Consider the following 221,335-nt stretch of genomic DNA (forward strand, 5'->3'; position numbering starts at 1 on the left):
AACCAGTATGACCATTTTACAGTTGAGGAGACGGATGCTCTACTGATGCTCAAAGAATTTAAACCCTCAAGAGGACTTAGAGGACTTAGAGACCCTGTTGAAAGTATATGAGAGATTGGATTTCTTGATGGCATTTCTTCCTAAATACTCATGAAGTAATGGTGCCAATCTTTTAAAAAAAAAATAAAACAGCTTTTTTGAGAATTGACAATTTACCATGTAAGGTATCCAGTTAAATGATTTTTAGCATATTCACAGAACTGTGCATCTATCACAACTTTAGAATATTTTCATTTTCTCAAAAAGAAATCATGCATCCCTAAGCCACTAACCTCATTTCCTCCCAACCGCCCCAGATCTAGGCAACCACTAATCTACTTTTTATCTATACAGGTTGGTCTCTTCTGGACATTTCATATTGATGAAATCATACAATATGTGCTACTTTGTGACCGGTTTCTTTAAACATAGCATAATGTTTTCAGGATTCATCCATGTTGTAGTATGTATCATACTTTATTCTTTTTTATTGCCAAAATATTCTATTGTATTGATATAATACATTTCATTTATTCATTTATCAGTTCATGGACATTTGGGTTATTTCTATTTTTTGGCTATTATAAACAACAGTGCCATTCTGCTGTCGTATTTGTGTTATTTTTATTATACTAGCTTATGGATGTGATTAGCTCTGTAAATATGTGTCACCCAATATATTTCTGGGGTGAGTCTATCACTTACTAGAGTAGATCAAAATGAAGGTAAACATGGGTGCTTTTTGTATACAGATAGTATTAGGTATGTGTAACCTGCAGGGGAAGCCTCAATTATAATACACAAGAGAGAATCTTTCTCTAGTGACTTCTAAATGGGATCATGGTCCATTCCAAACATTTAACTTCTGATCAGAAGAGAGCAGAACAAATAACTTGGGACCTAGTTAGATAGGTATGATTTTTTCCAAAGTCCTTTCCTGCTGGATTTAACATTTGAAGAAAAGATGAATTCAGGATAAATAAATGACTACCAAGTACCAAAAAAAAAATACCTGGAAGAAATCTTGAGTAATCTCTTCCTAAGTGAAAGGAAGATAGGAGGAAACTTTTGGATTTAATCTTACAGGATGTTGCAATTTGAAGACCATTAAATTGTGTATAATGTACAATCCCTTTTTTGCCAAAGAAGTTTCCTGATTGTACTCTTGAGATATTATAAAGCATTTCTAAGGCTGCTGTTAAACTAGGGAATTGTGAATTGGTAGGTTTTCAAATAAGTTACTCCAGACCTCAGTCTGGTCTAAAGCTTCCTGTTTTTACAATTAACTCCTCATGTTTCTTTGTTGAGTGTGTGTGTGTGTGTGTGTGTGTAAAAGCTAAAGATAGACCAGGAAGCATCTGGGGCCATTTGGCTGTAGAGGGGAATCCAGATTTGTGAGGGCTAGCTTTACATGTAAGCTGAATACACAATTCTATCTTCGGTCATCACTGTCCAAAATGCCCCTAGCTTATTGTACTTGGTATTAATACTTTATGAGTTTTTCATCTATGGATGAAGCAGGTGGGTCTATCTGAAGATAAACCCCAGTATATGCATGAGCACTTCCATGTTGTTTGGTCGAGCTTTCTAGGGATTACAAAGAAAAGTGGGCATGTCAGGCATTGGGCAGCTCTGAAAGCCATGCTTTCCTCTTGGTGCCAGCTCTCTCTTCGTCTGCATTTCCAAATAAAGGATTGTGATTAAGAAAGAGTCATCAAGGGCGCCTGGGTGGCTCAGTTGGTTAAGCGACTGCCTTCGGCTCAGGTCATGATCCTGGAGTCCCGGGATCGAGTCCCGCATCGGGCTCCCTGCTCGGCAGGGAGTCTGCTTCTCCCTCTGACCCTCCTCCCTCTCATGCTCTCTGTCTCTCATTCTCTCTCTCTCTCTCAAATAAATAAATAAAATCTTAAAAAAAAAAAAAGAGTCATCAAGAGCAGAAGGAAAAGACTGCTAGCAACCAGGATGCCCCAAAGCTGTGTACTGGCCCAGGCAATGCAAGGTTCTACTCTGACCACACCTTGCAAAGTGCCACATGAATGCATCCTAATTTTAATTAAGATGATTTTGGAAGGGCCTTTCTCTGGTCTCTACAGCAAGATCCTTTCTCCTCTAACTAAAATAGGAAAAGTTAAATTTCAAGTCTTTTCCTAAAGATTCTTCATTTGGGGGCTATAATGATGAAAACAACATCAAGAACATTTATGGAGCACTTATTATAGGTTGCCATTTAATTTAACCCTATTATTAGCCGTGCCTTATACATGAAGAAAGTGAAGCACGGAGAGGTTCACTAGCTTGCCTAGGCTCACACAGCTGGTAGGTATTTGAAGCAGGCAGGAAGACTCTAGAGCCCAGGCTCTCAATGACCTAATTAAGAAATTTTGCTGTTTCTTAATTTAGTGTTATAAAACATTTTTACTGCTACTTTAAAATATCATATAAGTACTCAAAGTAGAGATTTATGTAAATGTAAACAGCACACACTGCAAAGCTTTAATACTATATTTATTTTATTAAAAAAAAATTGTTTTACATGCCCATTTTGTCCCAGGGAAAAAGGTTTTTATGTTTCTTCAAAATGAGGAATTAACATTGATTTTGCTGTGGGAACTGTTAAAATTACTTTGATGATTCCAGTCGTGCATAGCATAGATTTATGACAAATATGTAATCTGTCACCCATCTTGGATGACTTTCAAATGTTTCCTTTTAGTAGCTCTTGATTTTGTTTGGATTTTTTTTTTTTAATTGCCAAATAATCAAACAACAATGTCTGAATCACGTTTGCTCTAGTCAGGGAATACCATGTTGAAAGACAGCTTTGGTTATTTAAAATCCTACTACATTCACTTGCAACTTTGAAGAGCATTCATGCTTTAGTGACCTGGATTTTTTAAAGGAGAAGAGGAAAAAAGAAAAAACAAACAAAACCAAGTTTGCAGCTCGAGTCCCTCTTTTGCTGTTTGCTGCGCTGAGTTTGCCTACTCCGTTTTGCGGGCGAAAGCACGCTTAAGAAACCAAATCAAACTGTCCGAAAAAGGCAGTCTGCATCCCTCATGTTTTAAAAGAGAAGGATTTCGTTCCCTCTCCTTCACACATCAAAGAAGGCACTCGGGGAGGAAATAAACCATAATTAGGCATGAGCGACCGAGCAGACAGACCCCTTCCTCTGCCTTCCCCATCCCCGCCCCCCACGCCCTGGCAACAGTCCTGGGCTCGAGAGAGGCGCGGGTCACCGCAGCAGCTGCAGCGAGCGCGCGTCCACGCCCGCGCCCGCCGCCAAAATCTGGGCGGCGGCGGGGCCGGCCCGGGGGGCGCGCGCGCTCGGGAGCGCGCTCATGCAGCGGTTTTCTTCTCCCACAATCCAGAGGCTGCGGCGCGGGAGGGGCGGCGAGTCGGCGGAAGGATATGGGCGCGGAGGGAGAAGCGCGCTCCCTTTGACGGAGGGCTCGTGGCTCTGGTTGGGCGGCGGGGAGCGGGGTGTGATGCGGCACTGCGGTTGGGAGGCCGTTACTCCGGCTCCTCCAGAGAGGGCGGAGGAGGAGGCTGGAGCGCGGCGGTGATTTTGTGCCAGGGCTTCCCAGAGGCGCGCTGAAAAGGCTGCGGGGCTCAGGAAACTGGGGGGTTAGGGACACCCATTCAAGCCCCCACCCCCCGGGAGGGGAAGGGGGCTGGAGGCGAGGCTTGAGGGCGGCGGAGGGATGGTGTCTGCTCGGGGGGAAGGGGCGAGCCCTGCCCGTCGTTGGTGAGGGGCTGCGGGCAGGGGAGGCTCCGCGGATCGAAGCGGCTCCATGCCCACTGGTGGGTGGAACGTGTTGAGCGGAACGCGGAGGTCGAGCCTGGCTGCCGCTCGGAACCCCTAACGTGGTATCTACGTGGTATTTAATTTAGCCCACGTTAGGATTAATTCATTGCGGGCGGCTTCGCTGGTCTGGCTCCTTTAGGAGCTGGGCAACCTTGACGGGCTTTTTGTCTTGCTGCTCCAGCCCCCTTTCCCTTCCTCCTCCTCCAGATGCCTTTTCTCTGCCCCTCCTCGCCCGGTACAGACATTTCCAGCGCAAGCTGCCGCTCGTGGCTGCTGTCGAAGCCGCTTCTCGGGTTTTCGGCTCGTTCCCCTCTGGGGTGTTTTTTGAGGAAGGAGAGTTTTTCTCCCCTCCACGATGGGATTTTCTTCCTGTGCCCAAATGGACTTTCATTGATTTCTACTTACTTCAACGTTTAGTGATCCATTCCCTAGGCGTATTTTTGTGGTAGTTCCCTTTTTCAAATACATTATCTGTAAAATGGAGAACGAGATTTTTACTCCCCTTCTGGAGCAGTTTATGACCAGCCCCTTGGTCACTTGGGTAAGTAGGGTGTTACTTATTTTACATTTTTGCTGCATTATTTGTGGCTCCTGAGATGGAGATGGGCGTTCGTGTCCTTATGATCATTCTGTTCTAGGTTAAAACGTTTGGACCTCTGGCTGCAGGAAATGGGACCAACCTGGATGAATATGTGGCTTTGGTGGATGGGGTATTCTTGAACCAGGTCATGCTCCAAATGTAAGTGTGCTTTTCCTCTTTTCTAGGTAACTTGTTTTCTTTGAAAAAGGTTATACTGAGAACTTGGAGACTTTATGTTTGAGGCTCCTAATTTGGTTCTTTGGTCAAAAGAATTCAGGTGGTTTAAGAATTGGACCTTGAAAGGGGTGATAGTCTTACGTGCCCACCAGCCCATTTATCACAACCTAATAATTATACCTGTTAAAATTGTGAAACTTTAATTTTTATTCTGCAAACCGTATATTGTCACTTATTGTCTTCAGTGCTGAAATCCAAACCACATTGTCCTCCAATAATTTGGTAAAAAAGAGAGAGAATATGAGAATAGTTTCCTAAGGGGGAATAAAGCCTCTACTGTGAAGTTATGTGTATTTGATGCAGAAATGTTTCTTATTAACCTCTGTGTCTAAAATTAGTGGCTCAAATTTTGAAACTGGTGAAATAATAACAGATTTCAGAAGAGAAAATTTCAAACAACAGTTCTGATTGGTGAGAACTGTTGCTGTAGCAAGTAATTTAACTGGGTACAGTAACTCAAGTCCGATGAGATTATTATGTGAACTAACAGATTAATATTTAGGAGATCATTTTAAGTTTGTTTTTTTTTTAAGATTTTATTTATTTATTTGACAGAGAGAGACACAGCGAGAGAGGGAACACAAGCAGGGGGAGTGGGAGGGGGAGAAGCAGGCTTCCCGCCGAGCAGGGAGCCCGATGTGGGGCTCGATCCCAGGACCCTGGGATCATGACCTGAGCCGAAGGCAGACACTTAACGACTGAGCCACCCAGGCGCCCCTTTTAAAGGTATTTTTAAGGGAGTTGTGAAATGCCAGTAACTGACATCTTGATGACAACTAAATAATGATTTAGTAGGAAAATCTTTGTCTTTTATGTTTGGATTATTGGGTTTGTATTAAGTAGGAAAGTTTTTTTAGGATGGGAATTGATATCAAAATCATAAGGGTAGCTAGATCAGTGAAATAACCGTTTTTGTCATTATAGGTGTTGTAACATACATTCATTCTAAGTACATCAGTGTAGGTTTTCTAAGTACAAACTCTGAATGTTATAGTTGTGCTCAAAATAATGGGTATTTAGCCTTCTGTCTCTTGAAAAGAATCTGATTGGAACTTTCAATTTCAAGGCATTCTTACCTTTTATATATGTGGGAATTTAGTGCGTTATTAATAAATAATTGTTACTAAGGAATAAGTCTACTGTGAATAGGCTAATAAAGTATCATTTCTGTATTTTGTATGAAATTATGTTTCTTTTTAGATTTTTTATTTAGAAGATGTAGAAGTCAAATTCATAAATGTTCCAGTGGTAACTTCTCAGTCTGTGTGCTCGGAGATATTTGTAGTCTGTTTGCTGTTTTGATGTATGTGTTGGTCCTACAGGGAAGTATTATACTGCTATATACTTTCTGAAGGTGTTTTATTTGTATAGGCACCCAAAGAAATATATATATTATCTAAATGTGTGTATACATTTTTTTCTTTAAGAAAGGAGAAAGGAATGTAGACATTAATTATTTCCAGGGATAATAAATATATTTTTGGCAGCTCTCCCCTGGAACTATTTTTTGTCTTTCAGATATCCCACTATTCCCTAAGCAAAATGGTAGAATAATTAAATTGACTTCTATTTTAGGGAACACACATGACAGGAAGGGTAGCTACTACAGTAGATACTCAGAATTTGTTCCCCTCTCTTGTTTTTAGACAGAAAATTTTGAAATTGTATTCTGAACCCTAAAAAAAAGGTGTTTTTACAAAATAAGAAAATACTTTAGTTTTCCACTTCATTTATTTATTTTTAAAGCGGGTTTCATGCCCAAGGTGTGAGTCTTGAACTCATGACCCTGAGATTGAGAGTCTCATGCTCTACTGACTGAGCCAGCCAGGCATCCCTTGTTTTCCACTTTAATGTTTTTTATTTGAATGATTCTTTTTCCAAAAAATACTTAGATTTTTTTGAGTCCTGAATAGTTAGCGGAGGTGCTAAAAACAGACACTTTAACTTGTTTCCACTTTGAGTGCAGTTTTATATTTAAAAATACATATGTGTATTTTGAAAGTAATGGTGTTTCAAAATAGTGGTTGCCAGGTTTTTTTTGTTTTTTTTTTTTTGTTTTTTGGTGGACTAGCTCCATTCCAAACCTGAAATCTGCTTCTGTTTTCAGTTCCACCTCTCAGTTTCTTTAAAAGTTTTTTCAATGTCCTAATTCTGTTCTGAATGACCTATATAAATTAAAGGGAAAGAAAATTAAGAAAAGAAGGAAGAAGTAGGCATTAGTTTTTTAAAAAATAATTTGCTAAAGTAAGATAAATTTATTTTAATGAATTATTTACCTAATAGAGCAACAAAATATACATTGTTTTTAAAGCTATATTTTGCTAACTTTAAAATCATTAAGATTTCTGGGGCACCTGGGTGGCTCAGTTGTTAAGCGTCTGCCTTCAGCTCAGGTCATGGTCCCAGGGTCCTGGGATCGAGCCCCACATCGGGCTCCCTGCTCAGGGGGAAGCCTGCTTCTCCTTCTCCCACTCCCCCTGCTTGTGTTTCTGCTCACGCTATCTCTCTCTCTGTCAAATAAATAAATAAAATCTTCAAAAAAACCCAAACATTAAGATTTCTGTTAAGTACTTTACTCAAGTTAATGTTTGATTTAATGTACTCTATTAAATTGTCAGTTGAAACTGTACCCGGTAAGTTAAATTAAAAGTTGGACTTAATCTAAGTCATTTCTGACTTTGTTCTGATTTGTTTACAGAATTTGTGAGTGAGAACCCTTTCTAAATGAAACTGTATACTTTTCTTCACTGTATACTTGTTTTGCTTGGAGTTCGTTGAGCTTCTTGGATCTGTGGGTTTGTAGTTTTTAACAAATTCAGAAAAATTTTGGCCATTATTTATTTAAAAAATACATATTTATAAAGAATATTTAACTGTGTGTGTGTGTGTATTTTTCCTGCCCCCACTACCCTTTTTGGAAGTCCAATTACATGTAAATCAGGCTGCTTGATGTTCACTGATGTTCTTTTCAGTCTTCTCTGTTTCATTTTAGATTATCTTGCTATGTCTCCAACTTCATTAATTTTTTTTCTATAATGTTTAATTTGCTGTTAATTGTGTCCAGCATATTTTTCATTTCAGACATTACAGTTTTATTCTAGAAATTCAGTCCTTTTTTATATCTCCCATTTCTATAGCTTTGATGCTTTGTCTTTTCTGTAGCTTCTTGAGCATATGGAATATAGTTATAACTAAATTAATGTTTATTTCTACTAATTCTGTCTGTATCATTTCTAGATTGGTTTTGATTGATTTTTCTCCTCATAAAGGATTGCATTTTCTTGCTTTTGCATACCTGGTAATTTTTGATTGGATGTTAGACATTTGGTATTTTACCTTGTTGGGTACTGGGTATTTTTGTATTTCATTAGGTATTCTTGAGCTTTGTTCTGGGATATAGTTAAATTACTTGGAAACAGTTTGATCTTTTCAGATCCTGCGTTTAAGTTGTATCAGGTAGTACCGCTTTGTCACTCTATTGGCAAAACCCTCTGAGTACTTTGGGTGGTGAAAACAGGAGCTATTCCTGGACCTTTTTGAAGCCTGGGTGGTGTTCCCTCTAATCCTTTTTGGTGGTTTTTTCACCGTTCTTGGGTAGTTTCCGCACGTGTATGTACTAAAAGTACTCAGCGGAAGACTTGAGGGATACCCTCTGCAGATCTCTGGATTTTTTTGTGAACCTCTCTATTCTTAGGTACTCTACTTTGTATATGACAGTCACCTTGCTGTTTCTAGATTAAGTTCCATCTCACCTCAGGGAGGTCATTGCTCTACCTGGGTTCTCCATCTGTTGTATGGCCTAGGAACTCTTTCAAGGTAATAAGTTGGGGCAACTGAGGATTCATTTTGTATGTTTCCCACTTATCAAGGATCTGCTGTCCTTTGTTGCCTGATGTCCATTGCCTTGAAAAACACTTAATATATTTTGTCCTTTTTTTCCAGTTGTTTCAGGCAAGAGGGTAAATTTCGTTCCTGATATTCCATCTTGGCCAAAGTAGAAATCTATTTATATACTTACAATTACACCTTTGGCCTGCCACTCTTGTACTCCTGCTTTCAGTTGTGACATAGAATTTTGTTATAGAAGGCTTATGGTAGAATTTTTTTTTCATCTACAGTGTTTACTAAAAGTAGGAATATTGATTAGTGTCTTTGGATTTGCCATTTTGGACCTTGTGTGCATTGACTTCTTCATGCCAGTTTACCAGCTCTGCCTTATAATTTTGAAATCCGTTCACTTGGGATTCACTGCATTTTGAGGTGAATCCTGGATTTCATTGAGTAGCTCTTTGAATCAAAGAATTTCTGTAAGAGCTTGTGACATGGCATCAGTCCTCTTTAATGGGAAGGGGAAGCTCTTTAGAGATTGGGAATGATGGGCCAGCTCTTCTGCATGCCACAGGGCATTTTTGTACTTCAACCAAATGAAATCTTTCTTTCTCAGTGCAAGTTATCAGACTTGGGCTTGGTGACAGTAGAAATAATCATTTCTCTGAGATGTCATGCAGTTCTGTATCCCATTTTGAATATTACTTGCTATGAAATTTTAAGTTTATAACATTGTGAATTTCATAATCCTAAAATTTAAAAAGTATGTATTCGTATTACTTAAGCAGTTGAAAATATGGATATATTAGGGTTTTAAATATTGAGAAAAATGTTAATTGTTAATAGTATCTATTTTCTGTTTTGTTGACCACTATATCCCCAGTGTTGGTTGCTATCATTAGAATTATCAGAACAGTGGTATGATTCAACCCCATTAGATAACTATAGAGATCTATACCGACCGTTACGATGTACTTGTTATGGCTTTCTTTCTTTTAGAATCTTGATTTGGAAGGAACTTTAGAAGTCCTCTATTATGAAAATCATTTTTTAACTTAAAAAATTAACAATGACAAAAATTAAATGATGCATGGGCATGTAGATTCTCCTTAAGTATTTCCTGAGAGGCAGCTCCGTAAAGTATACCTAAAAGAAGCCATTTGTCTAATAGAGGAAGTCGACTGAGAAGTGTTCCTTAGTTCTATGAATGTTTAAGATTTCAAAAGTAAGGGGAGGTGGATGGGAGAGGGATAAAATAGATAAAGGGGATCAAGAGTACACTTACCTTGATGAGCACTGAGTAATGTATAGGATTGTTGAATCATTATATTGTATACCTGAAACTAATATAACACTGTATGTTAATTATACTTCAATTAAAAAAAGATTCAAAAGTAGATTGTGTTAACTTTATGACTGTAATGACCTTAAAGTGACTTATAAAATATACGGGTTTCTTACCCAAGTATGGCATTGACTCTGAATTTTGTTATGGGCATCTCAGATTTTCTCATTGGACCTCGTATTTTTTGTTTAGTTTATTGTTTTTGTTTTTTGCTTCTTTAAAAACACACTTAGGATATAGTCATAGTTGCTGTCTTATTACCAAGTTTTGTGATTTATCTTCCAAATATTTCTTAGATGCATCCCTGACTTTTGAATTAATGTGGTAGCCCTGACTGGTCTTACTTTTGGGCTTGCCCCTCTTCAAGTTTCTTCTCATCTGTGATCATATGTGCTTCTGTAAGACTCTAAATGTGTTTTGATGATAGCATTTATCTCACTGGATTGCAGCTCTTGGTATGTCTGATTCCACTAACTAACCTGAAGTCATGAACTGTATCTTTCATCTTTAGTCCTAGCATAGTGCTTGACATACAGTAGGTACTTGATATACTTCTGTTGAATATATGAATAATGGAGAGAGAATGTGGTAAAGTAGAATAAATTTGGGCTTTGAGTCAGACAGACTTTAAGTCAGGCAGGGTTTAATTCTCACTATGCTACTTATTAGTGTATGACCTTAAACAATTTACTTAGTATTTCCAAATCTCAGTTCTTACATCTGTTGGATGGAAGATAATGTTTCCTTCCTGGAGTAGATTTAATCTCTAATAAGGCACAGATAGTATCTATTTTCTGTTTTGTTGACCACTATATCCCCAGTGTTGGTTGCTATCATTAGAATTATCATTTGCTAAGCCATACCTACCTATTTCTGTTTCTTCAAACAAATCATGATCATTCACAGCTTAGTTTTGCATAATCTCTGTTGGTGTCACCTCTATATAGCTGTATGATCGTTAGCAAGTTACTTCTCAGTTTTTTCATTTATAAGTAGGATAAAAAGAATCAGAGGGTTATGAGAATCAACTAGGATAATTTGTGCACAGTGCTTAGCAAAAAGCAAGATTAAATTATTGTTGGCTATTGACCTTTGTTTTATTTCTATTATAATCATTTTTCCGTACACTGCCCTTTCCCCTTTTTTTGCCTAGCAAGTTTTTACTGATTCTTTAACACCCTCTGAAGTCTCTTGGCATAGTTAGTTGCTCTCTCCCCTAGCATCCCATATCTGTCTTTACCAAATTGCATTCAAGTGCTACAGCTACTAGATAGTTAGCATTTAGAGGCTAGAGATTTTTGTTATGTATCACCAGCACCTAGTATAGATTTGGTATGTCACAAGTTTTTATTAAATGTCAAAGGAGTGAACGAAACATTTTATAATTTTATTAACTTTTAAAATTTTGAGAACTCTAGTTTTAGTATTGTAGAATTTAGTTTGTTTTACCTTTTTTTTTTTTTAAGAGAGAATGAGAGAGAGCGTGAGCAAGTGTAAGTTAGCATGACTGTGGTGGTGAAGGACAGAGGGAAAGGGAGAGAATCTCCAGCAGACCCTCCCTGAGCAAGGAGCTGGCTCGATCCCCAATCCCATGACCCTGAGATCATGATTGGAGCTGAAACCAAGAGTTGGACGCTTCACCAACTGAGCCACCCAGGCTCCCCTACTTTGTCTTCTATTTCTCTTCTTTTGTTCTTTCTCTTTCTTGTTATTTAATTACCTTTATTGAATATTTTCCCCACCTATGTTATGTCTAGCCTGAGTTGAGGTTGTAAGGCCAAGTCATAGTACATGCTTTTATATGGTATTAGAATATACAGTGACTGGGGTGCCTGGGTGGCTCAGTTGGTTAAGTGTCTGCCTTCGGCTCAGGTCATGATCCCGAGGCCTGGGATTGAGCCCCACATCGGGCTCCCTGCTCAGTGGGGAGTCTGCTTCTCCCTCTGCCTCCCCCGACTTGTGCTTATTCTCTCTCTCAAATAAATAAATAAAATCTTTAAAAAAAGAGAATATACAGTGACTTCAGTTTGGTTTCCAGTAATGTTACTGATGATGTCCAACATACTGAGATTTTTTTTTCCACAGCCTTATATTGGACTGATGTCTTTAAGAGCAGTCCATTGTGATTGTCCAATTCTCAGATTCATATCTAGTTAACCTATAAAAAGTGATAAGAGAACAAAAAGTAGTTGCTCCATATGGGAGTATTTTTTAATTTTTTAACTGAAAATTTTCTCTATAACATGTATTAATATGGGAAACTCATAAGGGAACAGCAATTCTTTTTTATTTTTATTTTTATTTTTTAATTTTTAATTTTATTTACTTATTTTTTTTTAAGTAATTTCTCCACCCAATGTGGGACTTGAACTCAATTCCAAGATCAAGTGGCACACTCTACCAACTGAGCCAGCCAGGTGGCCCAAGGAACATCAGTTCTCAACTATACTCTTTCAGAACACCAATTGACCTTCTTTTAGGATTTGTGAAACAGATTGGTCCCACCCTAAGCATAATGTTTCAATATTTAAAAATGATATTTGAGATTTTAGCTGATACTAAGAGATGTCTGTCTAACACTTAATTTAGTCATTACCAAGCTAGCTACTTTTAGAGAGTTGCTGTGGTAGAGAGGAAGAAACTACCTTGAAAGTTATAAATTTAATTCCTGGATCAGGATGGTTGGTGGAGCAGTCAACACACACACAACATTTGTTGATTAGTTTACCATATTACGTGGATGTGGTTTGTGGCACCCCCAAAACATTTACAATAGCAAGATCAAAGATCACTGATCACAGATCATCGTAAATACTATAATAATGAAAAGTTTGAAATATTGCAAGAATTACCAAAATGTGACACACAGACAGAAAGTGAGCAAATGCTGGGGCGCCTGGGTGGCTCAGTCGTTAAGCGTCTGCCTTCAGCTCAGGTCATGATCCCAGGGTCCTGGGATCGAGCCCCACATTGGGCTCCCCCTGCGCAGCGGGAAGCCTGCTTCTCCCTCTCCCACTCCCCCTGCTTGTATTCCCTCTCGCTGTGTCTCTTTCTGTCAAATAAATAAATAAAATCTTAAAAAAAGAAAAAAGTGAGCAAATGGTGTTGGAGAAATAGTGCCAATAGACTTGATTAACAGAAGATTTTCATAAACCTTCCATTTGTAAAAAACGTAATTATCTACAACGTTCAGTAAAGTGAAGTGCAATAAAAAGAGGTAATGTCTGATTTTATTCCTGTGCTACCTTAGCTCTATTTTGCTAGTTCAATATTTAATAAAACTAAGTTGATGAAACTCATCAACTTTATTCTGACATTTGTGAGACTCAGGGCAAGCATTCATTTACCACAATAGGCCTAAATATTTAAAGATTATAAACCAGGCTAATAAATTGTTGGCTATGTTCTGATCTTTTATCTTGAAAAATATACCTTCATAGTGACTTAAAAGGAAAGATTCAAATTTAGAATTTATAGAATTGAGAATTCAAGTATTCAGTTTCACATCAGAATGTTGTGGAGCCCAACCTCCTCCCCACATCCCTAGCTCTAACACCACAGACAGGTCTCATTGCATGCCTGTGGACATCATGCATGCATGCCCAAGATCCAAGCTCTTCCAAACAGCAGTCCTTGGCACAGGGGTATATACATCTGTAGCATAGTCCATCCTCAGGACAGACCTAGGGAAGATTCCTGTGCAAGCCTTGTAATTGGGTTAGAGATACTTGGGCAAGAAATTCCAGAGTTCCAGGTGAATACAGTGCCATCTAGAAGGGGAAGTATATGGGTATATCCTGTTGTTTCCATGGATTCTTTGCCCAGCGGTGAAGGGCATGGCCTGAGGAGGGCCAGAGTGGGTCTAGGGCCTGAGATCTGTTTTGCCAGGATCTAAATACAGTACTCGGTGAGAAGGCTGAAGGGATGGTTCCATCAAAGATCAGTTTAGTCATTGAGTAGTTTCTGAGTGCTCACTATATCACAAGCTATCTGCTAGAAGCTGGGGATATGATGCTGAATAAGGTATGATCTTTGTTCACTAATAAGGGGGACAACATGCACATAAATTGCAGTGTGATACATGTGCTATATAGTGGAATTATGTTCTTGAAATAATGTTGGCACAAAGAGGAAGAGGGAAAATTTGAACTAGGGCATGAAAGTTGAATGGGACCAATTTGGTAAGTTGGAATCAGAAACATGGGAGTAGGAGGAAAATGCATAAAAAGAGGCATAAATATGTGACTAAAAATAGTAGAATCAAATAACTATAGGTTATTTTGTATAGCCGAAGCAGAGATCATATGCTTCTTTTTTTTTTTTAAGATTTCATTTATTTATTTGACAGAGGGATAGAGAGAGAACGCGCAAGTAGGCAGAGCTGCAGGCAGAGGGAGAGAGAGAAGCAGACTCCCTGCCGAGCTGGGGGAGCCTGATGTGGGGCTCGACCCCGGGATCACAACCCGAGCCAAAGGCAGCCACCCAACCGACTGAGCCACCCAGGCACCCCGAGATTATATGCTTCTTGCACATAGGAGATGAGTTTGAAGAGGTGGGGATTGGGAGACTGTCCTTAGATACCATGTTAAGAAGATTGGATTTTTTTCCTGTAGAGACATGTGTTACTTCAGATTCTCTCTGGAGAAACAGAACTACCAAGGGGTGTGTGTGTGTGTGTGTGTGTGTGCATGTGTGTATACAGAGAGAGAGAGAGAGAGATTTATTTTAAGGAATTGGCTCATGAGATTGTGGAGGATTGGCTAGTTTAAAAACTGCTGGGGGCTAGGCCGCCTGGACGCGGAGAAGACAGGAGTAGCGAGCCACTGAATAAGCTTCCAAAATGATGCCCACACCAGTTATCCTGTGGAAAGAGGGGACCAGTGGCTCCCAAGGCATCCCCCAGCTTGTAAGTAACATCAGTGCCTGCCAGGTGATCGTGGAGGCTGTAGGAACCACCCTGAGCCCTCATGGCATGGACAAGCTGATTGTAGATGGCCAAGGCAAAGCAATAATTTCTAATGATGGGGCCACAATTCTGAAACTCCTTGATGTTGTCCATCCTGCAGCAAAGACTTTAGTGGACATTGCCAAATCCCAAGATGCTGAGGTCAGTGATGGTACCACCTCAGTGACCTTCTTGGCTGCAGAGTTTCTGAAGCAAGTGAAACCCTATGTAGAGGAAGGTTTGCACCCACAGATCATCTGAGCTTTCCGTACTGCCACCCAGTTGGCAGTTAACAAGATCAAAGAGGTTGCTATGACTGTGAAGAAGGAAGATAAAGTGGAGCAGAGGAAGCTGCTGGAGAAGTGTGCCATGACCGCTCTGAGCGCCAAGCTGATTTCCCAGCAGAAAGCCTTCTTCACTAAGATGGTGGTGGATGCGGTGATAATGCTGGACGATTTGTTGCAGCTTAAAATGATTGGAATCAAGAAGGTGCAAGGTGGTGTCCTAGAGGAGTCCCAGCTGGTAGCTGGCATCGCATTCAAGAAGACTTTCTCTTATGCTGGGTTTGAAATGCAACCCAAAAAGTACAATAATCCGATGATTGCCCTTTTAAATGTTGAGCTTGAGCTGAAAGCTGAGAAAGATAATGCTGAAATCAGAGTCCACATGGTTGAGGATTATCAGGCAATCGTTGATGCTGAATGGAACATTATGACAAGTTAGAGAGGATGCATCATTCTGGAGCCAAAGTCTCTTGTCCATACTCCCCATCGGGGATGTGGCCACCCAGTACTTTGCCGACAGGGACATGTTCTGTGCTGGCCAAGTGCTGGAGGAGGATCTGAAGAGGACGATGATGGCCTGCAGAGGCTCCATCCAAACGAGTGTGAATGTTCTGTCGTCAGATGTGCTGGGCCGCTGCCAGGTCTTTGAAGAGACCCAGATTGGAGGCGAGAGGTACAATTTCTTCACTAGCTGCCCCAAGGCCAAGACTTGCGCTATCATCCTTCGTGGTGGTGCTGAGCAGTTTATGGAGGAGACAGAGCGGTCCCTGCATGACGCCATCATGATTGCCAGGAGGGCCATCAAGAACGATTCAGTGGTGGCTGGTGGCGGGGCCGTTGAGATGGAGCTCTCCAAGTACCTGCGGGATTACTCAAGGACCATTCCAGGAAAACAGCAGCTGTTGATTGGGGCATATGCCAAGGCCTTGGAAATTATCCCACGCCAGCTGTGTGACAATGCTGGCTTTGATGCCACAAACATCCTCAACAAGCTGCAGGCGTGGCATGCCCAGGGGGGCATGTGGTATGGAGTGGACATCAACAACGAGGACATTGCTGACAACTTCGAGGCCTTCGTGTGGGAGCCAGCCATGGTGCGCATCCGTGCCCTGACCACAGCCTCTGAGGCCGCCTGCCTTATCGTGTCAATAGATGAAACCATCAAAAACCCTCTCTCAACAGTGGACACTCCCCCAGCTGCGGGCCGTGGCCGGGGCCGGGGCTGGGGCCACCCTCATTGAGAGTGGCTGGCAGGCTGGCTGCAGGATGTGCTTACTCTCCCTGTATTGGTCCATTGGTATTATGAGGAAGGGGTAGTAATTAGCCCACTCTGTTCTCACTGGATGTTATTTAAATAAATGTAAGACTTAGGAAAAAAAAAAAACTGATGGGGCAGGGTAGCAGGCTGGCAGGCTGGAGACTCAGGGAATTGCATTGAGTTCAAAGGCAGCGTGCTAGAAGGAGGTCAGCCTTTGTTCCAATAACACCTTCAAATGATTGGATGAAGCCCCCTGACATTATGGAGGGTAATCTGCTTTACTCAAAGTCTATTGATTAATGTGTTCATCTTATCCAAAGAAACACCTTCATAGAACATCCAGAATAATATTTGACCAAATATCTATGCACTATGGTCCATCAAAGTTGACACATAAAATTAAACATCATAACTAGTGTTTCTTAAGCTAGGTCCACAGATATTTTGGGGGGGGGGGTCTGTGGTAATTTAGGAATTTTAATTTTGTGTTTTCATTTCAGTAATTTAAATTCTTTTTTGAGAGGTGCTAATAAAATTCTTTTGCAATGATAATTCACAATTGAGAGATTTTTTTTTTTTTTTCATAGAATAAGACTAGTTTCTTAAGTCACTTTCTCATACTGGGTCTTTGGACTCTTAGGATATCTGTAGAATAATCCGCAGAGATTCTTTTTTTCTTTTTTTTTTTTTTTTAGATTTTATTTATTTGTCAGGGAGAGCACAAGCAGGGGGAGCGGCAGGCAGAGGGAGAAGCAGGCTCCCCGCTGAGCAAGAAGCCTGATGTGGGACTCGATCCCAGGACCCAGGGACCATGACCTGAGCCAAAGGCAGACACTTAACTGACTGAGCCACCCAGGCGTCCCAAATCTTCAGATTCTTGATAATTTTGTTTTTTAAAAAGGTGTCACTACCTTATTCCAGCTTGAAAAACAGTATAATATAGGCTACCCAAATCATAAAAGGAATTGAAACAGATAGCATTTGCATTTTAGAAGGATTTAATTTGGTGCTTAGAGGGGCCAGAATAGAGATAGAAACAGCGTTGATGTTGAAATGATATGGAAGAGAGATAGCACGGAAATAATGGGATTTGGTTACCAATTTGTTATGAAGAATGAGAAAGGGATTACTGGGATGACTACTTTTTACTTGGGTAAGGAGCAGATGGTAGTGCCCTTAGTAAGACATTACAGGATGATGAAACTTGGAGGGGAGGGGAAGTGTAGAAAATAAGTTCTGAGTTAGTTTTGGAGTGTCTGGTGAACAGTGAGAAATATCTTGCGGGCAGGTGGATATACATAGGCTTGGTGCTCAGGGAAAAGTCTAGAATAGAGAGAGATACGGGAATTTGTTTTTAAGTTTGTGATAGAAAAAGACATGGGTGTCAGAAAAAAAGTACAGAAGGGGCCAATGATAGATCCTAGGAAACAGCAACACAGCAACATTAAAAGGCTGGAAATTTGAGGAAAGTAGGAAAATTCACAAGGCTGCTGGGAGGAATCATAAAGGGAGTCAGTTAAAGATGAATGCAAGTATTGTCATGTAAGGTTGATGGCTAATTTGAGATTTGGAAAGCACGTGTTTGTAGTGGAGCCAATCAGCGTAGTTGAATAACTTACCCAGTGATGCTTAGCTGCTCAGAAACTGACAAAAAGATCTGTAGAGTTTACTCAGAACTGGGGATAGACATAGGGCTATCCAGGTGAACAGTTGAAATGAATAGAGTGTGAGCATTAAAATGAGGAGGAAAGCAGGTGTCATCAGGAGAAGGCTGATAGACTGGAGGTCACAGTAGGATGAAGGAAGAGTAGGATTAGAAGAAGTTGAGAAAGGGTGGAATAGGTGGTTGAAGTCAGAGGGGACTTTCAGAATTTGAGATTTTGAAGGTTGCAATTCTGAATGATGATTTAGGGCCAAGGTTAGACCTTGCTAATGGGTGGATAAAATGGAATAGAGTGAAAATAACTAAAGTTGAGAAGGAATTTATTTCCTTATTCTTTGTAAAGTTAGTGATCTCTTGATTAAGACGAGGTAGAAATGAGTATTTTGAAAGCTGGGAAATAACTAACTAATTTTAACAGTTTTATAATTAAAGAAAAAATTAATAGAGGAAGAAGACTAGCAATTTTAAAATTTTATATTAGTATATTGCTTGTTTTAAACATCAAACTTTGTGGAATATCTCCATAGTCTTTCAGGAAATTTGAAACAATGGTGTATTCTTAATGTAATTTACTTTCCTAGTGAAGGCTAGAAAAAGGTGAACTTCACGTTATTATTGACAACATGACTCTTTCCTTTCCTTGGGTGCTAAAGGACCAAGGAAGATAGTTTAGTTTTAGGTGTTGGGTCCTACTCATTGTTTAAGACCTGGATTACTATGGAGTTGTGGAGGATGAGAAATTGTGAGAAAAACCAATGGAGGCAATACTCTATTTTTGCCAAGACTGGTTAAAAAAGGGTAAACCACAGTAAATGCTCCATTAACTTGAATGTTGAGGGAAAATGGAGAGTTGAGTTTTCTCATAATTGAAAGTTATTTTTTTCCAACTCTATATTTTACATCTTTGCAAATGAATTAAACTATTTCCACATGTCATTTATTTTAAACGTAGGTCTTTGTGTTAAGTATTGAATATATATAATTAAGATGAATCTATAATGAATGGTGAATGATCCCAAGTATGTATTTGAAAGCAAATCTCTTGTTATTAGCTAGGGTTTGTTTTTTTTTTAATTTGTGTGAATTTTGTATTTTGTTATTTTGTTTGTTTGGTTTTTTTTTTTTTGAGTGAGTGAGAGAGAGAATGTGTATGTTAGTGTGAGTAGATTAGGGAGCCGTACCGTTTAGAAGTTAGTTAGTAGTTAGGTTTGGGGGCACCTGGGTGGCTCAGTTGATTAAACATCTGCCTTCAGCTCAGGTCATGATCCCAGCGTCCTGGGATGGAGTACCTCACTGGGCTCCCTGCTGAGCAGGTAGCCGGCTTCTCCTTCTGCCCCTCCCCCTGCCCATGCACTCTCGCTTTCAGTCTCTCAAATAAATAAATAATCTTTATTAAAAAAAAAAGTTAGGCTTGGCCTCTAGAGGTATAGATAGGGAAATCAAGGGGGAGGAAGTTAGATTTTTTCTTTTAAGATTTTATTTATTTGGTTGAGAGAGAGAGAATAGGTGCATGCGCAGGAGAGCAAGGCAGGAGAGGGAGAGGGACAGGCCAGCTCTACACTGAGTGTGGTGCCCAGTGCGGGTCTTGATGCAGGGTTCAATCCCAGGACTCTGAGATCATGACCTGAACTGAAATCAAGAGTCGGACACTTAACCCACTGAGCCACCAGGCGCCCCAGGAAATTAGATTTAATTCAAACCTTGAAGAATGATTGGGCTTGGGCAGCCATAGATGAGGAGAGGAGGGTATTTAAAGCTGGGGAATCAACATGAGGAAAAAAGCATATTATATTTATGATTTAGGAGGTGGTGAGGAGACTAGCCTTGGTAGAGGATCCATCCAGGTTGGGAAATAGAATATAAATTTACAAAGACAGAGTAGATTAGATTATGGGAAACTTGAAAAATAACCAGTATAATTTAGGCTGCACATGGCAGGCATTGTAGAGCCATTTAAAGGTACTTGTTAGGGAATTAAAAATATTAGGAAAATCACCTTGCCATTAGTTTGTAGAATAGGTTGAATATGGACTTTATTTGTTCATCCAATATTTATTAAGCATACACTATATATACTATTGCCCATACTGAGAATACATCAGCAAATCAGTGAAACTTATATTGTGTTAGTGCTTGGAACAAAGATGAGGAATAAGCAGGAACAAGTAGGTGTTAGTAGAAGATAGATGGGTAGTGATGGATAGCATTCTGTCCTATGGTGGTGAGGTTCTAGTCAGGTAGGATATATGAGTGGAGAAGAAGGAAGCAAATTCAAGAACTTGCCAAGGAATTGATGGAATTCTAGGTAATAGTGCGTGAAAGGGAAGAATGAAAGGTGATATGCCAAGGTTAAAGCTAGGCAGACGGAATTAAAATTATGTATTTCTAGGAAAGAGGATGTTAAGTTTGGATACTTAATTTTGCGTGAGAAAATAAGGACATTTATTTTATTACTTGCAACTGAAAACATTTAAATGTGCAGTATAGCAATGTGTTTTGACACTGATGCCTAATTTTATATGAGAAACATTTCAATAGCTATGTATTTGTACTCTTGTTTACATTTTCATTACTGTTAGTACGTATTTCATTTTTTTATTTAGTGAAATAGTTTTGAGGATGTGTTATTATAGTTCTTTTGGACTACCAGAATGCTTTAAAGTCTGCATTTATAGGATCTAACTTATCTAGGAGATTTAACAATTCCCAAAAAATTAAGTTGCATTTTAACTACTCAGTTGTTAGAATTTAGCCATCTTTGTGTTATACTTCTATTAACTATAACGATTCAAAGTTTTTGTCTTTGCTTATAGAAAGAGCTCAGGCCAGTGTTTTTGGGCAGTGCTGTTCTCAATAAATTTTTCTGTTATCTGAGAGTATTCATATAATTGCTCTGTTTTAGACTTAATTCTGAAAAATAGTGTTACTGAGTTATTTATTCTGGAAGAGAATTTTGGTCTTTGTATAATTCTCCAGAAGTTTTGTTTTTATTTTTGTTTTAATTCTGCAATGCATAAATTAAGTCCAGTATTTATTGAGTGCTGCCCATTTTTCTTTTAAATATCCCATTATCGGACGCCTGGGTGGCTCAGTTGGTTAAGTGACTGCCTTCGGCTCAGGTCATGATCCTGGAGTCCCTGGATCGAGTCCCGCATCGGGCTCCCTGCTCGGCAGGGAGTCTGCTTCTCCCTCTGACCCTCCCCCGTCTCATGTGCTCTCTCTCTCCTCTCATCCTCTCTCTCAAATAAATAAATAAAATCTTAAAAATAAATAAATAAATAAATAAATAAATAAATGTCCCATTATCCATGAACTTTGCATTCGTGGCTGCTTTCAAAATATTCTAAAGTCTTACTTCGTTTATTCCTCTGTCTTCTAAGAACCAGGGACCTATTTTATTAAATTGGAGGTCCCTAAAACAGTTTAGTTCTCTTGAGCCATTTGTAGACCATGCTGCAAAGTCTTTAACTTGTCTATTAATAATTCCTCACTTCCCTACTTGTGTACCTCTCCTCTACCTTGGTTTTCAGTTCATCACAGCTTTTCCAATACAGTACTTGGTTTGTATATGTGGGGTTTTTTTCTTTTCTATTTTACTACTACTTTTTTATTGTATTCTTTCATTGCTGTCTGTTTTTAGCAATGCTTTTTTATTGGGTTATCTTTTTCCCCCCTTTAATTGGTCGGCTTATAATGGAGTTTGTGATCTCTTTGGAGCACTTTTATGGTACACTGAAATGGGCAAATTAAACCAATATAGTGGTAATTTTATTCTGTTCCTAATGGAATTCTTATTCTTAGAGTAATTCTGTATAGGGACTTTATTTTTAATATTAGAGAAACTGATGATGCAAAAAGATTTTCTTGGGATGCCTGGGTGGCTCAGTCTGTTAGTAGTGCTCAGGAGAAATTTATAGCATTAAAAGCATATATTTAAAGGACGCCTGGGTGGCTCAGTCCGTGAAACATCTGCCTTTGGCTCAGGTCATGATCCCAGGGTCTTGGGATCGAGTCCTGCATTGGGCTCCTTGCTCAGCGGGGAGTCTGCTTCTCCCTCTGCCTGCTGTTCCCCCTGCTTGTGCTCTCTCTCTCTCTGACAAATAAGTCTTTTTAAGAAAAAGATTTTCTTACTGAATTTTAAAACTTCTTATTTAAGGTAAATTTCTATGACTGTATATTTTGTTAATTAGAAGAGATTGTACTTTGGAAAATACTTTTTAAAGGTTTTTTTGTGTTTTTTTTTTTTTAATTTTAGAGGGCTTTCTTGCATCTCAGGAATGACCATTATACCTGTCACTGGTGATTAATCAAGTGAACTATTGAAATTATCCTGGGAGGCTTAATGGACTTCAGAAATCCTTTCTCTCTTGAATTGATAGTATGTGAGTGAAAGCTGTACTAGTCAAATCTATCACTGATTAAGTAAAATAGCTAATTATGTATCAGCTCAGTTTGAGATTTCTTGAGTCTCTAGAACTGATTGGATTTGGAGCAAATACTACCCCAAAATACCGACTAAAACAAATTTAAACATACCCCTCTGACCCTGTGATAAGGTTTGAGGACAATGGGTGAAGGTTCTATCACAGATCAGTGATCCTTGTCGGTGCTATAAACTTTTAGTTACTGGCCATGTGGTTGACCACCATATAAAAGAAGGTTCTCTTACTTTATGAAGACACTGATTATCCATAATACCAAATCCTCAGGTCTCTATACCAAGAACAGGAATTGGTTTGCCTAATACAGTGGATCTCAAAGTGAGACCTAACAGACCCCTGCCAGTCTGCGAGGTCAAAATTATTTTTATATAATATTAAGATGTCATCTGCCTTTTTTGCCTGTGTTGGAAAAAAAATGATAGTGCAAAAGCAGTGGGTGAAACTGCTGACACCTTAGCACAAATCGAGGAGTGGTACCAAGTTGTACTGATAGTCATTGCATTCTTCACACTGTGTACTTAGAGGAAAAAGAAATCGAGTTTCACTTTAAAATGTTCTTGGTGAAGCAGTAAAAGTTATTGTATTGAGTCTTGACCCTCGCATGTATTTGTTTTTAATATTAATTTAATATTAATATTAGGACAAAATGGGAAGTATGCATAAAACACTTCTGTTGCATAATAAAGTCATGTTAATATATATGAAAATATCCTATAGATATATACAAGATTATATAATACTAGGTTTTATTGTTTGCCATCATGTGCAGTGACTGATGTGAGAAAGGAGAGAAATTAAGGTGAAGGGATACTTTTTTAAAAACCACTTATTTGCCTGATATTCTCAAGGTAGAGATATCTTACTATTTGGATAACCCTATATGGTGATGATGCTTACCCAGTTAATTATTTTTCATAAGGCAATCATTCTGGTATATGCACATTTGAAGTTAAATAGGCAAATACTTATTTCACATGTTTCATAGTGACATGCAAATGTTATGCAGTTACATGTTACCATATAAAATATCTCAAAAATTAAAAAAAAAAACCTGTTACAGCTAGTTTTATATTAGAATGGCATGATCAAAAACATGAGCACATGTAGTTGTTAAGCACCAACACTAAACAGATGGTCCAGGAGGATGCATAACAGGCTTGCAGTCTGGGTAGAAGAGCATAAAGCCATTAAAACTATCAGGTTTCTGTTTCTCATAGATATTAGTCAATGAATAAGTAAAGACATGGTCCTTGGTTATACAAGGACCAAAAGTCTTAGAACATTAGTGTTGCAGAATTACTAACTTTCTCTTCATCTTTTACCCTAATTTTAAAATTACTGTATACAGTGGTAGATACTGTTGCCTGCTTATTGAAATTAATGCATCTTGTCATAAGTAGGTCATTTATAAATGTGCAATTGCTTAAGGCCCTCTTTTACTGCCATGTTGCGTTTAACTTCTGGCTGGACAGATTTGAACTATATTGCTAGGCTATTTGCCTCTAAAGCATTTCTCAGTTTTCATCTTATAAAAGCAAATGGTTGATCTGTCATTATGTTGGCTTGGAAATAGTTATGTATGATTAGAAAGTTACTTGCTCACATTTCATATGTGTATCATTCAGTAGCTCTTATTTTAGAAAAAGGTCTTTCTGAAGATAAATTCTAAAAAAAAAAATGCTGTCAAAAAGAGTTTAATCAAAACTGCATTAATCATGACTCTATATTCTGAATTAATCTTTGGCATTTTAAGTAGTAAACATGAAGGAAAGACAGAGTATTTAAAATATTTAATAGACTATAATTTCTTTTTAGAGAATTCTGGGTTCATACTCTACCCAGTTTGTTTAAATTACTGTACTGTGACTTTTATTGTAAAAAAAAAAAAGAACCTTAAAATACAAGCAGGAATGTAGTGCTTTCTGACTTTACATGGAATGCATACCTTTTACAGATGAAATTTTTTTTATTGTTTTATTTTCTTATGTTTATTCATAGTCTGACAAATGTCTTAGGACTCTGAATCTCTTGCACTGAATTCGGCATGTATAGCCTCATTAAGTGCTTCAGCTAAGTAATAGATACCATTACTTTTTTCCTAGAAGTAAATAAAATGGACAGGCTTCATGAAACTATTTTTTTATGAGTATCTTTACTCTCTTTAAAAAATACTTTACGTAGTTAAAAGAATTAGTTAATACTAAAAGATTCATAGTGGGGGCTCCTGGTTGACTCTGTCTATTAAGCATCTGCCTTTGGCTCAGGTCCTGATCTCAGGGTCCTGGGATGGAGCCCCCCCTAGTCCTTTGGCTCCCTGCTCAGCAATGAGTCTGCTTCTCCCTATCCCTCTGCCCTCCCCCTGACCCAACTAGTGCATGCAGTGCTCACTCGCGCTCTCTCAAATAAATAAAATCTTTAAAAAGAATAATAAATAAAAGGTTAATAGTGAAAAATGCTAATCCGTGCCCTAACTTACCTCTCAGTTCTGTTTCTTAGAGTAAAAACTTAACTTTTAAAAAGCAATTTCTGGGGCGCCTGGGTGGCTCAGTTGGTTAAGCGACTGCCTTCGGCTCAGGTCATGATCCTGGAGTCCTGGGATCGAGTCCCGCATCGGGCTCCCTGCTCGGCGGGGAGTCTGCTTCTCCCTCTGACCCTCCCCCGCTCATGTGCTCTCTCTCTCATTCTCTCTGTCAAATAAATAAATAAAATCTTTAAAAAAAAAAATAAAAAGCAATTTCTGATGTCATTTAGTCCCATTTATAGTGATAATGTCCCCACCCTCATATTTCTTGATTTATCCCTTTTAAAGACATTGTATGTTGACTTCTGGATAATGGTAGATGAGATTTGAACTTTTTTATTTTTTTTTTGGCCATTTCTATGTCTTCTTATCCTGTCCTTTTAATATATTTATTACAAGTTTAGTCAAATCAGTAATCAGTATTCACATTAGTATAACTGTATAATGTTTTCTGCAGAACCTACGTTTTTCTTTAAAAAAAAACTTTTCTGAAGTTACTAATTTCCTTGATGTACGTAATTTTCAGTAAGTCTATCCTTAAATAATCAGCTATCTTCCATTGGAGCGGAGATTAGGACTTTTCAGGCAGTTTCACCTTAGGGTAGTCCATCCCTCTCACATAAAGAGATTGCATTCCTGGGGTGAAAGAGCCTGTTTTCCGTGATCCTAACATATGTCATTATGACCCTAACTCAAATTAGGCATGAATCAAATGGGAAACCCAAGCCTTGTAGTTGAAAGTTTATTGCTCTCTATGTCCGTGCTTAAAGTGCTTAGCAGTTATTCTGGTCTCCCAAGTCCAGAAAGTTTATGGATAGGCTGTGATATATATTCAGATTCTAAACTAGTAAGAACTTCCAGTTTTGTTTGCATACTAAATTAACTCTCAGTAGGTACAGTGTGGATTAGAAACTGAAACTGAGACTTTGAGTACCTAGTATCAGCCTGTTCTACCAAAGAACTGCGCTATCATTTGGATTTCCAAATGAGTCTACTAGATCATAGAAATCCCCTCAAATCCCATGTACTCACAGCAAAGATTTGTAAACACAAAGCAGGAAACTTTTTTTAAAAAGATGGCAGGAAACTTTCATTCCCCTATCTTTAATAATCTGTTGAATATGAGGTTAATTTTAGGTGTTGAAGTACTTTTCTGCAAATTTTTCAAAATACTTTCTCTTGCTTTTCTAAGTTGCATTTTTTAGTTTTTCCCAGATTGCTGAAATAATTTCATCTGATATCCTTAGTGTATAAAAACTAAACTATTCTCTCTTTTTATATTCAGGATTGTCTTAATAGTTTCAAGGAATCTTTCTCAAAGGCTGAAAAACTTAATATTAAACTTATAAATAAAATTTTCTTTACAAAAAGATCTTAAAGATTCTGAGCAAACCAGAATTCTAAATTCTTAAAGCTTGCTAATTCTTAGAACAGCTTTATTATACAAAGGAGGCCAAAGGCTTTTCTGGCAACTGGATACATTTTGAAATACCATGTGCAGAATGTTGGGCATAAAAATTTTTTGAAGAACCTTTAAAACTTTAAGAAATATATCAACTTAAAGAATGCAGAGAAATGTGGTAACAACTGTCAGGGAGAAAGGTAATATTTATATTATAAAATTTGTTAAAGTGGGAATGAAATCACTCGTGTTTATTAGAATATCATGCATCCATTTTAAAGTATAATCCAAATTATATATTATCATGTAATAATGGGCTTGCACTATAAATTTGTACAGTTATTTAATCTAAAAATACTTTTTTTTTTTTAATTTTACTTATTTGAGAGAGAGAGCATGAGTAGGGGAGAGGCAGAGGGGGAGGGAGAGGCAGACTCCCCTCACGCAGGGTTCAATCCCAGGACCTGGAGATCATGACCTGAGCTGAAGGCAGAGGCTGAACCATCTGAGCCACCCAGCACCCCAGTTTATATATACTTTTAGTAGTAATATTGTAATTTTTTCTTTTTCTTTTTTAAAAGATTTTATTTATTTGTCAGAGAGCACAAGAAAGGGGGGGCGGCAGGCAGAGCAAGCAGAAGGAAAAGCAGGCTCCCTGCCAAGCAAGGAGCCTGATGTGGGACTCAATCCTAAGACCCTGGGAACATCACCTGAGCCGAAGGCAGACACTTAACCGACTGAGCCACCCGGCCATCCCAATATTGAAATCTTTCTTAAACATTTGTTGTCAGAATTAAATGTCTGGGTTTATTAAAATATCAAAGTGTTTTTTAGGTCTGTTATCAGTGTATGACTAGGAGGCAGTCGCAGGTGAGAGGTAGGTAAGGGGATTCAAATATAGAGTAAGGAAAATAAAAACAAAAAGATAGAAGGCTAGAGAGATATTTACTGAATCTCTTATGATTGCAAGTGAAAATTACATAATTGTAGGTTTACCTAACATTTTTGTTACTAGGGTTGTTCTTACTCTCCTCTCCCAATTACAATTATCTGTATACTTTTCTCTACAATGATAGATTGACTAAACTATGCTTTTACACATTAAGTAATATGGCCACAGTAGGTATTCAATGATTATTTGTTTAACTTACTAAGTGTATCAGAGTTGATTAAAAAAACAAGATTTTCCCTTCAGCATTCTGAGTTTTTAAACATGACTACCTGACTATGCTGCTGTTGGTCTTTGTTTGCCATCACACATAATCTGACTTCTGCAATACAGTGTCCTTGTTTTTCTAAGTAGCTAGTTCTGGTTGGTGCTTTTACCTCGGAGGCCTACTTTTCTAGTTATACTCATTTGCCTTGGGCTACTCATTAATTCCCTTACACTAAGCATAAATCAGTCACAGGTCAGATTTGGCCTGCCTTACTACTATTCTTCCTTGTTCTGTAGATCTCAAATTGTAGGTTAGAACTCTTATTCAGCTGATCTCTGGGGCACAAACCTTCCTAGGGAGAATCTATTCCGGGCTGCCAAATGAGTTGTTAGCTTGGAGAATGTCACCTCATAACTCTTATTAGGAAGCAACTGTTTTTGAAACACTATGCTTAGTCTCAGATTATTTATTATTTTTATTTATTCAAACAACTTTGTTAGAATATATGCTAATTTTTAGAGATAAAAATGTGAATATGATATGATTTCTGCTGTCAAGGTACTTAAGTCAAGTGAGAAAGTGAAAAGTATAAAGATAATTAAATATTAGAAGGCCTATGATAGAGTATGTACCAAAAAGGGGGAATGGTTGTTATACTATTTAATCAGTCTATACTGTTTATTGTGAGGATGACTCAGTATTAGAAGATGTAGCAATGTAACTAACTACATTAACATATTAAAGAAGAAGAATAGATGTAGGAAAAATTGGGTAAGTCAGCACCCATTCAGATACTGAGTAAAGAATAGGAGGGAACTTAACTTTTTTTGATTAGTGATGTTAAGTACCTTTTACTGTACCTATTAGCCCTTTGTAGTTCTTTTTTAGAAAAATGCCTGCTCAGTTCCTCTGCCCATTTTAAAATCAAAGTGTTTGGTTTTTGCTTTTGAGTTGTATGAGTTTTTTATATATTTTGGATATTAACCCCTTATCAGATATATGATTTGAAAATATTTTCTCCCATTCCCTAGGTTACCTTTTTATTTTGTTGATGGTTTCCTTTGCTGTGCAGAAGCTTTTTAGTTTTATGTAGTCACACTCGTTTATTTTTGCTTATATTGCCTTTGCTTTTGGTGTCATTGAATTTTACATTCTTAACCATGGTCTATTTTTCCTCAGTTTCTGCTACCTCAGAATCATTCAACCATTTGCTTTCATTGAATCTGTAAAGTTTACCCAAGATTAGAGTATTAACCCATGTCATGACTGCATTCTTTATTTCCTGTGGGACAGTGCCCGCTCAAAGATAGTCCCCGTTACTCAGTGAGGAGATACAGCATTTCTTGGTTATTAGCTCATATTTTACATTTTTGGTTTAAATAGATTTATTTTGGGTGATGAAATATATATGTTCAAAGGAACTAAGAGGTTATTCATCCCAGGAAGGTAGAGAAACAAAATGAGAATGAAGGGCAATATGTGACTTATGTTTCTGATTTACTTTGCCATTGTCTTAGAAATGTCAAAGGCATTTATATTAATTAGAAGCATAGAACACATGTCAAAAAAATCATCTTCCTTTGGATTATCTCTGTTAATGCATATGGTTACACAATTTTCTTAAAGAAAAAATGTTTTTTATGGTTATTTTCAGTCATCTGTTGGTTGACAGGTATACTGTAATATAATTTTAGTTTAAAGCATCTTTTTTTAATTTCTTACAGTAATCCTAAATCGGAGAGTCAGAGAGTAAATAAAAAAGTCAACAATGATGCCTCACTTAGAATTCATAATCTTTCCATTTTGGTGAGACAGATAAAATTTTATTACCAGGTAAGTGATCCTTTTTTTTTTCATTTAGTATTTTAATAAATGCTTGTGTATTCACATTTTTGTGTAATAACAAAAGGTGAGTATCACTCACCTAACATATACTAAATGCTTATTATGTGCCAGATACTGGTTTATTTGCTGGAGATAAAGCAGTATTGATATAATTTATTTCTAATGCAATATTAAAGATACAAGCAAGCACTTCATAATTATCTAATTTTAAAAATAATTATTGTATTTTATGAATTTTTAAAACCAGTTCTCAGTTTCTGAGAGTTTGAATAATGCAACACTTTGTTAAGCTACTTGAATTATACCTTTGAAAAGTATACTTTTTGTTGTCCTTTTTAAAACTTAAATTGGATGCATATTTCAGAGTTTAAATATGAGCATTCTTCAGGCTATCACTATACCTCTAAGAATCACTATAGCTGCATCACACAAATTTTGGTATGTTGTATTTTTTAAAATGTTTATTTTTGTACATTTTCTCATTTTTGTTGTGGTTTCTTATTCCACTTGAGTTATTTAGAAGTATGCCTTTAGATTTTGGAACATAAAGTATTTTTCAAGCAGTCTTTTTTTGGTTTTTATTTTTGATTAAAGAATATGGTTTGTGTGATACGTGATTCTTTGACATTTGTTAATAATTACTTGTCTTGGCCTATTATGTTGTCAGTTTTTATTAAGGTTTGATGTGTGCTTCAGAAAGATAGGTATTGTCCAGTTGTTTGGGTGCAGAGTCAGAGCAAGCTTGTTTGTTAATTGCATTTTTCAGCCTTTTGTGACCTGATTAATTTTGTCTCTTGAGGGGCGCCTGGGTGGCTCAGTCGGATCGAGCCCCACATCGGGCTCCCTGCTCGGCGGGAGGCCTGCTTCTCCCTCTCACACTCCCCCTGCTTGTGTTCCTGCACTCGCTGTGTTTCTCTCTGTCAAATAAATAAATAAAATCTTAATTTTGTCTCTTGATCTATCAGTTGAGAAAGGTAAGTTGGAGTTTCCCATTATGATGATAGATTTGTCCAGTTTGCCTTTATCCACTTGAAAGCTATGTGACTAAATGCAAATGAGTTTTAAATTTTTTAATTATTATGGAGAATGATACCATTTATAAGTAATTGTTTCCACATATTTTTTTTCTACTGGTTTAAATCTTTTTCACCCTCCTTCTGTTTTTTTGAAGGCCATTTGAAATTACACCTTCCATTCTTACCCTAGCAAAGGCCAAAGTTAATATCTTTACTCTTTTATGGAATAGTACTATGATCTTAGAATACTTTAACTCATTATTCCCCTTTATGATTTTTTTAAGCTCTTGTATTTTAGTTCTTTTTTTTTAAACCCCATAAATAAGATATTAAAAGTACTGTTAAATAAATAGAATCAGTGTTCCTTTAGATCAAGCTATGTGTTTTTCCCCCCCCGCTCATGATTCTTTTTTTTTCTTTTCATGATTTTCTTTTGTATCTCAGAAGTATCTTTGGTATCATTTTCTTACTGAAGTATATCCTTTAAATGTTTATTTAGAGATGGTAAATTTAGAGATGTTTATTTAGAGAGGGCTTTTTGATGGTAAAGTTTCTCAGTGTTTACTTGTCTGAGAATGCCTTTATTTTACCCTTGTTCTTGAAAGATAGTTTTATTGGGTATGCAGTTATTTGTTAACAATTAGTTTTATCTCTATCTTTTGCAGATTTTATTCTTCTATCTTGGGATTCCTTTTTGTTCTGGAGAAGTCAGCTATCAGTCTAATTTTTATTCTTAGGTTAAACTGTCTTTTTTCTCTTTTGGCTGCTAATATTCTCTTCTGAAGTCTCTTTCCTATTCTATTCTTCAGATATTATTATTATATGTTTATTAGACTTTCTTATTCTATCCCCCATGTTTGTTAAACTTTCTTTTTACCTTATCAAACTTGTGCTGTATTCTGAGTATTTTTTTCAGGACTGTCTCTCCAGTTTGCTAATTTGCCTCTAATATGTGTCAGATCTTCTGTTTAACCCACTGATTAACTTTTGACTCAGTAATTGTATCTTTCCTTTGGAGAAGGTCTGTTTGAATCCTTTTATCTTTGCTTTTTTGTTTTGTTTATCAATCTTTTAATTCCTTATTTCTTTAGAAATTAAAACACTTTTCTATTTTAGATTTTATGCCTGACAGTTCCAAAATCTGAAGTCAGATCTGTGGGAATCTGAATATACCTTTTGTTTTCAGCTTGCTATTTCTCCTGGTAGTGGTGGCAGCAGTGACAGCAGTGTGTGTGTGTGTGTGTGTGTGTGTGTGTGTGTGTTAGTTGTGACCTTATTTAGGGTGGAAGGGGATTTATCTGTGGGAATACTTTTGTGTCTGGGCCAAGGATGTATTGCTCCAGAGAGGATTTGTTTCATTTGTGCAACCAACCAGAACCACTTTAATTTATTTTAAGTAGCTCTATGTTATTTTAGAAGCAATACTTACATACTGTAGAAAACTGGAAAAAATGAGAAAATACAAACATAGTTCCAGTGTCTGGAGATTACCACTATTAGCATCTGAATATATGTATTTCTGGATCTCTTTCTCTGCATTTAATGGTTATGTAAATTATGTATTTATGTGTTTGTATTTTTTTTTTTTTAAGCTGGTACTACATTATTGCAAATCCTTAGGGAAATAAACCCTCCTCAGTCTCTACTAAAGGCCAAGAAAAACATCTTATTTCTTGTCTTCCTTTGTAGGGTTCAGTTTTTTTTCTGTTTTATCTTTTAACTGAGGATTACCTTTTTATTTATTTTTTTAGTTCAGTCGTTTGAAAAGAATTTTTTAAAAATTATCCAGCATTTTTGGATTCCTTCCTTCCTTTCTAATATCTAGTACTCCCCCTTGTTGCCAGAAATAAGTCTGTGCTAGATTTTTTAATAAACTTTTTGTATTATTTGCCAATATTCCAGCTATCATCTTCCTGAAGTTGATTTGAGTAAATAAAACTTCTATTTTGTCTTTTAATGTTGTTTCATATCAGTATTTTTAGATTTGAAACAAATGAGTAAGTAAATTAAGTGATACAGTGATTTATTTTGGCAGTCATCAGTGCCGTTCTTATTAAAACAATGCTAGATTTTTGGTTTTATATTGTCTTTAGGGAGATGGAGATTTGCCTTGAAAATTTCAGTGAGATTCCTTGGAAGGCAAAGGGATTTCTGCACTAGAATCTTAAATCAGTTGTCAATGCAACCTAATTCTGTATGGTATACTATTGCTTTTGGGGTTTTTTTTTTAACAGCTTTATTGAGATACAGTTCATATACTGTACAATTAGCCCATTTAAAATGTCCAATTCAGTGGTTTTTAGTATATTTAGAGAGTTGTGCTGGCATCAGTACAACCAATTTTAGAACAATTTTGTCACCCCAAAAAGAAACCCTGTATCTGTAAGCAGTTACTCCTATTTTCCCTATCCTGCATATACATATACCACCACCCACTACCACTACCCCAGTGTTAGGCAACGCTAAAATCTATTTTTGTCTCCATAGATTTGCCTCTTCTGGACATTTCTTAAAAATGGAATTATACACTATGTGGTCTTTTGTTACTGACTTCTTTTACCTAGCATAATGATGTCAAGGTTCATTCATGTTGTGTGTAATATTTTTCATTAAACTACTGTTACCTTATTTTTTGTCTTCCTCCTGCCTAAAGCCAGGTGTTGAAATTACCTTTTATTAATCATGTTATAGTCATCAAGAAATTTGGGGAAGAGCCAATTATGAAATCCATCAGTTCCAGCAGTTTAGATAAGTGGTTCTCAGCGGAGGGTACTTTTATCCCCTTGGGGACATTTGGCAGTGACTAGAGACATTTTTGGTTGTCACACATAGGAATACTACTGGTATGTAGTGGGTAGAAGCCAGGAATGCAGCTAAGTATACTGTGATGCACGGCACAGTTTCCTAAAACTAAGAATTATCCAGCCCAAAATGTTAATAGTGCCCAAATTGAGAAGTCCAAATGTTTATAATGCCAGGTGATTTTAGTACTAACATTTTGACTTGTGTTAGTTGTCACCATTTTTCTAGACACATCTGTAAATATTTGCTGGGTGACCAGTTATATCCTTTTCATTAATCTAAGTTTGAATGCCAATGGACGACCTTAGGGCTAGAAGTGATTGAATATCTTAACATTTTGTCAGTATTGTTTCAGATATTTTTTTTTTTTTAAGATTTTATTTATTTATTTGACAGAGAGAGACACAGCGAGAGAGGGAATACAAGCAGGGGGAGTGGAAGAGGGAGAAGCAGGCTTCCCGCTGAGCAGGGAGCCCGATGCTGGGCTCGATCCCAGGACCCTGGGATCATGACCTGAGCCGAAGGCAGAGCTTAACGACTGAGCCACCCAGGCGCCCCTGTTTCAGATATTTAAAACACAAAATATTCTGAAGGTTGAAATTCTCCTTGTATCATTCCCTTGTGTTTTTCCTTCAGAACCAGTTTACAAAACCATTTCTTCCATCAACCCAGTTTTTCATATTCTTAGATAAAATGTTTCCAAGACACTTCTAAAGTATCTTCAGCAATAGATCGACTGTCTTCTTTACACGATTGATTTACTCAGTTTTTTTCCTCATGTATGTAACCAAGACACTCATGGCCAGATTTCAAGTTAAAGTCTAAATCAGTGCAGTTCTTGTCACCTGTTAAATTACCTATCTGTTGAAAAAATCAGATTTCCCCCCCAAATTTATTGAAACTATTAAAAATGTTTTATATCTCATACACTCCTCAGAAAAAGTATTGAGGTGGAATATTTTAGCACATTATGGAGGTTCTGATTCACAAAAGGAAAGTGAATTTGGGTAGGTTAAAATTCACAAGTGTGTGTCTCCAATTTTTTTTTTAATGGGTTGGTAAGAATCAGGGTCATCTTGCAGAAATGATTCCCAGGGAGAAAAGAAAAGTGACAGATACCTTGAGATGATTGTTAGTGGAAGGAGTTATTTCATTATATCTTTTCAGTAATGATAGGTAAATTTAAGTGTCAGTATTCTTCCATTTTTCATTTTATTGATTTAGAATATGTAAAAGCTCAGTAAAAATTGTAATGTCATTCAGATTTCCCCTCTGTTCTGCTACTTGTAATTGCATGCCAGGGCATTGGGGCTACAGTGGTGAGCACAACAAGCAAAGTCCCTATTCTCATGGAACTTACAGTTTTATTAGAGGGAAAATAGATGAGTAAATAAATAAATATATAATTTTGATTGTGATAAATAAAAACAATGTACGAGGTAATGTACGAGGTCTTGAGAGAAATAACTGGTAAGATTGGATTATGAGAAGTTGATTGAATATACACTTCTTCATGTTTAAGTGGCAACTCAGACCTTTTCAAATAATCACTTGATCCATATATAGCAAACATTTCTTTTTGTCTTGCCAATGAATACTGGAAAATTTTCAAGTCAGAAATAAGGAAGTTAGAGCTATTATGTAAAACTACCTAGTCTCTGGGTTTTTTTTTTTTTAAGTTATTTTTATTCCTGTGAATGAGGGAGAGATAGTGAATTTGATTATCAGAGACACAATTTACAAGTAAAAATCTTAGTCCATTTTTAGAATTCTGTCAGCAGCTAGTGATTGCCTTGACTACTCTGGCTGCAGTTTAAATAAGTACTAAAAGAAGCAAGGTGGTTCTTCAACCACCATTAAAATAATAAGCTGAATCATTTGAGGCTCAGAAAGAAAAGAACAATTTACTATTAGGAAATTTAAATTTATTAGGAAGTTTTTGCGTGGTTGATATCATTAATATTAAAAACAAAATGGTCTGGTACCATTAATCTAGTTGCCAGAGAAAGCTGGTACTTTTTAAGGTTTTTGTTTAACATCCGTTATAACAAGCAACATTTGGATTATTAATAAAACTTAGTAGCCAATTGAAAGGATGAATACCCAACTTTTGCATCAACATGAATGGGACTGGAGGAGATTATGCTAAGTGAAATAAGTCAAGCAGAGAAAGTCAATTATCATATGGTTTCACTTATTTGTGGAACATAAGGAATAGCATGGAGGACATTAGGAGAAGGAAGGGAAAAATGAAGGGGGGGAAATCAGAGGGGGAGACGAACCATGAGAGACTATGGACTCCGAGAAACAAACTGAGGGTTTTAGAGGGGAGGGGGTGGGGGGGATTGGTTAAAGGGTTAGCCCGGTGATGGGTATTAAGGAGGCACGTACTGCATGGAGCACTGGGTGTTATATGCAAACAGTGAATCATGGATCACTATATCAAAAACTAATGATGTACTGTATGGTGACTAACATAACATAAAAAAAAAAAAATCTCTCCCTATTCTGTGAAACTTTGCTTAAATGGTCCTGAAAATTCCCAGATTCTCTGTATTTGAATACTTGCATACCTTTAAAAAAGTGCAACCTTCTTATCTCTACCTCCAGTAATCCTTTTCATTCCCTGCTTTATTTTTATCCTTAGCACTTACCATCAAAACCATTTACTTTTTTTCTGTCTACTACTAAAATGTAAATTCCATGAGAACACGGATTTTTGTTTGTTCATTGCTGTATTTCCAGTGTCTAGTACAATGTCTGGCAGATAATAAACACAGTAAATACTTGAATGAATAACTGCCCTGATTTTTTAAAAATTTTATTTATTTGGGAGAGAGAGAAAGCATACAAGCAGGGGAAGTGGCAGGCAGAGGGAGAAGCAGGCTTCCCGCTGAGCAAGGAGCCCAATGTGGGACTCGATTCCAGGACCCTGGGATCATGACTTGAGCCGAAGGCAGACGCTTAACCGACTGAGCCACTCAGGCGTCCCAGCCCTGATTTTCTTATAACTTTCTCAGCTCTTTCAGTTGTATTGCTAAAATTCTTTCTCCATACATTTTTTGTATGTTTCTAATCACTTTTCTAACAAAGTGAAGTATGTTTACTAGTTCATATGCATATATATTATCATCTTTAACCCTTCAATTAATTTGTTTCTCCTGCTGAAAGTCATATTTATCTTGGGTTCATTTGTGTAGTATTTTTCCATTTTTTTTTTTTTTTTAAGATTTTATTTATTTGACATAGAGAGACACAGCGAGAGAGGGAACACAAGCAGGGGCAGAGGGAGAGCAGGCTTCCCGCGGAGCAGGGAGCCCGATGCGGGGCTCGATCCCAGGACCCTGGGATCATGACCTGAGCCGAAGGCAGATGCTTAACAACTGAGCCACCCAGGCGCCCCTATTTTTCCATTTCTTTAGCACCTTAATGATGAGCATCTTTAGAACTAGGTGAAGTCTGGGAAGTCTGAGGATATATAATAGAGCTTTAACAGTAGCAATCAGGTTTTTTAAGCCTCTAATATCTTTTATGTCTTCTATATTTTCAATATTACTTGTAAGATTAGAATAGGGAAATAGGAATTTTTACAAAAACGTAACCAGAATCCTGTGAAGAACCCATAGAACCAAACAGAGATTTTTAGAATAATTTGGTTTTTTTTTAAATTTGTGTAGTTTTTAGCTGCCTTGCCTAATATTAGTACTTTCAGACATAACAAACTTAATACTTAGAAGTAAAGTAAAAGTAGAGTAGAAAAGTAGATTTTTTCCTATTAACTAATATTTTGTAACCTTTATCATTTAAAAAATACCTTTATACGTTCATTTGATTTCCTACCCTTCCCAAGAAAAGTCACATACATAGTAAGTCATGGAACTTTGATTTAAGCCTAGGCATTCGGACTGTACTCCACCAGCATGTTATGCTAGGTATCAGATTCTACTATACTAAAGTACATTTTTAGATACATGGAGATAATTTTAAATTTAGCAGTTTCCTGTAGCAATTGTATCTCATCCAAATATAATAGAATTTCACAGTGTAAAAGTGAAACACATGAGGTCATTGATGATACCATATGGTGAAAAAAATCCATGAGATTGGCTTTCGTCTTTGTGAAGAGACTGAGTTAGCATGAGGCATGGGGTAACAGAGTAGGCAGAGAGTAGGGAGCCAACTGAGGAAGAGGGTGGAGGAACAGGTAGTGACCATACTGAAGATTACTATTCACCTGGACCGTTTTGTTATAACCGTGTACCAACATAGGATATTACATGGTAAATCAATATAATAAATTGCCTTGAAAAGTTGATGTTTTCTAGTATGATTTATCAGTTTTCACTCATGTTATCCCAAAATAAAAGGTGTAAATGAGAATTAATCCTTTATCTTGAAATAAAGCTTTTTTCTAATAATTCAGGATCTCTTAAAATTTAATGCCTCCTTTTATGATACTGAATTTGAATGTTCTTTGTTCAGACTTAGACTATCCACTAAATGGGATAGAGACAAAATAGTGATTGCTTTTTTTATATAGCTCTTATTTATGATTTCTTTTACATATGTACAATGATAGTCCTGATAATTTTGCTTCAAGGCAAGGAAACTAAAAATTAGAAGAATTAGAAATTTATTCCCTTAAGTCCATTTAGCTGTTACCTACTTAGCTAATAGCATATTCCATCTTGAGGTAACTTGCTTTGAATTGGAAAATTCATTTATTAAATAACCAGACTCGGTCTCAGTCTTTGGAGTAAATGATTTTAGCAGTTTTTGACACTTACTCTTAATTACTTATCTAATCAGATACACATACAGAGTATATACTTTTTCTTTAAATGTATGCATGTTTTTGGTAATAGTTTTTAAAGGGCTAGTAAATATAATGCTGAAGAAAATGTTTTGAAACTTTCTCATACATATCTATAAAGAATTAAAGATAAAAGGTTAATTCTAATGAGCCTCTGGTACATGTCACATACTGGCTATGGGAAAATGCTTTATGGGATCTAGAATTACACATCTTAAAAAGCAGTACAAGTTAACTTTTCATGATATTTGCTCCCTCATCATAGTATTAAGTAAAGAGTGACTCAGAAAGAAATAATTTTAAAAACTTCTTAGGAACTAGTTATGTCTGAATATGTAGTGAAAACCAAATTGTAAGGACATTCACAGTTATTTCTATAATCTTGCAAAGCTTCGGTAGTATCACAGGACACCGATCAGTCCTGTAGTCTACTTCATCTCAGACCCTTTGTAGCATGCCATTATTAGTAATGATAGACACATTGTGTTCCTTCATTTCCTCAAAAAAGGGGTAGGATAAATGGAAGATGCATAGTTGAGTTATTACCTAAAATGAGTAATATGAAAGCATTCAATTCTTTCTGAATCACCCTGTACTATCAGAATGTATATATATTCTTGTCACTGAAAGTTTGACAGAAATCTAAGTAAAACATCTATTGTAGATAGAAGGGAGAAATAATGATTGACTGAGGAAGAGTTCACAGGCATAAAATGATCAGACGATACAATTTTTAATGAAGTAACTAGCTTCTTTAATTTTAATAGAGGTTTTTAATTCCCTTAAAGAGAGGTAACAAAAGGTCAAAAACGTACACATGCTTGATCTTTTATTGAGGAATGTTGTTTAAGTATCTAACACCTAAAACTCAGATTTCCAAATAATAAATATTAGACCTGTTCTACTTGGACACTTATTTTGTAGGTATTATTTTTTTTAAGATTTTATTTGAGAGAGAGTGAGTGAGAGAGGGAGAGCACGAGCATAAGCAGGGGCAGAGGGAGAGGGAGAAGCCGACTCCCCACTGAGCAGGGAGCCCAGTGTGGGGCTTGATCCCAGGACACTGGGATCATGACCTGAGCTGAGGGCAGACACTTAACCAACTGAGCTACCCAGGCACCGCTATTTTGTAGGTAATAGATGTGTTATTAAGTCTAGCTGACATTTTAATTTTTGTTACTTAATTCATTAACTTAAAGTTACAAAAAGTTTAAGATCTTGGTGTCTTTTTTTTTTCATTTTTTTGTTTATTTTTTATTTATTTATTTTTATTATGTTCAGTTAGCCAACATATACTACATCATTAGTTTTTGATATAGTGTTCAATGACTGTTTAGTTGTGTATAACACCCAGTGCTTTTCACATTACGTACCGTCCTTAATACCCATCATCTGGTTGCCCCATCCCCCCACCCCCCCTCCACTCTGTAACTCTCAGTTTGTTTCCTGGAGTCCAGAGTCTCTCATGGTTTGTCTTCCTCTCTGATTTCTTCCCATTCAGTTTTCCCTCCCTTCTCCTACGGTCCTCTGCACTATTCCTTATATTCCACATATGAGTGAAACCATAAGTCTTTTTAAGACCTTGGATAACTTTTTTCACCTTTTTAAAAGCTTTTTAATTGCAGTATAGCATATCTACAGAGAAGTGCACAAATGGTAAGTTATAGCTTGTTGATAATTATCTAGTCAGCATTACCCATATAACAACCTTTGGGATATCTTTTTACAGGAGACTTTGCAGCAATTGATCATGATGTCCTTGCCAAATGTCTTAATCATTGGCAAAAATCCTTTTTCTGGTAAGTATTAAAATTGGCATAATGTGATAATAGTCTTTGTGTAATACTGTAATGCTTATCAAGATCTTGCTCATTTATATGAACACAGTAGGTTTTTCATGACTCTAGGGAAAGTCAGAGGTGATACTCCATTTTGTAGAGAGAAAATAAACAGAATATTTGTAATATGTAGATGAGGTCTATATATTACAGACATACATTTTATGTCAAGTCCAGTGTTTTTTTCAGCTCTACCAAGTTGATACATTTCTGTAATGATTTTTAGTGTCTCATTATAAACAAGTATAGAAGATAATATGGGTATAAGATTAAAGGAAAGAAGTGATTTTGAAGTAATTTCTAAGTTTATATTCATACATCTGCTATCTTTCATTGCCAGAGCTGTTTGAATCTAAGATTTTACTGATTGATGTTTAGCTTATATTAAACTACTTCTAAATGGAAAGGTGAGAAGCAGTTTTCTTAGATCATTTAAATTATTTTCTTCAGAAGTTTCTGCCTTTTGCCAGATTTTAATTGTGACCTCTTCAGAGTTTTGATTTTTAAACAATTAGGGAAATTAGTAGCTACTAACCAATTCAACAACAGGCTTATTCTTTTAGGCTACCCGTAACCCAAATCTAAGTATATCTTCTCCAAACCCCACCCCCCATTCTCATTCCAAACAAACAAAAATAAAGCCAAAATAAAAACTAAAATCAAGCATGAATTTTTCCTGAGGAAACTACCACTTAGATGAGGTGAATTAAGAGTTTAGATAGTCTTTAGAGACATTCTGGGATATTTGATTATATAAATTAAAAAATGAAAAAAAATTTTTATATGTAGAATGGAATTATTTTCAGTTTTACATGAATTTAGTAATTACCTACCAAATTATAGAGACCAGGAATATAAAGAAAATGGTCTGTACTCTGGAGGATCTTATGTTTTGGTGAGAGATACACAGATGACTGGGAAATCATGTAATAATTAATATACAATAGAGCTATATAAAAGTATCAGGCATATAAAATATGGAGCCATTATTCTAAAAGTTGGCAGATTAGTGAGAGTTGGGGACCATGGGTGGGCGGTTGCCAGGGAAGACTACACTGAGATGTTAGAGCTGTGCCTAGGATTGTGATTAGTAGTAGTTCCCTAGAGGGATGAGTGTAGGGAAGAAAGACAAGCAAAGAGAGTAACAGAAGTGAAGGCAGACGAGTGTGGATGTATATATATTTGGGGAAGGGTGATTAGTGTGGCTAAGAAAGTAGGTTGTTTGCTGGAGAGTAAGAGGAAATGTTTGAAGAAAGATTTGGACTTTGTCATAGATGATTGCCCTGATGTTGAAATTTAGCCCAAAGAAGTGACTTTTTTTTGGATAGCTGCTGTATGTTTTGAGAAAATCTGAATTGAGTATTGTTCACCAGCAAATATACTATCCACTTCTGTTACAAATCATTAACTTTATCCAGCTTATTATATACATTCATTTTATCAGCTTTGCTGTAACATTTAAGGTTTTGATCCAGGTTCGCCTACACAGTGGAAAGCCATTTAAATTTTGTAGGTAGATGGATCATATAAGATAGGAGTGTTAGAAAGAAAATGCTAATAGGCCTAAGAGAAGCCAGACCTATTAGGAACCATTTGGTTGAATGTGTGGCATGTCCCTATATCAGCAGTTCATTTGGTACACGGGTGTGGTATAATCATTTATGGAAAACTAGTGGATTTATATAATTAGCATACTTTATTGCATAAAGCCTTGAAGGTCATCTTATCTATGCTGCAGCCCTTCAAAGTTGACATCCTTGCCCATTTCTTCTGCTCTCACCACATTGTGCACACAGCTGCTTTCTTGACTTCTTCACTATACTTGCATACTTAATCCTTGGGTCAAGTTGTTGTGGATATTACCTTTAGAAGGGATTCTACCAATGTAAGTAAGAGAGTTGAACTAACGTAAAATGTAGTACTTAGCAATCATTTTTATTGCAGAACAAGGCACAGAAGAAGTTAAAAAGTTGCTTTTACTTTTACTGGGTTGTGCAGTTCAGGTAAGTTAAAATATTTCTTTGTATTTTCATTTTAATAACTCTATGTTTTTTCAGGCTCTAGTTTCTGAAAGACTTAAAGATGGGCTATTGGTTTTTCAAAGTCTATGTTAGGAACTTTTAAATAACTATAACCTTCTAAGGAGATTTTGCAGGAAAACACTTATTCTCTTATTTTATTTCAAACTGTACTTATATTATCAGATAATTGTATTATTTAAAAACTGTATTTTTTTTTTTGAGCCTTTTATTGGCCCCAAGTTTTTCAAATTTCCATAGAGGTACTCTTAAAAACTTCTCCCAAAACATCCTTATGATTTATGTGTGCATGTTTGTATGTTACAGAAGGGATGATTAACAACAAAAAGAGGCAGAAATTATGAAAAATGTTATTTTGGAGTCTGGATTATTATTATATTGCTTTTGATGAGTGATAAATAGCAGCTATGATATATTGAATACATACTTTGTGTCAGGTATGATTCTTATATAGGTTTTCTTATATCTTTTCTCACATAAGAAGATTGGTGTTTATATAGGATGATATTTAAGTTACCCAAATTAAGACACTTTTGAGAGTTGGAAAGGGTACTGTTAACAATTACAGTGGAACTGCCTGTGTAAACTGGGACTGTCCCTGACAAACCAAGATGGTTGCTTGAGATTCATATTGCCAACAGGCCAAAGAGTTAAGTTTAAACTCTGGTCTGACTTCAAAACCTATTTTTCTATGTTGATTTTTCCTTTAATCGGCCATTTTTTGGGTAAGTGATTACAGTGTTAAACTGTCTCAATTATTTTTGGAATGAATTTATTTATAAACAAATATTGTGACCACAAGTGATTTTTTACATACATTTGCCAGAAATTATAATTCCAAGAGAGTGTGGCTTTTAGAGCTAACTGCTTGGGAGGTATAGACTTACACAATGCATGTTATTAAAGTTTCATGCTCTGTAATATACAGGTGTTTACTTCATAATTGATTAAATATTCAGTAAAAATAGTGTTTGTGGTCATTGCTGTTCTAATTTGGTCATCAGATCCTAAATTAGAAACACAGTCCTTAATTATTTACAGCCTTGAATACTGTATTTGCTTTTAAAAATACCCTCTATTGGTGGATGTTATGTAAATTTAAATAACATAGTGACAGCATAAATTTGGTTGTAACTTCTGGTTACTATTGGTTGTTATTTCTGGTTACTAAAATTGACAGTGGGAATGGAGCAGAATGAAGGACTTTCTATGAACAGTTTAGGGAAAGCCTAAAATATAAAAGAAACCATCATGAGCTGTGAATTGTGTAAGACTGATGAATCACAGACCTATACCCCTGAAACAAATAATACATTATATGTTAATAAAAAAAAAAAAGAATTTAGATTTCATCCTGTCGGTATTTGGGAGCCACTGACGCAAATGACATAAAATGTGTAACGGTCAGAATCTCCTGTCAGCCTTTAACTGTCTATATGAACAATTAGAAATCTTTGTTGATACTGAAGAGCTAAAATGTACTTCAGGACAAAACCAATCAGCTAACAAGTATTGTTTGTACACTTTCTAGAATGTAATCTCTATTACAGAAAATCTATCCTTGTGTAATTCAACAGGTTAAAAGTCTAATGTTTAATACAATATGTAAGTAGCATAAATATGTTTTTCCACATCAGGATTAGTTTTATCTGTTATACTTGTGATTTGTAGGTAGAAATAGTAAGTTAAAGTTTGCTGGTATGATACTAAAGTCCAAGAATTCAGTGGGCCACAAGTTTTAAAAGATACTATATTCATGAAAAGAAATAGAAATGGAAGGAAGCATAAGGAAATTGGAAAAAAATTGTTTCTTTTGAAGAAGAAAGTATGAAATTCTTAAGGGGAAGTAGCATTCAAAAACAGTAAATTAGTCTCTGTCAAAAGATCTTACAGAATAAATTTATAATTGACTTTTTTATCCTTGATTATATATAAATTCACAGGAATAACTTTGAATACAAAGAAGACTGTTCAAGGCAAGGGCTTAGATATTTCCATTATTGACTAATTAAACCAGTCCAGTTCCACCAGAATCTTTTCTAGTGGATAACACATCTTCTGAACCAGTTCTGAGCATCAGCTAAAATTTTTATGGACACATGGCTCTGCATCCCAGCCATGAGATAGTTGAGAGATTCTCAAGCAAAATCATCCTACACAGAAGGAAAAATGTTTGTAGTGTATGTTGTTTACAAATATTTTTCTTCAAAGACAATGTAAAATTCAGCAGACCTTAGTTTTATATTAGTACTGGCTATTCAGTATCCCAAAAATATTATTTATTTTGGGCTTTTGCAAGGTTGCATAGTGTTGAAAGCAACTGAGTGTCAAGTGTGATTGGAATTAAAATTTTGACCTTTATGTGTGCCCTCACAAGCAATTCTAACACTAGTATTCGATTCAGAAAACTATTTTTGAACTTGGTCAGCTTGAGGGCTATATAGCCTGTTGTTTTCCTAGCAGTTATCTGTAAAGCATCCTAAAAATTAGCATTTTAGAACATTAATTATCCCATTACATTTTGGGGAAATAAAATAATACATAGCTTCTAGCTGAGGCATTTTCTTTTCTGAGAATACATGAAAATAGCAAATGTAGCTTAATATAAAGAGGGAATTTTTTGCTGATATTGTTTTTTTATTTTTTTAGTCGGGAAAATTTATAAATAAAATTCACCATTTTACTAAATTTTTTTTTAAGATTTTATTTATTTTTATTTGAGAGAGAGAGAATGAGAGAGAGGGAGTACATGAGAGGGGAGAGGGTCAGAGGGAGAAGCAGACTCCCTGCCGAGCAGGGAGCCCGATGCAGGACTCGATCCAGGGACTCCAGGATCATGACCTGAGCCGACCGAAGGCAGTCGCTTAACCAAATGAGCCACCCAGGTGCCCCCATTTTACTAAATTTTTTTTTAAATTTTATTTATTTATTTGAGAGAGAGAATGAGAGAGAGCACATGAGAGGGGTTAGGGTCAGAGGGAGAAGCAGGCTCCTCGCTGAGCAGGGAGCCCGATGTGGGACTCGATCCCGGGACTCCAGGATCATGACCTGAGCTGAAGGCAGTCGCTTAACTGACTGAGCCACCCAGGCGCCCCACTAAATTTTTAAGTGTACGGTTCATTAGCATTAAATACATTCACATTGTTGTGCAACCATCACCACTACCCATCTCAGAACTTTTCTCATCTTCCAAAACTGAAATTTTACACCTGTTAAACAGTAACTCCCTGTATCATTTTTCTTGGAATATCATGGTAATCTGCTGACTTAGATATCAGTTGCTATAATAGAGTTAGAAATAACTTTAGTGCCCATAACACATGAAGAACTTTATATAAAGATAAAAGAGAGCTTAATTTTAAGTGGAAAAAACAATTTGCTGATGATTATCTAGTCTTCTTCACAACAGTCTTCATAGATGGAAGTAAAGCTATTTATATGTCTATTTTTAACACCAGACTTTATGCTCTAGAATGGGGCTGTCAATACAGTAGCCAGTGTGAGCCACATGTGGCTGTTTAAATTAAAATTAATTACTATTGGGGTGCCTGGGTGGCTCAGTGGTTAAGCGTCTGCCTTCAGCTCAGGTCATGGTCCCGGGGTCCTGGGATCGAGCCCCGCATCAGGCTCCCTGTTCCGCGGGAGGTCTGCTTCTCCCTCTACCATTCCCCCTACTTGTGTTCCCTCTCTCGCTGTCTTTCTCTCTGTCAAATAAATAAATAAAATCTTTTAAAAAAATTAATTACTATTAAATAAAATGAAAATTTTAATTTCTCAGTTGCACTAGCTACATTTTGGTGTTCAGTAGCCACATATAGCTAGTGATTACTATATTAGACAACACTGATATAAAAAGTTTGGTCCAATTATTCAACTTCGGAATTGTTATCTTCTCTCATTCTCTTTTCCATCTTGATAGTTTTTCTCTTTTCTATCCCTCAAGATCCTATAACCTTCATTGTGTATTCTTTAAGAAAGCCTAACCTATTTATAAAGCATATTTGGAATTCTTAAAAACTTTCAGAGTTTGAATAAAGATGAGATTTAGTAGAAAATGTGGGTATTTTAAGAGTAAAAGAAGAATTCTCATTGATTTGTGTTGAGACTATGTTAAAGGATGAGCTCCTAAAGATAGTGTAAGTGAAGAAACAGTGGCTATAGGGCTTAGAAAAGGGAAGTATATTTGTTAAGTTTGAACTGAAGGCAGACAAAGATATGGCAGTTGAATTGGGAGACCCTTCCACTGAGTCATAGTCATCATAACCCTGCTATTTTATGTGTTCATTGGCTTGAAAACTATACATAGGTCAACATCTTTGGAAGCATTAAATTTAAAAATTGGGCATAACATACCTAAAAAGTTAATTATGTTGCAAATGTACTATCAGAAAGTCATTCTTAATTGTTCTCACTAGACCTGTCAAATATTATTTACTAGATGAAAAAAATTCTTGTTTTTAAATTGATTAATTTTCATCCCATCCCCCCAAAACTCGATTTCCTAGTCACAGCTAGAAATTGTACATTCTTAGTAATTTAATTTTAAGTATTATTATATCATTCTAATAATTTTGTTTTTACAGGACACAGAACTATTTTTACCAATGGGAATGTGTTAAGTTAAATTGTAGGCAATAGAAGTAGAGTGTTATAATTTGATATAATAAATACATAGAGTATAAAGCAGAACCTTGCTAAGTTTCTTAATGATCAAAGGACCAATTTTTTCTTTTTGTGAGTATATTCTCTTCACTAGTAGTTGGGTAATTGGCCCCGGAGATGCAACTAAGCTAGACAAGGCAGTGCTGTCTGTTTTGTATGCACTTCTCATTTGGTAGCTGCAAGAATACAGTTATACCAGCAGTTGGATTGCAGTTTAAGAGATGTAGATGGGAGGCAGAGATATTAAGATGCATGTTAAACTCTTACTCAGTACTGACTGAAAAGAAAAAGATTAGGTTTACATCATAATATTTTTAATTTATATAAAGATTTTACAAAGTTATACAATAAAAATTGCTGATTTTATTCCACTCAGTACATGTGTACTTGTATATATACTCTTAAATTTTGCCCCTGGTAACTTTATGTTATGGTAGAAACAAATATTTATTGTACTACCTTATAAATGTTGAACTGGGCCTCAAAAGTAGGTTTCTTTTATTAAGATTGATAGGATGAAGATGTGAGAATGGATTGTAAGCTTGAAGTAAAAATTGCTTACAATTTTTTTTTCCCAAGAAGAAAGCCTGTTTTGTTTGATGATAGCCAAAGACTGGCTGAGCTTTTTGGCTGTATTCCGAATTCTGCCACTGACTCACTGTGTTTTTTGGCAAGTAACTTATCCTCTCTGAAACAAGTTCTTGATTCTTTACTTTTCTGTTTGTAAAGTTAGCATAATAATATTGTACTGACCTCAGATGGGTTGTGTAATGGTTTCCCACTTTAGAACTTTACAGCATAAAAATAGCATGGGTTTTCGGTGCTATGCTTTTTAAATAAATATTTCTAAATTGTTATCTTTTCAGTAGGTAAGTATATTAGGCCATTTAAATGCAAAACAAACAAAACCCTCATTGTACTGTTCAAAACATAACCAAGTTTTTTGGCCTGATGAGTTTTTGGTTATTTACAACATATTAAGGACTATAGCCCATAAAACGTGAATGATCATTTTATTATTTCTTTTAGTGTCAGAAAAAAGAAGAATTTATTGAAAGAATTCAAGGTTTAGATTTTGATACAAAAGCAGCAGTTGCAGCACATATTCAAGAGGTAATAACTTATACTCAGTTTTTATATACTAATTTTTATGAAGATTGTGGTGTGTTTATATCTCCCCACATACTTGAAGTCCTAGGACAAGCAAGAACAAATCAAGGTCAGGTACAGATGAACCCTGCTGTTAGACAAATTATCGTCTTCTCTTTAGAGATAACTTTTTTTTAATTATTATGTTATGTTAATCACCATACATTACATCATTAGTTTTTGATGTAGTGTTCCATGATTCATTGTTTGCCTGTAACACCCAGTGCTCCATGCAGTTCGTGCCCTCTTTAATACCCATCACCAGGCTAACGCATCCCGCTACCCCCCCTAGAGATAACTTCTTAAATGAATCCTCATGGCACAGTGCTAACTAACTAACGTGTACTGTTGCCTTTATCCATAGGGACGTTAGGTAGGAAGTGTTTAAGGAATGAAGTGTATGTCTTTGTTAGCACAGAATGAACAGTATTGTAAATGGAAGCAGCAGAAAGTGGATCACTGCCTGTAATTCAAAACTAAAATGAGAGGTAAGATGATAATCTAAGTACTAAGTCATTCCAGTGATTTCCTTTTGAATGAATGGACACAGTATAATTTTTATTGAAGATATTACTTGAATTATAACACATTTGTAACATCCATATAAAAACTTAAGTCTAGGACATATTGTGCAATATTAAGTAATTAAAATAATTAACAGATGGATTTTAAAAGCTGCTATTTCTGCATCTATCTAGTCTTGAGCTTTTTAATCTTATACACTTAACGAGACTTTTTAGAACTAGATCATGTTAAACTTTACATGTTGATTAGAAAGAAAACTAAGGGAGGGAATTTTTAAATAGTAAAAATTGGTAGTGTTTAAAATATTCTCTATTTGAATAACCTGTGTTGTGTATATCATCTTTCCTCTTCGTTAGTATTCTTAGAGTCCAGCTCTCTTGTCTATAATACTTTTGTCAACAGTAAGCATATTAGTACTCCACAAGATACAGGGGAGGGGTTTTGGTAGTTTCCCCTTATATACGTTTGTTTGTGTATGCTAGCTTTGTGGTTTGTATTTTATTTTGAATAAATGCTAAGTATTGCAAGTTACTAAATTTGCCATCATTCTTCAAAGTGTTATTTTGCGGTTTCTTGTGAAAGTTAATGCAGAATATCAGACTCACAAAGAGAAAAGGAAAGCAAGAAATAAGTATTTCATTTATGTAACTTTTCCATTCTTTTAAAAATCTTTATGTTAGTAGTCCATTTCTCCTAAGGTTCTGTGACAGTGTCATCTTCAGACTCTTTAAAGATGTAGCTTTTCAAATATAAAAGTGCAATAACATATATCCTACAAGATTAAAAAACTTTTGCTTTTGAATCAAGCACAATAAATTTAGTCTTACCTAAAGAAAAGTTCAAAAGTTCAACTGATTTTGTTAAAACAGTTGTCAAACGTATCAATATTACCTTCCCCTAGTAATGCCTGAATTAAATGTTTTACTTTTTAGTTAACAGGAAAACAAATAGAAATTTATTTATAGTTTATATTTAGTAAAAATAATTTTTATTATTAGCCTTTTCATCATTAGTTTCAAGTGTTCTTTTTTAATTTAATTTAATTTTATTATGTTAGTCACCATACAGTACATCCTTAGTTTTGTTTTTTTTTTCTTTTTAAGATTTTATTTCTTTATTTGACAGAGAGAGACACAGTAAGAGCGGGAACACAGGCAGGGGGAGTGGGAGAGGGAGAAGCAGGCTTCCCGCAGGGCAGGGAGCCCGATGTGGGGCTCGATCCCAGGACCCCAGGATCATGACCTCAGCCAAAGGCAGACGCTTAATGACTGAGCCACCCAGTTGCCCCGCATCATTAGTTTTTGATGTAGTGATCTGAAGTTTCAAGTGTTCTTGAGGCATCATATTTACTTCTCATATTTTTATGATAAGGGATATATGATATTTGAGCTAATATTGTACTAAAATGAAATCAGTTTTTAAGTAATAGCCATTCTAAAATATTGTTTATTTTGGTTGCTTTGCTAAAGGTAACCCATAATCAGGAAAATGTGTTTGATCTGCAATGGATGGAAGTGACTGATATGTCTCAAGAGGAAATAGAACCACTCTTGAAAAATATGGCATTACATCTAAAAAGACTTATAGATGAGAGAGATGAACAATCAGAGGTTTGTAAATTTCTTTCAGTATATTGTGAAAGTTTGCTTTCCAAAAACAGTGATTTCAGAGGATCTTCAAAATTGATACTGTGTTTCTTAGGGACAGGTAATAAAGTACCTTATGTCTGTTTTTTGTGCAACACAGGAACGAAAAAGGGTAGATAAGAGCCCCAAATTGCTAGTAAAGAGATTGCAGTTAGATATCCTTTTCCCCTTTCTTTTAAATTATTATTCTGATTTTGTTCCTGTGTGTTTTTAAGTCATCCCCACAGCTCTGGCAACAGTACAGAAGTGTGAAACTGAAAATACTATTGATGTAAATGGAAAAATCATTGCCTTGAAGCATGAGAATTTGCTTAAGGTTAATTTCTTAGTTTTATTGCCACATTTTGAGGTTGGAAAAATAAGTTTAATAAAAGGAGAATAACAGGTGTTCTGAATAAAATGTCTCACAAAAGGTCTCAAATTTTTGTAGTCCGTAAATGAGGTGTGATTTTAAAAAAGAATTATTATAGGCTCCTGTAAGAAAGTACTTCGCTTTTTTAAAAGAGTAAAATTGCACCAGGTTTTTTGCCTGCACTCTCTGAAAACAGCTAATAATTTTATAGGAGTCTAGACTTCTGTGCATGTGATGGTGAGTAATATTTTGTTAATAGCAGACCAAAGTACTCTGCCATTCGGAAGAATGTGTAGCTTTGATCAGTTGTTCCATTTACATGGGAGAGACAGGTGTGTGTGTGTGTGTGTGTGTGTGTGTGTGTGTGTTTAAAGATTTATTTGAGAGAGAGAGAGAGCATGAGCAGGAGGGGCAGAGGGAATGGGAGAGAGCATCTCAAGCATTTTGCACACTGAGCACAGAGCCCAACGTAGGCCTCAATCTCAGGACCCTGAGATCATGACCTGAGCCGAAACCGAATTGGACACTTAACCGACTACACCACTGAAGCACCCCTGGAAGAGACAGTTTTGAGGTTATTTACAGAGAATTTGATTACTCTTTGGGCTAATGAAAGACTTGTGTAGAAGAAATTCCTAAATTTTTTTTTTCTTTTTTCTGAACAAAACTTTCATGTTGCTATAGATGAGGATTTTCAGTTTTTCTTTAGGCATTAAAAGAGAAGAAATGATAGGAAATAAAGAAGTATTTAGAGCAACAACTAATTTTTAGAAAGCCCAAAACCGTTAAGACCAAAGGAAGAGTGAATTGAAAAAATGTCCCTAATATATATCAAACTTATCCTGAGATACTTAGATTATTTCATTTTCAATCTGAGTTTTGACCCATGTGCTTTATCTTCTTTTTATATTAGCATCTTTTTACTGCTTTATTAATTTTCTACAACATTCTTCTATTTTTATTTCTTCTATTTGTATTTTGATAAGGTGTCCTCCAGCTTCTGAGGGCATGTATGAATTGTTTGATCTCACATGGGTGAAGAAGGATATTATTTTGGAGAAATGAGAACAAAATGTTTGTCATTATATGATCTGTGTCAAAACTAAGGAATATGAAACACTATACTGATTGTTTGAAAAACCTTTTAAAATGTATCATCCTGCCTGATTAAGCATTTTAGTTGAACTTAACAAGAAAAAAGTGGTGGCATTCTCTTGTCTCAAGGTATTTGGAAACAAGTTGCTGTCTGGTTTAAACCCAGTTTTCTAGGGGAAAATTTTTTAATTTGGGTCACCAGTGGACTAATTAGAAAAGATCCTTAAAAATAATTGTGAAAAATATTAGACAAATGTAAATACAATTTATAAATGCAATAATTTTGTATTAATCAATTGGATTGAAACAAGTTCTTATTTAGATTTTCCCTTTAGCTCATCTGTTTTTTCTCCAAAATATTTTATTATTTTATTATATTTTTCCCTCCAAAATATTTTATTTTATATAAAATTTTTATATAAAAAATAAAATAGAAGAAAGTTATATGTCACACTGAATAACACATATTCCTAACATTTTTTGGAACACTTCAGAGTACAAAAGCAGCATGCTCATTTTTAAGTGCAAAGAAAACTTACAATAAAAGACTTCAAAAATTACCAATAAAAATCTGTACATTAGGATATTTTTAAGGCATTTCCATGTGTGTAGCATTATGTAGAAAGAAAAATGGAACTTCAAGAGAGGAACCATCACATCAGGTGTTACACATACATCTGGGCCTTTCCAGCTTACAGCCCTCTCTCTCTTTAGGGGAAGGTGTCACTCAGTTTGAAGAGGGCCATAGGTGTCATCATGGAGATGTAGTACTCCTTGTTCATGCCATGCTTATCCACAAGCACCATGCTGGAGGGATAGAGTAGGGTTTGCAGTAAACAGCCTGACCTGCAGAGCTAGTGCTGGAGGCATAATCTTTGCTCCTATCCTGTTGATGGGGCTCAGGAACATGCCTATTAGGTCCACCGTGGTGATATGTCAAAGATTCAGGCCATACTGTGCTTGTGGAAGCATTCCCATGTGCAGCCAGTAGAGGAGGACTTTGGATATGGACACAGTGAGGAGTCTCCTTTTCTCATAAAACTGCTCTTCTGCACCCACACTGATATTCATGGGCTCTGTGCCAGTCCAAGCCAGGTCGGATTGACAGACTCGGGGCAGGGCTACCCGGTAGCTTGTAGCCACTGATGCAAGAGAACTAACAGGTGGCTCTACTTACTGCTGCAGCTGGAACACATCTTGTAAGCGTTCCCTAGGGTGCTGAGTTTACTTTTTTGTCCGACTCTTATTTTAACTTGAAATTTGCAAATGTCCTTATTCTCAGCTCTGTCATAGATTGTACTGACTTTGTGACCTCCTAGAAAATTTGACCTTTGGGGGATGCCTTTTAGAATAACATCACTTAGAATTCTTTCTGCTTTGTTTCTTTCCTCGGGGGTCTCCAAGGAACCCAGACGTCAGCTTATTAAGTTAAGCAATGCATTTCTTCATATTTGGCCACTTAATCCTAGAAGATTCATATCAACAAAGGAGGCTAGTTGGCTGCTCCAGGCCTTTTTGTTCCATACATGTTGTATATCCTGGTGAGCAGTAAAACTCTCGGAGTTAAAGTAGGCACCATCTATGCACTTAAATATCCTCCATTTGCTGGCATGGCAAGGATAGGACATCACTTTTTAGTCAGTATTAGGAAGCTTCAGGTTGCTCACAGGGGATACCCTTCCTTGTCAAACAGAGAGTCCTTTTTTTCTGTTTTGATTAATCTTTTGTTGTAATTCTTTTATTTCAATCTAGAAAGTGTAATTTGGTCACTCTTTTTAATTACTCTTCACTTTGTATTAATTTTATGTAACATGTATTTCTTAAATCCTCTTCCTTTACTAAAAACCAAATAGATTTTAATGAATTTAAGATCTCTTTATTATCACTATTTTATGCCAAGCATTGTGTTTGTATAATATACTATCTTCATAAGTCTGTACAATAACCCTATCTTAAAAATGAAGATACTTGAGCTCAGAGAAGTTAAACAATTTGCCAAATCTAATTCCAATCCCTGTGTTCCTGTTTATAAAACCTTTGCCCAAATCCATGATTGTGCTCAGCACATCTCTGATTCTTTTCCTTAATTGGGAGTTTTGTAAACAGAATTATTATGTCACTTGAATTTTTTTCTTAGCTTTGGTATATCTTTTTATGTTATATATGTTCTTCAGTGTATATTAATAAATACCTGCAAGATCTTGTGCTAAGAGTGCTTGGGAGCAACAAACTGACAAACTTTCAAAAAAGGATCAAAGATCATTATAATCTAGGGGGGAGAAGTTATTTTAATAAAATAATTGGGTTTTTTAAATTAAGTTTTTATTTAGATTCCAGTTGACATAAAGTGTAATATTAGTTTCAGGTGTAGAATTTAATAATTCAGCACTTCATACAACACCCTGTGCTCATCACAAGAAGCGCTCTCCTTAATCCCCCTTGCCTATTTCACCCATTGCCCCACCCACCTCCCCTCTGGTAACAGTTTGTTCTCTATAGTTAAGAATCTGTTTCTTGGTTTGCCTCTCTCTCTCTTTTTTCCACCCTTTGCTCATTTGTTTTGTTTCTTAAATTCCACATATGAGTGACTTATTTCACTTAGTACAATACTCTCTAGCTCTATCCATGCTGTTGCAAATGACAAGATTTCATTCTTTTTATGGCTGAATAATACTCCCATATATACATATAAATGTATATGTATGTATACACACACACACACACACACACAGACACCACATCATCTTTATCCATTTGTCAGTCAGTGGACATTTGGACTGTTTCCATAGTTTGGCTATTGTAGATAAGGCCCTATAAACATCGGGGTGCATGTATCTCTTTGAATTAGTATTTTTGTATTCTTTGGGTAAATACCTAGTACTCTAATTGCTGGATCAGAGGGTGGTTCTATTTTTAACTTTTTTGAGGAACCTCCATGCTGTTTTCCTGAGTGGCCACACCAGTTCCCATTTTCGCCAGCAGTGCAAGAGGGTTCCCCTTTCTCCACATCCTTGCCAACACCTGTTGTTTCTTGTGCTTTTGATTTTAGCCATTGTGACCAGTGTGAGGTGATAATCTCCTTGCAGTTTTGATTTGTTCTCCCTGCTGATGAGTGATGTTGAGCACCTTTTCCTGTGTCTGTTGGCCATCTGTATGTCTTTGGAAAAATGTCTATTCATGTCTTCTGCACATTTTTAAATTGGATTATTCATTTTTTGGGTGTTGAGTTTTATAAGTTCTTTATAGATTTTGGATACTAACCCTTTATCAGATACGTCAGTTGCAAATATCTTCTCCCATTCTGTAGGTTGCCTTTTAGTTTTGTTGATTGTTTCCTTCACTGTGCAGAAGCTTTTTATTTTGAACAAGTCCCAATAGTTGATTTTTGCTTTTGTCTCCCTTGCCTCAGGAGACATACCTAGAAAGAAGTTGCTACAGCCAGTGACAAAGAGGTTACTGCCTGTGTTCTCCTCTAGGATTTTTATGGTTTCAGGTCTCACACTTAGGTCTTTAATCCATTTTGAATTGATTTTTGTGTTTGTATAAGAAAGAGGTCCAGTTTCATTCTTTTGCAGGTCACTGTCCAGTTTCTTAACACCATTTGTTGAAGAGACTGTCTTTTTTCCATTGGATATTCTTTCCTGCTTTGTTGAAGATTAATTGACTGTATAGTTGTGGGTTCATTTCTGGGTTTTCTATTCTGTTCCACTGACCTACGTGTCAGTTTTTGTGCCAGTACCATACTGTTTTGATCACTAGACCTTTGTACTGTAACTTGAAGTCCGGAATTGTGATGCCTCCAGCTTTGCTTTACTGTAATAAAATTTTGAAAGCAGTAAGTACCCCCCAAAAAATCATATATCTAAATACTACAGGAATTTAGAGAAGGAAGACATTGCTTACAACTGCTAGTGGAATGTCTAGGATCAGAAGTATCAGAAGGTTCATGAAATTAAATTATGCTTTAATAACATTTTTTGTCAGGTTTAAAAAAAAAAAATGTTTGGAGGCCTTGAGCTAAAGAAGCTACTACCGTTAGAGGAAAGTCAAATTGTCTACATAATCTTTAACGGAAAATGCCTCTGGGTACTCTTAACTTCTAGTACAAGGTTTCTTTCTTTTTTCTTTTTAGAAAATATTTCTCAGCCCATAGTTCTTTTGTACACTGGCATCTGGAACCTCTCGATATCTCCATAATGCCACCTACTAAGCTCAAATGTAGTGTGTCTTCCTACTTTTGAGTTTTCCATTTTGTAAAACATTCAGTTAACTAATTTTGAGCAGCTGTTTTTGGGCTCAGTACTATGCTAAATGAGATCAGAGATACAGAGGAGGTATAAAAAAGATTGTATCAGGTTTATGGGGGAAAAAACCACATTGTAAATGAAAAACATAAGATAGCATTTAATTAAATTCTAATTTATTTGTGCATGAAACAAATATTTATTAAGTGCTGTGCACAGGCACTATTATTATTAGAGTCGGGAGATGTTAGAAGGCAAGATTAAAGATAATGGAGATAGTAAGAAAATAAATAAATAAAACTTCATGAAGACTGAGCCTGGACTACTATGGAGATTACTAGTAACATTATTCACAGAGACAGGCACTTGGGCTGGTCATACTGGGTAGGTGGATAAGATGAATAGTGTCAATGAATGTATAAACTACCCTTCAAAAGTAGCAATGAAAGAGAAGTAGAAGGGTAACAAGAAGGAAATGTGGTCTTTTTTTTTTTTTTCTTAGCTAGAAGACACTTGTATATATTTGAATATCAAGGAGAAAAAAGCCAGTAGGAAGAGAGAAGTTGAAAATGTTCCAGAAATAATGAATATGTATTGGGAGCAAAAGATGCATAAAAATGGAGGATTTAATCTCAGGTGGTTTTGTTTCTTTGACAAGTTGGAGGAGAGGTCATTCATCAGAAGTGATAATAGCAGTTTCCAGGTGGAGGCTTAAGTAGAGAAAAGAAATATGTTTAAAACACTCATTGTAGAGAAATTTGTCAAGAAATCAAGATTTTCAACTAAAGGATTGATGGGTATTGAAAAGAGCTTAACTGAAAATAGATGGCAAGATGTGTCATAGGATCGTGTATTTTTTGTTTTAGAGTTCTTTATAACCTTGGAGAAGGAATAAAAAAATGATATTAGGTAGGGAAAATGACATAGTGTTTGAATCAAACTTGTATTTGAATTCCTGTTATACCTGTCATGAAATGTGTGACTTTGTTAAGTTAATCTTCATGAGCCTCAGTTTCCTTATTGTTTTACAATAGACATAATGCCTCTATTGTAGATCATGGTATTGGATGAGATCTTGTTGGAAAATCCCCTATCTGGAATTCTATAAATACTCATTCCCTTTTATTTTTTCCCAAAGAGTGGGCTGTAGTCAGAGTGGCATGGTAGTGTTACATTAGAAAGTAAGGATGACAGGCACTTAACTGTAGTTTCAAGCTGCGTAAGAACTCTAGAGTAGCCAGGAGTAATCTGGGCAGAAAGGAAGAGTTGAGTGATAAAAGGTTCAGGTGTAGGTATGGTGCCATGGGAGTAATGCTGGTAAAGGAGGCACAAGAGAGGAATGGTTCCTTCATTGGAAAAGTCTGTATGTATTGAATAAGGAGTGAAGGTAGAGTTGTAAACAGAAAAGGGACTGAGAAGTCATGTTCTTTGGTTTATCAGTAGGGATACTGGAATTTGTGAAATCAGTAGTTGGGCAGACCTTGATTAGGTGCTGAAATATATCCCAAGGATGAAGAAATGAGTTCTTATGGGTGGTTTAAAAAAAAAAAAAAAGAAGGATAAAAGTAATGATTTAGTGAGGGCATTATAAGACTTGGTGATAAGAAAGCAAAAATGGTGATTTCATGGTCCTGAGGTGGTTACCCACCTATTCTACCTGGAGTAAGACAGTTGGAATTACTACTCAAGACAATTTCAGTTTGAAAGAAAAGCTGAGGTATTGTTTAGAATAACAGAATTTTCCAATAAGAGGAAAATTGGAGGAATGGAGGAATATGATTGAGTGAGGTAAATATAGGTTGAGTAGCCCTTAAAGTTCAGAACTGGGGAAAGTAGAATGAGATTTGTGTCCCATGGAGAGACAGGAATAAAGGAAATGTTGAGATGGCAGATTACAACTACTATTGCAAGAAAGAGAACATAGGATATGGAGTCAAGAGACTGGCCTTGGAGTGTTGGCATCGCTACTATGAGTTTTGTGATCATGGACAAATCAGTCTCTGTGCCTCAGTTACATTACCTGCAGAACAAAGAGATTAAACTAAACCTCTGAGGTTCTCTTAGGTTCCTCTGAGATCCTTGTCTACAATTCTAGAGCAGTATTGTGGAATTCTGCAATGATGGCAAGATTGTATTTCTGCGCTGTCCAATACAGTAACCACTAGCTACATGTGGCTGTTTTATACTTAAAATATGGCTAGTGTGACTAAGGAGCTGTATTTTTAACCTTTTTAATTTGTAATTAGGGACACCTGGGTGGCTGTCAGTTAAGCATCTGCCTTCATCTCAGGTCCTGATCCCAGGGTCCTGGGATCGAGCCCAGCATCGGGCTCTTTGCTTAGCAGGGAGTCTGCTTCTCCCTCTGCCTCTGCCCCTTTGCCTTGCTCGTGTTTTCTCTCTCTCTCTCTCTCTCCTAAATAAATAGATAGACAGATAGATAGATAAATAAATAAAATCTTTTTAAAAATTTGTAATTAAATAGCCACTTGTGCTACTGGCTACCATATTGGACAGCATAGTTGTAGACATATTGCTCTTGGGTTGATTTCTTTCCTGTGTCAACAGGTCTTTTACGCCTTTCTAATAGTTGCTTTCTAGTGTAGTTATTTTACCACAATTGATTTCCTTTATTAAAAAATTAGGAAGGGAAAAAAGTATTAAGTCTTGTTCTAATGTTATCTAGTAAATAGCTAATCCATGAACTGTTGCATGAAACTTTTTAAAAAAGAGAGCTATCACAAAATTAAAATCTATTTGACCAGTGAATTGTTTTTGATATTATAGGATAGTACTTAGACTTAGTGAATAGTGTTGATGTGTTTAGTTCTCTGATACGGAGAATACTAACAGTGATTCTGTGTTTATTTCTATATTTCCTTAGACTATCATAGAACTCTCTGAAGAACGGGATGGTCTTCATTTTTTACCCCATGCCTCTTCATCTGCGCAGTCACCCTGTGGTTCTCCAGGCATGAAGCGAACAGAAAGTCGACAGCATCTGTCCGTGGAACTGGCAGATGCTAAGGCAAAAATAAGAAGGCTTAGGCAGGAATTGTAAGTTGGTGATTTTGAAGGCTTACTGAGTTTACACGGTCGCAAAGGTGACCTAAAAATGTTTTTTCAGCTTATGGAATATAGATCAGTTGTTCCAACTGCTAGCTTGTGTCAGAGTTTTCACTAGTATTTGTCAAAACGAGAAAAATAAGGAGACTGGCATAAAGATTTCCTAATCCTAGATCTTACCAATTAAAGATTGTCCTTTATTCTGAATTTATGTCCTTCCTACCTTTCTTATATTACAATGATCTTTCTTTTATAAAATATTTTTCTTCCTTGGCAAATTGGGGTCTCCCTAATTTTTTTAAATTTTATATTCTTTGAAATCCAAAATACTGGCAACCACTGATTCGGTCAATAAGTTTAACTCTTTAAAAATTAATATTATGAAAGACTGAATTGTTGACATACAGTATTACAGAAAATAATTTTGTGTGTGTATTTTGTGTGTTGAGTATTTGAAATGCCTGAGTCATGTACTTAGACATGGTAAATATTCAGATTGGTTAGTGCTGATGAAATTATATTTATTTAACTTTCAAAGATCATTTGAGAAATGTCAGTGTAAATGTCACATAGGCATTCTTTGGTGAATCACATGTAAAGACATAACCAGTCTCTGCTGGAGATTTTTTATTTTGTACTTTAAAAAGAACAAAGGATTTTTATGTTTGGGGCTTTTTTCTTTTTTTTTTTTCTTTTTGGTTTGTTTTCCTGGAATTTGGGCTTCAGAGTATAGATTTAAAATTTAAAGCCACAGTATAACAATTACGTTTATTTACTGATTATTTAAAGCAGTTAGTTTAAGCAAGTGATTGAATATGCAAGGTAGAAAAAATATACAGTCTATAGGAAAATTTGAAAACAAAAAAAATACAGCTTTCATTGTGGATGTCTGCACTATTATGTATCTATTGAAGTGAACACGCCCAGGATATTCTATAAACAGCTGCACCAGGAAAATTAGGGAAGAGATTGCTGTTATTAGTTTGACTGGCAGTTAATGGATAGCCTAAACAGTGAACACTAGTTCGTGCCATATAATTTAGCACAATCTTCTCCAGTCTTTAGATGAAGCATGCAATTAGAACTCTAATGATGGTTGTGAATTCATTTAACATTTTGCACTCTATTAGAATTTGATTTTTAAATGAAATTTACTTGGCCATGGAGTGTATTAAAATCCCAAACAAAATAGAGATATTGATAAAATTTGGTTTCTCATATGCTTACTGGAAAATATAAGTGAATATTATTAATGAATAAGTAAATATGCCAGATATAGCAAGTATTCCCAATAGCTAACATTTCATCAAATACCATCTTTTTGTCCTTTGAAAATGTGTTTCTTCACAGATTTATTAACATTTGCTCTAAGTCTTTTTGTTGGGACGGATCTTTCCAAAATAATGAAGTATGGAAATCATGGTGGTTAAAAATAGTTTAGGTTGCCTTATATGTAATGGAAATAAATAATTATAATGAGAACATGCAGATTAACTAGTAGCATACTTACTTACAGATGGTGCATTATAATTGCTTTTAGTTTATTGACATGCAGAGTAAAAATATAATTTGCAATTTGTTTTTTTTTCTTTTCAAATTTTTATTTAAATTCTTGTTAGTTAACATATAGTGTAGTATTGGTTTCAGGAGTAGAATTTAGTGATTCATCACTTACATACAACACCCACTGCTCATCATAACAAGTGCCTTCCTTAATATACCCATCACCGTTTAGCCCATCCCTCACCCACCTCCCCTCCATCAACCCTCAGTTTGTTCTCTATTGTTTAAGAGTCTCTTATGGTTTGCTTCCCTCTCTTTTTTCTTTTTTTTTTCTTTCCCATATGTTCATCTGTTTTGTTTCTTCCACATATGAGTGAAATCATACGGTATTTTTCTTTCTGTGACTGACTTACTTCACTTAGCATAATACACTGTAGCACGTCACTGCAAATGGCAAGATTTCATTCTTTTTGATGGCTAAGTAATACTCCATTGTGTATACACACCACATCTTCTTTATCCATTCATCATGGATGGACATTTGGGCTCTTTCCATAGTTTGGCTATTGTTTTCGTTGTTGTTTTTTAAAGATTTTATTTATTTGACGGAGAGAGAACGCGTGCATGTACAAGCAGGGGGAGGGGCAGAGGGAGAGGGAGAAGTAGGCTCCCCCCTGAGCAGGGAGCCCAATTCAGGGCTTGATTCCAGGACCCTGTGGTCATGATCTGAGCCAAAGGCAGATGCTTAACCAACTGAGCCACCAAGTGCTCCCATAGTTTGGCTGTTGTTGATAATGCTGCTGTAAACATCAGGGTACATGTATCCCTTCAAATTGTATTTTTGTATACTTTGGGTAAATACCTAGTAGTGTAATTGCTGGGTTTTTAACTTTCTGAGGAACCTCCAAACTGTTTTCCAGAGTGGCTGTACCAGTTTCCATTCTCACCTAATTTGCAATTTGGATGGAAGAATTAGTTTCTTATAAATTTCACTTTTATGCAGTAGTTAGTACACTATCAAAGACTTCCTTTAATAATTCTCTCTGCCTCCATGGATCCTATATTTTCAAACTTTTTCTTTCATACAAATTATTAATTCTTTTTTTTTTAATAACAGCTTTGTTGAGATCATTTATGTATCAGAAAATTCATCCTTTAAACAAGATGAAACCCGAGAGGGAGACAAGCCATAAGAGACTCTTAATCTCAGGAAACAAACTGAGGGTTGCTGGAGTGGAGGGGGGTTGGGAGGGATGGGGTGGCTGGGTGATGGATATTGGGGAGGGTATGTACTATGGTGAGTGCTGTGAATTGTGTAAGACTGATGAATCACAGAGCTGTACCCCTGAAACAAATAATACATTATGTTAATAAAAAAAAATTCATCCTTTAAAAATGTAATTCAATGACTTTTAGTATATTCATAGAGTTGTGAAACCGTCACATACTATCTAATTTCAAGACATTTTCATCACCCCAAAAAGAAACCCCATACCCATTAGCAGTCATCCCCCACCCTCTTTGCCTTTGGCTCCTGGAAACCATTAATATACTTTGTGTTTCCTTGGATTTTTTATTCTGAACATTTCATATAAATGGAATCATACATTGTATGACCTTTTGTGACTGGCTTCTTTGACTTAGCATAATGTTGTCAAAATTCAACCATGTTGTAGCATGTATCAGTATGTTATTCCTTTTTACATTGAATAATACTCCATTATATGGATATGCCACCTTTAGGTTACCCATTTATGAGGTGATAGATATTTGGATTGTTTCCACTTTTTGGCTATTACGAATAATACTCTTATGAACATTGATGTGCATGTTTTTTGTATGGACATGTGTTTTCACTTTTCTTGGGTATATACTGAGGAGTGGAAATGCTGGATCCTATGGTAGTGCTATGTTTAACCTTCTGAGTAACTGTCAAACTATTTGGCTGCACCTTTTTACATCCCCACCAGCAATGTTTGAGGGCTCCAGTTTCTCTGTATCATCACCAGTACTTGTTATTATACACCTTTTTGATTATAGGCATTCCATTGGGTGTGAAATCTCATTGTGGTTTTGACTTGCATTTTCCTGATGACTAGTAATATTGAGAGCATCTTTTCATGTGCTGTTGGTCATTTTTGTATATCTTCTTTGGAGAAATGTCTATTCAGATCCTTTGCCCATTTTAAAATTGAGTTGTGAGATAAACTTTTAAACAGATAGGTGAAACTCTGCAGTTGAAACCCACAGGAGTTTTGGACATTTCTGACTTGGAAGAGAAAAAGGAGGTGGTGTCAGGAAGATTTCATAGAGATGGTTACCTTTCAGCTAATGTCAAGCATTTACTAGGTTGAAAAGGCTCATTTGGGTATTCTAAGCAGAAAGAACTACAACAAGTTCAGTAGGCTATAAGGACAGGCATCACAAGAAATGAAGTTGAAAATGATGGTGTGGATACATAAAGGTCTTGTATGCAGTACTCAGAAGTTAGGACTTTAAACAGTGGGAACCAATTGAAGATATTTTGAATAGGAGAGTAACAAGATCTGTTTTATGTTTTAATGAAAAGATGCTAGCCTAGTGGTTGACAATGTGAATGTTCACATTGAAAAAATAAATTCTGATGGCATTGTGATGGTAGATTGAAGGGCAGTCCAGACAAGAAATGGTATGCGCCTGATGTAAGGTTATAAAAATGAGGTTGGAGAAGTAAAGGAGAAGGCAGGGTCTTGGGTATAAGTCCTAGTTTTTTTTATAATCAGTGTCTATTTAGATGATGATGCCATTCACTCCAACAGGGAATATAAAAGAAATGAGTAATATTAAAGTAAAAGACAAGTTTAGTTTTTGACATATTTAATTTGAGGTACCTTTGAGATATCTCTGTGGAGATGATCATTGAGTAATTAACTGTTTGCTCCATGGCATGGAATGGAGATGTGGAATATTCTGCATACTAATGGAGAATAATAACAGCATATAAATAGTATTTGAAATCTTGGAAATAGATAAGACAACCCAGGGAGAACATGAAGAATGAAAAGGATGTAACCTGAAGAATACAAACATTAAAAAAGCTGTGTAAGTGGTTGGGGCAGACTTCACCATTTATTAGCCATGTTAGTTTCTTCATACATAAAATGAGAGTTATACTAATATGTACTCTAGAGAGATACAGCAGATGACCCAGAGCAGGAGCTTTGGAGGCATTCTGCCTGAGTATGAATCCTGGCTCAACACTCCTTAACTGAGTGACCATTGCCAAATTACTTAATCTCTCTAAGGCTCTCAGCTTGCTTAGCCCATTAAGTAGAAATAATAAGTGCCTACTATAGTGTTGTTGTGTGAGGCAAATATCTAAAGTGAACAGTGTCTAGTACATAAGTGCTCAATAAATGTAAGCTGCTATCATTGCTACTATTTTTTAGAGGCTCTTGTGGGGATTAAGTGCTTGGTTAAGTGTAAAGTGCTTAGCACATGTGCCTACCACACAGGTAATAAGAGCTTAATAATTGTTAGCCAGAAGATGGGCACAAAACATGAAATCAGCATACAGGTCAGAGAATTAATCTGTAGAGGAGGAGTAGAAGAACCTTTGAATATGAAGTCATGGAAGCCAACGGAGAGAGTATCAAGAAGAAATTATTTAATTATTTTAAATTCTTCAAAAGGTCCAAAAAGAATCCATTGGGTTCATTAGTAAGGAGGTAATTGACTCTGTGAAAAACAGTATTAGTAGGGAGGTATGGATGGAAGCCTCACTGTTGTGGGTAGAATGGTCAAATGGATGCATAAAGGAATTATTTACTAATGAGACTGGAACTCATGGATAACTCTTCTGGAAAAATTACTTAAACTCATACTTTACGTATACCACAGTGAACTTCAGGTGGATTAAAGAGTTAAATGTAAAAAATAAAATAATGATGAAAGAACCAGAAAGAAATACAGATGAGTATATATTTGTTCTCTAGGTAGGGAAAAGCTGTGCCCAAAAGCAAAAGAAGTATTTATAAAGGAAGTGGTTCCTCTATTTGTATAAAAGATGTTAAATATGTAAACATGTAAATATGTAAATAAAAGTATTTGAATATTCTTCAAAAGCTTAAACATATAATTTTCCTATGACCTAGCATTTCCTCATCTAGGTATATCCCCCCAAAATTGAAAATGGACTCAAAACAGATACTTGTGTGCCATTGTTCATTGCAGCATTACTCCCGATAGCCAAAAGGTGGAAACAACCCAAGTGTCCGTGAACAGGTTGTTAAATAAAATGTTATGTAAATATACAATGGAATATTCTTCAGCCATAAAAATGATGAAATTCTAATACCTGCTATAACATGAATGAGCCCTAAAGACAATTTGCTAACTGAGATAAGCCAGATACAAAGGACAAATATTTTATGATCCCATTTAAACATCTTTAATAGGCAAATTCAGAGATTAGTAGATTAGATGTAGGAGCTGGGGGTATAGTGGAATTCCAGAGTTATTGCTTAATAAAAACAGAATTGCTGTTTGGGGTGATGAAAAAAGAAAAAGATTTGGGAATAGGTAGTAATAGTTTAACGACAGTGTAAATGTAATTTGCCACTAAAATGTCATTTAAAATGATTAAAATTGCAATTTTATGTTAAACATATGTAACCATAATAAAAAATAAAATTTGTTTTTAATTTTTTAAAAAAGCATTCAATAATCTATAAAGAAATATTTATAAGAAATATCTTATAAATCATAAAAGGTAGTAGCTTTTTAAAAATGTTTTTATTTAAATTCCATTTAGTTGATATACAGTGTTATATTAGTTTCAGGTGTATAATATAGTAATTCAACACTTCCATATATCACCTGGTGCTCATCACAAGAAGTACACTCCTTTTTTTTTTTTAAGATTTTACTTATTTATTTGACAGAGAGCGAGACAGCGAGAGAGGGAACACAGTAGGGGGAGTGGGAGAGGGAGAAGCAGGCCTCCCGCTGAGCAGGGAGTGCAATGCGGGGCTCGATCCCAGGACCCTATCCCAGGACCCTGGGATCATGACCTGAGCCGAAGGCAGATGTTTAACCGACTGAGCCACCCAGGCACCCCAAGAAGTGCACTCCTTAATCCCCATCACCTATTTCACCCATTGCCCCACCCACCTCCCCTCTGGTAACCATCAGTTTGCTCTCTATAGTTAAGAATCTGTTTCTTGGGCGTCTGGGTGGCTCAGTTGGTTAAGCGACTGCCTTTGGCTCAGGTCATGATCCCGGAGTCCTGGGATTGAGTCCCACATCAGGCTCCCGGCTCCCTGCTTCTCCCTCTGACCCTCTCCCCTCTCATGCTGTTTCTCTCTCTCTCTCTCTCTCTCAAATAAATAAATAAATAAATAAAATCTTTAAAAAAAAAAAAAGAAATTTTCAAAAAAAAAGAATCTGTTTCTTGGTTTGCCTCTTTTTTCCGCCCTTTGCTCATTTGTTTTGTTTTGTTTCTTAAATTCCACATACGAGTGACTTATTTCTTTTTTTTCAAGATTTTATTTATTTATTCATGAGAGACAGAGAGAGAGAAGGCAGGCAGAGGGAGAAGCAGGCTTCCCGTGGAGCAGGGATCCTGATGCGGGACTCAATCCCAGGACCCCAGGATTATGACCTGAGCCGAAGGCAGACCCTTAACCGACTGAGCCACCCAGGCACACATGAGTGACTTATTTCACTTAGTATAATACTCTCTAGTTCTATCCATCTTGTTGCAAATGACAAGATTTCATCCTTTTTATGGCTGAGTAATACTGCATTGTGTATGTACACTTCATATCTTCTTTATCCATTTGTCAGTCAGTGGACATTTGGACTGTTTCCATAGTTTGGCTATTGTAGATAAGGCCCTATAAACATCAAGGTGCATGTATCTCTTTGAATTAGTATTTTTATATTCTTTGGGTAAATACCTAGTACTCTAATTGCTGGATCAGAGGGTGGTTCTATTTTTAACTTTTTTGAGGAACCTCCATGCTGTTTTCCTGAGTGGCCACCCAGTTCCCATTTTCACCAGCAGTGCAAGAGGGTTCCCCTTTCTCCACATCCTTGCCAACACCTGTTGTTTCTTGTGCTTTTGATTTTAGCCATTGTGACCGGTGTGAGGTGATAATCTCCTTGCAGTTTTGATTTGTTCTCCCTGCTGATGAGTGATGTTGAGCACCTTTTCCTGTGTCTGTTGGCCATCTGTATGTCTTTGGAAAAATGTCTATTCATGTCTTCTGCACATTTTTAAATTGGATTATTCATTTTTTGGGTGTTGAGTTTTATAAGTTCTTTATAGATTTTGGATACTAACCCTTTATCAGATACGTCAGTTGCAAATATCTTCTCCCATTCTGTAGGTTGCCTTTTAGTTTTGTTGATTGTTTCCTTCACTGTGCAGAAGCTTTTTATTTTGAACAAGTCCCAATAGTTGATTTTTGCTTTTGTCTCCCTTGCCTCAGGAGACATACCTAGAAAGAAGTTGCTACAGCCAGTGACAAAGAGGTTACTGCCTGTGTTCTCCTCTAGGATTTTTATGGTTTCAGGTCTCACACTTAGGTCTTTAATCCATTTTGAATTGATTTTTGTGTTTGTATAAGAAAGAGGTCCAGTTTCATTCTTTTGCAGGTCACTGTCCAGTTTCTTAACACCATTTGTTGAAGAGACTGTCTTTTTTCCATTGGATATTCTTTCCTGCTTTGTTGAAGATTAATTGACTGTATAGTTGTGGGTTCATTTCTGGGTTTTCTATTCTGTTCCACTGACCTACGTGTCAGTTTTTGTGCCAGTACCATACTGTTTTGATCACTAGACCTTTGTACTGTAACTTGAAGTCCAGAATTGTGATGCCTCCAGATTTTCTTTTCTTTTTAAAGATTTTATTTATTTATTTGTTAGAGAGAGAGCACAAGCAGAGGGAGAAGCAGGCTCCCCGCTGAGCAAGGAGCCCGATGTGGGACTCGATCCCAGGCCCCCGGGATCATGACCTGAGCCGAAGGCAGACGCTTAACTGACTGAGCCACCCAGGTGTCCCCAGCTTTGCTTTTCTTTTTCAGTGTTGCTTTGGTTATTCAGGGTTTTGTGGTTCCATACAAATTTTAGGATTTTTTGTTCTAATTGTGTGAAAACTGCTGTTGGTATTTTGATAGGGATTGCGTTAAATGCTTAGAGGGATTTGATAGAACAGACGTTTTAATAATATTTGTCTTTCCAATCCATGAACATGGAATGTCTTTCCATTTCTTTGTGTCAATTTCAATTTCTTTCATCAGTGTTTTATAATCTTCAGAATATGGGTCTTTCACCTCTTTGATTAGGTTTTATTCCCAGAAATCTTATTATTTTTGGTGCAGTTGTAAATTATTGGTGTATAGAAATTAACATAATCTTTATGTTGGTTTTGTATCCTGTGACTTTATTGAATTCATGTATCAGTTCTAGCAGTTTTTTGGTGGAGTCTTTTGGGTTTCTCTGTAGAGTATCATGTTATCTACAAATAGTGAAAGTTTGACTTCTTCCTTGCTATTTGGATGCCTTTTATTTATTTTTGTTTTCTGATTGCTGTGGCTAGGACTTCCTGTACTATGTTAAATAACAGTGGTGCGTGTGGACATCCCTGAGATGAGAGGAAAAGCTCTCAGTTTTTCCCCATTGAGCATGTTGTTCACTGGATTTTTCATAAAAGGTTTTTATTAGGTTGAGGGTTGCAAGGAATAAATCCGACTTGATTGTGGTGAATGGTTCTTTTAATGTATCACTGGATTCAGTTTGCTAGTATCTTTTTTTGAGAATTTTTGCATCCATGTTCATCAAGGATATATTGGCATGTAGTTCTTTTTTTTTAGTGGATTCTTTTTTTTTTTTAAAGATTTTATTTATTTGATAGAGACAGCAAGAGAGGGAACACAAGCAGGAGGAGTGGGAGAGGGAGAAGCAGGCTTCCTGCTGAGCAGGGAGCCCAATGCGGGACTCAATCCCAGGACCCCGGGATCATGACCTGAGCCAAAGGCAGATGCTTAACGACTGAGCCACCCAGGCGCCCCTTCTTAGTGGATTCTTTATCTGGTTTTGGTATCAGGGTAATGCTGGCCTCGTGGAGTGAATTTGGGAGTTTTCCTTCCTTTTCCGTTTTTTGGAATAGTTTGAGAAGAATGGGTATTAACTCTTCTGTAAATGTTTGGTAGATTTGCCTATGAAGCCATCTGGCCCTGGACTTTTGTTTGTTGGGAGTTTTTTGATTACTAATTCAATTTCTTTGCTGGTTATCAGTCTGTTCAAGTTTTCTATTTCTTCCTGTTTCAGTTTTGGTAGTTTATGTATTTCTAGGAATCTACCCATTTCTTCCAGGTTGTCTTAGTATTCAAACAAATGCAAATTAGAATAGTAACACAGCATTTTTCAGTTATTAAATTGTTTTTCATATAGGCAGTTATATCTAATGCTGTTTGCGTTATAAATTGGTAATGGTCTTTCTGGAGGGTTGTTTGACAGTTTATATCTAGAGCCTTTAAACATGTAATGTACTTTTATAAATCTGGCTAAAACAGGTTTTTTGGGGGGAGGGTGGGATGGGTTTTGTTTTTGTTTGTTTTTTTTTAAGTAAATTACACCCAGAATGGGACTTGAACTCATGATGACCCTGAGTTCAAGCATCACATGCTCTTTCAACTCAGCCAGCCAAGTGCCCCTAAACATACCGTGTTTTATGTATACTGAGGTTTATTTACCAAAACATTCATTACAGTGAAAAATGGAGCTCAGAAAGGGACTATTTCTTCATTAAAAATTATGGTCCTCAAAAAGAAAGTACAGGTATGATGAAATGTCAGCAATGGATTGTTTTATACAATGAACATTTACCGTTTTTTATTAAAGAACAGAAGGTGGAAAAGTAGAATTAGTGAATGGAAACTTGAGTTTGAGCAGCTTGGCTCTGAAAGGGAGTTAGTAAATGGGAGAAGTAAAGTAGTGAGTTGTAAGAAGAAGAAAAACAGTAGGAGAAATTTGAAGATGTTTATAGACTACAGGGAAGAAACCAATAGGGGTATAAAGATTTTGTGTGTCTATATAGCAGTGTATACTTTCCTTTAGGCCACTGTAAATGTTGAAAATAGTTGGAGATCCTTTAAGACTTAGACCCAGATAGTAGTGCCTTGCTTAAAAACGCTTCCAGTGTATTTGTCTTTGAGAGGGAGAAAGACAAAAAGGAGAATGAGAAGGGGTGATGGCAAGAAAAGTGAAGAGAGAGAAACTACTTTATGAACTTAGAGGATGTCAGTCATTGAGGTTATTAGCCTTTGGGGAATTTTAAGGAGGAATCTGATTGATGACATGTAATCATATACATTCCTAATATCCATTTCTTTGTCTTTTTCCCCTGGGTTAGCGTATGGCTAATAGGATTTTCAACTAGATATTCAGTAATGATAATACATTTGTATTAATGCAGATGATGATCATGGTTTTGAAAAACAGTAAACTGATTATTTAATAAATTTTCATCTAAGGGAGGAAAAGACTGAACAGTTGTTGGACTGTAAACAAGAACTTGAGCAAATGGAAATAGAACTAAAAAGGCTGCAACAAGAGGTTTGTACCTGAAACTTTTATTATATGGGACCAGTAAGTAATTGGAAATTGATTTTTCTGCTTAAAATTTATAACCTTTACCTTAATGTTTTATGAGGTTACTGAGGCTTAAAGATGACTTTTTCAGTGTTTTTCTGTTAAAAAATGCGAGAGCCCTGGAAATCGTCTTTGGACTTTACTTTTTCTATATCAGTGATATTCAAACTTTCCTAGAATTCAAAGGAGCCTTTTAGGACTGGGGTAGTTCCAAGTTTCTCTTTTTATGTATTTGGCTTCTGTGAGCTGGGAAGCTGGAATACCTCTACTGTAAACTGTGCTGCTTTATGTGTATCTCCCTAAGTCTTTAGTCTCTGATAATGTTTTATGTTAACTTACAGATGACAGAATGCTTTTTAATTTTTTACTCTTTTCCTTTTAAGTATTAAGATCAAAACTTTTTACCTTTTAAAAGTTACTTTTATTTTACTAAAGCTTTGTGGGCTTTTTTTCATCTTGAGCCAAGATTGTTTAAGAATTCACTTCTTTTAATGTTTATAATGTTTCATTTTTATTTGGAGGTAGGCATGAAGTCTTCTTTTACCCATAAATGGTAAGGATTGTGGTAAGGCTAGACAATTATTTCTTCTCCTTACTTTCCCTAACTTGCTATTTTAAATTCAGGGAATACGCCACTTGCAGAATCCTAAACTGGGACCTTTTCAGATGAATGATACTGGGAATCATAATCTTCATTTCTAGATATGCTCTGACTGCTATTCTGCTTCTTCTTGGGAGCATGGTTTTTTGTATGTGTGCTCCCTGTAAAACAGTGGTTCTCAATCTCTTTGGTGTCAAGGCTCTTTTCTGCTATTTAAAAATTAATGAGGATTAGATCTACTGGTATTTTCTGTATTTGAAATTAAAACTTAGAATTTAAAAAATATTTATTTAAAAATAATACTCAACCTATTCCATGTTAACATAAAAATTGTATGCTTATTACCATTATTTTCCAAAAAAAATTAGAAGAATGCTACTCTTCTACATTTTTGCCAGTCTCTTTTTTTTAAAATCATTTTTGCAAATGTCTTTAATGCCTGGCTTAATTAAAGACTACTGAATTCTCATATCTGTTTCTGCATTCAGTCTGTTAAGATATCACATGCCATGTAGCCTCTGGAAAACTCCACTGCACCCTCATGAGATATGAGAATGAAAAAAACAAATAATGTTTTAGTGTTATTATGAAAATGGTTTTGACCTCATGAACTCCCTGAAAGGGTTTCAGGGACCCACAGATGTCCCTGGGTCATACTTTGATAACTTGTTCTAAAGGATTACAAGAGAGCTTTTAAAGATTGGATTTTTGATATTTGTCTAAAATGTTATTAAGATAAGCACTAATCACTTGCAACTAATACTCACTTGGAAGTTTAGAAAAACTCAGCAGGATTTTGGTATGTTACAACATATCTGGATAAAAACATAATTTCTCTAAAGTAACTAATGATCAACTTTAGTAATACAGTTTGCTTCTTCTTTGTTTTCACTATACTGTATTTTAAAGTTTTGCACCTTTAATTAATTTCAGATGGTTATGTTAACTAGAGGCTAACTTATTTAAAAATATCCTGAGTAGTTTTTACATTCCTAAATAGTGATCATTATTTAAAAATTTGTATGTAAGCATGTTTGTATTTGCATATAAACATTTTAAAATAATTTGTATTCTTGATTTTTTAAAAAAAGACTTCATATATCTCCCCATTTTTTATTTTTTATTTTTTTAACAGGCTTTAATCCACTTAATGTTTTTCAGATGTGGTAGCCACACAGCTGGAGCCTGGGTCCTCTGCCCGGAGACTCTGGTGTGGGTCTTTACAGAATGGTCAGTGAATTCCTGATAGGGAGACTTGGTGAACACAGCCTCTTTCCAGAGGTCAGGGGTGAGATAGCTGTAGGTCTTGGAAATGGCCTCAGAAGTTGCCCAGGGTGGCAGTGCAGCCCCTGGTCAAGGTGTAGCAGTCGTCAGTACCGGCCATCATCAGTAGCTTCCTTATATCTCTCCATCTTTAAAAAAAACAGCTTAATTGAGGTATAGTTTACATACTGTGAAATTCACACTTTTAAAGGATACAATTCATTGGGGTTTTTTTAGAAAATTCATTGAGTTGTGCAACCAGAGATTATCAGTTTGAAAATAGAAAATAATATTGGAAATATTAATATGTGTTTATATTTAGAACATGAATTTGCTTTCGGATGCTCGTTCTGCTAGAATGTACCGAGATGAATTAGATGCACTTCGAGAAAAAGCTATCAGAGTGGATAAGCTTGAAAGTGAAGTCAGCAGATATAAAGAAAGACTACATGATATTGAATTTTATAAGGCAAGAGTTGAGGTATGTTGCATAATTTAAGCTATTCATAATTATTTTGTTTAAAAAGTTAGGTTTTTCAAAATGCACGTAAAATGCACATAATAAATTTAAGGAACTTTTGAAATGTTGAACAAATTATAAATACTTTAAGTGCTTATTTTATGGTAGACCAGCATATTGCTTATACTTGTAAAAAGGGATCTCTGGACATTATTAATTTTATTGAACTGTTTGGAGTTCTTTCATTCTTTTATTTAGGTGAGGAAGACTTGAAGTCCTTCCCACGTTGTCAAAATATATACTAATTTCAAACTTGTTTCTAGAAGTGAAAGCAAAGCATGTTTCTGATCATTGGTCTCAACTCAGAATACTAAACTAGGATTAAGAAGGCACTCTCTCTCCCTCTCCCCTTGTGTGTGTGTGTAGGAAAGACAGCTTTTCTTACTTAATGGTTGCAGTCAGTGTTACATGAATTTGTTTGACAGCAAGAATTTGACGATCCTTGCTTCTACATTCTGTTTTTCTTTCTCAGTTAATTTCTTCATTTCTGCAAACAGAGGAGAGTATTATCAGTTTCAGTATGGTGATAAGAAGGAAGGAGTATGCAAAATCAAGAAGTGAAAACACTATAAGAGATAATTAGAACATTTTAGCCTGAAAGTTACCCGAAAATAGACCCAGTAGATAGCAAAGACAAGGTGCTTATTAATTCTTGGCCATTTGTTTAAACGGTATATGCATGGCACTGTTAAGAGATCCTTATAAATGCCACTGTTTTAATATACTTTCTTTTGACTTTATAAACCACAGACATGTAGTTTAGCAAGACAGATTTGTGAGCACATGTCTTCAAAACATATGTATGGATTTTAAGCATTTTCTCAAGATGCTGATATAAAATATTTATTGATAGGAGCCTTAGTTTATGATCTATGTGAGTCTTAGCTCAAGTATTGGTATTTTACTCAAAAACCCAACGCTTCACTTTCAAGTTATAGTTTAAGTAGAGAGATCTATTGCAGCAAAAAAAAAAAAAAAAAAAAAGAATTAGCCCTGATTCTGTGTCTTAAATATCAAAAAGACTAGTTATACTTAGTTCCTTCTCCTTGTGACTAAGAAATTTAAATATACCCTGACAATTTTATGTGAAACTGTAGTAGTGTTACTCATCCTAGCATAAGTACTGAGTATTATGTTTGCATAATAGCTTAAATTCTGAGGGGGAAAAAAAAGAAACCAGGAAAACATCAACTGTATCTCTGTTACTCAGTTGCTTTTACTCTTGCATAAAGAACGTTTGATAAAGACAGCTTAATGTCTTATTTACAATAAAGATTTTTTGTTTCAGAGCTTCGAAAAATTAACAGATATTAACATATTTGTGATAAAGCCTATTTGAAATTTTCATAGGAATTAAAAGAAGACAATCAAGTTTTATTAGAAACAAAAACCATGTTGGAAGATCAATTAGAAGGAACTAGAGCTCGTTCTGATAAATTACATGAATTAGAAAAAGAGAATTTACAACTAAAGGCTAAACTGCATGATATGGAAATGGTAAGTAATGTAAGGTTGAACAGTTGCATGGCTTCATAGGAAATCTCTCAGATTCATCTAATTTCCCCATAATGACAATAACGACTAGCTCCTGTGGCTTTAATGGAGAAGAGGTGGCTAAATAAATTAGATGCTTCCAATTCTTTATAAAAACAGTATATAAATTTCTGCTTTTGTTACAGAGTGGTATTAATGATTAATTTTGTCTTCTGCTTTGAAAAAACCCTGATAAGTTATTGTGCAAATATGCCTTTAAAATACAGAAATAGAGATGCCTGGGTGGCTCAGTCGGTTAAGCATCTGCCTTCTGCTCAGGTCATGATCCCAGGGTCCTGGGATGGGGCTCCTTGCTTGGCAGGGAGCCTGCTTCTCCCTCTGCCTGCCGCTCCCCCTGCTTGTGCTCATTCTCTCTCTCTCTGACAAATAAATAAATAAAATCTTAAAAATTTTTTAAGTAAAATAAAATATAGAAATAAAACTATTTGCTAGGAATGCCTGGGTGGCTCAGTTGGTTAAGGTCATGCTCCCCAGGTCCTGGGATTAAGCCACACATCAGGCTCCCTCTTCCCTCTCCTTTACCCCTCCTCCCGCTCCTGCTCTCTCTCTCTCCTATAAATAAATAAAATCTCTTTTAAAATAAAAAAACTGTTTGCTAAAATTTAGCATTGGGTCAGAAATCATTTACTATATATATTGAAATATATGAAGGAGTTTTCAGTGTCCCCAAGGATCACTTTATTTTTTTTTTAATTTTTTTTTAAGATTTTATTTATTTATTTGAGAGAGAGAATGAGAGAGAGAGAGAGCACATGAGAGGGGGGAGGGTCAGAGGGAGAAGCAGACTCCCTGCTGAGCAGGGAGCCCAATGTGGGACTTGATCCCGGGACTCCAGGATCATGACCTGAGCTGAAGGCAGTCGCTCAACCAACTGAGCCACCCAGGCGCCCCCCCAAGGATCACTTTAAAAGGATATCAGACAGGGGTGCCTGGCAGGCTCAGTCAGTGACTCTTGATCTTGGGGTTGTGAGTTGAGTCCCATGTTGGGTGTAGAGATTACTTAAAATTAAAAAAAAAAAAGGATATCAGACACCTGATCTATAATATAGTGACCAGTATGAATAATTATAACTGATTATCACCTTCAAACTGTGAAAATTTTAAGGAACTCAAAATTTATCCTCATATTATTCAGTTTCTGATAAATAAAAATTATAAGTAATAGAGTATTTAGCTTGAAATTGCATGGTTTGTTAGCTTTCATTTCTCTTCCTACTCCCTCACAATAAAAAAGGAACGTGATATGGATAGAAAAAAAATCGAAGAATTAATGGAAGAAAATATGACCTTGGAAATGGCACAGAAACAAAGTATGGATGAATCATTACATCTTGGCTGGGAGTTGGAACAAATATCCAGAACTAGCGAACTTTCTGAAGGTATTCCCAGTATTTTTTTATTGAAAAGGATAAATGAATACATGAAGTTGTATTTATGCTTACATTTTTTTATGTTTTTTTACAATTCTTTATTTTCCCTTGCTGGAGATATCTAGGAGGACAGATGTCTCTCTAGGTATGATTTCACAGAGTAATATGTTCATTTCCATGTTCCTGGGTCTGGTCCTTATCTTTGCACATCTTACAACTCAACTTTATGAGCGCAGTAACAGATTTGATAGTCATTTAGGCACTGTTTCATATTAGTATCACAGGAAGCTGGGATACCAGTTTATTAATTTATTTTAAGAAAGAAAGCCATCTACTCAATAGAACAGAAAAGTCATATTACCTGGTTAACCTGTTCTTTAACTATAGACAGACTTAAATAGGAAGTCGTAACATAGTGGGAAGATTCTTAGGTGACTATGTAGCCAGTGTAAAGCAAGTTAAGGATCTTCATAGCTACTTTCATCAATACATGTACTCCATTTTAGCACTATACCTACCAACCAGTCCAGCCTAATTTTACCCTAGAGATAATTAAAGACCCCCAGATAATTACTTGGGTTATAGGTTTGATTATGCTAATACTGATTTACTTTATTGAAATTATGCCCATGTCACATTTATTTGAATTAGATTAGTTCCATAATTCTTCAGTTACCCAGTGTTAGATTATTTCACCTGCTTTCCTTCCTTCCAGATATTTATTAAGCATCTACCATGTGTAAAATAATATACCAGGCCCTGAGGATATAGTGGTGAGGTAGACATAGGTCTGAGAGAGCTTATAGTCTGATGCTTACAGGATAATTACTTCTACAGATGGTTCATCATATTTATTACCATTAGGCTTTTCCTGATTTTACACATGATAACCTAATTCCAAATTCTGAGACCCCATGTAAATTCACTGCACAGTAATGATGATATTCAGCCAGTGAACTTGCTGAGATGTGTTACTTTAAGTACTTGTGGAACTTTTTTACTGTATTTTTTGTGAATTGAGTATAAAGAAAACAATTCAGACTTAAATGTTTTCTACTACTAGTTAAAATTACACCGTTAAGAGTTTCTTCATCCGTTAATGTGGAAACAATAATAGTATGTGCCTTGTTAGGGATATTGCAAGGACTGAATTCATTACTACTTATGAAGCTGTTAGTAGAATACCTGGTAAATGGTAGGTATTTGAGTGCTTATTATTATTATTTTTGTCATCATCATCATCATCACAGTTGTTTTGCAATTCATATTAGGATCATAGACCTGAATACTTGTTTTAATGTGGTGTGTTATTGTTTTTTTTTTTTAACTATACAAGGGAATTGCTTTCTAGAAAATTTGCAAGATGTGGAAAAATATAAAGGAAGAAATGAAGGTCACTAATAATTTCTGCAGTCACTTTTGACATTTCAAAAAATTTGCTTCCAAAATGTTTCTACACACAAATAGATATTTTAGACATCATCAGATCAATGTCTATATACAGTGCAGGTTCTTTTTTTCACCTAAGATTATCATGTAGGCAGCCTCCCTATTTAACAAAACAATATTGTGTTAAAAATGTTTTGTAAGGGGGCACTTGGCTGGATCAGTCAGCAGAACATGCAGCTCTTGATCTTGGAGTCTTCAGTTCAAACCCCATGTTGTACATAGAGATTACTTTTTAAAAATGTGTTGTAAGCATCCTGTTTAATTCTTTATAGTCTGACCTGAAGCAACTTTGAAACACAGTCATAGTATTGAAAGTATTACTAAGGTATATTGAGTATTGTAGTCTAATCTTATTTAATTGAAATGCATGACTACAGATCATGAAGTAGTTTTACTTCAAGACTTGGACAACTAATGGAATTTAAAAAGTCAGTGACTATCAGTTGTACCAGCTTTCAATTAAAGAATAATATGCTAACTAGAACAAAAACTAGAAATAAGATTTGAGGCTTTCTTTACTTCAGTCTGGGAGATATTTTACCATACCTAATTTTAAAAAGAATGTATGTTTATATACTTGTTGGGGATATGTTTTTGTGTGTGTGTGTGTGTGTGTGTGTTTCTCTCTACTTAATGATGGAGAATTTCAAACATACACAAAGATAGATAGACCTAGAATGCCTTCCCATACGTCTCCATTTCCCTTCCTGAAGTCTAAGATTTCAAAATGAATCTAGGTATCATATTTCACTTTAAATCCTAATTTTTATATCATCAAAATATTTAATGAATCTGCTGTAGGGTTATTAAAAATAATATTTTTGGTTTGCATCATATACAGAACTAGAAACCGAGTTTTCTTATTTTAAAAAATGTAATTATGCTAAAATCTACTTAGAAATATAATTTTTTGGCAAAATGGTATACATGTTGCTTGTTATACTCAAGTTTAGCAGCAATTCTTCATTTAGAGAAAGACTTTTTCGAGGTGACCAGTGTATATTGTCTTGCATTTCTCAGAATCAGGATTAGGAAATTGGAATTTTTTTTTTCCCTTAGACTGTCTTCCTTTAATTTTTGAAGATATGGCATAGGACATGCTTTATAATTCTTATGTGAATCACACGATAGCTCTGTGAGACACACAGAGCAGTAACTATATTTTGTACAAGTAACATAAGATTCACTGAGGTTAAAGTGGCTTGGGCATTGTCAAGTAGTTTCTCATGAAACTAGAACTGAAACTCTGTAGTCCATTCAATCTAAATTTTGTATTTTTTTTTCTCTAGAACGCTCATGGGTGCATTAAAAATTCAAGATTTACCCATCTTTTATCTGTTTTTTTTTTCATTTGTCTATCTTATATAACTATAAATTTTTTATCAAGTTAAGGACCAAGTGATGTAGTACATTTACACTCATTATTTTAAATAATAGTGAGTAAATATAGTTTTACCAGTGACAGTATTTTTCATTATTATAGCACCACAAAAATCCTTGGGCCATGAGGTGAATGAGTTAACATCAAGCAGGTTATTGAAATTGGAGATGGAAAACCAGAGTCTGACAAAAACTGTAGAAGAACTTCGGAGTAGTATGGATTCTGCAGAAGGCAACACTTCCAAAATCCTGAAAATTGAAAAAGAAAATCAAAGACTAAGTAAAAAGGTAAATAAAAGTAATGTTTAATGTAAGTTAAAGAATATATGTAAAAGTATGAATAGCCCTGTGGTTGAACGTTTATTTTCCAGTTTTTAATGTACTCTCATTATTTCAACTTATGGAAATTTTCAAAATATGAAGTGAATGGGGGCGCCTGGGTGGCTCAGTCATTACGCGTCTGCCTTCGGCTCAGGTCATGATCCCAGGGTCCTGGGATTGAGCCCCGCGTCGGGCTCCCTGCTCCATGGGAAGCCTGCTCCTCCCTCTCCCACTCCGCCTGCTTGTGTTCCCTCTCTCACTGTATCTCTCTGTCAAATAAATAAATAAAATCTTTAAAAAAAAAAAAAAGTGAAGTGAATGAACTAATATACTCATTCAGCTTCAAAAATTATTAACTTCTAGCAATCTTATTTCTACCCTTGTTTGCTCTCCGCATAACCACTAGATGATTTTGAAGTAAATCCTCGACGTGGTATTGTTTCACCAATAAATATCTTATTATATATCTCTTAAAAGTAAGGAATTAAAAAAAAAAACCAAGAACAGTGACATTATCACACTTAAAAATTTAATAGAATTTGGTTAGCATTTCAGTTTCTCCAAATCAATTGGGATTTTTTTTTTGCATTTTGTTCAAATCTGAATTAAAATAAGACCAATACATTCAATCAACTGATGTCTGTTGTCTTTTTTAATGTAAGGTTTACTCTTCATACCTAGTAGTTTTTCTGTTAAAGAAACCAGGTGGTTTAATCTAGTTTTCCTACAGTCTAGATTTTGCTCACTGCATCCTTTTTGAGTCACTTCGCAAGTTCTTTTGTTCCCAATAGGTCTTATTTTATCTGTAGACTTAATCAGGTTCAAATCGAGGTTTTAGTAAAAATATTCGTAAGGAGTCTTTTTCAGTCAGGAGGTACATGTCTAGTTGTCTGTCTTTTTGTCATGTTAGTTGTCATGGAAAAGGTTTGCTTTGATCCCTTAATTCAACAGAGGTTGCAAAATCCTGATAAGGAACTCTCATGGGGAAAGCAGGATGAATGTTTGATTCTTTCCCTTTATCTACCAGTTTCCTGGTAAAGAATTGGTTCTCATATCCTCCTGAGATAATTAATGAGTTTTTTGTTTTAGTGTCTTTATGAATTCATGGATTTAAAAATATTTGAAGTGTTTCAATCTACTGCATTTGTTTTTCTTATATCTACCTCTTTCTGAATTCCTGTGACACACCTTAGCACCCGTTGTGAACCTCTGTGCTTTTGCCATAATAGGCTTCTCTTAAACATTTCCTGCCCCAAATCTGGAGATAGCCATTTCTCCAGAAAGCCCTTGTTCCTTTTAGTGGGAAATGGTATTTAAGGACCACAATTTAGGCACTCTGAAACCTGAATTTTGACTAAGTTTTGGTTCAACAGAAATATTCCAGTTGTGCAACAGACCAAGTAATTTATTTTTGAGTATCTTTCTGCATACACACATACACATATTGTAGATAAATAGAATTGTATCATGACAACATACATGATATTTTTATCATCTAGAGAATTTATCACATCTGCTCCCCAATATGTGCTTTCACTTTTGTTTCTAGGTCTTGGTCACAGTGAACAATACTGTAATAAATATTCTTATACATATGTCCTTATGTATTCCTTTTCATTTCTATATCTAGTCAGCCATGTCTAGTTTTTTCTTTAGATTCTGGGTATCTAGACTCATTTATGAAAATCTCCCTAACTTTTAGACCATTGGTTTTGGAACTATAGTATGCATCATGGTCACCTTCAGGACTTGTTAAAACACAGATTGCTGAGTCCCATGCCCAGCGTTTCTGATTTGGTAGTCTTGCCTAGGGTAGGGGGTGAAGAATTCTCATTTCTAAGAAATTCCTAAGGGATGGTCTTCCTGGTTTCTTGGAACCACGCCTTGAGAACCACTGCCTTAGATAATGCAAATAGACTCCTTGATTATCTTGCCAGATTTTTACTCTTTTAAAACATTTTTGCATCATCTTTAGTCCATTAACCAAATAATCTTAATAAGCATTTGATAACCAATATAGTATAAAAGTAGGAGTGGTTATTTAGAACTTGGAACAGTTTTATTTTCGTTATCATTATAATTGGGTCTGGAAATTATAATTTGATTTTAAAGTTAGCTTTGAATTCTAATAAATTTTTAGTGATTCTAGCAATTATTTATAAATTCATTGTATGAAAGATGTCTTTTGTAAACTGAATGTTTCACTTGAATTCCATTGCTATAAAACAACAGAGTTTAATTAAATAACTGTTACCCATATATTTCAATCTTTAATGGGAGAACTGGATTCATAATTAATAACTAAAACCTTCCTGAATATATATATGTTGAATTGAGTGACTGCATAAGATTTTGTGACTTGATGCTTTTGAGATATTACTGGAAGATGGTCTTCCCTATATGGTTATCTTCCATTGATAATAAAATAGGAAAATTCAACTTGCTTTATGTAAGACTATTCAGATTCTTAGACTTCTTCACTATTGACATAAGGATTTAATTAATATTTAAACTCGAAGTGGAATATTTTATATAGCTAAATCTTTATTTTCTTTTATTGCCTGGTTTGAATATGTTGTATGCTAATGGGAATATCAATTTGGCATAATTTAAACTGGAATTTGCTATTTTATCCTTATTAATCACATACTTGATCATGTCTTTAAAATGTGTAATTGACAACAAATTTAAACCTAGAGTATAAACATTTGCTGGAGTTTTGTTCAGCCCTTTTTTCTCTAGTATTATTCTCCTTTTTTCTCCCTCTCTCCTTTTTATTTTAAACTTAATCCCTGTTTCCTCATTAAACTTAAATCACTCTTTCTCATCTTTCATTCATGCTTTTATATTCTCTTCTTCCTTCTTCACTGAAATTACTTGACTGTAATTAAAGTTTTACTTTATAAATCTCCTCAAGCCAGGAGAGTCTTTCAATAAGATTGGTACAGTCTTCATAAAGCACATAATTATCATATATTCATTTGGATTTATCTTTGTGTTTAGAAGTACAAATGTACCTTTCAAAGATGCACAGGTTAAGAAAGACAGTCATGTCTGCATTTTTTATACAGCTGCTAAAAGTAGCATGGACTATTACTTGAATTTTTCTACTCAGTTCTTAAATTTCACCATTTGAGTGTTAAAATTGTATTTAATTTTTTATTTGAAAATTATCTTTTGTTTTGACATGTTTCCACTGTTGTAAAATATTGAATGATACATTGTTTTTTTATTTAATTTCTCTAGGTTGAAATTCTTGAAAATGAAATTATTCAAGAAAAGCAAAGTCTTCAGAACTGTCAGAATTTAAGCAAGGATCTAATGAAGGAGAAAGCTCAGCTTGAAAAAACAATTGAAACACTTAGAGAAAATTCAGAGAGACAGGTTCATAAATTTCCTATTAAGCAATATACTTTGAAATGCATTAACAAAAGTTATTTTAAAGTTTAGGCAAACAAAAATGTTCATATAACATGAAAGGGAAATATTTTAGAATTGCTTAAATTTTAGAGTAACTATGGTTTTACTTCATTTTCTGTCCTGTGTATTTTAGGAAAGTTGAAGGGAAAGCTTAGAATTTTTTAAATGGCAAGTATGCTTGATAATTATCTGGTATAAAATTTTGCAGTTACCTGTGCTTTCAAGTGTCTGTGGAATAGGACTGAAGATTATAAAGTTCCTGAGTGGAGTTGGGGGAAAGCAGCTCTACTCCAACCCTGCTTAAGAGGAAGATGCGGTTGCTGCCTCTAGGATGCATTCTCATGTGCTTTCCAGTGTTTATTGGTCTTTGTCATTTTATGTTCTAGGAAACTGAGAACTGGAGATATTGATTGACTTGCTATTTTAAAGTTCTGTTACTTTTTTAGAAGTAAAATGATTTTTTTTAATATATTCAGATATAGTCCTCAGGCTACCTGTAAAAATAGAGGTTTCTGTAGAGCTACAGAATAAAAATTCTAGAGCTAAGCATGAATCTGTATTTTTACAAGGTTCTCAGGGGATTATTTAACACTGACTTTTGAGAACCACAGAATTAGGTCATGATATAAATTGGTTGGATTAGTTTTCAAGTGTACCAGAGGATTTTGTTATTTTGATGTTTCCAAATTAGAATTCTTAGGGGAATGAGTACACACCCACATATACACATATAACTATAGCAGTATTTATTAAGAGCCCACTGTGTATATGCATTACAAAATTTATTTAAAGAAAATAAAAGCTATATTCATAAAGAGATATGTGTGTACATTTCACCTGTGTTCTTATTTGAATTTGAAACCTGTAACTGTGAATAATCTGAAGATCACTTTGATTAATATTAGATACATCTCTCCTAACCATTTCTTTACATTATGAACTCCCTAAAGAAAGAACTTTAATGACCTGGCAGTACATGTACATAGGGGTCTCTCAGTAAATATTTGTCAGAATTAAGAGTAAGATAGAAATTAGCACCCTCTTATGTTCTGATTTCCTTGTTATTTTTTAGAAAGGAAAAACTGTAACTTAAAATATTTAGTTTATGCTCAATTAAGTTTTTAATTCTCTCTTTTTTCTTTGTTAATTAGATTAAAATATTGGAACAGGAAAATGAACATCTGAATCAAACTGTGTCTTCCTTAAGGCAGCGCTCCCAGATAAGTGCTGAAGCAAGGGTGAAAGATATTGAAAAAGAAAATAAAATTCTCCATGAGTCGATCAAAGAAACAAGTAGCAAGCTAAGCAAGATTGAGTTTGAAAAAAGACAAATTAGAAAAGAATTGGAACATTATAAAGAAAAAGGAGAACGAGCAGAAGAACTTGAAAATGAGTTGCATCATCTTGAGAAAGAAAATGAATTGTTACAGAAAAAGATAACCAATTTAAAAATTACTTGTGAAAAAATTGAGGCCTTAGAACAAGAAAATTCAGAGCTGGAAAGAGAAAATAGGAAATTAAAAAAAACATTGGATAGCTTTAAAAACCTTACTTTTCAGTTAGAATCCCTAGAAAAAGAGAATTCCCAACTAGATGAGGAAAACTTAGAACTGCGAAGGAATGTGGAATCTTTGAAGTGTGCAAGCATGAAAATGGCTCAGCTACAACTAGAAAATAAAGAACTGGAAAGTGAAAAAGAGCAACTTAAGAAGGGTTTGGAACTCATGAAAGCATCTTTCAAGAAGACAGAACGCTTAGAAGTTAGCTACCAAGGTTTAGATACAGAAAATCAAAGGCTACAGAAAGCTCTAGAGAACAGCAATAAAAAGATTCAACAATTAGAGAGTGAACTACAAGACTTAGAGGTAGAAAATCAAACATTGCAGAAAAACCTAGAAGAGTTAAAAATATCTAGCAAAAGACTAGAACAGCTAGAAAAAGAAAATAAATCATTAGAGCAAGAAACTTCTCAACTGGAAAAGGATAAGAAACAACTGGAGAAGGAAAATAAAAGACTCCGACAACAAGCAGAAATAAAAGATACCACATTAGAAGAAAATAATGTGAAAATTGGAAATTTAGAAAAAGAAAACAAAACTCTTTTCAAAGAGATCAGTATTTATAAAGAATCCTGCATTCGTCTGAAAGAATTAGAGAAAGAAAATAAGGAGCTTGTGAAAAGAGCAACTATTGATATAAAAACTTTGGTTACATTACGAGAGGTAAATATAGTTACCTAAATTTAAGGCAAATTCTTTTTATATTTTTAATTCAGGGCTTTGTTAAGTTTTATTGGAACCCATTGGAAATTTGTATCATCTGTTTATGGTTCAAAGTAGAAATTTGGCATTAGAACTAGAAACAGTTTCTAAGTTTCCTACTTTTGTTACACCAAGGAAGTACATGTAAATTTTATTTTTTAAGATATTGTAGTATAGTAATAAGATTTCCATGCGGTATCTCACTTATTACATTGAGTAATTTTATATTTTGTTTCAAAATAATATTAAAATATTTGATCAAGATTATTACTAAATGCTAATGTATAATAGGAAGCATGACAGCTACTATTTACTGAATGCTAACTATGTGCCAAGTACTAGGCTAAGGGCTTCATAAGTTGTATTTATGTATATTTTCTATAATTTTTACAACTAATCCTCCATAGATACTATTTCCATTTAGATAAAAAGCATTAGAGACATTAAGTAACTTACTCAGGATCACAAGCTAATAAATGGCAAAATTGGATTACTGGAATCAAGTCCAGATCTTTCAGACTCCAAAACCCAATGAATTTTGACCTCTAAGCCTGAGAATGCAAATCAGGTTGAACTTAAGAGTCAACACTGAACAATGTTTAGTTGCTTGGATTTGTGTGTTGAGAAGAGTTGTGAAACTTTCAGGAGTTGATTGGCAGTAGGTCCTGTGAAACATGGTATAGATTAGAAGACAGCATGCTTGGCTGTTTTTTGCTATCCCTATGCTATACTATACATGGTAACCCTTTAAGTTGAGTTAAAAAGTTTGTTAGCATTCTGGCAGAAAGTCATATCGGGAAGTCTGCATTTCTGCTAAAGAGACATTGAGAGGGACCCATTATTAACTTTTTGGTTTTTTTCTCTGTTATACAGTCCTACAGTCATGAATGACAGACAGGTTCCTTGTGTCTGAACTTCTAAGAATGTGCCCTGTTTCTTCATATCAGTATCTTAGGGCTCTTCCACTGGCAGAGGGGTGCTTGTGGTGTAGGAAGGGTGTTGCATCCAGCATATTTTCATAGGAAGAAATATGCACTAAAGTCCTAGCTCATTATTAAAAAGTTAATGGATATGTATCTTTTTTCTCACAGTTTTCAAACCTAAAGTGTTCACAAGTAAAGAGTTTTTCCTCTTAGTTTTTAACACAAAAAGTTAAATATTAGCAAAAAACAAAAAAGGAAAACCATATTGTTTGAACTAGGTTATTTTGTTGCTTAACTACTTTTTATTGATGAAGGAGAAATTCAACAACAACGTTTCTTTTTTCCTGGTTTGAATTAATATGTATTCCTGGATAGTGGTAGTTATAGTCTTGGCTGAATTTGTTAGATGTTCATGGTCATGACACTTACGTGAGTTTTGCATTCCTTTTAAAATAAGGATTTGGTAAGTGAAAAATTGAAGACTCAACAAATGAATAATGATCTTGAAAAATTAACTCATGAGCTTGAGAAGATAGGGTTAAATAAAGAGCGACTCTTACATGATGAGCAAAGTACTGATGACAGGTAAGTATTAAGTCTATTTGGCAAACAGTTGAAATTATTGTTATTTTTTTGCTCATTCTTTCCTGTAGTAACTACAGAATATTTATGTATTTCATCCTGTTTCTGGTTCCTTTCTTCCCATAGAGAAAGTTCTATAAGAAAAAAAAAAGTAAAAACCCAGATAAGTACAACCTAATATTGATACAAGAGAAAATGCTAAAATATTACTATAAATAGTTACATAATAGGAAAACAGGATGCCACCCAGGTAGCAGAAGACCAGAGGCTATAATTACCTATGAAAGTAGAATGAGACATTAACAACAAACAAACCCTTCTCTCTTGAAATATAAAGTTAGTTTTTATTTGAATCGAGTGCTTAAATGCCTCAGTTCTTTCATTTATTTTGTGTGTTAAAAGTAGACTTAGAGATGGAGGAGAAATATGAAACAGGAAAATACGCTGAGGTAATTAAGGTATAAAAATAATGTGGAGAAATAAGGCTTGACAAACAATAAGAAATTACTTTATACACCCTTTAATTTTGAGAATGATCAATACAAGCTTAAAAATGTTTATTCTCCCATGGTAATTACAGTCTGTCAGACAGATTTTCAAGTAGTCTACTGTTAGCATCCAGTCAGCCATGTGATTCCAGCTAGACTAGAAGTATGTATTGTTAAAAATATTGTTTTATGTAGACTAGATCTTAATTCATTGAAATTTTTGTCATATAATTTGTATCTTATTGTCTACTCACTATTAATGTTCTAGTATTTATATTCTATATTAAATAAATGTATATAGGAAAAATTAATGCTGATTATATGGGTTTGTTTATGTAATTTTGAAAATATTCAGTTAATATATTGAATAGATTAATAATTCTGTAATAACAAATAGAAATAATTTGAGGCATTCATTCTAGCAATGAATTCAAGCAACCATAATTGGATTAATCAAAGAGCTATTTCATGAGAAATTTCATTTTTATTTGAGTTAAATAGATAGTTAAGGGCCAATTGAGTTGACTACCTCTTAATATAGATACTAAATATGCATCACTTCTTTATTCACACAGATTTATTACCTGTCATGTGTAAGACATTTAGTAGAGGGGAGAAAAAACAGTACACCATGTAGCTACCCTAACTAACCCTCTTAGAACCCAGCTGTAGATGAGTACTTCATATTATTTGTCACCTCTTCCCAAACCTTAATTCAAACAGCTTGTCAGTGTTAATTGAGCTCTTATCATCTGCTGATCATCAAGCATCAAAGAAATGATAATGCTTCAGCTGAATGTTAAAGAATGACTAAAATTTGCAAGGTAGAAATGATGGAGAAGGGCATTTCATGGAAATAAAGCACAGAGATATGCTGAGTAATTCTTAGAGTGACATGAAAGATGGACTAGAAAAAGGACAGGGACGCCTGGGTGGCTCAGTCGGTTAAGCCTCCAAATCTTGATTTTGGCTGTTGTCATGATCTCAGAGCCCTACATCCGGCTCCAAGCTCAGTGGGGAGTCTGCTTGAGATTCTCTCTCTCCCTCTGTCCTTCTCTGCCCCCTCTCTCAAATAAATAAATCTTAAACAAACAAACAAAAAAGGGGCAAATTGGAGGCACAGAGACCGGTTAGGAAGCTGTTGAAATAATCTAGGCAAGATGTGATGCATTCATTAATCTACACATTTATGTATATAATGAAAGCATTAGAAATGGAGCTGAGGGTATATATTGAACTAAGTTGTTTAAGAACTGGAATTGAGACCATCCATGATCAAATTCGGTAGATCAGTAAAAGAAGTGTCTTAAGCCACTACACCGGCTTCGTTCTCAACCATTAAGTTAGCCTTATTGTCACAAGGAAAATAAAAGCTCACAGACATAAATTCCTTTAACATTCCATCCCCTCCATCTTGGAATTTATATGTATATCTGCATCTGTCTTTACCTCTAATCTCAGATTATGTCCCTAATTATTAGTATAACCTTTTCATCTTTCTCATTGATGTCATTCCCTCTGACCCTTTTAAGATAAAATTAAGATATTTGTGCCATCAAGGAACAGATAGTCTAAGTTGTGGGTTTGCATGTATAAATAGATAAAATGCAACAAAGTAAATTCAGTGGTAGAGTTAACAAAAAGGAGTGCTAAGCAGTCACTCTTGTCTTTTTCTTTTAACAGCTCTTTTCCTATGACTTCTCTAAATATAGTTTCCCAGGGTTATGTTCTTAGGCCTCTTAATCATTTATTCTGAATGCTATGCATTGCCATCCATCATCTTACCTGATAGCCACATTATTCTCCGCTTAGTGGACATCTCTGTCTAGACAGTCTAGAAGCAACTCGGGCATCACACATTCAACATATTCAAAGTTAGATTCATTAAATGCTTTAAAAATGTCTCTTTACTCAAGCCAATACCAAAATGAATGAGATTTGTTTTCTGTTCTTAACTTAAAAATTGGTTGAGCAGAAAACATATATACAAATTAATTAGAGTAAAAGGCAGAATGTGATAAAATTTCTCATATATGTACTTTACTTTTTTATTTGGTTTAGTTACCAAGGTTCTCAGGTGTAAGAATTCATCATAATCCATAGTCTGTGATTGACTCTCAAACTGTATTCATGCACTGTCCTTTCTGTAAAAAATATTTAATTACAAATAATATATTTATGAACCCACCTTTCAAAAAGATAACTAAAATATTGACATTCACATCTGCCTCCAATGATGAACTATGTTATTTTTGTACTTGGATAGTAGGTACAAACTTTTGGAATCAAAATTAGAATCCACTCTAAAGAAGTCCCTTGAAATAAAAGAAGAAAAAATTGCTGCTTTAGAAGCTCGATTAGAAGAATCCACAAATTATAACCAGCAGTTGCGCCAAGAACTTAAAACAGTAAGTGATTTCCCTGGAAAGAATTTTAATTGTCAGATATTTGGGCAGAAAAGTCTAAAGTAAGAAAACAAAAAAGCAACATCACTGATATTCTGTCTATTTCTTCCTTTTTCTTAAATTTGAGAGTAACAGATCTTGGTCATTTTATGACAAACTATATTTTGTTTATACACTGTAATTTATTCAGTTCTATTTCATGTGCATATGTCCCCCATGCAGTTAGAGACCTATCAGTTTTGTGGGAATAGGATGGGGAAGAGGCAGTCTTACTCTATTTAGAAAAGCTCTCAATGTGATATTGACACTTCACTTTGACACACTTCGATTGAAAATCTAGGTAAAAGTTTGATAGGCAAAGATACGGGTATGAGGATACCAAGTAGAGGGAAATAGTATGTGTGGTATAAGAAAGCACCTGATCTCATTAATTTGAAGTTTTCTCCTAGATCCACTGTCTTGTGATATTTGGAATTATTCTGTGAAATAAGCAAGGCAGAGCAACTGTCTGTTTTCCCTTACATAAATAAATTTAAATCAAAGGGGCTTGTCCATTGCCTAGGATTAGTATATGGTAGATAGGTAGAATCATGTTCTGGTTTTTTTCCCCCCTTTTATCATCTCTGTAGTACCACCAGGAGTGGTTTTACAATCAACTAAACATTTAGATTGAGAAGATTACTTTGGGCCTCATTTAGAACCATTTGATTCAGAACACTGTTGGAAATACAATATATAGCAGGGCACTGTCATGGGTCCCTCTTATAGTTGCCTGAAAGTCATATTCCCACCAGATTACAATTCAGGTGCAAGACGATGAGATTCACATTGAGCGTGCGGGAGCTGCCCTGTCTTTGAGACTCCAAGCTCCATAGTAGTAATCATCTCTTAACAAAAACTCTGAAGGCATAGATAGAAGATCTCCACGATGGATATACTAGTTTTAAGAGTTGCTGCACTCAGAGAAGTTTAAAGATATGGCTTCCTATTAGGTATTTATAATTCTTGCAGTCTAAATATAATTTACCAGTTGGGTCATTTTTCTCATATGCAATCTTGCCTGGTAACACAGAACATTCCAATTTTTTCAGGTTTCTAAGGACACAGTTACCAAAGATGAATTTCTCATACAGAAAAGGAAAAAGGTTTTGTTCCCCATTTGCCCACACCATCATTTTTGGTATTTGTACCATGAAACATATATTGTTACAGAAGAAATTCTAGAATTTTGCTTAGTTAACGTGAAGGATTATCCAAAAAATAAAGTAAAATTTGCTGCCAGATTTAATTAATCTGCAGTATCTAGGTTGCAAAGAAAGTAAACTTCATGAAGCTGCTCAGCCAGTTTGGGTATGGGTTGGTATATATGCATTTCAAGTCTGCAGAGATTTAAAATTTCATCATTGTTTTCCACTTCCAGTCATTTTGGCACAGCTATTAGACTAGCTACCTGCCATAAACAGGAAATTAGGCTGCCATAAAACCGAATTAGACTGTGCTAACTTTTAATACTATATGTGAAGACATATATCACTTGAAGACTATGAAAGTTAAATATGAGTTGAAGGCCTGAAGTAATTGCTAAAATAGCATGACAAAAAGGTATAGCTAATATGCCAGGAAAGGAGATAAAATAGAATTACAAAAAATCTAAAAAACAAAAAAAAAGAAAAAATGAACAAAAGTACAGATTGGACAGATAGCAAAATGGCAGTTTTAAAACAAACCAGATCAATAATCACATTAAATATAAAAGTTCTAAACATCTCATTTGAAAGGCAGAGATTAATAAATTAGATTAAAAGGCAAGACCCACCTATATGCTGCCTCTAAGAAACCTCGATGGAAAATATGTCATTTTTTATGTGAACATAAATTAGAGATTCTGCGGATACATAAGGCAAAGGGACCATTTTTGAAATTTAGTTGTAAGAACAATGGGCTAAAAATAAGAAGCTTTGAGTTTTATTCTCAACTCCCCTTCTTAATAATGGCATATGTCTATAGTCTTTATAAGCCTAGAGAAAAGAACCTGTGGGAAATTAATGTAAAATAGGAGACTGGAAATGATGTCACTCATCTGTTATTAGGGTATTAAAATTTAAAAAACCTGGAAAATTAGGATCCCAGAACACCTATTAGATCACTCAGCCAAGCTTTAAATTATATTCTCTTTTGGGCATCTTTTTTCTTTAGTCTCACATTTTCTAACTCAGTAGTAGCAAAGCTTATTGTTGAGTCATAAGCTTTCTTAAGGTTTGCTTTAGATATTGAATTATTTTAGACATTTATATTTTTGCCTTAATGTAAAGTTTGGGTTTTAATTTAGAAATTTGTGATAAATGTCTCCTAATATAAACTAATGATTCAAGAGAAGTATAATAATAATCAGCTTAAATTGAAGAGAGCTATTAAGTTAATCAGTAATTTTGGTGATGTAGGATGACCAAGTTCTTAGTTTTGAGTTGACTCTCTTAAAGTAGGATGTGGTTGTAATCACACCAGAAAACCCTGGGTAAGATAAATCCTTGGATTGCCCACTTTTTATAAAATAAATTACAGTAATAATATATGGGTTAGGATCTGAATAAAAAAGTCACCAATTTATCTATTAATGTAGCTCATTCTAGGCAACATATCCTTCTTAAAAGGGTAGACATATATAGATATTCCTCAACTTTAGGTATCTTTTTAGAAGGAATTATTACATATGTCAAGTCTTCATTTGTCCTTTACATGGGGATCTCTGAAATTTCTTTTTTTAAAGATTTTTATTTATTTTTTTGACAGAGAGAGACAGCGAGAGAGGGAACACAACCAGGGGGAGTGGGAGAGGGAGAAGCAGGCTTCCCTGCCGAGCAAGGAACCCAATGTGGGGCTCGATCCCAGGACCCTGGGATCATGACCTGAGCCGAAGGCAGACGCTAAACGGCTGAGCCACCCAGGCGCCCCGGGATCTCTGAAATTTCTAAATCCAGCTATAGATGGGTCAAAAAATAATTATTAATATTTAGCAACATGTCTATGTCCAGTTAATCTATTCCTTAGATTATAAACAATGGGATCTGAAATTATAGAATATATTACTAGATAATGGCACATAAGCAGAGTATATATTTTCTAGGAGAAAAGATTTTGTAGTTTACAAAGCATAAATTGTGATCATGATAGTAATGATAATTATACATATTATTTATCACATTTTTAAATAGTGTCTTTCACATTCACCAGACCATTGCAGAGTCTGATTGTGAGAAGTGATAACTTTGGTGATTCTTTTTCTTTCCATTAACATATTTTAAATAAAATTTTAGGTGAAAAAGAATTATGAAGCTCTCAAACAGAGACAAGATGAAGAAAGGATGGTACAGAGCTCTCCTCCAACTTCTGGTGAAGATAATAAATGGGAGCGAGAAAGTCAAGAAACAACTAGAGAGCTTTTGAAAGTTAAAGACAGATTAATTGAAGTAGAAAGAAATGTAAGTATTTTTAAATTTTTAGTAGGAAAAGGTTTTTTTTTTAAAGTAAAGTATCATTGTATATATAACTTAGAAAGTTTATCTAATCTGGTTTTATACTTTCTTGAGTGATTTATTTTATAATAAAAGAGTGAAGAACTAATAATTTAATTTACTTTTCTCCATCACCCTCATATAAGTCCATCAGCCAACTTTGTCAACTCTGTTGTGAAAATGTAACCCACGCCCTTCTACTTCTGTCCCATCGTTGCTGCTACCATTTAAGGTACCATTATCTCTCATCTGGATTATTAGAATAGCCTCTGACTGGCTGGCTTTCCCCTTTCTACTCCTGGCCCAGTCTAACACATTCTTACTACAGTAGCCAGAGTTATTTTTTAAAACATAATCCTAGTCATGTAATTTTTCTACTTAAAATATTCAATGGCTTCCTCTTCCAGTTAGAATAAAATCCAAATTTTTCAGTGTCCTATAAGATCATTCCTGACTTTGCCCTGCCTATATTGTTGGCCTTATACCATACCACTCTTCCATCCCTTCTGTTTATAATCTCGAGATATTATTACTATCTGTCGATACCTGGGAAACACAAAACAGTGCCTGGCATATATAAGTAAATCAATTGTAGTCATATTGGCCTTTTCTGTTTGTTCCTGTTTCCAGAGATTTATGTTGGGATCCTCTACCTGGAACACATGGCTGGCATTCAGGCTTCGTATCACATATCTCCTGCAAGAGGTCTTTCCTGACCCCTTCCCCCAGTAAAGTAGTTATTCTCAACCTAAACCATTCGCTATCACACCACTGCCTTAGTTTCTTCCTAGCACTTCTCACTAGTGAAATTATATTACTTATTTGTTGGTTGTCTACTGGAAAAAAGGCTCTTTGACAGCAGGAGCTTATCTTTTTTTTTTTTTTTTTTTTTAACCACTGTGCCTTCAGTATGTAGAAATAAGCCTGGTAGATAGCAGATACAGTAAATATTCACTGAATAAGTTAGAGAAATATTTGTCAAAAAAAGGTAATCAAACTAATTCACCAAACATCCTTTAAAAATGAATTAGCTTAAGGAATTTATATACTAACAAGTAAAATAGTTGTGGTCGTTGTTATTATGTTTTAATGTAACATGAATTGAGAACTTTAAGCCATAATGCCAAAAATTAATCTCCTACACTGTTGGTTTCTACTTTCTCATCCAGAAGTAATCACTGTAAACAGTCTTCCCAGAAAAATGTGACTTATCCGTGTATGGTAGTATATTTCTTTTGCGGTGCCCGGGTGGCTCAGTTGGTTAAGTGTCTGACTCTTGATCTCAGCTCAGGTGTTGATCTCAGGGTTATGAGTTCAAACTCCGTGTTAGGCTCTACTCTGTGCTTGGAGCCTACTTATTAAAAAAAAAAAAAAAAAAAAAAGTAGTATATTTCTTTTTTTTCCTTCCAAGATTTAAATTTCAGATAGTTAACATATAGTGAAATATTAGTTTCAGGTGTAGGATTTAGTGATTCATCACTTACATACAACACCCAGTGCTCATCACAAGTGCCCTCCTTAATACCCATCACACATATCACCCATCCCTCCATCCACCTCCCCTCCAGTAACCCTCAGTTTGTTCTGTATAATTAAGAGTACCTTTCTGGTTTGCCTCCTTTTTTTACCCCCTGTGTCCGTCTGTTAATGTTTCTTAAATTCCACATATGAGTAAAATCATATGGTATTTGTCTTTCTCTGACTGACTTATTTCACTTAGCATAATACTGTCTTGGTCCATCCTCGTTGTTGCAAAAGGCAAGATTTCATTCTTTTTATGGCTGAATAGTATTTCATGTATACATACATAGCACAACTTCCTTATTCATCATTTGATGGACATTTGGGCTCTTTCCATAATTTGGCTATTGTGGATAATGCTGCTATAAACATTAGGGTGCATGTATCCCTTCGAATCAGTATTTTTGTATCCTTTGGGTAAATACCTAGTAATACAATTGCTGGATTATAGGGTAGTTCTATAACTTTTTGAGGAACCTCCATACTATTTTCCAGAGTGGCTGCACCAGTTTGCATTCCCATCAACAGTGTAAGAGGGTTCCCCTTTCTCCGCATCCTTGCCAACATCTGTTGTTTCCGGAGTTGTTAATTTTAGCCATTCTGACAGGTGTGAGATAGTATCTCATTGTAGTTTTGATTTGTATTTCCCTGATGATGAGTGATGTTGAGCATCTTTTTATGTGTCTGTTAGACATTTGTATGTCTAGGAGTATATTTCTTTTACAAATTTACATCTGTGGAATCATGCTATACAATATTCTTATTTGCATGTTTCAATTATGTTATCTTAGAGATCTCTCTATTTCAGGCAGTTATAGATCATATCATTTTTTTTAATAACCACATATTATTCTGTAGTGTGGATATTACCATAATTTATTTAAATAAATCCCAATCGATGAACATTTAGGTTATTATCAGATTTTGCTGCAGTGAAAATCCATGTATAATATGTTCATGAGGTAATAAATTTCTGATGGCAGAATTGATAGGCCAAAGTGTGTATATATATATGTGTGTGTGTGTGTACGTGTGTAATTTTAACTGGTATCATTATGTTAGCCTTTGAAGATCACATCAGTTTTCAGTTCCACTAATAGATTACCTATTTTTTTAGGTAAACACTTGGTGTTATCAGCCTTTTAATTTTTGTTAAAGCAATAAAGTATTTTAATTTTTATGTTTTAAATTATTAATAAGCGAGCTATTTTACATCTTCTTCTCTATTTATCAGCCGTGTATGAATACCTATTTTTAATTATTCAGTGATTTACATATGTATATTTATATATATGCGCACATAGATACAAATCTCCATCACTTGGATTAGTAATTGTATTTCAGAAAATTTGGCTGACATGTAAAAGTTCTATAAAGTAAATCTCTTTTTGCATTGACTTCCTTTATGAATTTCTATTGGAAAAAAGTTACTTGGTTCTCATTTTTTAGCCATTTTATTTTAGATAATGGTTTGTAAAGATGGCTAGTCTTATATTAGACTGATAATTTTGGTGCATTTGCCAGTATAGTTACTGACCTCCTAACTTTTCCATTGTAGATCTTTTCCTGCTGTGAGATACCCTTTCTACTCTCTTATTCTTTATAGACTATAGGAATTTTTCTTACTACTGTAGGGATACCCAGACTTGTCATTAGAGCTTTGTACATTTTGGTTTCTTAAGAGCTGAACTACAGTAGCACTTAATGTCTGAAGTGAAAAATGGTTCACTTTTTGGTGTATCAAGATGGTATATAAAAATATCAGTGTTCCATATTATTTTTCCAGTGTAAATTTTTTCATCCTTTTTATTTGAATAAATGAACACAAGAGAACTAAAATATCAAAACCCATCTTAAAGCATTTTGCTTCCTAACCTTTGATTTTCTGATAAAATATATGGGTTTAATCATTACTTGCCTTTATGGGCGCCTGGGTGGCTCAGATGGTTAAGCATCTGCCTTCGGCTCAGGTCATGATCCCAGGGTCCTGGGATCGAGTCCCGCATCGGGCTCCCTGCTAGGCGGGGAGCCTGCTTCTCCCTCTGCCTCTGCCTCTCTCTCTCTGTCTCTCTGACTCTCATGAATAAATAAATAAAACATTAAAAAAAAAATCATTACTTGCCTTTTATACAGTGACCATGTAGTATATGTAACTTTGAAAGACTATAAAATGAATGATTCCTTTGTCCCCTATGTAGATATGATAAAGGTGATATGTTGTGATTCAGTTGTAACTTTTTCTGCATATTGCAATTACATGCAACAAATTCTGGACTTTTTGTATATAACATTTTATTTCAGTTTTCTAGAGGTTCTTTGTTTATACTTTTTTATGCTAATTTTTTATGAAATGTTATTTAGAAGTAATCCTGAGAATATAATATCCATGACAAACATTTTAATATCTGTCAAATTAATAATGATCTGTGATTTGTGTAGTAATTCACTGTTTATAAAATTGAAATATGGTCAAATGTACTAGAAGAATTGAAAATTGTATGTTTTGTTTGGATTTGTTCCAGAAGTCCTATAGATAAAATAGAGTTCTAGTGAGTATTTTACACCATGGGGGGAAAAAAAAATCACTAAAGAAAATATGTAACATCTGTTAGGTCAATTATGGACTAAATTTTTTAAACACATGGTTAAAATTGTTCCTGCTTCTCTTCCAAATTTGTGTTTATTAAAATATTTAGTTTTGCTGCTACCCCTGGGACCAGCACTCACCTATATATATATATATATTTGCCTTTGGGCAGTTAGAAAATGTGCACTTCATTAGCTAGACACAGTCCCACATACTTTTGAACAGCACGAAAACCATATAACTAACAACCCCATTCTAGTTTCTTGTGTTAATATATTGAGAATGGAATATTTTGTTTTTTGGAAATTATAAAGCAGACAGTATAGAGACACACTAGTAAGGTTTTAGTATTAGCACTTGCTTTCTCTTAGATTACATCTCTTTTTACAATTTGGGATAGAGGGGAACTGTTTAAGTCTTTTAAGATTGTTGGGTTTTTTTTTTTTTTTTATGGTAATAGTTGTTACAAAATTCTAATATCTGTTAAGCGGAAATATGTTTGTTACTTTTTAAAATATGTGTTTTCTTTATTAAGAATGCTACCCTGCAAGCAGAGAAACAAGCACTGAAAACTCAACTGAAACAATTGGAGACACAGAACAGTAATTTGCAGGCTCAGATTCTTGCACTTCAGAGGCAGACAGTTTCATTACAGGAGCAGAATACTACTCTTCAAACCCAGAATGCAAAGCTTCAGGTTGTAATGTAATATTTTGGGATATGCAACCAAATTTTTGAATTATGCTTTTAAAATAAGGGTAACTAGACATGGTAACATTGTTTCTTAGTGAGTGAATTTAATGGAAGATAAAATATATCTACTTAGTGCTATGCCAGGCTTTCAGATATCAGCATTTTTTTTATCAGAGCCTCTAAATATCAACTAATAAATTCACTCAATGATGTAAATAACATAAAGCTAACTTTATCTTTGTTTAAACTATTTATGGGAGTGCCCAGGGCTGTGGTCGAGCCAGGGCAGCTGCAGCAGCACTGGCAGTAACGCCCAGCGTAAGAAAAAAAACAAACAAAATGAAATACTTACTTACTTAAAATATAATTTTATCTTTATTTATATTTACTTTGTGGCCTTTCACCTCTTTCAGCAAGTTGATTGTGATTAATCGAGCAGAAACCCTTGCTTTAGAGTCTGATTGCAACATACTATTGCTTATTTCATTTTTACAGCTTTCATATCAGTTCTTAAAAAACAATACAGCATGAAACTTTTGTCTTCAGACTTTTCCTTAGATCCATCTTGCACTTAATGCTGCAGTGTCTTTTCACATAGAATGATCAGATTGGGGAAAGTACAACGCTTTGAGACCTCTTAAAGAGCCAAAGGAAAAAACTCCATCTCTGAATATAAAAGTTCTTTCTATAACTCTTTTCCAAATGGTAAAACATATGTAATGTAGACCTTGAGAAAATTTCCAGTTGAATTTTCACAAGTAATTTTTCAGTTCTGTCACCTCTTAAGTTTTAGAAAGTGATAAATAAGCATTTTAAATTCTGTACTTTTTCATGAGTGGAATACAAATTGTTTCTAATCACCTTCATTTAAAATAATTCAACCCAAAACATATATATGATATGTATCTCATAATAATATTAAATTAAATAACAATATTAAATTAATATAAATTTAATATTGATATTAAACTAAGTAATATAAATGAATAATATTAAATTGTAGCCTTCTTTCGGGACACTAAAAACCAAATTATCTCAGTATAATATGACTATATCTTCTGTGATTTATGTAGAGCTTCCTAAAGTTAATGTTATCTTTTATATTTTTTATGTTGCCATTAGAATTTTATTTTTGAATAATTTTTAACATGGGAGAATTATTCTATCTGTAATAAACACATACCACATATTTGCATCTCCTAGAAGAACAAGATAACTATTTTTCTTCTGTCTCATAACAATATACTTTCTTACAGGTTGAAAATTCTACCCTTAATTCCCAAAGTACTTCACTTATGAACCAGAATGCACAACTCCTAATCCAGCAGTCTTCCTTAGAAAATGAAAATGAAGCTGTAATCAAAGAGCGAGAAGACCTGAAATCTCTCTATGATTCTTTGATCAAAGATCATGAAAAGCTGGAACTTCTTCATGAACGTCAGGCTTCAGAGTATGAGTCTCTCATCGCTAAACATGGAACTCTAAAGTCTGCCCACAAAAATCTTGAGGTGGAACATAAAGACCTTGAAGATCGGTAATTTACTATCTTCTCTTGTGTTGTTAATTTAAAACCAGTTTTCTTTAGATAATATAATAAATTTTATGTTAAACAGATCTAAGATAATTTATATAGGAAATTTATCATGTTTATGTGATACTTACTAATAAGTCTTGTTTTCTTCATTTCTAAAGTATTTCTTTTTTCTAAGGGCATATTATAAAACAAATAACCTAATATTTTTTCCAGTTACAATCAGTTACTAAAACGGAAAGGACAATTGGAAGATTTGGAAAAAACACTGAAATTAGAACAGGAAAAAATGCTGCTTGAAAACAAAAACCATGAGACTATAGCTGCAGAATACAAGAAACTTTGTGGTGAAAATGATAGGTAATAAATATTTATATATTTTAGTTTTGTATTATTCATTACATCCAAAGTGTATACTGCCCCTTTGCCATACCATCTGTAACTTAGACTTTTTTAAAAAGACCCCAGAGCAATAAGTAAATTACCCAACAAAATCATGCAGCTAGTTATAAAATGGCTTGAAAACCTAGATCCCTTGTTTCCACTTATTGTTTCTCTCTTGATTTATTCAACTAAGTTTTTAAGCCATTTGATAATGAAATTTCTGTACCTTGATAGCATTTATATGCTTTATTGTGACGGAATGTAATGAAGTCTGATTCTTTATGTCTGTCTGTCTTTGCTAGTCTGGTATCTCAGTTCTTATCTTTCAAAGTTTTTACAAGTGAGCAGCTTCCAATTTCCTAGCTGACTAATTTGTACTCTTATTTTTAACTGTCTTAGTTATTAATGGTCTCATATTGCCACGAGGCAGTTATTTTTAAATTTGTAACCCTAGGAAGATCAAAACTTACCAACCCATAATCAGTCTCTTCATAAGGGTCCATATCAGAAGGTTTTTAGAAACCTTTGAAAAGTGTAAGCATCCTGAACATTTGTATTACACTTACACTTAACCATAGCTGAAGAGCTGAAAGGCAGCACACAGAATTCAAATGGGGGTCATTCATTGACTATTTGTCCTATTATGAATTTAATATAATCCATTTTTAGAATTGTATTTCTTTCCCTTAACAACAACAAAAAAATCCTATGCTTCTAGAACTATTTTCATTTCCATGCTCAGTAGTTTTTAATTTAGTAATTGTTATAACTAGAAATAGTGTATTGGGGATTTGAACTTTCAATAAGCTCTACACCAAGCTAGAATCAAGAAGGACGTATCTTTACGGTATGTGCAGTAGAAGACCAAGTTGTGACAAGTTATAGAATACAAGGATAGGGGCATTTTTATTACACACATAACATTGGGGAAGGCATTTACTATCGAAGTCCCATTTTGAACCTAACCTTTTTTCATTGTTGGGATTCACAACAAACTGGGACAGTTTGTGAGCTTGGGTAGGCCTTCTAGGAATCTAATTGTATTCATTACTGAGGAGCCTTCTGAGAAAGAACTCAGCCTACATGATAAGAAATTGAGCATGATGATCTTGAACCAGGAGATTCTGCAGGCTTGGAAGGGAAGGGGTGGTTCTGAGTATTTTCTGTCTCTCAAAGGTATTCTATCCCAGCTTTTATGCACTCATGTCTATATTGTTAAGGCAAGAAACGGCTTTAAGTAAAATCTGAAAGAGCTCTTTCACCAAAAAAAAAAAGTATTTATAAAGACTTGTCTCAAGAACAATAGTTTGTTTACCCATTCCTCTAAATAACCTAAGTTTTAATCTTTGATAATGCCAAACCAAGAAATTGTTTCTTAGATGGACTAGTTTGTCTTGGCCTCTTTAGAATTGTGTTCACTGAATTACATTTTGGTGTTCATGTTCTCAACTTTGAGGGACAGTATAAAAAACTCTCTTAAAGAGCTCATTTTAGTATTGGCCTTAGAGATGATGTTGAGGACGTTGTATATGGTATGTCTTCATATCTTGCCCCCATGAAGCATCAATAGGTGAATCTTTGATCTCCATAGGTATTGATATATACTGTGTAGCTGTCTGTGTGTCTCAGTGAGGTCTAACCAGCTGTTATAACTTATGGCATACATTCATTCATGGATTCAACCTCTTTATGGAACATTTTCTGTATGTTTCTGGTCTTGCCATTTTATTTTTTACTAAGCCTTGATTTTTTAAACATATTATTTTGTTATTTATTTTATAAATTCTTGTAAGCTGACTCCACTTCTTGGATATTGAGTTGAAGTAAATTATTAGATGTTCTGAACAAGTACCATCCTGTTCTTAATCCCTTTAGATAAGGTCGTTAAACTAGAGCCAAGCACAGCAGGCCAAATCCAAGCTGCATCCTGTTTTTGTTTTTTGTTTTTGTTTTTTCAAATTTAAAAACAGATTTTATTATATAGCTCTTCTACCTGTTTTTTATTTTTACTTTTTTAAGTCTTTATTTTAATTCCAGTTAGTTAACATATAGTGTTACATTAGGTCAGTAGGACAGTATAGTAATTTAACAGTTCATCCTGTTTTGGTTCAGCTCCCAAACTAAAAACAATTTTTGCATTGTAAAAGGTTGGGGGGTACATTGAAGGAAAAATAGCTTTATGAGCCACATGTAATGTACAACATGCTAGAAGATTCAAGGGGAGAGTAGTCTGAATTTTTTTAATCTAGTTTTATAGAATAGAAACTAATTTTTGATGAGTTTGTCACTGGCTAAAGAGTCTTTTATATTCTCTAAGTATGTCTGAGATCCACAGCATTTTCACATTGTATAAATTACAATGAAAGCTATTAAGGGAATCTAATTCTGTTTCTATCATGATTTCTAATTATAGGTTGAATCATACATATAATCAGCTTGTAAAAGAAACTGAAGTTTTACAAACTGACCACAAAAACTTGAAAAGTCTTCTAAATAATTCCAAATTGGAACAAACAAGATTAGAAGCTGAATTTTCAAAGCTAAAGGAACAATACCAACAGTTGGACATCACATCCACCAAGCTAAATAACCAGTGTGAGGTGAGCTTTGACAAGTTTCTTCTTTTAGGAATCAAGACATGCCTAAAAAATAAACAATCATATTAAAACGAGAATAGCGGTATGTATTTGTTTGGGTATTTCTAAAAGAATTGCTCAGGGGTAATTGAAATTCCAAGTAATTCATAAGAACTTATTTTATTATGATTTTCAACATTGTTTACTATTAGTTTAAACTTAAGTGTCCACATACTTTGAAAATGTAAAACTGTGCCCTTGTTTAATGAAAAAATGTTTACTTAGCACCTGGCATGTACTAGTAAACCAAAAAGGTAAAATCTCTCCCTTTGTGGAGCTTATATTCTGGTGGAAGGAAATAGACAATAAACACAACAAGTAAGTGAAATATATAGTATTTCAGTGTTTTGTAACATGGCTGTATTGCACTTTACCCCAACCCTTGGTGTAAAACAACCATTTATTAGACTCCCAGATCTGTGGATCAGAATTGGACAGGGACAGTGGGGCAGGTTTGTTTCTGTTCCACTAGCAACTGGGCCCCCAGCCTGAAGACTGAAAGGCTACATGCATGTTTGGTGGTTGATGCTGGCTACCAGCTGGAGGCATCAGTTTTCTCTCCACCTGATGTCTCCCCCAGGGCTGGTTTGGCCTTTCTCACAACATGGTGATAACCAGACAGAAGCCATGTCTACTTTAAGGATCAAACCTCAGAAGTCATGCAACATCATTTCCCCTGCATTCTATTCGAGGCAGTCAAAGTCACATTCAGGCTCAAGGGAAAGAGAAAATAGATTCAGTCTTTTGGTGGAGAATGGCAAGATTTTTAAAAGAGCGTGTGGACTGGAAATAGTACTCTATTTTGAAAATTGGTCCGCAACATATGGTATATTACAAGGTAGATAAGTTATGTGCAAGTAAAAGTGAAGTAGGGCAGAGGGGGATAAGGAGGACTTCCATGATGGATAAAGGAATATAGATCGAAATTTTAATAGGCATCCTTGAACAAAGATAACTTTATTCTGAGTAAAACAGGGGAGCCATTTCAGTGTTTTGAACAGAAATGATGTTGGCCTTATGTGTACAGTTGGGTTAACATAATTCCATGCCGCTCTTTGTGATGGTTTGATAAAACAATGAGTTTTAAAGTATAAAAGGATGCCAAAAGCCTTAGAAAATCCTTAAATTTCATTGGTTGGCCCCAAAATCATTGAAGTTTGAATACAGCTTAACACCTGAATTTCATGGCACTTTTAAGAAACAAGCACTTAAGCTAACCTTTAAAGGGAAATAGGAATAGATTATCAGAAAAGTAATACTTAAAAGCATTTTGTCTGTTTAATGATAAACCAATAGAAAGAAAAAGTAGTTTAAAATCATATACATTTTAATTACCCATCAAGGCTTAGAAAGTGTAGAACATTCATTATGCCTATGATTTATAAAAGTCTAAATAAAATATAATTGGGGCGCCTGGGTGGCTCAGTTGGTTAAGCGACTGTCTTCGGCTCAGGTCATGATCCTGGAGTCCCGGGATCGAGTCCCATGTCGGGCTCCTTGCTCAGCAGGGGGTCTGCTTCTCCCTCTGACCCTCCCCCCTCTCGTGTGCTCTCTCTCTCTCATTCTCTCTCTCTCAAATAAATAAATAAAATCTTTTAAAAAAATAAAATAAAATATAATTGGAGTCATGGACTTACAAAAGGAAGAAGAGGACAAATCATCTCCCCAAGAAACAATAAAATTGGGCAAAATTATTAAAAACAACTATTGTAGTACTCTGGAACTGAAGGAAAGGTGTACAACAAATTGAGAAGCATTTATTGAAGAAAAGCTACTCGACATTGTGTAGGAACTGTGGTTGTCTGAGGCATTTTATCTTGTGATTTCTCCCATTCTCCAGTTCCAATACCTGGTAGTTCAGGTGAGGGGCATACTGTGAAAATCAGCAACTTTGCTACCAGAGCAGACTGACTTGATTTGAGCAGAGTACAAAAAAGTCCCCATACCCAGGAGAGTTGTCACAGGTGAACTCTCAGATGCTCTGAAGTTGGAATATTGGTTGGGGCAAATTAGTCAAAAATTTAACTGGGAGATCCAGGAATGAGACATCTAGCTATAGTGAGTCTTGACAAGGTCCTGCCTGACACTGGTGGCCTGGAAAGCTGTTCTGGAGAGACCAGAAAGGCGCTAGCTACCTACTTATCTCTGACTGGTAGTCCCAACTCAAGTCAAATGTTAACCCTTGGCTAGGGGCTAAGTCATATAATAACATGATTTAGAGGGAGTGGGAAAATGAGTCCAGAGTGTAAGAGGCCAGGATAGCAGTTAATCTTTGTGGGAAGGGATGGTGCTTAGAAGAGAGCACAAGGTGTTTCTGGAATGTAGTTAATGAGCTGTTTCTTGATCAGAGTGCTGGTTTCATACGTGTTCACTTTGCACTAATTCATTGAGCTGTAGCTACCTAAAATTTGTTCTCTTTTCTATATGTATGTTTTATTAATTGTCTTTTGACATAGTAATTAATGCTGTATAACAACACGGAACCTTTGGTAATAGACAGTAAACATTTATTTTTGCTTATGAATCTATGGATTGCCTAAGCAGATGTGCTGATGGCATGTATTAATGTGACCAAGCTCATTTGATCCTCGTAGGGCTTGTCCTACATCTGCAGTCAACTGGCACATATTCCGAGGGCTGGCTGGCCTAGGGTGGCCCCAGATAGCATAACTCCTCTGTGCCATGTGGTCTCTCATCCTCCAGCAGGATTACAAGTGGAAGCACATAAGGCTTCTTGAGGCCTAGGCTTGGAACTTCCATCACTTCCATTTCTTCTCGTGGCCAAGGGCATTCCAAAATCAAAAAGAGGGAAAATAAATTCTACTTCTTGATGGTAAGAGCAAGAAGTCACAGCACAAGAGGGTATAGATACAGGGAAGAGGAAAACCTGCGTTCAGTTTTGCAATGAATCTACCATATGTTGTGTTTCAATTTAACAATATATAGATAAAACAAATACAGCACAGTAGTGATGGTGGTTAGATCTAAATGGCTATTTATGGATATTCATAGTATTATACTGTCTGCTTTTCTGTATCTTAAGAGTTTACAAAATGTCTGTTTCTTTTTTCTTTTGCAGAAGGGCTTGTTGGCGCTTTTTTTTTTTTTTTTTTTTTTTTTTTAAGTACAGCTCTCTGGGCTGTTCTCCACACTGGTTGAATTTGAATGCTAGGACCCAGAAATCCACATTTTTTTAAGAGATAGATTTATTTTTTTATTTGAGAGAGCGTGTGTGCACACAGGTGCAAGCAGGGGGGAGGAGCGGGGGGAAGGGAGGGGGAGGAGGAAAGAATCTCAAGGAGACTCCAAGCTGATCATGGAGCCCTAGGTGGGGCTGGATCTCATAACCCTGACATCTTGACCTGAGCCGAAACCAAAAGTTGGAAGCTCAACCGACTGAGCCACCCAGGTGCCCCTGGAAATCTACATTTTTTAATAGTCTCTACGAGTGATGCTGAATTTTGAAAATCACTACTTTGGGATTTCTGACTTCTACTGGAATCTCCGGCCTAACTAAGGCATATTTCTAGTTTCTTCTAACTACAAAGAAGCAGCCCAATGCTGCTGGCAACCCAAATACCAGTAGTATCAGCTAGTAATACCAACCATTGACAAGATTACCTGAGTCCCTTTGACCAAGCCATAAAAACTATGTACAAACGTGTAAGGTTCCTAAAAAACAGTGGTTGAGGAAAGAATGAGGTACCTACTATGTGTTAAAGGCATGACACAAGATACTTTACATATATTATTTAATCCTTACAATAGTCAAGGGTGTGAGTTATTCTCATTTTATAGATGAGCTCATTGAAGCCAGTTAATTTACTTGTCCAGTTTTTCATAGTTCCTTAAATAGAAGGCCAGGTAGCATTCGGACTATAAGTTAAATAAGAAAGCAAGTGTTTTTGAAACTAGATGATTTATTATATGTTTAACCCAGTGTTTGTAAGAATTTTTAAAAATGTGTACAGCACATAACTCAGCATTTTAGTTCTCATTATAACTAAAATAATCATTCATGTTCTGATCAAAGTGCAACCACCTAATTGCCCAAGTAGCAGAAGACCTAAGTCTTTTTCTTTTTTAAGATTGATTGATTGACTGATTGATTTTAGAGAGTGTGTGGGAGTGGGAGGAGGATCAGAGGGAGAGGGAGAGAGAGAATCTCAAGCAGACTCCCTGCAAAGCGTGGAGCCTGACACAGGCTCGATTTCCTGACCCTGAAATCATGACCTGAGCCGAAACTAAGAGTCGGACACTCAATCAACTGAGCTACCCAGGAACCCCAAGACTTTATATTTTTCAGATGTTTTGGTTGATTTATGTTAAATGTAAATGTTGATTTTTTAAAAAATGTTTGTGTTTAAACAGTTGCTAAGCCAACTTAAAGGAAATTTAGAAGAAGAAAATCGACATCTACTAGATCAAATTCAGACATTAATGCTACAGAACAGAACACTATTGGAGCAGAATATGGAAAGCAAGGATCTCTTTCATGTTGAACAAAGACAGTACATGTAGGTACCAAATAATGTTGAAATAATACTCATGATTTTATCATTGCCAACTGGTGACAGAGAAAACTCACTGCTTATTTTTTTTTAATTTTCAACATTATTATTTCTCCATACATTTTTTTGAATGCTTATGTTCTAGGCACTATGCTAGTAACCAGAAGTACTAACATGAAAACACACAGATTCTGCTCTTAAGGAACTAGTAACATAAAGCAAGAAATACAAATAATTGCTACAATGGAAGTATGTGTAGGAGGCCATAGAAATACAGCAAATACAGTGGAAGGAGTATCTTAGTCTGGCAGGGGCAAGGTGGGCTTTCCAAAGATGGTTGCTCAAGCTGAGACTTAAAGACTCATGGGAGTTTGCCTGAGGAGACATATCAGGCCAAGGGAGCACAAATGCAATAACATGAAGGTGTGATGAAGGTGTGTTATGGTAGGGTATAGGACCTAAAAATTAATAGTTCTTGCTGGAGCAAAATTGAGGAAGAAGGAGCAATAGAGAAGTGGCTAAAAACTTAGGATCCACAAAGGTTTTTCTATGCCATACAAAGGAGTTGCTGAAAACTTTGAGCAGGGGAATAAAATGATCAGATTTGTGTTTTTTTAAGAAGGCACTGATGGCATTTTAGAGTATGGATTGGGAGGTCCTGAGAATAGAGACAAGGAATAAGTTTTAGAAAGACTGTTGTAATAATCTAGTGAATCATAATTCATAAGCGGCGGTAGTTGAGATGAAATACCAGATGTAAGAGATAGAATTGACAAGGTTTAATATTGGTAAGTTATATTTCCATTAGTAGTAGAGGAATCTGGTAAAATCAGGGATTTGGGCCTGAGAAACTCAGTGAATAGTCCTTGTATTGCACCAAGATTCACCTTTACTAAATTCTTCACTTCCCCTATTCCCTAAATGAGAAACACCATAGTATAATAGAAATAGCACAGATGTTGAAATTAGGCAGTTCCTAATTCAAATGCCAGTTCTCCCAGTCACTAGCTATGTGACCATAGGTGAATTACTCTGGTTCTTTGATCATTGTGTCTTTTTCTCTAAAATAGAGATATAACATCTACTTCCAAGATTATCTTAAGAAATAAATGAAATAATATATCTATGCCTTTTAGGCATGTTATATATGATGGTGAGCTAGGGCACATATGAAACCAGGATATATCATACATTTTTCGAAGCATCAGTTTTCTTATAAAATTTGGGGCAGGGAACATGATTTTTATATTAACAGGTATAGTATGGAGCAAAAAGCAGAGTTTGCATGAGCTTTTAAGATAAATGCAAAACTTCAGAGAAATTTCACATTTGTGGCTGGCCACTTTGGACTACACTTTCAACCCTTTCAGGAGCATGTATTCCTTTATTCTCTGCCTTAAAAGGTGTTTCTGCTTAAGCAGTAAGTATATGTAAAGCTCTTGACATTTAAGTTTTCTGTCCTTCAAGCAAAGGCATTATCCAAAGCTTTATCTTTGGATATCTTTAGAATATCTTAATATTCTGGCCCTTGGTAAATAATCCATTTCCAAAGTTTCAGTAATTGTATCTGTATAGTTGACTTAGAAATATTAATATCTATTTTGACTTTTTGAATTTAAATTAAAAAATCCAACTTACAAGTCAGACAGTTCTAGTTGAGTGCCTCTGTCACATGGTCCTAGCAGGAGTGACAGTGAACAGGTAATACTGAGAATTTGGAGATTGCTGATGATATTTCAAAAGGTCAAAAGAGAAAACATTTGGGAGGTATAGACCATCTGCCATTGTGCTGTGGTGTAACTCTTGGCAACCTGTGTTCACAAAGCATCTTCTTCAAAAAAATCTCTCAAAATCCATTTGTTCTGGTTCCCACTTCCCTAATTCAGCCTAACCACTCAACTAGACTACCTCATTAGCCTCCTGGATGCTTTCTTTACTACCATCCTTTCTGATAGATACTATTTCATTATGGAGTTAAGGTACCTACAGCAAAGATTTCATAATGTCACTTTCTAATGAAACCTTCAAGCTTCTGATTTCCTATTGAGCAAAATCTAAACCTGAAAATCCCTCCCTGCTTCCCACCAACTATAAACTGCTTAATTTAGCATTCTTATCTTTTCAGTCTATCTAATATGGCCATTTTCACCATGAGGCTTTCTTTGGTCATCCAAGATAGAAATATTTTCCTCTTTATAAGTTTCTCTTGTACTTAATACAGTGCTTTTATTTTGGCACCACTCCTGCCTTGGATTGTAATCGTCATTTATGTATATTTGTTCTCTCTCCTATTGTGTTATAAGCAGAGTTGGGCTACTGTTGTCTTTATATACTCTTTGTGTCTTCCTCATTTAAAATGATCACTAAATATTTGTTGAGTAAACAACATCACAGTTTGGCATCACATTTTTTTTGGATCATTTACTTTAGTCTATGATCTTTGATGTTTCCCTATGTAATATATACCATCAAGGAGATAAATGAGACTAAGATGTGGTGAAACTAGTGTATTCATGTATTGCTGGTGGCAGGAAATAGTTCTCTAAAGGTAAATTAAGCCTAAATAATAATGCCATAAAGGAAAAAAGTCTGTTTGCATGAAGATGTGGTTGCAAGATTATTTATTATATCCACCACTATAAGCAGACTATTGAAAATTTTAGTTTTTTACTCACATAAATTATATTAAATCACCTTTCATTCCAAAAACAATGTGAGATACTAAAAGATCCAAGAATAGAATAGTCACTGTTAATGTCCCTTAACAGCTATTAAAAGATGTTGACAGAATTCCTTTGTCATGATGAGAATATAATATGGAAAATTTTCTTCAAACAAATAAATTGTATTAAAGAATTGAATTTTAAATTCTATATCCTTTTATTAAGTAAGTTTGTAAATATGAAGAAAAGGAGAAACTTGGAAAAATATCCCATTGTTAATACCTAATACTGAGTTGTCAACTCTAATATCTATATTTGTTTATGTTTTGGACAGAAGTTAGATTGTAGTCACAAAATAATTTAATATTCATAACTGTACAAAATATACATGTCCTAAATTTTTATTTTTGTAGTGATAAGTTAAATGAATTAAGACGACAAAAGGAGAAATTAGAAGAGAAGATAATGGATCAGTACAAATTTTATGACCCATCTCCTCCTAGAAGGTACTGTTAACCAAATTTTATTCATTTTTATTTTGGAAAAAAAAAGAAAGTTAAGACTTTTAATTTTGTGAAGGATTTACATGTTGAATTTTAGACTGATAAGAGTTTTTTTAAATTATTCTATTAGGAGAGGCAACTGGATTACTCTAAAAATGAGAAAATTGATTAAGTCTAAGAAAGATATTAATCGGGAACGTCAGAAATCTCTAACATTAACACCTACCCGCTCAGACTCCAGTGAAGGATTTCTTCAGCTCCCCCATCAAGATAGTCAAGATAGTTCTTCAGTAGGTTCAAACTCTTTAGAAGATGGCCAAACTTTGGGGACCAAGAAAAGCAGCAGTGAGTGCTTAAACTCTTTAAACATTTGTGATCTCTAGTATTGATTTAGAATCCTTTCAAAAGATTTCTTTTAACTTATAACTTCAGCAGTCCTTTGGGGTAATAGTCTGATGAATGCATTTCTTTTTAACTCTATCTGATTATAAAATTCATTGTGTACTGCAGTACTGCATAACCACATGATTTTCTGTATTATGTGTTTAGAAGAATACCAAACACAGAGATACCATCATTTAGCCAGGGAGGAAAAACACTGTCCAAAGAGCATTGAGATAAGAGCCAGAGTATCCCTGCCACTTGCTAGTTGTATTAATACGGGTACACCTTTCTTTCACCTTTGTGTCATACTGCACAGGGTGATTATGAAGAGTAGGTGAGAAATGTTTATGTGCTCATCTTGATAATTTTTTGTAACTAAATAGAATAATAAGGCATTTTTATAATGGGGTTTTATTCATATACTTTGGTGTCAAATTGGAGCAAAGTTACATTGGTGAGAAGCAAAGAAAAATAGATGTGAATTCGAAGAGAATGTTATTCAATGATTTAGAAGTAACTGAAGGTTGTAAAAATTGTTGAGGGATTGCTTGGTAAAGGATCGATTAAAATTGATATAAGCTTGTTTATAAAATTGTGATTTAATTTTTTAAATTACAAATATAGCAGTATCACATCATAACATGCCCTATACAACTCATAATATTTTTATTTCATTACTAGTGTGCTTAACTAAACAAGAGCAAAGTAAAAGCCTAAAGAAGTATATTTTAAGAGAAAGAGAAAAGAATGCAGTGCTAGGCCCTTTGAAGATGTCCCACAAGTTGACTGCTAACAATATTCTTAGAGAATATGTAAACAAGATACTTTGAATCCACTCATACTATCACCAGAGTCACTAAATTAAAAAATATGTATTTGTGTGTGTGTGTGTGTGTATATATATATATGTATATCTATATGAAATAGTTCTATATAATTTCACTGCTATTCTTTTGAAATAAATAGGCAAAAACAGCTACTACTTCCCCCAGGGATAGACTCTCCTTCTGGCAACTCTCAAAACACTCAAAAAACTATAGTGTTTTGGCCTCAGGGGAATTATCTCTGAAAAGACAGTATTTTAGGGTGTAGATGAGGCATTCATTATAGCTTATATTTCAGAATACAACTATAGCACCCTAAAAACTAGAATCCATAAGTATTCATGCATACATACATACTTGTGTATGTGTATTAGTCTCAAGAAAGTGTTTAAATTCTGTATCCCCACACAAGATTACCATTACCTGGGTTTTTTGCTATCTAGTCTTATCAGTCAAATCTACATGAAATTTCTGAGTATTCTTGTAGAGAAATCATCAGGTTTATCTTAAAAAGATGCCAGATAATTCAATTTTATGTTACCTTTAGAGGTAAAATATCTGACATCATATTAAATGAGAAATGGTAATAGGTCTACTTAGTTTTTTTCCAATTAAAGGAAGATATTTCATAAGGGATTGATTTCTTTCTTCTTTTTTCTTTTTTCTTTTTTTTTAAGTAAGCTCTACACCCAGCATGGGGCTTGAACTCACAACTCTGAGATCAAGAGTCGCATGCTCTACCGACTGGGCCAGTCAGGCCCCCTAAAGAAAGATTTCAATTCAGATATGATAAAGTAACACAAGAAAGGCACAACAGTCTTTGTTGAGGTCAACTTGTCTGTTTTTAATATAAAGCTAACATTCTTTCACACTCCCGGCTGGAACATCCAGAATAAGGATCAGAAGGCAGTAATATTCTCCTTTCCTGTAGTTCTTCAGTTTTAGAATTTTTTAAATAAACAAAAACCCAGCAATGCTAATGTTCCCTGAATTTCAGTATGTTGGAAAAAGAATATTGTGTATCTACAAACTAGTTGACATAGAAGGATCACATTCCACCACTGGCAAATTTAATCCTTTTATCCTGTCTGTCAGTAAAGCAGTCTTTGGAAAACAGTTGAAACAGAAGTATCTAAACAAGACAACATGTGCATGCTGCAACCACTCAGCTTTGTTTTAGCCAAATGTCCATTTTTACATTGCTTTCAGTTCATTTCTTTTTAATCATTAAAAACAGCTGTGTTTACCAAGCCAGAAAAGAAATAGGTCAAATTAAAAGCCTAAATGAATCATGACTGTACCTAATAGCAGTCAAATAAGTTAAAAAGCTGTATGTCCATTGCATTCTTCTTAATGGAGAAAAACTTTGATTATTTACAAGATGATGGCAAACTTTAAGAAGGAGTATCGTCATTAAGGCTATATACAATATGCTGTTAAGTCTTTATTCACATCATCTCCCTAACTCCTAAATTGCAGTTCCAAAAAGGTATAACAGTTTTCTGTATTTGAATCTTATTAAAATATAACTCAAGAATGTTAGTGACTCTAGTGAGCATTTTAATTTTTATGCTAATGACACTTACTATAATTCTAAGTCTAATTTTCATTTACAGAATTTTTCTGCACAGTGCTACCTTTGTTTTTCTTAATAAACTCACCCAAAAAGCCCTTCAAAATACCTAAAAATGTTATAAATATGTATTTCTCTGTTGTTTTTGCTTACATTAGGGTGCCTCTTATCTTTTAGCCTGAACAGAGCTTAGTGCTAGCTTTTCTCTTTTCCCTATCCAACCTTTTGCAAAATGAAATTAATGTAATTGCTCATGTCATTTTTTGAAAGACTTTGCTCAGAAGAATAAATATTTTCATGGTGCTGTTAAATAATGCACCAGAATTCAAATTAACCCCCCAAAATAATTCCCTATTTCCTTTGTTAAAGTTTAAGAAAATAAAGTTTTTAAAAAGTTTCTTTAGATTGTTTTAAACATTCCCTGGGCACCCACGTTTTTGTTGATATATATTACTAGAATACTCCTGTAAAATGTTCATTTTCCTAAGTAACTTTTTTCCAAGATGAAGTCTTTTTATTTAAAAGGTTAAAATAGAGGATTGAAAAGCCTTGTACATTTTCATCATGGATGCTGTGGCCCACTAATAGCCCTAATTTTAAAGGTATACCTTTATAACTTAACTAGGAAAATCGTTCCTTCAGTAAGTACTTTAATCAGTTCCTGTATTTGTAGGACTTTAGCCAATCCAAGCTTTCAAAGTATATGTTCCTCATCATTGTCTTCAGTGCTTTCCAAGTATTTTAAAGTGTCAAAGTACATATTTCATATTTCATTATCACTCAGCAGCATGAGAATAATAGCTTTAGTATAGCATACATAGCTGAAACTCAGACATTCATTTCTGTCCTTAATTTCAACATTTAACTCCCATCTGTTCTTCTCCCTTTTTTCTTTCATTTTTCTGTTTCTGTTTTTCCTCATGCTCTGACATTAAAGTGGTTGCACTGAAAAGACTGCCCTTTTTGAGGAACAGACCGAAGGATAAAGACAAAATGAAGGCCTGCTACCGTCGTTCCATGTGTAAGACTTTATGACAGTTCAGCTTCTTTCAAATGACTACACTGGCTTCCATTACTAATTTTTCACTAACCTTTCTCTGGACTGTGCCAATCTTCTTATTTTGCAAAGTGCAGTCTTCCTCTAATTCAAGGAGCTGGAAGAATTTTTTTTTCAAAACTGGCACTGAAGTCGCATTATATGTTCACTGATACATATACATGCATATATGTTTAGTCATATGTGTAATATACTTATAAATTTCCAGTGCCTTCTAAAAGTTGGCAGAAAAAAAAACCTAATTTTCTATGCCATAGAGAATTTTTTCCCAAATAAATTTACTTAAAATATAACAAAACCTTTAGCATTAGGAATTTATTTTCTTAATGAACTAAATTAAACAAACAAATAAATAAAATGGCCTGTAACCCTTGAAAACGTTTGTCATTCTTTATATATTAATACTCTTTTTTTTAAGTGGTATGGGTAATTACATAATCAAATTAAATGTCACTTTGGATATCATCTCTTTCAGGTTTTTATTGAATGGTATACTTATTTGATACATAAAATGAATGATTTCTTCAGTAACCTGCTCTGACCAAGGACTCTTTGTCATTTTCAATAATGATGCTGTATAAGAACTGCTCTCCATCTTACCTTTATTCATTCCATTTCTGTCATCACAAAACCACATTATGAAGGCTTCTAATTATATTGCACATCACTGCGCAAAAGCATGGCAGTTGTACAGAGTAAAATTCCTTTTCCTATCTTTAAAGGGGGTGGAGGTGGGATAAAAATATTTACTGAAATTTATCAGCCTTTGGCCTACTCATTTCATTCAGCTGAATGCATGTCATAATTCTAATGACCTTGTGGTTATAGTCTTTGATGTTCATTTGCATTAATCCATAAACAAAAACCAGATCATTTATAATACAAGATAGAAATAAGAGCAGATACATTAACCATGCTGATTCATTTGCTTTCATTTGCATCCCAGCCATGAATGACCTGGTGCAGTCCATGGTCCTAGCAGGAGGACAGTGGACAGGTAGTACTGAGAATTTGGAGGTTCCTGATGATATTTCAACGGGTAAAAGGAGAAAAGAATTGGGAGCTATGGCCTTCTCTACTACAGCCATCAACTTTTCAACTGTCAACTCTTCTACAGGCTTCAGATCCAAGCAGTTGGTTAATAATAAAGGTATAGGCTGTCTGCTCTTTGCACTGTGGTGTAACTGTTGACAACAGGAATTTTAATTTGACTTTTCCATGTGTATTTTTTGACAGCAACAACCTGAAATAAATTACTAAAACAGTCTGGATTCGATTTAAGAGAATTTTCAAATCATTTCAGAAATTTAAAACATCATACAAATAATTAAAATCTTTCCTAGGCCTTTCATAATAAACAGCTGATGAACTAACAAGAAAAGGAAAAGTAAGCCAAGTAAAGAGTGAGAAAGGGAAAAAGTGATGATAGAAGCTTAAAAAAAAAAACAACTAAAAACAATATAACTTCAACCAGAGAGAACCATGTAGAACAACCCTGGCTCTTGCTTTGCTTTGCAGGGTCCTTGGGGAGATTGTTCCACTGCTTCTGGTGTTAAGCGAGTCAACTCTCATCACAGCTATTCTGTTTCTTATTCCTAGTTCGAGTTTCTGGTTAAGTCTATTCTGTTTCTTATTCCTAGTTCCAGTTTCTGGTTAAGTCTATTCTGTTTCTTATTCCTAGTTCCAGTTTCTGGTTAAGTCTATGAAATATGTTAAATCAAGATGTGTTACATGTGATTGAAAAAGAATATCCATATCTGCATAAATGAAATTTTAAAATGGGTTTTTTTTTTGTTTAAAAATATTTTTATATCCATTTTGCTATTTTATGTAGATACTACATCCTTTGAAGACATAAGTCCACAAGGTATTAGTGATGATTCTAGTACGGGATCAAGAGTTCATGGTAAGATATGAACTTTATTTAGAGAGTACATATTCCATACAGAATGGGAATGCTGAGGCTCTGGCATTGATTTGGTGAATGTGGCATTGCCAGCAAGCATGTTTTCTCTAACCTGCATCTCATAACTACTTCTGCCATTTCTTCAAACCTAATACTCCCTTTTGCCCCTTTTAAGGTTATTGCTTCATCCTAAGTAGTCTCTCTCTTGGTCAAGGTCATTTATAAAGTATGCCTGCACAATGCTCAAAGGTAATTTTGTTGCCATTTTGGTATAAGGTTAAAGTTATGAGAAACATATTTTACCATTGGTTTAAAAAATATTTAGTTCGATAAAGGATGAACTCTGAGAAACACATTTTCTGCAGTGGTGAGCATTTTAGATTTTTAAGTTTCTGGAGAGATCTGCAAAACCGTATCTTGCCAAACTAAAATATTAATAATAAATGGATAGTATGTTGAGGGAATTTCATACATAAGCAGGATTTTAAGAAACAGGGTAGGGTCATGTTAACTGCAATTGTTTCCCTTGTACGGTTAGGAATGCAGGACATTAACTGTGCAGATGCTCATGTTCCTCCTGTTTGTGGCATCTGCAGTGTGCAGGGTTCCTTGTCTGATCTGTTGTAAGTGACCTAATCACTAGCACTTTTTTTTCTTTTTCTTTTTGGCATGTCACTCGACTCAGCCAAAACAGTTCTGGTATCCATCTAGAAATCATTTCCAAATCTAAATATGCACTTTATTTCCTTTTCTTTGGATCTCAATTAGTGTTTCAGAAGTGTCTTATTCTAAAGTGTCTAACTGAACTATCAGGAAATGCTTTTGCTCTCTAATCTGTAAGATTCAACTCTGGGCATGCTCAGTCTGTGAAAGTATGCATGATCATTTCCTCAAAGCATTCTGTGCTCAGAATGTAAAAGTTCAATGTCATTAGCTAGAAGTTTTATCACACTGTCTCCTGATTTTTTCATTTAGCTTCAAGACCAGCCAGCCTTGATAGTGGCAGAACATCCACTAGCAATAGTAATAATAATGCTTCACTCCATGAAGTCAAAGGTATGCTGTAGGTAAATTTATTAATATTGTCCATCCATTTCCAGATTTTATAATCAGAAGATTGATGAAGTTTCTGGGGTAAAGTATAAAATCCAAATCATCTATGTTTGGAACATAGTTCCTTGGAACATTTTATACTTCTTACATTGTAATACAGTGTATACAATGTGTATAAATGTAAAAACAGGAGCAGTTACTTTGGTTGCCATTTTTCATCTTCACAGATAAAATATTTTTATGTAATTTTTAACTTCAAAAATATCTGTAGGTCCTTATTTTTCTTACGTTTTGTCTTTGTCATGAAAATGGGTTGTCCTTAATTTTCTCATGAGGCATGTGCATTGAACTCCCATTACAGAAGTGTTTTAGAAATACTTTTAGCTTAAGTTATTGACGAAATAAGGGGAAATAATTTTTTAAATTTAAGAAGACAGTTATGTTTGTGTATAACAGACAAATGGATGCACACAGCTTATATAAAGAATTACTTCAGCATTTTTTCTTAATTTTTTAATATGCATTCTAAGGTAAGGTTTTTATGTAAATGTCTAGAGGCCTTGACTAGTACTTTTTCCCTTAAAGGTTTACTGCCTACTTGGATTCTGGAATTGTTTAATAGATTATAAAAGTTGGTGAAAATAGTTATTCTCTCAAGTCCAGAATTGTCAAATTATAAAATTTGTTCTGTTGCTTTTTGTATTATAAAATCATTTTGTCTCAATTGTAATTTTGTCATTAATGCTATGACTCTGTTGCAGTGGTATGAAAAATCTGATCTCAAGAAGGGATTATTTTTTTATTTTTATAATCATGTTCTTATATCCAGTAGAAAAGTTTAGTCTGAAAATATGAAGTATTTCTTTCCTGATTTGAAAATTTAAGAAAATCTTTTTATAAAATGTTATATAACTTGAGCCAGATTCTTCATGACCCACTTTACTCTCTCTGATTAGGAAACCATGGAAAGTTGTATTTTCCATCTTGATACTATCTCTATACAGTTTGGTATCAATTGGAATCCACATAAGGAATAGCATTAAACATTAGGGAGCTTTTATCCAGAACTAGTAATGTGCATTCTGTACAGTTGCTCAAACTCAGTTGAGTCTTTTAAGGCTATATATGGGGCGCCTGGGTGGCTCAGTCGTTGGGCGTCTGCCTTCGGCTCAGGTCATGATCCCAGGGTCCTGGGATCGAGCCCCGCATCGGGCTCCCTGCTCCGCGGGGAGCCTGCCTCTACCTCTCCCACTCTCCCTGCTTGTGTTCCCTCTCTCCCTGTCTCTCTCTGTCAAATAAATAAATAAAATCTTTAAAAAAAAATTAATGCTATATAGCCACATGCCAACAGTGGAAAGCAGGAACAATCAGATGACGCAGACATTAAAGAAGAAAATATACAACATACTTGATTTTGTATTTTTACTAGAACTTGCTAAGTATGTCATATCTCCATTGATTTTCCTTTATATGCCTGCTATTTAAATTTTAAGAAAATTTCTTTAAGTTTATTCACTCAGGATGAACAGAGAAACCTTCAAGTAAGGAATGAAGATTTCATAGAGAGGCAAAGAATTAGAATTTTTAACTTCTGAATTTGTATTCTGGTTTTAACATTCTGAAATAATTTAAAATTCATATAATCATATTTTGTTCTAAATTGTGAGGTGTTTTACAGTTACTTGAACCTGAATTTTAAAAGATGTATCATTTACTTATTTGTAGTTTGGCTCTGAGTGTAGTGGAGAAAGCAAGTATTTGCCCTTGTAGAACTCAAAATATTTTTGTCAAAATGAGACTAGGATAGACAATGTTAGACTGATGAAAGATGAACACAGTTTACTAAGCATTTCTAAATAAAGCTTGAAAGTTAGTTTAGCTATTCATAAGAATCCAGTCAACAAATGTTATTACTTAGTTTTAGTCTCATTTCTGTTACCGAACTCTTAACACACCATTTACTCCAAAAGCAGGTGCAGTTAATATCCAAAGCAGGCCACAGAGCCACAGCAGTGGAGAATTTAGCCTGCTTCATGATCATGAGACTTGGTCCAGCAGTGGTAGCAGTCCAATTCAGTATTTGAAAAGACAGACCAGATCAAGTCCAATGCTCCAGCACAAAATGCCTGATTCGTTAGAGAGTCGAGCACATCACAAGATCAAAACTGGTTCCCCTGGAAGTGAAGTTGTTACTCTACAACAGTTTTTGGAAGAAAGCAACAAGCTTACCTCAATACAGGTTAGTTTTACCTGGTAGGACCTTAATTTAGATCGACACTGCAAGTTAAATTTCTGTGACTGAACTATAGAGCTTCTTTTTAAGTTAAGGGGTGCTTAGCAGTTTTATATCATACAATCTAATATATCAGGAAAGTAAAAGCTTGGCTGCATTCACTAATCTGTTGTGGTATCTTTTTTAACAGATAAAGTCCTCAAGTCAAGAGAATCTTTTAGATGAAGTAATGAAAAGTTTGTCTGTTTCTTCTGACTTTCTGGGAAAAAACAAACCAGTTAGCTGTGGTCTGGCCAGGTCAGTAAGTGGAAAAACCCCAGGAGACTTCTACGATAGACGGACAAGTAAGCCTGAACAATTTGTGAGACCCAGTCCTCGAAAGACTGAAGATGCCTACTTCATTAGCTCTCCAGGAAAACCTACACTAGGCGCTCAAAGAAAGATAAAATTAGTAAAAGAAACTTCTCTGTCACGACAATCAAAAGATAGTAATCCTTATGCCACTTTACCTCGTGCAAGCAGTGTGATCTCTACTGCCGAAGGAACTACTCGAAGGACAAGCATCCATGATTTTTTGACCAAGGACAGTAGACTACCTATGTCAGTTGATTCACCACCAGCTACTGCTGATAGCAGCATCACTGCAACATCTAGTGAGTACCTTTTACACCAGTGGTCCTCTTATACACTTCACAGTCCAACCCATGCTGTAGGATCTCATGCGCAAAATGATTTAGCTACACATAAATCCAAGTCTCTGTATGCCCAGGCTAGAAAGTCAAGAACAGAAAAGTCACATTTTCTAAACCAAACTTTTGCCATTATTAATATGTCTAATGATGCATTTGGAATATCAGCTGAAGATAGTGGAGAGTCATTTACTGTGGCTCATCCATCTCAGCCATTTTTATCCCTGAATACAAAACTAGTTAGTAACATAAGTGGGTTACCTCCCAGGCCAATCACAAGAGTAACTGACCAGGCTTCTGCCTCTTTAGATAAAGCTGCAAAGAAAGATAACGAACAGTTTTCTGATAATCAGAACCCTAGTAACAGTAACCCACAGTCTTCTGCAGATAGCAATAATCTTATCACTCCTGCATGCTTCCATCCTGATGACACAGAAGCTGCATTGTTGGTTTCTGAGGATAATCAGACTGTTTGGTATGAATATGGTTGTGTTTGATCAAAACTGCACAATATAATACTGATGTTACTTGATATGCACTGTGCTTCTCTAATCTGATTTGAAAAGCTGCTGTTGAAAAGTATAGTTTGGCTAGGCTTATATTTTTATTTTTAAATTGTGGCATAGTATTCACTTGTACATGATGGCATGTGTATAAATATGAATGTGTAACCATACCAAAGCCTGCATGAAATATTAATTGCATTGTACATTTTCTGCATGACTTTAAAAACCTTAACAATACATGCTCCTCTTTCACATTTCTTGTCACCTGATATAAGATTGTTACTTTGATACCTGGAAGCATATTAAAATAGTTGCATGCTGTAATTACCAAGAAGGCATTACCAAGTCATATTTACTTTGTTGCTCCCAAAAAAGAATGCTCATTTTCTCCCTCCCTCCTTTTTTGCTCCCCTTCCCTCCCTCTCCTTGTCCTTCACTCTTCACTCCTTTCCTCCCCCAGAATGTGCACTTCCTGTTGTACATGTACAGTGTTAAGGAAACTATGTAAAAAGATGTCATTTTCTTTTGCCATTTAACTATGTCTTCTGTCCTGTTTTATTTTCAAGGAAATAGTAACTCCATTAACACTTCCTGTAGCAAATATTAACTATTGCCCATATTTATAAAACTGTTCAGATTTAAAACATTGTTAATACTCATAAATTTATAATAACTCATAATTCTTTAAAAACCCCACCAGATTTACGTTACTAGGAGCATTTGTATTAATTCTGTTTCTTCGCTTTTCTTCATCTGATAAATGTAAGAACTCAAGGACCATCTTTCCTTTAAGATGACTTTTTTACTTGGAATCAGTTAATACATTAGTTTTGCCAGTTCTTTTTTTATATAGAGTCAAAGAGTAACAAATCAAATCATACTCAATGTGTTGGAAATTTGCATTTTTCTGTTCAAAAGTAGTAAGTTTACAAAGTAGTGAAGACTGTTGCTTCTATAATCTATTTATTAAATTTTATGTGTTTGTCCTTAAAACAGCTTTTTAAATGAGTATACTGTGCTAAAATAAAATTAACATTAGAATTTAAATGAACAAGTGTGTTTTTAGTGGAACAAATTTTAGGACTACAAATTAATACAAACTTTTAGCTAAAAAAATAACCATATAAGATAAAGAGAATATTTTCTAACTCTAACTGCAGTGTCATAAACTTTAAAATTATCTTACTGTGGTTATAGCACTTTTAAAGCAGAATCAGCTAAACTTGAATTTCTAATTCCCAGAATTAAAAAAAAAAAAAGAAATGAAATGAAACAAAGCCATAACCCTGATTCACTTACTTCTGGAGGAATAGATCTTAGCTCTTTTTCTGGAATGTTTTTGCCATTTTGACTCAGCCTAAATATTACTGCTAATAACTCAGCCTGGCATCTGGAAAGGAATGCTTTGAAATGTAACTTGCTAAATGGGGAGGAAATCACTATTTTATACATGTTGTTACATTAAATTATTATTCTTATTAATTGGACCAAAGGAAATAGAATCCATAGAGAATCTTTGCTTAACAAAATTTCTATCCTTTAAATTAAGCCATTCTCTGGTACTTAAACAAGATCGTTGTGGGGGCTAGGCCCTCTCCATTTTTATCTTTGTGCTTCTTTTCTCACAGCCAGCTATTACTAAAAACGGTTCTATTGCAGATAATCACATAAGCATAAATTTTCTGAAAATTTTCATATTTTTTAGTACCACCTAATATATTTTGTCCATGAATACATCTACCTATTTTATTGTCTCTTGTTTCACTGTCAGCCCTAACTTTAAAAATGTTTTTTGGCTTCTCTTCTTTTTTTATAACCTAATAATAAAACTTAATGGTAAATATAAGTGAGATTAGATGGGGGCCACATATGATTAAAATGTAATAATTAGTGTTACTTCTTTTCCACTTTGAGTCAAGAATTATTTTATAACCATTTCAACTCTTTAGATATTACAAATCTGGCCATACACTTTAAATTTAAAATATTAAATTTATTTATGCAAAATATATTGAGAAATCATGTCCTATTATGTTAAAACTGTGTGGTTATTTTACAAAATTAGACTTACAGGAAAACAGTATTTCCAATACAAATGGCTATAGTTTATAGTATAACATGTTTTCACAAGGAATATATACACTGTGCATGTAAGACAGATCCATACCATGTCCATGTGTCTTGAGGATTGTCTGTGAGAATACAGGCTAGACTTCCTCCATAGACTATCACCAGCTCTGGAGTCATAAAATTTTCTCAAAATACCAGTTTCTTCTTACATTTCTTCATAACACTTGGGATCAAATTTTTAGCATGGGAAAAACCTTAGAAATCATCTACAGCCAGTGCTTCCCAAACTTAAAAAATCAAAACATCTACTTGCTAAACAAGTCTTACAAAGATGCACCGGTATTTTATTTTTGTTACTGTTTTTAAAGATAAAATTAACCAACTCTGACTCAATTGAGCAGCTGCACTTTTTTCCTCTAAGACATCTCTATAAATATCCTACGATTTCATAAAGGAATATTTGGAAAACTATTTGGAGATTCAGTACTCTGATTTTAGATGAAACTGAGTAGCATTCACATTCCTGCCCTGGGTTTCTAGAAATCATACCCTCATTATTTGTGTGACATTGTAAACTGACATTGTTAGGCATTGGGTCCCCTTTGACCAAAGCAGTTTTAGCTTTAACAGTGAAAGCAGGCATAATTTTTCTCCGTAAATAAAACAAATATTTCATTGTGGATGTTTCTGTGGCTGCATGCAAGATTATTTTGTACTTTAAAACTGTGACCGTTTAGTAAATAAACATAGTAAACCTATCTGATGCTACTAAAAGGACATAAGTATATTATTTCTGGCTTTTAAAATACAACAGTCTTTAAGTAATAAGATATCTATCAGATTAATAACTTTCCCAGTTAGATTCTTTCTCCTTGCCCTACTCAACAAGAGCTCGTTAGTTTCTTAACTTCATGAATTATATTATGCTTAACCTTTGATTAAATAACATGAAATGCTTTTCTCCTGCAGATGTGGACAAAGTACAAGAAAGCAGAAATTCAAAAAGCAGGTCTAGGGAGCAACAAAGCTCCTAATTCTATTACCCACTACATGACATGTGGGCCAAGTGGTGAGTTTCTTGCTTAAAATGTAAATGAGATTAGTCTCATTTATACAAACTAACCGAGTTACTTATAAGAACAAGTGCACATTGCATTAACAGATGTAAATATTGCTTGCTTATTCATGACTTTCTGTCTTACTTATTAGTCAAGCAAGATTTATTGATTGCTATAAGTTTTTGCCTGTCAGTGCAGGAAACAAACCTTTAAATATTATTTTTCTTTTTTTCTTAATTTAAACTTAATTTTTTTTTTGAGAGGGAGAACTTAATTTTACTTGTGAATTATGTTCTAGGAATTCCTTTTTTAATCTGAAGTCTTTTTCTTTTTTTTGGTAGGAATACAACTTTCCCACAATGTTTTTGATAATTGAGAACAAACAAATTAAATACCTTTTGTATGAAGAGCCACTCAAAGAAAAATTGTCTCTGACTTTCTGTCACTTTCTCGTTCCTATAGAAGAAATATCTGGTGCATGTTGTTCTTATAGTGGCTACTCTGTATTTTATCTCTCTCTCTTATCTTCAAGCTTTTCTTATATTTTCTTTCTTCTTTCTACCTTCCAACTAAATACAGAGAGAAAAGTGTCCTTCAGTTTCTCAGTGTGAAGCCTTTATTTCTGAAGTAACAAGACACCCAACTATAGGAATCATTTTAAAAATTTTTAAGGAGACTTTAAACAATCCTTCGTGACTAGAGCAGGCAAGAAATACAAAACCTTCATTCCTTCCTTGAATCAAGGAGCACTACTGGAGTCAACTGCCAAAATTTTTAGAAGGTTTTAGGACTTACTATACATTGTATTGATAAGATCTACTGAATAAAGGATGTTCTCTCACTAAGGACCAAGTGTTATAAGATTCCAAGAAGTACTCCAAGAACAATCTACTTCTTTCGTCATTTGTTTATGAATTTATCCATGTTTGCTTAATGCTTCTGCTAAGTATTAGCCAAAATCTAGCCATTTATATTTAGTTGTGTAAATCTAAATTAAATGCTGTAGTATGTTGTGGAATGTACTATATATCATGATACAGAGAACATTGTTTTGGCATGTCAGACCTTACTTGGTTAGCAGACTGCATGTGTTGGTATCCTTTCTTTTTTTTTAACCAATTATTTTGATGCACTGCAAAAGAAATTCAGTTTATGAAGATAAATCTGAAAAATAGCTATAAAAAATTTACAGTAACATTAATCTTTCCGTATTCCCCTTTAAGCAACACTAAGCATTCACACCTGGATCCAAGGTAATTAAAAAGAGTGTTTTTCTGAAACTTTTTTAGTAAGGTGGTTTTCCAGCAAATTGCATTCCCAAGATAATGCTGTTGTGTTTTAAATTCATTTCCCTTCTTTAGTATTGGGTTATGTATGTGTTTGTTTTTTTAACACGAGAGCTGACTGTTGCTTAAGAAGTTTTCTTATGGCAAAAAAAAAAATGTAAATAATTTACTATGATCTGCATTTTGCCAGGAACTCATTTATTTTTAAGGTTATGACATATTAATAAGAACTTTTCTGTTTTTGTCCTTTATAATATTACATTAAAGTTGGTAACTGTTATTGGTACTTTTGAAATATTTGTATGCATTTGTTACCTTAAACATCTGAAAGAAGCACAAAAAAAGTAGATTTAGTTAACCCAGGGAAACATCAGTTTTTTTGTAGCTCCAATTTTATATCACAGTTTTATTTTCTTATGAAATCAAAAAATGCATTGATACTTATTAATGCAAATTCATTATTTAACATAAATATCGGAATAATCTTAAAGGTCTGAAATGAGAAAGATAATGACTTTTTTATTTTAACAGTATACTTCTTAGGCTCTCATTACCAGCTCTAAAAATCTTTTTGGAATAATTCCATATTCATAGTGTGTGGTTTAGGAACTATGTGTTTCATCACTAACCTAGTAGCCATGAGACTGTGTGTGTCTCTCCCTGCCTCCCTTCCCTCTCTCTCTCCCATCCCCCTTCCCTCTCTCTCTCTCTGTCTCCCTCTCCCTTTCTCTTTCCGGTAGGCCAGTTAGCAGTATTGTGTTCATAGTCTACTTTCAGAAAGACTTAATGAAAAGAAAGACAGCATGTATAGTTGACCAGAAATTAAAAAGGAATTTAGAGAACTTGGACTTAACGTAACTTAATGCCACCATTAACTTAGGTTTTGCCGCCAAATAATGCTGTAAAATTAAATCACTTTTAAACTCTTGGATGAAAGGTGCTATGTAAATGTAAATACAAAGGATTCTTACTCAAATACAACTATTGCACAACAGACATATTTAAAACTTATTCTCTAGATTTTGAAACATCTCTCTCCATCGTGACTCCCTAGATTCAAGTATCAAATTGATAATGGGCATCATGGCAGTCTAGAGATACTTGCATGTAAAAAATGTAAATTCATTTTTAGGTGGATAAATTGAAAGTAAATATAGAAGTTATGTTTTAGCCAAATACAGTAAGTGGGTAACTTAGATTTATATTAACTAGCATCTAATTTGCACAACTAGGACACATCCCAGGACAATTACTGAAAGTTGGAATTTAATGAGTAGGAAGTGGCCCAGTGAGGGTGAATCATACCACAGCTTGACCTCTCCAGAACACTAATGTCCTAAAATAGAGAACCTATTGACTTAAGCAGCACATTATTGCTTCACATAGAACATGCTTAGGGGCAGCCTATATAGTACTGAGTCTAAGGAGGCTGACCCTGAGAAAGTGCAGTTAGAGACAAAGGGGAAACACTTAAGACCATGAAAGTAGGAATATTCTCAATTATATTCATCACGTTTTTCATACCATTTCAAGAAAGGACTAGATAATAACCTCATGAATATTTTACTTTCTCCAAAAGATTCAGAAGCAAACTTAGTAGGAAGTCACTCCTTTCCCTTAGATAAACTGCTTCTGCCAAACAAAATAGTATGGCTACCTAGAAACTTACTGGGGCCACTTTCCTGACTGGGGTCTGCCATGCTTTTATCTGGCTGTGTTCTAAATCAACACCTAGCCCTCCCCACCCCCACCCCAGGAAACTGAAGAATTAATATACAGGGTAATAGCTTCCGCAAAGAGCTCCAATAAAGTGCTTCAGATCTGGCCATGTGGAAAGGTTTGGTCCACGTTTTTGAACTGGTGGTTACCAAAGAGTTCATGTAACAGGTTTGTATGTAGCACCTTTCATGCAAGGCATGGTAAGAGCCTATTAAAAAAATCACTGTGCATATTACAGAACTACAGCCACCTCACAAATGAAGTATTACAGCCTGCACTGTCTTAACAGTTTATGTCAGGAAGTGAAAAAGATACTGTACCAAATCTGGAATTACAATGAGGAGTAATAATGTATGCTACATGACTTTGTATTTTAAGTTACTTTTACAAGAAAATTGAATTTTTGTGTTTTTCTTTTCTGCTATACTTTGTCCTGAGATGTATTTTTTCTTTAAGCCTTGAATGAGTAATACAAAAGGAGCCCATTTTGTGATATAAACCTTGATGTACATGTTGAGATATTTGGACAATGAAAATGCCTTAAAAGGAATGCTTATGGATAAAGTTGCACTTATAACACCCTTTAACAAAACCTGATTTTAAATTGTCTTTTTCTTTTCTACTAAGGGTTCTCTTTCAATGTTTGCCATTGTACTTATAATTGTTATTAAATACCAAATCAAATAATATAAAAGCTGTAACATTTCCTTTAAAAATAATGGTACTGAGGGATCTGGAGTTGAATGGCAGTGATTATTACTTGGTAATACCTATTACCAGTCACAGGAAGCCAGTTCGTAACAAACCGTCATTGGTTTGATTTGTTTTTAAAAACATTTCATTATTTTTCATTTTAGTTTTTAACTTTATTACTCCTAAAAAATTAAGTTGGTTTAACATTCACTTCAACTGATTGATATAAAAATAAAACAAAGAGGTGATTTTTATAACAAGTGGTTAATAATCATTTAAAAATTGTAACAGGGCGCCTGGGTGGCTCAGTTGGTTAAGCGACTGCCTTCGGCTCAGGTCATGATCCTGGAGTCCCGGGATCGAGTCCCGCATCGGGCTCCCTGCTCAGCGGGGAGTCTGCTTCTCCCTCTGACCCTCCCCCCTCTCATGCTCTCTCTATCTCATTCTCTCTCTCAAATAAATAAATAAAATCTTTAAAAATAAATAAGTAAATAAATAAAAATTGTAACATATAATTTAGCTAAATATTATCTTTCCTTTCCCTTTGCTCTGGAAAACCTTTTTTCAGACCTAACCCATAACCTTGTTTAGATGATTCTTTCTAAATCTTTCAGGGATGAGTATTGGTTTGGGAAAAGAATGGAATCTTACCAGTTCTGTCAATCCCCACATAGTTTAAATACAATAATATATTGCACAAAGCAGTGTCTTTCATTTTCATTTATAGACTTTGGAGAGGCAGAATGTTAGAGGAGGCAACCAGTTGTGTATTCTGGGGCAGGTTAGTCTTTCTGAGCCTGTTTTCATTATAAGATGGGAAGGGCACTGTCCCCTGTCCTCAGTCTTTGATTCTATTCATTAAACCTTCATTTTATGTGCAAAGCAACCTAAAATTTCCTCTTAGAGATGTAGTAAACAGGCAAAAAGTAACATGGCACCTTAGAATAAGTTATCATTTATGGACAATATTTAACTCCACAACTCTTAAATTCATTCTTTATAGAAATTCTGCCGTGAGTAGACTTGTAGCTTCTAATCCTATATATCAAAAAATAACGTTTTTACTCTTATTTTGCCTTTTAGTGACAAATTGGTTACACTATCACTACCAGATGGAAGTTACTTTTGAGTGACCAAACTCAGTAAAATATGGTTACCTCACAACTATCCCATTTGCTTGTAAGAGAATTTTCATGATGAGATCTCTAGACTATTTCTGTAGTATAGTCTACCTGAGACCTTCAACTAATGAAGGTTTTGTTTTAAGCGAAAAAGTATGTTACTCCACAATTTTGAACTAGCTTCTATAGAACTGACAATATATATTCCTGAGTTCTTACACTGTTTCAGATGCCATAATTGAAGGGCGGGGGTAAGTAAAATTTAATACAGCCTCAGGGCAGAAAAAATTTTTTCCAAGTATGGTCACATTTCTAACCTCTCAAAAAGATTAAGCAAATCTTTCCTTAATCCTCATTCCCCAAAGATAACCACCATCAACAATTTAATATATTCCTATATTGCTTTTTATTTTTTCCCTTTATGTACAATATATGTATAATTTTATATATGCTGTTTTTGCAACTTGCTTTTTTCAAGTAAACACCCTAAAGAAGATGTAAGATAGTTAATCTTAACTAGCCTTAGTTTTGTTGTTAATCTACTCTTAATTGTTGAAGGCATTCCTGTAATGAGTAGTGCTCATGGGGGATGGGAGGTGGACTCTCTGAACTGACTAAAACTACCTCAATGTATCTTTTTAAAAGCAGCTGCTTTTTATAGGGCACCTGGCCGGCTCAGTCAGTAGAGCATGTGACTCTGGATCTCAAGGTTATAAATTTGAGCCCTACCTTGGGTGTAGAGATTAAAGTAAAAAATAATTAAAAAAAAAGCAACTCCTTTTAGATGAAACGTTCCTCCTAAAATGATTTAATCACCAGACCAAGGTGCTAAATATTCTTATCACTTTTAATGCTTTTTATAAATTACAAATAAGAAAAACAGCTTTCAGAAATAAATGTATTCTAAATATCAGCCCAATTAGTTCTTTTTATCAAAATTTAGTATTATGGGATCATGTCCTGTCTTCTTCACAAATGTGAGAAAGTCTTCAGGGCTCAAGCCCATGGTTGCAGCATTGGTCATTGGATGAAAGTACACCTTTTCATGTCCACCTTCCAAAAAAGCTGAATCCAGAACAAATTTCACATCTCCATCATCACAGAAGAGTGCCAAAGGTGTGGCACAGCCTTGGCCAACTTTTAGTTTTTCTAGCATGGCTGTTTCATCAGCAAACCGAAGATTTCCACTCCCAACACCTAACTGCTTGGCAAGATCATTTAAATTAATTTGTCTATCATGAAGAACGGTCACCAGCCAATAGCCTTTTTTCTTCTTGTCTTTAAGAAATAAGTTCTTACTATGTGCTCCTTTCAAATGTTGGATATGAGGCATCATTTCTTCAACTGTAAACACCTGTAAAATATCACATGAAAACTTCAAAAAATATGCATGTACACATACTCTGCTTGCTGGGTGAAGGTTAGGGAGTGCTCAATGCCCTGGATGTCACTGGTAGGGACCCATTCCCAGCCCATTAGAAAACACACCTTGCCGTTTCAATCCCTCATCTCGAGACCTCTTAGGCCAGTTCTCTTTTCCAATGTGCTGGCCAAGCACTCCTCCTAAAGTGTTTTTTGGTTTTTTTCTTTAAACTTTTGGTACTGAAAATCTACAGCAGCCAGATTCCTATTCCTTAGCATTCCATTACATCCAGACCACGTGACAGCCTCCACTTTACAAATATATAACCACAATGAGAGAGATCACGGGCAAGGAACGAGACCCCGACTAGTAACGTCAGAAGAGCTGGCAATGTGCACAGGTAAAGAAGGGGGAGAGTAAGTGTACTACATAGGGAAGAAGGTCAGAGAAAATGATACAGTTTTGATGTTAAATTTGTAAAGCTGAAGATTTTTAGCGTTTGCAAATCCTCACATCAATACATGAAATCATGTTCATACCAAACTCTCTAAGCTTGGTGTCCTGCTGTATGCATGATGCCTGATACATCGTTGACACTAGAGACGGTTTACTGCCTCGTAGCTTATCTACACCATAAACACACACTGACCCAACTTTACATGCAGAAGTTCTCAAAATGAAATGTGACCAAAGCGCTCCAAGAGGAAAACCCTGTTTTCTCACAATAACATCATAGTCCCGAAAGGCCTTCGATGTTTCTGTGGGTCCCTTTCGTGCTCTGGAACCTGGGAAATGTCCGAGAACGGACGTTTCTGCGGCACCTTACCGCTGGGGTATCTGGTCTTCACGGCCCCGCCCGAGAGACGCCGCAGCGGAGCCCACCTCTCCCGCAGGGGGGTCCCAGCGGAGGCGCCTCACCTCCGCGTGCTCCACGACCTCTGTAGGGATGGCTAGGGCGCCGAGCCGCTGCTCCAGCGCTGCCCGCAATTCCGCGCCCGCCATGCTGCCGTCGTGGCCAGAGGAGAGCCACGGGGCGGAGAAGCGCTGAAACGGGCGTGGCTTCCCGCGAGGCTGGCCGACTGGAGGCTAGGGCGGAAGTACGCGGAGGACCAGGGGGCCCCGGAAGTCCAGTGTGGCACCTTCCGGAGGCGGGCCCTTGCTGCGGTCGCGCGCTCTTCCCTCTCTCCTCCCCGACCCCCCCCGTCTCTCTGGAAGTCGCCTGCAGAGGAGGCCTGGCCCGAAGACCCGAAGGCGTTCCTTATCCCGCGTTCTACAGGAGGAAGACACGTGCTTTTTTGTTTGTTTTAAAGATTTTATTTATTTGAGAGAGAGAATGAGAAAGAGAGAGCACATGAGAGGGGGGAGGGTCAGAGGGAGGAGCAGACTCCCTGCCGAGCAGGGAGCCCGATGCGGGACTCGATCCCGGGACTCCAGGATCATGACCTGAGCCGAAGGCAGTCGCTCAACCAACTGAGCCACCCAGGCGCCCGACACGTGCTTTTTCATAGCCGCCTCTAATCCCGCTTCAGGTTCCCTAGGCTCAGCATAACTTCCATTTAAACCAGAATCAGGGTCACCTAACGAAATTAGGCGTAGGGAGTGTGGGAGAACGTCATGGAGAGGATGTGACCACGGGTAAGCCCCAGGCAGAGACGCTCCTTACCCTTTCCCCTGACCTTGAAAAGTACCTTTTGCGCACTGTTCCTGTACCGGGAGCCGTTTGAAGAACATTGCCTTGACCGAGTAATGTGTTATTGAAACCAACGGGACAGTTTTGTGCCTTAAATCCCCTTAAGGCCTCTGCATAAACTCAAAAGATTCTAGCGAGTGGGTGCAGAGATCGCTGTTTTGTAGCTGCCCAAGACAAGCTTCCTGTTAAGTTCTGTTGCTTATTAAACTTGCCCCTAGTCATTATAGAGTGGTCTGCCTCTTCCAGTCTCTCCTTGTTTAGGAAGCGGGGCAGTTAAAGATTTTAAAGAACTTAAGAGGTTTTTGAATCAGCTCCCTAGGGAGAGAGGAGGGTGCCAAAATGCCTATTCTTTTACGACTTTTCAACTTTTAATTTATAAATTACAATTTCACTTGACCTTTCCTGGAAGTTACCTTTTGTTATTATTCATGTACAAGTAATTCGCGGTGGCAAGCACAGCTCACCTTTTTTGGAGGCAGTTTGCCTACCTCTTGATGGGGGTTTTCCATTATCATGTGAAACCCTCAGTCAGCACTTTTTTCCACTAGGTTTCTTTCTAAAAATGAAATTAGAAAGCGTTAGAGAAAGATCACCCATTTGAAGATATGGCACATCCCAAATAATTATCCTTAAATATTTGAAGATGTTCAAGAAAACCCAAATCCGATCATGGTGAACTGAGAGTAATCAGGGGAAAGAAGAATTGGAATCTGATTGTAACCAAGAAAGGTGAGTATGTTCAAAAGTAGGAAACTAACCCAGGGTAGGATCTCCATGACAGCTACAAAAGAGGAACGCAAAGAGCCAAAATTGGCCGTGGCATCCCCCATATTGTCTAGGCAGTTGAGTTTTCTGACCTAGAAGTCTCTTTGGAAATGAACTGCCATCTATCAGTTATTCAAACTATGAATTCTCTCGCCCAGCACACCACACACATGCACACCCCAATAGCTAGTCCATCACAGTTCAGTTTCCCAAATCATTCCACTTCTCACCACCTCCATCACCCCAGCCCAAACTACTATCATTTCCCCACTTGGCTGACACTAATGTTCTCTTAATTTTAGTCCACCTGTGGTGGAATGACCCAAGTATCCTGCTCCAAGCAAGTCTTACAACCAAAGATATTTATTATAAAATGGAACTAGATCTATGATAAAAGAACTTCATATCGCTGTTTAAAAACTATCCTAACCCAGATTTAATGCAATATTCGTCAACATTGTATTAAATACAAAATAAATGCTATCTATCCTTGGCATAGTCCTTTGTCTTCAAGGCGAATACAATCTCAAATTTACACTGGAAACAACATGAAACATGAAATTCAAAGTGATCAGCATGAGCTTGAGGAACTAGATATTTAGTCGCAGAACTTGAATTTTAAAAAAATTATAGAAATCTCACAATTCTAGGAGAGGAATAGCATCTGATAAATAGTTTACTGCATTATTTTACAAACAGGAAAAGATAAGAAGTTTTGTGGCATTTATACAAGAACGTATTGAGGGAAAGACTCTTGTTATTAGGAAGAGTACGGATATTGGACAGAAAAGGACAGAATCTGGGAAAAAAGAGCTGGAAAATGGAGTTATGCCAGGATCCATGAAACCAGGGACGCTCATCTAAGTCAGCTCAAAGTAAAAGAAACAGTTGCAACTGTAGCCTACCTAGCAAAGGAAATATAAAGGCCAAAATATTTATCAACACCATGGGGATTGGGCATCATGGCATTTGTTAGATGAATGTTGGAAATCCCTATTATTGAGTGAAACAAAGGGCAATTCCAGAACAGGTAAATTGAAAGCCATCCTAGGAAGCTGTACATGCCCCAAACATGTGAAACAATAGGGAAAAGTGCTTGCTGCAATCTATGTCTCTTCAACATATCTTTTGGAACATCTCTATGTGCCATGCTTTCTGCCCTCAAAGACATTGAAATCTAGCAGAGAGGACTGAAACATTCAGAGAATAAATCCAAGAAAATGTGACTAGTGGCACGATGTGGATGCTTTAGGAGCCCAGAGGAAGGGCGCTTAAGACTGCGTTGGTGCATCAAGGAAAGCATTAGGGGAAGATGGCATCAGTTTGAAGAATAAGTAGGACTCTGCCAGGAAAAAAAAAAAAAAAAGTGCTCCAGCTGAGGAAACCCCAGAAGTTGAGAGTTGGGGGTGAAAAAGCACGGTATGTCCCTGGGCAGTATGATTTGCTGTGACGGTAGAGCAGAATGAGAGGCCTGTCAGCAGAAGACAAGGCTAGAAGTAGGCACAAGGAATTGTACCTGCTACACTAAGGAATGAGGAATGTCCCACCATCAAGGGCCATGTTCAATAAATTAGGTGACATCTTCCTAGGGAATTCTATGTTCTCAATCATGCTCTCAATATGAATATCTAGGGAAACAATTCAGTAAATGGAGAAAATGAATTATAGGAGAGGGTAGACAACATGGCCCCAATTTTGCTTCAAAATATACATAGCTGTATAACAGTAACTCAAAAAACTAATTAGTATTTGCATCTTTCCCTAATCCTACTCCACAAAAATTGGCTTCTAAAGGCCTATGGAAGAGGATTCTTACCAGGTCAGAAGAAGATGGAGGTTGGTTCCTAGAATAAGAGAGGAGAAAGCAGCTGGATCTAGGAGGAAATTTAAGTTTCGTCAGAGTCAGAAAAGAAGGTGAGGACTGGAGTGGGAAGGATGGGAGAGTAGAGAAGAGTCCCTTTCTTGGCACTTTGTCCCTCCAGTGGGTAGCAAGATGGGAACCTGCTGTCAGTGGAAGGCAGTCTACCTGGGGCAGCGCTGCCTAGGCAGATGAGACACAAGTACATCTAAGATTCATTGCTCAATGAGGAGCCATGACAAAAAAAGACAATAACCCCACAGTCCAGTTCCCTGGCTCCTGCCAAGTCTCAGGTTCCTGGATGATTCCGTGGAGAAGGGAAGAAATCTTAGTGATAGCCTCAGGTTTAAGGTTCCTTGCAGCTCCAACATGTGGGGACATGAGCCATATTATATTCAACTCAAAATATGATTGAAGATCAGCTATGGGCTAAAGGGAAAGTGGGGAGCAAAACCACACAGAGACCCTGCCCTTGTGAAGCACACAGTATATTAATTAGTCAAATAATCACAGAAACAAATGTTAAATTGCATGGGTAGCAAGTGCTAAGAAGGACACATACACAATGCTAGGAAAGTCCATAATAGAATCTCACCTCATCTGGGGGAAGGAGTGGGTCAAGGAAGGCCTCTCTGAGGAAGTGAAGCAAACTGAAATCTGAAAGATAAGTAGGAATGAAGAGGGCAGAGAGAGGAGAGAAGAGTGAACCAGGCAGAGGAAACAGCGTGACACTGTGTGCAAGGGTGGGAGGAAGCAAATCAAGGAAGAGGCATTGAAAGATGGTCAGTATGATTGGCATCCAACAAGCAAGGGGAGGGCAGTAGGTTATGGCTCCAGTTCCCACACACTAGAGCTGGGAACTAAAATTCTCACCTGTTAAAAATACATTTCTTAAAGTGGTTATCTCTGGGGATGCCTGGGTGGCTCAGTCGTTAAGCGTCTGCCTTCAGCTCATGTCATGGTCCCAGGGTCCTGGGATCAAGTCCCACATCAGGCTCCTTGCTCAGCGGGGAGCTTGCTTCTCCCTCTGCCTGCCACTCTTCCTGCTTGTGTGCTCTCTCCCTCTGACAAATAAGTAAATAAAATCTTAAAAAAAAAAAAAAGTGAAGTGGTTATCTCTGGCTAATGGAACTGTGGGTATTGTAAAAAAATTTTCTTTGTATTTTCTATCTTCTGAAAATTTCTATGTTTCTATGTATTTTTATAATGGAGGGGGGAATCAATAAGTTACTAAAAATAAAGAAATATAAACCATGTCTCCACAAGTAAGATCACATGAGAGTATTTTTAACACAGGCTTCAAAAGAAAATAAAGTTAAAATGTAAAAAAATTAATAAGTGGGCAGACTGAATTTAATTACCTCCCAATTAAAATATGAAATAGATGAAAACATTCAGTTTTCTTGCCTGGAGAAATATTGGTTTCATACAACATAAAATGTGTGGAGTAGATGACAGTTGATTAAGCAGAGAAGTAGCATGTTTCCCTTTTGTTCCCTTTAAACACTCATTTAAAATTGGATGGTCCTAAGGAAGCTTTGTTTTAAAACTCAGAGGACTCTCAGTTCTGTTAAAAATTATCCAAAACCTGGAAATAGTGAAGGGATTACTGCTTGCCCTTCCAGTGTTCTGCTGGGATTTGTTTAGCACACACTCCTGGGGATTCTCTGAGTCTCTAGGAATGGCCAGCTTTTTTGACTTGGTATCTTTTTATTATTTATTTAAATTATTTAAGTATTTAATTATTTAAAATAATGTACTAATTATTTAAAATACAGTTATATTATTTTTTAGTATACAGGTATTGTACAACTCTGTAAGGGTAGATCTTTTTTTTTTTTTTTAAAGATTTTATTTATTTATTTGACAGAGAGACACAGCGAGAGGGGGAACACAAGCAGGGGGAGAGGGAGAGGGAGAAGCAGGCTTCCCGCGGAGTAGGGAGCCCGATGCAGGGCTCGATCCCAGGACCCTGGGATCATGACCTGAGCCGAAGGCAGACGCGTAACGACTGAGCCACCCAGGCGCCCCTGTAAGGGTAGATCTTAATGTGTGGAAAACTGATAGTAATATAAATGAGTTTTGTCCCATTGAAAAGATAAACCCAAAAGTTACAGCTTTATCGTGCTGTAAGATATTAGCCAATTTCGTATCTATATTAGTAATCTTGTTCAAGCATTCATTCTTTCAGCCACTGTAAATACTTGGCATTCCTCAATTCTCTTTGAAGGAGGCTTACCATCTTGTTGGTTCTCTTGTTAATGAGTGAAATACATCTTTAGACACATGATCGCTTTATATTTAACATTTTTAAACTCTTCAAAAATAATACTCTAAGAATTTAACCTTCTAAATTTTGTAATGAAGATACTGATCACCAGAAAAGTTAAGTGTCTTATTCAAAGTCTTCATACTCACCGGGAAAGAGATAGGACAAGAATGTTGGAATAAGAAATGTAGGTTGGTAAGGGGGTACAAAAGTTCTAAGATGAGCAAGGTCTGAGGACCTAATGTGTAACAATGTGGTTCTAGTTTATAATGCTGTATTGTATAACTGAAATTTGCTAAGAGAGTGGAACTTAGAAGTCCCCAACAAAAAATAAATAAATAAATATAAGTAAATTTATGAGGTGATGGATCTGTTAATTAACTCAATGGAAGGGGAATACTTTCACAATGTGTATGTATACCAAATCATCACATTGTACAGTTTAAATATCTTAAAATTTTGTCAGTTATACCTCAGTGAAGCTGGAAAGAATGAAATTAAAGACTTTACAGCAAAAAGACATTTTTAAAGAGATGTGATTGTGTATGAAGAAATCAGTGAAGTTGAGGAAACCCACAGAAAGCTTTGTGTAATTTGGTTGCTAGTGATAAAGAGAGAACTATCTCATTGTTGATGAAAATCCATTGTGGATATCTTTTTTTTTAAGATTGTATTTATTTATTTGTCAGAGAGAGAGCGTGAGAGGGCGAGAGAGAGCACAAGCAGGTGGAGAGGCAGGCAGAGGGAGAGGGAGAAGCAGGCTCCCCACTGAGGAAGGAACCCGACGCAGGGCTCGATCCCAGGACCCTGGGATCATGACCCGAGCCAAATGTAGCCGCCCAACCAACTGAGCCACCCAGGCGTCCCCCACTGGAGATATCTTTAATGAGTGTTCATTTGGCTCATATTAGAGGTTACTGGAGATTAATATCATGTTCTTGACTAGAAATATACAAAGTTATTACTCTTACTGTTTTCCATAAAGAGCTTTAAGAGCAATGGTCATATTAATGGAAACACAAAGATTTACTACATAGCATGGACTACAGGTTGATACCAAATTAAACGAAAAAAATGCTTACATTCATATGTTCAAAAGGTAACATTTCAAAGCTGAATAGGACCCTAAAGATCTTCAATTCAGCTTCTTCAAATATGGAAATGGTTAAGAAACGGCACTGGAATCAAACAGACTTGAATTTAGGTCCCTCTCACCAATCACAAAGGATGTGACCTGGACAAGTTACTTAACATTCACAGTGATAATGCAGCCCCTCTGGTTTGTTAAAATTGATGTGCAAAAATAAGACATTCAATCTTGCAGGACTGAAATAGATGATGACTATAAAGCATTAAAACAATGCCTTGGGGCACCTGGATGGCTCAGTTGGTTAAGCCTCCAACTCCTGATTTTGGCTCAGGTCATGATCTCAGGGTTGTGGGATCGAGCCCGGAGTCGGGCTCCATGCTCAGTGGGGAGTCTATCTCTCTCTCTCTCCCCCTCCTTCTGCTCCTCCCCTTGCTCACGTGCTCTTTCTCTCAAATAAATAAATAAATCTTAAAAAAAAAAAAAAGAATAGGGGTGCCCGGGTGGCACAGTCGTTGAGTGACTCACTCTTGGTTTTGGCTCAGGTCTGATCTCAGGGTTGGGGGATCGAGCCTTGAGTCGGGCTCCGTGCTCAGCACAGATTCTGCTTGTGTTTCTTTCTCCCTCTCCCTCTACCCCTCCCTGCTGTGCTCTCTCTCTAAAATAAATAAAATAAATCTTTAAAAAGAGAGAGAGAGAGGGAAAGAACAGGGGCACCTGGGTGGCTCAGTCAGTTAAGCGTCTGCCTTTGGGCTCAGGTCATAATCCCAGGGTTCTGAGGGATCTAGTCCCGCATCGGGCTCCCTGCTCAGCAGGGAGCCTGCTTCTCCCCTCTGCCTGCCTCTCTCTCTCTAACACGTAAGTAAATATTTTTTAAAAAAAGAGAACAATGCCTTATCCTTAGTACATCAGATGAGAGATACATATCGTTTTTATTTAGGTTTAGTGATTTTCCCAAAAGCCACACATCTACAATAAATTCTCTTTACCGAAATTTGACCTCTAGATTGCCAATTTTTCACTGGGAGAGGTTGTCAAATCAGAGTCAAGAAAAACAGAGGTTCCAGAGCAGAGAGAATAAGGAGGTCGCGTCCGGCTCCCGCTCTCACAGCCACTGGTCTACAGTGAGCTCCACAGAGACAGTGCCAGGGTAAGTGAGAGCCAGAAGGGCACTGGACAACTCTGTGCCTCACTGAGGAAAATAGTAAAACGTGGGCAAAGGCGATCCTAAGAAGCCGAGAGGCAAAATGTCATCATACGCATTCTTTGCACAAACTTGCTGACAGAAGCTCAAGAAGAAGCACCCAGATGCTTCAGTCAACTTCTCAAAGTTTTCTAAGAGACACTCAGAGGGGTGGAAGAGAAAGGAAAATTCGAAGATGTGGCAAAGGCGGACAAGGCCGGTTGTGAAAGAGAAATGAAAACTTATGCCCCCCCAAAAGAGAAACAAAAAAGAAGTTCAAGGATCCCAATGCACCCAAGAGGACTTCTGTGGCCTTTTTCTCATTTTGTTCTGAGTATTACCCTAAAATCAAAGGAGAACATCCTGGTCTATCCGCTGGTGACGTTGCAAAGAAACTGGAAGGGATGTGGAGTAACGCTGCTGCGGATGACGAGCAGCCTCGTGAAAAGAAGGTTGCCAGGCTGCAGGGAAAATGTGAAAAGGACATCACTGCACACTGAGCCAAAGAGACGCCTGAGGCGGCAAAAAAGGGAGTCAGCAAGGCCGAAAAAAGCAAGAAAAAGGAGGAAGAGGAGCAAGACGAGGAGGATGAAGAGGATGATGAGTAAGTTGGTGCTAGCATAGTTTTTTTTTCTTGTCTATAAAGCATTTAATCCCCCTGTACACAACTCGCTCCTTTTAAAGAAAAAAACTGAAATATAAAAAGAAAAGAGGAAAAAAAAAAGAAAAAGAAAAACTGAATCATCAGTGGGCCTCAAATCTGCTAATGCTCCAAGAACAACTGCTGTATAAAATATTAAATATAATATTTACATGACTGGTAAATAATTGGCAATGAAGAGATAAGTGAGGATTATAACTATTATGGATAATTTTAGGCTGCCATGATTCAGGTTCTAAAGTCTTTTCTAGTTTAAAAATGCCTGGCACCATTTCTCTAGCAATTTTTTACTGCAGGGTTTCTTTGCTTTATGAAGCCAACAAATGACACTTGAGACAGAAAACAAAACAGATTTAAATCTTGTCATTTTGGTCTGCTTTCCTGCAGCCCTGACCAGTTGCTCCTTGGAAGACGCTTGTTCTTATGTTGTTCCTTGTGATGTCCTCCTGCTAGAAGAGGCCCAGTGAAATGAATGTAGCTCCTTGTAGCACTGTCTTCCCAGCTTGGCAGCAATCGCCTTGCCTCTTTCATGGAAGGCAGTCTAGCCCTAATTATCACCAAGAACTATAGTCGGTCTGGATATTGAAGTGACCTAGCCCCCTGGGGAGCTTTCAGTCAAGATCTTGAAAGGCAAGAAAAAGGTTGGTAGAGGGAGCAAGTTGAAAGGCAGAACTAGTAAAAGTTCAAGCCATTTGCTAGAAAGGGAAGGGCTGCAATACAGTTGCTTCTGTTTTTTGGGTTTTTTTTAAAGATTTTATTTATTTATTTACTTACTTATTTATTTACTTGATAGAGTGTGAGAGCACAAGCAGGGGGGAGGGGCAGAGGGAGAAGCAGGACTAGATCCCAGGACCCTGGGATCATGACCTAAGCCGAAGGCAGATGCTTAACTGATTGAGCAACCCAGGCCTGGCCCCTGTTTTGGTTTTTTTGTTTGTTGTTTTTACTGTTCTTTCGATTCAAGTTTGCTCATCAAGTGTATTTTATGGCCTATTATTTAATAGTTCTGAGAAATGGCTCTCACCAAGAAGATGGTAATATGAAATATTATTCGTGGTTAAGTGTCCTATGTCCAAACATGTTTTGTTTCATGGTTAATATGATCAGACTTTTGTTTTTATTTTTTTAAAAGATTTTATTTATTTATTTGACAGAGACACAGCGAAAGAGGGAACACAAGCAGGGGGAGTGGGACAGGGAGAAGCAGGCTTCCCGCTGAGCAGGGAGACCGGTGCAGGGCTCGATCCCAGGACCCTGGGACCATGACCTGAGCTGAAGGTAGACGTCCAACGACTGAGCCACCCAGGTGCCCCATGATCAGACTTTTAGAAGGCCAACAAAGGACATGAGATGAAGTGGGAATAAGACCCCTTCTGCATCCCTCCCCTTTCTCAATTTAGTCCTAAAGCCATTAGAGGTGAGAGTGAGATAGGCATCCACAGATGTAGGGCAGGAATGGGGTGTGTAGGGGGTTCTGGTGGCTCTGCTTAGCTGTAAATTCACAGACAAGTTGCAAAGACAGAGGAGAAAGTTCCCAAATGTCCTTCATCCTATTTCCCCTAATTTTAACATTTTACTCCAACCAGGGTGTGGAGGATATCCACTTCAAGGGGTGGATTGGCCTGGGGAGTCCAGGCTGAAAAGAGGTAAGGAGAACATAAGCTCAAGGAAGGGGATGGTGGCCAAGTTGAAGTTTAAGTTTCATACAGGGGAATTGCTCAAATAATTAAATTTGTCAAGTTTGATGAAAGTCAAGTTTCTCACTGCCAAAAAAGGAAGTTATAAACCTGGAAAAGGAAAAGACTAGAGTGAACCTGTGGTCTTAGATCGGAATTGGTGATATTAGTAAGAACTCATGATTTTCAATGTATATGGATGAAATGTGTGCATGTGTGTGTGTGTGTGTGTGTGTATATATATATACATACATACATATATATATATATATATACATACATATATATATATATATACATACATATATATATATATATATATACATATATATATATATATTCCCTAGGTTTGTCCACAGAGAGCTTGAGAGCAGTGAAACTCCAGTAACAATAAAGACACCTAACACCCAGAGCTTAGATAGTAAATACCATTCTCCACTGAAAGGACATAGAGCTTCCAGTTTTAGGTATTATTCTAGAGGAAGAACTGAACTGGCATGCAGAGGTGTATACTCAAGAATAGTCACTGTGAGGTGCCTGGCTGTCTCAGCTGGTAGAGCATGCAATCTTGACCTCGGGTTGTAAGTTTGAGTTCCGTGTTGGGTGTAGAGATTACTTAAAAATAAAATCTTAAAAAAAAAAAAAGAATATTCAATGCAATATTGTTTATAAGTTAAATACTTGAAACGACCCATATATGTGCCTATGTAAGTATGGCACTTATAGACAATGGGATCCTTCAGAGTCATTTAAAAAGAAGGATATGGATCTATGTCCATCAGCATGGAAGGTTTCCATTATATATTTTTGCAAAGATTAAAAACAGCATTTATAGTATGAATATTATTTATATACAATTGCATGTGTAGGTATTTATACATAGAGATAAATGAATGATGTGCACCAAAATAATAAAAGTGGTTACCTCTGGATAGGTGGGATTTAGGATTTGACTCACTTTCTATTTTATTTTATTTATTTATTTTTTTAAGATTTATTTATTTATTTATTTATTTATTTGACAGAGAGAGACACAGCAAGAGAGGGAACACAAGCGGGGGTAGGATGGGAGAGGGAGAAGCAGGTTTCCTGCAGAGCAGGGAGCCCGATGCGGGGCTCGATCCCAGGACCCTGGGATCATGACCTGAGCCGAAGGCAAACGCTTAACGACTGAGCCACCCAAGCGCCCCTCACTTTCTATTTTAAAGAAGAAACTTTAAATTTTGGAATAAATTTAGATTATAGAAAAGTTACAAAGACAGTGAAGAATTCTCAAATGTCCTCCACCCCGTTTTCTCTAATGTTTACATGTTATATTAACTGTGATACAATTATGAAAATTAAGAAGTTAACACTGGGGTATTACAATTAACTAAACTACAGACTTCATTCAGATTTCACTAGTTTTTCCACTAAGGTGCTTTTTCTCTTCCAAGATTGTATCCAAGATTCCACATTACATATGGTCATCATGTCTCCTCTTCTGACCTGTGATAGTCTTTTCTTGTTTTTCATGACCTTGACAGATATTTTGTAAAATGCTCTTCAATTTGGGTTTGTCTGATGTTTTCCCCGTGATTACAGTAGAGTTGTGGGGTTTTGGAAGGATGCTACAGAGATAAAAGGTCCTCATCATATCATTTTAGGGGGCACATGATATCAACATGACATCACTGATGATGTTTACCTGGGTCAGTTGGTTAAGGTGGTGTCTGCCAGTTACTGTTTTTCCCTTTCCATACTCTATTCTCTGGAAGCAGATCACTAAGCCAGCCCTCACTCAAGTGGAGATGAATTAAGCTTTACCTCCTAGTGGCAGTTATATACATGTATTATATAGAATTCTTCTGTAGGGAGAATTTGTCCCTTCTCCCCTATTTATTCGTTCAATCATTTCTTTATATCAGCATGAATGCATGTATGCTTATTTGATACTTGAGGTTGTAACCCAACACAGTGTTATTTTGTTGCTCAACTGTTGCCAGCTTTGGCCACTAGGTGGTCTTATAGCTTGTCTCCTCTGTTCTTTAACTGCCCTCATCCTTTTGTTTGCTTTTTAGCCACTTTCTTTATATACTTGGAGGAGGGGAAGTATTACTTGAATTTTCTACTAGTATTATCTTCATGATTAGAAAAGTATCAGTTATTTTCACTTAAAATTCGGGGGTGGGGGAGATATGACCACTACTTTGATATTCTACCAACCAATTCCTGCTTGTTTCTCAAGGGCTTGGTAAAGCAAATAAGAAAGCAAAGAACAATTTCTTGCAGAAATTGTACTTCAGTGGGTGTTTGTAAATGGTAAGTAAAATGATAGCAAATGTAATGAACTTTAATAGTTTTCAACTGTTTGGGTGTTAGGTTTGTTAAAAAAAAAACTTCCAAGACAGAGGTTTCCATTAATCCAACGCCAATTGCATACCTGTGGCAGGCAGTGGGAAGACAAAAATCAAGCGGGAGGAGGGACGCCTGGGTGGCTCAGTCGGCTAAGTGTCTGCCTTCAGCTCAGGTCATGATCCCAGGGTCCTGGGATGGAGTCCAGCATCAAGCTCCTTGCTCAGCAGAGAGCCTGCTTCTCCCTCTGCCTGCGGCTCCCCCTGCTTGTGCTCTCTCTCTCTCTCTGACAAATAAATAAAATCCTAAAATAATAATAATAATAAAAAATCAAGGGGAGGAGGCATGAATTAGGAGGCCAGATTAAGGGAGGGAGGTAAGGGTAAGTATGCTTTTGAGTAAGAAACTCTCCTGTACTGTATCATTAGCCGAGGGTAGTGTTAGACCTGAAGGACAGAGTTAAAACAATACTTACACTCTCGAGAACTGGTGCAGGTTGTGGTCAAAGGGACAGGCCAAAAGACATCATGTCCGATCAAGTTGTGGGAGTGCTCTGGGAGAGGCTGTAATAGTCGCAACACCAAACCCTTATTATGAACCAGATGTTCTTATAAACCTTACTGCTCTTCTACGAAGCGGCTGCTATCATTACCATCGTGCAGAACCGAGGCACAGAGAGTTTACATAACGTGCCCAAGCCTACACAACGGGGAATGAACTGAGACTGGAACGCTGGCTACCCATGAATGAGGCGACTTTTGAAAGGGAAGGCGCCTCTCGCCGAGTACTAGCTGGTTCTATCACCACGTTCCCTTGCATTTTCCCCTCCTTCTTAGGTATGGGTCATTTCTCCCACATTTCAGCATTTCAGCACCAAGGCCGCTCAAGCCCCAGGGTAGCAGTAAGGAACTTCCCAGAAAAGTGAAGGGACTTGCAGAAGCGACTGCCGACGCGCGGCTGACGCCGGGAGGCGGCCACAGGCTGAAGGAGCGTCTATCCCCGCCTATCCTCTGGGGGCCCACTGGGGCACCTCCGACAACCCTACCCCTGGCCGCCGCAGCTATTTCAGATTCGGGCTTCCGAAATCCGGGAAGGACCGCTTCCGGCGGGACCGGAAGTCCGACGGGGACCCTTTCGGGGACGGACTGCCGGACTGACGGAGGGTAGTCCCGGGTCCGCAAGGTGATTCAGAATCCGGACGCCCAGGCCTAATGTAGCAGCCAAGTGAGTGGGGTTCCTTTGCCGGGTCGTCCCGGGGAGTGTGTATTGTTTGGCCTGCAGTGGCAGTGGCACGGGCTGTAAACACTGAGCGACCGGAAGCCTTTCCGCGGGGCATTTAATCCCTGCGTGACCCCGCCTCAGGCGTAGCGAAAGCGTTATTCGCCCCGAAGCGGCGGGCTGACTCCCGCTCCCAGCGCGCAGCGGCTGCCCCGGGCCGGAGCCCGGGTTCGAGGCGAAACCACACCAGGGCTGTCATTTTTCTTTTCTTTTCTTTTTTTTTAAAGATTTTATTTATTTATTTGAGACAGAGAGAATGAGAGACAGAGAGCATGAGAGGGGGGAGGGTCAGAGGGAGAAGCAGACTCCCTGCCGAGCAGGGAGCCCGACGCGGGACTCGATCCCGGGACTCCAGGATCATGACCTGAGCCGAAGGCAGTCGCTTAACCAACTGAGCCACCCAGGCGCCCAGGGCTGTCATTTTTCTACAATGACTTCTTTTTACCTTTCGGATAAATTCCAAGGCTGACACCTCCTACATTCAGCCCTTTCTACCAACGCAGCCACGTTTTTCCAGCATCTCTTTTCAGATTCGATGATAAGAATATCCTAGCTGCGAAAGAACACCGAATTGGGAGTCAGACAGCCTGTCTTCTAGGCCTGACTGTCACTAATTGGTGGTATGACATTGGAGAAATCTTTTTGACGTCCCTGGACTCTTCATTTTCCTTTTCTGTGAAATGAGGAGCTTGGAATAAAAGTAGCAAGTAAGGTTCCTTTCAGTTTTCACAGCTGGATTATTGCCCCCAGTGTGTTTTTCTGATTCCTGCCTCAGTTATCTGTGCTTTGGTTAGTCTCCATGTAGTGCTTTTCTTTCCATTCCGTTAATATATGCCCTTGTCAGGTCTGGTTTTAGACTCATTAAAAATTTTTTTCCTAAAGGAATCCCTTCACTTCTTAAACCAGGGACATGTACCTAAATAAGCTTTTTTAAAATGTGCCATTCTTGAGGTGTTTCATGTGCCTGGAAATCTTATTTTGGAGCTCTTTAAAGACAGTAAATTCTGAAGGAAGGGACTCTAGCTCATTAAACTTTGAATCAACGTCCTCAAATGTAATGTCTGGAAGATGGTACTCAGGAAATGTTTGTTGAGGAGAAAACATGTACATCTCACATTATTTATTTGCTCTTTAAAAACTGAAAAGCAAAGCTGTAGAAATGCAGTACTGAGAGCAGAAAGAAGACTCAAGGAGAAAAATAACTATACTCTTGAGTTCTGAACTACACCATTGAGTTCTGTTGCAGTTTTCTCTTAGGTAACTGTTCTTTCATTCCAAGAATAATATTCAGAAGGCATTCAATAGATGTTTATTAGGTGCCTTCTTCCCCCTCTAAAGCATCTTTTTGGGGGGAGGGGGAGGGGGGAAGAGGGAAAAATATTGAGGCTTGAAAGACAATTCCAAGAAGAGATAGCATATGCAAAGGTTCAAAAATGAGATGAGAAGCCATTGGAGATTACAGGGGGTCAGAATAACAAAAGCTTGGAGATAGGAGGGAGGGAACTATAAGAGTGTAAGACATGAAGTGAGAGGTTAGCAGAGGGCAGATAATGAGTCCTTATATAGCATGTTTTCTTGAAATGGGAAAATGGCCAGCCACTGGAGGGTGGTTAGCAAAGAGCTGATGAGTTCAAATTTGCATTTTATTTTTTATTTTTATTTTTTTTAAAGATTTTATTTATTTATTTAATTGACAGGGAGAGAGAGAGAGACAGCGTGAGAGGAAACACAAGCAGGGGGAGTGGGAGAGGAATAAGTATAATAAGTATAAGTTGTATTTCAGTTCTGTTGTGGTAGGAACATTAACAATAATGATAGTTAACATCTAGAGAGTAGTATGGAATTCCATCTCCCTGATTAGCCTGTGAGTTCTTTCAGGGCAGGAATCTAGCTCTACTTATAACTCCAGCGCAGTGTTTTTCATGGAGTAGATATCCACTTAATATTTGCTAACTTGATTTTCATATTAACCAAGATACTATTTTAAAACTTTCTCCAGGGGAAACATGAACCAGAAGATACTGAAATTGGAGAACTTGCTACGATTTCACACTGTCTTTAGGCAGCTGCACAGCCTACGTCAAAGAAGAATGTTAGCACAGTGGAATCATGTGTTTTCATCTGCTTACCCGGTGTGGACAGCTCAGCTCTGCATCCGGCCCTGGCAAACAGACCCGCTCATTGGGGTGGTTTTATCTCAATATAGGCTTCTAGTAACAAAGAAGGTAGGTTTAGATTTCTATCAGTTACTATATTATTTGGTCTGAGGTGAAAGTGCCTACAGCCATGAGTAGAAATCCATTTTGGGTATTTGTAATTTCCAGAATCTTTATTCCTTAATGCTGCACTCCAGGCAGTAAATCTTTGTGAAGAAGGGAAGTTCTAGTTTGTTGTTCAGTAATGCTGATGAATTTGATTACTTGGAAATTAGTATATAATAGTGAATTAGGGGTGCAGGACTGTAAATTTTAGTCTGAGGTTTAGCTATTTGTGGGAGTGTTGGTAGAAATAGGAGCCATTATTGTGGTAGATATTCCAGAATAAATCTACACTGTCACTTAAAGTTTTTTTTTTTTCCTTCTGTATGTGTCCTGAATTTTTACTAGGAAGAAAGATCACAGAAATCTCAGTTATTTTCAACAAAATCCAAAAAGGAGGTGGAGGTATGGATTGGAATGACTATTGAGGAACTGGCCAGAGCAATGAAAAAAGACGTAGGTGGGTGAGATAATTTTATGAGGAAAAATATGGGAAATGGAATACCTGGCATTTTTATTTGCAATGAGACCAAGACGTTCAAAGATGAAAATTAGACTGATGGTTTAAAAAGATGTTAAATCATTCCAGTATTTTTCACTCTAGGTCACAAACTCTTATTAGTTTCTTATCTCTTTGCCAAATAGAGTTCTCTTAAGATTTTGCTTTTAATAAAAGTGGAAAATATTTTCTTATCTACACTAACCCTTGTTTCTCAGAAATTCTTTTTTTTTTTTTAAGATTTTATTTATTTATTTGACAGAGACACAGCAAGAGAGGGAACACAAGCAGAGGGAGTGGGAGAGGGAGAAGCAGGCTTCCCGCCGAGCAGGGAGCCCGACGCAGGGCTCAATCCCAGGACCCTGGGATCATGACCTGAGCCAAAGGCAGACGCTTAACGACTGATCCACCTAGGCACCTGTTTCTCAGAAATTCTGTAGGCTTTTAGAGTAAGTCCAAAGAATGTTTTTGGACTGAAGGATTGTATTTATACTTAACTTACTTTCCCTTTGTTGTCTGTGATTTCTGATTTTCTTTTTCACTTGTAACAATATCTGTAGTGCCAGCAGAAAAATATTTTTAGTAGTAACTTTTAATAATACTATTTTTATTTATTATTATTTTTTAAATATTTTATTTATTTATTTGAGAGAGAGAGAGCACAAGAGGGGGTAGGGTCAGAGGGAGAAGCAGACTCCCCACCAAGCAAGGAGCCTGATGCGGGACTTGATCCCAGAACTCCGGGATCATGACCTGAGCTGAAGGAAGTCGCTTAACCAACTGAGCCACTCAGGTGCCCACTATTTTTATTTATAAATGTATAGCATCATTGTCCCTTTTTTTCTTTTATTCCTTCATTGCATTCTTGGTGTATTTATTACCAATTTAGGATTATTGGAACAGAATTTGAGTTCCCATTATAAACTGACATTACAGTTCAGTAAATGGGGTGCCTGGGTGACTCAGTCAGTTAAGCATCTGCCTTCATCTCAGATCAAGATCCCAGGGTTCTGGGATCGAGCCCTACATCAGGCTCCCTGCTCAGCGGGGAGTCTGCTGCTCCCTCTGCCTTTGCCCTCTCTCCCCCAGCTTGTGCAAGCACTCTCTCTCTCTCAGATAAATAAATAAAAATCTTAAAAAAAAAATAAAATTCAGTAAATAAGAAATAGCCTATTATTGTAGCAAAATAAAGTGACAAGGCAGACTCTTGGAAAAAAAAAATAACTCATATTATTGAGCTGTTACTGTGCACCAGTACTTTATATATATTAACTCATGTAATTCTCACAATGCACCACAGGTAGTTGTAATTATTACCCCCATTTATAGGTTGAGAAACTGAGGCATGGAGAGGATAAATAATTGCCACAGTATGTGGTAGAGCGAGGATTTGAACTCAGGGAGTATGGCTACAGAGGCCATGCCCTTATTCACAGACCAAATTATCTTCCAAGAATTGTTATTTTTTAATTACAGCAGAGCTAGAATTTTAATGTATGTCCTGCCTGAAAGTGTTACCACTCTTTGTACATATACATCCTTACAAAGAATAGAAAATTCACCCAGTCTAGTATTTTTATAACTTTGCAGTGGATTGTGTAATCATTTTATTAAAAAAACTTTAAGAGAACAAATACATATGGCTGTATCATTGATAATTTTTCCAAAGAAAAGTGTACTGATATAATTTTATAAATAATATTGATAATAGATGTAACTTTTAAGACTTTTATTATGGGCAATTTTCATCCATATATGAAAGCAGAAAGAATGGAATAATAAGAATAATATATGCATAAGGCAGTGACAATTATTAATCTATCAACCCATAATTATTTCTGTATTTATCACTTAAAAATGAGGATTCTTTCTTTTTTTTTAATCTGTTTATTTATTTTAGAGAGAGAGAGAGCTAGAGAGCTGCACAAGTCAGGGGGAGGGGGCAGAGGGAGAGGGAAAGAGAGAATCCCAAGCAGACTCCCTGCTGAGCGGGGAGCCTGAGGCAACTCTATCCCAGGACCCATGAGATCATGACCTGAGCTGAAATCCCAAGGCAGACGCTCAACCAACTGAGCCACCCAAGCTCCCTGAGGATTTTTTTTAAACATTGCCTCCCCCCCATAACTGTAATAATTCTTTTGTATTGCCAAATAAATAGTATAATTAAAATATAAGTTTAGGGGCTCCTGGGTGGCTCAGTTGGTTAGGCGACTGCCTTCGGCTCAGGTCATGATCCTGGAGTCCCGGGATCGAGTCCCGCATCGGGCTCCCTGCTTGGCAGGGGGTCTGCTTCTCCCTCTGACCCTCCTCCTCCTCATGCTCTCTGTCTCTCACTCTCTCTCTCTCAAATAAATAAATAAAATCTTTAAAATAAATAAATAAATAAATAAATAAATAAAATAAAATAAAATATAAGTTTAGGGGGCGCCTGGGTGGCTCAGTCGTTAAGCGTCTGCCTTCGGCCCAGGTCATGATCCCAGGGTCCTGGAATCGAGCCCCACATCGGGCTCCCTGCTCCGCGGGAAGCCTGCTTCTCCCTCTCCTATTCCCCCTGCTTGTGTTCCCTCTCTCGCTGTGTCTCTCTCTGTCAAATAAACAAATAAAATCTTTAAAATAAATAAATAAATAAATAAATAAATAAATAAATAAATAAATAAATAAATAAATAAATAAATAAATAAAATAAAATATAAGTTTAATCCTATGGATTGGTGCTCTAGCCCCAAAACTGATATATAATTTAAATAAAAGTTATCTATTTAAAGCTTATTTAATATTATATTTGCCTCTTATTCGAATTAAAGATGGTGAATATTTTGGAGCACTTAGGTGGCTCAGTCGGTTATGCATCCGACCCTTGATCTCAACTCAGGTCTCAATTTCAGGGTTGTGAATTCAAGCCCTGTGTTGGACTCCATGCTGGGCTTGGAGCCTACTTAAAAAAAAAAAAAAAGATGGGGCACCTGGATGGCTCAGTTGTTAAGTGTCTGCCTTCAGCTCAGGTCATGATCCCAGGGTCCTGGGATCAAGCCCCGCATCGGGCTCCCTGCTCTGTGGGAAGCCTGCTTCTCCCTCTCCCACTCCCTCTGTTTGTGTTCCCTCTCTCACTGTGTCTCTCTCTGTCAAATAAATAAAATCTTAAAAAAAAAAAAAAAAAAGATGGTAAATATTTTTAACTACTATATTAGCAACGTGAGTAGATTTTTTTTTCCTCCCCTGGGTCAATTAAAATAACTTAAGATGTAATATTTCTGGTTGAATTGCTTTGGGCACTTTTCTATTTGTAAATGTTTAAGTCTTGGATAAAGATAAAATAATATGTTAATACTAAATGCATTTAATATAGAGGGAAAGAGATTCTCTGTATAAGCTACTTTCAAAAGTTTAGGATAACGAGGGAAAACTGTAGTTACTGGATTATTAGGGATTTTAGCATTAGTAGAAACAGAATTGTACTCATTATAATTTATATGTTTAGAGTTTTATTGTTCTCTGAGTGCATATCCATATAGAGAATTTGCACTGTATCATTCTTTTAAAATGTGCTTTCTTGGGAAAGGATGTGGTGGGGCTATACATAGGAAAGGGTTTAGGCTTTACAGGGTAGGATCAGTGATGTCTGGGCCTGGCTTGCACCAACTTTTGGGCCAATTGCTAACTTCTGAGGAAGTATGTGAGCTGGTAAACACAACCATTACAAAAATTAAATCATAAACAAAGGTAATAAATACTCATCAAACCCCTCACTCCTAATTATTTTTACTGTGTTTTGCTATCTTCTGTGTCTTGAGGTTATTTACACCATGTACCTATATGGTGGGAGTACTATATAATGGTGTACTACTGCCCATCTCTTTCCATCTCTGTGTTCAGTGACTTCATGTTGGTAGCTGTAATCAAGCATGGTGGGAGTATTTGCACTATGGAAATTGAGAAATGCTATAACAATCAGGGATTTTTTTCTTTTTTTTGGAGAGTCTTGTGAGTAAACATTTACCTGCACACCAGTGAATAGGATATTCTTTTCATACTGTGTTCTGCTTATTTGAGGATCCCTTTGTTTCACATCTGTTTCTTGAAATACATATTTAAAGGGTGATTGAAGGTCTAGAAACATAAATCTACTTTATTTCATTATCATCACAGATACATTCATTTATCATCTACAGGGAAATATGACTGAAATGAAAACAAAGTACCTTAAATAAAATGCAAAAAAGAATACCAAGTAAATATTTTTCCTATATTTTAAGACTTTTTGGACACCCTAAATAGGTACATAAATAAATAAATTATATGTATGTATGTTTATTCTGAAACACTGTGTATGTGTATGTGTGCATGTATACATCCAATTGATCCTTGTTGTTTGGGGATTTTGTATTGCCGAATTCTCTAAAATGTATTTATAGCCCCCAAATCAATATTCAGAATACTTTTGCAGTCATTCCTGGACATGCCTGGAGCAGTGAAAAATTTGAGTTGTCCAATCACACATTCCTAGCTGAGGTTCAACAAGGCAACACTTAGCCTTCTTGCTTTAGCTCTTATACTGTAAACAATCGTCATTTTGTGGCTCATTTAAGTGTCATGTTTTCACATTTTTGTTCTTTTTGTTGATTTTGCTGATTAGCCTAAGCATAATGCTGAATGAAGTAATGTTTAGTGTTACTAACTTGCAAGAAGGCTGTAATGTGCTTTACAGAGAAAATACATGTGTTAGATAAACTTTGTTCATGTACTGGGTTTAGTGCTTTTGGCTGTGAGTTCAGCGTTACCGAATCGACAATATATATTAAATAAGATGTCTGGAAACGGAAACACATAATATGTTGATTGGCTAATGAAGATGTGATCAGGAACTGCAGGAACCTAACCTTGTATTTCACCTTAGAGTGATGGTTTAGTATTATTAATTCAGTATTTGTGGTGGGTTTATAGAACATACCCACCACAAATAATGAGAATCGACTATCTATGTGTACACATTTGTATATGCATGACATATGTAACTACAAGTTTTCAAAGAACTAGGCTGTGGTAAACTGCTCAATATAAATGTATACAACATGTAATGTTTTATTGGTAGCTCAGATGATTCTTATGGTACATAAATATTCAAATATTTATAAATTAAGTAATGTTAATATAAGTAAATCATATTTTAAAGATTATTTTCTTTAAGCTTGTTTGCGATTTGTTAACATTAGAGAAACAGCTTATAAAGTTATTCTTTTCATTGAGTGTACTGTTCATATATAGACATTTATTAATAGAGGTTACTTTGTGAACATTTAATTCATCATCCTAAAAGGTCTTATCTGTTCCACCCAGATAATGTATATGAAGCTTTAATGAACACTGCTATTGACATAGATTCACTAGAAGCACACTCATGTTTAGATGAAGTCTGGATCAAAGAAGTGGTAAAGAAGGCGGGGATGAAGTTAAAATGGAGCAAATTAAAACAGGACAAAGTCAGAGAAAATAAAGATGCTGTAAGAAGGTAAAACTTAACCATGTATGTTGGGGGGAGGAAACCACATAGTTTCATTCACACTTTATAGTGGAAAAATGTACCTTAAAATTTTTTTGCCGTTAAAATGACGTGGGAGTGTAGATTAAACTTTTCTTCAAAGTGTTTAAAACATCAGTAAGTATATTCAGTTTATAGAACTCTGAGGGTTATTTTTTTAGTTTGCCGAGTGTGTATATTGATCCTGAATTTAAAAATCTTATTCCGTCTGCTTATTGTTATGAAGATGCCAACTGTACGTGGGCAGTCATTATATATTTTGCCATAGGTCATTGTACTTACGGAAGAGGAAGATAGTTACATCTAATCAAAGCTGAATGTTGGGTTTTATTGTTAATGGTAGTTCACAGAGATGACTGCAAACCAATTCACTGGCTATAAAGATATTTAAGAAATGAAACTCCTTTGCTGTTAATTGTAGGCCTCAGGCAGATCCAGCTTTATTAACCCCAAGGTCCCCAGTTGTTACTATAATGGGCCATGTTGATCATGGGAAAACGACGTTACTTGACAAACTGCGAAAAACTCAAGTGGCAGCAATGGAAGCTGGAGGCATCACTCAGCACATTGGTGCCTTTCTTGGTATGGACACACATTACCTTACAATGTGCCTGGGAACCCTACATACTATTTTCTTAAACCAAGTGTCATAGTATGAGATAGACAAATTCAAAGTAAAAGGGAAGCCTAAAGCTTAAAGCCATTGGTCTGATGAAATGTAGAGCAGGTGGTTAACAAAGCTTATTTTGTACATTCTATAAGAAGAAAATTCTATTACCTTTTTATTCTGGCTCATTCTTAGTTTGGTTTAATGAAACTACAATTCTTCAATGCTAGGTTGTGATAATGTTGCTAATAATTAAGTAACAGCTACCATTTAATGAGCACCTAGCATGTGCCCAGCACTGTGGTGAGCACCTTATTTATATGCTTTATATTTTTTATCTTCACAACAACATCATGAGGTGGGTATTAATATTCCTACTTACAGATAAGGAAGCTGAGGCTTGTGTAGATTAAATTACTTGTTCAGAGTACAAAGCTAGTAAGTGGCAAAGCCAGGATTTACACTCAAGGCTGGGTTTGGGCTTAAATCCTGAGCTCCTAACCATATACTAAATTGCCTTTGTTGTGCAGCTGATGTTTGCTAATGAAGGGGAGACTGCCTATATAACTGTTGGTCTGTTCTCTCTTCAGAATAGATACCAGTTGCTATATTTATGAAAAGTATATTCTAGAAATAGAGTTTTAGTTTGAAATTATTACATGAAAAGAAAACCCTAAGGGTTTCACTGCTTTGTTATTTTTCAGTGTGAAATGATACTGTATTGTTCCTGATTAAGATTAATGGAAGGAATAAGTCATTTTAAAGAATTGTTGATTCTGCTTGATAATTTCACATATATTCCTTTGTATTAAGAAAGTACATATTTGAGTCCTTAGTGTTCTTGGATTTCTGTTTCCACAGTCTCTCTGCCTTCTGGGGAAAAGATAACTTTTCTTGATACTCCAGGACATGCTGCTTTCTCAGCAATGAGAGCCAGAGGTGCTCAGGTCACTGACATTGTTGTATTGGTTGTAGCTGCAGATGACGGAGTGATGAAACAAACTGTAGAATCTATTCAGCATGCCAAAGACGCTCAAGGTACCATGTGGCTGACTTACGTGTATCAGGAAAGAAGTTGCTTTTTTTTTAAAAAAAAAAAAGGTTTTACTACTTAAAGTCGCTATTCTGGGGCCCTTTATATGTAGCTCATTTAATCTTCTTGGCAATCCCAGGATTATTATACCTATTTACAGATAAGGCTCAAAGACAGTTGAATTGTTTTCCCACAGACATAACTACTAAGAAGAGTGTAGTAGGATTCAGCTGGGGATGTGGGATCACAAATATAGTCCTTCCAATACTGTTTACTTATTTGGCATGGTGTGAGAATTTAATGGTTTCCAATGACTTTTTAAAAAACCTTTTTAGGGGTGCCTGGGTGGCTCAGTCATTAAGCTTCTGCCTTCGGCTTGGGTCATGATCCCAGGCTCCTGGGATCAAGCACCGTATCGTGCTCCCTACTCGGCAGGAAGCCCTCCCTCTCCCACTCCCCCTGCTTGTGTTCCTGCTCTTGCTATCTCTGTCAAATAAATAAATAAAATCTTTAAAATGAATAAAAAATAAACTTTTTATCATGGAAATTTTAAACAGTTATAAAAGTAAGAATAGAATAATGAACTTCCATGTATCCACCAACTAAATACATCAGGAGTTGCAAAGTATTGATACTCTAATTCTATTATTCCTTGTTCATTTATTGTCTGGAATTCATCTCTAAAGAGGAACTTTTCCGGGCACCTGAGTGGCTGTTGGTTAAGTGTCTGCCTTTGACTCAGGTCATGATCCTGAGTCCCGGGATCAAGCCCTGAGTCTGACTCCCTGCTCAGTGGGGAGTCTTTTTCTCCCTCTCCCTCTGCTCCTCCCCCTGCTCATGCTTGCTCTCTCTCTCAAATAAATAAAATCTTAAAAAAAAAATAAAGAGAAACTTTTCCTTTATATGCTTTAAATAAGTTCTTATTTGGTCAAAGGTGTAAAATTGAAACTTAGAAAATCACTTAGCTATCTTCTCCCTTGCTTCTTCCACACACATACTTTGTATATTCATTCTTATTCCGATATGATCTTACACCTATTGAGAAAATATTGCTGTCTTGAGAAAGTGTACCTAATGGAGAGTGCATGATATTCCCCTAGGTTTGTTGGCAAGAGAAAAAAAAAAGGTTGACAATCACTATCTAGGCCAGTTCTTTTCTTACAACATGAAAACAGAACCAGAGAATGGCAGGAACTGCCTCCAGTTACAGTTAATTTGTATCATGTCCACACTTGGAATCTGGTCTTCTTTCCATTGTTAATCTTTTTCCTTTTAATTCCTCAAAACTGCCTTAGTGGAATGGGCTATGTTCATCATGATTCTAGGGAATATAACAAAAAGAAGAGAGTGATAAATTTGCCAGGGATTTGCATTGCAAAGCAGGTAGTTGAGATAGGATAAATTTCTTAATCATGCTTTCTATACCTGTTCTCATGTCCCTGTTAAGTTCCAGCTCATCCGTATGGAATGTACTTTTTCATAATAGTAGGTTGTAGATTGCATAACTTTTTTGTGTCTATTGTGAATTTCTTGTTTGATACCTGAGAAAATTGCAAAGTTGATGAAACCCAACCAGAGAATTATCTCATAGCATTTTATGTGATTTCTCTAATGGGAGGGTATGTTTGATATTGACAAGTAGATTATAAGATTATTTGGTTCATTCATTAAGCAAACATTTATTGAGAATCTACTATGTGTCAGTAACTGAGTGTGTATGAGTAGAGAGTTACTATAAATCCTAAAAGAAAGTTTACGATAATGCTACTTAGTTTCACCCCAGGATGAGATGTTGGGTCTTAACAATGACTTAATAGCTCCTGGAAAGAAGACGCAAATGATCTAGTGGTTTAGAATTGGATTAGAATCTTCTCTTGATTTTTTTTTCTCTCTGGAGATTATCTTCAGTGTAGTTGCTGATCTTACATTCAGGTTTAAAGGTAGGCCTTTCTCTACCCACAGTGCTGTTTTTTATTTGTTTGGTTTTTATCATCTTAGGTATCTATTCTTAATTCAGACTCTGCTTATAATGATAGTTTTGACATCTCATATCCAGAATCCTTCTTTATATGCAGAAAGCAGTGTAGAGGGTGGCTAAAGCAGGTTTTTTTCAGGTCTGTCTTTTAGTTTAGTACATCTGCTGGGTAAAGAGAAAGCCAGAAAAGGTTGGTGTCTTTCACTACCTGGCATTGAAGGTTTCCTCATCTGCACTCTTTTTAACTCTCTTTCAGTTCCTGTCATCCTTGCCATAAACAAATGTGACAAAGCTGAGGCTGAACCTGAAAAAGTGAAAAAAGAACTGCTAGCTTATGATGTGGTCTGTGAGGATTATGGAGGCGACGTCCAAGCAGTGCACATCTCTGCACTCACGGTAAATGCAAGCACCTCAGAGATGATGTGTTCAGATGGGCCTGCTGTCCCTAACGCACATAGTGCACAGAAACAACATCTTGACAAATAGCGTTTCTGTTGTTGTTTAAAAGTCCTCTGTAGTATTAGGCAAAGCTGGTATCATTATCTTGATTTGGCAGATTAGAAAGTAGGCTCAGAAAGGTTAGTCACCAGTCTAGGATTCCACAGCTGGATAGTGGGGGATCAAGTCCAGACCTAATGCTTTTCTTATTATGGGATACTTAGAATGAGAACAAATGGTAAACGATGTGAGGATGGGGTAATAGTAAGCTGTTAAAGACTGTTTTAAGCAGAAATGAAATCCAGTTTGTAATAAAAAGTACTTGTTTTTATAGTGAAAAAATACAGAATGGGTCTTAGGGCATTTAAGGGAGATTTAAACAAAAACTTCACTAATAAAAAGATAAAACATTTAGGTTCAGTTTGTTACTGATTGATTCAATGTTTCTGTGAATTGCTATAAGTTTTATGTTATTTATGATGAATTCCATTTTCTTTTAAATGACCAGTTACTATTTTCTGATTGAAAAACACCAAGAAAGCTAAGTACCTGCTTTGTGACAGCATTTTCCAATTCTCTTATCCTATACAGGTTGCTGCTAAGTAACAGTTTCCTTTTTTGTCCATTCCTACCATATTCCATGGTTTATACATAATATATAAAACTTCTCTTTTTCCTCATCATTCACTGAAGGGATGGTACTATATTTGGCCACCTTCCTCTAGTTAGGTCTCATTTTATCTTTAGTTTTCCTAAATTTGTTACCTCTAAGATGCTTAGCAATCATTCCTCCATTAATAGTAAAGCCTTGCCTCTTTTTCTCTGAAACTCATAAAATGCCACCTTGCTTTGTTATCTTTCAACTATACCCCAATTGCTATTGCACTCTGAAAGCCACATGGCAAGATTAAAACATTTGAAGACATGGTCACCTTTTCTGCCCAGGTAACAGAGATGAGTAGATAAATGTAAAGCTGCTTAGGCAGACTTGGAGGCATGGCAGAGACGATTCCTGGCAAGTGGAGGGAATTGGGAGGGAGTGGCAGGAAGTAAGATGAGGCTTTTTTTTCCAAGTAGAGATAGAGGACGCTTCATGCAAAGAAATACCCCAGCTCTGCTTTTCAGGACAGCATTTTGTAAATTGGAATTAATGACTAGTAGGATAGGTGAGCAAGGTATTTCATTGATTTTGTTTACACTTGTCCCCGTTGTCTTATACTCTGACAAGTGAGCAATCTCTTCGCTGACACAGAGAATGGAAAAATCCCTTGCCCATCAGTTCCAGTTCCATCACCACTTAATCAGCTGTGTGATCTGGGAGCCCTAGAAAGTATAGTAAACATAGATCATTAAACATGAAACAAATCATCTAATCTAGCTTCCTCATTTTACAATTGAGGAAAGGAGATCCAGGGAGTAGTGATTCTTCAAGGTTGCACAGCTTGGTGATTACGGAGTATGTCTTAAAGCCTGGGTCTGGTCCATACTTTTTCTCCTTATTTATTTAATAAGAGTAAGTAATGTTTGATTTATTTATTTTACAGCACTCTTAAGTTGATCAAATGAAATAATAGATGTGAAAGCTTGCTCAGTTGGATAAATTTCAAATGCAGAGTAGCATTGTAAAGAAAGTGAGAGGAAGAAGACACAATTGTAGAGACAGATGAAGGAGAGAGAATGAATGAAGAATGTGTTTATGAAAGGGTATTAAGGAGCACCACTAGTGGCCATCCTTTTAATAAAATAGCCATTCTTCCTTGAAAGATCTGTCCCTCGATCAGGTCTTCTTGCTTTTCCTTCCTTTGTTCTTTCCTCCCTCCCTCCCTCCTTTCCTTGTTTCCTTTCTAATTGGATGATTCATGCTTTTAATGCTTAAAAGTATAATATAACTGTAAAGGATTATTTTGCTTTCTGACCCTGGTATATAAATTTACAGATAATATTTTATTATTGTATATTAACTCCTTTTTTTTGTTAAAGGGTGATAATCTGATGGCTTTGGCAGAGGCAACGATTGCTTTGGCAGAAATGTTAGAATTGAAAGCAGACCCCACTGGTCCAGTAGAAGGAACAGTAATAGAATCTTTCACAGACAAAGGAAGAGGGTAGGACTGTTAAAATGCTTGCTTTTTAATATTTTTTTTCATTTTTTTATGACTTGATTATATAACAGTGTATTATTTTTATTGTATATTATTGTTAGACATGAACAGTATTTTCAAAGCATTTGTTTTGAAAACATTTTATGGCACTAGCACACAGAACAAAAAATGCATTTATCAGTAGACCATAGCAACTCTCTGTATATACCTACTAGTCACATTTAGATGATGTAAGTAGTTCAGTTTGAATTTTTTTTTCCCCACTGACTTAACTGAATTGGTAAATAAAGCCTCATGGACCAACAAATTGGAATGAAATAGCAATTGTTGCATTTTAGGGTTCCTAAATTCTTTATGTCCTTCCCCATTAATATAATATATGGGAAGGTCTTTGGATTGCTCTTCTCTTCTTTAATTTTTCTCCCTATCAGCAAGAAGTTTCACTGCTTAACAAATTAGTTACAGAACGAGGATTAGGATTCTGTCAGAATACTCAGCTATCTGCACCCTCCACTACCATAAGCTTATAGAAATGGTTTTTGTTTTCCATTAAAAAAATTGTGATAAAAGAAGCATAACATTAAATTTACCATCTTAACCATTTTTTTTTTTTTTAAGATTTATTTATTTATTTGAGAGAGCGAGAATGAGAGAGAGTACATGAGAGGGTGGAGGGTCAGAGGGAGAAGCAGGCTCCTCGCTGAGCAGGGAGCCCGATGCGGGACTCGATCTCAGGACTCCAGGATCATGACCTGAGCCGAAGGCAGTTGCTTAACCAACTGAGCCATCCAGGTGCCCCCATCTTAACCATTTTTAAGTGTATAGTTCAGTAGTACTAAGTATATTCACATCGTTGTACAACAGATCTCTAGAACTTTTTAATTCTGTACAACTGAAATCATATATCCATGAAACACTAATTTATCCCTCCTTCCTTCCCCAGCCCTTAGAACTATCTTTCAATTCTCTGTTTCTCTGATTTTGACTACTTTAAATACTTCATATGAGTAGAATCATAGAGTGTTTGTCCTTTTGACTGGCTTATTTCACTTAGCATAATGTCCTTGAGGTAAGTTCACTCATGTTGGAGCATATGACAGGGCTTTCCTTCTTTTTAAGCTGGCATAATTTTCCATTGTGTGTGTATATATATATATATATATATATATATATATATATATATATATACTGCATTTTCTTTATTCTTCAGTTGATGGACATTTGGTTTGCTTCCACCTTTTGGCAATTAAGTAGAAATGTTTTTATAGTATGAAAACTTGATTGAGAAGTGGGATTAACCCTGTGTGTTCATATTATATATAGTTAAGTCTCATAAAGATATCTTTGCTCTACTTAAGAAAGTGTTCTTACATCCTGATTATGGCATTAAGAATATATACATTTGTTTTCCTTTTAGTCCTGTTACTACAGCTATAATTCAAAGAGGAACTTTGAGGAAAGGCTCAATTCTGGTTGCTGGAAAGAGTTGGGCAAAAGTACGCTTAATGTTTGATGAGAATGGAAAAACAATCCATGAGGCCTGTCCCAGCATGCCAGTGGGAATTGTAGGCTGGAGAGACCTCCCTTCTGCAGGAGATGAAATTCTTGAAGTAGAATCTGAGGTATATCAAGTTTAATTCCTATATATTAGATATGATACAGTGATTTTAAATATTAATCTATGATGTTATACCAAATAAGTATATTTATGTTAACAAATAATTGCAGATTGTAAGGGCTTGTGAGGGGGCCAGTAGTGCCATTTTAGAATTTGGCTACAGAATTTTTAAAAATTTGAGCTAATATTTTTAAATTAAATCATCTGTTATACACAGAGCCCCCCAGATTAAAGTTTTATAAGTTTCTTGAAATTTATAAAATTAGTGGTTTCATGTATGAGTTAAGCTAAGCTAAGTTGAGGAAAAACACAAAGCTTTTAACCCATAAGTTACTGGTTTCTATTTAGTTAGATAATGCCTGTTTTTTTCCCTGTAAAGCCAAGGGCACGCGCAGTTGTTGACTGGAGGAAGTATGAGCGAGAACAGGAGAAAAATAAAGAGGATCTGAAAATAATAGAAGAAAAGCGAAAGGAACACCAAGAAGCACAACAGAAAGCCCGTGAGAAGTATGGCAATATGCACTGGAAGGAGAGATCATTTCTAAAGTACCAAGAAAAAAAAGAACAAAGACACTTACAGTCAAAAGAGAAAGAAGAAAGGGATTCACATGTACTTCCTATAATTATTAAAGGTGACTTTGGAAAGATTGTACTTTACAACTCCTATCTGGAATATATGTGTTTCTTCATTCTCACAGTTAATTCGGGCCATTAAATTTAAGCTAAAATTATTTTGGCATTTAGGGAGAGGTTTTTTTTGTTTTTTTTTTAAGATTTATTTATTTATTTGAGAGAGAAACAGAAAGCAGGGGAGAGGCAGAGAGAAACTAAAGCAGGCTCTGCGCTGAGCTCAGAGCCGAACATATGCCTGGATCCCATGACCTGAGCCAAAACGAAGAGTCCGATGCTTAACCAACTGTGTCACCCAGGTGCCCCAGGGGGAGATTTTTTTTTTTTTATTTGAGGTATAATTGACATATAACATTATGTTAGTGTCAGGTGTACAACATAATGATTTGATATTAGTAAATATTGCAAAATGACCACCACAGTTCGTCTAGCTAACATCCATCATCATATATAGTTACAAAAATTTTTTTGTGATAAGAACTTTTAAGATCTACTCTCTTAGCAACTTTCCAATATGTAATATAGTATTATTAATATAGTCGCCATACTGTATGTTATATCCCATGACTTACTTATTTTGTAACTGGAAGTTTGTACCCTTGCCCTCCTTCACCCTTTTTGCCCATCCCTCACTGTGGGAGATTTTAATAAACATTTTTCTTGCTGATTTTGTTGTAAATGTACATTTGGTTCATTATACTTTATTTAAAGTTAAATAGATATTTATAATGCTAAACCTAAATAAAAGTGGATTTAGTGGTAAATGGCATTCCTGTTATGGCTTTAAATAGATTTTTGTTGTTTTTGTGTCTGTTAATGCCTCTTAACACTGGTGATTTTAAACTTCTGCATTTAGGTGATGTTGATGGTTCCGTCGAGGCTATTGTGAACATTATGGATACCTATGACGCTTCACATGAGTGTAAACTTGAATTAGTACATTTTGGTGTGGGTGATGTCAGTGAAAATGATGTTAACCTTGCTGAAACATTTCGTGGTAAGGATTCTCTTTCCTATTTGTTTAACTGTGTTCCCTAGAACACACTGTGAACCATTTGCTTCTGTCTTTTGTTGGTTGGCTAGTCAGTCTGCCATTTATCCTTATGAGCATCCCCCTCCTGCTGTAGTCAAGCCCCATCCCCCTCCTGCTGTAGTCAAGCCCCAGCCATGGAGCTGAATGGGATGTGGAGTATTGCAGCCATAGCTCCACTCATTGTCCCTATACTGCAACCCTGGGGAACTCTTTTGAGCCCCAGTAGTGTTTCTTGTTTTTGTTTTGTTTTGTTTTGTTTAAGATTAGTGTCCTCTACCCCCTCCCAGTTCCCCACCCAATCCAAGGTTGGTTATCTTTTATTTAGACTTTTGAATGCTCCTAATACTGTAATCAGCCTCTTCAGTACTTCATCTTTTACTTTTGTCTACCTATTTTTTGTTTATTGGTAATTTTACAAATTATATGTCTCTTAGATTAAAAGCTGTTTTTAGCTTTAGTGTGTGTGCTTCCAAAGCGAGCACTGTTTTTAGCTTTAAATGCCTAGAAGGCAGGGGGGCTGTTTATTCGTTGAACTTATGATATACAAAAAGTACAAAAAGGTGACTCATGACTGTCACTTTAGATCTAACACCTAGCAAAGCACCAACATTTTATTGAGTGATTAATGAATCACTTAGGAAGGAGCTACTTCATGACTGGACTTGATTAGAATTAGATGTTACCTCTACTACTTAGATCTAACACCTAGCAAAGCACCAACATTTTATTGAGTGATTAATGAATCACTTAGGAAGGAGCTACTTCATGACTGGACTTGATTAGAATTAGATGTTACCTCTACTACTGAAAAGGTATTTTTAGTAATGCTGGTTAATTCCAAGAATTTTCTAGGCACTGATTGGTCTACACTATACTATGAAATGTTGATAGTGTGTTGAATGAATTCTTTTTTTTTTTTTTAAAGATTTTATTTATTTATTTGACAGAGACACCGTGAAAGAGGGAACACAAGCAGAGGCAGTGGGAGAGGGAGAAGCAGGCTTCCCGCAGAGCAGGGAGCCCGATGTAGGGCTCGATCCCAGGACCCTGGGATCATGCCCTGAGCCGAAGGCAGACGCTTAAGGACTGAGCCACTCAGGCGCCCCTGTTGAATGAATTCTTGATGATAAGACTTTCAGGGTGGTTGTGTTTTTCTCTTAAATTGTTTGCATTACTTTTTTTCACTTAAGGAAGAGTGTTTTGCTTTTTTTTTTAAAGATTTTATTTATTTATGTGTCAGAGAGAGTGTGTACAAACAGGGGGAGTGGCAGGCAGAGGGAAAAGGCGGCTCCCCGTCAAACAAGGAGCCTGATGTGGGGCTTGATCCCGGGACCCTGGGATCATGACCTGAGCCAAAGGCAGCACTTAACTGTATGAGCCACGCAGGAGTCCCAACAGTGTTTTGCTTTTTTATTCCCTCCAAAGTATTTGCAGTTAAATACATTCTCCCCCCCTTTTTTTTTCTTAAGATTTATTTATTTAGGGGTGCCTGGGTGGCTCAGTTGGTTAAGCAACTGCCTTCGGCTCAGGTCATGATCCTGGAGTCCCAGGATCGAGTCCCGCATCGAGCTCCCTGCTCGGCAGGGAGTCTGCTTCTCCCTCTGACCCTCCTCCCTCTCATGCTCTCTGTCTCTCATTCTCTCTCTCTCAAATAAATAAATAAAATCTTTAAAAAAAAAAAAGATTTATTTATTTAGGGGCACCTGGGTGGCTCAGTCATAAAGCATCTGCCTTCGGCTCAGGTCGTGATCCTAGGGTCCTGGGATCGAGCCCCACATCAGGCTCCATGCTCAGCGGGGAAGCCTGCTTCTCCCTCTCCCACTTCCTCTGCTTGTGTTCCCTCTCGCTGTCTCTCTCTGTCAATTAAATATAAGTAAGTAAAATCTTTAACAAAAAAAGATTTATTTATTTGAGAGAGAAAAAAAGAGTATGTGAGCAGAGGGAATGGCAGAGGGAGAAGGAGAGAAGCAGAATCCCTGGTGAGAGCGGAGCTCCATCCCACCACCCTGAAATAATGACCAGAGCCAAAAGTAAGAGTCAGACAGTCAACCTACTGAGCCACCCAGGCGCCCCTAAATATATTCTTTGGTAAAATGGTCAGCTCCATGGAACTTCTTTCATTTCTAAAATAACTCTTGAACTTTACCAATTAAGTAACTATTATTGGGCATCTTTTGGCCAACTGAATACTTACGAGTAAACCACAAAAAGTTGTAGACAATAAGATTATAATTCAGTAATACAGTTATTAAAATAATGTAATAATATTTTAGCCCTAATCAATTTTTGTTTTCTTATTTCTCTAGTATAAAAATAAAAGTCTTGGGGCGCCTGGGTGGCTCAGTCATTAAGTGTCTGCCTTCGGCTCAGGTCATGATCCCAGGGTCCTGGGATCGAGCCCCACATCGGGCTCCCTGCTCCGTGGGAAGCCTGCTTCTCCCTCTCCCACTCCCCCTGCTTGTGTTCCCTCTCTTGCTGTGTCTCTCTCTGTCAAATAAATAAATTTAAAAAAAATAAAAATAAAAGTTTTGTTTAGCATACTGCCTTGCACACTGTGGGCACTTTTGTCTCTTAAATGGATTTAAAAATCATAAAAAGGGACGCCTGGGTGGCTCAGTCGGTTAAGCGTCTGCCTTTGGCTCAGGTCATGATCCCAGGGTCCTGGGATTGAGTCCCGCATCGGGCTCCCTGAGCAGGGAGCCCGCTTCCCCCTCTGCCTGCTCTGCCTGCCCCTTCCCCTGTTTGTGCACGCACGCTCTCTCTCTCTCTGATAAATAAATAAATAAAATCTTTTAAAAATAAATAAATAAAAATCATAAAGAAATTTTCCTAATTAAACAAGCCACAATAGAACTTACAAAAATCCTTTCATTAATTTGAAAACTAGTAAGTTTTCATGAGAAAAAATGATAGAATTTCTCATCTCTCCTACTCGCTTTTAATTTACATAGAAGGAAATAAAACAATTTAGATTTGAGTTTCTGCTTGAAAGAAAAGTGTTTAATGCAACATTTGTGCTACTTTATTGATTGTATTTCTGCTTGCCAGGTGTTATATATGGCTTCAATGTGAATGCAGGCAATGTTATCCAGAAGTCTGCTGCAAAAAAAGGAGTAAAAATTAAACTTCACAAAATCATTTACCATCTGATTGAGGATTTGCAGGAGGAATTGAGCAGCAGATTGCCCTGCACTGTGGAAGAGCACCCAATAGGTGAGTGTTCACTGAATGTTAAACATTCATATCTTAGGTGCTGTAAGTAACACTTTGAAAGCAAAGTTTAGGGGAAAATGTAAATCACTGTTGAAATACCTTCACTGTTCCAATATATAGCCTTTGTTCTAGAAAAAAATTACTACAGATCTATTCAGTGTAACTTCATATGTATTATAAACATCTGCTGTCTGCAACATGTGCTTCTGCCCTGAGGATACAAAGGCCCTGAAGTTTAGACATCAACAACTAATTGTAGTACAAATTAGACTGGGATGGGAGGGGATAAAGATTATATGTAGGGTTGTGGAGGAAGCCATTGATTTTTGTCCTGAAAACTGGCAGGGAAATCCACCATGAGAAGAAAGTTTACTTTACATTTAAGTATCACATATTTAAAAATTTTCTTTCTAGCATATCCCTTGGCCAGATGGAAACCTAAATTTATCTGAGACTGATTAAACCATTTTATCTGTTCTTATGGTCCAGAGATTTTAGATTTTTTCTCACCTGCTAAACGTGACCACACAGAGATTTGTATGTTCTTGTGCTAAGTGCAGTTTGGAAAACTTTTGAGTCATATGAGGGTTTTTAGGAGACAAGTAACACTAACTTCAGTAAATTGGTATATTATAGTGTGTGATAGCATGTCATTATAATTTAATTTTCAGTGAAAAAAATTAAGCTGAGTCACAGAATTAGTGCTCTTAAGTGGATATAAATTACCAATGGAGGGATTAAAAATAAGTCAGGTAACAACAGATCTCTTCGAGAAAATATATTGAGGCACAGCTGAAAACTAGGTTTTTATGGAGCAGACAGTAAACTATTATCTTCTAGTGCATTTTATTTAGCTAAAAAAATGAATTCCACTTTTCTCTTGTCATTATTTTGGCAAACGTTTATTTTTGTGATTTTCTTTTCCACGAAAACCCAGGGATTTCATGTTTTTTTTTTAAAGATTTTTATTTATTTATTTGAGATAGAGCGTGCATGAGAGAGAGAGCAGGAGCAGGGGGAGGGGCAGAGGGAGAAGCAGGCTCCCTGATTATTGCGGGTGGGGTGGGGGGATGCTGGGCTCGATCCCAGGATCCTGGGATCATGACCTGAGCCAAAGGCAGACACTTAACCAACTGAGCCACCCAGGCGCCCCTCATGTTTATGTTTCTAATAGTAGTCAGGAAAATAAAGTTGGCAGACTCAAAGAAAACCTGGACTTCTTTCTCTGCATGAGTTTTTTTCTCACACTTTTAATTCTTGCCATGCAGAATATGTGAAATTATGTACTTCTCAGAATCTTGTTCTCTGTGCACTTAATGTTCTTTTTTTTCTTAAGGTGAGGCTTCTATACTAGCTACCTTCTCTGTAACAGAAGGGAAGAAAAAAGTTCCTGTGGCTGGCTGCAGAGTCCAAAAGGGACAGTTAGAAAAACAAAAAAAATTTAAATTAATCCGTAACGGAGGTATTATTTGGAAGGGTAAGCAACATCACAATGTTTCTAATAGACCTCAAGTCCAGTCACCAAAACCTGATTCTGTGTAACTATCTGAAATGTTTCACTCCCATATCTTGGTTCAGGCCATTCCTTCTTGGGAACTCAAACCTGGTCTCATTGATTGGCTCCCTCCCTTACAAATTCTAAATTCTGATAATCTATAATAACCACCTATAGTAATCCCAATAAATCAGTAATCTAATTTTCTAAGCTTCTAAAAATTGGCCCCAAACTACCTTTCTAGCTCTGTGTTCTGTACTTTTCTACAGCATTGTATTTGCTTACCTCCTTTTGACCTTCTGCCTGCAGTCTTTTACTGGATTTATCTCATTAAGTCCTAAGTATAATGCCAATCCTCTGCAAAGTTAGTCCACCTTTGAAATGGGAGATTTAGTTATCTTTCGCTATAAGCCAAATCTTGTTTACAGCAAACCATTTTCCTTTGGTTTCCCTAGTATTTAGTTCTATCATTTAACATGATAGGACTGTAAAACTTAAGAATTTCAGTGTTTATTTATAACTTCCTTTTAATACCAGAATATTTAGCACTTAGTAGTATTTATTTGTTCAATATATGTACCTTTTTTTTTTTGTATTTTCTTAAGGTTCATTAACCTCATTGAAACACCATAAAGATGACATTTCAGTCATCAAAACTGGAATGGATTGTGGTCTCAGTTTGAGTGAAGAAAAGATAGAATTTAAAGTGGGAGATGAAATTGTTTGTTATGAAGAAAAAGAAGTTCCAGCCAAGACTTCCTGGGATCCAGGATTTTAAAATTGTATTAAAAATGTAAACAATTAACTGGGTGCCTGATAGAGCACGCAACTCTTGATCTCAGAATTCAAAGTGCATGCTGGGCAGAGATTTAAAAAATAAATTAAAAACTATAAACAAAGTCTTGCTTTATTATAGAGAGCAACTAGTTTTGCTTTATTGAAGGTAAGAATTCACCACATCTGGTCAAAAAATACCCTAGTAGTTATTCCAAGCGCTAACATGGATAACTTGTCAAAATGTTCCAAAAATAGGAAACCTTATTTAAGCATGTCTCCAAGTAGAAATCCTGGAAAGAATATGTTAAAGGGTATTGGCATGCCACTGAATGTAATAATCAGTTCATGGTAAACTTCAACTGCATGTTTTAATTGAGTGACACCAAGATAAGCAAACCTCCCTGAATTTACCTCACAGGCAAAATGTGCCAAATACTGCTCAAAACTATTTCTCAATGTTGACAGAACTAGTGAACAAAGTGTTTAAAATTCCAAGTTTTCACGCTCAACATTGAAGAATGTTCCCTTGTACTATAGACAGCATATATCCCCAGCCAAACCACCGAGGGACTCGGGATAACCTTTTTTAATTGATTACTGAAAGCTTAGCTTTTACATTTATTATGTATGAAACAAATGGGTCACAGCCTTTGTTTAGGCCAACTGTTAACACCAATTCATACGAATCAGTGTTTCTCTAAGTGGAGATCAATGGGCAGGTCCCCCCTTCCTCACCATCCCAGGGATCATTTGGCAAGTCTGGATATACCTAGTGGTGAGAATGGGTGGTGTGCTACTGGCATCAGGTGTGTAGAGGCCATGATGCACAAGGATAGCCCCCACAACAAAGAATTATCTGGTCCAAAATTTCAATAGTGCGGACATAAAAAACTGACAAACTGGCTTATATCTAGATAGTTCATGTTAAATACAATCTTAGTTTTTCTGCCAAAGTATATGTAGTTTATCAAAATGGTGTGATCAATTGGATACTTAAAACCACTCTAAGTCACTGGAATAAAATGCAACAATTAAGTGTTAGTTCATGTCTTTTATTATTAACCCATATACAATTACTTGTCTTCTGGTTTGTTGAAGCAATAAGTCAGACAACATTTGCCACAATAATGTCTGTCGAAGTGGCTAGCCATGAAAACTCCAGCACCACACTCATCTGAAGGGCACTCCCGACGAAGGCGACTGATTTTGCCATTCTCATCCACCTAAAAAGTACAAACCTGCTGTTAAGATAATTTTACAACATATTCTGGTCTAAGTTAAGTGACTCAAAATATTTAAGTACTTTAAAATCACAAAACAGTGGTAGTTTATTTAAAAACCAAAGCGCTCCAAATCCTCACTAGTAATTACAACAAAATAGTTCAGAGTAGTCTAGCCTTGCAAGTGGTGACAAAGTTAAGACCTAGACCCAGATCTGACTTCAAAATCAGAACTCAGTTTGGAATAAGCAGCTAAAAGTGAACATCATACGAAGCTTGATCAAATACCAAAAAGAAAAGAAAACTTTAAAAGAACGTCTGAAACCAGAGATGCAAACAAAATTTATTAAATCAACAGATAAAAACATTTTTATTAAGTTAGCTCACCTTATAGTATTTCAGGACGGCCAGTTTAACCTTCTTTCTCTTATGCTTATTTTTCTTGGGAGTGGTATACGACTTCTTCTTCCTTTTCTTAGCACCACCACGAAGTCTCAACACAAGATGAAGAGTAGACTCCTGTTAAAAGAAGAGGATGAAACAGGCTTTAAAATAATTACATTTAATGCTCAGATTCCATTAAGGGGCAACTAGCTTCACGCACTTTCTAACTGGATGTGATAAGTACACAATACCACACATCAGGAAGTTTTGGGGGAGGCAATTAACTACTTGTTTATAGGAAGATTTAAGAACATATTAAGTCACACCATGGGATGCAATCTACACAATCCAGAATGTGAGAAACTACAGCAGTGTTTCTGAAGTGTTAATGCCGGAGTCACCTAGAAATCTACTGCTAGTCTGTTATTCTCCCCCACTTTTGTGTGTTGATCAAAACTTACAAAATTAAGATTTACATTTAAAGGACTGCTCTTTCCTCCAAACAGACCTTTTGAATGTTGTAGTCAGACAAAGTGCGTCCATCTTCCAGTTGCTTGCCAGCAAAGATCAGTCTCTGCTGATCAGGAGGAATTCCTAAAACAAAAAAAACAAAAAATCAAGTCACATCAGAACAAGCGTATCTGCTTAGGTTTATGGATAATTCTTAATCAAATAAAGGGTACTAAGAGCAGTCACTGAGTTCTTACTATAGGCGAGGCATGATTTTAAATGCTTGCACAACTGACCTTATTTAATCCCAGCAACAGTTAATACGTGTAACATTACCTTTATTTTACAAATCAAGCAGACGTAGAAAATTAAATGGCTCACCCAAATTCCACACATGCGAAGAGCACCCCTGGATGGCCCCATGCTCACAAACATTTGTTACTATTTTAAAAACATTTCGCTTTGTCAATCCGACCTCTTCCCACCCCACCAACAGCAGGTATGTCCAGTAGTTAGGCTGGCGCCAGTACAGGTTAATTTCTCTGAACTAGAAAATATTACTTGCCTTCCTTATCCTGAATCTTGGCCTTCACATTTTCTATTGTATCCGAGGGTTCAACCTACGAGTTTAAAAATGCAAATGAATCGATAACCCAGTAAGAAACTAGAATAAACGCCTAATTCAATGTGCAAGTTAGTACAGAACCAAGCCGGCGGAAGGCCGAAGCCCACCCAGCAGAGCTGACCACTCACCCAGAGGGCAGGCAACCGCCCCAGGACTGCCGCCGGCGAGCACACTTCCTGAGCCCAACCGAGGGCGGACGGCGGCGGCGGCGGCGCCACACGCGCTCGCGCCCACCGGTGAGAGCGCGTCCCTCCTTCCCCCCAGCGCGGGCCCCCTGCTTTGGCTGCCTGCACAGAACTACTTAAGAGGTGGTAGCTCACACTTCAGCATCGAGAGCCAGCCCTAAGCCCTACTCAGCCAACAACTAATTCAGGGCCAGTTTTCAGAACCCAGACTCATAAACATATTCTGCGGCAGAAATCGGCACGGGTCCCCGGCTCCACTTCAGGCCCTTATTCCGGCCTTGACTTCCTCACGCCACCTAGCCCGTACCTCGAGGGTGATGGTCTTCCCCGTAAGGGTTTTCACGAAAATCTGCATCTTGGCGGCGGTTCCACCTGCAGTTGAGGAAAAGGAAGTGAAGGATCAGACGTGGGAACATAAGAGGCCGCCGCGTAGACCACTGGCCGGAGAGAGGCCAAGAGCACACACTCACCACAGATGGCGGATCGGAAAGGAAAGCAACGCGCCGGCCCACGGGGTTTCCCGGCGCCCCCGCCAGAGGCCCCACCTCTTAGGCGACCACGTCAAATGCCGGACTTGTCACAGAGGCTGTCTAGCCACATGCCGGACTGGGGCGTGAAACTCATTCCTCCTCTCTGGCCTGAACTTGTTTCTCACTTTAACCCTCAGAATGCTCTCGAAATAGATTTAAACAAATGAAAAATGGCTTTAAAAGGCTTTTCCCGTACAAGCCACGCGGCTAGGAAGGTCTTTAAAAGGGGGTGGGGTTGAGGGGTCCTTATTGAGGGAAAAGGAGGAAAAAGAACTGTCTTCTGGGAATTGTAGTTTTTCATTGCTTTCTTTTAGTTAGGACTACTCGTCCCAGGGTGCAGTTCCACACCTCCGGTTCCCTAGTAACTCTCTCCAAGCGTTGGAGTCAGTGTTTGGAGAAAGGGGTTCAGGTGAGGAGGGAGGATGGGAGAGGCGGGGTAATGGTTTGAGGTGGAAACGGGTCGGAAATGACTAAGAAAAAAGGTTAAGCAGGAGAAGGGTTGGGGAACGAAGGTGTCGTTCACTCACATACACAGGTGAGGGGCGGAAGATCAACGATGTGCCAGCGGACGCTTTGGCCTCCAAGGGAAGGGAATTCCTGTGGCCAAAGATAGGTAGTATTCAAAACCTTGGGTTCATCTTTTTCTAGATGTAGCTCCTCCCCGTCTTCAACCCCCAAATCTGTCCTAGTCAGAGGAAAGTTCTGGGCCTCGTGTAGGACTCCTTAGTGTGAAACAGTTTAAAATGTTGAAAATCTCAGTAGTTTTCAAACTAAAATATGGGTAAGAAACCTGCGGAACGACTAGTTGTAAAATTTCCAAGTCCGGACCTTGGAAATGGTTGTGAAGGAAATCTTTCAAGGGGAAGAATTTGGGAGTATGTGCAGGGTTGTCGCCTAGCAAGGCGGGCCAGTTAGAAGCAAGTTACACCTTCTTTTGGCCTTTCTCCACTGCACAAACCACGGAATCTTTTCTAATGTGCCTTCCTAATGTCTTTTCTGTTTCTCTCTCTCTGCCCTCTCCTCTGTATCCCCAACCCCAAATTCAGGCCCTCCTTAATTTTCTCTTCGAAGAGTTAATTGTCTAACTTCTCACCTGTCTTCAGTCTTTCTCCTTTTCTAACCCATCCTCACTTTGCCTCCAAAACATTCTAAAAAGTAAAGATGATTATGTCATTATTCTACTTCACCTTCTGGATAAAATCCAAATTCTTTAGTATGATATTCTGCCTCTGCCTCCCTTACAGCCTATTCTGCCAAACCCATTACTCCGTTTACACTTTAATGACTGAGCTAATTGAAGTTCCTAGCTTACCTCTCTCATGCTTTGGCACTTCTAAAAATCCATTTCTTCTTCCTGGAACATTGTTCATCCCATATTCTGCCAACTTGTCTCCATCTTTACCACAAAACTCCTTCAAAGAGTTGTCTATACTCATTGTCTCCAGTTTTCCCCTTCCATTGATTGTACCTACTCCTATTAGGTTTTTGTCCCTACCATTACAGTGGAATAGCTCCTCTGGGTCACTAATCACCACCATGTTGCTAAATTCACTGGTCATTTAATCTTATGTGATCTGTCAGCATTTGACACAGTTGATTACTCCCTCCCTCTTTGAAACACTTTTTTTCACCTGACTTCCAGGATACCTCTCTCACTTCTACTTTCCTGAACACTTTTCCAGGCTGTTTTTGCTTCTTTCTCTTGATCTACCAGACCTCTAAACTTTGGAGTGCCACCCAAGGCCCAGTCCGTGGACCTCTGCTTTTTGACATTTTCTAGGTCATTTTCATTCTGTCTCATAACTCTATTTAATTAATTAATTAATTTTTAAAGATTTTATTTATTTATTTGAGAGGGAGGAGCAGAGGGAAAGGGAGAAGCAGACTTCCCACTGAGCAGGGAGCCCGATGCGGGACTCCATCCCAGGACCCTGAGATCATGACCTGAGCATCAAGAGTCAGATGCTTGGGGCGCCTGGGTGGCTCAGTTGGTTGAGCGACTGCCTTCGGCTCAGGTCATGATCCTGGAGTCCCTGGATCGAGTCCCACATCGGGCTCCCTGCTCAGCGAGGAGCCTGCTTCTCCCTCTAACCCTACCCCCTCTCATGTACTCTCTCTCTCTCTCATTCTCTCTCTCTCTTAAATAAATAAATAAATCTTTAAAAAAAAAAAAGAGTCAGATGCTTAACTGACTGAGCCACCCAGGCGCCCCTATTTTATTTATTTTTAAATTTTATTTTAAGTAGGCTCCATGCCCAGTGTGGAGCCCAATGTGGGGCTTGAACTCATGACCCTGAGATCAAGACCTGAGCTGAGATCAAGAGTTGGACACTTAATCAACTGAGCCACCCAGGTGCCCCGTCTATCTCAACTTTTAAATACCATTTATATGCACATGACGTATAAACTTATCTCTCACTCAGACCACTCACTAGAACTCCACCCTCACATATCCAGCTGACTACCTCTCATAGGCAACACGTCTCATAGGCAAGCCCGAAGTCCTGATCTCACGAAATTGCTCTTCCCATCTCTGTAAATGGCAATTCCCATCTTCTCATTGCTAAGGCCAAAAACTTTATGGTCATCCTTGACTGCTCTCTCATATCCACGTACTTTCTTATGCACAGCAAATTCTTCTTGGCTTTGTTCTCTATGCAGAACACTTCTCACCACCTCTACTGTAACCACCCTGATTCAAGCCACCATTATCTTTTGCCCAGATTATTGCAGTAAACTCCTCTAACAGTTCTTCCAGCTTTGATCCTTGTCTTCACAGAGCAGCAAGAAAGGTTCTTTGAAGATGTATGTCAGCTGTCACTCTTCTGCCCATAGCCCTCCAATGACTTCCCGTGTCACCAAGAGTGAAGCATAAATTCCTATAAGGGAGGCTGTTGCTCCAGCGCTGGAACGACATAGCCGTGTTCCAACCCATTGTTCCTCTTGCCAAGTCTTCCTAGTGAAAGGGACACCTTTTTCTAACCTGTACAAAGGTGCCCCATGGGGGAGCTGGTCGTGGTCCTGCCTTCAAGGCCTCATATCCTGCATGATCTGGCAGCTACCTCTCTGACCTTATCAATCCCTTGTCCCTTTTTCTTCTAGCCCCACTGGCCTTCCTGCTGTTTGTCAGACGTGCCCTCCTGCTTTGAGGCTTTTGCACTTGCTGCTCTGTCTGCATCCATCACTCCTCCCAGGAATCTTTAAACTCCTTTTTAAAATGTCACCTTGTTGGGACGCCTGGGTGGCTCAGTCGGTTAAGCATTTGCCTTCAGGTCAGGTCATGATCCTGGAGTCCCGGGATCGAGTCCAGCGTCAGGCTCCTTTGCTCGGTAGGGAGCCTGCTTCTCCCTCTGCCTGCTGCTCGCCCTGCTTGGGCTCTCTCTGTCTCTGTCTCTCTGACAAATAAAGAAAATCTTAAAAAAAAAAAAAGTTTAAAGATTTAAAAGTAAATAAATAAAATGTCGCCTTATCATGAGGGCTTTCCTCTTTCCCAACTTAATGCCTTGCATAAAATAGCACCCTCCCACCTTCTTTCTAGTCCCCATTCCTTGTTTTATTTGTTTATACAACTTAGCCCCATGTGTCATCTGTATTTGTGGGTGTTGTCTGCCTTCCTGTTTGAATGTAACCTCTGAGCGGTTCGGGACTTTGTTTTGTTTGATGCTGTATCTCTAGTGTCTAGAATAGTGGCAGACACAGTAGGTGAGTGCCTCCCCCAATTTATTGAATAAATAAGTGCAGCACAACGTAAGTATTGCCCTAGGTGTTGTTCCATTAGCTGTTTCCCTGCTCTCTCCCACAAACTAGTGAGGCGCACCTCTGGGCTTTTGGAGCCCATTGTGCCCCCCTTGTCACACTGCCTTCTCTGCTCTGTAGCAATGGCTTATTTAACTAGCCCAATAGACTTGGAATCTTTGTGACTCATTTTCTCTGTATCCCTTTGTGTCTAATATGAATGAGGGAGTGAAAGGTCATCTGAGTTGGTTTATGTGACTCGGGCATTTTGTAGATGCTGAGAAACGGTCACTTTAGCTGTGTTCTGGTTTGAGGCACCCACAAGTCATGTCTTATGAGCAGACCACAGTATTGCTCAGTGATTATTGATTATTAAGCGTTTTTTTAAAGTACATATTCTGCTAGACATTGTACTATGCACTGGAATGTGTATAGGTAGGGAAGGATAATGGGGAGTGAGAACATATTGGTTCCTGCCTATTGAGACAGATAGAGAATGTAAACAGAAAGTCACTATTATAGAGTGGCTGAGTGATAATACCATGATAGAGGAAGTGCACAGTACCATGGGAGAATGTAGAAGTTGACCAAGTTTAAGGGAATTCAGGGCAGCTTTCCTGGAGCTGTATAAGCTGAAATCTGAGAAATGAGTAGAAGCCAAGTGATTGAGAGTGGTGGTATGAGTGTTATCTTGGTGGGGGCAGGGAGTGCTGAGGATGGAGGGAGGGCATACAGAGATGGGAGAGAATTATGCAGGACTCTCAGCAAATTCATGGGAGTGGGGATGGGAGTTATGAGAAGGGCAGGGGCATGAAAAGGCTAGATTTGGACAGAGAGAAAGGGACTACCTGGTTCCTCTAGGGCATTCATAGGCTAAGTAAAGGAACTTGGATATTATCCTAAGGTTAATAGGAGGCCACTGGCATTCAGATGTAACCACTAAGTCTCCAGTGGTCACACCCATTCCTTCCTCCTTTGACCATTATCTTTTACTATCTGAAATTACATTATTTATAGTCTGTTTCTCCTGCTAGATTATAAGCTCCAAGGAACCAAGAACTTTATCTTATTTATTACTGAATCTCTAGCTATAAAATAATGCTGGCATTTAGTAAACAATAAATATTAGTTGAATGAATGAATAAGGAAATTGATTTCTCACTTGGGAAAACTGTTGATCCATTTATGGGCTTTTACCTTATTGGAACTACTTATGTTCATTTATAAATTGGTTTTTCATTATCCAGTTCATCAACATAAAGTAAATTAGGTCTTTTAAACTTTGATAATTATTTTGGTGTCTCTCTCCTGCCTATGACCTGTGGGCAGGATTTATAGGCCATATATGTCTATATATATGCCATATAACTCTAGGCCATATATGTCATTTTAAATAACCAGATATTAATTATATTGCTAAAACATGGTAAAATTGATTTAGACATTTATTCATTGCAGCATTATTTATTATAGTGTAAATGTCCAACAGTGGGGGAGTGATAAAGTTATAATTATATAATTATATAATTATATAATTATTTTGGTGTCTCTCTCCTGCCTATGACCTGTGGGCAGGATTTATAGGCCATATATGTCTATATATAGGCCATATAACTCTAGGCCATATATGTCATTTTAAATAACCAGATATTAATTATATTGCTAAAACATGGTAAAATTGATTTAGACATTTATTCATTGCAGCATTATTTATTATAGTGTAAATGTCCAGCAGTGGGGGAGTGATAAAGTATGGGCTCCTGGGTGGCTCAGTCGGTTAAGCAGCTGCCTGCCTTCTGCCAGGTCATGATCTCAGGGTCCTCGCATCAGGCTCCCTGCTTGCTCCCTGCTCAGCGGGGAGTCTGCTTCTCCTCCCTCTGCCCCTCTCTCCCCTCCACCACCCAACCCCCTGCTTGTGCGTGAGCCCCACCTCTCTCTCTCAAAAAAAAAAAAAAAAAAAAGTATGGTGTATCATACCATGAAATACTACACAATCATTAGAAGTCTTTTTTTTTTAAGAATTTTATTTATTTGTTTGTCAGAGAGAGAGCACAAGCAGGGGGAGCAGCAGACAGAGGGAGAAACAGGCTCCCCTCGGAGCAGGGAGCCTGACATGGGACTCTTATCCCAGGACCCTGGGGTCATGACCTGAGTGGAAGGCAGACACTTAACTAACTGAGCCACTCAGGCATCCCTAGAAGTCATGTTTTTGAAAACTATTCAACAACATAGAAAAGTGCTTTTTTTTTTAATAAATTAATTTTATTTTATTATGTTAGTCACCATACATTACTATCATTTATTTTTGATGTAGTGTTCCATGATTCATTGTTTGTGTATGACACCCAGTGCTCCATGCAGAATGTGCCCTCTTTAATACCCATCACCAGACTAACCCATCCCCCCACCCCCTCCCCTCTAGAACCCTCAGTTTGTTTCTCAGCGTCCATAATCTCTCATGGTTCATCTCCCCCTCCGATTTCCCCCCCTTCATTTTTCCCTTACTGCTATCTTCTTTTTTGAACGTATAATGTATTATTTGTTTCAGAGGTACAGGTCTGTGATTCATCAGTCTTAGACAATTCACAGTGCTTACCATAGGGAAAAGTGCTTTTAATATGAAGTGGAAAACATGAAGATACAAAGCTGAATATAGAGCGTGATCCTAATTTTTATAATTATAAAACTGGAAGGAAATATACCAAAATATTAAATAATCATTATGTTTGGATGGAGGATTGTAGATTTTTAGTTTTTCATTAATTTTCTTTGGTTTATATTTTCCAAATTTTATACCTGAATATACATGGGTGGGGGAGAAGTTAGGAAGAGTTCAAATGTTTTGCCTTGCCAGACATTTTTCAGCAAGCCATGGGTTCTGTTTGATGTTAATGTGAATAGTTTTCAGGAATCAATTTCTGTATCTAACTCTTAATTGGATAATGATTCTTAAAGAGCAATGGAATGTAGCTGCTTGAAACTGTGCTAGAAAAGGGCTGTTATCTTTGATATCACTGATGGATGGGTTTTAGCAGAAGTTCTGACATCTTACTTTTTAGTTAGTATGTTTATTTTAATGATAAGAATTATAATAAAGTTTATCATAAAATAAATTCATGAGTTGTTTGTAGCTCTCTTGACTATGCCTGGGCCAAGTAAGCACATGGGTAGAGAAGTATCTGACCTTGTTTGTATCATGAGGAGGCTTCCAAACTTGGTAAATTCTGTTAGAAAGTAATGAATTAAACATAAGAAACCATCCAGGGACACCTGGGTGGCTCAGTCGTTAAGCGTCTGCCTTCGGCTCAGGTCATGATCCCAGGGTCCTGGGATCGAGTTCCGCATCGGGCTCCCTGCTCAGCGGGGAGCCTGCTTCTTCCTCTCCCACTCCCCCTGCTTGTGTTCCCTCTCTTGCTGTGTCTCTCTCTGTCAAATAAATAAAAAATAAATAAAATCTTAAAAAAAAAAAAAAACCATAAGAAACCATCCAATCACATGACACATAGGCTTGGTTACTAAGAAAAGTGCTCTTTATTGACTGGTGTTTGGTATTTCTATCCCAGAGGTATAGCACTTGACAGTAGGTTAGACCTTTTAATTCATAGGTTGAAATATTTATCTCTGAGATTCATGGGAAATTTTTTTCCCATGACAAATACACATTTTAGACCAGTTTTAATTTATTATAAATTTATTAGAAATGTCTTAATTTATCTTAAGCTTCAGATCAGTTGATGGTCTTTTTTTTTTTTCAGGCTTACCAAAGTTTTGGTTTTGTTGCAAAAGCAAGTCAAGACTTAACTCTTCTCTGGTGAACAAGTGTGCAGATTGTGACATATGTCCATCCAAGAAATAAATAAACATGCAGTTCTCCCTCCTATCATTAGTAGAAGTGACAAGGAATTTTTGGAAAGTATGCAAAGATACATAATCACAGAAACTGAAAGAGTGGGCTGTACTGAGGAAGGACCTGCTGATGAATATTACATCATATACCGAAACGTTTTTGATAAGGTATCAAAATGCTCTTAAGATGAGGGAGTTTTCATGCGGTAGAAATGGTCTATCTTGACAACTAATCTTCCTGCCTTAGTAACATCACTGCTTGTTTGAGTGCAATTCATTTGTCAATTTTGAGAAGTTCATCCAGTGTATTGGGAAGGGATGAATGGGGAAAATACAGTGCTGGATTTCTATCACTAGATAGTTAACGAATGTTTCAATTGTTTTAGCTTGAGTGCAGGCTGTCAGTTTTTGAGCAACAACTTAGTTGTGCCTTCTAACATCATTTTGGCCTTTTATCTAAGAATACCTGATTTGTTAGGAATTAGGCTGCCAAGCAGGAACCTGGTAGTTGTTGTTTTGGGTTTGTTTGTGATACCATTAAAGTGTTGGCTGAGATTTGATCTAGCGTATTAAGTTGGAACACTTGGTGAGTTAGAGGTCTCCATAGGTCCAGTAAACAAGAGGTTTGACTGGACTGAACACTGGAAATAGATGAGTTTAGAAAATGTTATGGCTGGGGCGCCTGGGTGGCTCAGTCATTAAGCGTCTGCCTTCGGCTCGGGTCATGATCCCAGGGTCCTGGGATCGAGCCCCGCATCGGGCTCCCTGCTCTGCCGGAAGCCTGCTTCTCCCTCTCCCACTCCCCCTGCTTAGGTTCCCTCTCTCGCTGTGTCTCTCTCTGTGTCAAATAAATAAAATCTTTAAAAAAAAAAGAAAGAAAATGTTAATGGCTTTATATAACATTTGATTTTGCTTTTTAAGGTTTTAGAAACACTTGTTTTTCCTTACAAACAATTGCAGTTTCCCCTTTGGTTCTATTTTTTTTTTTTTTAATCCTTACTTTTTTTAACCCCCTTGGAAGATGCCCTGGCAGTTAAATAAGTGAAATCAGCATCCTTTCCTCCTTACCCAGAAGAAATAATTATTTATCTTAAGAATTCTGTAGACTATTGGTTTCTGAGTAAAACAGCCACAGGCAAAATAGGAACTCAGTCTTTTGTTTAATTTTTAAACAGTATACACTATGAATCTTATTTCTCCTCTAATTAAAAACACAGTGCATCACTGTAAGGAAAAATGAGCACAAAGTAGTGATCTATACCTACAAGTGGAATTAAGAAAATTGATGAGTATTCATAAGAGTATAAAATAAAGAAACAGTCTTTTCTTTTAAGTCATCTAGAAACACCATCTTTTAGAATTGGTACATTGGCAGGTTAGCTTCATTTTATATGTCATTATGATCAGTGATTTTGCTTTTGAGTCATTAAGGAATGTATTGGATGAATGTTTAAAGGCAGCGTTTTGAATGGTTTCATCAATATCAAGAATTATGCTAAGACTCTACTTACCTGAAACCAGCAAAGGAAAGTTATCGTAACAGTGACATGCTTATCTTTGCATGTCCAAATGCTGACACTTGTTGGAAGTTTTCTTACATGAAGAGTTGTCTGCTTTAAATTAGTATAGTTCTAGTAAAGTCATTTTGGAGGTGGTGTTGGTTAATTTAATTCTTAAAGAAAAGACATGGGAATAAATAAAAGATAATATTTACATCTATAGTCCTTTTCTCCCTACCTCCCAAGATTTCCATGTGCACTTTCTGTCCGTTGTACATTTGTGCCTTGTAAAGAATTCTATTCTTTAGGACTGAGACGGTGTCTGAAATAGAAATTATTTGGCACTTAGAGAAACTTTTCTTCTAGTTTCTAAAGATGATTGGTCTTTCCATTTTCTTTCTTTTTTTTTTTTTTTAAGATTTTATTTATTTATTTGCCAGAGAGAAAGCGTGGGAGAGAGAGAGGGAGAGAACAAGCAGGGGGAGCGTCAGGCAAGAGGGAGAAGCAGGCTCCCCGCTGAGCAAGGAGCCCAATGTGGGACTCGATCCCAGAACCTGGGATCATGACCTGAGCTGAAGGCAGATTCTTAACCCACTGAGCTGCCCAGGCGTCCCTGATCTTTCCATTTTCATGTTATTCTAGCATATTTGCTTGTTAATAAACTATTAATGACTACTTTCTCTAATCTTCCTTCTTTCCTTGGAAGGATCTAATTAGGCAAAGATGAAAGTATTAACTTGCATCTCTGAATACTTGGAATCAGAGCAAATACCAAATTCTGCTTACAAACACACATAGAGGATTTTACCTAGTGAACCGTGCCTGAATCAAAGCAAAGAGGACCTGAAACTCCTGTAACAAGAATTGAGGGTAGGTTATAGAAAGAGCCAAAGACTTAATAAGCAAGGCAGACCAAAGCTAGAAGAGTGAGCTTCTACAGAAATAGGTGAAATATGGAGGCAACTGTCCTCTGGAAATGGCTGGTTTTTGTGCTTCTGGTAGCATGTACAAATAGCCTCTGTCCATATATAGGAGCTGAGGTGGAATGACTACCCTTCCTCTTCTCCCCCAGACCCCTGTACTTACCAAGTCTCTTGAGTTTAATGCAAACCTGACCCTCAGACTTGAATGATGTAGAGCCAGGAAGACCGTATGAAAGAGTTAAGTGGGTTGGCTATAAGAGAATAAGGGATCACGAGGACTGGGGCAAAATAAAGAACCAGTTCAGTCTAAAGCTCCAGCTGATTACTGCCATTAAGGAATGGGGGTTCATGTTGGTAGATTTTTCAGAGTTTTCAAGAGAAATGGAAATACAGTTTTTGGTGAAATTTCCTACATTTTAAAATATTTTTGTGAGTCAAGCAAAACTGGATTCTGCCTGTAGCATGCCACTGTGCTTCCTTTACTTCTACGCATCTCCTGTGCGTTCTCAACGGTTCCCATTTGTGTTCTTCTGAAATCTGTGTCTTCTAGCAAGCAGGTATGGGAGCTGATTGTGGCATCACTCCAAGTCCGTTTTTTCTCCATTACGTTTCCAAACTATATTGGATTGTTGTGGCATATCCCAGAGGCATGTGAAGTGGAGGATGGCCAGGAACAGTGGGGTATTTGATTTGGAAGACTGCAGACGAGTGGCCTCTGTTTCATTAAAGGTTCCTGGGTGGCTGTCCTCCTGGTTTGGGTAGATGGGTAATATGGTCATGTCAAAAAGACAACCAGGATCTCCCACTCACATATCCTCTACTGGTATTTACCACTGATCTGTAATCTGCTTGTGCTCTTTCTTGATAGACCAGATCTCTTCCAGACCAGATAATTTTTTCTAGATACTGTTTAGCTAACAGAAAACCAATGGGGGATACCAGAGACTAGAGATGTAGCTGGGATAGACAGCATAATTATAGCTTTCGGAGAAAATTATGGATTGATCATATCTATTCCCTATACATATTGATCCCTTCCAAAAGCCTCATGTGTAGAATTTGGAAACCATAAATATTTATAATTTTTTGTTTTTTAATTTACTTAAAATGCTTGTTAGTTATTTTTGCATGGGTAATGCATACACAAGATAGGCAAGAAGGAAGGAAGGGAGGAAGGAAAGAAGGAAGGAAGGAAGGAAAGAAAAAGAAAAAAAGAAAAGAAAGCCAATAAAGAAGAATATACAATGGAAAGTTAGGTCCTTTTCACCTCAGACCCTGCTTCCTCTTTGCTTCTCTGCAGGCACCCACTATTTCCATTTCCTTTTATTATCCTTCTAGAGATATTCTGTACTTACACACACCATTGGAAACCATGAATATGTAGCAGGTTTTCTATAGTTGCACTTGACATCTTAGCAATAGAAATGCAATTGGGGAATTGAGAATATTGATTAGCCAGTAGGAGCTGATAGGTTAGAAAAAGAGAGAGGTGAGAGGAATCCAGGATTTTAAGGTCTGAATGAAGCCAGAGACTAAATTTGGAGACAGTAAGGGATGATAGGCAATTATATTTCAAAGATCTATAATTGAGATAATTAAACCTGGTATTGGTTTTAACTGACATCATATCATGTATGTGTTCATACTAAGTAGAGCAAAAATATTTAAGTTCATAGTATTGTAATGATTCACAAAGTGCATATTCAGTAAATATTAGTTGTCTTTAATACCCTAGGTATTAAAATTTAAGACTTCTAACTGCTCATCATGTTTCATTTAAGAAATAATCTACAATGCTGTTTGCAAGGCTTTTGTTTCGTAGTCTTCTAGAAAAAAAATTCAGTACCATAGGCAGAAAAATCATGTTTCAGGTAATAGAGTATGTCACTGCATACAAATCCATTCTTACTTCGATCAAAAAAGAATATGATGCCTTTATTGAGACAATGAAGGAAGGCCAAAGAACTGCATTTTGTCTTCATGGAAAACTTAAAGCTTTGGCAGCAGAGCCCACAGCATTGGTGTATCACAGGAAAAGAACAATCCAACTTGAAACAAAGTAAGTATATTAGTAAGTAGCCCAAAAGGTGATAATTGTTACTTGGTTATATTACCTAGTTAATGTAACTATAAACAGTGGTTCTTAGCCCCCCAAATCCCAAGCATTGTAAATATTAAGAGATTCTCAACTAGATTTATCATAGTGAAATTGTCAAAGATAAGGAGATCCTAAAAGTAGTTATAGAAAGAAGCAACAATTCAATACCCTCCATTCGGTGTTGTAGCATATATCAGAATTTCTTTCCTTTTTGTGGTTGAATAATATTCCATTTTATGAATACACCACATTTTTATCTAATTATCTGTTGATGGATACTTGGGTTGTTTCTACCTCTGGGTATTGTGAATAATGCCACTATGAACATTCATGTATAAGTATCTGAGTCCCTGCTTTCAATTCTTTTGGGAGTCCATTTACTTTTTTTTTTTTTAAGATTTTATTTATTTACTTATTTAGAGAGAATGTGAGCAAGGGGAGAGGGAGAGAATGAATCTCAAACAGACTCCCATGCTGACTGCAGAGCCTGATATGGGCCCCATCCCTTGACCCTGAGATATGACCTGAGCCGAAATCAAGAATCGGGCACTTAACCAACTGAGCCATGCAGGCACACCAAAAGTCTGTTTACTTTTAACATGCTCTTCTTCCACAAGCATAAGTTTTTTGGATGAAAGCCAAAGGGTATTTTATTTCCACAGTCCCTCTTTCATAAATACTGCAGGCTCTTACTCAGCCATCTGTAGGTACCAGGAAATCTGTATAGTAATCAGATGTGGGTAGCCATTCTCTACTGACAAACTTGTTTTTAATTTGCTAGAAACTGACATTTATATATCTAATTTATTTTAATCTGTTATTTTCCTCCCAGGGCCAACATATCAGTGATAAACTAGGCAGTGAACTTCAAATAATGCTTAAAAGAAATTTATATCTACCTCTCGGTCTTTAAGATCCCCATTTCTGGAATAAGACAGTTTTATCTCAAAGAGGTGCTATCCTTCTTCCAGCTCTAGGATTAAAATTACTATTGGAAGCTGAATAATGGCCTCAAAGATATTAGGTCCTAATCCTGGGAACCTGGGATTGTTACTTTATTTGGAAAAAGGGTCTTTACAGATGCTACTACGTTAAGGATCTTCAAATAGGGAGATTATCCTGGATTATTTAGGTGGGCCTTAAATACAATCACAAGTGTTCTTTTAAAGAGCTAGGAGAGTTGACAGGCAGAAGCGGGGGAAGGCAATGTGGTCATGGAGGCAGAGATTGAAGTGATGTAGCCCCAGAAGGCCTGCAGCCCCCAGAAGCTGGAAGAGGCAAGGAATAGATTCTTCCCAAGAGCTTCTTTTTTTTTTTTTTTTTAAGATGTTATTTATTTATTCTTGAGAGAGAGAGAGAGAGAGAAGCAGAGGGAGAAGCGGGCTCCTGGGGAGCAGGGAGCCCGATGCAGGACTTGATCCCAGGACCCTGGGATCATGACCCCAGCTGAAGGCAGACGCTTAACCATCTGAGCCACCCAGGCGCCCTTCCCAAGAGCTTCTAAGAGGAAGCACAGCCCTTTGATTTTGGCCCAGTGATACTGATTGTGGATTTCTGATCTCTGGAACTATAGGAGAATAAATTTCTGTTGTTTTAAGCTACCAATAAGTTTTTGGCAATTTGTTATAGCAGCCACAGGAAGCTGATATAACTACAAAAATAATTTTATTTGCAAAGGTAATTTTCAACTATAGGGAATAGACATAGTATTTTGTGGCCAGATTATTATGTTTAACACGTACAAATTTCCAGTAAGGTTGTGAATCGTAGTGTAAGATTTTAATGATGCTCTGAAAGAAAACTGTTCCTCACTTTTGGGGTTAGTTAACTTTTTACAGGCATTGTTTTGTAAACTTAACACCCAAGTCCATAATGGTTCAAAATGATAATTAGCCAAAATAAAGTAATGATTTAACCTGTTTTACTTTAAATCTTATGATTAAATAATTAACTAGTTGAAAGAAATATAAGAAAGCCTTTCTGTTTTTCAGAAAGAGGGTTATTGAAAATAATTCCTCAAAGATTCAATTGCAAATAGACAAAATGAAACAACTTAGGGCAGAATATGATGCAAAAGAAGTAAGATACCATACTTTCTCCAAAGATCCTTCAAAACCTATTCCAGGTACTGTATTTTGTTTAAAATGTTTGAAATTCCAACTGTTTTCAGTTATTACCAGTCATACAAATTAGTATATATATGCTGCAATATGTATGTGTGCAAGTGTACGAGGACTTTAACCAGACTTCACAAACAACTTTAGCTCGGGCTCCAGGTTGATACAAGGGAATGAGACAACTTCAACAACCCTGAAAGACTGAGAGAGTTCCAGACTGGCTGGATTATATAAAGTATAAGGGAGTGACTATTAAAATTTGGTTCTTGCATCAGTGTCACGTTACCTGCAAACCTGTTAGAAATGCAAATTCTGGCCCCACTGCAAACTTATTGTGTCAAACTCCAGGGATGGGAGTTGGGGTGGGGGTGGGGTGGAGCTCAACAGTATTTTAGCAAGGCCTTCAGGTAGTTCTAAAGTTTGAGAATCCCTGATATAATATATGAAAAAACTATAATGTATTAAGTTCTAGTGAATATTGTTGATTCACATTGATGTCAGCATTCACTGGTTCTTTATCTTCAGCTAAGCCATATTTTAAGAAATTGGAGTATATCCTAGAATTCATGAGGATGTTGAGAAGTTTGTAGGATGCATGGATAGAACTGCAAATATTCATCTTGGAGAAAAGGGAGACTTTGAAAATACCCAACTGTATTCAGAACTTTTAAGGATTTCAACCAGTTTTTATCCAGAGGCAGAATCAATAGGTGGAAATTTTAGGAAGTCAGATTGAGTTTCAATAGAAGAAATTACGTCTTGAAAGTAACGAACTGCTGCATACCAGAGGATTTCACCTCAGGTTGGACGATCATCCTGCATTTGGTGGAAGCAGGGACTAGATTCATTTTCAAATATAAAATTATGATAATACAACTACAAATAAGGTACATATGAATAAGTAGAGAATAAGCCAAATTGGTTAAATGCTGAGAGGATTCAGGGTAAGAGAATGATTAAAAATTGAGTAGGATTAATCCAGGCAGGTTTCTGGGAGAGAATTTTGATGCATGCCTTTAAAGCCAACAATTGGCCTGAATAAGGGAATCATTTCAAGTGGGTGTGAATGGGTTGTTATGAATAATGAATACAGGGGCAAGGAGGGAGAGAGGACTGAGGGCTTGGCAGGTTTTATAAACTTCGCACTGGAGAGAATAAACAGATTACCCTGGAGTTTGTTGTAGCAGATTAATGGAATCTTTGGTTAGAAATCTTGGGACAAAAATCCTGAATTGTTAGGCAGAAGCTCTTAGTGGTATTGAGTAACAGTGATATTTAAAGGTTTGCAAGGTGTGACAGTGAGGTCATTAAAACTTTTTAAGATGCAGGGGAGCCTGGGTGGCTGTCAGTTAAGCATCCGACTCTTGATTTCAAGATTTTACTTACTTACTTACTTACTTACTTACTTACTTACTTATTGATTTATTTGACAGAGAGAACACAAGTGGGGGTGGGGGCAGCAGAAGGAGAGGGAGAAGCAGGCTCCCTGCACAGCCCCAATATAGGGCTCGATCCCAGGACCCTGGGATCAAATCATGACCTGAGCCAAAGGCAGGTGCTTAACCTACTGAGCCACCTAGGTGGCCTTCGACTCTTGATTTCATCTCAGGTCCTGATCTTAGAATCGTGAGATCAAGGCCCCACTTGGGCTCCATGCTCAGCTTCAAACTTAAAAAGTATATAATCAATCTTAAGATTGATTCTTAAGATTAAGATTCTGTCTCCCCCTTCCCTTCCCCAGCTTGTGCACCCCGCCCCGTCTCTCTCTCAAATATGAAAAATAAAAAGCTTAAAAAAACTTTTTAAGATGCTAAGTTTTGGACAATCAGCCTTCATTGATGATATGTTTAAAACTGCTACACATTTAAAATTGTGTGCCAATTCTTTTTATGTTCAGTAAGTTATAAGTTCATGCTACCATTTCTTAATTATTTCTTAACATAGCAAACTATGATCTATTTTGCTAAGACTTGCCATTTGAGCACAAGAGTCCCCAACATGGTTTCTCTTTTGACTTGTTCCCTTTTCTCTGTAGGCATGACTCTCCAAGAATCTGTCAATTTAGTTGCTCTCACTAAATACCTGAAACATCTTGAAGATAAATATGCTGAAATTAAACAGGCTATGTTGAAAAAATATGTACCAGTTCAGAGGAGGGCAGAGTTAGATGAGGAAATGATTGTAACATTAAAACGGAGAGATTTAGCTGAAAATCTGAACAAAGAATTACAGTTTCGGTATGAAAGTTGATCATATACTTTTTAAGTTTGAAGCTTTTATTTGTGTTTATTCTATTACTCCACTATTTGATTTTAGGTTCAGTATACTGATTTTTTTTTTTCTTTGTAGTCATCAAAGACTGCAGATTATTTCAAATGCACTTACTTCATGGGTAAAATCTGATATGAGCAGCTCATTTGAAGACTTTGTGGAGCAAATTCAGAAAACTAAAAGTTTACCTGGTAATTTATCTATATTTTTTTAATTAACACAAATAATGGAAAACATCGTTTTCCCCCCAGAAAGCTAAAGAGTGAGAATTTTCCTAGGCTGAGCTTAAAGAAATAAAAAATGTACTTACTTTTGTTATGTCTCTATTACCCAATGAGCTTCTTCCTTCAACAGCTAACAGATAATTGGTAAATAGTAGATGTGGTAAGCCAAAGAGAGAATACCTAAAAATGTACCTGAAAATATGGGAGACATGAACAGGGAGGCCACTCAGTTTAGGAAGAGGTTGGTGCTGTTAGAAACCATAGCATTAAGTTGCTGATTAATTAAACATATATATATTTATTATTTTCTGTTGATTGATAATCTTAAATATCCTGTGGTGCTTTCAGTAATTATAGGTGACGAAGGCATTGTTGAAGAACTGCTTGAAGACGATCCAGGCAAGGCAAAAGAAGCTGAAATTTTGCTTTGCTACATTGAAAGGCAAATATTTTAAAAGCTTTGATTTTCCTTGTTAAAATGTTACCACATTTATTTTTTATTTAAATATTAAGTAAATATTTAATATTTATAAATGTTTAGCGTTTATTTAGCATCTTGATGAGCTACAGTCTCTAGATTTTGTATTTTTACAATTTTACTCTAGCAAACAAATTGGAAAATAAACTAGAATTTTAAAAAAATAGATTCTTTGTGTGAAAAATATTAGATGGGTAGTCTAGGAGATTTTTCAGAGGATGTAGGTGGCTCACAGTGTTGATTTAAGTTTTATTTATATATATATTTGCATTTCCTAGCCATTAGCCTGATGTTATGAAATGTTTTTGAGAAGGCCTTCTTGAGTCAGATTATCCTAACTAATTCAGTCATTTTTTTCCCATCATTTCTTCCTAATGTTTAAGTTACTATATGTAGCGTATAATAGAGGCTTACAGAGACCTCAGACTCTTCTTTAAGAGATTAATTTATAGGCTATGAGTCCAATATGTAAGGAGCATATGTAATATTCCTAGTCATATGTTAAACAATTTTTAATTGTGGATTGTCTTACTGATACGGTACAAAGAGGGGCAAAGGTCATTTTGGGGCAGTGCCAAAGCCTGTGCTATTTCCTTACACTGTAGGCATCCCCACGTTTATCAGTGTTAGATATGAGAGCAAAACCCTTGTTGAAATTAAAAGTCTTATGTATTTTGCTTATTAGTATTATTTTGGTGTTTTTCCCCTCTAGGGTTTCAAATTCATTTGCAACACTGTAAATCCTGTTTGCCATAGTTTTATTAATTGTGGGGTAAGGGCTGGTTTGAAGACATTTTGCCCTAGGAAGAGGCGTAGAGGCTTAAGTTAACTGAACTATTATTTTTTCTTCTTGTGTTACTCTCATAATTAATCAGGAGTCTGATGCCTGGCAGAGTAACATAGGCTTCTGAATACCAAGGACACCTCTTGATCTCCAGTTCCGCGTTCTTGGTGTTTCGATTACTATTTCCCCTAGGCTGAGTCTCTAAGCAGATTGCTCTTCTTTCCCCTGATATCCCTTTTCATCTGCAGACGATATGAGAGAAAAAAATCTGAGCTTATTGTGAATTCAGTTCAAGTTCTTTCCATTTTCTATGTCTTGCAGTAAGTACTATAGGAATAAAGTACAGGGTAAGGTTCAAAGTCTTCTGTCAGGTGAGAGTTTTATTCTGAGGATACAAAAAATGACAGAATATTACAGAAAGAGTAAAAAAAATCTTAGTGAATGACTCTAGATATAGTTTTTCTATATTACTGTGTTTAGTCTGTTTTAGACATTTCTAATCAGTTTTCTTTTCTTTTTTATGTGTACTATTATAATGCATAATGAAATGGAATGGCTGTAGGTTCAATGACTTAATGTCACTTGGTGAATATGAAAAGGCAGCTTGTTTTGCAGCAAACAGTCCTAGAAGAATTCTTCAAAACATTGGGACAGTGAATAAATTTAAGGGTAAGCATTTTTCTCTGAACCTCATGTATGTATGCAAATTGTACTTTTTTCCCCTGATAGAATGGAAAGAGTACTGAAGTAGGAGACTAAAGATCTAGGCTCCAGCCCTATCTCTGCTGTTTACTCAGTTTCTTTAGCTGTCACATTGAGGAATTTGATTAGATTTTCTACATTAAATGAGGAAATATTTCAAGTATACAGAAAAGTGTGGAGAAACGTACAACAACCATATACTCACTGTCAAGATTTAGTAAATGTTAACGTTTTGTCAAATTTGCTCCACTTCCTTTTAAAAAAGCTTTGTTGTAAGTTGACACACATGCAACGCAGTGTATGTATTTACACAATTTGGTAAGTTTTGACATTTGTATCACCCAAAAGTTCCTTCATTGCCCTCAGTGATCCTTCTCTCTGACTCCTCCTCACCCCTCCCATCTCCATCTCTCCCACAGCTTCCTCTCAGAGGTAACTGCTAGTCTGCTTGCAGTCACTGTAGATTAGTTTGCATTTCCTAGAATTTTATATAAATGGAATTACATAGTAAGTAATCTTTTTTGACTGACTTCTTGCACTCAGTATCATTATTTTGCAGTTCATCCATGTGTTGCATCTATCAATAGTTCATTCTTTTTTATTGTTGAGTAGTATTCTGTGGTATGAACACAAATCCTTTATCAGATATATGATTTAAAAATATTTTCTCCCAGTCTGTGGCCTTTCTGTTCATTCATACTCTTTGAAGTATCTTTCTAGGAGAAGTTTTAAATTTTGTTGAAGTCCAATTTGTGAATTTTTTTTCTTTTATGGATCATGATTTTAATGTTATACATAAGAAATCTGTGTCTAATCTGCAGATTTTTAACTCCTATGATTATGATTATTATTTTTTGGTAAGAATTTTATAGTTTTAAGTTTACAGTTAGGTCTGTGATTCAGTTTGAGTTAATTTTGCTATGTGGTGTGAGGTATGGGTTAAGGCATTTTTTTTGCCAGTAACTATCCAATTGTTCCATGATAATTTACCAAAAGGACTTTCTACACATAATTGCCTTTGTTGAAAATCAGTTGTCCTTATACTTTCAGGTCTAATCTGTTTCACTGATCTATTTGTTTATCTTGATGCTAATACTACATACACTGTCTTGATTATTGTTGCTTTATAGTAAGTGTTGAAATCAGAGTGTTAGACTTTAAACTCTGTTTTTCTTTATCAAATTTAATTTGGCTATTTTGAATCTTTCATATTTCTGTTTAAAATTTTAGAATCGGATTGTAAATTTCTATAAAAAATTCTGCTGGGGGTGCGCCTGGGTGGCTCAGTTGGTTAAGCGACTGCCTTCGGCTCAGGTCATGATCCTGCAGTCCCAGGATCGAGTCCCGCATCAGGCTCCCTGCTCAGCAGGGAGTCTGCTTCTCCCTCTGACCCTCCCCCCTCTCATGCTCTCTCTATCTCATTCTCTCTCTCAAATAAATAAATAAAATCTTTAAAAAAAAAATTCTGCTGGGAATTGCATTAAATCTATAGATAAATTTTAGGAGAATAGACACTGAACAATATTGGATATTTGGCCCAATGAACCCATAAACATGGTATATTTCTACATTTATTTGGGTCTTTAAAAATTTCTTTCAGCAGTGTTTTGTAGTTTTCAGGTCTTTTTTTTAACATTGAAAAATTTAGTATTTTACTTAAAAATTTTCAGACATCTTACAAATATCCAGGAACTCTTCCTTTGGATGTGTTCTGAAATTGGTGAAGTTAAAAGTGATATTAGTATATCCCTATGGGTTTTATTTCTTCTCCCCTTGACTGGATCTGCTTAAAGTATGGATTACAAGTTTTAATAAAAGTCAAAGCTTGCAATTAAGGAATGCTTAAATAGGTATAATTACCAGCAAAATTAGAAAACAGCCAACTTTTATTACTTTTCTAGGTATGTGGATCTTATACTGAGAAATTCACCAATATTAGACAGATGATACTTAATTGTTGAATAGAATAAAAAAAAGTCCTTTTATTTTAACCAACTGAGCCACCCAGGTGCCCAAAAGTCCTTTTATTTTAAAACTTGACTGTATTTTTAAAGGATGAGAAGCTCAGAAATAAACAGAGAGGTATAAATAAAGGAGGGATATACTCAGTGGAGCTTACAGATACAGATAATTTTTCTTATTATTTTCATTCTAAGTGGAAATTTTTGATGTCAAATATATACAGCCTGTTTTTCATTAATTTTTCCTCAAAAAACCCTTTAAATTCAACAGTTTGAAAAAAAAGTTCTTTTACATTTATTTGAACATGAAAAATGTGTTGCCATATACATAATGCATATGAACATATATATTTATAGAGATTGTTTGACTGTGAATTGTGTGTAAATGGCCCATTTCATATTTTTGCATGCACAATTTTCAGTATTCTATTCTAGTGGATGTAATGCAGAGTATATTCTTATAGCTTTTATTTAGTGGACTCAAAGTCAAGAAGCCATTCCAATAATTATTTATAATTGGATAACTGACTATCAGGTCATGTTACCCTGTATACATACATCATGAGTAATGACACTGTACATTTTGAGTGTTAAACTGTTAACTTTTGTAAGTCTGAGATTTAAATTGGTATATATAAAAGTAGCCAAAGCCTAAAGAATGATGACAGGAAGAGGTTTCTACCACAGAGCATTTATAGTTTCATAAGGGACACAGAGCAAAGAGAATTAAATGATTTTTAATCTGTGTTTAGGTCTTGTACATCTTTTGTCAGATTTATTTTTAAATATTTTATATTTATATTATTATAATTTTTATTTTGATTTCCAAAATTATTTGTTGGTAATATATAGAAATATAATTAACTATTATATATTGATCTTGTATTCTGTGACCTCATTAAACTTGTTTATTAGTTCTAATACTTTTATTGTGTATTCCTAGAATTTCTACATAGCTAATCATGTCATCTGCTAAAAAAGGGTTCCACTTCTTCCTTTCCAAGCCTTATTGCAGTGGCTAGATCTTCCATTACAGTGTTGAATAGAAGTGATGAGAGCAGATATTATTGCCTTGTTTTTTGTTTTTTGTTTTTTAAAGATTTTATTTATTTATTCATGAGAGACAGAGAGAGAGGCAGAGGGAGAAGCAGGCTCCCAAGGAGCAGGGAGCGCGATGCGGGACTCGATCCCAGGACGCTGGGATCATGACCTGAGCTGAAGGCAGACACTTAACCATCTGAGCCACCCAGGCGCCCTATTGCCTTGTTTTTGACCTTATTTTTCATTAAGAATGATATTAACTGTAGATTTTTCATAGATGCCCTTTATGAGGTTGATGAAATTGCCCTCCATAGTTGGTGAGAATTTTATCAGGGATGAATGTTAGATTTGTCAAATACCTTTTCTGCATTTATTGAGATGACCATGTGGTTTTTGTCCTTTAGCCTATTAATATAATTTATTGCTTTCCTGGGGAAAATTCCACAATTTTTATATTAATTTTACTATAATTACAGAGTTGTATAACCATTTCCATAACTTAATTTTAGAACATCTTCATCATTCCAGAAATAAACTTAGTACCCATTAATTCCTCATTCTCTACCCCCTGCTCCCTCTCTAGACCCTGGGTAACCACTAATCTACTTGCTATCTGTATAGATTTGCTTATTCTGGACTTTTCATATAAATGGGATCATATAATAAGTGTTTTTTTGTGACTGACTTCTTTTACTTAGCATGATCTTTTTGAGGTTCATTCATGCTGTAACATGAATATTCCATCGTATGGATGTATAATGCATTTTGTTCATCCATTTGTCAGTTGTTAGTAATTTGGGTTGTTTTTACTTTTTGGCTGTTATGAATATTGCAGCTGTGGACAGTTGTGTACAAGTTTTTATGTGGACATACGTTTTTATTTCTCTTGGGTAGATCCCTAGGAGTGGAATTGCTGGGTTATATGGTAACTCTGTGTTAACACTTTGAGGAACTGCTAAACTGTTTGCACTATTTTTCATTCCCACCAGCAATATATGAGGATTCCAATTTCCTCACATCTTTACCAGCCCTTGTTAATGTCTGTCTTTTTGTTGTAGCCTTTCTAATCCATGTGAGGTGGTAATCTCATTGTGGATCAATTGATTTGTTTATTATTTTTTTAAAATTTTAATTCCACTATAATTAACATACAGTGTTATATATTAATTTCAGGTGTACAATATAATGATTCAACAATTCTATATATTACTCAGTGCTCATCAAGCTAAGTGTTCTCTCATTGTGGTTTTGATTTGTGTATCCCTAATGACTAACAGTGTTGAGCATCTTTTCATGTGCCTATTGGCCATTTGTATATCTTTGGAGAAATGTTTATTGTTTGCCCATTTTAAAATTACGTTTTTTGTGGTTTTTTTATTGAGTTGTGAGAGTTCTTTTTATATCCTGGATAAAAGTCTCGTATCAGACAGATGATGTGCAAATATTTTCTTTTAATCTGTGGATTTTCTTTTCACTTTCTTTCTTTTTTTTCTTTTCTTTTTTTTTTTTTAGTAATCTATACATCCAAGGTGGGGCTCAAACTCATAATCCCAAGATCAAGAGTCACATGTTCTTCCAACTTAGTCAGCCAGGTACCCCTCTTTTCACTTTCTTGTAGGTGGGTTTTTTGGTTTTTTGTTGTTGTTGTTGTTTTTTAAGGAGGCTCCATGCCCAACATGGAGCCCAGTGCAGGCCTTGAACTCATGACCATGAGATCAAGACCTGAGCCAAGATCAAGAGTTGGATACTTAACTGACTGAGCCACACAAGGGCCCCTTGATGGTGGTTTTTAAAGCACAAAAGTTTTAATTTTGTTGAAGACTAATTTACCCATCTTTTCTTTTATAGCTGTGCTTTTGATATTGTATCTAAGAAGTCTTTGCCTAAGTTAAGATCCTGTGTTTTTTTCTGAGAGTTTTGTACATAGGTCTGTGATCTACTTTGAGTTAATTTTTGTGTATGGTGTAAGATAGTGATCCAGATTCATTCTTTTGCATGTAGATATGTAGTTATCCCGTCACCATTTGTTGAAAAGACTGTTCTTTATCCATTGAATTGTTTTGGCCCCTTTGTCAAAAATTAATTGACTATAAATGTTTAGAGTTTATTTCTGGACTCTTAATTCTATTATATTTCTCTAGATATCCATCCTATGTCAGTATCATACAATTTTGATTACCATAGCTTTGTAGTAAGCTTTGAAATTAGCGTGACTCCATTTTTCTTTTTATTAGTATTAGCATTGTATATCTTTTCCCATATTCTTACTTTTGATCTATTTGTGTCTTTGTATTTAAAGTCATGTCTTTTACATGCACCCCATGTCTGATGTTTATAGCAACATTATCAACAATAGCTGAACTATGGAAAGAGCCCAGTGTCCATCAACTGATGAATGGATAAAGAAAATATCTACATCTATCTATATATGTGTGTATATATAGATGTATATGTATATCTATATCTATATATCTACACACACACACACAATGGAATATTACTCAACCATCAAAAAGAATGAAATCTTGCTATTTGCAATGACATGGGTGGAGCTAGAGTATATTATGCTAAGTGAAATAAGTCAGTCAGAGAAAGACAAATACCATGTGATTTCACTCATGTGGAATTTAAGAAACAAAACAGATAAACATAGGGGAAAGGGAAAAAAAAAAAACGAGAGGGAAGCAAACCATAAGAGACTCTTAACTATAGAGAACAAACTGGGGGTTGATGGAGGGGAGGTAGGCAGGGGGGATGGGCTAAATAGGTGATGGGTATTAAGGAGGACACTTGTTGTGATGAGCACTGGGTGTTATTATATGTGATTAATCACTAAATTCTATACCTGAAACCAATTTTACCATATATGTTAACTAACTAGAATTTAAATAAAAACTTGAAATTAAAAAATAAAAAAATAAAGTCAGTGTCTTCTAGGCAACATATACTTGTATTCTACTTTTTTTTTTAAGATTTTATTTATTTGACATCCTTCTTCTTTATACACTCTGACAATCTTTGCCTTTCAATTGGAGTTTTTAGATCACTTACATTTAATGTGATTGTTGACATGATTGAGTTTTGTTTTCTATTTTTCTTACCTCTTCTTTTTACCATTTCCCCCCTCTTTTTCTGCCTTCTTTTGGATTAGGTGAATTTTTTCATGATTCCACTTTTCTCCTTTGCTGATTATGAGCTATAATTCTTTGTTGTCTTATTTTGGTTGTTGCTTTAGGGTTTGTAGATTATATCTTTAACTTATCACATTCTACCCTCAGGTGATTTTATACCGCTTGATGTATTATATAAAAACAATATACTTCTAAATACTTATATTCATAGCATATTCCATTTCTAGTCTTCATTTCTTCATGTAGATTCATATTTCCATCTGGTATTATTTTCCTTCTGCTTGAAAGACTACCTTTAACATTTTTCATAGTGCAGGTCTGCTGGTGGTATATTCTTTCAGCTTTTAAAATTTCCACGTGAAGGCTCTGAGGGAGATTACATTCCATCTTTCTCTCCTAGCTTCTGGGTAGCTGTCAGCAATTTCTGGCATTCTTTGGCTTGTAGACATATCACTCCAGACTCTGCCTCTGTTTTCACATAACATGTAATATTTAGTCATTATCCAAAATGTAATGTTTAATCCATAAACATTAGTTAAAAATTGTAAGTATGTAATTTTAGATTGAAATTTTTAAAATTTTTTTTTTAATTTCTAAAGATTTTTATTTATTTATTTAACAGAGATAGCACAAGTAAGCAGAGTGGCAGGCAGAGGGAGAGGGAGAAGCAGGCTCTCCGCTGAACAGGGAGCCCAATATGGGGCTTGATCCCAGGACCCTGGGATCATGACCTGAGCCGTAGGCAGCCGCTTAACTGACTGAGCCACCCAGGCGCCCCTGGATTGAAATTTTTGAAGATACAGAGATGAAAATAATATGGGGGCGCCTGGGTGGCTCAGTTGGTTAAGCCTCTGCCTTCAGCTCAGGTCATGATCCCAGGGTCCTGGGATCGAGCCCCGCATTGGGCACCCTGCTCAGTGGGGAACCTGCTTCTCCCTCTCCCTCTATCTACTGCTCTGCGTACTTGAGCTCTCTCTGTCAAATAAATAAATAAAACTTAAAAAAAAAAAAAAAGAATATGAAGTAAGAAAAAGGAAACTATTATTTACTTAAAGTGTTCAACTCAAAAACTTTTCTTCTCTCTATAGCTGTTGGAAAGATTAGAGGCAAGCCTTTTCCATTACTCTTATTTTTTGAGACCATCTTTAGCACAAGTCATGCATGTAGACGTCCTATTGATGCAGAACTAACCCTGGAAGGAATCAAATGTGGATTATCTGAAAAACGTTTAGATTTAGTTATCAATTGGGTCACCCAGGAAAGGTAAGCAAAGTAAAGCTTTTAACTTAATTTTGATAGTTGGTTAATAAAGTTGTTTATTCTCAAGATTTCAATAGTTTTTTATTAGTACATTATTTGAACATTTATCTCCAGTCTCTATTGCAGTTAATTGGTTAAAAAGATTTACTAAGCATTCATGCAGTAATGGGGCCTAGTCACAATGAGCCCAGATCAGGAGTTGAGTAATGGCAGTTCACGGATGATTCATGACCACTTAATGGTGGATAGAAGTTGATTGGTAAGGGTAGAAAAGGATTAATCAGTATCATTGCTACTCAGAGGGATAAGGCAGGAACCTGGATCCAGATAAGTTATGGGTACATGTAAAGAATAAATCTAGGAGAAAACTTATAAGCAGGATGGATGTGGACCAAGGTAACATTTAGAACATACAAACCATTAAGGATAGACAGGAGATGGCTTCTTGGAGTTAGGTTTCAATACAGATTGGCAGATTTGTACTAGAGCCCCCTTAGGTTAGATTCCCTAGAACCAAAGCCTCAGACAGGAATTTGAGTGTACATGATTGATAGAGGGAGGGCTTCTCAAGAAAACCATATACGGGAGTGAGTGAAGCAGAATAGAGAAGAGTGTGTGTGTGTTTGGGAAGCCAAGAAAGGATGTAATCTCAGGCAAGTTCTAACCTTGGTCTTATTTATAGAGGCTCTGGAGCATAAACCACACCACAGAGCTGTCCCCCTTGAGGCAAGAGGCCAGCCTTTTGTACCTCTCTGTTAGACTCTATTAGGGCTATGGGCTGCCTGGATGGGGCATAACTTCCTAGGCATGGTGGCTTCCACCAGCGAAGGGCAATTGGCTGTAGAAGAAGGGGACCTGTAAGCCATTGGCAGCCAATACCCAGAGCAGCTGGGGAAGGAGGATCTGGGCAGGACATTAAAACAGCATCTACTATAGTCAACCATTTGCACAACACCTAATGTATTTGCTTCTCACCTTAATTTCACTCCATCTAGTCCAGGATTTTGTGGGTATAATTCTGGGGGAATCTTGTAAGAGGAGGGTTAGTGGGATGTACTATACAGCCCTTGTCATGACAATGAATCCTAAGGCTGTTACTTGTTTTTTACAACTTTATTGAGATATAATTTACATACAATAATCGATACATATTTCAAATGTACAATTTGATGAATTTTTGGAAAACAGCATTGTGGAGATATAATTGACATATAATAAACCACACATATTTGTAGTGTACAGTTTGACAAGTTTTAACATATGTATATACCCATGAAATCATTACCACAGCTGAGATAATCAACCTCATTCAACACCCATTCCATCTCCAGGTAACCACTGATCTACTTCCTGTCATAATAGATGAGGTTTCGTTTTCTAGAATTTTATAAAAATGGAATTATATATTATTTTTTCTTCTTGGTCTGGCTCTGTCACTTACAGTTATTTTGAGATTCTTCCATATTAATTATTATTCATCTTTCTTCTGTATCCATTTTATATTCTTCTCACTCTTACACTTCTGTTGGTCTTGATGGCTTGTCTGGTAGGATGACTGATTGCCATGCCTTTATCAAACCATGATTACTGATACCCATTAACAGTTTTCATTTGGCTTGGGACTACCAAGAGCTATCCCAGTAGATTATCTGCCACCTGTAACAAACAACTATATACTATTAAAAAACACCTACTGGATCTTGTTAAAGTTGGAGTGTCTATCCAGGGAACACCAATGACTGTTAAACTAGAGACCTGCTTATCATGAACTGGATTCTGACAGGCTCACCAAGTCATGAGGTCAGGTGGGCTCAGACAGTCCATCTAAAATCAGGTACAATCAAGATCATGCTCAAGCAGATCCAGAGAATACAGGTTAGCTTCAGAAATAGGTGGCCCAGACCCCATGTAAACTACCACCAACTGACTGACACTACTTCCACAGTAATGTCACACCTATGGCCTCATGCACGGGTGGGGTGACCTAAGACCAGCAGACAAGGAAGAAAAAACCCAAACTTGGCTCATGGATGGTTCTGGTTGTGTCCAGGTGATGCCAGCTTGTCACTCCATCCTTTGAAGATGGAGTAACATCCTTCAGGATGAAATGCACTCTTTAAACCAGTGACAATTACATGGTGTATTCCCAGTAGGTGGAATACTTGGGTCTGGGAGATAAAAGAGTGGCTCTGCTCAGCTATCATTCCTAGTAGCCCACATGGGGAGTATATTAATTAGGCTTCTCCAGAGAAACAGAATCAATAATATATTTAATATATTATTTTAATGTATATAATATAAATATATATATATTTCCATATATCAAATTGTGTGTGTGTGTGTGTACATGTATATATGTATATACATATATATAAAGAAAGAAATTGGCTCATGTGATTATGGAGGCTGGTAAGTCCCAAGATCTGCACTCAGCAAGCTAGAGACCAGCAAGCAAGAGAGCCCTCAATGGTGTGAGTTTCAGGCTGCTCAAGACTCGAGAAAAGCCAATGTTTCTGTTTGAGTCCAAAGGTAGGAAAAGACTGATGTCCCAGCTAAGCAGTCAAGCAGGAGGAGTTCCCCCTTATTTGGAAGAGGGCAGCCTTTTTGTACCATTCAGGCCTTCAACTGATTAGATGAGAGCCATCCACAGTCACAACAATCTGCTTTATTCAGTCTACCGATCCACTCTCTTTCAAGTACATCCTCATGGACTCCCAGAATAATATTTGACTAAATACCTGGGCGCTCTATGAGCCAGTCAGGATGACACATTCAATTAAGCATCACAGGGAGTCTGTGCTTTCCACTCCTGCAACTTGAGGTTCTGTGAATCCTGGTCGACTTTGATTATCATGAGAAGGTAAGGTTGTTGTTACATAACACAGAAGAGAGGAATATGTTTGGCACTCAGTTTCCCTTTTCCCTTAAAGAGAGCATGGTAGTTGCACCTGAGTGCATGTCATTTACTGATAGACTCCTCCTCGAGAAATATTGTAAGGGAAGAAGTGAGATGGGATGGAGAAGGGCAAACTGCCAAGCAGGAATGTGAACTCAGGTATAGCTAGCATTACAGGGAGAGGACTACGGAGCGTAAACTGTACCAGAGTTGTTTCTTTTTGAATTATAGGACTGGCCTTTTGTATTCTTTATTAGTCAGTCATCTGCTCTATACTACTGGGTGTTGAAAGATAGGCATGATTTTCTGGATGAGGCAGCTCCAGTCAGCTGAGGGCAATTCTTTGGGGAAGGAGAAACTGGGAGCTGTTAGCAGTCAGCTGGGGAAGAGTCACTGGTCCAGTAAAGAGGACTAAAACAGTGTGTGCCTGCTTACGAAGATCAAGCTGTTCTTGCTGGGTCTATGTGGACATAGGTTGGGCTCTGAGTATTGGAAGGCAGAGTGAGGAAAGGCCTGCCCGTCATCTGTCTTGTTGCCATGGCCTGCTTATTTTGCAGCCTAAGGGCTATGCTTTCTTGGCTCAGGATGTATAGGGACAGAGGATACATATTATAGAGTAGTCAGTTTGCGTACTACTGCCTACTGCTGCCCGTTCCAAATTCACCATTTCCCCTGCGCGATGCTCTCGTCCCAGAGAGATAGTCTCGGACTGTCCTGGATTGATGGCACTATTGTTTACCAGTGCAGAGTATCTCTTTCCCACCCCTCTTGTTAGCTTCACTTATTGTTCACATAATTAGTTAATTATGTTTTAGGAAACTTCTTCATACATACACCCTGCTCTCCCTGCTTTGCCTCTTTCTTTTTCTGCCTGGTCACACCTTCTACATGCTCCACAAAATGTACTTGTCAGGGAGCCCTGGAAATGGTTCAGATGTGAGAACACCATTAGAAAGTGCATGTTCATTAACACCTGCTATCAATGCAGAGACACTTCAGACAAGATTAATTTCCCTACATATACTGATGGTTCTTGGCTGATTCTACCTCTTAGTTGTAAGAATTTAAATTCTTATGAAATTCCTTGACTGCATAAATTTGGACAATACCACCACTTTTAAGGATCCTGAGATGGTCTAACAGAATACTGAAGGTAATTCACATTCTTTATTCTTAGCCTCTGCCCTCTGGTCTCTGACTCCGATGACCTGGCCTCTACCACATGGCTACCTTAAAAAGTTCTACAGTTCTTTCCCTGAAGCCCTGTACAGAGCCAGCCCTAAAACAGCCTGGGTTATAGACTAATCTTGGCTCTCTTAGTCATTCTTACCTGAGGAAGAGTCTGATCACTTGACACATAAAGCCTAAACTTAAGAAATGATGCTTTACTAGCATTAGGTCTCTAAATTGCAGACACTGCTCCTAGAAGAGGAAAAATATCCTCTGACATATTAACTTTACAAACTGAACCCTACAAAATAACAGTAAGTAAATATGCATAGATTTAGTGATTATATATTGCCTTTATTTTGACTTAAAAGTCTACAATCTGGTTTATAATCAAATATACCTTAGTTTACTAGTGGAGTTAAGCATATTTTCTTTTATTTATTAGTCATTTGTATTCTCCAGAGTCAGGCTGGAGATCCACTTTCAGAAGTCCCTGAAAGAGTCTTCTTAGAATTGGAAGTAGGGGTGGGAGAACCAAGAAGGAGACTTTTGGGAAACAGAAAGAAGGTAGGATGAGGTGATTGGAGGGGGTGGAATGTGGGCAGAGGTACCCAGGCTCATTTCCCAGCCAGGTGCAGGGTGCTTGATTATGTCCCTTTCCCCCCGGGTTAGAATCCCTGTTTGTCTTTCCCCTTTTTTCCTTCAGGGTCAATTCCATTCTTTTGGGGCTTGACCCATTTCCTCCCTTTCGATAATTTTTTTATTTTTTATTTATTTTAAAAAATTTTTTCTTTTTTATCATATTCTTCTTTCCTCATCATCCTTTTGGAAAGTGACAAACAGAGACACAGCAACTTCAGTCCTCAGCTCTGGCCTTCTTTCAGGTGGAACAACATAATGGTGGTGACTTCTTAAAAAATACAACTATGGTATTAATAAGAGAAGTAATAACTAAAATACTGGTATTATCATCTTGCTTTGGGAATACAGTCACTATAAAGACTGAAATAATTACTTGTTCAGCCTTAGGAAACATTGTGACTGTAGCTACCATACCTGTATTTTGGTACTAAAATGTAGAAGTCAGGTAATTCCTTAGTAAGTAATTGATTTATAATCAGAAGCTGCCTTTTGATTTTAGACCCACCTCTCTCTGGCCACCCCAATAAACACGGTAGGCTTTATTTCCTGAATTTTCAGTAAACACATTTTGGAGGGGTTTCTGGATTTCATTTTAATGTTATTGGCATTTTGTTACATGTATACAGGCACCGGTATTCTGTAGCTATTAAAAATATAACTAAAGTAAAATTTCCGTACAACCAATGATTAGAAGTAATATCTTTAATCACAAGTAAAAAAATAAAAAAATAAAATGTGACGACAAGTGAAACCTATTCAAGTGAGCCGTCTCAAAAGAACTACTTCTTCAGTGTCTCCTAGTAGGGACATCTTATATCCTTTGTCCCCCCTGTTGTTTTGTATATATCTATATCAATTTAAAAAAAATAACACTGGTGTCACACATTTCTTGCAAACACTTGCAAGATCTGTTACTAATACTGAGCTAAAATTTGTTGTCACTGTCGTTAACCAACATTTAATGAATTCTTATATTCAATAGGGTTTAGAATCTAGATAACTGCTGAGAACATTGAGATCCCCAATTATAAGAGAATTTTTGTTTACCTTGTCATTTTAAATCCCACCAGTCTTTTTAGGAGAGTTTTAACCGTGTTTGTAGATTTTTTAAAAACTTGAGCTCAGTTTTGCTAAAATGTCTTCCCCCATAAGAATACATGCTGATTGTTTTTGTTCTTGTTGTTGTTAAATCTTAGATATGTTTGATTTCTTCTACATCAATTGCCTGTTAACTTGGAATTCTTATAGACCATAGAAAATCCAGTTCTACTGTGCTGAATTTTCAAATATTTTATTCTTATCCACTCATCAAGAACTCTCTAAAGTATACCTATTGATCTGCTTGCTCTAGGCTCACATTTTCTGAAGAGTTGGGGGATGTGATTTGTGATTATGGGGAACAGGATACTTACAACAAGGCCAAGTGCCTGGCTTTAGCTCAGATGATCTACAGTGACTGTGGCCTGCATAAGAAAGCTCTTCTTTGCCTATGTAAACAGGGTCAGATTCATGGGGCCATGGAATACATACAGCAATTCAAGGATTTTACTTATGGTGAGTGAGACAGTCTACTTAATTGTATACTTTTGAATTCTAGACTTTAATTGTAAGATCACCCATGATAGTAGGCAATATTTTGGATTTACATTATAAAGTCTTTTATATATATACTGATATGTAGGTTTGTCTGTTTGTTTTTAGTAAAACCTATCTAACTTTTATTGGGTACCTACTTTGTGCCAGACTCTGGGTAGGGTATCCTCATGTCCTTCCGGCCAATCCACACAACAGTTCCATCAGGTAGGCACTGTTAGGCCCATCATACAAGTTGAGATACTGAGGCCCAGAGAGGGAAATGAGCCAAGGCTTGCACAGAGGGAACAGTGAAACAAGAGAGTGAAGTTCGTCAAGTCCGTGGTGCTGATTGAGGGTCCTGGGTAGCTGTGGCCAGCCCTATCAGGGTGGTCTTTGCCTTAAGGCCAGTTGTTCCTGAGGAGATCTTGTTTGTCTTGAATGTCTGGCAAAGGCACTGGGGACTGAGCCTGGGGCTGTCCTGGGGTGGAGGGCCTCACAGCCTTGGAGAAGGTGGATATTTGGGTGTCACTGCTTGTCTCCCTCTGAAGTACACAGTTTATTTTGCAGATATTTTAGACCATGCTACTTAAAGGATTTATTTTTTAAATAGCTGAACTTATTTGTTACATAAATGTTCTAGACTATGATATAAGCATTAGAAATGAAGAATTAGTAAAATAATGTTCATTTCAAAACTCTGAAACACCTAGGTTGCAGTTGGGCAATGATCTGAGAGCACTGTCAACCTTAGGGTAACCTTACTTGAATGAGCTGATCTCTTATTTTGAGCCTAGTTCATCAGTAACCTAAATGTATAGGCATCCTGACATCTCCCACATCCTAGGCCTGTTTCTCAATTCTGATTTGCAGGCTTTGTACCCCAATTCTAAGAAGTTGCAAATGGAATAAAACATAGCACTTTTAGGGCATATTTTTCCAGGAAAGAGGATCATTGATGGCTGTTGAATCTGATCATTTTCAAACAGTAACTTGAATTTTCCTTAGAATCTAGTTTTTAAAGTTATTAATTTCTTTGTTATATAACAGCACACTTGATACTATAGTTTGGCTTTTTACATGCATGAGCTTACTTAATCCTTATGTTAACTATAAAGTAGGTTTTGTTATTATCCCTATTTTATAGATTAAAAAAAACTGTGTTTCCACAGGGAAGCTAAGGCTCAAAGAGATAAGTAATTTACCTACACACACATAGCAGTAGAACAGAATCTGGTACTACTCAATATTTGTTGAATGAATTATATATTTTATTTTTATTATCTAAGTGTACAGATTCAGTTTCTGTTTTAAGTATTATTTTTCCATAGATAAGAGATTATTTTAGTCAGTTTAGACATGGAAGGAATATAGGTTTAATTACACTTAGAATTTTTATTGACTGAAATGTTAAGTTTCTGTTTTGCTTGCAAAATTTGCCTTGCATAAGTGCATAGAAACATGATTGACTCACTATTATATTGTTCTGTTCTTCTAGTAGTGCATTATAATCTAAAATAATTAGATATATATTGTAATAATTTACAAAGTAGTAACACTCTTATGTAATTAGAACCTTGATGTTTATCCTCAGAATTTATTTAGCACATCATAAGATGAAAATAATAACGAGAAAAATTAAGCTTACAAAATGGAAACAGTGTTTGAAAATTACTTTCCTTATTTTACTTTTTAATGAGAAACAACCACAGCTTTCCATGGTATCATATTGGCACTGGGGGACAGATTCATTTTGTTAATACTTTCTGGTTTCAGGAAAAAACGTTCTCTCTTAGATTTAGACTATCAGTTATACACTTACAAATTAAAAAACCCAAACCAAAACCAAACAAAAATAGAAAAGTTCTAAGAAATTTGTTCCAAAAGCATAAGTGTGACTAAAAAAGCATCTGTTTTAAAAGTAAAAATTAGGGGCGCCTGGGGTGGGTGGCTCAGTCATTAAGCGTCTGCCTTCAGCTCAGGTCATGATCCCGGGGTCCTGGGATCGAGCCCCACATCGGGCTCCCTGCTCCGCAGGAAGCCTGCTTCTCCCTCTCCCACTCCCCCTGCTTGTGTTCCCTCTCTCGCTGTGTCATTCTCTCTCAAATAAATAAATAAATAAAGTCTTTAAAAATAAATAAAAGTAAAAATTATTTTTCCCCCTAATAATTTTTAGAATAAAGCCTGAAATGATTTGTTTTGTTTGTTCACCTTCCCATTATCATTAAACAAGTGAATATACCTATCTGGAAATTGGGTTATTCTGGATGTGAGGCTTTCAAACATTGTGGTCTCAGGTCTCTTTTACACTTTTAAAAAGCACTGAACATCCCAAAGAGCTTTTACTTACATGGGTTATGTCTATTGATATTTATCCTATTAGACATTAAAGCAGAAAATTTAAAAATATTTATTCATTTAAAATAACAATAACAAATAACAATAAAAAATGTTTTATGAAAATAGTTTTGACTTTGTAGACCCTAGACCATATTTTGAGAACCAGTGTTCTGGATATTTGTGTTAAACAGGTATCATACTTGGTATATAGGCCTTTATAATCTTATTAAAACAGAATATCCATGAGATAAAAAAAATGATTAATAATATGTCAAACCAAGGAATAACGAAATGGATTCCAAAGTGTGGTAAGCAGAGGGGAAAGGTCATGAGAGTTGAATTTGTATTCTTTCTAATCAGTCAGAGACCATATCTTGTACATATTTGAGTAAATATTGGTTAATTAATCAATTCAGGGAGAAGGCGATTTGAATACCTGATTGAATGAAGCAGAGTAAGATGTGTGAGTTATGAAATGTTGGAGGCTGGGGGTGCTATAAAAATAGCTTCACCTTAGTGGAGGCCAATTTAAGTGGCCCAAATCATAAACTTCTACCTGTTCTCTAGGGAAATTTTTAAAAAATTGTTTGACTTTATTGATACAGAATTATATTTTGTTATTCCTTGTTTCTTCTTTTACCATTTCTCTCTATATGTTTATGTGTGTGTGTGCATGCCTGTGTGTATACATACAATACATACATATATACAATGCACACACATTTATTTATTATTTTGGAGGAGCATTACTATAGATTGGAAGGTCATAGACTCAGGGCGGGGGTCAGATGAACTGTTCTACTTTATATTATGTGTATAATTTTGGGAAAATTAACTTCTCTAAGCCTGTTTCCTCACTTTCAATATGAGAATAATAATATCTCACTTATAGGGCGCCTGGGTGGCTCAGATGGTTAAGCGTCTGCCTTCGGCTCAGGTCATGATCCCAGAGTCCTGGGATCGAGTCCCACATCGGGCTCCCGGCTCAGCGGGGAGCCTGCTTCTCCCTCTGACCCTCTCCCCTCTCATGCTGTTTCTCTCTCACTCGCTCTCTAAAAAATAAATAAAATCTTTAAAAATAATAATAATAATAATATCTCACTTATATTAAATATTAAATGCAGTGATTTAATAGATTTAAGTTCCCAGTACAGAAATTTGTGCCTGTCAAGAGTGCGAATTACATTTATGATAGTTCTTGAAAGGCTCTCAGAAATTATTCTGAAAACTACCTCTGTTTTGACCCAAGAAGAATATTTTTACTTGAAAAACTTTAGTAAGTTAACACTAAGTTTATAAATTTAAGAATGTGAATCATGATTGCAGTACTAGATGAACTCAATAGTTAGCTAGTGTATTAAACCATATGAATTTGCTTTTTTTGGAGTCAAAAATGGTCAAATACAGGCAACTTCATATGGCTCCACCTCTAGCTACTTGAACTGGCTGACAGCTTCTTAAAGTCTTCATTTTTGAGTTTCTAAATACTTGATATTTTTAGGGAAAAAAATTACTGAGACCCTTTTTCTCTGCAAGACACAGAAAGAAAGAAATTATACTTACTAGGAACTGGTCCAAATATGAGCAACAAGATGTAGACAAACATAATGTAGTATTAGATGGAAATTTAGAAATTGGAGCTACCAATTCTAGCACTTTTAAGGTGCATAAACTGAGATCCAAAAGAATAAGTGATTGATGGAACTGTGATTAGAGCTCAGGTTTCCTAATTGCCAGTCTAGTCCTTTCTATTCTACCACAGTTCTTTGATAATTTGTTTTTCAGGTAGTGTGTGTTATAAGTAGTTTTCTTTCATTTTTTTGCTATGCTGAGCATTGATTTTTTTTTTTTTTTTTTTTTTTCCCTGATCGGAGAGAGTACTGTTGAGTTCATTGAGGACTTTGGAAGGATTGGAAGAAGAAGTGTTGATTGGCAGGTGTAGACATTAGCTGGTCCCAGTTTGTAGTTGATGTATCATATTAGGATGTTGAGACATAGTTTTTTTATTTTTTGCTTTCAGATGACCTGATGCAGTTAATAAAGTTATGTCCTCACACTGAATTAATTCAGTGTCTCACTAGAGAATGGAACGGGAAACCACCATCTTTATCTTTTGGCCTTGCTATACTTCATCTGTTTTCTGTAGATATGAAAAAAGTTGGCATTAAGCTACTTCAAGAAATAAGTAAAGGTGGGAAAGGTAAGTATAGTAAAATGTTATAGAAGGAAAGTAGTGGGTTATTTAGGGAAAGGTTCAAGATTATTATGTCTGAGTTAACTAATTTTTCCTAAGAGTTCCTTCTTGGCAGGAATTGATTTTGGGAGTTTATAAATGTAAAGATTACCATGTCAATAATAGTCTGTCGACAATAGTATGTATTTCTTGAGGGAATTACAAAAAAGAGAGAATCTTTATGTAGCTTTAGGGGAACATCTTAATAATTATACTGGTGAACACTATAAAAACTGTACGTATTTTAACAAATGTGTATATTTAGTAATTTTATATATATTTAAAATGTTATTTAGACATAATCTCTCTATATTTTTATTCTTAAACCAAATACATAGGTAAATGTCACTTCCATATGATGTTTATTCTGAATGTAACTCTGGAGTGGGATCAAGAATAACTAATTACATCTCACTTTTTTCTTTCCTTTCTCTAATTTAATATAGGAACTTGAGCAGATAGCTTGATTTTAAATTGTTATATGGGGTTAAAGAATGAATAGCAAATTACATGAAAACATATTTGGGAAGATAATTTTGAAATTATCATTACAGATATCAAATAAAATATTTTATTTGACAGAAAAATAATCATGGTAGAAATAAAATAACAGTGCTGACAATATTTTAAAAAGAGATCCTCTTTCATTAAGTATCATCAGTAATGCAGATAATAGATAAGAAATGAGTTCCCTAAATAAATATGTTCCAAAGAGGGTCACCATAATTGATTTTCAAAAGTAAGTAATATCATGAGTTTTCTTTAATAAAATCATTCTTTTATTTCCTTTAGAAAAATATTTATTATAGAAGTCCCATCATTAAGAGGTCTCTGTCTATCCAGAGATAGGAAGGGTTTGCCAAAGAGGTTTTCAAGCCCTTGGATCAGCACTACTAGGGAATTTATAAAAGAATTTGAAGGATCATGAAAACTAGACCTGTAGGCCCCCAGTTATGTGATAGTGTCTAGTGGTACCTTAGAGACTCTGAATAAGGCTGAGCCCTCATTCTTCATTTTTTGAGACCCCTTCCGTGTAGCCTTCAACCAAGAAGGAGATGGGAGATGAGTAGAAGTGTGGGAATGTGAGAGATAGTAGAGGGTTGAAGTGAGACATGAAAAGGTTAATGAAAGAGATGAAGAAACTAACACTTGATTACTTACCATGAACTGGCTGAAACACTCCAGATTAAACTTATATGGATCAAGTTTAATAGTAACTTTAGTAGTTGAAATGATATCCCTTTCTATTTTGGAAGAATTGCTAAGTATGAGTTTTCAAATAAGAATAAGTGCCATACTATAATATTATAATTTTTTTCCTCAGGTATAGTTGAACATCTTATGATAAATGATCCATTTTCCTCATTAGAAAACTGGCAAGAAATGGCAAATATATGTTTACAGAATGGCTTTGACAAATTATCTCACGACATCATGTCCATTCTTCGATCTCAGGCTGGAGTAACAGAAATTTCTGAAAAGGATGATACAGTCAACTTAATGGAACATGTTTTTTGGTAGTTCTAGGTCTTAACCAGTTGAGGGAGCTTATATAACATTTTATGTGTATTGGTTGGGCAAGCTGGTTTTGGCATAACTAACTTATAAATAAATCTAAAGTATGAAGCTCTCAGAAATAAATCATGCTGTTTTTGTTATGATGATTTGTCCTTGAAACATTTATACTGTTGCTTTCTTTTTTCCATATGGTCATTTCTGATATTGAATCTTGATAAAATCCAAGAATATAACTTTGTATAAAACTCAGTTTAGGCACTTCTATCTAAGGGCATAAGCTAATGTCTAGATATATTCCTTTCTGGGGATCTAGTTTTATAGCAAGAACTGAGGAAGGTTGTAAACAGTATCCTATCAGACTAATTTCCCAGATAACGAATGCTTTGAGACTGATTTTTAACAAGAAAGGCAGGATGTAATTTCAAGGTTGGACTCACTGGTGAAATCCTACAGTTAGTAATTTCATACTACTGATTTAAAGATGTGTCCCTTGCTTTGGTATATGTAAATGGCAAATGCTAGGCTTCTACTCTGAAAGTTAGGAATCTTAGCATGTTCTTACCTAGAGAGAAGACCAGCCAAGTTTTGCATGAAGTAGACCTGAGATGCCTGTAGGTATGGAAAATATGTCATGAGAAGTGGTTTTGGATGATTTCAAATGTCTGAATAAGTATGTGATGGAATACTCAGAGTTCTGTGTCATGGTCAGGTAGGATATTCAAAATATTTAGTGATCAATATGTCACGGGCACCCCCCCGTCAAATAGAACAGATAATCATAACTTTCAGCCCTTATGCCATACCAGCTGAATGTCAGCCTTGATCACGGAACATGGTAACAATGAGCTGCTATTAGATGGAGTCAGAGTAAAAAGTCACCTTTTCCCCTACTAAATTTAAGTTGAGTGTCTATTTTTTACTTTATAGCAGACAGAATATGAACTTGGAATCAGACAGCCTTGTATTCAAATTCTGGTCTTACCTCTTCCTCTTTGCAAAATGTGGGCAGTAATACTTCCTCTAAAGGTTTATCATGAGGATTAGTGATATATGTGTGTAATATAAGTATATAACATAATGGAGGAATTTCGTAGAAGATAACTTATTTCTATGTAAGTCCCAGAAATACATATTCCTCTACTTGGCTTATACTTACTAAATCCCACATATCTATCCATTTGTATTTATGTAATTATCCTTCTTTGGAGTATTTGATATGTTGACATACCTTTATTGAGCTATCTGTCCATGCTTATATTAGGGTTGCTTGGCTTATCTTATAAATCCTGGTCTTGTACATTCTATGGGTTTGGACAAATTTATAATGACAAGTATCCACTATTACGGTATCAGAGTAGTTTCACTGTCCTAAAAATCCTCCGTGCTCTACCTATTCATTCCCATGGCTGAGATCACATAGCAGAGGTCATGATAAACTAAATTTCTGATTAGGTGTTCTTTCTACCATGCCAGTGAAAGAGAGGAAAAATGTTTCTTCCAGACTGACGTCAGAAAGATTTACTTGGACTTACACGTTTATCATTTATCAAAATGAATTTCCATTAATTTCATCTATTTGGAAAGGTTTAGAGGTTTTCTGAAACAAAAATTTAATCTAATGAAAAGTTTTCTTAACATTTAGGACTTTTTCTAAATCCTGGGTTAGTTAAGAAATAACCATTATATTCAATCACTTTTTAAAACTTAACACATGAAAATGTTACTTTTTAGTTGCCTTCAATTCTGTTAGACTGCTAAAGCATAAGTTAAGTTAAAAATCAAAGTCAGGCCTCATTGGTTATTTTTTTTTAACTTTCTCCATTTCATGGAATTTTCTTCCATTCCTTCTCTGAAAAAAATCAAACATTTTTTTTCTTCAAGTTTTTATTTAAATTCCAGTTAGTTAACATACAGTGTAATCTTAGTTTCAGGTGGAAAAAAAACAGCATTTTAACAAAGTTGGACCAGCGTAGCACTACTGAACATATAAAGTTGCCAATTTGCTAGTGGTTATAATTTGTTGTATTCTTGAAAGATACCGAATAAAGGTACTATTATTTATGTAGCAATCTCCTTTTGTTTCTTTTTTATTGTCAGTTATCTACAGGTAGCCTACATGTCTTGGAATCTGTGTCAATCTCTCCTTGATGTTCTTTTCTTAAACTCCAAACTGAAGGTCACTCAAGTTATCTATAGAAGCTGGTACTACTGTAAATTAGTGAGGTGTTTAGGGGCAGCTGGGTGGCTCAGTTGTTTAGGCGTTTGCCTTTTGCTCAGGTCATGATTTCAGAGTCCTGGGATCAAATCCTGCATTGGGCTCCCTGCTCAGTGGGGAGCCTGCTTGTCCCTCTCTCTCTGCTGCTCCCTCTGCTCATGCTCTCTCTCTCAAATAAATAAATAAAATCTTAAAAAAAAAATTAGTGAGGTGTTTGAGAATCAGGGGTAGGGGCATCTGGGGACTTTTCAAAAGAGACAACTATAGTTAGTTCCAGTCACTTTTTGTCATGCAGGATTATGGACTCAGAATTACCCTATCAGAAGCTAGAAATGTTGATTTGATGTGAGCAGTCCTGATTGTCAGAGTACTATGTACGCTGAACAAAACACATCTACAGATTAAACTTGACCTGTAGGCCTCCAATTTGAAATCTTTCCTAAACTCAGGAGGCCAAATTGAATTTCTTGTTTCCATTAATTTTATTATTAAAAAATTTTTTTATTAAAAAAATTTGTTAAAGATTTATTTATTTATTTGAGAGCGAGTGAGGCAGAAGGAGAGGGAGAGAGAGAATCTCAAGCAGACTCCCCACTGAGCGCAGAGTCAGCCCCATGCAGGGCTAGATCTCACAATCCTGAGAACATGACCTGAGCCTAAATCAAGAGTTGGATGCTTAACCAACTAAAACATCCAGGCACCCAATTGTTTCCATTAATTTTAAATGAAGCTTTTTGAGTGGATAAAGGAAGTAAAGAGCCACCATGTTTTCTTAGGAAAAGCTGCTGCAGAATGCCCAATTTACTGATGCCCTAGTAATAGAAGGCCGGGTTCTTTAATCTAAAAGTTAGAGCTATTATATGTAGTGCTGGTCTAAAATGGAGGCCATTTCAATTTCTAATGCAGTGGAACTTGGAAAGTAGCACAGATGCAATTTGCATGTAAAAGGACGGAAAGATAAATGCTCTTTAAGTAATTTTAATGCCCCTTTCTCTCATGCTAATTAGTTTGTCAGTATCCTTCCTCAGTTGTATTGCCATAGGATAGTAAAAAAGCAGTATTACAGTTTTTAAAAAGAGGTTATTAAGATACATTTTGAGGATTTTCCTAAATTGATCTTGTTTCTATTTAGTAGAAATTCCATTATGGCTGTGGGGAGCTGCCATTATCATGTATTTTCAAACTGCCTACAGGAATAATTACCACTAAATGTCTTCAGTCCTTTGTTGAGTTTGTACTTTCCCGTCAAGTTCCCAAGTGGATCGATGTGTTAAAGCCACTGAGGAGGATCTACCTTTTTCATCTAAGGAACAGTTGCATGGGTTATATCCTGTTATCTTGTTTTCTTGCATTAGATCATGCAGGGCTGGCTTTAGCTGGATTTGTGCTTAACATGATGTGCATGTCAGCCTTGAACTCCCTGGTTATACACAGATCAACATGTCTCATCCACTTCCTTACCATACACATATGCTCACAGTTTGAAAGCACAGAATCAATGTGAGAAGGTACATTTTGGAAGCAGCTCCCACCAATGGGACTGAATTATCAAAGATCTCTGCCAAGTTGCTTAAAGATCTAGGCATTTATGGGTTAGCAATCGTGAGTTTTGAATTGCAAGCCTTCACCAGTCCAGAGAGCAACCAGTCTGCTTGTAAAGTCTGCATGCTATTTTATTTTTGCCCAGCTTCTCTGGGGTGAGGACTTATATTGATCAGTTCCTGAACATAACATCACAGTCACAAGAAGATAAGTATTATATGATTCCATTTATATGAGGTACTTAGTAAAAAATCATAAAAACGGGGTGCCTGGCTGACTCAGTCAGTGGAGTATATGACTTGATCTCAGGGTTGAGTTTGAGCCCCATGTTGGGTACAGATCTTTTTTTCTTAAAAGAAAAAAAATCATAAAAACAAAGTGTAATGGTAGTTTCCAGGGACTAAGGGGAGGAGTTATTGTTTAACGGGTACAGAGTTTCAGTTTTACAGGAGGAAAGAGTTATGGGGATGGATGGTGGTAATGGTAGCACATTATGAATATATTTAATACCACTGAACTGGACACTTAAAGATGGTTAAGATGGTAAATTTTGTTATGTGTATTTTACTAAATTAAAAAAAAAGACAAAACTCTGCTCCTATAACAGCTCTGTCCCCACCCCCATGTAGTTGATGTCACAAAATTACATTTTTGAACGCTGTGTGCCCGAAACCATAAACTAATTCTTGTAAATGCATTAGTCTCTTAAAGTAGGTAGAAAACAAAATTAGAGTTATAACCAAAGTTACAATAATATTAGCTTTTAGGCTAATAATTTTTTAAAAATGTATTTTTCTCTTAAGTCATGCAGATAACAAAAGGTAGAGTTACAAACCATTCTTACAGTAATAATAGCTCTTCTAATTGCCTATGTATTTACCTTTATTGAGATCTTGATTTTGTCATATGGCTTCAAGTTACTGTCTAGTGTTCTTTTATTTTACCCTGCAGTAGCCTCTTGAGCATTTCTTTCAAGGTAGGTTTAGTGGTAATGAACTCCCTCAGCTTTTGTTTATCTGGGAAAATCTTAATTTCTCCCTCATTCTTGAAGGACAGTTTTGCTAGATTGACAGTTTTCTTTTAGCACTTTAAATAGCACTGCCTTCTGGCCTCCAAAATTTCTGATGAAAAATTTGCTGATAATCTTATTGAAGACCTTGTGTATGATGTCTGTTTTCTCTTGTGGCTTTCAAGACTCTTTCTTTGTTTTTGTTTTTTGAAAGTCTGATTAAATGTTTCAATGTGGGTCTCTTTGAGTTCATCTTACTTGGAGTTCCTTGATCTTCTTAGATGTTTATTGCATGTCTTTCATCACATTTGGGAAGTTTTCAGCCATTATTTCTTCAAATATTCTCTAGGCTTCTTTCTCTATCTCTTCTTCTTCTGGGACTTCCCCGATGCATACATTGGTCCACTTGGTGGTGTTCCACAGGTCCCTTAGGTTCTGTTCACTTTTCTTCATTTTTTACCCCTTTCTGTTCCTCAGACTTGATAATTTCTATTGTCCTATTTTCAAGTTTGCCAGTTCTTTCTTCTGCTGAAACCTGAATCCCTCTAGGGAATTTTTCATTCCAGTTATTCACTTATCAGTTCCAGAATTTCTTTTTGGTTTCTTTTTAGTTTTTCTATCTCTTTATTTATTTATATTTTGTTCAGACATCATTGACTTTCTTCATGTCTTTCTTAATTCATTGAGTGTCTTTAAGACAGTGATTTTAAAGTCCTTGTCTAGTAGATCTGTTATCAGTTATTTTACAGGGGCATTTCTGTTGATTTGTTTCTTTGAATGGGCCACACACTGCTATTTCTTTATATGCTTTGTAACTTTTTTGATGAAAACTGGATATTTGAATCTATTGATGTGGTAACTCTGGAAATCAGATTCTCTCCCTTCCTTAGGGTTTTCTAGTTTTTGTTTATTGTTTTTGGGTTTTTGACTGTTGTAGGCTGTCTCTGTGCCAAGGATCTGCCTGAGGTGTAAACTTAAGGTCTTCCTAAGTCTTTTCTGAGCCTGCACCTTTCCCTGGGTGTGCATGATGACTTTCTAATTTTCCCTGTATATGGAGTTGCTTTTGAATGTTCTATTCTTTCGTGTCCAGTTACCAAAAAGGGAAAACCAGAAAAATGGAAGGAGGGAAAAACAGAACACTGGCCTTTTAAATCCCCTGGAAGTCACTTCAGCTGGAAGGGGGAGAAACTTGCAACAATGGAGAGAGGTGCAAAAACAACAGCCAACTTCCTCTTTGCTGGCATCTCTGAGATCAGAAGCAGCAATCAGTGATCAGAGCACACATACCCTATATTTGGAAGACAGGGTCCTTTTTTACCCACCCAGGCTCCTGCAATCTCTGCACGCTGATCCAGGAACAGGTGCACAGCTGCCTGCTATGGGGCTGGGGTTTGGGAGGGGGAGTTGCTCCTGTAATGGCTGAAATTGACCTGAATTAACCACAGTTTACTGTGGTTACAGTTTACTGTCCAAGCCTTCCCCTGGAAGTTACAAGCCTTCAGTAGACTCTAGAGTCCCCAAATACTTAGGCTGTCAGACAGATTCTGCCAAAGCAATTGTGGTTGAGATGGAAAGACAGATTCCTGGTGCTCCTCACCCTTCCCAGAATTCTTGAGAACCATTCTTGGTTCTTGCATTCTTAGGAAGATGGTCCTTTAAGGAAAAAATAGTTACTCTATATTAAAATGTTTTAAAATTCTAGCACTTTTCTTTTTTTGAGCTTTTCATTCAGTTGAAGCAGGGATAAGGGTGGGATGAGTGGGGTGAGTTGGGGCCTGGAAATGAGGGCTTTGTTTTCTAGACATAGGATTTCTTTTCAAGACATTTCAAAGGCCATATTGTAGTAGGATCCTGCCTGTTATGCAGTGATCCCACACTGTTACATGCTTGAGTGGGCCCTCGTGACTTAGCTGACTTTTCTGTTTGTGCTACTCTAGGTTAAAGCATAGGTTGGCTGCAAAGCTGTTGCTTATATCATATTTTAACTTCAAAAAATTTTGACACACTCATTCAGTCTATTATTCAGAAAAGTTAAGAAATGTCTACACAGGGGCACCTGGGTGGCTCAGTCGTTGAGCATCTGCCTTCGGCTCAGGTCATGATCTCAGGGCCCTGGGATTGAGCCCCGCATCAGGCTCCCTGCTCGGCGGGAGGCCTGTTTCTCCCTCTCCCACTCCCCCTGCTTGTGTTCCCTCTCTCGCTGTGTCTCTCCCTGTCAAATAAATAAATAAAATATTAAAAAAAAAAAAAGAAAAGAAAAGAAATGTCTACACAAAAATAGCCCAGGCTGATCAATTTACAGCCAAATTGTGGGAAGTCTGTTTTCTTAAAATCACTGGGATGGTTTCAAAACCAGTTGAAGAGCGTACCTGGTTATTTTGCTTACATGGTGTTCAATCCTTGACTCAAAGTGTAGGAGATGAAATTATTACACAGTTGAGAGCAAGAGGCATCTCTTTGTGCCTCAGAATAAGACCTGACCTAGGATGTAATTCTGAGAATTCTTTGTTATTTTTTATTAAGTTTTTATTTAAATTCTAGTTAGTTAACATACAGTGTAATATAATTTTTAGGTGTACAATATAGTGATTCATCCCTTATATTAGGGACCCAGTACTCATCACAAGTGCTGTCCTTAAAACCCATCACCTATTTAACCCATCCCCCACCCATCCCCCACACACCTGCCTTCTGGTAACCATCAGTTTATTCTGAAGAGTCTGTTTCTTGGTTTTCCTCTCTCTTCCCCCCACCATGTTCATTTTTTGTTTCTCAAATTCCACATATGAGTGAAGTCATATGGTATTTGTCTTTCTCTGACTTATTTTGCTTAGAATTATACTCTCCATTCATGTCACTACAAATGGCAAGATTTCATTCTTTTTATGGCTGAGTAATATTCCGTTGTACATATACACCACATCTTCTTTATCCATACATCAATTGATGGATATTTGGGCTTTTTCCATAATTTGGCTCTTGTCGATAATGTTGCTATAAACATCGGGGTCGGGGTGCATGTGCCCCTTCGAATCACTATGTTTGTATCCCTTGGATAAATACCTAGGAGTGCAATTGCTGAGTTGTAGGGTAGTTCTATTTTTGACTTTTTGAGGAACCTCCGTGCTGTTTTCCTGAGTGGCCACACCAGTTTCCATTCTCACCAGCAGTGCAAGAGGGTTCCCCTTTCTCCACATCCTTGCCAACACCTGTTGTTTCTTGTGCTTTTGATTTTAGCCATTCTGACAGGTGTGAAGTGATATCTCATTGTAGTTTTGATTTGTATTTCCCTGATGATGAGTGATTTTGAGTATCTTTTCATATATCTGTTGGCCATCTAGATGTATTCCTTGGAAAAATGCTTATTCTTGTCTTCTGCCCATTTTTTAACTGGATTATTTGTTTTTTGGGTATTGAGTTTGATAAGTTCTTTATAGATTTTGGATATTAACCCTTTATCAGATATGTCATTTGCAAAAATCTTCTCCCATTCTGTAGGTTGCCTTTTAGTTTTGTTGATTGTTTCCTTCGCTGTGCAAAAGCTTTTTATTTTGATGATGTCCCAATAGTTGATTTTTGCTTTTGTTTCCGTTGCCTCAGGAGACATATCTAGTAAGAAGTTGTTATGGCTGATGTCAAAGAAGTTGCTGCCTGTGTTCTTTAGGATCTTGATGGTTTCCTTTCTCACATTTAGGCCTTTTCATCCATTTTGAATTTATTTTTGTGTGTGGTATAAGACAGTGGTCCAGTTTCATTCTTCTGCATGTTGCTGTCCAGTTTTCCCAACACCATTTGTTGAAGAGACTGTCTTTTTTCCATTGGACATTCTTTCCTGCTTTGTCGAAGATTAGTTGACCATATAGTTGGGGGTTCTTTTCTGGGTTTTCCATCCTGTTCTATTGATCTATGTGTCTATTTTTGTTCCAGTACCATACTGTTTTGATCATAATTCTGAAGTCTGCATTTGTGATGCCTCCAGCTTTGCTTTTCTTTTTCAATGTTGCTTTGGCTATTCAGGGTCCTTTGTGGTTCCATATAAATTTTAGGATTGTTTGTTCTAGTTGTATGAAAACTGCTGTTGGTATTTTGATAGGGATTGAATTAAATGTGTAGATTGGTTTGGGTAATATAGATATTTAAACAATATTTGTTCTTCCGATCCATGAGCATGGAATGTTTTTCCATTTCTTTGTGTCAATTTCAATTTCTTTCATCAGTGTTTTATAGTTTTCAGAGTACAGATCTTTTACCTCTTTGGTTTTATTCCTAGGTATTTTACGGTTTTTGGTGAGAACTCCTTGTTATTTTCTGACTTGGCCTGTCTGTTCAGATGTCCACATAACACATAGCTTTTGAAGGGAGTCCGTGGGCTAAGATGAAGCTTGTTTTCACTTTGCAGTTGGGGTTTTACTTGTCTTTATTCCTTAGCTCTGACTCCATGAAGAAAAACAAGAAAAAAGAAAGAAAAAAAAAAGGAAAGCCTTTGAGCTTGTTGGTCAAGCAACTTGTAATTTCTCCAGGCCAGAGGAGGAGAAAGAACAATGCCTGAAGCTTTCTGAAGAGGTGAGTACATTTAGGAGGACTTGGAGTTATTTGTAAGTCAGGGTTTCTCAATCTCAGCACTATCAACATTTTGGACCAAATAATTCTTTGTTGTGTGAGGCTGTCCTGTGCGCTCTAGGATAGTTAGCGGCATTCTGGCCTCTATCCACTAGATGTCGGTAGCGTTCCCCGCTCCCCTGCAACCAGTCATGATTAGCAGAAATGTCTACAGGTCTCGACAATGGTTGAAAATCACTCCTCCTAAAGGAGTGTGAGTTTTCCTAATGAGTATAGAAATTCTACCGATCCACAGTTAAAACATAATAATTACTGGGTGGTTTTCCTGCGAAGAGGATCAAAGATATAGCAAGATAAGTGCATGTAGTCCTTTGTAAATTGTTATTTACCATGCAGATCTGGAAAACATCCTGAAGTAAGCACAGGGAAACAAACAAAAAAGGGCTGATCTCACTTTCAATTCATAACTCAGAAATCTAAATATCTCAAGGATTCTTGGCAAGAAAAATGTAACTAATGCGCTTAGATTCCTCACATAGGCAGAAGCTCATTACTCCCAAACATGAGCTACCTGCCTCTGGCTAAGTTATGTGGAGTCCCTCTTCCCTCCTCTTGTCTGGGGCACAGTGGCTTCTCTGTTCCTGGGAACCATGTGGCCTCAGGTTTAACCTTCTTCTTCCTACCTCTTGATGCCTTCCTACTTCTTCGGTGAGAAGCCCTGTTAGGATCTCCAGGCTGTGGGAATAACTGCTTTGAAGAGTGGTAACTGGGGAAGAGTGCCCTTGCCGGCTTGTGAATGGTGACTTGTGTACTGGAATGCCGTATTTCACACAGGATGACCAAATGGACTCTAGTAGGTGAGAAATTGGCATGGCCCTGAAATTGACCAACATTCAAACCAAGATTTGAAAGAGGGTGTTTGTGGCCTCCACAGAAAGCCACAGAGGTGATGATAGGATTGAAAGCAGTACCTTTTGTGGAAAAATTAGTGGAAATGGAATCATTCACCTTGATGAAAAGATTGGAGAGGAATCATAAAGGGTCCCTAAACAGAACAGCTTATAAATGTTTTCTACCTCTGCCTAAGATAACAAAAAGAAATTAATACAGGGTGTGAGGAATTTAGATTTCTTTCAGGAGAACACTTCTGATAGTGAAGGGTTATCAACTTAACAAGGGGTGCCAGCACCAGGGGTGGTTTGGGAATCTTCTTTAAAGGGCTTTAAGAATTGCCTGGACTTGTTTCTGGCTGACTGGCTCAGAGAGGGTGTGGTCCTACTAGGGAAGGAATGGCCATTTCCGTCTCACTGCTCTGGCCCCTGAACAGCTCAATACACATGTTGTAGTTGGCAGTGAGGTGGCAACCTGTAACCTAGACAGAGCCTCGACTTCGTTCTCTGAATCAGGATGTGGGCAACATTCTTTCACAGGGACGCGTTACTTGACCAGATTCAATGGATGGAGGTTTTCTCTCTGCCTTCAGTGGGGCTCCATATGTTTGCTTAATCAGCAGTGTTGCCATTTGGGTTCCCCCAGAAGCTGACTAAGATGGGGGGATCTCTGTGCAGGCTGTTCAGGAGGGAGTATGCTCTCTGTAAGGCGCTGTGGAAGGGAGGGAAGAAAGTAGGATGGGCAGGGGGAGGAGTTAAGGCCTGAAGCAACGCCAACAAAGAAGTCAGCTGACCTGGAAAGCTCTGAAGCTGGGAAACTGTCCCCAGTTGGGGCTAGAGGGCCAGGCCTCTGTACTTCCGTGGATGGGTCACTGGATGGGGGCTGCCCCTGGAAGAAGACACGACCTTGGGTGGGGCAGCTTCCTTTAGCCCCAGCACTCCCAAAGAGGGCTGACAGCCAAGAGTCTTCTTCCAGCAGCACTCCACATGTGTGTGTGTGAGGGGGGAATACATCCTTCATTCAGGAAAGGGAATGGGGGGGGGGGAGCGGATCATTGCATTCCCTGCAAGCAGCTTTCCCTGTCTTGTACTCATATCTGAGACTTGCCGTGAGCTTTATTTATTCTGGAAGCATTTTCCCTTTTGCAGGGATGCGTTTCCCTTACCTCATTCTGAGCCAACCCTTGCTAGAGCATGGAGTAAGTGCAGTCACAGATTCTGTTTGTTCTGAGATGCATTCTCCTCCCTCCCTGCCTCTTCCTCACATCCCTCCCTGCCTCTTCCTCACATCCCTCCCTGCCTCTTCCTCACATCCCTCCCTGCCTCTTCCTCACATCCCTCCCTCCCTCCCTCCTCTTCCTCACATCCCTCCCTCCCTCCCTCCTCTTCCTCACATCCCTCCCTCCCTCCCTCCTCTTCCTCACATCCCTCCCTCCCCTCACATCAGGCAGATTCACCTGCTTCCAATTTAACCTCGTGACAGCCAGCCTGGATGGCCAACTAAATATCAGCTGATTTCCTACTCTTCCGAGTTTCTCCATTATTCCCCGGGTGGCCATATTCCCCCTCTGCCCATGCGTGGTGCAGGAATTCCCCGGGCAGCCACGCGGCCGCCAGAACACGGGCCTGGAGCCCCGGGGTCAGCTCAGCCCCTGGCTCGTGGGGCTTCGATCACGGCCTGTGTTCTCCAGGAACTCTCTCAACTGAGGAGGGGCCGTGGGTCCGAGCGACCCCCACCATCTCTCCTCACTCTGACATTCAGTGACTTTGGGATTTGAAGGGTTTTCACAGAAGGAAATGGGAACAAAAACGGAGGGCAGAGTTCCTATTTAGTCTTCGCTTCCGGCCTCACCCGCATGAACCCCTGGAACCTCCTCTCCCAGATAAATGCAAGATGCAGGATTGCTCACGGCCTAGTCCGAAGGGTTTGGGGGGTGAAGGTTTAGAACCCCCAGAACATTTTGGAAATCCGTCGGACCTGAAATCCCCAAGTTCCCAGCAGCCGTACTTTGCCGGGGGCTGTGAGGGAAGCGACGGTGAAGCGGGACCAGCGCCCAGCGCCGAGCCCGAGTGAGATGCGCAGGCGAGTTCACTGCGGCGCGAGCGGATTCCCGCTGGCTCTTCCCTCCGGCCTCCCTCCGTTTTCCTAATCTAGAAGGATTTAGCTCTCGCTGCCGCTCCTTTCCCTCGCAGTTGCCTCGCGGTGTTTTTTGCAGGAGATTGGGTCAGGGTAAAACACTGGCCCTAGAAAGGAACTCAGGCTGAGGGAGACCGGATAAAGGCCATTCAAATTGTCCTTTGTCTTTCAGGCCTGTTGTCTCATTCAGTAATGACAGACCATGATAAATGAGTGCCGTAGAGTCCAGATAGCACAGAGGGTGGAAGCTGGAGAGAAAAGACTGGTGGAAAAGTGAACCTGGCTATTCAGAGAGCAGAACTGAGCTTATTTGCATAGTAATTCAGGTGTGGTTACTTATTTATGAAGCACATGCTCTCTGAGGTGTGGAAAATAGGCTAGCTGGGAACCTGATCCCTGCCCTAGAACGCTCATGGTCAGGAGGCGGAGCCCAGCAGGAGCCCCCATCCCCAAGTTCTCCCTCTTCCCCCAGGGGTTCTGTTAATTCCCTGAGTTTTTTCTTGCCTTCCCTGCTTGCTAGACTGTGAGGTCCTGGAGGACAGGACCTCCTGCGTTTGGTCACTAATGTTACCCATGTCCCGAGTCTCACCAGGCACATGGCAGGCCTTCAATAAATGTGTAGTGAATGGCACTTGGCAGGGAAGCTCGCAGCTCCTTGGAAGTTGGAGATAAATACAAAAGAAGGCAGAACTTGTATTTCCCAAAGTAGACAGCCACCCTGAAGGGAGAGGAGGAAGTAATGTTAGAGATGGAGGGACAGGAGGAGCACCATTTGAAGGAGGGGT

At 36.6% G+C, this 221,335-nt stretch overlaps 6 protein-coding genes, 2 long non-coding RNA genes and 2 pseudogenes across 19 annotated transcripts in view; 6 read left to right on the plus strand and 4 right to left on the minus strand.

The window, feature by feature from the left end:
- Positions 1 to 3,522: 3,522 nt before the first annotated feature.
- On the plus strand, positions 3,523 to 125,219 carry CCDC88A (coiled-coil domain containing 88A). Of its 6 annotated transcripts, none has more exons than XM_064572497.1 (33): positions 3,525 to 4,385; positions 4,483 to 4,583; positions 29,231 to 29,339; positions 39,712 to 39,781; positions 41,765 to 41,823; positions 47,551 to 47,634; positions 49,665 to 49,805; positions 58,414 to 58,586; positions 69,617 to 69,698; positions 71,921 to 72,079; positions 73,469 to 73,615; positions 74,907 to 75,051; positions 77,975 to 78,159; positions 81,439 to 81,576; positions 82,764 to 83,834; positions 85,254 to 85,381; positions 88,133 to 88,274; positions 91,586 to 91,750; positions 96,427 to 96,588; positions 97,841 to 98,118; positions 98,332 to 98,475; positions 100,913 to 101,099; positions 105,507 to 105,652; positions 108,723 to 108,815; positions 108,943 to 109,157; positions 112,531 to 112,614; positions 113,597 to 113,800; positions 114,485 to 114,556; positions 115,532 to 115,612; positions 117,580 to 117,848; positions 118,033 to 118,495; positions 122,077 to 122,176; positions 122,745 to 125,219. In XM_064572497.1, exons 1-32 carry the CDS (start codon positions 4,323 to 4,325, stop codon positions 122,139 to 122,141), a joined length of 5,625 nt encoding a protein of 1,874 aa, XP_064428567.1. In that variant the 5' UTR covers positions 3,525 to 4,322; the 3' UTR covers positions 122,142 to 122,176; positions 122,745 to 125,219. The 6 variants fall into 6 exon arrangements, with proteins under 6 accessions (XP_064428563.1, XP_064428565.1, XP_064428566.1 ...); XM_064572498.1 differs by lacking the exon at positions 122,745 to 125,219 and adding an exon at positions 122,507 to 122,684; XM_064572499.1 differs by lacking the exon at positions 112,531 to 112,614 and having other exon boundaries at positions 3,524 to 4,385.
- On the plus strand, positions 14,269 to 16,520 carry LOC123851296 (T-complex protein 1 subunit eta-like). Its single transcript, XM_045884973.3, is given in 3 exon segments — positions 14,269 to 15,485; positions 15,488 to 15,529; positions 15,532 to 16,520. Coding segments are annotated over 3 exon segments (1,626 nt in total). The 5' UTR covers positions 14,269 to 14,674; the 3' UTR covers positions 16,305 to 16,520.
- On the minus strand, positions 51,999 to 54,258 carry LOC135361826 (sushi repeat-containing protein SRPX-like; annotated as a pseudogene).
- Positions 71,610 to 78,081, minus strand: LOC135361767 (uncharacterized). Its single transcript, XR_010405695.1, has 3 exons — positions 77,948 to 78,081; positions 72,504 to 72,605; positions 71,610 to 71,747 (listed from the first exon to the last, which is right to left on the minus strand). It is a non-coding gene; the product is annotated as an uncharacterized LOC135361767 (long non-coding RNA).
- Positions 125,220 to 127,812: 2,593 nt separating the features above from the next.
- On the minus strand, positions 127,813 to 142,950 carry LOC123851298 (prolyl-tRNA synthetase associated domain-containing protein 1). Of its 4 annotated transcripts, none has more exons than XR_010405694.1 (3): positions 142,346 to 142,950; positions 129,169 to 130,593; positions 128,199 to 128,338 (listed from the first exon to the last, which is right to left on the minus strand). XR_010405694.1 is itself a non-coding variant. In XM_064572501.1 (2 exons), exons 1-2 carry the CDS (start codon positions 129,347 to 129,349, stop codon positions 127,904 to 127,906), a joined length of 555 nt encoding a protein of 184 aa, XP_064428571.1. In that variant the 5' UTR covers positions 129,350 to 129,450; the 3' UTR covers positions 127,813 to 127,903. The 4 variants fall into 4 exon arrangements, 2 of the variants coding, with proteins under 2 accessions (XP_064428571.1, XP_045740934.1); XR_010405693.1 differs by having other exon boundaries at positions 129,174 to 130,593; positions 142,346 to 142,923; XM_064572501.1 differs by lacking the exon at positions 142,346 to 142,950 and having other exon boundaries at positions 127,813 to 128,338; positions 129,230 to 129,450.
- Positions 137,225 to 137,807, plus strand: LOC123852015 (high mobility group protein B1-like; annotated as a pseudogene).
- Positions 142,951 to 167,268, plus strand: MTIF2 (mitochondrial translational initiation factor 2). 4 transcript variants are annotated; one of them, XM_045884975.3, is made up of 14 exons: positions 142,951 to 143,094; positions 145,148 to 145,373; positions 145,755 to 145,866; positions 151,240 to 151,411; positions 151,863 to 152,023; positions 153,024 to 153,086; positions 155,313 to 155,452; positions 157,475 to 157,599; positions 159,014 to 159,218; positions 159,594 to 159,846; positions 160,701 to 160,841; positions 163,926 to 164,090; positions 165,427 to 165,567; positions 166,191 to 167,268. In XM_045884975.3, exons 2-14 carry the CDS (start codon positions 145,155 to 145,157, stop codon positions 166,361 to 166,363), a joined length of 2,070 nt encoding a protein of 689 aa, XP_045740931.1. In that variant the 5' UTR covers positions 142,951 to 143,094; positions 145,148 to 145,154; the 3' UTR covers positions 166,364 to 167,268. The 4 variants fall into 4 exon arrangements, with proteins under 4 accessions (XP_045740931.1, XP_045740930.1, XP_064428570.1 ...); XM_045884974.3 differs by having other exon boundaries at positions 142,952 to 143,094; positions 152,910 to 153,086; XM_064572500.1 differs by lacking the exon at positions 142,951 to 143,094 and adding an exon at positions 143,538 to 143,855 and having other exon boundaries at positions 152,910 to 153,086.
- Positions 167,269 to 167,393: 125 nt separating this feature from the next.
- Positions 167,394 to 169,780, minus strand: RPS27A (ribosomal protein S27a). The gene is made up of 6 exons (XM_045884981.3): positions 169,697 to 169,780; positions 169,534 to 169,598; positions 168,982 to 169,036; positions 168,475 to 168,560; positions 167,970 to 168,101; positions 167,394 to 167,585 (listed from the first exon to the last, which is right to left on the minus strand). The coding sequence occupies exons 2-6, from the start codon at positions 169,579 to 169,581 to the stop codon at positions 167,436 to 167,438; spliced, it is 471 nt and encodes a 156-aa protein (XP_045740937.1). The 5' UTR covers positions 169,582 to 169,598; positions 169,697 to 169,780; the 3' UTR covers positions 167,394 to 167,435.
- A 295-nt stretch (positions 169,781 to 170,075) lies between these two features.
- Positions 170,076 to 210,881, plus strand: CLHC1 (clathrin heavy chain linker domain containing 1). Its single transcript, XM_045884982.3, has 12 exons — positions 170,076 to 170,165; positions 177,247 to 177,505; positions 181,631 to 181,818; positions 183,849 to 183,982; positions 186,010 to 186,211; positions 186,324 to 186,436; positions 186,818 to 186,911; positions 188,294 to 188,400; positions 195,655 to 195,829; positions 201,886 to 202,088; positions 206,467 to 206,646; positions 208,004 to 210,881. The coding sequence occupies exons 2-12, from the start codon at positions 177,329 to 177,331 to the stop codon at positions 208,198 to 208,200; spliced, it is 1,770 nt and encodes a 589-aa protein (XP_045740938.1). The 5' UTR covers positions 170,076 to 170,165; positions 177,247 to 177,328; the 3' UTR covers positions 208,201 to 210,881.
- Positions 210,882 to 217,387: 6,506 nt separating this feature from the next.
- The window catches only part of LOC135361768 (uncharacterized), a 20,966-nt gene continuing 17,018 nt past the window's right edge, over positions 217,388 to 221,335 (plus strand). The window contains exon 1 of the long non-coding RNA XR_010405696.1: positions 217,388 to 217,526. This is a non-coding gene — a long non-coding RNA (uncharacterized LOC135361768). The remainder of the gene's footprint in view (positions 217,527 to 221,335) is intronic.

Source organism: Mirounga angustirostris, unplaced genomic scaffold, assembly GCF_029215605.1.
Source record: "Mirounga angustirostris isolate CCGP_5_RB_7025 unplaced genomic scaffold, mMirAng1.0.hap1 SCAF_10, whole genome shotgun sequence".
Taxonomy (NCBI): domain Eukaryota; kingdom Metazoa; phylum Chordata; class Mammalia; order Carnivora; family Phocidae; genus Mirounga; species Mirounga angustirostris.

Excerpts from the sequence above, each read along its gene's own strand:
- CCDC88A (XM_064572493.1), top strand. The coding sequence starts at position 4,323 with ATGGAGAACGAGATTTTTACTCCCCTTCTGGAGCAGTTTATGACCAGC. Across the intron at positions 49,806-58,413 it reads AGAGAGATGAACAATCAGAG|ACTATCATAGAACTCTCTGA; the intron begins GTTTGTAAATTT and ends ATATTTCCTTAG. Across the intron at positions 69,699-71,920 it reads TAAAAAGGCTGCAACAAGAG|AACATGAATTTGCTTTCGGA; the intron begins GTTTGTACCTGA and ends GTTTATATTTAG.
- LOC123851298 (XM_064572501.1), bottom strand. The coding sequence starts at position 129,349 with ATGGCGGGCGCGGAATTGCGGGCAGCGCTGGAGCAGCGGCTCGGCGCC. Across the intron at positions 128,339-129,229 it reads GGGACCCCCCTGCGGGAGAG|GTGTTTACAGTTGAAGAAAT; the intron begins GTGGGCTCCGCT and ends GATATTTTACAG.
- MTIF2 (XM_045884974.3), top strand. The coding sequence starts at position 145,155 with ATGAACCAGAAGATACTGAAATTGGAGAACTTGCTACGATTTCACACT. Across the intron at positions 145,867-151,239 it reads AGCAATGAAAAAAGACGTAG|ATAATGTATATGAAGCTTTA; the intron begins GTGGGTGAGATA and ends TGTTCCACCCAG. Across the intron at positions 159,847-160,700 it reads ACTTCCTATAATTATTAAAG|GTGATGTTGATGGTTCCGTC; the intron begins GTGACTTTGGAA and ends TTCTGCATTTAG.
- RPS27A (XM_045884981.3), bottom strand. The coding sequence starts at position 169,581 with ATGCAGATTTTCGTGAAAACCCTTACGGGGAAGACCATCACCCTCGAG. Across the intron at positions 168,561-168,981 it reads CAAGATTCAGGATAAGGAAG|GAATTCCTCCTGATCAGCAG; the intron begins GCAAGTAATATT and ends TTTTTGTTTTAG. Across the intron at positions 168,102-168,474 it reads CTGACTACAACATTCAAAAG|GAGTCTACTCTTCATCTTGT; the intron begins GTCTGTTTGGAG and ends TTCTTTTAACAG.
- CLHC1 (XM_045884982.3), top strand. The coding sequence starts at position 177,329 with ATGTCCATCCAAGAAATAAATAAACATGCAGTTCTCCCTCCTATCATT. Across the intron at positions 186,912-188,293 it reads TTGCTTTGCTACATTGAAAG|GTTCAATGACTTAATGTCAC; the intron begins GCAAATATTTTA and ends GAATGGCTGTAG. Across the intron at positions 188,401-195,654 it reads GACAGTGAATAAATTTAAGG|CTGTTGGAAAGATTAGAGGC; the intron begins GTAAGCATTTTT and ends TTCTCTCTATAG.